The 288358-nt window shown below is 41.6% G+C and overlaps 1 protein-coding gene across 2 annotated transcripts; it reads left to right on the top strand.

Annotated features, from left to right (window-relative positions):
* The first annotated feature begins 46330 nt into the window (after positions 1–46330).
* On the top strand, positions 46331–271876 carry FBN1 (fibrillin 1). Of its 2 annotated transcripts, XM_024567296.3 has the most exons (66): positions 46331–46483; positions 47111–47454; positions 78190–78272; positions 80324–80422; positions 91812–91907; positions 95041–95136; positions 146742–146939; positions 150379–150504; positions 157757–157882; positions 163229–163387; positions 167275–167454; positions 168084–168224; positions 169964–170083; positions 173297–173422; positions 175587–175709; positions 179394–179516; positions 180565–180720; positions 184228–184281; positions 185870–185995; positions 187454–187579; positions 188146–188265; positions 188358–188495; positions 189375–189425; positions 191071–191196; positions 193245–193472; positions 195373–195498; positions 195612–195740; positions 196543–196668; positions 196780–196905; positions 198093–198215; positions 199303–199428; positions 201394–201519; positions 209308–209430; positions 209573–209695; positions 212054–212179; positions 213921–214043; positions 215753–215875; positions 216186–216350; positions 218413–218481; positions 218578–218703; positions 219896–220018; positions 220665–220823; positions 225609–225680; positions 229167–229292; positions 232229–232351; positions 236280–236405; positions 238365–238481; positions 239317–239445; positions 240091–240210; positions 242594–242719; positions 246506–246655; positions 247033–247098; positions 247376–247492; positions 249242–249361; positions 251079–251201; positions 251755–251886; positions 254057–254182; positions 254758–254964; positions 256569–256694; positions 256956–257078; positions 259865–259981; positions 260252–260380; positions 261599–261718; positions 266192–266423; positions 269185–269359; positions 270584–271876. In XM_024567296.3, exons 2-66 carry the CDS (start codon positions 47291–47293, stop codon positions 270971–270973), a joined length of 8619 nt encoding a protein of 2872 aa, XP_024423064.3. In that variant the 5' UTR covers positions 46331–46483; positions 47111–47290; the 3' UTR covers positions 270974–271876. The 2 variants fall into 2 exon arrangements, with proteins under 2 accessions (XP_024423064.3, XP_053784301.1); XM_053928326.1 differs by lacking the exons at positions 232229–232351; positions 236280–236405; positions 238365–238481; ... (9 more) ...; positions 254057–254182; positions 254758–254964.
* The last annotated feature ends 16482 nt before the right edge of the window (positions 271877–288358 follow it).

The raw sequence follows: 288358 nt of genomic DNA, 5'->3' as shown, positions 1-288358 counted from the left end.
TGCTCATTCTTGATGTTTTTTTTCTGCCTTGTCCTCCAGCTCTTTTATCCGATTCTCTGCTTCATCAAGTCTGCTTTTGATTCCTTCTACTGTGTTCTTCAGTTCAGAAATTGTATTTTTCATTTCCTTTTGGTCCTTGTTGAATGTTTCTATTTCCTTTTTCATGTTGATATAGTTTGTAGTGACTTCATTATAGTTTCCTTGTAGTTTTTGGTAATTCTCTGTGAGCTCATTGAGCTTCCTTATAACCAATGCTTTGAACTCAATATCTGATAGTTGACTTGTCTCTATTTCATTTAGCGTTCTTTCTGAGGCTTCCTCCTTTCCTTTCATTTGGGGATTGTTTCTTTGCCCTCCCATTGCTTGTGAGACTCTTCTTGTTAACCTCTGCTTCTTAAATTGATCTGTTCTGACTCTCTGGATTTATAGTATAAACTTCTACAGTAGAATACCTGTGGGATTTAGTGGTACAGTCTCCTTGATCTCCCAAGCTCACTGATCTTGGGCTGTGGTTTATGTTGGCTCTGTGTATGTCTTTGATTTTTGGTTGTTGTTGGGTCTTTCTTTGGTGGGTCCTTCCCACCAGCTGGTTAACTGAAGGTCACTCCATCCACCACCTCTTGAATTCTGTTGTGCAGGCGTGGGCAGGTTGTGTTGGAGATGATTATTCCATGTGGACAAGGTTTTGAGGCTTTTCTCTTGCTCTTGTTCAGTTGTTTGTTCTGAGTAATTTCTCCACTGTTTAGTTGTGTTTCCAGATAGGTCCTGGGTTGAGTTAGTGTGGCTTCCACTCTCTCCTTCACTTTCTTCTGTTGTTATCTGTTGGTGGTTCCTTTTTTGGTGGGTTTCCTCTTCCAGCAGGTATCCCGGTGTTCACAGCTTTTACCTACTCTTTTTTTGTGATCAGTAGGAGGGGGAAGGCAAAATGGTTTAAGACAGCAGGAGTGTATTATATGATATTTGAGGTACCAGCCCGTGGAGAAGAGATAGGATATCCTTTAGATATGTATAGTGTTAACCGTGATATTTCACCCAACTAGCCGCTTTTTAGAAAGTGGATAAGATAAGACTCTTTTTGGGAGGGGAAGGATTGTGGGTTGGATCTAGAAAGCAGTGAGCTTGTGGGAGGTCAGATATGAGATAAAGTGAGAGTAAATGATAGAAAATAGGTGTAGTGTGTGAGAGAATAGAGTTAACTACACTCGTAATAAAGTTCAGGAACCAGTGAAGTGGGCTGAGATCTGGGAGGGGTGCTGTGTAGTATTTACAAATGTATGGAACAGCTATTATTTACAGTAGTAATGGAGCAACAATCATATGACAGAATCTATGTGATCTGGATAACAAGAATAGGAAGTGTAGGTCCTAGAGTAATGTGCTAATGGAACACAAGTGAAGTCAAAGACAATAAATTAACAATACACTATGAAAGAGAAAACAAGGGAAACCAGTCAAACAATGCAATTTAACCAGCCAAGTGAAGAAGACTAAGCAGAAAGAGGAGAAATACAAAAATACTAATAAAATAAAAGATGTAATAATAATAAAAAAATAATAATACAAATATACAATAATGTGCAAGTTCTCTGGAATAGCAAAGTGAAATTTGTTGTACTGTCTCAGCTGTTGGGATGCCCCCTCTTTGGGTCCAACTCTGGTATTTTCACAGTTCCAGGTTTTATTATCTTACTTATGGGAATTAAAAAAAAAGAAAAAAGGAAAAAATAGAAAAGAAGAAGGGAAGAAGAGATAAAAAGGGAGAGAAAGAGAGAAGGAATAAAACAAGAAAGAAGGAAAGAGAGGAAGAAGGAGTTTAAAAATGATAAAAAAAAAAAAAAAAGAAAGAATTACTTAAAAAAAAATGCCTCTTGCTGGCTTCAAACTGTTCAAACTGGCCAAGTCAGTTTTGCTGGTCTTCCTGGCTGCAGCAGGCTGAAGGGAGATTGGTTTCATGCTTCTCCCTTCCGTGGCGGCACTTGGCAAGTCTCCAGCCCAGTTCCCCAGCAGCCTCCGGTCCTGCAGGTTTGGGCGTGCATTCTCCCTGGGGCTTCGTGGTGGGCTCAGGGCCTTCCGTGCCACCATGGGAGCGCAGTGTGGCTGGGTGGTGAGGAGGTTGGAGCGGCTGCTGCAGGAGAATTCCCCAAACAGCCCCTGAGTGTCTCTTTTTTCACTTTTTCTTTTTGAGAAATTCCTCCTGCTCAAGCCTGCTGCTCCATACAAGGAAGGGCCTGTCCTCTCACACAGCTCACCTCTCCAGCTAGACTGGGGACTGTCCGGGTCAAGGCCCATCACGACCCAACTCTCAACTCTCCCCTGCTGGTGGTGCCCATTGTCTCCGTGGGTGCTCACGGCCCCTGTGTGTTTGCAACTTCATCCTTATTCCCCTCCCTGTGACTTCAAGCAACCAGATCTCTCCTGGTGCTGCTCAAACCTTGTTTGGCAGGGGAGTGATCCATTGACCTGGCTGTCTCCCAAGAGCCCTGCAGCAGACCTGGTGGGTGCTGGGCCTGGGTCTGCAGCTGCCCTGGTCCCTGTCCTGGTTCTATGGACCTTATTGTCATGAAGCACCCTCCTTACTGTTTGATTTATCAATGTCCTCTAAAATTTTTGGTCTCCCATCTTCCTATTTGCTGGGGTGCTGTTGGCTATTTGCTCTGTTCCTCAGTAGATCAGCTAGGTGTTTCACCCATGTTCAGGGGAAGTGGAATCTGCTCCCACCTATCTCGCCGCCATCTTAGAATCTGGTATGAAATTCTTAAGTGGTCATTTTGATTTTTGAGCTGGAGGCTGACTTTGGACTATGAGAGTTAAACCTCTCTGAGGGTGTAGTCTTAAGAAGGGTATCTCTATGCTTCATGGAACTTCACCATAGTCTCATGGAGAAGGGCCAAGAAAGATTCCCTTGTAGCTCTGACAGGGAGAAGGGAAAAGCAGCTATTGCAAAATATGACCAAACTTTCTCCATCACAAAAGCCTACTCTCCAGGGCAGGGAGAAATATTACCAGAGTCTTAACATACCTGGAGGAAGAGCATTTCTCTGATGATATAACCGTTGCTGTCTGTCATCCCTGTGTCACCTAAGCAAGATGGCAGAGACAGGAAATGAATGTTGGAGAAGGTTCTAGCCCAGGGACATAGGCCTGCTGAAGGACAAACTTAATCACTTGGCCATCACACCAGTGGGACTTCAGTGGTTATGCCTGAAAGAGCTGTAAGATTTGGAGTCTATGTGAATGGAAGTTCTTAGGGAAACCCCGGACAGACATAAACAAAGACTCTAAAAGAATTTGAAGACCTTGGCATCTATAGCTACAGCAAACATTAAATGCAGTCCAACTCCTAGCCAGATAAACATAAAGCCTCACACTGAAGGCCTATGTACCTCAGTTCCCAGTACCCAAAACTGTATGCTTTCAACACAAAATTATAATTTATGGTTAAATGCAAGAAAAACACCCTCTGAAGAGACAAAGAAAGCATCAGAACCAGACTCAGATAGGAATGATCAGATAGGAAGCTCCAGAAAAAATACAACTAAGCGAGGAAGAGATAGCCAACCTATCGGATGCACAGTTCAAAACACTGGTTATCAAGATGCTCACAGAATTGGTTGAATCTGTTTGAAAACTAGATGAAAAAATGAAGCCTATGCTAAGAGAAACAAAGGAAAATGTACAGGGAACCAATAGTGATACGAAGGAAACTGGGACTCAAATCAATGGTGTGGACCAGAAGGAAGAAAGAAACATCCAACCAGAAAAGAATGAAGAAACAAGAATTCGGAAAAATGAGGAGAGGCTTAGGAACCTCCAGGACATCTTGAAACGTTCCAACATCCGAATTATAGGGGTGCCAGAAGGAGAAGAGGAAGAACAAAAACTTGAAAACTTATTTGACCAAATAATGAAGGAGAACTTCCCTAATCTGGCAAAGGAAATAGACTTCCAGGAAGTCCAGGAAGCTCAGAGAGTCCCAAAGAGGCTAGACCCAAGGAGGAACACACCAAGGCACATCATAATTACATTACCCAAGATGAAACGCAAGGACCTACATCCAAGATTACTGTATCCAGCAAAGCTATCACTTAGAACGGAAGGGAAGATAAAGTGCTTCTCAGATAAGGTCAAGTTAAAGAAGTTCATCATCACCAAGCCCTTATTATATGAAATGTTAAAGGGACTTACCTAAGAAAAAGAAGATCAAAAATAGGAACAGTAAAAATGACAGCAAACTCACAGTTATTAACGACCACACCTAAAACAAAAACAAGAGCAAACTAGGCAAACAACTAGAAGAGGAACAGAACCATAGAGATGGCGATCACATGGAGGGTTGTCAATAGGGAGTGGGAGGGGGAGGGGGGGAAGATACAGAGAATAAGTAGCATAGATGATAGGTGGAAAATAGACAGGGGGAGGGTAAAAATAGTGTAGGAAATGTAGAAGCCAAAGAACTTATAAGTATGACCCATGGACATGAACTATAGGGGGGGAATGTGGGAGGGAGTGGGTGGGCAGGATGGAGTGGAGTAGGGGGGGAAATGGGACAACTGTAATAGCATAATCAATAAATATATTTTTTTAAAAAAGAAATGATCAGATAGGGTATTTTACATGACTATGGTTAATATATTAAGCACTCCAGTGGTAAAAGTAAAAAATACGCAAGGACAGGTAGATAATGTAAGCAGAAAGAGGGAAGCTCTGAGAAAGAATAAGAAAGAAATGGAAGTAGAAAACACTGTAAAAGAAAAGGAGAATGCCTTCAATAGACTTATTAGTAGACTAGACAGAGATGAGGAAAGAATCAATGAGCTTGAAGAGATAGCAATGGAAATTTCTCAAACTGAAATACAAAGTGGGAACAAGAATGAAAAAAACCCAATGAAAACATAATATATCAAACTCGTGGGACAATTTCAAAAGGTGTGACATATGTGTAACTGGAATATCATAGAGCAGAAGAAATATTTGAGGTAGTAATGACCAACAATTTTCCAAAGTTAATTGCAGTCACCAAACCATAGAATCAGAAGTCCCGAGAACAACCAGCAGGATAAATGCTAAAAGACTAACTTACACGTACATTCACACTGCAGACAAAGAGAAAATATTTTTTTAAAATCCTTACCTGAAGACATTTTTGCATTGCTTTAGAGAGAGAGGAAGGAAGAGAGAGAGAAGGAGTGAGTGGGAGAGAGAGAGAGAGAGAGAGAGAGAGAGAAACATCAATGTGAGAGAGAAACATCGATCAGCTGCCTCTTGTGTGTTCCATGACTGAGGACTGAACCCACAACCTAGGTACATGCCCTGATCAGGGATTGAAGCCACAGCCTTTTGGTTTACAAAGTGTGACACTCCAACCAACTGAGCCACGCTGGCCAGAATGAGAAAATCGTGAAAGAACCCAAAGGAAGAACTCTTACCTACAGAGGAACAATGATAAAAATTACAGCAGACCTCTCATTAAGAGAAGTACTTAAAAGTAATGATAGAAACCCCCCCCCCCAACCAATCTAGACTCTATATCCAGTGAAATTATCCTTCCAAAGTGAAGGAGAAATAAGACTTTCTCAGGAAAACAGAACTGAGGGAATTCATTACCAGCAGAGCTGTCCTATAAGAAGTTTTAAAGGAAATTCTTTAGGGGGTAGGAAATTGATAGTGTCAGAAACTTGGCTCTATATAAAGAAAGGAAAAGCATCAGAGAAGGAATAAATTTCTTTTGAAGGAAATATAATTGATATGTAAAGAAAATAGATAGAATGGAATTATACAAAATGTTCAGTGAGTACCAGAGAAGACAGAGAAAAGAGGAAAAGTAAAACAGAACAAATATAGTAGATACAAAACAGTTATAAACATGATAAATAAATTTACATTATATACCTTTGGTTAAAATAAAATATTTAGAACTTGCCCTTGCCTTTTTAAATGGACTTTTTCATTACCTTCCAGATCTCAGTTTCAGACAGGTCAGGTGTGAGTGCACCTGCGCATTTGTGGGACACTTGAAGTGATGGTGCCCTCAATTTGGGTTCTTTCGCCTGTTCCTGGGCCTCTTTCTCCTTTGCTGCCTCCTTTGTGCAATTTTCCTCTGGTCCATGTCAGACCAGAGGAAAACCCCGGACCAGTTTTGGAGGAGTTCTTTCGGCCAGAATTACTGTTATACTCATTCCTTTGCCCCATAGAGTCCTCAGGAGATGTCTCACTCAGAATTATCTGATAAGCTAATATATGTAGCAATGACAATAGACCCTTAGGGAAATAATCATATGATTTTTATATCCTGGAATTCCATGACACCATCAACTCATGAGAATAACAAGCAAGTTCTGGCTCCCTGCCTCCCCCACTGGAATAGTTTAATTTCCAGGTGCATTTATCAAATCTCAGTTTTGCTGTAAAGCACATACCATAAAGCTTCAAGACCTGATATTGATCTAATAACTAGTCATTGCATAACCACAGTTAATTGACATCATGGTATTCATATAGAGGAAGTAAAAGTGTTCTCACCAGGATGTGAACTTCAGAAAGATCTTGATGCTATTTCTCATCAGGCATATCCTTCCAATAATGCCTTTCCACCTCCTCTTTCTCTATGAATATTCTATTTTAATCGATTTTTACTGTAAAATTAACATGCTTATTTTGACACAGCAAAAATATGTACATGATTCACTCTCATATTTATTTGTCACTTAATTGGGTCCAGTCTGCATGCCCTGTGTAAAATTAGCATTTAACTTCTTCACAAAAAGTGTGCTTTCTAGTACCAAAAGATGATTGCCTAGTGTTATAACATTCCTGAGAGACAGAAGTTCAAGTTTTTACCATTCAATTTTTCCTAGGGATTCCAAGAATGGCTGTTAGGCAAAAAAAAAAAAATAGAATCTGCCTTTATTACCCATTTAACAAATACTGGTTAGTTTATTTGCCTTCAGGGGCCCATCAAATGCTTATCATTGTAAATTATCATTGCAAATTATTCCAGCTTCAAGTTCCCTGGAGGACATTTTAAATATTTTCCAATATTTTAATATACTCAGATGCTTTCATACAATTAGATTAACATTTTCTAAATGAATGTTCTATGTTAATGTTAATAGTTTGCAACAAAAGCTTATTGCTAACGTATTTTTGAGATGTTGTATTAAAATAACTTTAAAAGATTTTAATATACTAATATTCATAATAAATTTATAGAAAGTGGTATATTGTTAAGTACTTGGGCAGTGTTCAATAGGATACTTGCTAGAAGTCCCTGCATGATTAATTTAGCAGTAAACAGGCAGTTTTATTTATAATTTTTAGTAGACAAACCATGACGATATATTAAAATTCAAGAAGTCTGAACGCACACAGAAAACTTCCTTAGTGACCTTGTTTGTGTTGTGTTTGCTTTTGTGCGTGAGCCAATTACTAATCTTGTAGGGATTGAGCTTAAAGATAACATGGTAAGGTTTATGATACAATCATAATCTGGCTTATTAGAAGAGACAAAAAGATTCTTAGGACAGAACAAGAACTCAGAGTAGGAAGCTAGGGGACTGGAGGAGATGGAGATTCTTGACAAAGAACTTGGAAGTTGGAAATATGTCAAGGGATTGTGAAAGGAAGAAAAGAAGGAACAAATGATGTCATTGAGGCTATGCAGAAGATCAGAGAAGCTGGATCTGTAGAGAGAACATCCAGAAATGAAGCAGTACCATCCATGCTTGCTCCAAAACGTTAAGGCGCCTTCCCAGGTGTTGGCAGTTTATGGAATCGTATTATCTCAGCCTTCAGAGGAAGAGACATCCATGGTGGCTGGTGCAGACTCCTTGCTGAGAAGAAGGGAAATGGCTAGAGAGAGCCCACATGTGGCAAACAGGCAAGAGTGCATTTTTCCTGGAGTATATTTCTAAAACAAGATGGCCAGTGCTAACCCAATTTGCTGTTGTGCACTTCAGCAGGTCCACGTGGAACAAATCATGTCGCCATAAGACAGACACATGGTTCATAGTGGCTGCACCCCCGAGAAGGAAGCTAAGGACATGTAGTAAAATATTATGAGCTCTGGAGTAAAAAATCTGGGTCACCATCCTATGACATGCTTACAAGTAGTATGATTTGGGACAAGCTACTTAGCCTTCCTAAATCTTAGTTTTGTTCTTTCTAAAACAGGGATGATGTCTGCTTCTTCAGAACATATGAGATGTCCATTGGAGAATTTTGCACATAGAAACCTCTTATATAAATACATTTTTAAAAGCTCCAAATAGCTTTAATTTAGCTTTGATTAAAATTAAAGTGAGGCCCATAAATTATTTCAAGTAAGAAACTTTAAGACCAAGAAGCAGCATGTTAAGAAGAAATAAAGCATGACATTCTGGAAAAGGAAAACCTGTGGGACAGGTGAAAGATGAGTGGTTGACAATGGGGACGGGTGATAAGTAAGCAGAGCACAGAGGATTCTTAGGGCAGTGAAGATGTTCTGCATGACACCATAGTGATGGCTACATGTCATTGTACATTTGCCCACGTCCATTGCACGTACAGCACCGAGAGTGAACTGTAGCGTAAATACAAGTGCACCATTCTGGGGGAGGGCACGTTAATAGTGGGGAAGGCTATGCATGTGTGGGCGGGGGTATTGGGAAATCTTTTTACCTTCCCCTCGATTTTGCTGTGAACCTAAAACTTCCCTAAAAATAAAGTCTCAACAAAAATATAATCAAAGCACTAGGTCAGTCATTCGATTCTTTTTTGAGAAAAGATAGCAAATATTTGTATACCAATTACTTCAAAATTTACTTTATATCTTGTTACCATAAAGTTGAGTTTCTCTCTATATCTGTTTGCAAAAATATTTCTGTTTTAATGCTTTAAGGACTATTGAATTGTCACTGTAAATGCTTGTATTGGGAAACTATATTTGTGAAAATGTATATGTGGAAAACTGTTCAGTTAAAACAGGAACCATGTCTTAAGAGGCTGAGATCACCCACCACACCAACCTAGTGAAAATTAACCCACTAACTCCATTTTGACTGGTTTGTTGCATAAAGTAAATGCACCGGTATATGACTGAAAGCCATTTAGGCATTTCCTGTTTGAAAAATTTACCTTACATGTAAAAAAGGCTAAAACATATTAACTCTAAAATGCAATGCAGAAACACAATTTTCCTCAACATATATAAATATATTTTTTTAATCAGTCAAGTCTGTAAACTCTTCCTTATTCCTTGAAACTCAGTTTCTACATGCTCTGGCAAACCTCAACAATTCTAAATTAAATATTTTAAATTCAAGATAGAGGAGGACAACCCTACTTTTTCTCACTATGTCCTTGCTTCCAAGGTGTTATAACCTACCTGTTTGGCTGTTTGCGGTGTTAGAGCCATTCTAACTTACTTGGGAGGGGAAGGACAAGGGGGAGCTTCTTCTATGCAGATTCTGGGCAGGTATAGTCATCCTACCGTTACATGAAGTTTTCATTATCTCCGGGTTTGCTGCTGATTCTTTTCTGATAGTACTCTTCTGTATTGGGGTATGTGTGTGTGTGTAGCAAGAGAGAGAAAAAAAGAATGATAAAGCAAACTGGTCAAAATGTTAATACTTGTTGCCTATGGGTGTGTTTTTGGTACTACTCTTATATTTTTTTAGTGTTTAAAATTATTTCAAAATAAAAAGTTAAAAATAAAAAAAAAACACGCCCCAAATTCCATGTAAGAATCTTCTCCAACCTCTCAGGCTGGCTGATAGGTTGGTTTGCGCACAGAAGACCTCTAAGAGATACCGCTGCCCAACTTTCTGTGTCAGCCCTGAGTCAGCTGTGGCACTAGGTACGTGCAGATGAGGAGTCAGTGACCTAGAAAGAAAGATGACTTACCTAAAAGACCTACTACATCTCTGGTCTTCAAAAAAGTTGAGGGATATATCTAGGCTTCCTAATCCGGACTTTATGAAGGTTATAACAACTAGAAAGGTCTGAGAAAGCCAAGTGGACCTCTGCCATCCAATTTCAAACCCTAATGAAGTTTTCTTACATGGAAGAGAGGAATAGCTGTGTTTGTGTGTGTGTGTGTGTGTGTTTGGGCAGGGGTGTGGCCTGAACCGTTTTTCCACAACAAGCCCAGCCTTGTTCTTTTGGTGCAGAGTCTCAGTGCTCACACTTTCCTCCTAGTCTCCCTCACCCCTGCCATACTTTCCTTTTAGGAATGGTTTCTGGCTCTGGAGGGTTCCACCCTATCATGGCCCACGTACTTAGGCTCTGAGCATCCATGAAATTTCATCTAGGACCATGAGTCAGTTGGGGCCTCGGAGGGGACACATGTTGCAACAGCCTGATGCTGGAGCCTGGGTGCAACACAGGTGACCTGTGAGATGGCAGCACAGCAGCAGGTGACCTGGTGGGCAATGTGATCTTCTCTGTGTCTTCACCTTTCTCGGCACCCTTCCTGGAGAGCTTTAGGCAGGACTATCTGCCTCCTTTCCTTAGCCAGTTCCATTAGATGGTAATCAAATTTGGGCTCAAATTTGACTAGTGCTTTAAAATATAGCATAGTAATAAAAAATTGGGAAATAGTAAGACAAATATATATGGAAGTGATTGCCATTGAAAAGATAGTTTATTACTCACAGTTCCTAAGAGGAGGGGGTATTCCATGTCATGGACAGAGTGGGGGGACACTTGGGGAAGCACCAGGGTTGTTTAAGAGGAAGAGGGAAAAGGAGGAGTTGTTGGCAGGAGCCTTTATTATGGTTTCCACAGGGATTTATAATTTGCATCGAAAGCATTGTCACGGCCTCCATCTAACCGGATAAGTTTTGCTGTATGCCCATCACATCACTGGTTTCCTGATGCACCACAATGTTAAAAATAATGTAAAAGGTTCTAATTATAATAGAGTTAGCAGCAAACCCGGAGGCACAGGAAACTTGTATGTAAAGGTAGGATTGCTTTGATTGTTCCGAATCTGTTTAATGCCTAATAAGGAGGAGAATTCTGAGCTTTCTATGAAGTTAAAAGCAGGTGGAGTTCAGAGACTTAAGATGGCAGATGACACATTTGTGGACCTCAGAGAGTAAGTTATATATGAATGAGAGTTTGAACTAAGTGAACTCTATACCCTGTCCTGCTATAGGGACCATAAGATAATAGATGGAACAGCTCAAGAGGAGGAAACCATAGGCTGGCAGACTCCTCAGTCCAAGTTTTGCCTTCCGTCTCATGAGTGCCAGGCCACAGAGAGCTAGGCACCACTCTGGTCACTGTAGGGCGAGAGCATTGGCTGTGTCTCCACAGAGATCAGTTGCCGCTGACAACAACCCCACCATGACTTAAACTGGGTGGCCAAAGAGCCCCGGCCAACGCTAGCTGGGAAAGTGCAGGTGGGATGATTCACACTAGAAAGTGATCAGAGGCGATGGGGCAATGTTGTAATAGGAGAGAGGATCCCCAGAAAAAAGGGAGGGTATTCGTGGTGGTGTCCCTAACATGGCACATTTACGTACCTGCTTTTACTTCTGCAGCTCTTCATAACGAAGAGAAGGCTGAATGGGCTGGAGAGCACATCTCAGTGCCTGCAGGGACGGCCTCTTCTCCTGACTCTGAGTCCTTGCCTTGGATCCTTCCCACTTCCTCATGTTTCCCTAGTAGTGCCTAATTCTGAGCTGGCCCTCTGGAGAGTCTGAAGAACATTTTATACTAAATGCCTGCACCGGGCACTTCCGTGAAATCAGTTGGGGGCTTTGAACTGTTGAGTCATTTGTTTTCGTGTTGGGCCACCTAGGAGGGCACTGGCTATACTGATATCTACGTGTTCCCTTTCCCCTGTGGGGTCTGGCCTCAACCTTCTTGGGATACCTCAGAGTAAATCCCCCCTAAATTTCTTTTGGCCACCCAACTGCCAGCTAGAAACAAGACTTAAACATCCTGAGTGGCAAAATTTAATAAGTAGATTTTATTAATGCCTAGATAATAAAATGTTAAAGTGTCTTCAGTTGCATTTAAAAATGTCATGTATTTTTTTTTACACATGTGAACTATGAAATAATGGCAATAATGATGTGTTTAAAACCATTAAGTCATGTAGCTGTCTGAAAGTGTTCCATAAAATAGAGTGGGAGTAACAACTGTAGGTCAAATTGAATTCTGAAAGATGACCACACAGGGACCAGGAAGGCTCAAGAACATGAATATAGTCTGAGGCAGAAATCATTTTAATGCAGTTTCCCGAGGTGCACAGAGAACATATGTAGACAAAAATAGTATGAAGGTTCAGATATTTAATAATTGATGTAGAGGTCAAATAGGATGGCCTGCTGTGTTGGTCCTGCCATAGTGAATCAGCGTTTGACAAGTTCTCTGTGTAAAGGAGTTGGGTAGGGACTGAGGAATTCAGAGTTAATTTGTTCTAAGGGTTTTTTTGCATCCCATTCAGTTCTTTCATGAGCCCTAGTGAGGTATGCAGAGCAAATAGTTGTCTCTCCATCTCACAGATGAAGAAATTGAGGTTTAAACCTTGGGGTGCCTCTCCAATTTTAATGCACATATGTATAAAACAACTGGAACTTCTACTAAACTGCAGATTCTGCTACAGTAGGTCCAGAGTGGAGCCTGCAATCTCACATTTATAGCAAGTTTCCGGATGACACTGATGCTGCTATGTGTGGTAAGATCTCGCAGGACATGAACGGTTCCTGATGGTGTTGGCAGGAGAAATCAGAATGTTTCAAGGCATAGTAGACAGTAAATGGACATCATATGTTTGCTAAGTTAGCATCCTGGTGCTCTAGGCTAATATTAAAAAAGATAGGTAGTGCAGACCTCCATAGTAGAGCTCACCATGATGAAGTGTATGTTACTGACTACTGTGCTGCTTCCTTCAGCAGCCTGGAGGTTCACGGAGGAGAAGTAATGGTGGTGGTGGTGAGGTGGTCATAGGTAGTGACACAGATGACGATCCTGACGACAAGAGCTAAAATTTATTGAGGACTTACCTTGTGTCAGACATTGCACTAAGTCCTTCACATCACTGTCCTTAATGTTCACCATAGTTTTGCTGTGGGATAAGTGCTATCATTCCCTAACCTACAAAAGAACTTATAGGCTAGAGATAAGTAGTTTGTAGCTGGTCTTCAAACTCAGATGTGTTTCATTCAAGACAGGGACCATATTTGCTGGTCTTCGTCTTTTGAGAGCTGACATCGAAATGGAGAGGGGTAGATTTTGTTCCGGTGAAATGGTATTTTGGGCCAAGAAGAGTTTGGGCTTCCTCATAACTGCTGCAAAAAGAGAACGGGCTTCCCTGATGGAGTGAGTGCCCTGATTCTAAGAATTCTTGATCTGGGTGGGCAACTGGACTAACTCAGTGGTTTTCAAATTGTTTTTACAGAGTTGCTTCAGAGGTGACCTGAATGGGGTTAAGGCTCTCCCAAACGGCAGGCTCCACGCCCTCCTTTGCATTTACTAGAGTAGCACTGTTTGGTGGTATCAGTATATTTGCTTTATATATTGGGGTTCTTTGTAAGGTTGTATTTGAAAAAAGGTTTCTGATGATTATAAAAATGTTTGAAGTCTTTGGATCAAGTGATCTGTAAGATCACATTTAAAATGAACTTTGTATAATTTGGTCATGCCAGTGAGTGGCAGAGCTTGGACTAGATTTGGGTAAAGTGGCTTTCTCTTCTAAGTCATGCTATCCTGATGCCCAGACCTAGACCCCGCTTCCTCAGATAAATCACTGTCAAAGTTACTGCTCAAGGCCCAGTAGTTCAGGGAAAAGAACTGAACGTTGGGTGACTTTGATACAAAACCTGACTCCTCCACTAATTAGCTGTGAAACCTGGAACAATCCTTTACTTACCCTTGGGATGTTTATTCTACCCTGCCATGGACCAGGCACAGTTTGGTGCACTGAGAATATGGTGGTGAACAAGGCAGAAAGAGTGCCTGCTCTCATCAAACTCACTTTAAAGAGCTAATACAGATAACAAAAGTAAACACATAAACAAGAAACTTTCTCCTTTTAGGGACCTCCATACACAGAAAATGAAAATAAAAGGAGTAAGAACAGACAGTGGAAGTGAGAACCTTAGAATGAGGATTTGCCTTGGGCTATAGCAGAGGCTCACAGATAGTTTTTTGCTTCTCCATCTTCCAACAGGGGAGGAAATTCTCTCAGACTGAACCAGAACAAGGAGATCCACCTCCCTCCCCAGTGGGATCCATCCTTTTGGTGCTGGCTGAACCACACTCAGTGGGAAGGAGCAGATGCACTCAGATCATGTGACTCCATCTTCAGAAGGCCTGCTCGGGATACCAGGGCACTCAAAGATGCTTCAGCAGGAACGAGAAAGCCCCACGTGTGGCTCTGAGGTGTTCTGGGTCTCCCTCCCTCTTGGTTTTCACAGCCTGCATGAGCTGTGAGCAAATTGCCTGAGAAGCCAACATCGGCTTCCAGGTGTTTTTGCTGTTTCCTCCTTCTTCCTTTTCCTGTCAGGAAGTTTGCTTTAATAAAAGGGACACTCCATCCAAAGACCTGAGTTCCAGGTAGAGATTTGCTACTAACTAATTGGGTGCCCTTCGGGAGTTCTAGAATGTTAGAGCACAACCAGATCATTGGGCAATTCTTCATTTTACAGATAAGGAAATGAAACTCCAAGTGCTCAACCTTCATTCAAGGTCACTTGGCGTGTGCAGTCAGGCCTAGAACCTCAGATCTCATGATTTCCAGTGCAGTGTTCTATCACAAAATGTTCTTGCTCTTTCTCTGGGCCTCAGGTCACCCATCTGTAAACTGAGGGATTGAGTTGGCCCAGGGGCCTCACCAGTGAACAGATGAACTTGGTCTGGCCAGCATGGGGTTGTAAAGTGCTTCACTGTGAGTCCTTAGGGTAGGTTATCACATCTGCAATTTGACACAGATCCTGTCATTCCTCCTCACCATTCTCTGTCACCTGTCTGGCCCTTGTTTGCATGAATTTAGGACCCTGGACCAGAGGATCTCAAAGATCCCTTCTAACCTTGAACATGCCTGATCCTGAGTCTTCTCCCCTCACACTTTTAGACAGCAGACAGGATTTCTGATGGGAAAAGAGAAGCCTTTGGACTGACTTTGTCCCTTTCTGGCAGAAATATCACCCATCAAATCAGAGAGGAGTGAGAAATTACAAAAGTTTAGTCATCTCAACCCAGAGAGGCCAAAGTCTGACTAAAGAAAGCCTCAGCTTATTAAGTTTAACTCATAGACAACCACCCAACAAGACTAAGAGGACAAACCCCATTAGACTTAGAAATGAAGGCCCCCTTGTAGCTATAACTCCACCCTTTCAGGGAGACCCCTGCATCACACATCCAGAAAGTATGTGAGGCTGGAACACCGTGTTTTCTGGGATGGCGGCGTCCCAGTGGATCCAATCTGAAGCTTAGTGCTGGGAGGAGCCATGTTGGCTGCAGATATTGGCCTTGAATGAAACAATGACTGTGCATGCTTTAGGGAATTTTACTCAGTATGAGGTCACTCTGGCTGTGCTGGGCTTTCTTCACACAGCCTGTTATCTATAACAAGGGAGTTAGGAAAAACAATGATTTGGAATATCCCAGGGAGCCTTTCTCCTGCCCCGCAGAGTGAAGCTCCTTCTCCAGCCCTGCCATACCCCTGCCCACAGAACACTGGCCTTGGGTCCAGGAAGGATTTACCTCGTGTCTCTCTCAGTAGAAATGTGATTTGCATGGTTTGCTCTGTCAAGAACCTGTGCGGCACAAGCAACAAAACATTGGTTCTACCATATCTCATCTACCTGATCTCTTCATTCATCCATTTACTCATTTTATTCAACAAATATTTATTGAGGGTCTACTATGTATTGACATCATTCTAGTGCTTAGAATGCATGAGTGAACAGATCAAGAAAAATGTTGTGCTCACAGTGCTTACAGTCTATTTATGCAACAGGTGGCTATTCTGTGTGGATCTTTAAAAAGAGCTAAAGTTTTATGAGTACCTTAGTTACTTGACAGTCTCTTTGATACCATGTTAAGGGATACAAACGGTCAAAACCACTTTTTTCCCCTCACTCACTTTTCTTCTCAAACCCACAATGACTGTGAGGAGCAAAACTATGATTTTCCAGATTCTATGGTTCTATTCTTCCTCTAATCCTATAACCATTGGAGAGCCTCAAGGCTTAACTATCATAGTCTCAACTCTCACCCTTGACTTCTGAATGCCAAAGATAGGCTTTTTAACCCACCTGATTTATATCTAAAGCTTAAAAATACTTCGTGGGTGCCCATGTGAACACTTAGGAGGTCCATCAATGAACTGGTCTCCTTACAACCAGCTACCCATCCTGGTTTTGATATCTCTGTTATCAACACTCGGCTTTCTTCTCTCATTTTGTATGTTTGAAACCTTGTCTTCAGTCACTTCTGATATCTCTGATACTCAGTCAGTTAATCTACTGACTTCTTTCATCCTGTTCCTTGTGTCTGTTTCTGTCTCCCTGTTGTCACTGCCCCCCGCCCCCAACCTCAGCTCCTCTCTAGCTCATTCTTGGATCAGTAAATCAACTCCCAGGGAACCTCCCCAACTTCAGCCTCCCCTGCTCTAATCTGTCCTGCACGTGGACACCAGATGAATGTTCCTTACACGTTGCTTTCATCTTACCACTCCCTACTATCAAACATAAATCCCTTGCCAGGTTTCTGAGGCCCCTCATGGTCTCACTTCCCTCTGCTGGTCCAACAGCTTTTTCCATTTTCCTTTACACGTAGTCTCTGCTCTCCATCAGGTGGGTCTCTGAATGCCCTTCAAACTTCCAAAGCTCACTCCACGCACATGCTTTTCCTCCTCAGCCTGGACGGCCTATTCTTCCTTTAGCCCACAGAGATCACACATCTGTCATTTGGAGTATAACTCAAATGTCCTCTCCTCCACAGAGCCATCGCTGACCAACTAAGAACTCTCTTCCTGTGCGCTTCCACAGGTCTACAGTTTGCCTGTAGTGTTTAGCGATCACTTACATTCATCTTTAATGGTTTGTCCATCGTTTCACATATTAATCACATCTCCTCAAATGAATCAGAGCCCCTTGACCAGGAACTACAGACTATACTGTAAGATATATACTCTATTTTACTGTACTGTACCACACTGCATAACAGTGTGGTGTCAGATACACTAATTTTGTATCTAAGCTTTTGAGCCTGAGGTTTTGGGTTGATTGTATTTAGGTAGATTCTACCCCACCCTACATTCCTCCAGGAAATAGGATGCTGTTGCATTTCAATGTCCTCTCATAACTTCACTGTGTCAAAGATAAGTAACTATTGCTTTTTATTATACATAATTAGCCATGTTCATCCTATCTTTGAGAATCCTTATTTATTAACAAGAAGCACAGATGCATTATAAATTTTCAGGCGAAGGTTTATTCTGGTGTTGTTAGCCATATCTTTTATATTCATTTGAAAACATTAAATTAGTTGATTAATTAAACCCCTCACTCTTTTCTTAAAATCCCCTCATCATCTGATGTCAGAGGAGAAGAATAATTTCCTGTCAAGGAGCTAAGATTTTATAATCATTTACACAGAAGAGCAGTCACTTTATGCCGGTCAACATGAAAAATAATTTGCCTGAGAGAAATGGGAATATGCTTGTTTATTTTTTGGCAATATATGCAACTTCAAACTCAATAAGCTAAAATCTGTTCCTTTCAGAATATAAATTGACTGTTAAGAATCTGTGTACCAAATGATTATGTTGCTGCATATTTCTCTCTTAATTCATGCACACCATGTATTGTATAACATTACCTCATATGCTGTAATCATCATGTGTCACATGCAAGATACATAAAATACATCATGGACGTCCCACTAGATATCAAAGCCGTCCAAGTCTAATTAACTTATTTTACAGACTGTTTCTAGTTCCTGTCTCAGAACATACAAACATCAGAAATCAGAAGTCAGTCTAAATGTATGAATACCCTATTGTAGTAAATCATAGTATCTTAGTTTGCTATTCTTTGGTTATCTGGATTTCTTCCAAACATACTTCTTGTTGTTTTTTCTAATATCACTTTGGAGCAATTTAAAAGATGATACAAACAGCAACTCCTTTTCATATGGAATAGGTTCATGAACTGTGAATTATTGCATGTGGATCAGTCACCATTTTAATCCACTATAGGTTTTTCCAGAGTCAAAAAGCTCTATCTTTCTTCTCCACCAAGCAAAAGTCATACTCCTTTTAATTCAGGAGAGTCCATAGGTGATTGATAGAAAAATCTGCAAAAGAGAACAGAGCTGATTTTCTTCACAAATCTCATGGATATATTGAAATTCTAGCTGTTTGGGATCTGAGCTGCTTCAGAGGAAGTTAATACCCTGAACTTGGAGAACACAGAAGAAAAGCGGGTGGTATGACTCAGCCTCCATTATCTTTTCAGTGTGGGGTGATTGTATCCCCAGAGCTCAGACCACAGAGAATATGAGCTCTGACCCATGGCTTTGTGCATGTCCCTCACTCACCCAAGGCACAGCCTTGTAAACACATTCCTCCACCCCACATGCAATCGCCTCTTCTGACATATGCCTTCCTTACCCTCTACTTTTCCCATGTGCATCAGGGTCTGAACAACATAGAGAGAGCACGGGCCTGGCGTGTTGGGGAGACTCTGTGTTGACAACAATTATGTGTCCCTTTCTGGCCTGGGAAAAATAAAAAAATTTCCTGTCATGGAAACTTGCTGCATTCAAACAAAAAGATGTAAGAATAAGAAGTAGTCCTTACTCCTTGGAGGCCCTTATCTGTTCTTACTTTAAGAAGCAGGACCTGTGCTTCTTGACACAAAACCTTCAGGCCAAGGGTGAAAGCTTGTGTGTTTAAGTGGTCTGAGGTCCAGGATGTCACGCAGACACCTGTTGCTGTCCAGGAGTCAGTGGCTGTGTATCAGGGTTCACCAACCATCTTGCCTGAGGTAGCTGGCTGTCTTCATACTCATCCTGGTCAGGCCTGCTAGAGAGATGCCCAGTCCCAGGGTGGAGGAAGCCCTGAGCCTTCCCAGAAGGCCACAAAGGCTAGGAAAACTCTAAGAAATCCTGCCAGCTTGGATTGTAATTTCAGCACTTTTATGACAAATTCCTGTAATGTTTATTCATTTTTTCCCAAATTTTCCCAGAAAAGGGTATATATCTGCCTCCCAGGGTTTTGCAAGTAATGCTGACACATTTTTGTAGCAGCTGTCATTGAACGATACTTTTCTCCCAGTTTTCATCATGAAGTTAGAATTCATTGAAGTGGGACATAGGAAGTTTTCTTTTTTCCTGTGGGTTTGAGACCATATTGAGGCAACAGCCATGAAGGAAATGGGTGGGGAATTATTATTAACTATTGAACTTGAGTTCTTGCAAACTGAACACATTGTCTTTCTAGAAAGTTGCTCTGAGTTCTCTGAACACCAGATTTTTTCCTTTTTACTTTCTGCAAATTTTCTCTTTTCTTTTTAACTAATCTGAAATATGAATTATTTTCATAATATTGTGTTTTTTAACTTCCCATTAAATTGTCACCACTTTCCCAAATCATTAATGGCATGATTTTTAATAGGCATATCATATAATATAGTCATATTTACATATTTAACTGTTCTCTTGTTAGTTAACAAGATTATTTCTAATATTTTAATATTATAAATATTGGAATAAGGATGCTGTGGCCATTCTTATATATAAATCTGTTTTTAGTTCTGAGTGTTTCTTTATGGGTTGATTTTTTTAATTGAAATCACTGGGTAAAGGCATATTTGCCTTATAAGGTGTGTTTTTATTTAAAAAATGGCAGAATAGTATAGTGAAACTCACATACCCATTGCTCAGCTTCAACAATGGTCAACTTATGAACACCTCGCTTCTTCTCCACCACCAATCTGACCCCCTCTTCCCATTATTTTGAAGCAGATCCCAAACACCTGGCCATTTCATCCTAGAACTCATCCTTGACTTCTTTCCTTGGTCCCACATAGCAATCCATCAGCATGTCCCATTGGTTTTATCTCCAAAATATTCCTTGACTGTGTCCACTCTCTCCATCTCCATGGGTGTCACTCTCGTCCATGCCACCATCATCCAGGCCACCATCATCCCTTGCCTAGACCACTCCAGTAATCTAATTGGTTTCTCTGTTCCTGCTCCTGCCTACTTATCTTAAGGTAAATATCTCAGACTTCTAATAACTATTTTAAGACTCTTTCCTATAAAACTCATCATAAATTGATCTTGTCTAATTCTTTAAATTTTCCTGTTGGGCATATTTTTAAAAAAGGGATTGTAAAATGTGTCCAACCTATTTCAAAGAGGTTAAATGCAACAAACAACAAGTCATCTCTTGATAGAGAAGTGGGGAGAATATTTATAATTATATACAATGTTTGTCCAGTAGATATACAGCCTTGTAATATGAAAAATAGAGACATTTATTGAAGAAGATACAAGATACAAGAAATATTGTACATAGGACAATGATACCACAGTCCCCTTCAAAGTAGGCACTTTGGGACCTCACACAAGTCCTTCCAATTGCCATCAGCTGCCCTGTCATATTTTCCTGAATCTCATTACTGGTCTGAAATTTCTTCCCTTACAAAGGTGATTTTAGTTTTGGGAAAAGCTAGAAGTCATGGGGCACCAAATTTGGGCTGTACTGGGGCTGAATCACCTGGGTGATTTGATAGTTTGCCGAAAAACACTGTATGAGACGTGATGCATAAGCGGGTGTACTGTTGTGATGAAGCTGCCAATCACCAGTTGCCCATAGCTGTGGCCTTCTGAATCATCTGAATAGTTTCCTTGTGGAATGTTTAAGCTTAATGCAAAATTTGATGCAGATTCATTGCTCTATTCACTCAGTCACTTTGAATGCGATGTCCACACAGTACACATGCTCACTCAATGGCATCTGCCACCCACACTGACTAGTACAGTGAAGTCGTCGTTGTTGATGCATGTGCCTTCCAGTCCACTTTCCTTGGCTGCCAGGTTACATCAGTGTCGTGCAAACTGTTCTTATTATATTAACAATGACTGGGCTTTTTCCAGACAGACCTTGTATATCTAGATTATGAAAACAGATATATTGCTAAAAATAGTCACTATGTGATATCTAAGATTAGTATATCTGGGAGTCTTCTAAAATGACATATAATATGTAATAATATATACATAATTATATAGAGATCTAGATTATGACAACAAATAGATGGAAACATATTGCTAAAATCAGTCACTAAAAGCTATCTAAATTTGGCATATCTGGAGGTCTTTACAAATTATATATCTATAATACATATGTGATTGGATAGTTTTGTCTGGAGAGAGGTGGTTAAATTAAATAATTCACTAAAGTTTCTTCTAGCTAGTAAATTCTTGGAGTCTATGACATTTCTTGATGTAATATAAATTTCCAGGTAAAAACTGTACATTCAGCAGGGGTGTCCAACCTGTAGCCCATGGGCCACATGCAGCTCAGGATGGCTAAGAATGCAGCCCAACACAAAGTCATAAATTCACTTAAAACATTATGAGATTTTGTTGTGATTACATGTCACAATGTATTTAATGTGCAGCCCAAGACAAGTCTTCTCTTTCCAATGTGGCCCAGAGGCACAAAAAGGTTGGACACCCCTGGTTTATTGCTTCTGAAGACACAATAAAGTTATAAGGCTAAGGCCAAAAAGAGTTTGATTAAGTGAATGATGGTGATGCTTACTTAGTTTTTAAATAAAACATGTAGATTTTCACCTTGTCTGTCCTGTGGTTATTGAAACCACTGCTGTCATGGAAAATGTAGGAGGACCAAGACGTGATAATTTGTTATGGTTAGTGGAAATTTGACTGTGTTGACTCCTCAAATTAGAAGACAGTTTCTATTACTTCCATAGAGTTCAGACTATGTCAGATAGTTCTTAAGCAACACTTGTAATATCTCTGTGCCCTTCGTCTGCATGGCAGCAACTCTATGCAGACTCCCTTCAGCTTCTGCCACTGCAGTGGTACAGCCTCTTCGTCAGGTGGGCCCCATGGCTGCTTCATGCCCCTCTCACCTCTTGCACACACCTATTTCCCAGGAAATCCCACTCTAAGCCCATTCTTAGAAGAATAAAAGAGTTAATTCCTTGTAGGACAAAACTTTATGGATTGTTAGGCAAAATAGTTTCTAGTACACAACGTGACCAATGCCGTCTTAGAGGCAAGTTGCTCTCAGTGACCTCCAGTTCATCCCAGGAGAGGTGGGCTCATATTATCTGGAAAGAATGTTTCTACACAGAAAAGTAGGCCCATGAAGTTGTTCATTGCTTTGGAATATACAGTGTTTAACAAGCATGTGCGACTGGGCTACAAGCCAGGAAGATATATATATATCTCAAGCCCTGTCCCTTTTTCCATGTAGAGATCCACCATCGCATAGTCTCCCTAAACTCTGCTTCTGTCCCTAGGTTCCCTTAATAAGCCCTCTGTTTGATTCTGGAGTTTTCAGCCTCTTTGTTCGGTCTCTCAGCCCAGTCCTTCTTTGGAGGTTGGTTTCATTACACCTGGGGAAATTTTTCCAACATGGGTAAATTCTCTCCCTTTTCTTGGACACAGTTCTGAGAAGCATTTTGTGGTGTTCTTGTCCACTTGCTAACACAGCTTGTACTGACTCTCTTTCCTCATGCTGTGCCCTCTCCTCACCTACATGGCCTCCATGTCCTGCCTCGTGGTGTCCATGCCCTTGGGTAATTCTCGCTCCTGGAGTGTGGGCTGGACCTTGTGACTCTTCTTTTTTATTCTTAATTGTATTTAATGAATACAATTTATACAATTTGTATTTATACAGTAAATACAATTTGTATTTAATAAATAGATTGTATTTATTTTTTAATTGTATTTTTTTCCTTTACCATTTTGTCCCCTTAAGCCCCTCTCCCACCACAGCCACCACACTGTTGTCCATGTGCATGAGTCCAAACCGCATGACAACAGTGGTGGAATGTCAATTCTGAGATTAGGTTATGAGGAAACGCTGACTTTGGTCTTGTTTGCCCTCTCTTGTTCTCTCTCTGCCTTGGAAGCCCTGGTTCTGGTGAAAGCCACCTGCCATATTGTGAGCAGCCTGTGGACAGGCTCACTGACAAAGAGCCAAGATCATCACCAATAGCCAGTGAGGGTGTAAAGGCTACCAACAACCTGGTGTGAGGTTGGGAGCAGATTCTCCCCCAGACCTGTGTTGAGCTGGGGGACTGCAGTGTTGTGAGAGACCCTGGGATAGGGGCATTCAGCTAAGCTGCTCCTGGTTTTCTGACCCAGTGACGCTGTGAGATAAGAAATGCGTTGTTATAAGTAGCTGAGTCTGGGGCTACAGTATGGCATTGTAATACAGCGATGAATAGCAAATGCATTCTATTCCCTGTATACCCCCCATCCCCCATTCTTGCTCTCTGGAATCACAGTCCCCAATAAAGTGCCACATACAGGATTTTGATTCATACTGTGTTTTCTGGGGAACTTAAGTAAGATAAGACATATTTTCATGTCCTCTGGTATTTGTTCATTAGCTCATTCTTTATGTTCCATGCCAGCCTCTTTTAATTGTTTTTATTATTTAGCCTAGGATAAGGTAAATCCTTTTGATTTGCTGACTCCCTCTTTTCTCAGCCCAGGATAATTTTTCTCAGTGGTGTTTTTGGCTGTTGTTTCTGTACCAGGTTCTCTCATTACTCCCTTAGGAACGCTCACAAGTTTTTGGCACGAATGTCCATTTCCTGCTCTCCCTGGCTGTTATCTTCTCTTTCATCTATCTGTTTTTCTCTCTCTCTTCTTAAAAAAAATTCCTTTGCTTTCTGAAGTAGGCCCTCATGTTGGTTTTTCACATTTCCGACTCAGTTTTCAACTAAGTTAGTTATTTTCATTACTAGCTCCAAACGATGGTGACTTCCAGAATTGATAATGACACCTTTTTTGAAAAACCTTTGGATATTTCTAACTAAAATTTATATTTCCTTGTGGTTTAGATAGAGAAGATATGGTAAAAGCCTAGAACCCTGGGGAGCTCAGCAGAAGGGCAAATCAACACGGAACCAGGTGTCAATGATTTAAGGACCATGTAGAGAGAGGGAAGGGGGTGCTGTTAGCTTTCTCTAATAGCAAGCACAGCTATATTATGTCCAGTCTGTGTTTCCCATGCGATTTCACCCTAAGTGCCACCTGCACAGCACTGTCCGTCGGTGTGGATGACACCATCCACTTGCAGCCCTTAAGGCTGCAGGTTGCCTTTCTGTGGTTTATTGTCTCCTTCAAAGCTACACTTGATATTCATTTGAATTAGGTTTTATTTACAGCAGAATATTTAGGGTGGGACCATGCTACCATGATTTATTCCAGGTTTCACCCTCTCCCAGGAATGGCTTTGAAAGTAAGTAAGCAGTGTTTTTATTACACAGCTGGGGGAAAAAAACAAAACAAAACTGGTTCATAGGGAAGTTAAGAATTTATCCTGGATCAAAAATTGGAGAGAATGGCAAAGAACTTTTAACATTCTCCTATATGCAGAAATTATTCGTTTTGACAATTACGGTTTTGAAATCAGGTATACTTGAAAGTTTTAAAATTTAAATTGGAGGTTACTTTTGGTAAAATCCTCAATATTTATCTTCAATATCTTCAATATGTCCATTTTAACATTTCTGTATTTTTCCTGCTCTTTTCCTCTTTTCCACTTCTGCCTACCTGTGTTGTTTCAACCAAGTATCTTTTATCAAAACATGGTTTAAGCAAAGAAGCTGCATCTATACCCTTACAGAAGAGAAGTACTTGTTAATGTGTAAGGTATTACTTCTGCTTTAAAATGATGAATAAATGAATTTCTAATTGTGGAACTCTGAGACTCTAAAAATCGGGATTGATGTGATTGGAGAACCAAGGTGAAGAGTGGGGAAAAAAGTTTGGAAAAGATATATTTTCTTGGTTCCCGGAACAGATGGAAGCTCTACTTACTTCTCTGTTGGTGGAATGAGCCTTGCAGTGACTAGCAGGGTGTGCCGGGAGAGTACATCAGAAATAGTTATACTATTTGCTCAGGCTTACCTATATTTCTTTTAAATAGACAATTTTTCGAGAAGTTTTAGGTTCACAGCAAAAATGAAGGGAAAGTTTGAGAGATTCCATGTTTTTGCCAACTGCCCCCATGTATAACCCTCCCCCCTGCCAAATGTCAACATCCTGCAGCAAAATGGGACATTTGTTAAAATTGAAGTTCATCGTTTACTTTAGCATTGCTCTTGGTGTTACACATTCTATGCATTTGGACAAATGTATAATGACATGTCTCCTTCATCATAATATCACACAGAATAGTTTTATTGCCTCTGAGCTCCACCTATTCATCCCTCTCTCCCCTGAACCCTTGGCAATCACTGATCTCAAAACTGTCTCCATAGATTTGCCTTTTCCAGAATGTCAATAGTTGGAATCATATAGTAGGTGGGCTTTTCAGATTGGTTACTCTCACTTGGTAATAACATTTAAGGTTCCTCCATGTCTTTTCATAGCTTGATAACTCAATTTATTTTTAGTGCTGAATAATATTCCATTATTCTAGATATACCACAGCTTATTTATCCATCCTACTGAGGAATAGTTGGTTGCTTCCAAGATTCGGTGTTAGGAACAAAGCTTCTATAAATATCTCTGTGCAAGTCTTTGCGTGGAATAAGTTTTTAAGTAGAATGTGTTTGTTGTATTATACAGGAAAAGCATGTTTGGTTTTGTAAGAAACTGCCAAACTATCTTCCGAAGTGGCTGCACCATTTTGGGTTCCCACCGGCAATGAATAAACGTTCCTGTTGTTACACATGCTTGTCAGCGTTTGATGTCAGTGTTTTAGATTTTGGCCATTCTAATAGGTATGTAGTGGTATCTCACTGATGTTTTACTTCGCAATTCTGTAATGACATGTGATGTGGAGCATCTTCTTATATGCTTATTAGCCATTGTCTGTTCTGGGCTATTGCCCATTTTAAAATTGTGTGTAGAGAGAACCAAGATGGCAGCGTAGGTAGACACACTGCGCCTCCTCGCACAACCAGAACTGACAGAGGATCGAATGGCAAGGAAGTCCGACACCAAGGAAATAAAAAATAAACATTCATCCAGACCGGTAGGAGGGGCGGAGATGGGCACCGGGGTGGAGAGGACTCGCGTGGCTGTGGTGGGACCAAGACTGGCAGAGTGTGGGACGAAGGGAGCAGGCAGTCTGACCACTAGCAGACCCTGCAACCCCACATTTGTGCACAGATAAACCGAGAGGGCCGGACTCAGAGTGGCAGAGAATGGGGCAGGCAGATTGTCTGGTAGCACTCCGTAGCCCCACATTTGCGCACAGATAAACTGGACAAACGGCGGGGAGCAAAGCAGACCGCACAACCCAGGGCTCCAGTGCGGGGGAAATAAAGCCTCAAACCTCTGATTGAAAACGCCCGTGGGGGTTGGGGCGGCAGCAGGAGAGACTCCCAGCCTCACGGGAGAGGTCGTTGGAGACCCACAGGGGCCTAGTGTGTGCACAAGCCCACCCACTCGGGAACCAGCACAAGAGGGGCCCAGTTTGATTGTGGGTAGCGGAGTGAAAGATTGAAATCCAGAGGAGAGTGAAGCAGGTGCCATTGCTCCCCCTTGACCCCTCCCCCACGTACAGCATCACAGCACAGCGACCAGCATTACCCTGCCCCCAGAAACACCTAAGGCTCCGCCCCTTTAAGTAACAGATGCGCCAAGACCAAAAAAAAAAAAAAAAAAGGCCCAAATGACAGAACACTTCAAAGCTCCAGAAAAAATACAACTAAGCGAGGAAGAGATAGCCAGCCTATCAGATGCACAGTTCAAAACACTGGTTATTAAGACGCTCACAGAATTGGTTGAATTTGTTCGAAAACTAGATGAAAAAATGAAGCCTATGCCAAGAGAAACAAAGGAAAATGTACAGGGAACCAATAGTGATGCGAAGGAAACTGGGACTCAAATCAATGGTGTGGACCAGAAGGAAGAAAGAAACATCCAACCAGAAAAGAATGAAGAAACAAGAATTCAAAAAAATGAGGAGAGGCTTAGGAACCTTCAGGACATCTTGAAACGTTCCAACATCTGAACTATAGGGGTGCCAGAAGGAGAAGACGAAAAACAAAAAATTGAAAACTTATTTGAACAAATAATGAAGGAGAACTTCCCCAGTCTGGCAAATGAAATAGCCTTCCAGGAAGTCCAGGAAGCTCAGAGAGTCCCAAAGAAGCTGGACCCAAGGAGGAACACACCAAGGCACATCATAATTACATTACCCAAGATTAAACGCAAGGACCTACATCCAAGATTACTATATCCAGCAAAGCTATCACTTAGAATGGAAGGGAAGATAAAGTGCTTCTCAGATAAGGTCAAGTTAAAGAAGCTCATCATCAGCAAGCCCTTATTATATGAAATGTTAAAGGGAGTTACCTAAGAAAAAGAAGATCAAAAATAGGAACAGTAAAAATGACAGCAAACTCACAGTTATTAACAACCACACCTAAAACAAAAACAAGAGCAAACTAGGCAAACAACTAGAACAGGAACAGAACCATAGAGATGGCGATCACATGGAGGGTTGTCAATAGGGGAGTGGGAGGGGGAGAGTGGGGGAAAGGTACAGAGAATAAGTAGCACATAGATAGTAGGTGGAAAATAGACAGGGGGAGGGTAAGAATAGTGTAGGAAATGTAGAAGCCAAAGAACTTATAAGTATGACCCATGGACATGAACTATAGAGGGGGGGGAATGTGGGAGGGAGGGGGTGGGCAGGATGGAGTGGAGTGAGGGGGGCGGAAATGGGACAACTGTAATAGCATAATCAAGAAATATATTAATAAAAAATAATAAAATTGGGTGTACCTTTTTTTACTGTATAAGTTTAAGAGATTTTTTGTATATTTTGAACAGCAATCCTCTATCAGATGCCTTTTGCAAATATAGTCTCCCAGTGTGTGGCTTGTCTTTTCATTCTCTTGAGGATCATGTTTTTTCCATATGGAAAGTTGTTTTGTTGTTGTTGTTGTTCATTTACTTCCTGGTTCCTGAGAAGCAGCTAACAAAGCTGAGGTGGCATGAAAAGAAGGTCATGGTCTTGTATCCATGGGGTATTCAAATCCTAAAACGCACGGTTTATTTCTTGTCTGTTTTGAGCTGCTGCATGCCATACATCTCATCACTAGCAGCTTATAGAAAGGGGCTGAGGGATGGAGTATGTGGTCTCTGAGATGGAAGTTGCCCCTGGGGATTTCTGTAAATATTCCTTGGAACTTCGGGACCTTGTCGCTCTGGGAAGTTTCAGATTCCAACTCTGTGTATAAGCATTGGCTCAGGACCAGCCCAGTTAATAAATATTAATAAAAAGAATTAATTCCTCCAGTATGTGGTGATCAGGTTGTGGTTTTAATTTGCATTTCCCTAATAACTAATGATGCTGCATATCATTTCATATGCTACTTATATACCTTCTTTTGTGAGATTTAAATATTTTGTACATTTTAGAAATGGGTTGTTTTCTTATATTGAAGTTCTTATAGGAGTTCATTATATATTCTAATATAAATCCTATGTCATATATATCTCTTAACCATTTCTCTTTTTGCCCTTAATTTTTTTACAGTGTCTTTGATAAACAAAAGTTGTAAATTATGATCAAGTTATAACTTTTTTCTTTTATGATTAGTGCTTTTGATTTCCCTGCCTAAAAAAATCTTTACCTACCCAAAGTTCACAAAGATATTCCCTTATATCTTTGTCTCAAAATTTTAAAAATTTATATTTTACATCGCTCTGTTTTGAGTTAAATTATTTATATGGTGTGAGATAAAGGTCAAGGCTCATTTTTATCCATGTAGCTATCAGTTTTCCAGCATAATTGTTGACAAGACTATCCTCTCTTTTTTGACTTACATTGGTACCTCTATCAAAAATTAATGGCCCACATACATGTTGACCTACTTCTGGACTCTTGTTTATTTCAGTGTTGTTTACTGTCTTGATTATTATTATTATTTTTTAAAATTTTTATTGTTATTCAATTACAGTTGTATGCCTTTTCTCCCCTTCCCTCCCCCCCCACCTGTCTTGATTATTTAATTACAGTATACATCCTTTAAGTTTGAGATTTCTGTTTTGAAATTATTTGGGTGAACATCTAGTTTGTCCAAGATTGTGTAGCCCCATTCCACCCAGGTCTTTCCCCTTATATCTAAAAATCCCTGGACATGCCACAGCCATGAGCACAGGGAGTCTCTGAAAGGTAGAAGGAGGAAGATGGGTTACCTAGAGACCTCAGGACTTAGGGAAGAACAAGGTGGTAAGTTTTGGAATTTCCCTATAGACTCTCATATATCTTGAACAGGGAGCTCAGAAACCTCTAACCAAGAACCATCAACAGGCACAGACAAGGAAACTCTCCAAAACCCCCTTTCCAAAAAAAGCAAATAACAAATAACTCTATTCCCCTTTGTCAAAGAATGGAAAAAAGGGTGGCCTAACACCAAAAAATATTTTTTGGCAATGCCCACCCTACTTCATCCAAACACCAACAGAAAACCCACAGCCCACCCTCTCACCCCATAAAAACAGACTGTGTGTTCCAATTCCCTAGTCTGTCAGCGGGGCCGAGCAGGATGCTGATCTTCATTTCTCATCCAGTGGAAGCCAACAGTGCTCTGATTTCCACAACAGGGTGGTGTCTGCAGAGTCCAGTGGTGAATTGAACCTTCATGCACATATAGAAGCAATGAGAATTAAGGAGACAATGGGAGGCAGTGCTGGGCAGCGCCAGGCAGTGCTTGTTACCACTGGGTTGAAAGGAGAGAGAGACAAATCCACATTTCTAGTTGGAGACTTCAATAACTCACTCTTAGCAATTCATAGAATTACTGAACAGAAAAATATTTTGACTATTCTAGGTTCTTGGTATTTTCCCTGTAAATTTTGAGTCATTCTTTCAGTTTCTGTATAATAGTCTACTGGGATTTTGTTTATCAGTTGCAGATTTATAGGTCAATTTAGGAAGAACTGATTTCTTAATATTGAGTATTTCAACCTAGCATAGATGTTGATATCTTTCCATTTACTTAGGTCTTTAATTTCTTTTTGGGATGTTTTATAATTTTTTAGTATAAAGGTCTTGCATATATTTTATTAAGTTTATTTTATATATTTTTAAAGATTTTATTTATTTAATTTTTAGAGAGAGGGGAAGGAAAAGGGAAAGAGAGGGAGAGAAACATCAGTGTGTGGTTGCCTCTTGCATGCCCCTCACTGGGGACCTGGCCTGCAACCCAGGCATGTACCCTGACTGGGAATTGAACTGGCGACCCTTTGGTTTACAGGCTGCCAGTCAATCTGCTGAGCCACACCAGCCAGGGCTATTTTATATTTTTGATAGTATTTTAAATATCTTTTAAAAATGAAAGTTTATTTGGTATTCCAGTTATTTTTGCTAGGTATAGAATTTTAGGCTGACTTTTTTTTTTGTTTCAACACTCTAGGGATATTGTTCCATATATTTCTTGCCTCTATTGTTTTTGATAAGTCAATATTCAGTAGTGTCATTGTTCCCTGATATATAATATGTCATTTCTTTGTCTTATTTTAGGATTTTCTCTTTATCTTTGGTTTTCAGCAGCATCAGCATAGTTTTCTTCATATTTATTCTTCTTAGAGTTTGCTGAGCACTTTCAATCTGTAAATATAACTGTCTCCAAAATTAGGACATTTTGGTCACTATTCAAAAGTTTTATGATCTCTCCTCTCTTTCTCCTACTCTAGAACTTTAAATACATGCATGTTAGACCTTTCGATGTGTTCCCCTGAGTCCTTGAGGCTCTGTAATTTTTTTTCAGTCTGTTTTCTTTGTGTTCTTCATATTGTATAATTTCTGTTGATTGATATTCAAGTTTCCTGACTCTTTTCTCTATCATCTCAATTCTACTAGTAAGCCCACCCAGTATATTTTTAATTTCAAATATTGTATTAATCAGTCCTAGTATTACTCATTGGTTCTTTTTCATAATTCCTATTTCTCTGCCTTTTCGTTCACTATGGGCATATTTTCATTTGCTTCACTGATCAGAATTATACTTGGTTTAAAAATGTTTGTATGTTAATTCTAACATGTCGATCATCTTGGGCTTTGTCTTTGTTGATTGCCTCTATTCCTAAAAATTGCTTGCATTTTTTCTGTTTCTCTGTATGTTGAGAATTTTGGAATGTAACCTGAACATGGTGCAAGTTAAGTTGTGAAGACTTTTGATTTTGTTATATTTCTCCAAAGAGAGTTGTGGTTTTGTTTTGTTTGGTTAATAGGCAGTTAACTTTGCTGGACCATTGTTTGTTGGACCAAACAATGAATTCTGTCTCCTGGGCAGTAGTTCAAATCACAGTTCAATTCTTATATCCTTAACTGGGTTGTTTGCAATCTGTCCAAGAATTAGGCAGATATTTGGGATGAGTATATACCCAAAATGCCTGACTCTCCCTCTCTTGTACTTCACTTTTGGAATTCCACCCTCGCTTTGCAGTGGTTGTGTTGGGCCAAACTTTGTGCTCTGTTTCTTCATTCCAGAAATACTGTGGGTTTTTTTTTCTCAAAGTTTTAGTTACACTGCTGTTTGCAGCCTGTCTTTTGACCTAAAGACCTAAGAAATGGGATACTCAGCCTGTGCATTTCCTTCCTTTAGGTGACAACTTCCCTCCAGAATCTGCCTGCTTTTTTTCACACTCCAGTCTTTTAGATAATTTTGTTGTTATTTTGCTTTGTTTTTATGTATTTTTTCAGAGTTTATTGTTATTAACAGTGGCAAGGTTAGTCAGGCAGGAGCCTACTCAGCCAAACTATAAGTAGACTACCATAGGATATTGTTTTTAAAATGTTTTTTAAAAAATCTATAATTTTTTCCCTGGTACATAGAATTCTAATGACTTTGTGTCCTGTGTTCTTGCTAAATTTACTTTATAGTTCTAGTCACTTTTTTTGGTAGATCCTTAGTGTATTTTATGTACGTGATCGTTTTGTCCGTGTTGCTTTTACTTCTCCCTCTCCAATCTGTATGTCCGTATGTTCTTTATTTCTTTTTCTCATCTGATAACACTGGGGTACAACTTCCAATGCAAAGTTGAATGCAAGTGGTGAGACCTGATATCCCTCCTTTGTCCAGATCTAAAGGTGACAACATTTGGTCTTTCAGTGTTTAAGGTTATGCTAGTGTATGTTTTTCATAGAAGCCCTTCATCAGGACATTCTCTTTTATTCCTAGTTAGCTGAAAGCTTTTTATTATAATTTGGTGTTAAATTTTGTCAAGTGCTTTTTCTATACTGTTGAGATAATCATATGAGGATTCTTTTTTAATCTGATAATATGATTAATGACACTGATTTAAAAAATTATTTACTGATTTTTAGAGAAAGAGAGGAAGGTAAGGAGAGAGAGAGGGAGAGAGGGAGAGAAAGAGAAAGAGAGAGAGATTTATTGTTCCACTTATTTATGCATTCATTGGTTGATTCTTGCATGTGCCCTGCCTGGAGACAAAACCCCCAACTTTGGAGCACTGGACAATGCTCTAGCCAACTGATCTACCCGGCCAGGGCTATTACACTGATTTTTGAATGTTAAACCAACCTTACCTTCTGAATAAACTCCATTTGTTTGTAATACATTTTTCTTTCTATATATTGTTTGATTTAATTTGCTAAATTTTATTTAAGATTATTGCCCCATATTTTTAAAGGAGATGGACCTATGTTCTGTTGTTTTAAAGTCTTTGTTTGTTTTTGGTATCAGGAGAATGATGATCTCATAAAATTAATTGAGAAGTGTTTGCTTCTCTTCTATTTTTTAAATGAGTTTTTACAGGGTTTTTCATATTTTTTTTCATAAAAATCTTATATAACATACTAGTAAAGCTATTTGTACTTGATATTTTCTTTGTGGAAATATTTTAATTATGAATTTAATTTCTCCAATAGCTATAAGTAACTTCAGCTTTTCTATTATTTTCATGTCTGTTTGGTAATTTATGACTTTCATTAATCTATGGGCACAAATTATTCATAATACTTTCTTAACCCTTTAACGTCTGTAGGATTTTTAGTAATACCCACTCTTTTATTCCTCATATTGGTAATTTGTGTTTTCTCTCCTTTTATCTTGAAGGATGTTAAACTTATATCATTCATAGCAGGCTTTTAGGAATATTAAAAATATTGGACCACGTTCCAGGAAAGGGTGTCACCTGGGGTTAGGCTGTTCCCTTAGGCCAAAGGCAGTGTTCACTTAGGGACATAGCTGTTAGCAGTTAACATTCCCAGCAACTGGGGGATGGGTACATGAGCCTAGAAAAGGAGAACTTAGCAGAGAATAGCATTATCCACTTTGGAAGAAAAACACAGTTTGAGTATGAGATAAGGTTTGAGCAAAAGCAAGGTGTTGAATAGCAAGAGACTTGCAGAGACAATATGGAATTTGACTCAGTGAGGACCAAGGGGCAGAGAAGCAAATGTGGAAAGGGCCCTGAACAGTGCCCACTATCTTGGGTTCCCTGAGTTCTAGAGGCCTAGGAAACTCATAATGTCAATCTTAGAAATAGGGGTAGCCCTACCCAACTAACTATATCAACTTTACATCCTAATGCTGTTTATTTCATGCTGATGAGCAGCAGACTAATGGAAATGGGTATTCACTTTGCCTAATACAGAATAAAATCATTTAAAGCACAAGTCTCTGGTGAAAAATTAATAAAGGAAGCCATTAGTGGTAAAAAGTTGGAGGTGACTGGCCTGGAGCCTTAGGTGAAAGCATTTTGGTTTAAAATCAGCACTAGGAATATCGCTCTAGGGTTCCTGACCAAGAGCGTAATTCTAATGTATTCTCAAATCTTAAGTCCAGAGCTGCAAATTTGACTCTGGTGATATAAATTTGTTATTGTGTATTATAGAAAGGTTGTAAACAAAGACTTCTATCTTAAAAGAATGAAAAAATATTTGCATAGCTTTCTTCAATTGATTATTCACATGCAATTATATTTGTCATTCACAAGTCATCCCAAAGTGAATGCAATACATGGATGTAATTTCTTAATCATCCACCAGAATTCCGACTACCATTCATATTGGAGATGTGCAGGTCTTTTTTCTGCTGGTGTTTGCCAGGAACAGAGTCCATTTCTGGTATTCAGAAGGTGTCCCTCCTTGCCTCTTTAATTACTCCAAATGTCTACCCTGCTTGCCTTTGAATCTCTTCCCAAGAATATATCTGAAACTCAAAGTACAAATGCTGGTTGACGACAGGGTTATCCATCTCCTCCAGGTTGATTTGAAAGTGTATTAGAAATTAAAACTCTAACCTATAGAAAATGCCATTTTAATTAGCTAGTGAAATATAATTTCTTACAGATGCTCCCAAATCTATTAAATCCCAAGTGCCTGAGAGCAGCCCTTGCTGCATCTTGTTTGCTTACTGGCTACTCCACCTTGGCTGAGCTGCCTTCAGAGCTGCTGCATATAACAAGCATCACACTAGACATCCTCTCCCTTCCACATTCCAATTTTCTCCCCCATTCCTCATTTCTGTTCACACACCATCCAACCAGTTTTATGTCTCCATGTCATCTTTGGCTTCCCCCAGCCGTGATCATTTTACCATGGACTCACACACTAATTTTTCTATTCTGCTTCAATCTGCTGCCACATCCCTGGAGCACACCCTCACCACCAATATCCCAAGCTGGTACACGTGTCCTGACCTTCTTTCTTAAAAGACTTATGTTTTTTAATCCTTGCAGCATGATGACAAAAGCTTAATTTTCTAAATCATACCACTCCCATGCTCTAAAATCTTTAATGAGGTATATATTTCCCTATAGTCCTCAATGTTCTGGTTCCAACTCACTTTCTGATCTTGTCTTACTCTTCTTTCCCTCTATACAGCCCACTGGTTTTGTCTACCTTCTAAACAGGTTGTGTAATTAATTGCCCATCTTTGGCCTTCCTTTTACAAAGGTTTTTCATCCCTTGGGAAAGGAGGGCTCTACTGTTCACTTGTAAGAGATTTTCAGGTGGGAACAAGTTTTCCTCCTTAGCTTATCTCCTCTCTTCTCCGTGATCTCTCTGGCACAGAGATCTCTTTCTTTCCTTGAAACATGGAGAAATCCAATTCTCCATCTACTTAGAATTTAAGTATGTATTACCTTAGATTGTTAGTTCTGTTTCCTTAGTGTAGAGGGTTAAAAGTATTATTATTAGCCGTAACTAGGACCCTTCAAATGAAATGGATCCCAGGCTTTTCTTTGGTAGAAAACACAGGAGAAGCTGAGAGAAGTGGGGGGGAAACTCTACCGAACAAAGGTCTTTTGGGCCAGTGGGATAGGCTGAAGAATCCCAGGAGGGAGGAGAGGGGAGGGGCGGGGAGTGAGGATGAGGGCTGGGGAAGTGGTTGATCTGAGAGATTTGGAGCGGGGGAAAAGAGTTTGTAGGAGAGTTTTTATAACAGTGAAAGTCTTGCTGTATGTGATGTGGCACAAGATTCCCTTTCCACCTCAGGAGGGCTTCAGGAAATTCTTACATTGTTTTACTGACTTTTGTGTCAGATGTTTTCTTATTTAGTCAGATTGTTTCTTTTTCATGTGTGTGGTGGACTGAATGTTTGTGTCCCCTCCAAGTTCGTATGGTGAAGCGCTAACCCCCAGTGGCTGGTATTTGGAGACAGAGTGGTTGGGAAGTTATTAGGGTTAGATGAGGTTATGAGGGTGGGGCACCATGACACGATTCGTGGTTTTATAAGGAAAGGATGAGCCAGAGATCACTGGCTCTCTGCCATGTGAGGAACCAGAGAGAAGACCGCTGTTTGTAACCCAGGAAAATGGCCCTTACCAGGACCTGAATCAAACAGCACTTTGATCTTAGACTTCCCAGTCTCTAGAACTGTGAAAAATAAATGTCTGTTGTCTGAGCCACCCAGTCTCTGGTATTTTGTTATGGCAACATGAACAGACGAATACAATGTGACATTGTGTTGTGACAGGCTTTCAGGTGGGAACAAGATAGCCTAGCTCTGTGCACACGTGCACGCGCACACACACACACATATTCTTGTGTTGTCTGTAAATTCTTTTGGAACAACAGCTTTTACTTGTCAGTATCCCATGTAATGCCAAGCAATACTGTGACTATAAGGAGTGCACCTAACCTGACTGTTTGTCTTTGGTATTGGTGGACCTTTCTGTCCCTCTTTACCCAATTCCAGTACTCCTGTCATGGCCTCCAGTGGCTCTCCCAGTGATGTGCATGTGTCCCAGTGACTATGCAAAGACATCCGTTAGGGTTTGGGGAGAGAATAAAATGAAAAAAAAAAACAAACCCATAAACAACTCCCACACATATATGCACATGTACAAGTTCATCCTTTAATATCTATCATTTGTTTGTTTTATAATGTACATGCAAAATAGAATTGGCATATAATAGAAACTGTTTAGAAATTACAGTATCAGAATTTAAATATCCTTTGAGAGGATCTAGTTCAGTATTTCCATACCTGGATAAACTTCAAGGAGCTGGCCACTTTAGAAACACAGATTTCTAAGTTCAATCTCAGACCTACTGAATCAGCATGGGGTAAGTTTGGGACAAGAACCTGAAGTTTAACAAACTCCCAGTTCATCCTGAAGCAATCCATCCCTGGTTCTGCTGTCCACTGAGATCTACCCCTCTCATTTTGTTGAAGAGGAGAGTGGCTCTTGAAGAAGTAAAATGACTTGCCGAGGACACAGCCAATTAGTAGCAAAGCCTAGACCAGGACCCATCTCTCTGCCTTCTAATCCCATGCTCATTCTATCCCACATAAAATGTGGTTGATTTTTTAAGCTATGGGTATAGTTTTCAAGTTTCCCAGACTCTTCTTTCCCCTATTCTATCATTCTGGACACTTCCCAGGGGTTTGTTATCTGCAGAAAGACATCCAGGATGATGTCATATTTTTTGCTAGCAGAATCATGCAGACATTGAGACAGTTCAAGCTGCAGCATGTGATGTTGCACAAATGGCTTGATTTCCAGATAGAACTCACAGGGGGCAAATTTTAAGCTTACTACGTTATATTGATTGTGATTGGAAAATACAAAAGCTTTTGAGCTTTTGTAGATGTAAGAAACACAAATGAAGGGTTTCTAACAAACCTATTGTCAGCATGGGTGAATGGATGCATGGTGGTCCTAGCAATTAAAATAGAGAATTTAGGGGAAGGAACAGGTTTAGGGAGTTTGCTGATACATTAGTAAACTATTTTTATGGAACAGATTACCTCAGAATTTAGCAGCTTATCACCTCATAGTGTCTGTGGATCACCCATCAGGCACTGCTCAGCTAGGTGTCTTGGGCTGAGCATCTCTCACAGATGTAGTCAAAGTGTTGGCTGGAGTTGCAGTCCTGGCTGAAGACTTCCAAGCTCACTCATGTGGTTGTCAGCAGAGTTTAGTTCACCCAGGGCTGTTGGACTGGGAGCCTTAGGTCCTTACGGGCTGTTGGCCTGGGGCCTCCCTCTGTTCCTTGCCATAGGGCAGCTCAGAACATGGCAGCTGGCTTCCAGCAGTGTGAGGACCCAGGAGAGTAAGAAAGGGCAGCAAGATGGAATCTAGTCTTTGTAAATTAATATTAGAAGCAACACCCTATCACCTCTGCCTTACTCTATCTGCTAGAATTGAGTCACTAGGTCCAGCCCACACTCAAGAGAAGGGTATTACCCAAGGGCGTGAGTACCAAGAAGTGGGGATCACTGATCACTGGGGGATAACTTGGCAGTTGGAGGACTAGGTGGAGACACCCAGCAGGAATTTGGACATCTGCGTGAAGCTCTAGGGATGTGTCTACTGGAGATACAGATCTGGGAGTTAGTAGCATTTCATGAATAGGAGATGAAATCATGGGAATAGATAAGTCAGCCAGAAAGAATATTTTTTAAAGGTATCCACTAATTACTAGTATTGAATAATTACTAAATCCTTAGAGAAAATTCAGATTGAAATTTAAAACAAAAACATACATAGAAAAAGATAAATGTCACTTACCACAGCCACTGGTTACTCCTAACTTGATGAACTGCAGAACATAATGAAATATGATAATATCCATATAATAGGGATACCAGGAGGAAAGGAAGAGGAGCAAGGGATAGAAAACGTGTTTGAAAAAGTAATGATGGAAAACTTCCCTAATTTGATGAGACAAAAAGTCACACAAATCCAAGAAGCACAGAGGATCCCAATCAAGAGGAATCCAAAGAGGCCCACTCCAAGACACAACATAATTAAAATGGCAAAATTGAAAGACAAAGAGAGAATCTTAAAGGCAGCAAGGGAGAAACAGACGGCAACATACAAGGGAGCCCTGATAAGGCAAGAAATTAAGGAAGACACAAACAAATGGAAGCATACACCGTGTTCATGGACTGGAAGAATTAACATAATCAAAATGGCCATACTACCCAAAGCAATTTATAGATTCAATGCAATCCTTATTAAAATACCAATGACATATTTCACAAATATAGAACAAACATTTCAAAAAATTTTATGGAACCATAAATGACCCCAAATAGCCACAGCAATTATGAGAAAAAAAAAAAAGCAGTAGGGATCACAATACCTGATATCAAACTATATTACAGGGCCATTGTAATCAAAGCAGTCAGTCACTGGCATAAGAACAGACATATAGATCAATGGAACAGAATAGAGAGTCCAGAAATAAATCCAAGTCACTATGGTCAATATTCGACAAAGGGGACAGAAGCATAAAATGGAGTAAAAACAGCCTCTTCAACAAATGGTGTTGGAAGATCTGGACAGCTATATGCAAAAAAATGAAACTCAACCACCAACTTACACCATACACAAAAATAAACTCAAGATGGATAAAAGACTTAAATATAAGTTGCAATACCATAAAAGTCCTACAGGAGAATATGGGCAGAAAAATCTCAGATATCCCATGCAGCGATATTTTCACTGATATGTCCCCTAGAGCAAGGGAAATAAGGGAAAGAATAAACAAATGGGACCTCATCAAAATAAAAAGCTTCTGTATGGCTAAAGAAAACATCAGCAAAATGAAAAGGGAACCAACCATGTGGGAAAATGATACCTTGGACAACAGTTTGATCTCCAAAATATATAAAGAATTAACACAACTGCACTCCAGGAAGACAAACAACCCAATTAAAAAAATGGGCAGAGAACCTAAACAGACACTTCTCCAAGGAGGACATACAGAGGCCCCAGAGACATATGATAGGATGCTCAGCATCACTAGCCATCAGAGAGATACAAATTAAAACCATAATGAGATACTACTTCACAGTCAGAATTGCCATCATAAACAAATCAACAAACAACAAGTGCTGGCGAGGTTCTGGAGAAAGGGGAACCCTAGTAGTTGGTGGGAATGTAGACTGGTGCATCCACTGTGAAAACAGTAGGGAATTTTCTCAGAAAACTAAAAATGGAATTGCCTTTTGACTTGGCTATTCCACTGCTGGGATTATACCCTTAGAATCCTGAAACAGCAATTCAAAAGAACCTATGCACCCCAATGTTCATAGCAGTGTTATTTATAATAGCCAAGTGCTGGAAGCCCCCTAAGTGCCCATCAGCAAATGAGTGGATCAAAAAACTGTGGTACATTTACACAAAAGAATACTATGCAGCAGAAAGAAAGAAGGAACTCCTAACCTTCCAGACAGCATGGATGGAACCAGAGAGCATTATGTTAAGTGAAATAATCCAGGCGGTGAAAGACAAATACTGTATGATCTCACCTATAAGTAGAACCTAATCAATAAAACAAACAAGTAAGCAAAATATAACCAAAGACATTGAAATAAAGAACAAACTGACAGTAATCAGAGAGGACTGGGGAGGGGATAATGGGAAGGGAATAAGGAAGGGCTGTCAAGGAACATGTACAAAGGACATATGGACAAAGCCAAAGGAGGGTAAGATCAAGTGTGGAAGGTGAGAATGGGTGGGGCGGGGGGCAGTTGTGGGAGGAAAATGGAGACAACTCTACTTGAACAACAATAAAAACATTATAAAAAAATAAAAATAAAAAACAATCAGAAAACAAAAAACCCTCAAAATAACATCAAAAAAAGACTTTCAGATTGGCCCTGAAAATTTGGATTAGTGCGTGTGGACTCTTCTGGTATGACTAGAATATTATTAAGTTTCTGAGAACAAGCTCATTCTCCACAACAATTCCTTAAAATAGGTGACTAATTGAAACCTGGAAAATCTCCTGATGAAGAAAAATAAAGTCTAGTTTGTCCTCCATCATTTTTAAATTACAGATCTGATAGATCTCAGTGTTTTCAACCAGTTTTGGGTGAGGCATATTATAAATATTCATATAACATGATTAATTATAGTCATTTAAAAGCCTATTCCCATGGGCCCACAACACTCCTCCCCTTCATAAATACCCAGCTCAGGGCATGTCATAGAAACCTTGGAGCGCTAGAAGTATGCCACAGTAAAGAATGGTGAAATACCTCATATGTTTCGTTGGACATGATCTTTCCTCCCTCTGTGTCTTTGCCTCATTCTCACCACTGTCACCTGGAATGTTCTCCCCCGACTGTTCTAGGCAGCAAGGTCCTACCCTCCCTTCAAGGCTCTGCTCAAATCTCATCTCTTCCATTAAGCCTCCCTTACTGGACCAGCCCACCCTACCTCTCCTCTCTGGACTCCTGTCTTGGTGCCACCCATTTTGGGGACAAATCCCCAGCCATTTTCCATCCTTTCCTTTGTCTTATTCATCAGTCCATGGGGCAATCTGATCCCACTACCAGTTGTTACATGGCCTGCAGGCTACGAATGGTTATTACATTTTTAAATTGTTGAAAAAATCAAAAGAAGAAGAATATTTGTTACAAGGGAAAATTATATGAAATTCAAATTCAATGTCGATAAATCAAATTTTATTTTGTCAATAAAACACTTGTGGAGATTTTCTTTCTTTTGCCTCTAGTCTCACAAAACCAAAAATATTTATTATTTGTCACTTTATAGAAAGTCTGCTGACCCCTGCCACATGCACTTGCTTTTCTCTTTCCAGGAGGACAAAGTACGGACACTTCCTGGTAGCTTCCGCACAGCCTCTCATAGTCTGGAGCAGAGCTGGTGCCTGGTGAGTACTGTTGAATGGAGCTGAGAGGGAATGTGTTTTTAATTTGTGATGGATACAGCGTTATGTCCTTTCTTGCTGTCCAGGCCTTTTTTTTTTAATTTCCCTCTGCTGTTGGGCTGGTATCTGTTATGTCTGGTCAAAAAAATGACAGGGAATACCAGGGTGGGTCCCAAAACTCATGGAAAACACAAATGAAATAAAGTCTGGGAACCAGAGCTTTTGTTTTGGGTGGAGAGGATCTGTTTGCTTTTGGGGATTGAGGTAATGAAAGTTATTTCAATAACATAATTTAACAGTTGTACATGCTTTCTGCCAGAAGAACCACCAGGCAAACCTCACCCAGAAATCGCGTCTGCAAAATGCAAAGGTCAAACACTGAAGCGCTGAGCAATTCTTCTCCCTGTACAGCAGAACGTGAAACTATGCACGCACCTCGGCTAGACTATGTAAGATGCGCTGTATGGACAAAAACTAGAGGGGGAAATGAAAGAATAAAAAAGTTTTGTTAGAATGGTAGGATTATGGGTAAAATACTTAAAAAACAACTTTAAGTAGCTAAAATATTTCTATAATAAAATGTCTGAAAATGGAAACATTTCTTCTCCTCCAGCATATAAAATTTTTGTTTTTTCTCCACCTGTCCCCCTCACAAAACCAGAATTTTACATCAAAGTAGGAATTTCCTAGGATCTAGAGTGTAAATACAGACAAAAACATGTACAAATTTTCCCTAAAAGAAGTATCAATTTATGTCATTTGAAGCTGCTCTTCAGATCCACAAATAGTGCCTGAGAGTCCCTTTTCTCCACATCTTTGCCAACACTTGTGATTTGTTGATTTTTTGATGATTGTCTTTCTGACAGGTATGAGGTGATATTTCATTGTGGTTTTAATTTGCATTTCTCTGATGATTAGTGATGTTGAGTATCTTTTCATTTATCTGTAAGCCAACTGTACATCTTTGAAGAAATGTCTATTCAGGTCCTCTGCCTATTTTTTAATCAAATTGTTTTTTTATGTTCAAATGTATAAATTCCTTATTTTAGATGTTATCCCCTTATTAGAAGTATTATTTGTGAATATCTTTTCCCATTCTTCCAAAAGCAGGTTGTCTAAACTGCTTTTCCTTAAACCTTAAACTCTCTAAAACTGTAAAATAAGAAGAACATTACTAATGTCTCACTTAACACAGTTCCTATACAACCAAGGTTTAACAATGGTCGTTGTCTCTATAAGGCACTCTTCCAACGCCCTAGACCTTGTGATTCTTATTGGGGGAAATGGCATCTCCTTGATGGTTCAAGCCTCAGCTTTTGACACAGTGTCTTATACACAGTGCCTGGGTTTCCATTAAAATTGGTTAAATGAGTAAATGAACTAAACAATAAACCTAGAATTGGATTTTAGAGTATACTTCTTATGCCCTTAGAAATGCTTTATCTCAGTAAACTAAACATCCTCAAAAGTTCTTGAGAGGCTGTAGTGGACACCTGGACATTTGTGTGTGTGTGTGAAAAGCATCTACTCCCCAATTTTTGGCAATAAGAGTTTTGGTCATCCTTTATGGAAAAACCCCTTTCCCATAGCATGCATTCTTGTTGGGACCATCCAACAAGATTCTCCATCATCCCCTGGCCAGAACTGTGGGCAGCTTCCTTAAGCTAGCAAGACCAAGTGGACTCTAGCCTTTGAATTTGAACCCTGAGAAGGGTGGCAGAAGGACCAAATGGTTGGAATTGATTCATTCAAAGGGTATCACACTGAAGAAATTCTCTACTTGTTGCTGCTGCCTCTACTCAGAACTGAGTTACTCTCCACTTTGTCACAAAGTCAGGTCCAATGAGCCGTCTTATGACCTGATAATACTTTAAGCAGTTTGTAACTTAAATTGTCCAGAGTTAGTTTTCTTCCTTGTTGACAGAATCCTTGCTGACACATATTCAGGAGATATCAAGTGATGAGAGTGGTCTTGAAGCTAAAATGCCAGAAAATTCCAGTTACTTCAACAACAACCAATTAACTAGTTATCTTTTGTAATAGTTTTTAGGAAACTCTAAGTTTCCTTGAATAAGGAATGTAGCCTTGTCCTTAAGGATCCCTAATCCAGCCAGGGGAGAGCAAATGCAATGACTATAGAAAAAATAGATATGGTTCACTATAACAATATAATAAATATCCCAATTGCCAGTACACAAAAGTGCTTGACACATAGTAGGCATACTATAGTTATATATTACAATTAAGAAATTATTAAATGAATAATTCAGTTAATGAGTGCAATAAGAGAGAGACCTCATGAGCTAAAACTCCTCATGAACAAGGAGGAATTTGAGCAGATGCTCTTAGAATAGATGGAGTTCTTTGAAATGAAGAGGAGGGATAAGGGCATTCTTGCCTATGAACTTATTTTGCACCCAGTGTTATAATCTGTGATACGAGAGGTGGCTTCTGAATCATCTGGCATCAAGAAAATCTTATTGCAAAGACATGGATTTTCATTGAACTTTGTTACTGGTAGCACTCTAATATATGTTGATTACCTAGATAATGGGAATATTTCTTATATATTTAAATGCACTTCTCTTTCAGTAATCAGGTTTTTGCCCCCTTCCCCTGCAGAGCCTTTACCGTTGTGATTAACGGTGGAAGTCATGAGACTTACTGCGCAAAGAAGGGAGGACCTGAGTTAGAGCTCCCACCCCAGAGGGAGAGGAAGCAGAAAGTCTTTCCTCTGATAGAGGGAGAGAAGATAAGAAAAAAGGGGCAAAGGGCAGAAGCAACATTTAATCCAAATCTCTCCCTTAGAGGTCAACTCCTGAAAGGTAGTTTAGAGTTGAGTTAGGAGTTAATAGAAATGTCCAGAAATGTTGAAACAGGGGACTTGCAGGGCACAGAGTTTGCTCTTTGCTTTGTGGGCAAAAATCTTAGAAAAGCTCTGTGTTCAGTTGCTGCTGTCCAACATGTCACTGAGTGGAGGATTCTAAGATAGTGCAGGGTGTCTCACACATTAGTGGAGTGTAGGGAAAGCAGGTCTCTAGAGTTTCCAGGTTTCCCCAGTGGGTGCAAAACAGTCTGGAAAACTGATGGACAGGACAAAACTTTCCTGGACCTCCAGCAGGCCTGCTTCTCCTGAGCCATGGTCCCTCTGCTCAGACCCCTTTCCCAATCTGAATAATCCCCGTACTTCTTCCTGCCCAGGGGGCTTTTAAAAAATGCCCTAGTGAAGGCTCCACTCCAGGCTATTTAAATCAGAACCCGCAGGGGTTGGGTCCTGCTGTCAGTTTTTTCTTGAAGTTCCTAGGTCATTCTACTGTATAGCCAAGGTTGACAATCACTACTCTAAGTAAAGTCAAGGCATGTGTTTAGAATTAAACATCACTTCCTCATGAAAGCCTTCCTTGATGGGCCCCAACCTAGGTCAAGTCCCCCTTCTATACATCCTCCAAGCAAGCACCCAGTCCATCTCCCTCTTGGCATTTAACAATTAGGTCATTATTTATTTCAAGCCTGGCTTTCCCTGTAGACTGTGTGGAGAGAAACATTTCTGCCTTGCTCACCAAGGAGCCTGTTTCAGCCATGCACCAACTGGTCCATAGTCAGTGCTCAGTAAATAACTTCTTGAATGAATGATCGCCTTGACTCAAACAAGGGTGTGCCATCAAGGCTCCCATTCATGACTCTGCTAAGAGAATTTTTAACCTTAAACTAGACCCCACATGCAAGCAGTTGTAGGACTATGATTTTAAATGGGCTCATAGTTTTGACAATGTCATTGTTTTCTTCTTCACGTTCCTGCGTGGTAACACTTCAGCAGGCTCATCATCACCAGTACGGTCCTCGCGGTAAACACTATCATTCCCATCTTGTGATTGGAAAGAAGCTCGAGAACTTGCCCAGGTGCCTGTATGCTATTATCTGGGCACAAACCATTGCAAGTAAGGAAACCCCCCTTCAACAGGATTCCTGTTTGTGTTGAGCTGTGATTTCTGGCTTGACAACTGGTGGCTGATAGATGGGGATTTTGGGGGGGTCTCCAGTTCTAGTGGCCAAGGCCAGGGAGTGATTTCCTGCCCTCCTAAACCATTACAGGGTACAGACAACACCGGGCCTTGTCCATGTAAAGATGCCATAAATACTATATTCTCCAAAGTCACTGTGCTCTGCTGTTCTGGAGAGGCAGCCAGTGTGTGTATGTGTGTGTAGGAGTGTGTTTGGGGGAGGTGAAATAGGGTCATCCAGGAAATCTCCAGTCTTAGCTTTGGGCTGGTCAAGAGAACCATCCCTTCACCGCCCCTACTCCAAAAGTCTCAGGTTCCCACATCCACAGGCCTCTGGGTCAGAATCGCACTCGGTCTGTAGGAGTATCCCGGGTCCAGCCCGGGTTCAACCGTGCCTCAGAAGAGCCGCGCCTGGAGCAGCCTCTCGACGCCCGGGCGGCAAGTGGCAGCAGCGAAGTCCCTTCCCCCTCCCGCACACCAGCCCTCGCCGCGATCCGCGACTCTCCCGGCCCCAGGCTCCGGGCCTCCAGCCTCCGCTTGGTGCCCAGCCAGGGAGGCGCAGTGAGGAGGAGCGGGCAGCGACAGGTCTCCTCCCGCGCCGGGGCCGCCGGGGCCTCCGGAGCCGCCGTCTCCAGCGCGCGTTCTTGATGCAGGTGGCACAGCTTTCCGAGCGGGCCAGGCTTACCGGATCACGGGAGAAGCTAATCTTGGGTCTTGATCTCCCAGCCGCACAGCGGGCTAAACCGCTACTCCACTTCTTCCCATTCCTTCAACTCCTCACCCTCAAACGAACAATCCCAGGCCAGGCAGGACCGGATCACCTCTGCCTCCTCCCACTGCTCTAATCCTGCGAGCGAGGGAGGCCCCTGCGCCGAGGCGGTGGCTGGCAAAGGGGAGTGGAAAGGGGGGAAGGATGGGGCCGAGGGGTGGGGTGGTGATGAGGGGGATGTAGGAGGGGGTGTCATTTTCTTTTTCTTTCTTTTTTTTAAAAAAGTATTTCTCTCGCGAGAAACCGCTGCGCAGACGATACTTGAAGAGGTGGGGAAAGGAGGGGGCGCGGGAGCCGCAGCAGAAACTGTGGGTGCCACGGGCGGACAGGCGGCCACAGCTGGGACAGCTGCGGGCGGAGTGGGGCTGCGGCTGCCGCGGCGACGACCGAGGGACAGCCGCCGCCGCCTCGGGAGCCGGAGCTGCCGCTTCTCCAGTGGGTTCAGCCGAGGTCCCGACAGGGGTCGGGCGGCCACAGGGCTAGAGTTCCAGCCACGGAGGCGTTTGCGTTTGCGTTTGCGCCGCGCTGAGGACAGGGACGGGGGTGAGGGGCTGTCCCGGAACGTCCACAGCTGGCGCTGGCCCTCCCCTGCCTGACAGTTTCCTGGCCCGGGTCTCCCGGTGCTGGGCTCCGCGTCAGATGTTTGGGGGGCGGTGGCAGTGCCCGTAGCCGGCCGGGGACGGCGCGGCGGGCTCCAGCCCAGCGGCTTGGGAAGGGGACAGGCTAGGGAGCTTTGGGCGTTCAGAGCGCGCGTCGCGCGCAATTTGTGCCATTAAAAAGAAACCCAGTGAACTCGCCCCGGCGCTTAGGACCCTCGGGACATGGGTGCTTTGCGGTGCCCTTTTCAGGCGGCGACCAGGGGCGCGTGGGGTTGGCTGGATCCACCGCCGCCGGGGGCCTGGGTTTTTCAGCCAGCTGTGGACCAAACGGTCTTCACTTACCCAAAATAAATGCGCCACGCGCAGGCGGCGCGCGCGGGCTGGGCTCGGGAATGGGGACCACGCAGCTTCAGCATCCCGATGCACTGAATGTCTCCCCGCCTGGGCGATTTGTCTGTTGCAGCTGGCACGGGCCGCCTGAAGTGGGAGCAGCGCCTGGAGAAGGCGGGAGGAGCCCGGCCCGGGGGACGGGCGGCGGGAGCGCGGGACCCCGGCGGCGCGGCGCGCTTAAGGGCGCAGCGGCGGCCGCGGAGCAGCCCGGGGCGCGGCGAGAGGCGGCGGGAACCGGCGGCCGCTCGACAACATGCGGCGAGAGGGGCTGCTGGAGGTCGCCCTAGGATTTACCGTACTCTTAGCGTCCTACACGAGCCATGGGGCGGATACCAATTTGGAGGCTGGGAACGCGAAGGAACCCAGAGCCAGCCGGTCCAAGAGGAGAGGCGGTGGAGGACACGACGCGCTTAAAGGGTAATGGAACGGGTCGGCTCCTTTGGCGTGGGTCTCCCCTCCCTCTTCTCCAGAGAAACTGAGCGGGTCGCCGCACGATAGGTGAAGGATCCCTGACAAGACCTCCAGGAGGCACCTTAGAAGGGTGACCCAATCCTCAACACGTCCGAGGACAAACGCTCTAAGGATTTCTGCCCCAGAGGCGAGGTCATGGTTAAAAGGAATCTTGGACCATTGTTGAGGCAGATTTTGGGAGGCCAGAAGGGTTCTTGGAGGAAGAAGGGGAGGAGCTGCTGCGACTGAGAGAAGAGGAAAAGTCCATTCCTTTCCCTCCACACCAGTTCCGGTTGGGTTTAGGGGAAAGCACTTTTCCTGTGGGCACCTTTGCAGAGGGTCCATTTGTAAGGCGGCAAGGAAAGGAAGGGATTCCAGGGGCAGACTGTCAAAGAAGACACACAGTTCACTGTTGGCTGTCCTCTAATTATGCTTATGAAACCAGGGACTGGGTTTTCTGAGTGGCTCAGGTCTTCAGATGTCTGCACTGGAAGCGCAGCAGGGCCAGTTTGGGGGTGTAAGGAGCTCTTCATTTCACTGGGGCAGTAACCCTGCTGTGACCCCCCGTTAAACGGGTGTTTTAAACCAGTGGTGGGTGTGTGTTATGTACATGCAACTGAGCATTTCACCAGCTGCTTACGCCCCTACTACAGAAAATGTTTCAGCAGGAAGTATTCAAATTAGGCGGATTGACTGTATAAGGGTTGTCAGTTCTCTGAATTGAAGAAATGTGGGAATACACGTCTTTTAAAATTGTTCAGATTGAAAAAAATCTTTCTGAGATTAAATTCAAGCCTCCATCAAAGCAGCAGGATGGACCATAAATGACCCATTTGATCTCCTAGGAGGAGCGTGTTCGATGAACCCAGACAGGAAATACTCAGAGGTTTTCTGTTAAGTTCTTATGATTCTCATTGTTGCCTCCACCCCACCCTTTTTTGAGTAGTTCTGTAACTTGATTGTAGGGCTTTGAGTGACCAAGTGATGTTTGCTGGGATATGTGGCTGAACATTACACTTTGTGTGTGTGTGTGTGTGTGTGCTACACGCTGTTTTAATATATATGTAGTGACATTTGTGTTTGTATAGCCGAGGTGGGGAATTAAAAGTGCAGTAAACTGACAGACCAGGTTTTGAGTCCTGGTCTAGCCTGGGGACGAGACGTTGTCAGAGCCAGCTCTTAGGCTGTGATGAGATATGTATGGTTTTCTGACCCTAGGAAATAGTTATGATTGATTTAGTTCCACCTTGGTCTTTGTGGAAAGTGAACCCAAGATTCCCACAGTGCTGGAAAGAAAATTTGCTTCTCACGGTGAGCTGGACCCTGGTCAGGCAGCGGACAGTTACTGCTCTGTGTGTGAGGCCCACTGCCCACTGAAGCTCTGATTTTTGTGTGTTCTCAGGAGGACCTCATTTAGCCCAGCATCTTTCCTTTGAAAACATTTCTGCTATATATAATATTATCTTAATATCTACGCCTGCTGCCGTGGTTTCTAGAGACAGAGAGGAAGTGGGGGTTTCATTCTGGGGATGGAAATCTGCAGGGAGACATTAGGCCTGGCCAGACATTTGTCTCATCTCTATGTGCTATCGCCAAGCAGTGCGTTTCCTGGGGAGGCACAGGCTCAGTGTGCAAATGGAAACTAAGCTCTGCTGCTTCACAGGATGTCCACACTTTCACTCACACCAGCACTTACTTCTGTTGGGTTTTGCATGTTTTATGACTGTGGAGAGATTACCCTCTGTTCCCCTCAGCAGCCGGTCACTAAAACAGATGCTACCCTACGGCAAACTATTTATAAAGCCTTCCTCAAAACATGATGTTAAATATAACGCCAACCATGACTATTCCTAATTCTCATATTCTTTTTAAGATTTTACATATATAAAGGTTTTTTAAAAGTAATTACAATTAACCGTTATAGTATATGTTAATATCATGAACCTTTATAATGTAAGGGTTTTTATTTTTATCATTTTCATATTATCTATAAGGTTTTATATAGATAGGTAAAAAGGATAATTTAAAAAGATAGACAGTTAAAAGGATTTCTCTACCTACCACTCAGAAACTATTTTCTTGTGCATTTAAAAATTAAAAATATGCATATACAAATACATGTACACATAAATATATACGCATATACACACACATATATATGTATGTCCTTTTTAATACATGGACTGTACTGTACGTCCTTTTTTGACCTTGTTTACTCTTAAATATCTTTCGTGCATCCACCTATTAAATCATTTGGATGCACCTCATGCCTTCTCTCGGCATATAGAATTCCTTAATGTGGCTGAAACAGTTCCCTAATATAATCTTTAGATTATATTAATTTTTTGCAATTACCAACATTCTTCTACATACCTCTGATGTGTATATGTACATGTGCAAATTGATATGTGGTATAAATTTCTAAAAATAGAATTACTGGTTCAAAAGTTTTCAGATTCATTTAAAATGATGATCAATTCTGATGTTAAATTTGAGTAGCATTTATTTAAAATGTATTCTCTCTGCTTATTGCTGTTACAGTCTCACATGAATAAGTCTTTGAACCATGCCCTGCTGTATAAATCATCAGGGAGAGCAGTTGTGTGCTACATTTTTTCCAGTTATTGCTTAAAATTTCTATTTTTGCTAGTTAAAATATTCCCAGCTTTAAAACTAACCTCTTTGACTACAGTAAAACCTGTTTACCATTTTAATGGAAATGCACCATTTATGAAGTGAAAGTGATTTGTAACCCCTAAGTCTGCCTGATGCCCAGTTGGTGGCAGCAACTTTCAGCACCTCACTAATATTTCCTCTAGTTAAAAGGTACTTTAAGCTCATCAGTGTCTGCTGTGCAGCGGTCTAGCCTTTCCTACAAATACTGCCTTCTTGTCTTTCTGTGATGTGACAGGTGACTACAGAATTTGCCTTGGTGTTCGTCTTGGTATATGTATTCCTGCCCTGTCAGCTGCCTCACTTCACACACTAGGGAGACCTGCCTAGTCTTCCCCTGTCTGGGTGTATAGTCCTAGCTTGTCTTCCCCTCCCATCCTGTTGCAGGTGGTTTTTTTTTTTTTTTTTTCCCTTCCCACTGGGCAGCAGAAGTTGTTCCACAGTGGAAATTTAAGCATCCTCAAATTTCTTCCCAGTTTTTGCTGTGTTTTCTTAGAGTAAATCGGCAATTTCTGTTTTCACAGGATTTTTTTTTAATGGAATGAGTGTGGTCCACTTTCACTCTGTAAAAATTACATTTTTCTCAATTTTGAAATGAAAATTTTGCAAGTTTCAAAAATGTTTGCAAGTAATAAATACATAGTAGTTTTCCTTTGCTTGCGTGTTGCTTTACGTGTGTGAAATGACTTTATGAGAAATAGTACAATTTTAGCTTTATTGTTTAAATTTTAGTCCATCAGAAGTTTTCTCAGTCAAATTCTTAACTTGTGTGATTAGGCACGGACTGTGGGAGACAATCCAATTAAAAAAAACACACAACTAGACTTGAATAGCAGTAGTTATGCACCATTTATTTATGATTGCCTTATTGCTTTAGCTCCCAAATACGGAAATATTACAGTTCCCTGTCAAAGGGAAAAAATATTTAGAGTGAAACCCCATTTCCCCAAATCTCTGATAAGATGGATTGAGAAGTTCTGTCCTTGTTGCTTGGTTTCTAAGTGTATGAGACTGGTGGTATTTCACACAATTTGTCCCCTTGTGCGTGATTCCTTTTGGTCTTTGTTTATTTGTTTATTTTTTCCAGAGGTCTTGTTCCCAGAAAAATACACATGGAACAGTTCACACACAGGGTAGATTATGTGATGGCAAACTCCTAGGGATTAATTACACAGAAGTCTGTTATTAAAATAAAGAACGTTAACAGGGAACACAGAACAAGTTCTGTAGACTTTATAAAGCCCATTTTACTTTACAAAGAGGACTTTAAGACTTCATCTGAAGTCAGATAGGCTAATAATTAAATGTGGGTAAAAGACTCCTGCCGTGGTATGGTTTGTCCTTCTATTTATTGAAAAAAATTATGTTAAAATATTGAGACACCATTGAAAAAGATGCTCTTAAGTAGAAGCCTTCAGCAATTCCACATTTTAAACAAGAAGATGGAGACAAAATATTTATTTATGTGACTCATTTCATAACATTTAAGACATAGAAGTCGTTTACAAAAATGCATAAGTTGTTGGTATTACAAATCAATTAAAATATGCATCAGCCTCCAGTGAGATAAGGTCAGGATGATGGAAATGGAAGTACAGATATCTCTCCAAGCTGATTTGGAATTTGAAAGAATAGTGAAATGTTTCTTTCTTGTCTTGTGGAGCAGACACTTAAACAGATTATAGTATTATGCCAATGACTCTGAGCAAGCAAAACACCGAACAAATTATTAGGCTATTCATACACTAGTTTGTTTGCTTTTTCCTACAATCAACCAAACAACCAACCTAACTAATTCGGGAATGTTAGCCTTAATTTCCAATGTGAAAATAAGATTTTAAATATGTTTTCTTGAAATAGAAATAAGCTCTCCTAACAATTTCTCTGTTTCTAGAAACTAACCCAATAAATGGGCCATTCAAGCAACTTAGAACTTTTTTCCATGGTTTTTTTTGAGAAGGCTGAAATCGACAATGTATCAGGCCTGAGCTATATGACAGGCGTATGAGAGTTTAATGTTTCAAGAGTGTCAAGGTTGGTTTTCCCATTAGGTTAGAAAACCATCAGAGGCAAGAAACCTATCGTAAGCATTTAACATTAACTTATTGTTTGATGGGATTTCAGAGAGTTCATTCATTCAGGAAGCCTTAGTTGAATGCCATCCTGAATTTAGCTGTGTGGAGTGCCAGAGATATACAGCCCACAGCCTAGAGGGGCTTAGTATTTGCTAGCAGAACCAGGTGCATTATAGGAACCGAGAGCCAACAGAAAGGTTGTAGAGGGCATGGGGTCTAGGATTAAGTGAAAACAAATAAGAATACAGTTGTTGCAGTCACAGGTGACATTTAGGTACCAGGCACTGCCTTCAGGGTTTCATTAATATATATGATACCTCATTTGATGCCCACAGCATCTCCATGAAATGGGTCCTTCCGTTAGCTTCCTTTTACAGCTACAAGAGCTGAGGCACACAGAGGTTAAGTTTTAAAGACAAATTCTCAACATTAAATTTTATTTTTCCATTAACTTTAGTTATGGTTGTGGTTTTTCATTCCATGAGACTAAAATGTGGGACTAAGACATTGTAAAATTCCACTTAAAATTCCTAATATTCCTTTGTTCATTCATCCCAGGCATAGTTACTAACATGATAATATTGTGTCAGACAAGAACATTTATTTAACCATTCTGCAACGACGTAATAAAACAGGAGGAATGAAACAATGCCGGAACTGGCGGGGTCTGTGGATGGCGCATACCCTGCATTTTAGTTTTACCCTTGACTGCCTTTGAGAGTGGCGGGTGACCGTCACAGGTGCTCCCCTGCATCCCCCCGGCTTCTGCACTGCAGGCGTCTCTCGTTGTGTCCTTCAGAATCTCTCGCTCTCATGTGCCATATGAGAAATTTTTCTCAGAATAAAGTTGCAAGAGATATTTCTCTTTCCAGGTGAGGCTGGTATGCGTCTTAAGTTCTTAAGACACAATATGATGAGTTCTTTTTTAACTTTCAGCATCATTTTTTAACTTGATTGCCTGTGATATATAGTTTTTATATTAAATTGCAGCAATGATGGTAAAGAATAACAAGCTCTGATCTACCACTCACTATTGTCCTTTAGATATATTAATTAATTTAACACATACCTCCTTGTTGAGAGAGATTATACCTTCTTGCCCATTTAACACATGGAGAAGTGGAGGAATGCAGACTTTTAGTATTTACTCCAGAGATGTATTCTAGTAGGAGATAGAACTGGGAAATCTGGTTTCAGAGTCTGTGCTCTTAACCAATGTTGTTGTAACAATCTGTCATAATAAGTCTTATACCTGGTAAGTTTATTCTTTTCTCCACACTCTTGATTCTTTCATTTCCCCAATAACTTCTCCTTCCATTGCTGTGGGGGAAGACTCAATATTTATTGAAGACAGATGCAGTCACATGGCAAAGGAAGCATCACTGTGGAAATGGGATTAATTAGAAAAGACTTCTGTGACCCAGCAATTCCGCTGCTGGGATTATGCCCTAAGAACCCTGAAACACCAATCCAAAAGAACCTGTGCACCCCAATATTCATAGCAGCACAATTTACAATAGCCAAGTGCTGGAAGCAACCTAAGTGCCCATCAGCAAATGAGTGGATCAAAAAACTGTGGTACATTTACACAGTGGAATTCTATGCATCAGAGGGAAAGAAGGAGCTTATACCCTTTAGGACAGCAGGGATGGAACTGGAGAGCATTATGCTAAGTGAAATAAGCCAGGTGGTGAGGGACAAATACCATATGATCTCACCTTTAACTGGAATATAATCAACAAAAGGAAAAAGCAAACAAAAAAAAAAAAGAAAAAAAGAAGAAAAGACTTCTCAGAGAAAGTGTACCAGGGGACAGCAAACTGTGGACCAAGCTTCCTGTTTTTAGGAAGAAAGTTTTATCCAGACAAAGCCGTGACCGTTTGCTTACTTATTATGTGCGTGTGCTTGCACACTGCAGGGATAGAGTGGGAGAGTTGAGACCGAGACTATATAGCCTGGCAACAGAAAAAGGGTGCCGGCCTCTGGTCAGTGTGACAAATTAGTGGCTATTTAATAGGGCTGAGAACTTGAAGGCAGGGCTCTTGTCTGTTTTATTTATTAGTAGGGATACCTAGGAGCTGGGCACATGGTAGGTGTTCAACAGACAATTTTTGAATAACCAATTCTGATGGACTGCTTGACTGGATAAGGTAAATTATATATGTTAGAACTTGGAGGAAATATATGAGAGAAAAATTTGAATGAACAAGGCATGAAGTGAAAAGAATATGAAGTGTTTGCGATTGAGGGACGTTGAGCGCAGTGGGGCAGGGTTTCCACTGTGTGGTGCTTGGGAGCCCTGCTCTTCCTGTGGCCTGTGAGCGAGGTGCCCCCAGAGTTGTACAGAATGCAACCCTGTGAGCCTGTCCACAGGTGGGGACATTGTCAGGGTGGGAGAGGGACTAACGGACACATAGCATTACTATCTGATGGTTGTGGAAGGTGGCGATGGTGAGTTATTAAAGGATTCTAAGATGGGAACATGATCAGGTCTTTGCTACTCTGGCAGGGCTGTGAAGGGTGTATGGTTTAGAGAGCAGAGAGACTGGAGGCAGGGAGATTTGGGAGGCTAACAGAGGAGTCAGGGTGGGTGTGGACGATGGCCTGAGCAATGGCAGTGGAGGGGGAAGGAGAGGCCCAAGTGGTCTTCCAGAAGTAACATGGGCAGAACTTGACCACTAGGTTGTGAGAGGCAAAGGGGGCAAGGCAGCGAGGATGCTTCCACCTCCTTATATTATTAAAACTTCCTACCCATAAAAATATTATAGCACCATTAATGAGAAACAAAATCATTCTTAGTCCCTCTACTATAAGGAAACAAGCTATTTTCATGTGTGGGTGTTTTGGTTATCTTATTGCTATGTAACAAATTACCCCCAAGCTGAGTGGCTTAAAAGAACAACAATTTTATTATTTGTTATGATTCTGCAGGCTAGGAATTTGGACAGGGCACAGTGGGGAACCTTGCCTCCGCTCCCTACAGTGTCATTGGGGCTGGAATGAGTCAGAGGCCTCCTTCACGTGTTTCTGGTTCTGTGATTGTGGACTGGCGCCTACAGCCCTGTTTACTTTGGTGTGGTTTAACTAAATGGACAGATAGAGGAGGGGGATAGAGGAAGCAAAGGGTCACTTGTCTGACTCTGTTGGGGGACTTCCAGGTTTTAAAGCTCTCTCCTATGTGATCTGCCTGGGCCTGCCCCTGGGGATGGAGCCACATAGTGTGTTTTTTCAAGTGGGGAAACTGAGCCACAGGTGCAGTGAACAGGCCTTGCCCAGGGTGCCTTTTGGGGCTGGATCTTGAACAAGAGCCACGTGCTTTAACCTCATATGTTGACGGCAGAACTGACTCGAATGGCTGCAAGCTGGCTGGAAGGGCTCAGTGAGCTCATGGGTTCATATTGTGGCCTGCGTCCCTCAGTTCTCCTTCACATGGGCTCAGATTGTCCCCCTCTCCACATGGTCTTGCAATGTGGAGACTCCAGCAGCATAGCCAGACTTTTTACACGGTTGCTCAGGATCCAAAGACATGAAAGTGGAAGCTACCTGACTTTCCTCAAACTTAACCTAGAATTGCATGCAAGTCATAGGCCTTGCCCAAGTTCAAGGGTGTGGACAAAAAGCCCTACTTCTATCTATCTATCTATCTATCTATCTATCTATCTATCTATCTATCTATTTATTTGTTATTAAAAAGAGGTTTGTTATTCAGTTACAGTTGTCTCTATCCCCCCCATTACTCTTCCCTTCCCTACCATACCCCCTACCTTCTACTTTCAGTCCTCCCCCCCACCCCACCCTATTGACTTTGTCCCTGGGTCCTTAACACATGTTCCTTGACTTGACCCTCCCCCTTCCTTCCCCCATTACCCTCTTCCTCCTTCCCTCTGGTCACTGTCAGTTTATTCTTTATTTCCATGTCTCTGGTTCTATTTTGTTCACTTGTTTGTTTTGTTGCTAAGTTCCACTTATAGATGAGATCATATGGTATTTGACTTTTACCACCTGGTTTATTTCACTTAGCATTATGCTCTCCAGTTCCATCCATGCTGTCCCAAAGGGTAGGAGTTCCTTGTTTCTTTGTGCTGTGTAATATTCTGTTGTGTAAATGTACCATAGTTTTTTGATCCACTCATTTACTGATGGGTATTTTGGCTGTTTCCATCACTTGGCTGCTGTAAATAACACTGCTATGAACTTTGGGGTGCATAGGTTCTTTTGAGTTAGTGTTTCAGGACTCTTATAGTCCCAGCAGTGGGATTGCCAGGTCAAAAGGCAGTTCCAGTTTTAGTTTTTTGAGGAAATTCCATACTGTTTTCCACAGAGGCTGCACCAGTCTGCATTCCCACCAACAGTATACTAGGGTTCCCTTTTCTCCACAACCCTGCCAGCACTTGTTTTTTGATTTGTTTATGATGTCCATTCTGACTGGTCTGAAGTGATGTCTCATTGTGGTTTTAATGTGCATCTCTCTGATGGCTAGTGATGCTGAGCATCCTTTCATATGTCTTTGGACCCTCTATATGTCCTCCTTGTGAAGAGCCCCATGTGTCCGCAGGAAGGGGAGGAAATTGGGCGGGCATCTTTGGAGACTGGCTATCAAAGTGAAGGAAAGGATTTTTGAGAAGGATTGATGTTTTCAGTTTTAATTCTAACTTGATTGACTTAGTTCCCCACTAAAAATGTTTCATGGTATTTTGCTGCTGTGACCTTATAATGAAAAATGAACAACGTATCTCCATGTTCTGTTAGGTCACAGGTGGCAAACACAAGGCCCGAGGGCCGAATTGGGCCCTCCGCCTTGTTTTATCCGGCCCGGCACCTTGTTTCTAGCTGGTGGCAGTGCCCAGCTCTCACTTCACTGTTAAGGAGTGGTTACATTTATACAGTCCTAAAATTACATTCGCCCTTTGAAGGCAACCCCGAGGCTGATGTGGCCCCCAGTGAAAATGAGTTTGACACTCCTGTGTTAGGTGAATGTTAAGGGCACTGTTCTTAGCTTGTCCACAGTTCCACATTTAAAGAATTCACAAACCTTAGCAATAATATTACAGTTCCAATAAACTGGCCAATTTTGTTTTGTTTAAATATAAGAATCATGAAACTCCTAACATCCCCCCTTGTCCTTTAGCTTCTAAGAAACTCAGGAAGAAATTTATTTTTTAAAGTATATTTTACTGATTATGCTCTTACAGTTGTCCCATTTTTTTCCTCTTCTATATTCTCCTCCCCCCTCCCCCCACTCCCACTAGCATTTCTCCCCCCCCCCCCCACTTAGTTCATGTCCATGGGGTTGTACATGTAACTTCTTTGGCTTCTCCATTTCCTATACTGTTCTTAACTTCCCCCTGTCTATTTTGTACCCACCAATTATGCTTCTTATTCCCTCTACCTTTTCCCTCATTCCCCCTCCCCACCGATAATCCTACATGTGACCTCCATTTCTGTGATTCTGTTCTCAGGAACAAATTTAATGCACAGTCACTTTAACTTATTATTTTAGGTATTTGGTTTGTTTTGCCTTCCTTTTATATGGGATTTTACTTTCAATTTCTATTAATAGCCTAATTTTTATATATGTTATAATTTATCTTAAAAGTTTTTTTTTAGAATCAGGGGTTGTAATTAATAAATAAACAATGTACAATAGCCAACAGAGTTAGTGTTGTAGGGAGCTGAAGTCTATTTTTTTGTCATAAATGGAGTAGCCACATTTTTAATAGAATAAAACTGGGTTAGGAATACAGCCAAGTTTTTATCGTAGATCCAATACCATCAAAGTCTAATTTTAAGTCCTCGTGACTTTACCTCTTTCTCAAGTGGCTTTTTTGTTGAAGTTATTACTGAATCCATTTATCAGCACCCTCAGTTTGGAAAGAAGAGGGGACTGTTCCCTGTCACCGCTGTTCCCAGGCGAAGATGTGTTCCACCCGTCAGGTGGGCTCAGAGTGGGAGAGCTGCTCCATTCGACAAGTTGCTTGGTTCAGAGTTCGGAAGGGTTGTGAATTCCTAGACCATCAGTCATACTTACATTCAAATATAAGTATCCAAACACATTAAGTCCAAATATAGTACCACCATTTCACGATGTGGGTGCCGGGAGACAGGATTTATGTCTGGCCTATGGACACGTTATGTCTGCTGTTGAGTTCTTAAGTGTGTGGTTTTGAACTCAGCTATTCTGACATCTCTATTAATAAAGAGGATGTATTCTGGAGACAGGCTTTTGTTTTGTTTTCTTTTTCTTCTCCTTTTCCTCTCTTCCTTCTTCTTTGTTATCAATATCTTCTCCTTCTTACCCCTCTCTGTCATCATTATCCCATGTCATGTTTTCTGGCAGGCTTGGTACTAGGTGACCGGTGGCCTTACCCTGACTGTTCAGGGCACCAAGGGCTTTTGGAGGAGAGTCAGGGCATGGAAGAAAGACAGACACTTGAATGCCAGAAAGGATTCCTGTAAAAAAAATTAGAGGAATTTACTGGAAAAATCAAATCAAGTCATCATTTATTATGCACCTGTGTATAAGGTACTACATAAAGTTTGGTGCAACTTGCTCTCCTTATGAATAATGGTTTATTGTCTGCCATTTCCCTGACTCATTTGATACTCATTTATTATTGTGTAACCAGACCTTAATAGGTGCCTTTGATGCATAACTTCTAAAGACTCTTCTTGTTTTTAACTTTTTTCGCATGTGAAACATGACTCAGATCCTTCTCTGTAGTCAGGCCCCATCTTTGTAAAAATATTACCAGTTAGCGGGCTAGTAGGACAGATGTTAACAAGTTATAAATGCTGAAACCAAGGCCCGGAGAGAGTTCATTGAAAAGTGCTCAAGTTACTTATTTTTGTTTCTCTATGAACTAGAAAGCTGTGGAAGCTGAGTGACACGGTGGCAAGAGCTGATTTAAGCGGACGTGTGTCACTGCATAGGATATTATGCCTCCTCTTCCTGTTCATACCTGGAGAGGGTGACGGGTATCTGCAAGTCCTCAGCTGGGCTGCCAATAAACACACCTGCGTCCTGGGAGCACGGCCATTTTCTCGTTCTCGCCGATTTGGCCTTAGGTAGTGCGATCAGTCTCTCAGTGGTCAGCCCTGGTGGGAGGCCGGGCACCAGAGATTTAGCTCCTCAGTGCCACCTTGCAATCAGTGGAAGTCTCCGGATTAGGTGGAGTTGAATGGGATGGGGCTTTTAAAGGAAGGTAGGTATCTGTGGGGGTAGCAGTGAGGGGGCGGGGGAAGGAGCAGTGGGAGTCTTCTCTGGGCTTGTGAAGGGTAACTGTTCCCCACCTCCAGCCCACAGTCTCACTTCTGATTAGCAATTAGAATAGCAAATGTTCTGGGATGGGCCGTGGCAACTCCAGGTCTGTAAACTTCGACTCTTGTCATAACTTGTTGACTCAGTTATCCAAACTACTAATTTACACATTTAGATTCTGTGTAATAAGCACGCCAATGAGGAAAAAGCTCAAATTCTTGTCTTTTCTTCTATATCATCTCTCCCAGAAATTTTGCAGAACATCTGCCTAATGTAATTGATAATTATTTATTGAGCATTAGCTGTGTTTGAATTGGACCTAATGCTTAATTCTCAGAGTGAACACCCTGTCTCAAGACTGTTGATATTATTACCTTCTTTCCAATGATTGTAGACAGAACTATATTGCTAATATCTTTCTATGCCTTTGCTGATGAGGTTAATGTCTGAGGTGATGTGAACAAGTGCTCTGCAAAGAAGGACTTAATATGCAACCTTCAAGTGTTCAAAAAGTCCTTAATCTTTCATGGACTGCTGCTGCTTCACGCCCCAGAGTTTAGGCCATTGACCTCAGGTTTGCAAATTTTGTATCCCATTACCACCCTGTGAGCTCTATACTCTCCAGGGCCACATAGCTGATGTTTTAGCAGGAATCTGAGAAAGTGACTGAACATTTCCTGAAGAGTTGGCGAGGAGCAATTTGGCAGGTCACTCATAAAAACCCAGAGCGAGTGGCTGGGGTATACATTCTAATTACCCTGCACTGTTTCCTATTTGAGCCTGGCTGTGGGTAGCTGGGTAGCATGGTATGGCTTGTGGGACCGACTGTATTTTAAAGAACCAAGGAATGATTTTCAATGAACACTAATAAGCATTGGCCATGTTTTCAGGGAGGCGTGGGAGTGCAGACATAGACATGCCTGGGGTCTGTTAGGAAGGAACCTCAGACAAGTGGCTTGACCTGTCTGAGCCTCAGTTTCCTCACTTGTAAAACAAGATTGTAATACCTTGCTGTGTTGTCCTGAGGTTTAATGAAACCGTACATTTCTAGTTCCTACTACAGTGCCTGGTGTGCTCAGCTATGGTGATGAAGACGGTAATAATTTTGATATAGATGAGGAAAATGAGGGATGGAGTCACATAAAGAGGCTGGATTTTTATGGCCAATGCAAAAAGTTAGATGATCATTAGTATCTGGATACCACAGTCTCTACTTTCTCTTCTTGGAACTGATTATTTTCAGAAATAAAAGGAAGCAAATTTGAACTTCAACATTTTCAAAAAATGTAATTTTAATGGAAACTTACTTTTTCTGTGGAGCTCTGGTTATACCTAAGGGCAGTGTGCACTTGAGGTTTTTATTTTTAAATGTCTCCTCCCCCAAGATTGTGTTGCCTTCATTGGGAAATAAACTTACTATGTAGTATTCCTTGTTAATATGCCTGTCTCAATTCCTCCAAAGAAGTTTACATTGTTTTATTGGCAGATGTAGCAAATAGGCCTTGTGTCTTTCCTGAGGGATACTTTTTTCCAAGAGCCTTTGTGAAAGGAATTTGTATTTTAGGAAATGGAAATACTGGCCCCAAACCATTTTCTTTGGCAGCACAGCAAAGAGCACCCTGAAAGATAATACTGTTTTGCGGTGAGGTGGTTGGTCATTTTTTGAAATGTGCTTCCATTGGTTATGATCAAGTAGATAAGAAGCCATACTACCTTTCAGCTCATGATCTCAGAGGCAAAGAGATGTACTCTTTCCCAGCTTCCACACATCGATCCCCAGGGGAAGTCTCCTATAGGCACTGCTCCTATTCCTATGCCCATCCCCATGGCCAAGGAGATGGGGCACTTGGACTGGCCAGGCCTGAGCCATGTGGAATGAGTTCCTCTTAGGAAAGAGGAGTTTGGCCAGCACAGAAGAGGAAGGGATGCTAGGTGGGTGAGCAACACATCTGCACCCAAACCAAGAAAGCTCTCTTTTTCATCCACCTAGGACTTCTTCAATTCACTCTGCTATTACTGTTCTCTCTGGGCATTTTGTGGGCAGGCCTCGCTTGTGTGATTTAAGGTCAGGCCGACACAGATTGGCCACCCCTGAGATGAGCCGTGGCCATCACTTTCCAACTGAGTGTCCCCTTCCTTTGGCTTTACCCTTTGCAGCAACGTAATGTTCACTCAGTACAGAGGGATTCTCATTTGTTGTTGATTTTCTTCTCTACCCTGTTCCTCTTGAGAAATTGGAAGTATTTTTATTTTCTTTTAATGATTCCCATTTTGGTTTTAATGAGAGTTGACTTTCAAGAGATCTTAAACTACTGAACATCCGGGAAAATGGAACAAAACATACATTATCTTAATTGAGGCAAAGCTTTGGCAGAGTTCCTAAACCCCACCCCCCTACATACCAGCCCCTGGCTAACTGATGGGCAATAAACTCTACGAAGTTGTGGTTGCTTCATATTCATTCACAGCCTGTAATAATAAGAGTGCTTTAAAGAAGGAATGGTTTCAACAGATAATATTCATTTTTCTAATTGTCATTAAAAATGTTCAAATTACCTGATATTTTTCATCCCCTTTGGGTAACCACGAATACAATCAGTTTATGAAGAAGTAAAAATATAAAAAACAGAGTAACAAATACCAGGTACTGTCTATACTCTACTAACTTCTCAAGAAAGAAATAAACCTCAAATAAGAAAACAAACTTTTCAAAGTTTTGAAACCTTTCAGGAATTTTACAAGAATTTGCAAGCCATTTTTTTCCTTCTTTTTTGACTTAATATTAAGACAATATTAAGAGATATTGTTGACCATTTGACAGAATTCTAGACAACAGGGGCTTTCCCTTGACCTTGGGTTGACTTATCTGCTCATTTGTCCAAGGGCCCTTCCTTGAAAATAGGTAACACACATTCTCTTAATTTGGAGAATTGGAAAACATACCAGGGTTTCTTGCTAAATGATTTCTCTCTTTTGCTTCGTATTTCCCATGACCATAAGAATTCTTTCATTCATGAATAGAAAAGCCAAAATTCAGCCCTTTTTTGGACCTGATACAAATCAACCCCTCAAATTTATTATTATTTTTTGTTAATTGATGTTAACATAACTTTTGTTATTTTTTTATTAAGAAAGTTAAAGTATTCTTATGAAAATGAATCATGTCACTAAGTAGTTGTAATGCCCAAAGGAGCCCATTTCCTGGGCTGACACGCTCAATTATTTGCACAACTATAGTTGAGTCATTTGCTTTTGCATTCCTTGTCAAATGAACCGTAACCTTATTTTAGCCACACACTTGAAATTTGTAGAAGCACTTTAGTTAGTTTTTGCATCTTGTTTAAGATGGGAAACGTGTTGGAATTGGACTGTTATCATCTCTAAATGGAGATTCCCATCCCTCTTAAGAATGTTGAATTAGATAACGGATAAAGTGGCTCTTTAAATGCATGGTGCTGTGGTGGCATGTAGGACAGTGCGGTGATCAGGACCATCGGGGCCAAATGCTGCTCCACAGTTGTTTTTAACTTTTTTTTTTAATGTGGAGAATCCAGTATAAAACTAAAGGAAATAATACAATAAGCCTCCAGCTTCTGCAGTTACCTATTAATGGTCAATCTTGTTTTATCCATTTCTCCCCTCCCCCCAAATATTTTGAAGTAAATCCCTAAAAAATAATTTAGTGAGCATTTCAATACGCATTTTCTAAAAGATAAGGAATCTTTAAGAAACAGAAACATAATACCACCATCACATTTAATATTAACATTAATTTTAAAATATCATCAAATATCCAGGATTTAAGTTTTACTGATTAGGTCATACATTTTATTTACTTACTTATTTATTTTTTACAATTTGTTCAAATCAGGATTCAAGTAAAGTTCATATTTTGTAACTGGTTGGTATGTTTCTTAAATGTTTTTAAACATGTAGATTGGCCCTTTGTCATTTTTACCTTGTAACTTATTTATTGAAGAAATGTGCTCATGCCGTAAGATGTCACTGATGTGTGGAATCTGAAAAACCTAACAAACTCAGAGTGGAGTGGTGGTCACCAGGGACCACTTGCGGGGGCGGGGCGGGGGTTGGGGAGATGGTACTCAAATGGTAGCAACTTCTGCTTATAAGATAAATTTGGGGATCTAATGTACAACATCATGATTTTAGCTAACAATACTTTGATATATACTTGAAAAGTGCTAAGAGAGTAGATCTGAAATGTTCACACCACAAAAAGGAAATAGTAACTATGTGACGGGGTGGACATGTTACCAAATGCTATGGTGGTGATCCTTTTGCAATGTATAAATGTATCAAACCAATACATTGTACTCCTTAAACTTATACAATGTTACATGTCATTTATAGCTCACTAAAGTTGGAAAATAAGAAATGTGTTCATGTCCTGTAGAGCAGTGCTACTTAATATGCCAGTCCATAAACTGTTTATTGCCAGTTTGTAACGAGACGAGAAGCATGTGCCAGGATGAAAATTCAGTATGTCACTAAGCACACTATTTAGCTCAGCTGATGTTTTTTTCATAACAAGACTTTCTCCATGAGAGAAGCAGTGGGGTGATTTATTCCATCGTAAGCTCCTTATCTCATTACGGACCAGAATATATCGAGTGAGGACCACCACCCGCCAGTCCTGGGACCGTACTTGGAGTGCACTGCCGACTTTCTCAGGCTACTGACCGCACTCCAGTGGCGGTGGTGCTCACCTGGTTCCTCCCGTCTCCTGTGTTTGCTGTGACTTGCTTGTTAGCTCTAGAGGCAGATCCAATTCAGAATCATCTTTTTGGCAAGAAGGCTTTGTAACTGGTGTGTGTTCTCCTGTTATGAGGCCCACCATGCCTGCAAGTATCTCTTTTTGTGATGTTAACAGCCATTTGATGATCACTGTCTGGCCCCATTAATTTTTTAGGGTAGCAGAATGGGCATGTTTGAATGTGGTCATTTCCTATTTATTATCAATAGTGTAAAGTTTTACACCTAGTTTTGAACTTACACGCCTGGCTTCACGGCCAGCAGTGTCTGTGATGCTGCCAGGTCTGATTTTTCTGCACTCGTCCAGACCGACCCGTGACTTTGAGAGTTGTGGGAAAATTATTTACTATCTAATACTAAGGATTAGCAATTATTAGGTATAAAATTGTGGAAAACTTACACAGTGGAGCCTGGCACTCAAGGGGGCAGAAAACGAGGATATAATAGTGCAAGCGTCTATTCCTCTCCCCTTACCCAGCGACTTTGTTTAAAAGTCAAGATGGAGAAACTCTGTGTGTTACTTTCATTTCACAGTAAGAGTTTCAGGCCAGGGTCTTATGAAAAGATGGCAAGATTTTTGGACTATGGGTGGAAAGAAGATGTTTGCAGATACCTTAACAGTCAGAAGTGAGTGCTTGTATTCTCATTTCATCATTGCTTTCTCAGGAGTGCTCTTTTTTATTTAAGGAATGGTAACTTTTAAATAAACTTACTGTGGCAATCATGTCACAGTAGTTGTAAGTCAAATCATTATGCTGTTTATCTTATACTGTGCTGCATGTCGGTTATATCAATAAAACTGGAAGACAAACAAAAAGAAATAGTAACACTTCTTTAATTTCTATTTTTTAACATTTTTAATTGTTATTCTACTATAGTTGTCCTAATGTTTTCCCCCTTGCCCTCCTCCTCCCAGCCCACTCCCCCGTTCCCATAGTCAACCCCACACTGTTGTCCATGTCCCTGGGTCATTCATACGTGTTCTTTGACTAGTTCCTCCTCTTTCTTCCCACCATTATCCCTCCCACCCCTCCCCCTGGTCACTGTCAGTCTGTTCCATGTGTCCATTCCTCCGGTTCTGTTTTGCTCATTAGTTTATTTTGTTCATTAGATTCTTCTTTTAGGTGAGATAGTATATTTGTCTGTCTAAAGAAAACATCATCAAAATGAGAAGGGAACTGAGTTTGATCTCCAAATTATATAAAGAACTCATCTGAGTCAATGCCAGGAAGACAACCAATCCAATTAAAAAATGGGCAAATGTCTCCAAGGAGGACATACAGAGGGCCCATAGACACATGAAAGGATGCTCAGCATCACTAGCTATTAGAGAGATGCAAATTAAAACCACAGTGAGATGCCTCACACCGGTCAGAATGGCCATTGTTAATAAATCAACAAAACAAGTGCTGGTGAGGATGTGGAGAAAAGGGAAACCTGGTGCTCTGTTGGTGGGAAGGTAGAGTGGTACAGCCACTGTGGGAAACAGTAGGGAATCTCCTCAAAAAACTAAAAAATGGAACTGCCTTTTGACCCACCAATTCTACTGTTGGGAATGTACCCTAAGGGTCCTGAATCACCAATTCAAAAGAACTTATACACCCCAATGTTCATAGCAGTGTTATTTACAACAGCCAACAGCTGGAAACAGCCGAAGTGCCCATCAGCAAATGAGTGGATCAAAAAACTGTGGTACATTTACACAATGGAATTCTATGCAGTAGAAAGAAAGAAGGAGCTTCTACCTTTTGCAACAGCATGGATGGAACTGGAGAGCATTATGCTAAGTGAAATAAACCAGTTGGTGAAATAGTAAAACTTTAGTGATGAAATGAGATTTTGAAAAACACTGGTATATCCAGATCCCCACGGGGAAAAAATGCAGCGACAAGAGCAGCCCCAGTAGCTTTATTCTGCACGTTTGTGGGGCAATGGTGTGTGTGTTTGTGTGTATGTGTAAGTCACATTTCCTGTGTGAGTTTCATGTCAGTGAGAAAGATGTGCACAGTGCCTGCAGACCGATGTATTTCTACTACCTAAAGTCAAACTTGTAGGTAAACCGACAGGGTTTCAGATCAGAGGCTTTGTCCTTGGGAGCTGCTGCACAGACTTACAAACCTTTTAGGTATGTTAGGAGGCAGAATTGGGTGGACATGTTTCTCTGCTTTCGTCTCTTTCTCAGAGGTTGTCCCTGTGCTGAAGTTTTGTGCTGACATCGTCACCCCCTGTGCATAATTATAGCCTGAAACACAAATACTGTCGCACCTTCCCCAGAGTGGGAATGTGTTGCGAGGACGGTGCTGGCATCACTCAGATCTCTCACCGAGAGATCTTCTGGGTTGGATTTCAGGGAAGCGCTGCGCTGGTGTTTAGAATGAGCTGCCACTCTCCCTGTACATTGGACAGAGTGATGGTAGCCTCTTCATTGTCACAGAGGCATGACACTGTTAGGAATTTTGAGCATCATCTTGGTCACCTCGGCCTTTAAGCACTGGGTCAGATATTTGCCTGAGTGACCTGATGGTTCTGCTTGAAGCAGCTTTTCAAATGACAAGACATGCCCCTGTTCAAGTGTATGTACAAAACACATTCCAATGGAGCTATGAGTAGGTTTTGAATTATCTACATTTTGAATCTGCACATTGCTCCCCACCCACCCACTCCCCCAAACACGGAACATGTTAAGAGCCAACTGCTATTTCTTTTGTCATCATTTTCCTTTTCCAATCTACTTTGTAAGCTTGGTCTTCACATTTTTGATTTTGCAGACCTAGGAAAAGAAAACCAGAGCCCAAAAAATGATGCACAAATTAGTTTATATGAAGGCACACATTCTTTTGGGGATATTTGTGGAAACATCTGTCTAATCACTAATCTAAAAAATCTTCAGTACTAACCTTGGGATGTCTTATGAGTAAATTCTTTTGGTTTTTAATTAGTGACTAGTGACATGCTTCCATTGTGTAGCCTTTGAACAATTACTTCTTTCAATTTTAGTTTCCTCATCTAAAAATGAGCACAAAAATACATTATCTTGACAGAATTTGGGGGAAGGGTCATGATTATTTTGTAAATTATAGAGCTCTCTAAAATTTGCTAATAATTTTTATTCTACAGTGTGACTTCACATGGACTGGATAAATTCCTGATTTAGTCAGATTCCCTCAAATTTAAATGAGACTATTTTTATTAAAAGTTTTCCAGATATCTAAATGTTTAGAAATAAACACTGACACCTTTGCTGAAAATGTAATTGGAAAGTTAGAGAAAAAAAAAAAAAACAACAACTTCTCAAGTGTTTGACCCTTAATGTTCTGAACTGTTAATTTCTATGAAATAGTCTCAACAACTGCATGCTTTCAGCTAACTTCCTCTGACTTCTTAAAAACTTAAACTCTGTCAATGTTTTTTTTTGTTGGTGTTGTTCCTTAGGAACAATGTTGTCTCTGTTCTCATGAAGGAGTTGGGTAGAGAAACGTTTTGAGACTCACTGCTTCTTGACTCCTATGAAGTAGAATTAGAAATATAAGACCTCCGAAACTTTGTAACTATAAAATAATACATCTGAAACATGGGGAAACTTAGCTCTCTACACCATGAATTCCACTTATGGGTATTTTTTGGTTTTGATTTTAATTTTTTGTAATTAAAAAGAGTGAATGAAGTTAATTTGTTTCTTAGTACTAATTATCCTTTTCATTTGTTTAGTTTATTATTGAGTTTCTTCTAAGCATGTTTACCTTTTCAATAAATTCAATACTCACTACTCTGACAGGATTCTGACTTATGTTTTCTTAGTTAGATGTACATTTGGCACCCTAAACCTTCATTTACCATCTGAGATTCAGGATTGTGCTGGGTGCTGGGTGGTAAAGCTAAATCTGAACTTTCTATCTTTAAGGAACTCACATTGCAAAAGAAAGGGTAATTTTTTTGGTTTCAGGGGATCTGAAATGCTCGAATAACTTGGGTACAAGATTAAAGCCACCAAATAGAGTTCAAATCTGACCTGCTTCCTTGTTTCATCTGGAAGCTGCTCCTCCTGGAAATGGCTCACCGAACCCTTGTCCTGTGAACCAGTCATTCCTGGGGACTGATTTTATTATACCGTAGTTGGGGCTGGGGTGGGATCCTCTGGTCTCTGAAAGAAGTCAGGTACACTGAGAGTTAGAATATCCAGTTATTCCCCAGTTGTTAAGTCCCTACTTTGTGGATGTACGGGCATCTCATACTGACCCTAATGGTCTTGTGCTGGGGGTAGGGGATGGCACTAGGCCCGGGGCTTTGAGAGCTCTGATTCTGGCCACCCTCTTAGGGCTGTGTGGAGTGGCCTGAGTTTAAGGTGTTTAGTTCTCGTCGTTCTCTGGGCAGCTTACGATGGCTGCAGGGACCATAGGTTTGAGTGGCCAAGTTTCCCTCTGGTTGCCTGCCGTGGAATGTGTTTTCCCATAGAAACAACATTTTAAGCTGTGGTCAGGTTCCCAGACCAGCCTATAATAGCCCATTTAGCTGATAATGTAGCACAGAGACTGCTATTTGACTAGCCTGGGGACCAAACCACCACCTATTAACATTGTTTCTATTGGAAAAGCCATTCCGAGTTCTAAATACCAATATAGAAATGACATTTTTGGAGCCCTTCCTGTTTGTCAGTCGGGAGCTGCCAGGACTCAGAACTGGAATATCGCATCACCCTGCACTCCCAGCTCCTGAAGAACCCCATTCATTCCCCTGAGCCTGACCCCACTGGCGGGTCTCCCTGTCTTTTCCTGGGGCTGCCAGGACATTCAGAGGATATCATCGCCCTGGACAGAGCTCTTGCTTTGGGAATTTCTGGGAAACGGTGAGAGTCATGGTTTCTGTCCCCACTTTCTTCTGTGGGTGATGAAGAGGAGGGATGAGCAGTGGGAGCCGAGGTGAGCAGTGAATTCCAGTGAAGACACAACCCTGGGCTGACCTCTCACTAGGCAGATCTGGACCACGTCCTTGGTTTTCCTGTTTGTGTTGCAGTAATTTCTATAATTTTGCCATCCCTTGGGAGAGGACAGTATGGCTTCAGCTTGAGTAAATGGAGCAAATATCCCAGCAAAAGAAAATGTCTTGCTAGTGCTGGAAGTCACAGGTCAAGGCAAGGGGCTGCAGGGTTGTGGGAAGCAGTATTTTAGAAGCCGTGCGTTTTCATTGCATCTTTGGGCAGACCCTCTCAGATGCTGGAGAGATGCAACTTTGAGACATGCTGGTCTTTAGGTTTCGAGGAAATCCTTCCTCATCCATAGAGGTTCAACTGGTAAAGCCCAAACTTCATAAACAGATACACTCCTCTCCATGTTTCGATGGGAGCACCTTTTGTGTAACCAACCAGGGGTGTGAGGCCGGTGGACCAGCACGGACTCCTTCCCTTGAGAGCAGTAGGTCCAGTGCAGACTGTGACAGCAGGTTAGCCAGGTTGTTGCCCTTAGAAGTCTGGGGGCCGCGCGGCTGGTTTAGTAGTCTGTGCAGACTTTGGTGTTCTCAGTTTTGCTTAACCCAGAGCACCAGAAGCAGAAAGAGCCCGGTGCTTCAGCGAGATCAGGACTTGCTGCCCACAGCCATGTGCTTCCGGTCTTCATGGTTCCTTCCTATGACGTTGCACCCGATGGCTTTAAATCCTTCCTTTCTTTTTTTCAAAGACAATCACATCACACACACATGTTTTGGTCACCCATAAAGGTTCCCACAGGATTAAGTTGGTGCCAGTCTAAAATGACCTCCCAGATTTGGGGAATTGACTTTGCTTCTTTCTGTTTCTTCAGCTTCTTAGGCGGTGTGTGTGTGTGTCTTTGATAGGGTGACCTAAATTCTTTGGTTCTTCAGTCCTTGGGCTCTTGCTTTTGATCAACACAAAGTTCCCTTCAAAACACCATTTAGGGAAGACAGCAAGTGAAACTGTTGGTACAACAGCCTCTCTGTGCTGCCTGTGCTGTGAGGTACCCGACTCAGCAGTGGGACGAGCCTCTGTCCAAACAGCACATCTAGACAGACCTCCCAAGGCCACCCTGTGTATTTGTGATGGGTGTCGTTAGGAGCTGGCCACATATGGCAGCCTCCATCTATGGCTTTGGTCAGTGGCACCAATCTGCCGGAATAAAATGTGCACTGATTTGTGAACTGAAAATTTGTTTCATTGCTTTTGGGATTTTTTGGTTTCTTTTGACAAATAGGTAGAACCAGATATTCATATATGATTTTGTATTTTTCTCAAAGGAAATGTATTGAATCCTGAGTTGTAAACACTGATAACTTCATTGAACAGAATAAATTAATGATCAACATGTCAGCAAAGTAACCCAGGCATGAAACCATTATATGTTCAATATAATTGTTTATATGTCTAAATGCCTGTACACATTCAGAGAGGCATGAAACCTTCTCCCTTTAAAGAGATTAATTTATAAGAAATAGTTCTCACCATTAGACAGATTTCTATGTTGGTGGCATTTACAGATGATCTCTATATGACACCCAAAGGGATAGTATTGATCTTTGTTAATTGTACTTTGTATTTAATAAATCATTTAGCTCTATGTGCTTTTAAAAAGATTCCAGGATATTCTAGACATAATAGACACTGTTTCTCTGCTTGAAGAACTATTAGTCTGGGACCAGAGTGGGTGGGGGCAGGTTTCGGGGATAAGTCTCTAGACAAATAATTACTTAAAATATATAATTACAATATAGCTTGTGTAGGTTTTTGAGAGGTATGTCTGGAACTGTGTTGGTTGGTTACAAGGTGGATGGGATTAATCAGAGAGTACGGATTAACACCATGGAGAGAGATGGAATGACACATTCTGAGGGAAAGATGGAAGACGAGTTTGGATTTAGCATGTGTGTGTGATGGGGCTGGGGCGTGTGTGTGAGTGACGGCTGAGATGGTGAAGAGGAGCCGAGCAGGAGGGTGGAGGTTGGTGAAGACGAGAGTGATAGGTAGGGTAGGCCTGCCTGGTGGAGATCTGAAGCTATAATGAGATGTTTCACATTTTGAGGAGGGTAAAGTCTGTCTCCGGATCGTAGAACAGAATTAATCATGGTGAACATGGAAACATACTTAGCTACACTGTCCTAATGGAACAGAGAGGAACTAGGAAGTCAGGGAAAAAAGAACACGGCATTGGTCAACAATGAAACACCAGAATTTGGACACAGGATTTGCTAATGGAGTTAGACAATTTAAGAGGAATTTTAGCAGTGGGATGAAATAAAATTAGTGACTCCTCTCAGCAGCTGGGAAACATTAACTCATAGCTCAGATGGTCTCCTCCGGAGCCTACTCTGGACGGGAAGCTGGTCCCCTGCTCTGCACTCTTTCATCTCCCAGGCTGACCTTGGTGTCCACGTTTTACCTTTTCTGTTGGCACTCTGTGCCGTACCGACGTACATGCCTGTCTTCCTCCAGGAGCAAACACTGTCTTAGTCACTTTGGGGGGCAAGGTAACAATTTTTTTATAATACCATGGTTATGAATTATTATTACTTTATTTCTTAATAAACTTTTCATTTTAGATTTCCAAAAATTCACCAGGGTTCTACAGAGCTTCTACTCTGGACACATTTCCCTCAATTGACATCGTATACTAGTATAATTAGCGAACCAATAGTCACACATTAGTAACGACAGTGCATTCTTTTTTTTTTTTTTTCTGATGCTATAATTTTTATTTCAGAAATCTTAAGCAAAAAGTTACAGGAACTTTGAACAAATATATTCAGTTTGTACTTCTTCTTTTTTTTTTTTATTGTTATTCAATTACAGTTGTATGCCTTTTCTCCCCATCCCTCCACCCCACCCCAGGTGAACCCACCTCCCTCCCCCCTCTCCACCCTCCCCCTTGGTTTTGTCCATGTGTCCTTTATAGTAGTTCCTGTAATCCCCTCTACCCACTGTCCCCGCCCCCACCCCCGCCCTGGCTATTGTTAGATTGTTCTTAACTTCAATGTCTCTGGTTATATTTTGTTTGCTTTTTTCTTCTATTGCTTATGTTCCAGTTAAGGGTGAGATCATATGGACAGTGCATTCTTTATTGAAATTTTCTTAGAATGCCCAGGATCCCGTCCAGGATCCCACATTACATTTAGTTGTCATGTCTTCTTAGGCTGTGACAATTTCTCAGACTTCCCTTGTGGTTGGTGACCTTGACAGTTTTGATGAATATTGGTCAGGAATTCTGTGGATTGTCCCCTAATTGCAGTTCCGTTGGAAGGAAGTCACTGTGCACAGCCCCCACACAAGGAACGGGGAGTTCGGCTCCACCGCCTCGGAAGCAGAGTATCTGTATGAATTATTTGGAATTTTCCAGTGCAAGAGATTTGTTTTTTCTCTCCCATGTGCTTCTTTATCCAGTCATTTATTTATCACTATAGCCTCATGGACATTTATTTTATATTTCATATTATAATCCAACACAACTTTTGTTATTTTATTGCTCAAATGGCTCTAGCTTTGGCTATTGGGAGCTTTCATTTGGCTCCTGCGTCCCTTGGCATGCCTCCATTGCTGTGTTTTTGTTTGTTTGTTTGGTACTTTCTTATTTTCTGTTACTGCAAGGTGCTCCAGGCTTATCTTGTATATTTCTTGTCCAGTTCTAGAATCAGCCACTTGTCCCAGGACAAATGTTCCTCCTACTGGAAAATGGTATCAGAAACCAAGATGTGGGAGTTAGTTTTGCTCATCTTTGTAATTTTTCTTTCTTATGTAATAACAGAGTGCCTAGCATGTAATAGGTTCTCACTAAATACTGCTCAGCAGCTTTGTACTCCTGGGCAAGGTGATTAAATTATGTGTGCTGTTGTGTGTCTGGCAGTGAACTTACTGGCTACATAGGAAGATGAGCTGTGTAATCTTGGTTACATTGAGTTTGAGGTAGAATGCTTGGTTTTAAATTCCCTGAGAATGGGAACTGAAAGAGAGAGGGAGAAAGGAAGGGAGAAAAAGAAACAGAGAGGGAGGGAGGGACAGAGGGAGGCAGGGAGAAACAGATGGATACTGGCTTTAGAAGAAAAGGTAATGGAGTCACTAAGCTACTGGGGATGGAAGAGAGCAAGAAGAGGTTAAAGGTTTGCAAACGCGAGTATGAAATTGTTCTTTTTTTCTGTTCTTTTTAACTGCATGAAGTAGGTCAGAGAGGTTGGCTGGCTTGTGTCTTCAAAGAAGGAAACCTGGATTGTCCACGTGCCAGCCAGTGTTGACCCAGACAATCCAGAAATGAATCCCTGCGTCTGGATTGCCCAGCTGAAGCTCGAGGAGGCCATGGAAGCTGTTTTCATTACCAGGGGTTGAAGTTTCATTACTCAAGTTGTTGTGACTGGCAGATGGGCTGGAACAGTCACATGTGGTATTCAAATCACTTCTGGGAGATCTGACCTCTCTCTTCAGTGAAGAGGGCCAGAATAAAGGCACTAAAATAAGGAGGAGCCTTTGCAAAGTTGTTGGAGCAGTGATGGGGTCCTTTCGTTCGATAGTATGCATGTTTTTTTTTCTTTTTCTTTTTCGTTTTTCTCTTGATAAAAATTTTGTCAGAGAACTAATGCAACCAATATGTGTGGCTCACAATATATGTAGCTTATTTGTATGTTACTGCAATATAATTTTTCATCATCTATCACATTTTGACACTGAAAATTAATTGCTTTTAAAACTCTAGAACAGTGGCATGTTAGGATATTGCCTTGAGGCATGTTACACGAGCGGTTGGGCCTTCTTCACTGTGTGGGAGCATATGCCTTTTGATAGCCTCCATAATTACACTCAAGGGGACTGGATTATAATTCTTTCCCCCAAAAGTCAAAAACCAGGCAACTCATGGAGGTGTCCACGTCATTCCCCATTATCTAATGTTTAGTGTTCTCCTTGCCCAAGGATTTAATCACTTCACAGGCTAAGAAACTCATGCCTGTGCAGTAAGAGCCCCCTGAACTTGGTCTTATTTTCCCAGTCTTGTCTGAAAGGAGTTTGCCCTTGGGAGAGGAAGCAGAAAGGCTATCTTACTGTCAGAGAGGCCAGACTCGCAGAAGTGGGCTCTGGCTAAGGAGCCTGGACACACTGCAGACATTTTGCACAGAGGCCAATTCCTGCAGTGATGTGGTCAGATGTGGTGGAGCCCAGCTGCTCGCTCCATTGAGAGGGGCTTTAGCGGGCCCACACAATCTCTGAGTGCTGCGTCTGAACTGGGTCCAAATATCCAGCCTCTGGAGGCTCACCCATCCCCCAGAGTGATTGGAAGTGGGTTGTTGCAAGCACAATATTCACAGCACTTTGTAAGAGAAGTTACAGATGAATACTTAGCAATTTACAAAATGTAATGTACAGTGGTGACGTGGAATATACATGTATTTTCCCCTTTCCCCCATGAACTATTAGAGTACAGCTAGAAATGATTTATGCTTAATCTTCCGTCTATTGATGGACATTTTGTGATTTTGCTATTCCTGCCACCATGAATGCTATTGGGTGAAATGTCGTCTTGTTTCCTAAGTACGTGTCTGCCTTGACGTAGGGGTAAAGAGGGCGTATTTCCAGGTATGGTTTCCTGAGTTCAAATCCCCATTCCCTACCTCCGAGCTATGGCACTTGGGCTAGGGTGTATAACCTTCCTAAACCATAGTTTCCTTAGTGTTAAGGACAACAATAACAGAACAATAACAACCCATGGGGTTGCTATGAGGATGAAATGAAGTAATGTGTCTTTAGCATTTAGCGTGAAGTTCTTTTCCCTTTAATTTACTGAATGCACTACTGCCACTTGCATGGAGCTTTAACTCTGAGGTTTTGGGGGGTTTTTTTTGGCAGTGGGCTAGTGGGTATGGCTGATGCAGTGAAAAGGAAGAGAAAGAGGTATAGGAATCCTCCACTTTCATTTACACAGAAAGGGAACTTCATTCAAGACTTACCTTCTTTGTTAATACTTTTTGTGCTGAAACTTTAAAGTCTTTTATGATGGAAATAGTCCAATATGTCTACTTTTGACTTTACATGTCTTGGTGTTTTCCAACTTAAATAAGACATTTATTTATTTCCAGAATTAGAGCTATTTTTTTTTCTATGTGTAAGTAGAACAGATGCCACCACCTAGCTTGTCTGAATGAGTTCTGTTAGTTTGCAGTTCTCCAGACCAAAGTCATCAGAGGGGAGATCTTACACCTTTATAAAATTTTCATTTAGCCATGGAACATAGCAATGTTTAGTGTTAGAAGGTGGATGGTGATGAGATTAGAACAGTCGTCATGTGAGGATGTTGGTTGAAACAGCTGAAGTTAAATTGTCTATGACTTACTATAAAGTTGTGAACCTCACAATAAGAAGCCAGAGCATGCAAACTAAATGAGTCACAATTCAACATTACCCATAGTTGTAAGAAATGCAGTGGAATGAGAATGTGATAGCCAATGAAAGGGACTGTGATAACTAACTAATAAAGCAGAAAACACCCTGTTTATGAGATAAAATGTTCATACTTTTAAAGTAAGTTGTGGCTTTAAATAAAAAATGATTATCAAAGTATAACAGTGTATATTTAAAAAATGAACAGTTCTGGATGGACTTTAAAGTGAGAATTCTCCCTAGAGAATTCTTCCGCAGATCCTCAACTCTCAAGGCAACCAGTTTCAACCATTTGTTTTTCGTTCTTCTCCTTTTTATCTGCGTGACACCATCTACTCTGCTTGTACCTCTGTGCCTAGAATTAAACAGTAACCACTGGCTTCTTGCCATGAAAGGTGGGGACATAGCTCACTAAGATGTAACTTCTACCATGTTTTGTCTGTGGGTTGATTTTAAACACTGCAAACACAATAAGGAATGACTATATTTATTTCTATGATTTTTAAATATACCTTGGAAAACTTTTGGAATAGTATGCTTTGTAGGACTGAAATGACTGATTCTGAACTCGTTGTTTCTCAACTTTTTCTCCCTGTTAGGGGTGTTGTTACTCCATAAATATAATTGTTCTTGTCAGACAATATGCCCTGATTTTTGTCTGAAAAACACAGTGCTCCCCAGCACAGGACTCCCTGCCCAGGCCCAGGGGGTCTCTGCAGCTATTCCAGGGTTTGGGGCAGGGCTGGGCTGGGTGCACCAGGGTTCTTGTAAGTGGGCTGTTGGTGGGGAAGGGTTTGAGGTGGCCGACTGCAGCCCAGTGTGTCATTTTAGATCAAGAGCACATTTATGACATTCGGAAGGGGGAGTGCCTCTCCCACCCCATCACAGCCCCTCACCCTCTCTTCTTTCACTCTCTTTCCAGGATTTTGAGTTGCCCTAGGAAATTCTTTGCCCCCTGATCTAAAGTTTTGGGCACTACTTTGTCACAGGAGGGGTGAGGGATTGACAGCCGTTGGCTAAGAATTCTTAATAAAGTCTTTTTTCCTTAACTTCTTATGGTTCCTTTGCCTGAGTAGGTGCTACAAGCCAGAAGATGCTACGTTGAATTTTCATTGTCCTTTTCATGTCAAAAGCTTTTTACATCCTTCTTTCATCTGATGCACCCACACAAGCATTATGTATACCAGGCAGATATTTCATTATCCCAGTGTGTAGGGAAATAAACTAAGGCACAGAGAGGCCTTAAAGCCATGTAATATACATATATTAAGTCTCTAGTCAATTATTTTCTGTTTACCCTCGGAGAAGCCCTGGGCGGTTGCGTGTGGATTTAGGGCCATTTGCCCAGCCTCTCCGTCGTTCTTCTCACTTCTCTTTCTGACCTCAGCATCAGTCAGTCTGATGTATGCTTTTTGCCCTGCAGAGTGTTCCAGGTTTTCTTGGGCTGTCAAAGGAGTACAGGACGGGGCAAAAACCTCACCTTTGTTCTCAATCCTGCATGTGGTCCACGAAGTGAGTCCAGAGGAAATGCAGTAGGGTTCTGTGCTATTACAGAATGGTCTGCATATATAGGGAGAATTTGTGAGTGCACCCCAACCAAAAATACGTTTTAGCTATGCATTTTTAAAAGGCTTATGCTTATGGGACTATTATGCCAGCAAGCCTTGAAATAGCTCCTAGTTTGTGAAATTGATCGCAAAACATTTGGCCTTCCTCAGTAGTCTCTGAACTCAAGGAACTAGCGTTAATGTTTAGGCCTGTAGATATGGCAAAGGAAAGTGAATGGTTTCTTTTGGGTCTCTGTGTGTTCTATCCTCTGCCTTAGTTTACACTGTAGAATTAGTTAGATCCGTACCCAGTGGGTCCCTTAAATTTTTAAAGATGGGTCATCCGGATTTTGAATGAATGCTTTGCAGTAAGATGGGTGATGAACTGTCTGTAAACAAGAAACCCTGAGGGGTGTTGATCTTATTTTCCCGTAACTGCTGGTATCAACGATGTTTCCAAACTTTGGCTAAAGAAATATTTATGTGTTTCGGCTTTTATTTATTCTGACTAATGTCAGGAGTTGCATTCCTGTAATTCTAGTGAAAGGAAGAATGTGGTCATTCTTTCTTTTAAGAGGTGAGCTGGGCCATAGGGAAAAATATACCAAACTTCAATGAATAGAAGTTTAGAGCCTTACATGCAATAGATTTTTATGATGACCTTTCTTAACTAGATTAGTAGGAAGTTTGTTGTTTAAATTACACTCATGTAGCTACACAAGTATTTGTGTGTGTGTATTGTGATAGAAGTCACTGCAGTTTGCATCCCTGGTTTTTATTTTCCTGATGTGCCATATGCACAGGTGATATGAAGGAATATCCTTATTGATACCATTATGTTAAAGTGTCTGAAACTAAGAAGCCAGCATCAAGTCCCATGAGTTTACTTTCCTCTGTCTGCAAAGATTCATCTTGTTCTTATAACTCAGGAATTTTTGCTTTTATTTGGTCATAAGTTATGTTTTTTAAAAAAGTTACAGATTTCTTGTAATTGAACTTTTGTTTTTGCTTTTGTTTCAGACCCAATGTCTGTGGATCACGTTTTAATGTTTACTGTTGCCCTGGGTGGAAAACCTTACCTGGTGGAAATCAGTGTATTGTTCGTAAGTAAATAGACAATCTGTCATTCTGCATGTTCTTCTTCTGTTGCTTTGCTTGCGCAGTGATTTTTAGTATTTGGTCCTTTGTAGCTACATACCAGTAATGGGTTTATTGAAGAGCCTTCCAGCTCTGAGATTTTCCGACTTTCTCTGAGTTCAGGTTGGGAAATACATGAACGTGGTCAAACCACTGTTATACTTTAGTCCAGTGACTTCTCTGGAATATTTCTGAGCTATAAGGAAGGGAGCCGTAGAGCACTGGATACTTTGGTCAGCGGTGCATGTCGTTACATGTGTTGTGCCTGGCTGCATAGATTATGTGATCACTTTGGAGGGATTTTGAAAAAATGTTACCATTGCTGCTTTCCGTACAGTAACTTCTAACTTTGCTGGTCACCCATGTGCCTACCCAAACCTTTTACATTGAATTAGGGCTGTCAAAGCCAAAGGCAGACATCACTGTTAGACAAAGGGGAGAGGAAGCAGAGAGGGCATCTGATGACCACCAGTGGAAAGACTAGGAGAGGAAACACAAACGCGATATCAGAGATTCCTCTCTGGATTCTGCCACTGTGACAAACTTCCTGATTCTCAAAATATCCCCCAAATGTTGAGTGACACCTCACATACCAGACAAGATGTTATTTAATGGAGAGACTAAGTTCACTTAGTTATGGCATCTGTCCTCCATGAACTTTTATAGTCATCATATCTACGAAATAATTTTCAGTTTCCAAAATACTCTATTAGTATAACAGGCAGAATTCAGAGCTGAAAGGACATTAAGGAGTCACTTAACCCACCTTCTTACTTGGCCAACAGTGATCTGTGGAAAAGGATAGACTATTTCAACCAATATTCTCTTAGTGATTTGAAAAAGTTTATCCTTTTCCCAATTCTTGGTTTTGACCAAAGGCAACTTACTCATTTGTCACATTGTGGTATTTCAGAAATCAAAGTTGAGTCAGTAAGAAAGGGGTATAATAGTATTTGGAATTTCCTAAATGAACGTAACAACAGAAACCTTTCCCTGCTGTTCTGTAGAATCTCTGAGAAATGCTATCTTCAGGTATTAAACATTAAATGAATAAACATTCATTTAAATAAATGTTTATAGGGTCCTTTGGCAGCTTCTTTCTTGATAGTTTTCAATCTCCCTCGATAGATGTGTGAATGTTTCAATGCATTTTCTGGCAAAGGCTATATATATTTAGCCTTTGCGCCCCTCATTTGCCTCTTGCAAGGTTGTGTAGGAGTTTGAGGAAAGGGTCATGCCTGCGAGTATAAAAAGTAGTGACCAAGTCTTAGTTTGATGATAAATATGAATCATTTGCCATTTAAGCTTACTCCTTTGGCCACTAGCAGAGCATTTGGTACCATTATGATATCAGTCTCAGGTGTCATGAAAATGTTAATATTTCTCTGAAAGTGAGCAGCTTCCTGACTGTGGAATCAGGACAACCGCAGTGGACTTCAAACGTCCCTCAGACTGCCGATGTAATTCACAGTTGGGCTGGATGTGGGATGAAAGCTGCTCCATAGATCGTATGTTCTCAACTAGCAAGATCTGAAACAGAGAAGTAGTCTTGCAGGCCACAGTATTTTTATAAACATTATTGAACATTAGGCATTCATGAGAAAACAGGCTTCCATGAATACTGTGGTAATTTTTATATCATTAAATCTTAAAGCTAATATAAAAACAGAATGCTTACGGGTATATAAATATGTTTAGGTGCAGGATTTTTGTTTGCTTTGTCTTCCCTCCATAGGATGTCTGGGGCTTCTGGAAGGATTGAGTGCTGTGGAATAAGCAAAGAGGCCGAGCAGTACTGAGGTAGTTAAGGGAGTTAGCAAATTTTACAACCAGGGTTTATTTAGCCCAACAGATTTGTTTTGTAAATGTATAAACCCGAGGCCTAAGGTCACATGAGTCGTGATGGCAGAGTTAACGAGGAGCCTGAGAGCCCAGGTTTCCTCACTTGAGGACTGGGTCCCTGTCAATCACCGCGCACCGAAGCCGTGTACTAACAGACCTCTGGTTTTATTCACAGCCATTTGCCGGCATTCCTGTGGGGATGGATTTTGTTCTAGGCCAAATATGTGCACTTGCCCATCTGGTCAGATATCTCCTTCCTGTGGCTCCAGATCCAGTGAGTATAACATGTCATTATATATAATATTATTTTATGTGGTTACACCCTATTTTCTCCTAAATTTGCTTTTGGTTTTTCTCTTGCCTGCAATACATTTTTCACTAGAACATCTGCCTTCTCTGTTTTGCCCAAAATAGTTGGAATGACTTTTCTCCATCTGGCCTCCCATTTCTCTCCTTCACTCTTTATAGGGAAATTGCTATATGGGACACAGTTACTGTGAGTAATATAAAGATTATGACCTCCTTCTGTGTAGGTATTGCCTTATTTATCTTTGTGTCTCCAATCTAAACACCATAAAAGATGCTCAATGAAATGATTGTTTAATGAACATATTGGCTCAAGAAAACTAGGCAGTCTTCCTTGTGGTACTGAAATGTGAATCTGATTAAACACTTTTTAAAATTTATTCTTATTTTATTTATTTATTTTTTATTATATTTTATTGATTATGCTATTACAATTGTCCCATTTTCCCTGCTTCGCTCCCCTCTGCCCTGAACATCCCCTCCCACCCACATTCCCCCCCGCTTTAGTTCATGTCCATGGGTCATACATATAAGTTCTTTGGCTTCTACATTTCCTACACTATTCTTACCCTCCCCCAGTCTATTTTCCACCTATCATTTATGCTACTTATTCTCTGTACCTTTCCCCGCTCTCTCCCCCTCCCACTCCCCTGTTGATGACCCTCCATGTGATCTCCATTTCTGTGGTTCTGTTCCTGTTCTAGTTGTTTGCTTAGTTTGCTTTTGTTTTTGTTTTAGGTGTGGTTGTTAATAATTGTGAGTTTGCTATCATTTTACTGTTCGTATTTTTTATCTTCTTTTTCTTAGATAATTCCCTTTAACATTTCATATAATAAGGGCTTGGTGATGATGAACTCCTTTAACTTGACCTTATCTGAGAAGCACTTTATCTTCCCTTCCATTCTAAATGATAGCTTTGCTGGATACAGTAATCTTGGATGTAGGTCCTTGCCTTTCATGACTTGGAATACTTCTTATCAGCCTCTTCTTGCCTGTAAGGTCTCTTTAGAGAAATCAGCTGATAGTCTTATGGGAACTCCTTTGTAGGTAACTGTGTCCTTTTCTTTTGCTGCTTCTAAGATTGTCTCCATATCTTTAATCTTGGGTAATGTAATTATGATGTGCCTTGGTGTATTCCTCCTTGAAGGGTCCAGCTTCTTTGGGACTCTCTGACCTTCCTGGACTTCCTGGAAGTCTATTTCCTTTGCCAGACTGGGGAAATTCTCCTTCATTATTTGTTCAAATAAGTTTTCATTTTTTTGTTCTTCCTCTTCTCCTTCTGGTACCCTTAATTCAGATGTTGGAATGTTTTAAGATGTCCTGGAGGTTCCTAAGCCTCTCCTCATTTTTTTTGAACTCTTGTTTCTTCATTCTTTTCTGGTTGGATGTTTCTTTCTCCCTTCTGGTCCACACCGTTGATTTGAGTCCCAGTTTCCTTCACATCACTATTGGTTCCCTGTACATTTTCCTTTGTTTTCTTAGCATAGCCTTCATTTTTTCATCTAATTTGTGACCAAATTCAACCAATTCTGTGAGCATCCTGATTACCAGTGTTTTGAACTGTGCATCTGACAGATTGGCTATCTCTTTGTCGCTTAATTGTATTTTTTCTGGAGCTTTGTTCTTTCATTTGGGCCTTTTTTTTTTTTTTTGTCTTGGCACGCCTGTTACACAAAGGGGCAGAGCCTCAGGTGTTCACCAGGGCGGGGTAACGCTGGTTGCTGTATTGTGACGCTGTATGTGGGGCAGGGGTCCGAGGGGGAACAATGGCACTTGCTCCACTCTCTGATGGCTTTCAGTCACTGCCTCCACTACCCACAAGCAAATTGGGCCCTTCTGGTGCTGATTCCTGGGTGGGTGGGCTTGTGCACGCTCTAGGCCCCTGTGGGTCTCTCCAAAGAACTCTCCTGTGAGGCTGGGAGTTTCTCCTGCTGCCTCAACCCCCACAGGTGTTTTCAATCAGTGGTTTGAGGCTTTATTTCCTTGTGCTGGAGCCCTGAGTTGCACGGTCTGTTGCCGGGTCCACCAGCTGCTGCCTTGCCTGCCCCACTCCATAGTCTGCCGCCTTGCTGGGCCCACCAGCCACCACCTTGCTGTAAGTCCTCTCCTCCCCGGGTACCCGTCTCTGCCCCTCGTACCGGTCTGGATGAATGTGTCTAACTCCTTAGTTGTCGGACTTCCATACAGTTCTATTTTCTGTCAGTTCTGGTTGTTTTTTGTTTTTAAATTGTGTTGTCCTTCTTTTGGTTGTGTGAGGAGGCATAGTGTGTCTACCTACACCTTCATCTTGGCTGGAAGTCCTGACCATCTGACAACACTTTTTAAAAACTCAAGACCCCTACCTTTGCAAGAAGAAAATGTAAGACGTCATTATGGCAGCTTCTGGGGATGATTTATCATGAAGCACAATGATTTTTCCCTTTCAGAATTTTACCCGTTTGTTTATTCTGTGTGAGCCAGACAAGTATTTACAGTTCATTCCTCAGAACCTTTGCTTGCTTATTCTCTAAATGTGGGGTCCTCAGCAGTGAATAGGGGAAATGTGGGTGTTGGGGAACGGTTGAGTCATTATTGGTTGTTAACAAAGTTGAAGTTCATGTTTCTCAACACCTTGAGCATCACCAAGGCAAAAAACTTAGGTTCCTTTCCAATTTCCCATTTTTTAGTGAGAGAATACACTCCTCTTCAGTGTGTTCTGTTTTTGACAAGGTTTTAAGGAAAAGTATTATGGAATCTGTTCATTCTCTTTTTTTGTCTATTGCAAGTAGAGGCTTCAGCATGGTCAATGTTCATTACTCAATAAGAGTCCTAACATGGCTCTTACAAGTCATTTAATAGGACAATACAACTAGTGCTTGGTAGCAGACCCTCTTGGTGCCCACTCACATGCCTTGGTATTCATAGGTGAACATGGATGACTCTGCCTGAGACCTTTGTAAAATTTTCCTGGCCAGGGAGCATGCCAGGTCTACATGCAGGGCAAGATGGAAAGGCTGGGAGTAAGGGGGTTGGTTAATGGCCCTAGAAGCAACTTTTAACCAATGACAGGTGGAGAATGCTGGAAAAGTGCCCTAGTTTCCTTGCCTCTCAGTTTGCATAACTCTGAGGTGTGTTCTGCACTGTCTTCTGAAGTTTCCCACTTGCCCACAGTAGGGATAGGCTTGATGTACTTTTTTAGCTTCTTTCTCTTTCCTGGCTCACTTTCCTACTCTCTTATCAGTGTTTCCTGAAATTACTTCAAAAATCAACTACTCACATTCAAATTATTGTCTCAGAATTTGTTTCTAGTGGAAGCCAGACAGAAACAGTTGACTACTAAACAGAGAAAATTGTAGATTGGGGTAGACACCCTCACCCCCTTTTGGGCTGAGACTCATTTGTTTACTGCACTGAGTGTGTGTCCTCCAAACAGAGTTCATTCTATGTATCAAGGGCACCTGAGCTAGAGGAATAGAAAGAGGCAGAGGAGTCAGCTGGTAGCATAGGAATAGGTTGGATGTCTCCATCTCCATCAGGATGACCCTTAGGCTGCTGCTGAGGAGCGAGAGCCTCAGGGTTGGGGGAGAATATCACATTGGAAATAGAGTCATCTCTCAAATTGGTCCTGTAGTCCTCTGGGGGAAGAAAACAGCCAGAAGGCAAAACTGAGTATCTAGCTGGGAAGATCTTCAATGATAGTGAGCAACTAGTGATTTCTTTGTCAAGTAATGACATCTCTCTAATGAGATGTGGCCATAAGCTCTTAACAAGACCAGAGGGAAAAGCTGTGGTCCTAGTAGACCTCAAGCTAACAGCAAGGTGCGAGGAGTGGTAAAGTCCAGTGGCCAGGTTTAGGCTAGATATTGAAGTTTAAGACTTGTGGATCATGTTCTCTGAAGAGGGTTGGGTCCACCTATGATGCTGGGACACTGGAAAAAGCCCCCAAGTAGCTTGTGGATGAGAGTAGTGTGAAGAGGAGGATTTGGAGCATCAGGATCTTTGAGGCATTTGGAGCCTTTACTATCGTCGGTTTGGACTTTACATGAACTAATATTATCTAAACAACTTGCAGAATTAAAGATGGCAGAACGTTTTAAATTAAGCATACTTGGGGATGATCAGAACCCACTTCTCATCTTTTGAAGTGATGTTCTAGGGAAGAGCTATACCTCCCTATAGAACTTTTGGCCATGGCGTTGGCAGACAACAAATGTGGATAGACCACTTTTGCTAACTCTCTTGCTAGAAGAAGGATAACCCAACTCAGTGAAATGTTCGCATTCCCTACCTCTAGTTCTATGAAAAGAGGGTAGATTTAGATCATCTCACCACTATTTCCTATTAGGGATTTTATGCTTCTTATGTGATAGGCCTCAAGGTGGTCTAGGCAAGTTGTAGGACCTCTGAGGCCTTGGTTTCCTCATTTGAAAATGAAAAGAATGAAAGAAGGATTGTTTTTTTACAGTTGTTTTTAACTTGAATACCCTGTGACTCTGAAAATAGGAAATGATCTCTTAGTGGTCTGAATGAGAGATTGCGTTTCCACAAGGTCCAAAGTGCAAGCCAGCAATTCCTTTAGGAATCAGGAGGTACGTGGCTTCCCTTAATCTATTGGGAGTCTTGCCACCGGTCATTGAGGCACTGGGGCAAAAAGAGAAGCTTGGCTAGACAAGGTTAGAACAATGCATTTTCTAGACTGTATTTTTAGCTCTGTTAGACCCTTCTCTATCAGTCTCTGAGGCCAGATGGATCCTAAGTGATCCTAATCCTCATAAAGACTTCTCACAGTTGACTGATCCATGAATTTACCCAAACTCTTCTTAAATATGTATAAATATAAACTAGATTATCTTCTTAAATAATATATTATTATAACAGATGTTCCCTAAATTTTATATTTTAGAATTTGGAGATCAATTTCATGCTCATCTTGTTTTATTCTTTATGCTTTTAAAAAAGATTTTAAAGTTAAACTTCTTATTTTGAGATAACTATGGATTCATATCAAGTTGTAAGAAATAATACATAGAGATCCAGGGTACCTTTTGCCCAGCTTCCCCCATGTTAACAACTTGTGAAACTAGTGCAATATCACAACCAAGATAATGACATTGATATAGTCAGGATATAGAATTTTTATCACCACCAGGATTCTTTATGTTACCCTCTTATAGTCATTTCCTCCTGCCTCTACATTCTCCTGAATCCCGATGATCACTAATTTATTTTCCAATTCTATAATTTTGTCATTTCAATAATGTTTTAAAAATGGAACCACATAGTATGTAACCTGTTGGGATTGGCTTTTCTTTCACTCAGCATAATTCTCTGGAGATTCATTCTGGTTGTATGTATCAATAGTTTGTTCCCTTTTATTGCTGAGTAACATTACATGCTCTGCACCACAGTTTGTTTAGTTGTTCAACCACTGAGGGACATCTGGGTTACTTACAGTTTGGGGGGGTTATTTAAACAAAGTTGCTATGAACATTCATGTAAGGTTTTTGTGTGTACACAAGTCTTCATTTCTCCAGGATAAATTCCCAGGAATGAAATTGCTGGGTTGTTAATTGCATATTTAGCTTTTTAAGAAACTGTCAGACTGCTTTTGGAGTGGCTGTACCATTTTACATTCTCACCAGCAATGTATAAATGACCTAATTTCTCTGCATCCTCACCAGCTTTTGGAGTTGTCACTATTTTTCATTTTAGCTATGCTGATGGGTATGCAGTGATATCTCAGTGTGGTTTTAATTTGCATGTCCCTACTGGGTTATATGTTGAATGTCATTTCATGTGCCTGTTTGTCACTTGCATATTTCTTAGGTGAAATGTCTCTTTGGGCTTTTACCTAGGTTCTAATTGGATTGCTTGCTATTTTACTACTTTGAGAGTTCTTTGTATATTTGAAGTACTAATGTTTGTCAAGTTTGTGATTTACAAATATTTTCCTCCACTCTGTAGCTTGTTTTTTAAATTTTCTAGTAGTTTTTCACAGAAGTATCAACCTTTTTAAATTTGATGAATACAGTTTATCAAATTTCCCTTTAATAGATTTTACTTTTGGTGTCAAGTCTAACAGCTTTGCCTAGCCTTAGATCCTGAAGGTTTTCTCTATTTTCCCCCCTAAAACTTACATAGTTTTACATTTTACACTTGTCTCTGTGATCCATGTTGAGACACTTTAAGTATGAGATGTGAGGTTGAGATATAGGCTTAATTGAGACCTCTGATGTCCACTTGCTCCAACAATATTAATTTCTGAAAAGACTATCCTTTGTCCATTAAATGACTTTTGCCAAAAATCAGTTGGCCATATTTATGTAGATCTATTTCTGGGTTCTCTATTTTGTTCATTGATCTGTAGGTCTGTCCCTTCTTCAGTACTATACAGTCTTGATTGCTACAGCCTTATGATGCCTTGAAAGTTGAGTAGACTCATTCCTTTCACTTTATTCTTTTCTTATTTTTAATTTTATTTATCAAAATTATTTTATTGTTGTTCAAGTACAGTTGTCTGCATTTAGCCCCCATGACAATCCCCCCACCCCAGCCATCCCCACCTCCCTCCCCTGCTTCCACCCCGCCCCTTGGTTTTGTCCATGTGTCTTTTATAGTTGTTCCTGCTTTCACTTTATTCTTCTTTTTAAAAATTGTTTTAGCTCTTCTAGTTCCTTTGCCTTTTCACATAAATTTTAGATCAATCTTGTCCATATCTACAAAAAATGCTTCTGGCATTTTGATAGGAATTGTGTTAAACCTGTGTGTCAATTTGGGAAGTATTGACATCTTTACTATGTGGAACTCCTTTCACTTTGTTAAATTTTGTCATTTTCAATTCACTTCAATTCAGTGAGAATTTTGGGTGTTTGTGCTTCCAATACGAATCCAACCACGAAGGTTATAGAAGGCCAGGGTAACAATTCTGGAGCAGTGTGTTGTTAGAGCATCTGAGTGAGTGCGGTGCAACTGCAGGCTGAAAGTATAATGACTCTCCAGGCATGGGAAGGTGCTGTAGCTAGTCTGCAAGAAGTGACTCTTTGAAATGGTTTTTAGGGACGTGTGGGATTTATATGGACAGGGAGAAAATGAGTGGGAAGAATCTGCTCAGACTGGTCCACAGAAATGATTGAGTTCTTTGCTTTCTAGTCTGCCTCTGTGGAAGTACCTTTATCACTGCTATCATATAACTTGCCTTTCTCTGAACCTTTTCTAGTTCTGCTAGTTTTTTTTTTTTTTGAGGTATTTTAAGTTGCTCTTCTGAGTGGTGTGTCTTTAGACAGCACGGGGTATTTATGGACTTGAGTAGAATGTTTTTGCTGTTGTCTCACTGCCCCGTCCTCCAAGCTGTGGCAGTAAATGCCTAGAAAAAAAGGCTCCACAACTTTTCATAAGGAGAGATCTCCTCTTCTGTGTAAGACCAAAACTCATCTGCTTATGTTTGCTCCCCTGCTCAGTCTTCCTAGAGCATAGAGGCCAAGTCTCCTCCCAGGAGCAGAGAGCAGACTCCTCCAGCAGCCACCTTCTTTGGCACCCATTGTTAGGATGCTCAGCACAGTACCAAAGAGTGGCTGCTGATGTCAGGAGAAAGGGACATTTCCACAAGGAGCTACCCAAACCTCAGCATGACGACAGGAATAGGAAGGTGCCAGAACTCAATACTGATTAGACCACCCAAGAGCACCAAAGAGTTAAGTCAAGTAGAAAGTGATGCACCATTGCAAGAACATGTCACACACATTCTGAAACACCATCAAGGGCTCGCTATTCCTCCTGTATGAAGAACGACCTCCATCTCTCAGCATTCAAAGCCCCCCTCGGGGGGGGGGCATGGGCCTTTGAGAGCTCCTTTGCAAACTCCTAATATGTCGTATGACTCAGTCCCCGATCTACTCCATCAGTCTTTCATTCACTCAACAAATATTTCTGCATGCCTACTATGTGCCATACAAAATGCCAGGCACTTTGTTTTTGCTGGTCTCTTTGTGGACTTTCCTCTTTAACCTGTCTCTTTGTCTCTTTTAACTCAACTCCCAACATAAAACAGACCCAGTTCTCACCAAATACTGAGATCCTACTTATCTCCAAGACCCATTGCAAATGTCTCTTTTTCCCTTCGATCTTTTCTGATTCCTGTTCTTGCCTCCCTCTAGAAATGAGCCCTCTTTCCTCTGACTCCAGAGTACTTTATACATCTCTTTGGAAATGTATATTATATATCCAAACCTATTTTTAAAGTTATTTCTCCTATCCTCAGCCCATTTGTCTAAGAGCTTCTTAAGAGTGGGAAGCATCAAGATTATTAACTACATCCTCACAAGTGCTCAGAGTAATCTAGTCCTTGCCTATTTGTAGATGCTCTTTAAAATGTTACTAAATTATAAAACTTTACTAAATCTATTTATGTAAACCATACAACCTGATAATGATATCAAGAGATATGCTCAAAAACTGAGACGGAATTTGTCCTTTGTGTCCTAAGCACTTCCACAGCCCCAAGTGGGTTGCTATTAAATATATTTTTATCTTCATTTCTCCATGTATAAAAGCAGAAATAAGTCCTTTGTTGGAGAATTGTTATAGAAGTCAAGAAACCCAGGAAACTGATGAAAACAAACTGTTATTTTTAGGTTCCTATGATTCTATTAAAACGTCTCAGCCAAAATGCTTTTTAACTAAAAAATTATCTTCAAGTACACAAAAGAAATTATTTGGTGAATATTTGGATAGTATTCTAAGTAGGTCAGGAAAAGGTGTATAGTTGCTTTAAAATTTGAAGTTAAACTTAGCTTCATCCTATCTTAGCAAAACAGAGAGGACTGGGAAAAGCACAGGAAATGATGTCATCTGTCAAGCAGCATTGGAACTCAACCCACAAACTGATTTCAATTAAAGTGGCTCATGCCAAAAGCTAATTTCCATTCCCACATGAGCAACAACACCATTTAGCTACTTTGAGATAAAAAAGCTAACAGTAGTTTAAATAGTGACTTTACATTATTTGTTCAAATTAAAAAATAGAATGAATTCTTCTTTCCAGGAAAAATGGCAAGTTTATATGTAAATATAATAAATACAATAAAAACCTAATTTGTTTTTATATGTTTTCTGCCCTGCCTTTCAAGTGAACCTTTTCCAGCATAAAATATTCTTTCTCCTTTAAAATATAACACCACTTGGTCATACTTATGAAAAATAAGGCATGTTAGTCCAATGGTCCAAAAGGGTCGATGAATCACGGGTCCCTGGGCCAGGGAGCAAGCTCATCAACAGATAATAGGATCTTAATCACACCTGCTTTGCTATAAAAGTGTTTACCAAAGACACTGAGTTCTCTGTGAATCAGATCTTTAGGGGAGAGCAAATACTCAAGACTTCACTACACAGCAGGAACAGTTCAGAGTTTAGAGAGTATATGTATGCAAATTGGTTTTCTTTTTGACTGAGTTCTGTCATTGATGCATATTCTAACTTTGATGTCAACAAGAATTCCAGATGTCTGACAATTTGGAGACTAAGTCCAATGTCTCTAAAAAGGCCAATTGAAAAATAAGAACTCTACTTAAACCCATAAAGATGGTCTAACTTTATTGGATGCTCTACATAAGTCAGATTGTGTTCCTAAACCCAATCTGGGGAGATTGTACCAGAAACGCAAATACTGGGGGAGCCCAAGTGTCAGTGTGCAGGCCCGTGCTCCCACAGGAGGCTCATGAGGCCCCCATGAGGACTTCCCCAAAGGGTCTCAAGTAAGGCTCAACATCCTAGAACTAACAGGAAAGGTTGCCATTAACCTGTATCCATGTAGGATCCCAAATGAATTTTGTTTGTTCCAGATGTCAGTCAGTCTTTCAGTCATTCAACAAATACTGACTGAACCGCCTTCTATTTGACAGGCTTCAGGAAGAGGAAACTTTCCCTTTTTTTCACCTTTGCAAACCATATTATTTATTTATTTATTTATCTATTTATTTATTTATTTTGCTTTTTAAATTTTTAATTAACCTTTATTGTATTTTTTCCATTACTATTTAGTTCCCTTATACCTTCCTACCCCCAGCATTCACCACACTATTGTCCATGTCCACGAGTCCTTTTTCCTTTATGCTCAATCCCTCCACCCCCTCACTGCCCCCCCTCCCCAGCTGTCATCCTGCTCTCCATCTATGAGTCTGTCCCCATTTTCCTTCTAAGTTCAGTTTGTTCATTTGATGCCACATATGAGCATTTGTATACCACACATGGTATTTATCTTTCTCTGACTGGCTTATTACCTTAGCATAATGTTCTCCAGGTAAAGTAGTTTCAAGTACTGTTGCAAAGGGTAAAATTTTCTTCTTTTTTATGGGTGAGGAGTATTCCATTGTGGAAACTTTCTTTACATTAAATCCTAGTACAGATTAATTCTTTGTTTTTAATTATATTTTATGGATTACGCTATTACAGTTATCCTGACTTTTCCCCCTTTGCCACCCTCCACCCAACAAGCCTCACTCCTTCAGGCAATCCCCCCCATCATAGTTCATGTCCATGGGTCATGTGTATAAGTTCTTTGGCTACTCCATTTCCTATACTGTACTTTACATCCCCATGGCTATTCTGTGGCTACCTATTTGTACTTCCTAATCCCCTCACCTCTTCACCCATCCCCCACAACCCCCTCCCATCTTGCAACCATCAAAATGCTCTCTGTATCCATGATTCTGTCTCTGTTCTTCTTGTTTGCTTACTTTGTTTTTTACATTCAATTGTTGATAGATACATATTTTTTGCCATTTTATTGTTCATAGTTTTGATCTTCTTTTTCTTAAATAAGTCCCTTTTACATTTCATATAAAAATGGTTTGGTGATGATGAACTCCTTTAGTTTTTTTCTTGTCTGGGAAACTCTTTATTGGCCCTTCAATGCTAAAGGATAGCTTTGCTAAGTAAAGCAATCTTGGCTATAGGTCCCTGCTTTTCATGACTTTGAATATTTCTTGCCAATCCCTTCTAGCCTGCAAAGTTTCTTTTGAGAAATCAGCTGATAGCCTTATAGGAACTCCCCTGTAGGTAACTAACTGCTTTTCCTCTTGCTGCTTTGAAGATTGTCTCTTTATCTTTAACCTTTGGCATATTAATTATAATGTATCTTAGAGCCTGTAGCATGATTAGAGTAAATATCAAAGAAACAATTACATGCACTGTAAATTATTTTACACACACAAAAGATAACATGTTTAGCATTTCAGTTAGGTCACCTCTGAATAAATATATGAATCTTGATAAATCATTTTATTTTTTCTTTAAATTGCTGCAAATCAACTCATGTGTACTGTTGCAACCTATGTACTTAAATTGCAAAATTAATTATTCTTTTTTTCTTTTTCCTTTTCAAGTCCAACACTGTAATATTCGCTGTATGAATGGAGGTAGCTGCAGTGACGATCACTGTGTATGCCCGAAAGGATACATAGGGACTCACTGTGGACAACGTAAGTAAATCAGAGTTGTAAGTATTCTAAGAGTTGTAAGTTGGTTACATAGACAGATATGTAGACAGATATGTAGACCAGAAGAATACAGAGATAAGCACTGATGAATTTTATTTGATTACCTGGGACCTGATATTTTTACAGAAGTCCAGAGACTCTTACAGGTGAGCAGGTCACTTACTCAACACACTTAGCACCAGATTTCTGATAGGAACACTGGGAATGGGGTGTTTGATTCATTTTCCTTTTGTTTATCTTCACCACCGCACTTAGCTCATCTCTTTGATTTACAGTCACCACCGAGGGTGCAGAATTGCTCATTCCATCTGTGTACCTTCCATCTGATCACTGAACATCTCCACCTGTATTTTCAAGAATCATCTCAAATAAAGTATTTCAAAAATCAGTCTCTTCTTTCTCCTCAAACATGTCCTTTCTCTTGACTAATGGTATCTGCATCTCTCTCTAGTTTTCCGGTCTTGATTCTGCTCTGTAATAGGTATGATATGGTGTTCAGTTAGTTGGTTCACTCTTGAATACTGTTCCCTGAGTGTTTGTTCTCTGTCAGTCCATGTGCTTTGCAGAAGCTCCAAATTTCTTTTTAAAAGCTTATTTTTTTATTACACCAAGGCAAATACATATACTCCTTAGAAAATTTGGAAAAGCTAAAAAATATAAAAAATAAAATTATCTATAACTCCATCATTTCAGATATTACCTTCTAGTCTTTTAATGCATATTTGGTACATGAGAACTTATCCTTTGCATACTATTCCATACTAGCTGTTCACTCAGCATTTTATTAGAAGTATGTTCCATGTTATTAAGCATTTTAAAATATATTTTAGTGGTCATATAATACTCCATTATATGTATGTTTTACTGTTATTTAATGAATTCTTAATGATGAGTGTTTATTCATGTTGTTTCCAGTTTTTGCCATTGTATGTGTGTATAGCTGGTATGATTAATAATGCTATTAACAATAAACCAAAAATAACGCCCTCATGACTGCCCATGCACTGCAGTGACTGAGCGCTGTGCAGCTCACTGGAGTGGTCTGGAGAAGAGAAAAGGCAGGACGGCCTACCCAGTGAGCGAGACCAGCTGTGCCTCGAGGGTCAGTTAGGGGTACTTGTCAGATGATGGAAGATGGGCCTTCTAGGCAGATGGCCAGCAGGGGCCAAAGTACTGGAAGATGACAAAGCACGGGATGTTGAGTGTGGAAGGTGGTTGGTGTTGCTAGAGCTTCAGGACAAAGGGAAGTGATGGGAAGAGAGGTCAGGTCAGAACGGGAGTCATGTGCCAGGTTTTGAGGGTCCTTATGCATACCATATTTTCATCCAAAGTGAGCCAGGGAAGGGGAGTGAGAGAACAACCACCAACGGCCAGAACAACAACATTCATCTGTTGAGTTATTTACTCTATGCTTCCTCTATACTAAGCACATTTTCAAACTCTTCACATGTATTAACTCATTTACAATAACAACAGCCCTTTGAGTTCCAGGCCTTTATTACCTTCTAACAGATGAGGAAACTAGGGCACTGGGACTTTAGTAACTTGTCTAAGGCTCCACAGGGAGTAATCGGCAGAGCTGGAATTTGAAACCAAGCAGTCTGACTTCAGAGCCCATGCATTCAATGCTATGAAACACTGCTTGTACACTTACAAAGGTTTCCAATGAGAAAGATCACTGGGGCTGGAGTGTGGAGGTTGGACTGGAGGAGAAGAAGCAGGAAGAAGGAAGGTTATTATCAAGACCATGGCTAGAAAGAAGGTCGGCTGTGAATGGTTTCAAAGGCATTTTTGGAAAAAGGATCAGAAGGAGCTGCTATGCATCTCCTCTGCTCCCTGTGATGTCCTCAAGAGAGTTTAGCCCAGAGCCTAACGCACAACAGGTATCACAGCTGGAGGCTGTTGGCCAACTAAGCTCCTTAGCGTGGGTTCTCTTGGAGGGAGATCTGAGTGGCTGAGCTGCGTGACTGCCACATGGGAATAAGCAAAATGCATGGGGACTGTACGAAGGAGGAATTAACTTAAATGGAGGTATTAGGGAAGCCTCATAGAGGAGTGAGATTTGAGCTGGGCTTTGAAGAGCAGGTGGGACTGGAACATTTGGTGGGGAAGAACCTACCACCTGTGGAGAACGATGCCTAGGGAGAGGCCATGCATGAAAGCGTTGCAGGAAATTGTAGAGAGAGAGAGAGCTGTTCAGGGCATGGGCTTTCAGTTCCTACTTTAATACATCTTTTGACATGTAAAATGTCTCTCTCTCAAGCATCTCTGGACTTATTTCACCAATAGTTTCCATAGATTCTGTTATAAGCCTCATTGAGTCTCTAGGATGGAGTGTAAATTTCTGAATGTCAGTATTATTGTTTTGTTGTTTGCAATTAATTGTGTGACTTTAACATGCCACCTTTCTGTAGGGTGACCGCAGAGGGGCCAAAGTTGCCCTTCTGGAAATTAAATGTAAATCATAAACAAAAGAGTCACCTTGCTAACATACAGTTTCCATTCAGTTATGTCTTTTTTAAAAGATTAAAGATTTTTTCCAATTACAGTTGACGTACAACATTATGTTAGTTTCAAGTACAACAACGACTACACATTTACATAACTTACGAAGTGATCCACCCTCATAAGTCTAGGCCCGGTGACACCACACCTAGTTATTGCAGTGTTATTGACTGCAGTCCCCGTGCTGTACTTCACACCCCTGTGACTGTTTCTACAGTCAGCAATTCCTATGTCTTCATCCCTTCCCCCCTCTCAGCCAGCCCCTCAGCTCCCCTCCCATCTGGCAGCCATCACAGTGTTCCCTGTATCTGTGAGTTCAGGGACGCCCTTTATAAACCACCACTTTAGAGGCAGAACTGAAAGCATTGCTCCTTGCTTCCTGGATTGAAGCTGTCAGCGTGAACACAGGTACAAACCTGTTTCAGGCAGTGTTACTTTAAGAGTTTCGGAGGGACATAGGAGGAGCTGGGACTAATAGAGTAACTGTTGGAAACACATACCAGGGTGATTATTTCGATTTTTTATCGTCCTTTTAGGGGACTGTATGTGTCATTTCATCAGCATCTACTCGCAGGGAAAGGCGCTCAGCTTCTCTCTCCTTGTTTTACAGCGGTCTGTGAGAGTGGCTGTCTCAACGGAGGCAGGTGTGTGGCTCCAAATCGATGTGCATGCACGTATGGCTTTACTGGACCCCAGTGTGAAAGAGGTAAGTCTTAAAAGTGAATTAGTACCGAGACGTTCTGGTGGCTGAAGCTGTCATTGGTTTAAACCCACACTGGGTTTGTGCGGCTACTTCAGGACTTCTGCTGAACTTTGAGGGGCTTTTTGAATTGTCACCGGGGACATTCCCAGGATGACAAGACAGTGGACTTAAATCTATGTATGTTATTAAGTAATTCTTTCCAGTGGACTCTGGGACTCAGTAGTGAGCATGTGCATAAGTACCAGTTGGCATCAAGATAAAAGAAGGAGAATTTTCCATAAGGGTAATGATTGAGCTCATTATTATCCTAGTAAATTAGAGAAATGGCTCCAAACAAAACATCTGTATGGGAAGGGAAAACTTTAGAGTGAAGAAAAACATACCTAAAGATCTGTTAGGACCTATCGGAGGCCGTAGTTTCTTTTCATTGCTCTTCCTCTTATAATTATTTTCTATAAATTTACACTTACGGTTTTCCTGATTGCTGCTTTCTTTCCCCGCTACCCGCAGACCATTTTTATCTTCTTTCTGCTTGGGCCTTGTGTAACCAGTGAATCTGTTCATTACCTAAACTCAGTGGTGCATTAGGTCAGCATTTGTTATTAGTACTTAAATGAGTTCAGTGCCTGTTTCGGTAACAACAACACAAGCTAGTTGTGTATCACCATAGTTACTGTCAACAAGACTATGGGGAATCACACTTTCTTTTGCCACCTTGCCTCAGAATGCAGACCATTTAAAATCTTGTAAATTCTCTTAAACACAGTGCATGATGAGTAGATGAGACGTCTCAAGGTAAGGAAAAAATGGAGAATGAGGGAGATAGATCTGAACTTGGAGATGGGGAGGATAATGATGAATAAGCTTGGGGAAGAAGAGAATAAAAGAAAGATATTGAGAAAACACAAAGAGAACCAAAGGAACCAGGAGAGCATTGAGCTAAAGAAATTAAAGGCAAGAAGGAGTTCAAGAAATAGCTTGGCAATTGTTCAACTCTTCTAAGGGGCAAGAAAGAATAAAAGTCACAAAGAGGCCCTTTGATGTAATAACGGGTGATGGTACTGGATACTTGGGATGTGCCAGGCAGTGTGCTGAACTCCACTTTGGTGATTTGCAACAACCTTATGAAGAAAGTCCTATTATGAGTCACACGTTACAGAGGTGTAAACAGGGGCAGAGGGAGGTCAAATAGCTTATTCAAGGTCAGACAGCTTGTAAGTGGTACAACCAAAAACTGGACCCTGCCAGTTTGGCTCATAAGCCTGTACGTGGAATCACTGTGCTATGCTTGCATTTCACTGGGAAGGGGTCATTAGTAACCACAGAGAGTTTACTGAAGAACAGTAGAAGAAACCTAGAGCTATGAGTTTTAAAGTAGAAGTAACAGATTTTTAAAAAGCCCTTCAAGAAATTTGGCTAGGTAGGTGATTTTTAATCTCTGGTAGAGTTGAGCTAAGTTCATTTTAAATTATTTTAAAAACCAAGGGAAAGGAATCTTGACTATTGCTTGGGTGTATCTAATGTAGGGTTTTGGGATATTTTTCTGTTTGATTGATTTCGATATTTTAAGGATTAACAACCCACTCATGGCAAGAGGGTGATTCCTGTCTGTTCGCAGTGCATATAAGTGGAGTCTAAAGGCCAGAACTGACATTCGTAAATGTAGACAGGACACAAATATTGTCATTTAGTGCAGCTGCCATGGAAGATTATATAGTTCGTCTGCGATATTACAACTGTTCAAACCCTATTTGGAACCACATTTGGGGATTACCTTTACAGAGTCAGCAATACATTCAAATGAGTATGTGACCTTTTTATTTCTCTTTCTGGGAGGCATTTGTGTTTTTAGAAACAACCTAAAATAGTGCCAGTTCTACTGACCGCAGTGGAGAGTCAAACACTTCACTTGTTTGGGGTCAAACACTGATTTAGATTAGAAAGCAGTGAAAAGAATCCTCTCGCATGACTCTTACAGCACATGGAATTGGATTAATGTTTTCATGTCAAACTTTATGTGAACCAGACGATGAAGCCTTTTGGAAGCATAAATGCTCATAACAAAAAGTTTTCTTTTGTGAGTCCATCTGGAGCTCCTCACCATGCGCCATCTGAACGTAAGCGTGGACACGGACTCTTCTGGATTCTAATTCATTTGTTCAGTGTTGAATTTCCACCCAGGTCTACACTGTGAAGACAATATTTGGATTTTTGCCAAATCAAGAACGTCTGTTGGCTATTTTGCTGGCTGTTAGTTGATAAAGTATAGGGGAAAGCATTGTGGAACTGACAGCTTTAAGAGAAAGAACAGTGGGGCGAACATGGAGTAGAATAAAAATGAAAGTGTTGTGATAATCCTCACTCTTCAGAGGAGCAGAACAATGGAAGGGGACCTAAGTTTTTCTTCTTCCTATTTGCCTCCTTTATGGAATTCTAGTGTTAATGGAGCTGGACAAGGTTTATTTAAAGTTTTGTTCTCATATGTAGAGTTGGTATTAAGAAACTTTTTAAAAATCATAACTTAGATTCTCTAATGATAAAAAATGATAATTTTGCAGAGATCTTTTTAAATGTTTTATTGAGCAATTTTCAAAAAGCAATTCTTTAACTATTGGTAGGCATTTATTTTGTAAGTCCAGGAAAGCTTCATTGTGTCTAATGAATGGAGAGGACTAACATGTAATGATCCAAATACGTAATAACCAGGTAATGCATTCAGACCCGTTGACCTCATAAAAGGAAAGTAGAAACGTGGCCTTCTCACAGAGCACCCACTGTACAGAATGCTTCATGGAATCAGGAGATGATTCTCTCAATGCTCCCCCCACGCCCCCAGAAGGCATTAATGAAATGTAGCTTTCTCTCTCTTTCTCTTTCTCTGCAAGTAAGTTTTACAGAGCTGCATTTCTGACACTAATTTTATATAATTTTACGTTTTAGGTGGCTATTATTAAAGTTCCTAGAGTAAATGCCACAGGCCAACTCCCATTCTCAATGTGCCTTTGGAGGGCAGAGCTCTGTGAACTGGGCAATTTTTTCTCTTGAAGGTAACAAGCTATAAACTGTTGTTGCTAAAGTATGTGGAAGCCCTCTGTGAGCCTCACTTTTCATATTCAGTTAAATGGAAACTTAATACCAGTGTGCAGATAGCAGAGACAAAATGCCCTAAATGTTACCACGCATCTAAATTGCAACATTTGGCAGTTGGTGGATCATTGAATAAACTTGATTTTCCTAGAATAGTTCCAGGAAATACATCTGTTGACCCAGACATTCAGTTTTTGTGGTTGAGTAACTGTATGCACATAGGGAACATATGCTACCAAGCCTCTCAAGGCTGCACATGCCTGGTGTGAATACGCAGGACCGGTGGGATGCTGTCGTGAAGCAGTTCAATTTTTGTCTCCCACTCTCTGTCCCCCTTAGCCCACTCAGTAGGCAGCTATTCCTCTGCTGGTAGGTGAGATTTTCTGGTTTCTTTCAGAATTTCTCCCTTGTGGGATAATGTGAGCAAAGATGCCTAAGTTCTTATCAGTTGTTTGCAGTTTCTTTCGTCCAGTGGTAAAGGATCTAAGCCCACTCCACATCAACTTTCCCTTGCAGTGCCACACAACTAGTGGGCAGAAAACACACGCATTTTTTGGCCACAATATATTGCTGGAATACAAACCAACTTGGACAGTAGCAGCCTCTCCCTTGCACCATGTCTGAGCATCTGGCCAGCCAGTTTCCACCACTAGACAGTCCCCGGGGGCGTCCAAACTGCAGTGGATACATATCGTGTAGTCTGAGCAGTCTCCTGAGACCCCCCACCCCCCATCCTTCGTGACTCATCGTCATAGTGCTGTCGGCCCCCAGTTTCTCAGAGAGAGCTAGTGACAGCTCAGCTCTTGCCCAAGTTACCCTGCTTCCATCTCTTCCTACCTCTGACGCTTTGAAACTCTCAGTATGCAGAGGTTTTAAGAGCTCTGTGATCACATTGTCATCACCTCCTTTGCAAATTCTGATCATAACATCACACTGGATTGAGAATGTGGTATCTGTTGTCTTGGTGCATCAGTGGAAGTATTTATTTTAACATCCTCTTCGATTATCAAAGCAAAGAGTTTAATATAGCTATTAAACTTGATAAAAGATTTAGTATCATGGTTTCAACTTCAAAGACAATTTTCCAACTTTATTGTTTTTTTAGCACTATGAACTTAAAAAAATGAAACTAGTTTTTATAAGTTAGTAGCCATATTTAACATTTGGACCACTTTTTAGTCTTGGGTGCTCGAAACACTAGAGCAGCCTTGACCAACAGAAATGTAATGTGAGCCACATAAGTAATTGTAACTTATCTGGTCACCACATGAAAACATAAAGAGAAACATAGAATTAATTTTAACAATGTATTTTATTTAACCCAACATATCCAAGTTTTATTTTGATCTCTCCTCAGTGTTGAGAATTATTAATGAGATATTTGTATTTCTTCCACGCTACATTTCTGAACTTCAGCGCATGTGTTACTCCACATGTCAGTTTGCGCCACCTGACAGCCGTGTGGGGCTGTTGGACAGCACAGCTCTAGAACTTGGCTTCTAGTAACATCACCGCGTCACCTAAGGTCTCAATGAAGTCTCCAATTTTCCTTTTTCCTGCTGCTTCTTAACTTTTAATACAGCAACATTTTAGAGAGTTAGAACCTGTGTTGATATTTAAAAGTAAACCAATAAAAAAAAATCTAGAGACTTCAGATTAGAATCTAATTTCTCAAGATATCTAAGTGGACCTTTGTTTAAATGTAAGTGATGAGCAAAATCTTTTGCAGTCATGTTATTTAGATATAATAATGATAGCATATATTCACAAAGGCTTGGTGTTGAGCTAGGCACTACGACGGAATCAAGAAGGATTACGTGGTTTTTGTCATCAGTGTCTTCCAATCATTTTTTGGAAAGATAGAAGTACATATAGGAAATAATAAAATCACTCAACATGGTGGAGATTTTACTGGACAGAGCAGAGGAGGGAAAGTGCAGGTAAAGGGAAAAGAGAGCACGAAGGCACCGAGGCTGGCACTGCCTGGGGAAGAGGGAGCCACAGCCACCCTCCGGAGGCCCTTGCTCTGCCAGCTTCCTCAGTGGCAGCCCCCCATGGGAAGGAGGGGAAGTGTGGTGTCACCCTGCTCTGTTTCGAAGAGCGAAGGGTGTATCTGAAACCTCTCTGGTGCCCTCTGTTCTACTGAACTGTGCTTCAGCACGGTACCTGTAAGATCAGAATGTGGGGATTTAAAAAATCCTCTTTTGTGTGTATAAATTAGTGGGTGGACTGGTCTATTTCTGAAACTGCTTTGGCTTAATCCTGGATAGCAGTCTGGAGACCCCTCTCAATTTTACACGCTCAACTGAGAGTCCTTGAGAACATGCAGCATTTACGTTCTCCAGTAGTTACGGCCTCCAGAGAGTCTGCTGTTTTGGTTTATGAATGTATACTGAGCAAATATGTGAGGCTTTGTGGTCCAGATGATGTACTTTTTGGAGAACATTAGACCTATGGGGATTCCATGAGATGAAGTTTCCGTGGTTGATAGCGTTTTGGAAACTCTACACCATGTCCGATTCTTGGAGAGGCACTAGCACGCTAGCTCTTGGGAGCCCTACCGGAAGGTAACTGTTTTTACTTAGGTTAACCCAGCACTTTCAAATCAATTAATTTTATCACTGCCCCCCCCCCCCCCCCACACACAGACCTTTCCTTCAACTCCTTTAACATCCTCATCCTAAAGATCTGGAGTCTGATTTTGACAGTTATTTTAAAAGTTATTTGTCATTGCCATAACAACATCTTTGTATTCTAGATAGGTCTTTTAAATCCATATATGATTCCCATCTATAGATGAATATTTGTCCAAATGTCTAGAGGATTTGAAGGAAGATCTTCATCATAGAGTAACTCACTTTTTGTGTTCCTAAGAGGATTCATTTGACCATAAATTAGGGCAATAGGAAACACCCATTCTCTGGGGTTTGGTTCTTTAATACTCTAAAGTATCACCAAGGCAAGCTGAATTATCTCATTAAATAGCGATACATTCCTAATTCTGAAAGGTTTAGTGTAGTTGGCATGTATGCTGTCTGATTCTTACCAGCCCTTGGGTGTATTACTTACGAGAACTGGGAGTATCAGATATTCCTGGAGCTAGAGCTCCCTTTTCTAGATTGGTTACTTTTCTTTCAAGGTCAGGCTGAAGGCTTATTCCTTCCTCAGGCCTTTCATTAAAGCCCATCAATTTCCACACAACTTCGCTGACATCACCACCTCTGGCCGCCTGGACCCCATCCACGTTTCTATTTGACGGTCAATGCCTCTGTTAAACATTTGGTCTTTGTCATTTACTTTATGGATTACATCAGCTATTTTAGTATTTTTATTCCTCTAATGAATTCTTGTTGTTCTTGCATTGTATTACACTTTAAAATAATTGGGTGACCCAGTCCTTGTCTTTGGGGATGATGGTTTTTAATGATATTTACTAAGAGGTAAGGAATAAGTATATTCACCTTTTTAAATGTACATTCATTGATTCTTATGTTCACATACTTACATCGTAATAAAATGGTCTAGAATCAATCTGCTTTCATGGCTTTTGGGAAACCTTATAAGCAAGTTATAATATTTTAAGTTTCCTTAAAAATATTTTCTTCACCAAATGAAATACTGATGACCTATTAATTTAAAAACACAAATATATATATATATATATATATTTATATAAACATGAACATGTACACAAATATGAATAGATGCAAATATATATGATATATATTTTTCAGTATTTCCTCTACAAAGTAAATTCAGCCTGTCAGACCCCATGATATGGGAATTATGAATGTGGTTAATCTAGGTCTAGTTTGGGGGCCAATAAAATGCTGGTTTCTATCTAAGTCTTCTGGCCAGGCTATGGTGCTTCCAATAGATCAGAAAAAACAAAACAAAACAAAACGATGTCTCATCCTTCTTCCTATGTCTTGAATACCAAGCCCAATGCTGTGAAGAGAGTAACTGTTTATTAAATCTCTGTTGGTTTACTTAATTTAACTGTGGGATATGGAGGTCGATGAGAGATAGTATTTAAATGTTAAATGTATTTGTTAGTACAACATTTTTTAAAAAAGATACTCTTGAATGGCAATACCTACACATATGCCTGTATTTCATAAGGAAACATGAGTCTAGATATTGATACTTGAAATGTGTGGGAAGTGAATTCTGTGGGACACGTGAAAAGAAATGCCTTCCGGCTTTCCTTCCGTATTCCCCCAGCAGCAGTCCCTTCTGTCTGACCTGTTTCAGAAGAGCTTTGTAAGTAGACAGTACATAGGGGTATTTATTTCCTCAGGAAATAAAGAATGTTCTAATGGTGCAATTCATGAAATAGGCCCATTTCTCTCTGTGTCCCTGGAGAAACTTTGTCTTCTTGCCTACCTTCCCCTTGAAGACATTGCCGAACCTCACTGATGCAGGACACTCAACCAGGCCAAAGGGGAAGGCTTTCATGTTTGGGGACAAATTTTACCCAAATTGAAAAAAAATTTTTTTAAATAGCTATGCATTAACTCTTAGGGATTATTTCTTCCCTAAAGTCCCAGTGAAAAAAGCTCATATTTTATTACGAATTTCAGTGACATAGTCTTTAAATTTTAAACTAGTGAACCTTAATAGACAAAGGCAAAGCTGTGACCCTCTAGATACAAATTTTGATTTATTCTTTGTATAATGATTTGAAAGCATCACTTGAAAAGTTAGGGGTACTTTGGAACTCTTCTTGTACTAGTGGAAAAATGAAAAGCAGAGGCATGGATACATCTTAATGACATATACTCGCTTTGCAAAGCAAGACGTCATAGAAAGTTGAATTGCCCTCTTTGAGGAAAACAACCCTTAAACACCATAGGAAAATCTCTAATTTAAAAAAAAATAGCATGATTTGGGATTAGATAAAGCTATTTCTTTTCAGACCTTATTTAGGCTTCATTTCTTTCTGCAGAGTTTCTCCGCACTGCCAAGCCGAACAGCTATCAGAAAACCAAACAAAAGGCAGTGATTCCCAGAGGTCACTGCCGCCTTCCCCTGAGCCGCCCTGAAGCGTGCGCAGGAACCCCTGTTCTCATGGCTCCTGGGTTGTTATTCTTTGTTTTCTATGAATGAGAGGAAATGGTAGGGAAATTATTTTCAAGACTAAATTTTACAGCAAAGGAGTCCTCCCAACATGTCAGTATTACATGACAACAATTTTAATGTTTTAATTAAAATGCCTAATTAAGAGACACATTTAAAAAAAAAAACGGCCTGACAATTCCCAGAAAACTGGTTAAGAAGTGGGACTCTGAAGAAAGCCCTGCTGTTCGCTGACAGTGGGGCAGTTGCTGCGTGGGGCTCAGCCAGCTCCCTTCTCTGTGCAGTGGGGACAGCTCTAGCTGTGTAGTGAGGCTGCTGGAGAGACTCAGTGGCACGACACGCAGAGTGCCCAGTACAGGGCCTGGCACACACATAGTGCACGTTTCATAAGCATCTGCTGTTAACCTTCTCCTTCTCATGAGAGGGAGAGTAATCTTGGTTGAAAGTGTTGTTTCATAAACAGTGTTTCAACTGTCGCCAACATGAGACCTGAACCGGAAGCCCCATCATGGCTTTGTTTTCCACTGGAAGCTCTTGCTATTTTACTAGAACAACATGGTTTTTGCTTCTCTTACTCAGGTTAAGCCCAGCATTTTTACTTGAATATCATGTCAACCACATGCTTTTCTTTAATACACACCTAAATCATTGCAATTGTTAGAAAGGCTGAAACTCCAAGGGTGCAAATTGTAATAAAGGAAGGAGAAAGTGAAGGAGTGAGTGACAGCCATTTCCATAAAATGCCGTGGTGACTGTAGCCCTGGGAACCATTTGTTGTCACAGCAACTACCTGGAGGAGATTACTAGAAGGCTTTTGTTTACCCAAGCAGCCCCACACGGGGACACAGGAGGGGAAGCGAACTTGTCCCTTCGGGAAAGGCCTGCAGTGAGGTGTAAAAAGTACTCGGCTGTTTTAGAAACATGGCATTCTAAAATCAACAAGAGATCATAGAAACTGAACCATCAGCAAAATAAAATGAACACCTCTATAAAGTATATATTTGGCTTTGTAGATTGGTATGAAAACTGCGTCTATTAATATGGCATTAAGCAGTTTAGGGATATGTGGGGTGGTGCTTTTACATATAAAATCCACGTCATTCTTTTTTATGTATCTGTCTGTGTATCTATGTATCGATCTGTATATAACTTTATCTTTTCTTTTTTTAGTTTTGTTTTTCAATTACAGTTTACACTCTATATTACTTTGTATTAGTTTCAGGTGTACTAGGTAGTGATTAGATAATAGTGTACTTTACAAAGCGTTTCCCCCAATATTTCCAGCACCCCGCTGGTGCCGTACCGAGCTGGTACAACATTAGTGACTCTCCTCCCTCTGCTGCACTTTATGTCCCTGTAGCTGTTCTGTAACTACAATTAGTACTTCTTACTCCCTTCACCTTTGCCACACAGTCCCACAACCCCCTTCCTCTCCGGCAACCACCAGTCTGTTTTCTGTGTCTAGGAGTTGGATTCAATTTTGTTTGTTCATTAATTTTGTTCTTTAAATTCTATATACAAGTGAAATCACATGGCCATTCTTGAGGCAACTTTTGTAAAAAAGGACCGAGAGTGCTAGTCTCAGAGGATTAAAGCTAGAAGAGCCTAAACATTGGGGTTATTTTAAATGCAGAAATTTCAAACCTCACTCATTAGAGTTCATTTTATTAAATGTGTCCATAAAAAAGATATGATATTAAGCTGAAAAAAATTGTTCTTTTTTAAAATATATTTTATTTTTTATTGTTGTTGTCCCCATTTTCCCCTCATTACTGTCCCCCATGAAAAGACACTGTTCTGAGAAAACGAGAAGAGACGCAAGTCTATCCACGTGCATCTGTTATGTCCCAGGCACTGTGCACGTGAAACACGCCCCCACCTCCTGGAGCTACATGCTGGTGGGGAAGCAGAGAGTAAGCAAGTCAACACAGAGACACCTGCATGCCAATGTGGTTCTGAAGGAAGTGAAGGAACGTGGACGGTGTGAGGGCAGAGAAGAATGACACATGTGGGCCTGTGTACAGGGAGGCTCTGGAGGATGAGAAGTCGCCAGCTGTGTGAATAGTGAGGGGAAGTTTTCTAAGTAGAAGGAAGACTATGTGGCGAGGTTCTAGGATGGTGCCAGTATTCAAGGAACTAAAAGAAAGCCTGCCTGTGTGGACAGAGTCCAGGCGGTGAGGGAGAGCAACGGGACGTGAGGTCTGAGAAGCAAGCGGTCAGGCTGCACAGCTGATGGCTCATGTTGTCTGCGAGAATCTGCCGTAAAGAGCCCCCCAATACTGGCTCAATTAAGGTGGAAGAGTTCTTCCTGTAGGTTTCCAGTGCTCTTCAAAACTGGAGGGATCTTGAGTTTTCTGTAACTTAACACGGCTTTCTCTCTAATCCTTGTGTTTCTATAAAGAATCTGACCCCTAGCTTTCCTCCAGGAAAGTGACTAAACTGAAACTTAGAAACCCTTAAAATACATAAAACAAGTACGCCATAAAAATGGTTTGCTCAGGCACCAAGCATTTTGAGATAATGCATGCTTTCGAGTGGACGCATGCAGACCTGTCCCCAGGGAATGCCGTTGGATGTCATAATAGCAATTCTGGTATCAGTAAATCTTTTACTGTTTGGATAAGTCATGGCTACCACGTCTGTCACTAGATGTGTTTGTAATGGTTTTTATGAACAATAACAACAACCACCTAGCAACATAGTATTTGGTCATGTCATTTTTATAATCACACATGTAGTTTTGTGAACTTTGGTAGGATGAATTCTTACCGTCTCTAATATATCTTGAAAATTAAACAGCCAATATCGTTGGAGGCCCACTGTGCACAGCACGTGGAATCAAGCTGCACGGTGTGTGGCTTTACGTGAGAGTGATGCTCGGTGTCTTGGGCTCGTTTTTTATTACTTTTCTGCCCCACGAGGGAAGGGACTGACCTGTCTTGCTCTCATTTTGTCTGCAATGTAGGGGACACAGAGTAGCTCAGGAAGTATGTGTTGACTAGATAAATGAATGACTAAATAGTTTTAAGGCTCAGTTTATTTCTTAAATTTCTTGAACTCAGATAAGAAATGAATGATCTTCCATCTCTACTTTCAATGGATAGCTTTCCCTTTGATCTTTTAAAACACGACTAGTTTCAAATACAGCCAAATGAATGCTGTGCAGCGCTGAGACCTCCGAGAAGCCCAAGTTTCGCAATCCCTCCCGCCTATGCAGGGCTCTGGAGACCATACACACTGTCTCCGCTGGTCCTTGGAGCAGTCTTGACAGAACCTATTTTACAGTTAAGGAAACTGAATGTGGAAGGACCCTCTATGCCTCTTCTAAGGCAGGTGTCTAGGACTCAGCCTAGACTAGGGTGCACCATGTCCTCCAACAAATACTTGCCTGCTTTTAGAGCCACAGTCAGCTCTAGCATTATTTTTAGCTGTTATTAATTATCCTTTTATTTTAGTTCTAATTTTGTTCTTTCTTCCTCTCCATCTCACACACCCCTTTGATTCTCTTTTGGCTGCTAATACTTGGCTATTGCCATTCTCTGTGTCTCAGTCTCTAGATCAAGTTTTGAAATTCTGAATTTTAAGTGACTGAGCCAATCTTTTTGATTGGATTTGTTGCAGGGGAGCTCGTCTTTAATTGTAAGTAGATATTGTATGACGAGTAACTCTTTTGCCCAGGCTGTGTTGAGTATGCTGATGGGTGTGGGAGCCTGGCTGGCACTGAGCTGTGAATAGAATAGGAAGACGGTGGGGTCCTGGCAGAGCCTGAGAACACGGAGGCACCGAGCATCTGGATGTACAAATGAATGTTTTGCTGCTGTGTTGCTCTGCCTAGGATGCCCTCCTGGTGTAGTTTCTATAAGTGTGAAGTCAGACCAGGGCATTGGAGTACCTGTTTAGGGAAGGGCTGAGAATTGGTTTCCTTTTGTGATCAGTTTGTTTTACTGATGCACATGTCAGGAGACTTGCAGTGTCTCTCAGAAAAGTGCCTGGGAGTTTATAGTAGGGGAGTCGTCTTCTCTAGAGCGTGGGCTCCTCGAGAATAGGAACTTTTGCCTGTTTGTCACAGTGCCTAGGATTATACCTGGCACACAGTAGATGCTCAATAAATATTTGTTGAGTAAAAGAATGGTTCTAGCAATGGTTCCAGCCTTTCACTTTTAGCAACAGGACCAGGTTCAGAGTGGACGACGTGATTTGCTGGTGCACTGGTCTACCGGAGTTCTGAGCTGAATCTCTCTTAGTTCAATTACTTAATGACAGCAAGCTCTAGCCGAGTTGGAGTTGGCATCCGAGTCTTTCCTGTGACACTGTGCGTGCAGTTCTGTTCACTGTTTCAGTGGGTGGTTTCCTACCCCTCTGATACACTATACCTCATTATGATATTGTAATTGGCTTTAGTTTAACTCTGCAAAATAGAATAGTGACTGCAGCTTATCTGTGGCTGAAAATAGGGGTATGAGAATGAAAAGAATTAAAGTGGATTGCTTTGGGTAGCCTGAAGTGACATTGATTAATATGCTATCAATTTTCTTCCCCTGAGAAACATTTGGTCACAAGGAGATCTGGCTTTCAGAAGAAACTTAAATTTGGGTGTGAGGCTTTTGGCATAGTCTCGTATCATTGGAATGGCCAGCACAGATTTTGTTTCTTTTTCCCATGCCTGACCATGGCTGCTCAGAAAGGCTCTGTGCAGTCTTCTGACTGTAGAGTTGTCCGTTTTCCATAGGCTGTGCATTATCTTGCCAAGTTCCACTGAAAAGCCAATCTGTGGAGTGCACTTGGGCAGAATATATCACTATGTGAAGCACTTCAGAAAGCCTGGAAAGCTCGTGTCAGAGGGGATATACTGTGGAATTTCCAAGGAGAGGCTACGAGAGAGAGACTGATTGATTGATCTCCAAAGGGCAGGGGGTGTATTTCGTGTTTCATAGTGCTAGGGGACTGCAGACTTTTAACGGATGCTTTTCAATTGCCTCAAGAAATACAAATGTCACGTTTGTTAGATGTTTAAGAACTAATGGTCCAAAAGACTTTTTTTTTTTTTTAATCCATCGTGTGTGCATAGTGGCTGTTTGTTCTTCTCTGATAGTGTCACAGTGGGTAGACGTGAGGGTCTGTCGGCTGACAAGCAAATGAAAAAACTGGAGAGGAAGAAAAAAATCAAAATAAAATGTTGGATTGAGAAACACCAAGAAAAGGTGGATGTTTCAGGTTTTCTTTCATAATGTCAGTAACTGTAAAAAAAAAAAGATAAGCAGAAATGTCATTAGCTATCTCTTCAATTTTAAACTTAACATTTTAGAGCTATCCACTCACTGACTCTCATTTCGTCTTTAAGTTCTCATTATACAATATTAAACACATTCCAGAAACTTCCTCTTCACTAAATAAGTAGAAAATTCTAACATGAGATTATGCTATCACTGCAAGTATTCTCATCCAAAATATTTCAAAGACCTTACAGGGCAGGCCAATTACTGCCTTGGGAAAAAAGGAAGAACTCGTTCCTTCACCCCTCACAAATTTGTCCCTAGGCTCTTATTATTTGGGCTCTTTTTACCCCGTTATCTTTAACAAATTCATTCCATCTTAGAATAACATTGGTTTTAATATAGAATGAACTGATTTTAGAATAAATAAGTTATTTATTTAATGGACTTCTTTTTTGACCTTGGGAAGTTACTACTGATAATAACTCTCTTAGTCCTAATGGTTACTGAAAAGAAGTGCAGCCTGTCACACTTAGGACACTTTACACGGATGGAGGCTAAATGTGTACAGGTTTGTTTAGGTGTGGAACAGGCCCTTATTGAATGGGAGTACTTTCTATGGCATAGAAGCCCGAAAGAGCCTGATATATCACTTAATTTTTTCCCCTTGGTGCTTGGTGAAGGGATGGAACACTGGGTGCTCTTTCCTTACGTGACTCTTCTCTGGGTTGGTGTGGACTGAAATAAGACTTAGACACTACTTCAAAGAAGACACATCTGAGGCAGAAGATTGCCAAAATATTTTCCTCCTTGTTCTTCAGAGTCCTGAGCTGTTCCAGATATCCAGAGGTTTTAGAAACCTAGCCTCTGGGAAATTGAGCTTATATAGAAAATTAAAAAATAAAAATACCAACTCTCTTCCTCCCCTGCTGTTTTGAGAGGGTGATAGAATGATAGGTTCAACTGTATTGTAGTTGAAACTACAATATAACAAGAAAAAAGAAGGGCCATTATTAAAATTAAGCAACTGGCCTAGCAGTAATCATATAACTAGTTTGCTTAATACATGGAATTATTCCTCAATCTAATTAATGTGGCATTTTTAAGAATGGATTTTTGCCAAGAAACTACCTGTTGCGAACATGTAAAGAGGAACTTCTTACCACTCTCTACTATAATTGCTCCATTCAGACATTTACCATGACCCCACAAGACTGGGTAGTGCTCCCGGTGACACCTCTAGTGCTCACACCGCGTTGGCCTTTGCCTGCCCTCCTCCCAAAGCCACGCTCACCACTCGGTACACGGTCACTGAAAGTATCTAAAGCTTTAGCAAGCTGGAGGTGCAATTTGCAGCTGACATATTTTACTTAAAAATAAATCACAGGATGCACTTTGGAGAGCACAGGTTTAGGAATGGAACATTAACAAAGGGTACGTCAAACCGCAAATACTTCTAAGTCCATCCAATTCAAAGTATTTCCACACAAGCTTGAAGAAATGACGTTACCAGCAAAAGCATTGTCTTGTCCGTAACTTCCTGTCATTGCCCCGTGAACTTTCTGAGCGTACACATGGAGGCAGGTACCCTGTTCTGTTCGCCTTGGGGAGTTGAATTTTCTTCCTTGTTTTCCCTTTTAATGAATGAGCTGAAAATGAATGTGACCCATGTGCCAAGCTTAGAAGGTATGATTTTAAAATATTTGTTCTCCTCAAATACTTGAACAAATAGAATCACTTTCGACTCCCTAATCCCATTCCTGGCCAAAAACACACATTCTAATCTTCAAATTCTTTTTGTAGACAGAGTTTTCCCAACATTGTTTGTTGGTATAAATAGCAATATTATTTTAGTAACAAGTCCGTGGTAACAGCTTAATTTCATTTTGAATTGAATTGTTAAGCTATACAAATCAATCACTGGGTGCCAACTGAAGATGGCTTTCTCAAGACATATGTCATACATAAACTAGTCTTAATCATACATGCCACCTCAGGCCTTATGGGAAGGGGTTGCAAATCGGATGACCGGGCTGCGTTAGCCAGCTCACTTCCCAACGTTCGTAATTTGATTCATGTGTTATGGAGAGTCACCAACACATGAAATAGAAAAGTAAAAATCACACTGTTGAGTAATCACAAGCTGTTGACTAATCTCCAGGGAAGGCGGGGCAATGAGCATTCTTTCGACCACTTAATTTAAGAAAGAACAGGCTCTGTTTATTTAAGAGGCTAGTTTGTCTGTTTTCTGATTGCATTCTTATTGTGAAAATGCCAGAAAGTATTACAACGGATAAAATGAGGAAAAAAATAAAGATTAATTTAAGAGGGCCAGGAAAGAGTGGTGGTAGATGTTGGAATGTTTCCTTGGAGTTAATCAGTGGTTCATAAAATACTTTTTTATCTTGAGAACTGAGTTTCTGATTCAAGTTACACAGGAGAAAATATTAGTTGGCCTGAGAAAGGAAAAACCTTGGTTCACATCAATTTGTGCACAGATGCCTTTATCATGGGAAAATTGTCATTGGAGGTTCCAGTCTTGTGCACATGGTTCTGACCCAGTTATTTCTGTATTGCAAGTGCTCAGAGGAGGTACTGGCTAGACCTGAGGATAATGAATTAAGAGATTCCAGCTGGGATATGATGAAAGCATTTTTGTGAATCTCTGTATCTTGGCTGGACCACATGGGTTATAACTTGGAGCGGCCTAAACTAGTAGTAGTATGTGACAGATTTATAGCACAATTGATGTTGGGCATCAGAAAAAAAGACTGAGGTTAAAAAAATGACTTGAGAATTATGAACTTTAAAAGGATTGCCATTGGAATGGATGCTGAAGGAGGAAAGCACGAATTCCTTATGAGAAGGGAAATAAAAATAATAAAGATTGATGATGAGGTATTAAATGGGAAGCTAGGTAGTTTGTTTTTCACAGCAACTGCCTCCTCCAAGACCCCTTGTCCACTTCCTCTGCTTCGTAGTTCTCCATGCCACTTCTTCCATCTAACCCATCGGATAGCTTGTACAGGGTCTAGCTCTTCTACTACATTGTGAGGAGTGGGATTACTTTTTTGGCTCCACCCACCTTCAGCTACTTTGTTACATCTTCAGCTACCAGACTTGTGTCTGATACATAGTAGGCTCTCAAGAAAAATTTGTTGAATGAATGGTGTAAATTTAGCCAAAACTTTGTTTTAGTCTATCTTTCCTTCACTCCTCTCTCCCTCCGTCCTTCCCTGGCTTCTTTCAGCAGTTACTTATTAGGATGTGCTAGGGTCCAAACACCAATCAAAACAAGATTCCTGAACTCCTAGAGTTTGTAGTCAACTGGGATGAATGCAATTGTGTGATTTAAAGAAGGGAGCAAAGGAGTGAATGAGGGGCCTGGTACAGGGTGATTAAATAACATAACATGAGGTGCCCTGAGAATAGAGGGGAAAAAACATGTAAATCAGACTGAGAAGTGAAGGAAAAAAAGCTTTTTAAGAGGAGTGGAAAGTTAGGGATTTATAAAACCTAGAAGGGTTAAGAGTAAATAAAGAAAAAGACTTGAATAAAAGCACAGGCCTAGAAGAACAAAACAGCATTTTCAGGGAAACTGTAGGAAGCTTGTTAGGAATGGAGAGATGGTAGCAGAGTGTATGGGGTTTGGAAGTAAGCAAAACAAAGGGTAATTAAAAAATCATTGGCTTTAGGAGGTATTTTGGTGTTTTCATTGGGTGAGTCAAATATTCTGAGACTTCACAATGTTTCAGACAAATGGATGAGATCACTCAGTCATCTTTAGTCAGCTTACCTACTTATTTCCCAGCTGCCCGTTTGCCCCTTCCCATCTTGATATCCTAGGCTAAGAATTAATGAGCTCTAACGCAGCATTGCCGTTTCTCTGCCAGCACATCCTTGGGAGTTTGGAGACTTTTGTTTTAGTCTATAATAACTGGTTGCAAGACTGTAAAGTCTATGTTAGGACAATGGCCCTTTCAGCCTAATTTTTTTATTTGTAATTGTGGTCAGGGGTTATACTCTCACTTTTTCTGAATGAAGGAAAGAATGAATGAATGAAGTTGAATGAATGAAAGGACGAATACACGTGCATTATTTCTGATCTCTAATCTGCGCATGTTCTCTTCTGGAACCTGTCTTCATGTTTAGTTTCTAGGAAGGCCTACCTGTTCATTAAGGTGGTGGTTCTCTGTTACTCTGATCTAATATAACCTTCATATTAGTAGTTTTAGTGTTAGTATCTTTATAAATGATGACTTTGTCATCCATATTTGTTTATTTAAATTGATATTTAAAATTAAATGAACAAAACAGTGATTTTCATCAAACTGGATGCTATTTTGTGTCTTACTTGATTTCCAAATGGGACACTCCTAATTGTCCTGATCTGAAGTTGTGTAGAAATCACTCTCAACCCTTCCCATGTTCTTAATCATTTTATTAACATTTCTTTGGGTATTTTCTAGCTCACTGCATTTATATTGGTCTTGTTTTATAATGGTAAGAAGAAAAAAGTTGAGGGTGTAGATGTATCTGAAAATGGTGCCTGCACAAAGTAGAAGCTTAGTAATTAGTTGCTGAATGGGTGAATAAGTGATATTTTTACAACGTACATTTGATCATTAGCAGTTTCTCACTGTCTTTAAGAAAAAGCCCAGGCTCCTTTGCCAGAGCCACCATACCATTTACAATCTGGAACTTGCAGCTATAGTCGGCTTTATCCCTTGTAGTCACAAACAGTAATTCATGTTCTGCAGTACGAGTTCACAGCTCCATGCCTTTGTTCATGCGGTCCCTTCTGTCCAACAAAGTCTTACTGATTCACCAGATGTGAAAGCTTCCCCTAGTCATACTGTAGAAGAGGAACTTCTTCAACATTTCCAAGACATCTTGGATGTACTTCCATGACCACACCTGTTGTACCATTTTACTTTATGTACTTAACTCCTTATCTAGCTTGTACACTCAAGATGGAGGTACTGTCTTACTTACCACTATGTCTCTATGGTTTAATTTGTGCCTCTGATCATAGAAAGGACTCAGTAATGTGTTTTGAATAAATAAGTGGGGTTAAGAGGCCAGTGCCAAGGCCTGAGGATGACCTAGTTCCTATAGGCCCTGCTCGACCCCATGAGGACAGGCCCTGCGGTCAGGACAGGGCAGAAGAAGCCCAACCCAGAGCCGCAGCATCTGTAGGGAGAGTGACCACTGCCAACTTCTAGAAAGCCATGTGGTCCTGGCCTGTCTGCTCAACTGGCCCTCTTTGGAGGGGTCCTTGAATGGTGCTGCCCTTGGTTCATTGCTGAAAAAACCTTTCTCGAGAGATCAGGATCAATCAGAAGCCTGAAGCCTAGTTCTCAGGGTTTCTTTAGTTGTTTGCCAGGCATCTGGTTAAAGGAAGTATGACAGACTTCAAGGGGCTGAAGAGAATCTGAGGTCATCTTGTGGGCCACACACCATAACTGAGAGCCATGCCTTAGGAGCATAATGGTGAATATTTTTCTTAGAACTATGATTTTATGTTCGCTGAAGCTTATTTAATACTTAACTGTCCATCCTCTTAGACTTGTAAAAGGTGTCTGTTTTATAACAACAGGCGCAGAGCTTTTATTTTTATTACACAGTAAGCCGCATTGTGAACTTCTGATTTATTAGACTCTGTTAGGATATAATGAGCAATGGTGGTGTTGAGTACAGAAGCATGATCAGATGTCACTCATGTGCCATATGAGATAAATGTTCTTCGCAGGAACTACAGGCATGCAGTTCCAACATGTAACTTGAATTGCATTGTATATTCTGGGCCATAACTGTCACATTACTCAGACTATGTAGATATAAATATATGTGCAAAAATGCAAACTTTAAAAGTAATTTGAGCTGACCCCAAGAGATCTCAAAGAAAGATTCTTTCCTTCGCTGAAGTGCTTCACCAGTGTGTTTTCCGACAGTGTGAACTGCCGAGCCAGCAGGTGCCCGCATTTGTCTGAGGAGCCCTGCCCACTTCCTGCCTGTGGCCCGCAGTCACACAAAAGGCTTTCCCAAACCTGGTTGCTTCCTCCCCTTTCAGCGCCCTTTGCCTATTGTTTTTTAAAATTTGTAGAACATAGAAAAATACAGAGCCTAATGCAACAACTGTGTGTAAACTCTCCACCTAGGATTAACTAATGTTAACATTTCATGAATTTTGCCTTGAACTGAAATAAACAAACCATAACATCTCAGATGAAGCCGACATCTATTTTTTCCTTCCTGGTTCCTTTGCCATTCTTTTTTCTAGAGGTAACTGCCATCATGAATTTGTCCTGTAGTTTTTCATCTCAACACATTACTGGGCAGACAAGCCCATGGCCATTTGTAACTGCGTAGATTTTGCTGTACATTTTCTCAACCAGATTTCTAAGAGAATGCTAATTTAGAGAATCCCAGTGCTGCCCATTGGGAGCTCTTTGTTTCCTGTGGTTTGAGGGTTCTTTGTTTTGTATTGTTTTGTTTTGTTTGTGTTTTAAACAAATTCAGTTGTTGCTTATTTTTTTTTAAAGTTTTCTAAAATTTCTGGTCTGGAGCTCTTTCAGAGGTTTTGTGGAAGTCTTGCAAATTTTAAATTTGATTCTCCACTTTATTGGAAGGTTGGTTGACTGTTCCCCTTCTAATCCCTCCCCCACAAATATAGATAGTAATTATATATAATTTCTTTTTTAGAGAGATCATATTACCTTCTCACTAAACTGGTAATTTTAGCAGTGAGAAACATTCATTTATAATATTCATAATTTTTCTTGAAGACTTAAAATTTAATTCTTTACTTAAAAAGTATCTTGTTATCAGAGTGATACAGGTTTATGTAGACAATGTGAAAAGTGTTTTTGAAAAGTCAGAAAAGTGAAAAGTGGTTGGAAGAATACTCAAAGGTCCCTGAGAAACTACTATTAATATTAACATGCTCATTTAAGAAAATTTGGACAATGAAGGGAAGTAAGGGAAAAAAACTACCTACCATTCTAATATAATCACAGTTTGTATTTGCTTGACTTTATTTCCTTCTAGTTTTATGTTTTTTCAAGTAGTCATTTACTTCATAATCAGGACATAAATGTACTTACAGTATATGTTTATCTACATGTAAGCATTTAAAAAGTATTGCATAACCCTGTGTTCAAATTTTGTTGAGCACTTGGCCTCTACCTTTAGTTTTTTAAAATTTTTTTCTGTTATATCACCATGTGTAATATCTTTGTACTTAGAGCTTTCTGCGCATTTAGAATAAGGTGAAATCATTGGGGCTGGCTGTGGGCACCTTAGAGCTCTTGATACGCATTTCCAATGTGGGCAAGTGTGCCTCTGTGTCTCTGCATCCTGGTTTCTCCTCATTCTTGCCAATGTATGTTTTTAAAAAAAATAATCAAAATAAATCTTTGCTAATTCTTATCCATAGGCATCACTTCTTTATAGAATTAAATTCTTAAGTCTCTGATTATCTTATTTGCTTTAAATATTTTCCCAGATATATTTATTATTTATTAGTGTACAGATATTATTTAATGTCACATATGGTTATTTTCCTTGTGATTTCACCTATGGCTTTTTATTTATTGATTTTAGAGAGGGAAAGAGAGAAACATCGATGTGTTGTTCCACTTATTTATGCATTCACTGGTTGATTCTCGTATGTGCCTTGACCAGGTATCAAACCCACAATGGTGTTTGGGGACAACACTCTAACCAACTGAGCTACTCGGCCAAGGCCCATCTAGGGGTTTTGAGAGTAAATAGCCCTCTTGCTTCCAAAGATTTGATAAATATTTTGATTTATGCTTTCCTAGTTTTTTTTTAATGGCTTGACTTGAAAAGATATTTCGTGCTTTAGTTCAATTTGAGGGTTTGTTGTAGGCTTAAAACAGAGGCCACTGAAGTGCCATTGTTCTCCTGTGCCTGCTTTAAACTGTGACGGATGCAGTGGTTGGGACGTAGAACCCAGGGTTCGTCTCACATTTTTTGTTTCCTGATTCTTATTAGAAGTGTTGTTTGAATCATACCAATGGGTGTTATTAAAATGTTGGGCTAACTTTGGACTTCCTGTACTCACGCTGCTCCTCTGTGGCTCAGTGGAAAGCTGGCATTTGTCCCTGAAGGCTGCATTGCCCATGTTTTCTGATTGTTCTCCAGCTAGTTCATGCTGAGTCTCTGGCCTTTCTCTTGGACTTATAAACTGTACCTGCCAGCTGATAATTCACACTCAGCATTAGTCAACTAACCCATGTTCCTTAGGCTCTGGGAGGTCTAAAGCACAGGGTCATCCGTCTGCAGGCAGACCTCTTCCAATCACCTTTGCTCCAGGATCTATCCACCAGTTTGCCTGACGGGGTCAGCACAGTCAGGCCGGCTCTCCCTCCTCAGCTGGCTGAAAGGCTTGCTTTTCTAGCTCCACCACTTCAGAATAAACATAAACTCTGTTTATAGCAACAACGTTGCTTGTTTTTTTAAGGAATGAGTATGGGGCAAGTGATTCAATAAATGATCAAGAATTGACTTTAAAATAAACAAGACTTTGTGGGTAGAACAGCTTTTGGAATTACCCAGTTTAAATATAATGAGCTCCTTATCACACAAAATATTCGAGATGGGAAAACATTTTAAGAAATGGTGTATCAGGGAGTCACATATTTCATGGGGATAACCTTCTCAATAACCTTCTCACTGTAAGGTTCTGAAGTTATACAAGCATCTCATTTCCCACCTTCTTTTTTTTGTCCCTCAAAGTCCTTCTAACAACATAGTAGCAGAGACTCAAAACAAATTTTCAAGTTCTAGACTCAGTTTGGAAAAAATAATTCCAAAATATATAGGATAAATATGATTGGAAAATGGGTTAGTTATCTGCCCCAAGTGGTTAGAAATACAAAGCTTACTCATCTAGTATGGTAAGTAAAGCAAACAAACAAATGAAAAAGAATAGTAAGTCCATACAGCTAAGATAGAACTAGGATATCTTAACTGCAGTCTTGCAGGTTTTAGTATATGGTTTTTATATTGACAATATGTGCATATTTTAGGTAAATAGAGACATGATGAGCCAATTGATTCTAAAACAGCTTTATGGAGGTATAATGTATATACCATAAAATTTACTCAAAGTATATATTGACTTTATTATATTCAATAACCTTGTTTATTAGTTATAGTAATTTTTTGTAGTTCTTTAGAATTTTCTACATGTAAGATTATGTTGTCTGCAAATAAAGATAGTTGTACTTCCTCCTTTCCAAACCGTATGCTTTTCTTTGCATTATTGTACTCGCGAGACCGTACAATCCCATGTTTAATAGAAGTGGCAGGAGAGCAGATGTCCTTGCCTTTTTCCTGATCTTAGAAAAAATATTTATTGTTTTATCATTATTTATGGTGTTAGCAGTAGGTTGAGGAAGTTCACTTCTATTTCTGGTTCTATTTTGTTGAGAATTCTACTATGAATGGTTGTGTTGGATTTGTCTGATACATTTCTTGCATCTATTAAAATGATTGTGTGTTTTTTTCCTTCATTTTATTGATACAATGTATTTTATTGATTATCAGATGTTAAGCCAACCTTGCATTCCTGGGATAAATCTCACTTGGTCATGGTGGATAATCTTTTTATATGTTTGCTAGTATTGTGTTGAAGGTTTTTGTGTTTCTGTTAGTAGGAGATATTGGTCTATAATTTTCTTGTGATGCCTTTGTCTGGCTGAGACTAAGTTGAGAAGTGAGCCGATTGATTTTTTTTTTACCTAGTCAGTCTTAGGAGTATAGTATAGTGTAGAACAGTGTTTTGTTTTTTTTTTATCTATGGTAAAATTCCATTTAAAAAAGTCATTTCTAATCTGTTGTGAACTGGGACTTTTATAAAATACAATAAAAGTAAATCACTAGGAAAATTATATAAAGTATACAAATATAAGTTTCATTTATAAAATACATTCAGTTTACATAAGATTCTCTATGAAAAAAATTTTTTTAAGGCTTTTAACTCTTAATTTCTGTGCTTGTCTCTTCACAGCCTGGGCACAAATAGTTCTTACAAATCTGTAAACCAGCTTTGAGTTAGCGCTGGTGTAGACTTACGCTTCTCAGACTTTAACATGCATAGAAATCCCCTGGGGGTTCTGTCGAAATGCAGATTCGGATTCAGTAGGTCTGGATAGAGCCTGAGTGTCGGCACTTCTGTCAAGCTGCCAGGTCACACTGATGCTGTTGCCCCACATACCACGCTCAGAGTACTAAGGCTGTGAAGTACAGTGCCGATAGTAAGATGATAAACATGATCTGTTTTATAACCCTGTCATAAATTGCTTTGGGACATACTTTGTTTTTTCAAAGGTTGTTGGATCGTTGCTCAATGGTCACAAAAGTAACTGATTCTCGAGAAATCAGTTACTTTTCTTGGCCTTTGACCTTTTTAGGCCTCCAACTGCTCATCTCCAAATCAACGGTTTGAACTAGAAGATCTGTGAAGTCCCTTCTCGATCTCAGTCTGTGGTTTTAAGTATCCGTGTCAAGGGACAATTACGACCACATTTGTATTTTCTTATTATATAAGCCTAATAAAACATGAACCCAAAGTCTTTACAAAAGTTCTTAACACGATGTTTGAAAATAACAGTAAACATGCTTCACTAAGTTTTGGATGATTCAGAAAGATTAATATCAACATTCAAGGATTTTTTCATGTTGAAGTCTTAATAAAAGTGGGTGGGAGTCTTGCTTAACCTTATGCTTAGAAATCCAATTAAAAAATAATTGACTCGCCTAAACTGTAGAAAGACAAGTAAAATAGGTGTTTATGTTATAAAATTCAAGTTGACACAAACTAGCTGAAAGGCTTCAATTTCAGCCAAGTTAAAATGATCTCATTTTTCTTTATATTTCATTTTATTTACTGAGACACTTAAAATATTATACTGCCCCACCCCCACTGCTTAAAAGCAAATAAAGAGGGTGGTAAATCAGTGGTAGAAATGTGTTGTCAAAACCTCCAGGGGCGGTATCCTCAGTCTTCAGCACATATTAGTGTGATTCTGCTATTCTTAATACAGATGATTACAGCAAACTCTGCAATGAAGGGTGGAGGCATTTGGTCAGCCTCCAAAGAGAGTGACTAATAATTGACCTAATGTACAGAGCACATGAATAACATACTCTTTGGGTAAAAAAATATATATGTATGGTTTATGGGGTATGCAAGAGTTCACATCCCTTTTTCAGTTCTTCCAAGAGATTTTGAAACTCAGCTGTTCTATCACATTTTTAATCCACTAGCCTCAAGTGCAGATCATGCCCTAGATGCCACTATGCAATACAGAAGCAGACCTCTGCCCCGAGGAGTCTCTTACAGTTGTTTAGAGCTTTGAAGATCAATAGTATTGATCCTGTTACATTTAAGTTTGGAGCGGCCTCATACTGTAAAACAGTTCTATTTGAGTATTTTACACCATTGAGCAATTGTTTCCATCGGTGAAGAGATTTGACTTCTCCAGAATAGTTATAAAGGAGTTTTTACTTACTGAGAGATTAGTCAAAAGTTATAATTTTCTTTTCCTTTTTTCCATTTCACACATTGGACATCACATCAATAATACATTTACTGTATTTCTGTTATTTTTGGCTTGTCTGCAAGATATTTTACTTGGTAGATTTCCTTTTATTCATTTAGTGATAATGGGGTCAGCTGGGCAGACCTTTTTATTTTTAATTGACTAACCCTTATTGTGTTACGTGTTACGTCCATTAATGTTAGGATGGGCATCTCTAATTCCTTGTATTTTTAAAAATGGTCTACAAAAATCCACATTTAAATATTTTTTAATTAGAAAGGACCACAAATGTAACAATGAACAATATCTAAGATTTCTAGCTTTATTTCTTTCTAAAGAAAGGGAAAGTTTCATGGGTCTGTGTAGCACATCTGTACACCTACTGTGTGTCAGGCACTTTGCTGGGTCTGGGGCCATGAGGCAGATGAGACTCGGCTGTCATCCTGGAGGAGCTCAGGCTCTGGTTCGTCATCGCCCTGAAGTATGGTCACTGGGGAACCAATAACTGGTACCTCCCAATGAATTGTTACCACCTGTAAAGTGGTAATGGAATTGCATGCCTCTTTCCTGGGATCGAAATGGTGTAAGTAAAGTGGGCACAGAGGAAGCTTTGGTCGTGATTACTGTGCTTGGCACATTCATGGGGATAGGGAACTCACCTCCAGAGGCAGCTCAGTCCATGCTTGGAGAAAGCGAGGCCTTCCACCCCGCTGAAATCTGTCTCTCAGGAGCCTCTCCACTCCTGTAGCTGTGATCCAATGGCATCCCACCACACACAGACCACTGGCAGTGTGAGCTACTACCTGCCTTCCTTTCAAGCCAAGTTACAGCTGGGATTTTCCTGAGACTGCATCTCTGCTTCATGAGGCATAGTGAGAAGCTAGGATTTACGTCATAGTTAGGCAACTCTAGATAGTTATTTCGTGGATATGTAAGGGCCACCTGGGGATTTTGCCTTTTAATTAACTAAATGTTTTCTATTATTATAGAAAATAAGCATTTGAGAAAAGAAAGATAAAACTAGAAAAAATAGGTGCTGGATTATCTGAAGCAGTTCAAAAGAAGACATGGAGTCCAGAAACTTCAAGTCAGTTCCCTCCAAAATGCCTTGTCTCTGACCTCACGACAGAGCACACACAGAACCCCACTGGCTTCGCATCATGGAGATGCTTCCCTGTCGGATCAGATTATTGTAATAAGTTTGCGTAATTGATGTGGTTGCAAGGGGCGCTGTCCAACCGATAATCCTATACAATAAAAAAACTTCTTGGGGGATCTTCCAACAGGGTGCTGTTGGTGTCTGTGTGATGACGAGGATAATGGACGAGCACAGTTCAGCTGATCATGGATTTATCATTCCGCAGTTAAGCAGCCACAGCGTCATTCTTGAGCTTTCCGAATGCCTGCCTCCCATACCAAACATTACAGCCTGCCCCTAAAATTTCCAGACCACCCACTGTAACAGTGTAGTGTGTAAAAGGATCCAGATGCTCAGAAAGAGAATGGGTGAGGTGAGCATGTGTGATACCTTCTCGGCTGCCTGTCTCGATTTTGAGCCCTGTGTTTTTAGAGCTGGCTCACTAAAGAGATCACATTTCATCTCCAAGTCTTCTTTTCAGAGCATTTTTTTTTTTTTGGAAATGTATCAGGATAAACTTTATCACGAAAATACGCACTTTTAAGAGTATATTTGATTCAGGGGTTTCTGCGCCTCTCCTTTGCACCTCTCCCCGGTGTTCCTTAGAGAAAGAACGTGGGGGCATCGTGTAACGGAGTGATAACTACCGGATAAGAGTACCAGATGCAGGTGGAGCTCCATTTGCAGAATGGGAGAAGAGAACTGGCTAAATACAGATAACCTATTGTAGTTTAAGGCCTAATTGCTTGGAGGTTTTAAAAATGCTTCATTTTATACATGTTTTGGAAGTGAATATATATTTGGAACTTAAACCTCTTGGCAGCTTTGCAGTGGTTCAGCTGGTGGTCTCTGGCTTTGCTCAAAACAGATGTAATAGATGTGGCTTCTCCTCTCCCTGCAAAACTCCACTCAGGACAGGTGATTTATGAGAAGATACCTTCTTCATATGAGACTTATTGATTCATCCATCGTAATCCCATTATTTTCTTTCACCATCCTGTCTAATTGTGTTGCTCTAGTTCCTCTTTATCACATTACTATATTAAAAAAATACTTAACCTAAAGTTATATCTCTTCCTGTAGAAAGTTAGCCTAAAAGAGCAGAAGCTGGTCACCTATTTTCTGCTGTATCATCAGGGCCAAAAACAGTGCCTGGGATACAGTAGGTTCTGAATAAGCATCGATGATATAACTTGGCCCATTAAGGAACTCCTGATGGGACTATGAGGAAAAGATCTTCTTGGTCCGTTAATTAATTAATTAATCCCACAAGGCATTTATTGAGGACCTGGCATGTGCCAAGTACTGTGGGCTGCTTACTGGGTAAACCTGCTCTAAAATAACTTACAAATAGATAAAAACACATTTAACTATAATGTAGTACAACGCCTGCATTAAAGAAAGAGCTAATGGACACTAGATTTAAAATGTTTCATTAAAAATTTTAGTCTTTCAAAATATTAATATCATGAATAGAATTCTCCCTTCGAACGTAAATGCTTCAGAGAGACTGTGAGCACAGGAGCTGTGTGGGCCGCTGTCTTGTCCTGACTCAGACGGGGGACCCCGTGTGCAAGGGAGACGCTTTCCCCAAACCGCGGGCAGAACGTTTTCTGCCTGCTTGCAAGTTGGCATGCCAGGGTTGACATGGTGATCCACCAGGGGACCATCACCGAGTGCCATCTCTAAAAATAGCAGAACTTTATCCTTGAAAATGAAAATGCTTTGGCTTTAAAAATATGTTTCTGTTTCTAATGAATCCGAAGCTTGGATTTATTTAAAGACACGCACATTTTCCTGCTGCTGATGTGAAAAAGCAAAATGTTCATGCCTGTGTATGAAGGGCTATTTCATTTAGAGTATCATAATGTTGACTCAGTTCTCCATCTGTAATACCCAACCGGACTGCCATTCGGCCAATAAATAAATAAATATAGAAAGAAAGAAAGAAAGAAAGAAAGAAAGAAAGAAAGAAAGAAAGAAAGAAAGGAAAACCGTAAGTTACTCTGTTGCATGCTCTTTTAGAATATATAGTTTCTCTGAACTAGTTACATCACAATAACCCAGTCTCTTTGTGGCCTACTCTTCATCAAAGTTGTCTAAGATGTCACAGCATCACAGTGTGGACCTCTAGAAGGGAAGCACCTTATGGCCTCCTGGCCCAGCGTCTGCCTTTTGTGAGGATGCTCTGAAGGTCCAGTGAACTGAAGTTCCTTATCAGGGGTCACACAGCTCCCTGATGGGAGCCCAGATGTGAAATCATTTTTCTAACTTCCAGTCCAATGTTTCCCAAAATGTGGTCTGCTGATTATTTGCATCATAATTGCTGGGGTTGCTCAGTTCAAAGTGATTCCTGGTCCTCAAAGAAATCAGAACTGCTGGGAGTTCAGTGCAGGAATTTGCATGTTAATAAACTCCTCATCTGGGCTTACATCGAGCAGTCTGCTTGTCCGGAACGACCTGCCTTCATATTTTGCCCCTCTGAGTAAGTTGGCTGTATACCGTGAAAAGATGAGCTTCAGTGACCCTAGAACACAGGTGGCAAACACAAGGCCCAGCCTTCCACCTCGTTTTACCCGGTCCGGCACCTCGTTTCTACATGGCGGCAGCGCCGAGCTCCTTGCCCCTAGTTAAGGAGCAGTTACATTTATACAGTCCTAAAATTACATTCGGCCCTTTGAAGGCAACCACGAGGCTGATGTGGCCCCTGGTGAAAATGAGTTTGATACCCCTGCCCTAGAACATTACTCTAGTTTAAGAGGTGAAGCCTCTAATTTAGAGAGAGATTATTTTCCCATAGTGTAACAGTAGAAAAATTTTCATATGAAGGTTGTTGAATTAGTAGACCAATTGGCAATTGTTGATAAAATCTAAAAAGATAAAAGGAATTTTTAAAAAATTTGAATTGAGTCTAATGGGGCTTGAGTTGGCATTTAATATGTTCACATCTGTTTTGTTATGAAACATAATGTGTATTGAGGGCATTAATAAAGTGGTTGCCTGTTTTGTGGAAGGAACTGGGCAGAGGGTAAATGAGGGGGAAATGAAACTTTGTAGTGAATGTTTTCTACCTTCTTGGGTTTTGAACAATCTGAATGCATTGCCTATTCTGAATTTAAAAATTATATAAAAGTTTAAAGAACTGATGCTCCCTGTCGTACCTCAGCAGCTGATTGCTGACTCTGCCCAGGCTTCATGGATACACACTCTGGAAGCTGATCTCCCTGTAGCAGAAGGTAATGAGTATTTCCGAAGGTCAAGTTCAGGAAGGGAAAGACTGCAGATTCAGCTAGTTTTAAGGAAATCACTAACTGACTTGAAAAGATAAGTCACACATATACCCACGTTCTTGAAGCGCCCCTCCACGTCACACTCATCACTGGGAAATACGGTGACCTTGGCAAATTACTCAATCCTCTTGAGACGAAGTTTTCCAGTCCATAATAATAATGATGAAAACTTAATGCTTTTCAATTTACCAGCTGTTTCTGAAAACTATCTAGCCTTCAAAACAACCCTCAGGGCAGATAGTAAGGTACCATCTCTGTTGTTCGGATAAAGGGAATCTTGGCCCAGAGAGGTTCGGTGGCTTAGGGTTACGCAGGGGTGGGGCGTCTAACTTCAACTATTGGATTCTTTTTAATGTGACATGAGGTGTCATGGATTAGACAGTTTTCCAGTGCCTTTCCAGAATTAAAGTCTGTGAGAATAAGGGGTATTCAGGACTCAGGCATCTTCTGTTGAAGTCTTCCTGAGAAATCCCAAAGAAATTGAAGCCATGAGTTCTCATTTTGAGGAGCTTGCAATATCTTTAGAGTTCCAGAACGTGCTCCTCTGAAGAAGACCAAGGAATACTCAGAAATCTGGTGCATACTAAGTGCAAATTACACATATACCACAAGTTGTTCTATCACAGCCCAGACTGCACCTGAATACCGAGAGGCTGGGAAAGTCCCATTCCCAGGAAACAACATTTAACTCTCTCCTCCTCCCCATTAGTAATAACTCTAGTGTCTGCTCTTTGAGCACCCACTGAGGAAAGCATTTGCTACATATTATCTCATTGAATCCTTACCACAACCCTCAGAAAAACGTTATTATTCGCTTCTATAGATAAGGAAACCCAGACTTAGAAATGAAGTGATTGAAATAACTGTCTTGTAGGTGGCAAAGCCAGGTCACTAGTCGGGATCCTATATTGGTTTCAGGCTTGTGAGCTTCAGCTCGTGCCTGTGCCATCTTCATGTTTGAGAATGCCGGTTTCGGATAAGGGTATGTCTAGAGGAAACTTCACCGACCCCTGCCAACACTCAGGGCAAGTTTGGTTTCAGAGAGTGGCAACTTAAACACCCTTTGGTGTGGCCATCAGTAAAGAAGGTCCCATCAATTCTGCATTCTTGCCACAAAACTCTATGCTACGCGCCTGGCTTCTCCTGTGTAGTATCTATTACTTCATTTTGCTTCCTACACATAGGAAGTAGAAATAGAGAAACTTACTCTTCCAGATTATAGCTCACTGAAAGCAAATGATGGGCATGCTAAACAATTTGATAGGCTTTATCTCCTTCACAAAAGAAAGGTTTGGTGGAGTATGTACTTTGAGTCGTTGTTTTCAATAAATTTTGTCCATTGTTTTTTTGCTGATAGACATGATAGCTTTCCTCTATCACCCTCGTCTTTCCGTATGCCGTTCTGTCTTTCAACTGCTTGCCCATTGCCAGAGCGGATGCATTCTGCAATGAATGCCGCAGGAACCTCTTGGCAGTTTGGGGTCTTAGTATTTACCCAGTCATTCTGGGAAGTGAGGGGAATTTCCATCATTTTCTTAGTGCACAGGGACACAGCAAGGTTCATAGCTTGCCTGGGTTGGCAGACGGTTTTTGAGGATTGTAAAAACTGTGCTTTGCTTGGGACCCTGGCTCCTCGCAGAGGTCTGCCGGCCTCTCCTTGGTCTGTGTCCTCAACAGGCCTTTTACTGGAGTCAGACTCCTATAATGAGAGTGTTCTTGGGTTTCAGTCTGGGGGGAACCCAGCCTCCACCCGCCAGACTTCCTGGAGAGCTCTCTGTCGATGCCGAAAGTGCCTGGAGCCTTGAGGATTGGATCGAGCTCCCTTTCGAAGGGGTCTCAAAATTCCTTACACATAATATATTTGTGGCTACAATTTGTTAAGAAAGGAACCAGGCTGTTCCAGCCAATAAATTGTCAAAGGAACACATACCTAAGATAGAGAAACTGGTTTTCAGTACACAATCCTCTCACTCCCTTTTCTAGTGCTCTGCCTTCAATATTTCCAGTAACTTTAAGGAGAGCCTATTTCTAAGCAGACCTTTGGTGTCTGCTCTTTGCATTTGCCAAAACTCTTGGGGCATATGTTGAGTGAGGGCAGGCCTGTTTATTCACCTGCCTCCTCATCTGAACTTCAGATACTCAACACTCTTTGTTCCCAGTAGGAACTCAAAGAGCTCTGAAACAGCGTTCTTTATGGAAAATCAGGTAAGCGGGGAGTTTCTCTGCAAGGATGGCCTATGAATGTATGCGCAGCGCTCTGTAGTTCACTGAGGAAGCTCTAGCCAGAAAATCACGGCTCTAGAGCACCTATAGCTACTCCCACATCACTTCAGAGACTGCAGTGGCTTTATGAACATTCGCTCTCAGGAAAACAGAGCCAGCCCTATCACCCCTCAGGCTTTGACCTCTGAAAACACATTTGATATCTATTCCTACATAAGCTTCTCTCTAAATCTGATCCCTCTGCTATTCATACATGTCTGTTTTTGAATTAAGATATACCGTAGCCAGATATTTTGCTAATTTACATGTTTTTTTGACTTTTCATAATTCTCCCCAACTTTTTAGGTATAGAATTTCCAAAGCTAGTTTGTCAGTGTGCCAAAATAGCCTTCAGTTTAGCAAAATAACTTTATGCTTTGCTTGACTGCGCTATAAGATGACTTAGATAATTTATGCTTCCCTTCCCCACACTTAAGGGAGTACTTGCTTAGAAAGGGTTTGCATCCTGGCTTGGAATAGGTCTAATAATTTAAACCCTCCTTCCTGGAATTAACAAAACATCAAAAAAAAAAACCCCTCCACCAAAACTAAATGTCATGTTAATAATGTTGAAATGATGTTTAAAATGATACTCAAGTATTTATAATATTTTATATCCTAAACTATAGTATTGAGATAAACCAGGGAAAAATATTCTGGGAAGTAGTTGAAGAAAACAAAGGTATATGCATTGAAATATATATAATGTGTGGTAGGATCAAAGACTGAGCAGTTTAGATGAAGCAAAGAGAATTCGAATAGGGAGGCTGGGAATGGGGTTAGATGGTAGGTTGGCCTAGCTGCAAGGACTTGGGCTGCTAATTATTATTTGTGCCCAGCTTGTTTAACAGTTCTTCTTTTCTAGAAAAACATATTTGAATGGGGGAAAAAACAGTCTAACTTTTGACTTAGCTACTAAAACAAAAGCCTAGTTATTCAGATCTCAACGTCTGAATCCTGATAAATTCACCTCTTGGTGGTGGCTTAGTTATATTTAAGGCATAGTGTTCAAGGTGAGTGTAAGTATTTTTTAAGTGAAAATCTTACAAATGCAAATATATCAAGTGATGGCCAATGTCATAGGGGCCCTCTACAAACAGCTAAGTTGGCTGAGAGAACCCGCAGGGGAGGAAAAATGCTGTAAAGGAAACCCAGTCACCTAGTACCTTTCCTTCAGCCTTCACCTAATCCTTTTCTCTTCCCTTCCACAACCTGGACCCATCTAGCTTAGCCTTCTCAATGAATACTTGGCTTGAACTTAGTTCACTCAACTTTGTCGCTGACACACCCGTTGTACTGACGGAATCCTGGCTTGAATGGAGCTTGCTCAGCTGGGCTTTAGACAAATCCTTCTGGCTGACCTGGTTTAAACCTGGCTTTCTTGACATCATCTCTGGCATGTTTCAAGGTGAAAAAGGACTCTGCTGCCCCTTTGATTGCTCCCCTAGAGGGGAAACTAATTGCCACTTGGCACCAGAGTTTATCAGGCCCGCTTCCAGAGTAGTAACGTGATTTAGTGAGAATAGTACTGGAGCAGGAGGCAGGAAACTTGAGGTCTCATGCTGGCTCTGCTTTTCAGCAGTCGTGTGACCTTGGGCAAATCACTTCCCTGCTCTAGCCTCAGTTTTTTTTGTTTTTTTTTTTTGCCTGTAAAGAAAAGTGAGGACTTTTCTGATCCTAAATATCAGGAATTCACGTTATGTTAGCAAAATTCTTGAGTGACTGGAGATCCGGGGTCCACGTGCTAATCTCTCTACCTGCCACACTGCGTCTTTCCACACGGAAACACGGGCCCTCTCTGCTGTAGCTTTGTAGTGCGCACTCAACCCGCCTCTTCAGCTTCGGCTCGGGAACCGCAGAGCCCTTCCTTCTGCTACAAAGAAGGGTATTCAAAAGGTTGGTTAGTTGGTGTAGGTGACTATGCTTATTAATTTGTTTCTCTTGGATATTTTACATTATTTTAAGAAGGTTTTTCTTAGGTTAAATTACTCTGCTATCAATTCCTTACTAGGTGACGATTGCAAAAATATCACTGATAAAAGCTATGTACTGCCCTGGCCGAGTGGCTCAGGTGGTTGAAGCGTCGTCCCGGTACACCAAAACTTTGCAGCTTGATTCCTGGTCAGGGCACATACCTAGGTTGTGGGTTCAGTCTCCGGCCTAGGCATACGTCAGGCAACTGATTGATGTTTCTCTCTCACATTGGTATTTCTCTCTTTCCCTCTGTCTCTAATCAGTAAACATATCTTGCTGAGTATTTTTTTAAAAAGCTACGTACTTAGGACACTTCTCAGTATTTTATATGCAGGGTGGGGCAAAAGTAAGTTTGTAGTTGTGAGTACACAAAACACACAGTTTATTCTTGTATTATTATTTAACTGTATTATTTTCCATATGAATCACTGTAAACCTACTTTTGCCCACCCCTGTATCATAGTTTACCCAAACCTTAGCAGCCCTGTAAGGACTTAACCATTTCCACTTGGCACAGGAGGGCATTGAGTCTCTCTGAGGATCCCACAGAGACACAGTGCTGATAATGGGTGGGGCTGGAATTCCCATCAGACTTACCTGTGTCTGCAGCCTGAGCTCAGCCATTCCCTTTGCTGTGAAAAGTGACTGCCATCAACACAAGAAGAACCTGGTGTTTTGTGCAAGAGATCTCAGGGAACGTCTCTTGTTAAGGTCTCAAAGAAAATGATCTCTAACTGCATTTCAGATGCTTGGAATTTATGCTTTGCCAAGCAGTTTTCCACTTAATTTTAAATCCACGGGTATTTCAAGGGGAATTTAACCCATATGTTTCCGATTCATTTGTGCTTAACTCATCGGAGGATTGTTTTGTGAAAGTTAGCCTCTTCTCACGAGCACTCCAGAGCTCCTATTTGGTTGGCATTGGCTGGATTTCCAATGTGCCATGCTTGATTTTAAATCCTTCTCTCCAACCACTATTTTATGGTGGTTTCATTCTGTGAGTGGATGGAGACCGAAGGTGAGTCATAAAGGCTCTTTCAGAACTGCCCTGATATTCCACCGATACAAAAAGAGAGCCACTAGCCTTGCAGGTTTGTTGTGCTCGCCTGCAACCTTACCCCACTAGGCTGCTGGACCATGTGCGGGTGTGTTCTGTGAGGGTAAACGTTCTATTCCTACATGCTGCATATTTTCCTGGAATGGTATAGAGCAAAATTGTCTTTCGGAGATAAGGTATTTGTGGAACTTAGGTATATCACTACCTTGGAAAAAACCTTTTAGATTAGAGTCTTCTAGCTGGAAGCAACTTGAGTTATATAGCTGGTGGAAAGTTTTTTTCAGAGACTGCCATTTGAAATGTGGAAGGCAAACACCTGTTTGTTATCTCAGCATGTAGATGAGTTGGATACATTCAGTTCTGGTAACCTGCTGAGTTGGAGAATTAATCAACTTCACATGAGTTCATCTAAGGAATGTGTATAATTGTTGGTAGGTGTGCATGGCCCAAAGGGAAGCAAGAACAATTTTTGTTCCCAGTTAACAGCTTGGTTCTGCAAATATAGATATATGTATGTAGTGTCTTCTGCCCCTGGCATTTGAAGATAGAAGGTGAGAGTTCTGAGTGAAACAAGAGAGTGGGAATTTACCATTCAGTAGGCTATGTGATCTGTAGGCTTTTATCTACGCCATAAAGCCCAATGGTATGGGTGCCAAGTAGGTGATGTATAGGCAATGCACCATGGGAGCTCAGAAGATGGAGTTGTTTATTTTGATTGATGAAGTTGGACAGGCTTTCCCCAAGTTGAGATACTTAAGTTGGGGATGAGAAGTGTTTTGAAGGGGGAAGGGCGTTTTGGGATGAGACGGTCTGACCTGTTCTTGAGCAATACAATTTCAAACAGTTATCCTAGATCTCTGCCCTGCATGTGGAAGCGGCTGGGGTGAGTCTGCAGAGGTGGACCGGAGTCCTAGAAGCTCCTGCTGGGCTAACAGGGACCGTGCTCACCTCTCAGTAATGAGCAGCCAGGATTAGCACGGCAGCCCTTAACTGGACACAGCTTTGTGGTGCTGGGAGAGTTTCTTAGTTTTGGATCAAGAGAGGACACTGGAAAGAGGCCAGGAAGGGAACAAGGTGTGAAGGAATAGTCCGTGAAATTTACATAAAAATTAACATAAACACCATAAACATATAGGGGAAGTTAACATATGTTATATATGGCCTTGTATTTGAATAGTGCATAAATGTGGGTCAGTTCTGTCTGATGTAGAAGAAGCCAATCAAATGATGCATCTTATGTGAAAAGATCTATTCACAGTATCGTTTCCATAGAATAAAGTTACTATTAGACACAAGGTTAAATATTTTACATACTTTACCTCATTTGTTCTTACAAATACCCTGTCTGTTTCATCCCTATTTATAATTAAGGAAACTGAGGATCAGACAGCACATAATTTGCCCGCGATCACGCAGGTGTATAAGGTACTTCCATCTCAGTTTGCAGATACAGTGTGTGTGCATGGATGTGGCTTAGCCTTTTCTACTTATAACCCTTTTTTCATTGCAGCATATGACATATTTAAATAATATATATCACATATATACTAATTATGAAGCCAATAAAAGCATACCCACTGCCCCACATAAACACCAGAACAATGCCAGTACCTGTTTGAGCTCCCCCACCCCACTTTCCGCTTCATTCCACAGAGGTAACTACCTCTGTTGTAAATTTTAATACACGTATTTTTAAACTGACATTAGAATTCCTTCTGTGTTGTTATGGGTTACGGCGAGTATATTTAGACAAACCAAAGTAAAATAATTTGCGTTTCATGCAAACATTTCAACCTTGCACTGGGAGTTTAAAGGTAGGTCCAGGTTTAGGAGTCTGAGAAGTAGGGCACTGACGCTGGTACAGACAGCACTCCGACCTTGAACGCCATGATTGAACCCCGGGGCACAGGACGATACAGGCAATGAGACCTATGGAAGACAGGAAGTAACAGACAGGGCCCAGTTCAAGATTTGAGAGATCCAATTCCACCTGCCATTAATTGGCTTTGTAACATCTAGAAAATTACTTTGCCTCTGTGAGTTTTAATTTACCCTTGTGTAAATTGGATGCTCTCTTTGAGAAAGGCAAAGTAGTATAGTGGGAAAAGCACAGATTTTTAGCATCAGGAACACCAAAATCAGAGTTTTCATTGTGTTACTTAGTATTTGTATAGCCTTAGGCAAGTATCTTAACTTCACTTGCAGCCTCAGTTTCCTGCTCTGTGAAATGGAGGGAAAAAATGTCCCTCAGAGGATTGTTATGAGAATTAGGTGAGACGGCATGTAAAAGTAACTGGTACAATGCTCCACAAATGTGTTTCCTTTTCCTTCTTCTATAAGTTTCTTTTCAATTCCAAAAAGAGAGATTCCAATGGTCTTCTTATACATAAACTTTCGAAGCACAACCAGCTCATAATTATGGAATTTCCTGTCTTAACAGGCTAAACATTTCTCTCAAATCAGACTTGTCATCAGAAGAGTATCCAAGGTCTGGATGAATCTTTTCAAATTAACAACAGCATCTGGGATTTAAACACACACACACACACACACACACACACTCCTTTTACACACAGAAGAGTGAGGGAAAGGAGTGAAAAGTCTGATAAAAGTTCTTTTCCCACCCTTCCCTCCCCTTTCTCTGAGTCAAAACAATAGATTATAAAGCTAAGGCTTTTTTATTGGTTGTATAGACCTGTGTTTGCATAAAGTATCACTGCTGTTACCATATTTAAAGATTGAATAATTCCCCTTGCTGATTTGAATGCAGTAGTTACCTTTCAGTGACCTTCCAGTCTCTCCCTACCCATAAACTTCCTTGGCATTTACATAGTTCTTTGCTTTCTCCTCAGTACATTCTTATTGACGTATAGTTTGAAATTGCCACTGTTTGGGAATAACTCCAGAATTCCATTAGTTCCAGATGTCCACTGTATTTGTTTATATTTTATGATTGTTATGGTAACAAATCAAATACATATAACCTTTGGGAATCTAGGGGAGGGGATAGGGGGCTTTTTATTTTCAAGTTAAGTGTAGTGTAGGGGACATATCACATTTAAAAATATCTCTGCTGGTTAGAAAATAGAATGGAGAAGAAACATGGGCTTCAGAGGTATTAGTGAACTGATTAAAAAAAAATGGAATGCATTTTACAAGTGAATGCTGGCAGTAACTCTTGTGATGGCGGTGGTGCATTTGGCCATGCCTGTACTGATTAATTTTTTTAAGTGTGTGTACATCAGAGAGCAGAGTATTCAGGCAGATTAGCAGAGTCTAGTCATGTCCCAGCCTTAGACACCTTTTCCAGTTGCCAAAAAAAGAAAAGTAAGTTGATTTTTAGAATATGAGTTCACAAAGGAGTAATACCTGGAATTCTCTTTTGAATTTAGGTGTTTGTTTATGCACTTGACCTGCTTTGCTCAATTTTTTGCTCCAATCTTTAAAAAATAAATGCTACATAACAAGTCCCCAAATAAAATATTTTACTCTTGGGTCATTCATTATTACATGTCAGATGACCACCAAATCCATGCACTTGGGGTCTCAGTGAGGAACGAATTTGGATGAAGTCATAGAAAACCCAACCACAGTGGCATAGACAAGTAGGGGGTCAATTTTTCTTACGTCACAAATGAGTTTGGAGATATAAGAAGTGTGATTAAAGATCAAGACTTTTTTCTCTCTGCTTCACCGCCCTGAGTATACCAACTTTGTCCTCAAGAGTGCAAGTTGACTGATGGACTTCCAGGCACCACATCTGCCCAGAAAAGGGAAAGGGATGGAGGACAAGAGGGTAATCCAGGTGGGCATGTCCCATCATATTAGAAAATGGAAAGGTTTCCTTGGTTATCCGCCCTGCGGATGTCCACTGGTATCCTGTTGATCAGACCTGGGCACCTGTCCACTCCTAGCTGGAAGGTAGCCAAGGACAAAGGGATTCTGGAGGTGGTGGATCAGCCTTTCAACTTGCTCAGAGCAGGGGCTTCATTAATCCAGGCTTGGACTTGATCTGCATGTCAACCTTTACCTATGCTCTGTTTTCCAAATCCCAGCTATCGCTCACAAGAGAAGGCAAGCAACAAAGTAGAGATGATGTAGAGCAAACCTGTCAGCCCTGTGAGCAGGCTAAAAAGTACGTGTCACTGTATAGACTGTCGGCCAATGATGTCATCTATTTTTAAGCATTGCAGAATACGCAAGTTATCTGTAGCTGTGCTATGTGTGGGAGGAAGGGAAAAAGGGAAGAACTAGTGACCCTTGTAGGCATCTCACATACATGGTTTTGTTTACTACTCATGCAACCCCAGGAAGTCCAGGGAACTGATTCAGAGGGTAACAACAGTTCACTGTCACACTGATATTCAGAGTGTTAGGGTTCAAGTTCAGTGTGATAGATTCAGGGAATCACAAGTAGTTAATTATGGCTTGGGGAAAGTGAATGAATAGTGCAGAAGATTATGGATTTAGATTAAGTTAAAGATATGTGATTTTTATCACATTCATTCATTCATAAATGCTTGTTTGTTTATTCTGGGCCCACAAGCTATATCTTTAAGACTCACAGTTTGATGAAAGACAGTTATATAAATCAGTGATTACCACGGAGCTTAATTACTGCTACGGAGGAAGAGGAAAGTGGTCAGGGAGGACTTCCAGAGGAGGAATTTGCTGGGCATATAGATTGGAGACAGCCCTGTGAGTTGAGGAGCTATACACAGCTCACTCATTGTTGCTACAGGATTGCACTCAGGGGAGTGGCTGGAGGTGAAACTGGGTTGCACAATTTCACAAAGTACCTTAGGGTCTAACTTAAGTTCACGCCTGCAGGGTTAGAGGAAATGGGGCTCTATGATAAAGCAGCGACAGTTGGGTGGCAGAGGAGGAGGGGCAGAATAAGAAGCTGTTGGGGTGGTAAATTTTACAGGGTTTGCAGTGATGGAGTGTGGGGCGTGAGGGCTTCTGTGATGCCCACAACCAAGTTTGTAGACTTGACGATCTGGGCTATGGCGAGGCCCTTTACCAAAGTAAGAAGTGTGGGGGAAGCAAGTCTGGTAGGAAAACAAGCTTCTATCAGACACATCTTTCTGTGCACATACTACCCTTCTTGGACGAAGAAAACAGCCTTTTCTCCCTAACCTGGCTGCTGCTGTTCTGGAAAGGCCACCAGGGCATCTTGAGTGGTTCATGGTTTAGCCACTTAGAGTCCATCAAACAGGTGGAGTGTCTGACTCCAAAAACACAGCAAATGAGTTGCTGAGCTGAGACTGGAAAGCAGCCCTCCTGACTTTTTAGGGCTTCTGCCTTTCAGTTCTACCCGTGTGTGTCTTCTACCCAAACAGGTGAGGCATACAGCAGTACATGCCTGTTGCTGCTGGGGGGAAAGTCAACTAAAACTTTGTGTGTTACTGAGATCTTTGGCTACTGACTTATATCTGTCTGTGACCATTTTCCTGCAAGTTTGTCTGTTGCCATGTGGTCTCCTCTTGAGTTTCAACTGAGGTAAAAGGATAGCAGGCCGAAGTGGTTTTTGTTTGGGCTTTTGTTATTAATTGGGAAGGGGTTTATTTATTTTATTTTAAATATTTTATTTATTTTTAGAGAGAGGGAAAGGGAGGGAGGAAGAGAGGGAGAGAAACATCAATGTGTCGTTGCCTCTCACACATGCCCCCTACTGGGGACCTGGCCCACATCCCAGGCATGTGCCCTACACTGGGACTCGAACCAGCAACCCTTTGGTTCTCAGGCTGGCACTCAATCCATTGAGCCACAACAGCCAGGGCTGGGAGGGGTTTTATATTTTCACTTTTCTCTGAGAATGAAACATTACATATTTCATAAAACTCTTTCTGATAAATCTGGACAAGTTATCGAAGTAGTGCCACACTCATTAATAACTCACTAAACATTACAGAAGCTTATTACTTTTTTTGAGCGATGGGTACTTTTAAGACTCTGATGAACGCAGTGGACTCTCTTCCTCCAAAAAGCTACAAATGCATACATATTTTGGATCAGATCCATTCAGTTGGTTGCAAACAAGGAAAGTGGCTTAGGCAGAAGGGAGATTTATTGTAAGGAACCTGGGGTGTGCCAGACACTCAAGGGCAGTTGTGCACTGTGGCTTTATTGAGGGCTGGAAGCAGAAGCCAAGGGTTTTCTCAGCCTCACCTTGGAACCGCATGCACTGTGTCCTTCCTGCAGACCTTGACCCTCCTGCATGTAAACGGCCTTCTCTCTGCTGCTTCTTGTACATACTGGCCCACAGCTCCTGAGGTAACATAATCTGAGGTTCCAGACACCTTGAAAAAGTAAGGCCAGTGTTTCTCAATCCCAGTTCCAAATTTCTGGAAGAGCGTGTGCTTGCCCCACTTGGATCTGTCACTCAGATCCCAGGTCCACTTTACTGTGGCCAGGTCTATCGTATTGGGCACCTGACTTATGCATGATTTCAGGGCATCTTTGGACCTCCTGAGTCCCAAATGTGAGCTTCAAGTTAAGTACCCTGGATTAGAGAAATTTAAACCTCAACAGCCCAGCAGCACTACCTTTTAGCCATAAAACTACTGCAGAGAACAGAACATGCATTTGAGTAGAAGGTATTGGCACAAGCAGAGAGCCTAAGAACACTTGCTGTGTGCAGGGACTCTGAATCTCGAGTCTCAGTAGTTGCGTCCCAGGATGGTGAGTATGATGCGGATTGAATTATAACTCTCTCCAAGGTTGTTGATATTATATTCCTAACTTTTACCCTTAAGTGTTTGGAAATTCAATTTTAATTATTGTTAACATGCTTCGTAAATATCCAAGGGAATACAATATAGACCTGTTCATACATCCAGAGAGCCAGATCTGGCTCAAGTTGTTTTTTCTTCCACATTTGGAGAAAATTGTGGTGTTGGACTTGCCTCTTGGGGCATGTTAAACCACTTTTAATGCTGTCTCTTATTTTCTAACCATATGCACTTTCCACACATATCTAACTAGCTGCCTCAGATGAAACCCCAGCGTCTGGCCAGGCTGGTATAAATCTTTAGTAAGTGGTAAGAGAGAACAGAGTAGCAGTGCCCCTTTAACATTTAGACAGTTCACGATTTAATAGTTGTCGACCTCGCAGTCTCAGGAATGACTTTAGATTTTTTTTCCAGTTCTATAGAATGGAAACTTCTGAGCTGTATGCCATTCTGCCACTGGCTGTACTCGGCAAAACTTCACTGAAACTAGATCGGCCTATTTGCCTGTGTTGTAGGGTATTTAATATTCAGCTCTTCAGGTCATTAACCTGGGGAAGCTGGGACATAATTATTACTTCCAAAAGGCATGGCGCATGTCTGTTAAATTGCTGTCCTGTGCTGTACAAAAGTAGTCACCCAGAAAACATATAAATGTCCCAGAACATCAAAACCTATATGGCCAGGGAAGCTGCTGAGAGGTCACCACGATTGTCGGGCTGTGGTGATGCCCTTCCCCCTAATAAGAAGTGTGGGGGGAGCAGGTCTGGTAGGAACACAAGGTGTTCCTTTGTATGTACACCTTTCTGTGCACACACTAGTGGCATGTTCTTTGTCCATGTGGTACACCCTAAGGATGGGTGATGATAAAATACCAGCGAAAATGCAGCTTTGAGGTTCTGATGCTTTTAGTTTTTGGTCTCAGGAAATCAGTCTTTTGCCATATTTTGATATCTGAGCATGCTCTGATGTTGATGAATTAAACCTCTACAATGGGGTTTTGGTGCTGTTGCCTCTCCCAGGTCCTCGGCTCCTGTGCTTATCTTCCGTACAGTTCACTCACGTGTTCTGAGTGACACTTGTACTTTCATCTTACTTGTCCTTCATTTGAGTTCAGCACCAGACCCTGAGCTGGAATGAGCCTCAGGAATTTTTTATTCATCAAGACATTTTCTTCTAAAGAAAAATTCTGAGAATGGGAGGGTCACCTTGAGAACTGCTTGATGGTATATTCTCATAGTTCAGTGGTGTGTCTGTGTGTGTACTTGCATGTGTGTGTCAGAGAGAGAGAGAGAGAGGGAAGGAGGGAGGGAGGGAGAGGTGAGTAACCTTTGTATCACATACCCATAATCAAATGAATATTTGTTAAAAAACCAATTGTAGAAATAACACTTCCAATACATCATTCCCAACCAACATGTCTAAATGATCTCACCATCGTTTTTCTGTCTTTTATGTTACAGAAAGATCATATTTATATGAGGCATTTCTCAGTTGTGGTTAAATGACTGAACTCTGGTCCTTGCTTTAATTTTCCCACCGGATCTCTGACAATTGATACTGTCCCTGGAATGTGGTGCATATCTCTTCCCTGTAGAGTGAACTTCGACCTGGCAGCTAGAGTGCAAGTGGTCTTGGATTCCCTTGCCCTGTCCTTTCATAGAAGCAGCAGTGAAGTTCCTTGGGAGGAACTCCCACCCACCACGCCAGGATTCCGTCACATACTGTTGGTCTGAGCCGTGTGTACTTAACACTCAGGTTTCTGTGAGAATTGGCCAAATGCGTTTGAAGTAAGAATTTTAACCCTGAAGCTTATATATAAATATCTGAAAGTGATACGACTAAATGCTCACTCACAAAGAGGAAGGGAAGGCAAGAAATTTAGTGAAAAAGCTAAAATACACAGACCTAGATATAATGCATTATACATAGGTTTTGTTTTATTTTGATAGCACCCGGGTTTACAGGTACTATTGTTTTGTGCAGGACCAGCCTCATCAATTCAAATCACTTGTCCTATACTAGGTGCTTGATTGTAAAAGTGTGAAGAACTTTTGTACTGATATTGGTAGTTAGAGCTTCATCTTCCCACGGATTCTCCATTTCAGTGAGCGGCTGGCCGAATATCCAGCTACTGCAGCCAGGCACCCTGGAGTCATTCTGGTGTTTTGTTTGCCTCACTTTCACATCCAATCCATCTTTAAGTGCTGTTGGTTCTCCCCCCAAATACATCCCCACCTGCCAGCTTCTCTCCATTCCTTTATGCCACCGTCTTTGTCTAGTCCACACCATCTTTCACCTCAAATATTTCAGTAGCCTTGTTGCAAGCCTTCCCATTTCCATTCTTGAACCCTTTACGCAGCACTCTTTAAAAATAACACAGAGGGTTTTCAGTGGCTTTCTGTTGAACTTGGAGCCAAATCCAAACTCCTTACTGTGGTCTGGAATGTGCTGTGTAATCTAGTCCCTGCCTGATGTTCCAGCCTCATGGAGTTCCCCTCAGCCTTTGCTCTCTAAGCTCCGGTCACAGTGGCCTTCTCTTGTTACTGGAGAAGCCAGGCTGTCTCCCAGCTCAGAGCCATTGTTCTTGCTGTCTCTTAAACCTGGAAAGCACTTACTATCACTATGCATATCTGGCTTGCTCTCATCCTTAAATGTCACCTCCTCCAAGAAGTCTTCTCTGATAGCTCTTATGAAGATAGGTATCCCCAGTTACTCTGTATCGGAGCAGCATGCTTATTTCATTTGCAGACTAACTCACATCTTCAAATCCAAAATTAATTTAAATGTATTTACCTAATGACTGTCTCCCCCCACCAGATCGTAAACCCATGTGGTTTAAGTTCATTCACGTTGTTGCACAACCATCAGCAACATCCACCTCCAGAGCTCTTTTCATGTAGCAAAACTGAAACTCTCTACCCATTAAAGAATGGGTCCCCATTTCGCCCTCCCCCAAGCTTCTGGACACCACCATTCTGCTTTCTGTCTCTATGAATTGACTCTTCTATGTACCTCATATTAGTAGAACGTGCAGTGGAATATTTTTAGTTAATTTATTTTTATTGCCCCTTTACTAATATAGGACTTTACTCTCTATATAGAAAAATCTCATTCAAAATAATAATTTTCCAAGTTTAATGACAAAACATTCTATTAGGATCCTTCAGAAATTTAATTCCTTGTTGGTAGAACTTATGTTTGGAAATTAAACGATATTACAAGGCACTTTTAAGATATAGAAGTTGATCTAATATCGTTGATCGTAGGGTCCATTAGTGTCATGTCATTAATCTTGATTTTGGATTGTAGAGAATGTTTCTTACTTGGTGGCTTTGAAGAAAATATACAAGAACAAATCCATCAGATGGTTATATACTACTGTTGTTTATGTCCTGCTGTTCAGTGGCTGACCCTCTGTGGCGAAACTGCAGTTTGGTTTAATGAGGCACTCACACAAGCCATTTTACAAGTGAATGAATAAGAGACAGCTGGTTCTTTGGAATGGAGTTTTCAAACCATTAAGAAGGAAGGCAATCTCTATCGTTTTATTATCCTGATGGTAAATATATCACAGATACCAGAATGTGACTTCTATTCACCTTCCATCGATATTTTTCCCTAGTAAAGGTAGTTTAGGGATAAATTTGGGAGGGAAGGAAAATTAGCAATGACGTGTAGGATATACACGAGGGAGCAGATAATATCCCGTAAATGATTATTCATAAATGAGATATTCTCTCCCCTGAACAAGGTTGCGTACTGTTTTCTTCACCAAGGAGTACAATAAAATGTGGTACCAATTTTCTGTAGTTGAACTGGGTCCCAGAGTACTAGGGCCTGGGTTTTGGTGAACTGAGTAGGATGCACTTTAGATTAAATGGTGCGCAGCAAGTCACGTTGCTTCTGCAGTTTTGGTGTTAACATTTATAGTGGTAATACTTTTAATTTATGAATTAAAGAAGTTGAAAGGGGAGACATTTACATAGAAATAGTTTTGCTTTATTTCAAAATGCCTTTTAAAAACCATTCATTATAATTAATCTATATCTCAGATGCAGTTGCTTAAAGATAAACCTTTTGTGTATTGTAGTTTAGTAAATTTTTTCAAAAGTTCATATTCTTTAAATAACATTGTGTTGATCACAGACCATGCTTAACAGGCAGTCTTGCATGTAGTATTTCATAGAGATGTATAGATTGGAAAGGGTATTTGAAATTTATCATCGTTAAAAAAAAACAACACATAGCTTGAATGAAATGGGAGAGGCAATATTTCCTACTGAAAGTAGTCCAGAAAGGAATTTCCTCTCTCCGAACATGTTAATTCTGAAAAATTTCAACCCTAAATTAAAGTTGAAATAATAATGTAAAGTATACCCATATATCTGCCACCTACATTAAATATTTGATAACATTTTCTACTTTTATACACATAATACTCTCTATATGAATATATGTGTGCATATATTTCTATAAATATATATTTATACATAATATTTGTATATACAGGGTCGGCACAGCAACACCCCTTTTTCATTACATAAAAATCTTTTATTACAAAATCATAAGCTTATAATTCTGTAACATAACAATATCACACTCAAGCACACCATGTGACATTTTAGGTGAAATGATCACTTTGCTGTCCATCTCGTGCGAGACATTCACGTCCCTTACCAACCACACTCAGTGGCGTTAAAACACCCTGTCGTGTTGTATGTATACATTATTACATGCTATATGTTACGTAGGACATAATACACATTATATATCTGTGTATATATAATTATATACTATGAATGCATGTATGTAAAATCATATTCTCTTTTGCTTTATCATTTGCAAATTATGTCGCACACTTCATGGCGCTTCATCTCCGACCAGTACGGCCATGCTCACACATAGCACAACGTCATTACTGCATTTAAGAGATCAGTGATTCCACAACACCATGTAGTATCAGCCCATATAAAGTTCCCCATTGTCTCTTCTTGAAACAGTATCCAATTAAGATGTGATGATTATGTTTTTTTTAAATGTAAAGTAATCCCTCTACCTTTTTTTTTTTTTTTTTGCTGGGGATAACTTACTTTTGGAAAAGTTCTTTGAAAGATCACAAATTCTGGGTTTTCTGAGTGTTTCCTCATGGTGTCATTTATCTCGTTCTTCTATCCCCGTGTGCCCTTTCAACCGGAAGTTAGGTCTGGAAGCTTGCTTTGATGAAAGTTTGACTATTATGGGCATAAACTTCATGGATAATGCTGAGCACTTTATATCTCATCAGATCAGTGGAAGGATTCCAGTGGTCTCTGACAGTGATAGGAAGTTAAAAGTTAAATTCCAGAGTTATTGATGCCAAGTTTGATCATTGTGTTGGGAAGCTGTTCGGAGAACCGCCCCCCATGGAATTTTATTCAGCTGGCAGCTCCAACACTGGACATGGAAGCTGGAAGTGGGAGTTCATGTTAGTGGAGTGGCGCCAGGTATACAAATGTGCTTTCTAACACTGTGAGTTCAGCTGACTATTGGCACAGTGGAGTAGTGGCTGATTAGTCTTCTTAAATTTTGATTTGCTATTTGGTTTAGTGAGTTTGTGCGTAGTATAATTGATAAAGAACAGGATACTGTGCCCCGTAATCAGTCAACACTATGGAAGTGAACACTTTTGCTGTGATTGGAAAGGTGGTCCTGGCTGAGAAATAATGGGTTATATGGAATGACAGCAACCCCAGTTTTGGGGCTGTCTCACATTTCTAAGGTTAAACTTTTAGGTAAGTGGTCATCTATCTTGCAAATACCTCTAATTAATGATGGAACATAAGCACTCCTCCAGAAAGTTTTAACAAGAAATAGAGACACATTCAACTTAGAGCACTAGAAGGCGAAACCACTCTGGAGGCTGACGCAAAAACACGGACGCCCTTAGCCCACGCAGCATCTGCCGCCTCGGATTCCGTGGGGGAGCCTGTGAGAGAACCGGGGCGAGGCCTGGGAGTCAGTGTTTCCTAGAGCCTCCCCTGGTGATGTGGTTATGTCCTAAGGTTAAGAATGAGTGGAGAAAGAAGAGATAGCAGCAGTTAGGAGACTGATTGTGATCATGGGACTTCTTGGCTTTAAGTTGCTTCAGACTGAAAGTTCTATGAACTCCTTCCTTGGAAAGTTGTATTAAAATTCCATATATTCGAAACCTCGGCAAACCAATTTGTCCCAGGGGCAGCCTACCTGGAAGGAGGAAGCATGCTGTGACCCTCTCTGTCATGATATTGATATTACATCCTTTTGTTTGTAATTTTTATGAAAAGGATTTAAAGTAATTGGAGCCTAGGGCCAAAAATTACATCCTTGTGCCTTCCCTGCAGTTTGTGGTTTAGTGACTGGGCAGGAGTGACAAGAATTCACGGTACCACAGAATATTCTTTGTGAAAGGTATATTTGCTGCAGGTTAAGTCCGATTACAAGTGGAAGTGAAGTAATGCCGCGTGTCACAGCATTCTGAGCTGCAGAGCTGGGAAGGAGCTGAGGATGGAGGCTGAAGACAGACATTGGTTAGATCTCGAGCCTTGAGGCCAAATCTTTTGGGACCCGGGAACAGTCCTTGAGCCTAACCACTCAGAATGGGAACATTTAGATGCAGAATTTCCCATGAACTAGCTATACTAGGGGAAGCCAGTTAAAAACAAGTAAAATTGCATTTTAATTTTGGAAAGGCTTGGCCTGTTGCCCCAGTTCATGGAGGTCTTATATGGAAGTGATTGCAGAGCAATTTGCAACCAGAAAGTATTTTTAATACTATATTTTAGTTGCATTAGGAATAATGATTTACATTGACGGAATGCATCAGGCATTATTCAAGCATTGAATTAGGCACATTCCCTGTCTAGTGCTGGGACTATTTGAAAAAATAAATAAAAAGAGCATGTAAATTTAGCCTATTATCAGTGCTGTGGGAGTAATTGTACATAACTGGATTGTTAGGAAGGAGCTGGGAGTGTGGGCAGACCTTTGCTCTGTGGTTGGAGTACTGCACTAAAAACAGCATGACTCTGGCCACTGCAGTGAAGTATGGGGCAGAGAGCACAGGCTGCCGAACGGGAATGGCACTGGAAAACCACGTCAGCACAGTCTTGACCTTCCAAGAGATGTTTAGATCCAATTCTGTTGCGTCCAGATTATGCCTCTCCCTCTGCAATCAGTAATTTTTATTGAAAATATGGCTCCACAAATACACTCATGTCCACTTACTAATCTTCACTGGCAAATGAGCTGGGTCTTTGTCCGTGGTGATAAGGATCTAGAGTGGAAATGTGTTAAGTCCATAAATTTTGTTATACACACTCAAACTATTTGCCAAATATCCAGAATATTTAATAAAGATTGGTCCCTATGGGCTCTAGGGATGACTAATAAATATTGTCAGAATTAACAAGTGCCATTTCTAGTCCATGTGTTTCATATTGAAATGAGAGCAAGATATTGTTGACCCTGGAAAAGTCTTAAGGGTTATTTTTCTTTTTATGAAGACCTTCCAATGAGGAATTCAAGTCTGAAGTCATGAGCCAGTGCTAGACAAGACTGAATCAGATTTTCCTACCCTTTTTGTATTGTGCCCTGATTTGGCTGGTGTCACTCACAACGCACAGTGCTTGCACCTCCCCTGAATCTCGGCAGTCCTCATATGGAAGATAATTCTGTAGCACATCTTGGCAAAATGAGAAGGAAAACCAAATCCAATGAGCATGGAAGAGAGAATTTTAAATTAAAATTCATGTTTCATTATGTTTCTTAAAGATTGAAAATGGCATGCCAACATGAATCTGTTTGATTAAAGCATTTGCACTTGTCCCAATAAATTAAGAGGAAAGAAAAGAAATAAACCTAAATTTTCTTTCTTGTCACCTAACATGGAGGGTTTTATTTATTTTTTAAGTAAAAGATTATGTTGCTGTGATCTTTCTAGTCTCAGACTCAAGATGTATAGAGCCATAAAAATCTTGATGGCTGTTGCATGAGACTAAACATTTTTCATGCCAAAGGAATTCATCAGTAATGTGCTCTGAATGCTGTGTATAATAATGAGGAATTGGGAGCAATTTAAATGACACACAGTTTGAAAATTATTGCGTAAGTTATTCTATAACTTGTTGGAAAATTATACAGCCATCAAAATCATATTTGGAATAGTATTTAATTACATAAGAAAATGCTTTTGGCAATGTCAAGTGAAGAAACAGCAGGAGTCAAAAATGTTTATTTAGTGTAACTCATATTTTATGATAAAAAACACACACATAAAAGTATGTAACATAATATAACCAATATGATATAAAGGGTTTCTTTATGTGTAATTACATGTAAGGGCTATGGGAAGAATTGTAAATAATTAGATTTTTATTTTCTAATTTATAGGTTAATGCCTATTCCTAATAATTATTTTTGAATCAAAAATATGTGATAAAATATTAAAATAGACAAAGAAACACTATATACCACAGAAGTAGTTATTAAATGCCTGTAGGCAATATTTGGAAGAATTGATCCAAGTAAAGAAAGATTACGTTAGCATTGCACCTTGTCCACATAGTTACTGCATTTAAGAGCAATTTCTTTGCAAACTGCCATGGCGCTGGGTGACTCTTTTTTTCCTGACAGAATGAAATGAAGGCAGAGATTTTATTCAACAGCGCAAGCATTTAATTCTTGTATTCTTGGTTGAAATTAGTTTAGCATCTGTGGAAGGAGATAGCATATTTTCAATAGATCTGGCATTGTGGAGAATATTAAAATATACTTAATATTTTACTATAGGAAAGTAAAAAATAACCAGTAGGGTAAAAACAAAACAAAACACCACACACACACACACACACACACACACAGAGTAAAAAGACAAACTGAGGAAGTGTCTGGAGATAGGGCTGGGAAAGTGGGCGGGGCCAGGGCACATAGAGTCTGAAGGGGAACAAAGGTCTAATGTTAGTCCTGCTGATGCTGTAATGAAGTCTTCCGTAATAAATTGCATGTATATGTCCCATGAGCTCCTTAGAGAAAGAAAGAAGAAAATAAAAATGAAAACATAACCCAGTGGTTTCATTGGCACATCCGTGGTTTTCATAAAACTGTAGAATTCAGTGGTGAAAGGAACTTATTGAGGTCATGTAGTCCACCCCAAGACTCACAGGAAACACTCTATCTGTGTCTGCACTTACAAAATTGACACGAGGAAGCATGCAATGTTGGGCAGTGGGTAGGAGCCCCTGAGTCTTGCCACGGCCCAGCCTCCCTCGTCAGTCGAGGCCACTGTAGAACAGAAAGGGTATGGTGGCCCTGATTTCCCTCACAGGACACTGAGGACAACCTGGCTTTGGTCTTCTGGGCTCACTGCACCTCATGCTTTCTTGTTTATTGGTTGCTGAATCCAGATGGACTTTCTCCCTTAGGGGAAAAAAAGGCAGATCTTGTGTTGTATTTGATGAGGCTACTGGGAAATTCTCCAGTGGCCTTAGCTTATTCCTGTTTGCTTTAAGATGGTCCTCTTGCCTAGGGATTGCAATGATTTCAGACCAGTGTCCTTACTCTTTAGATTAAACACCTAATATCTCTTATGTGGCTAAATTAAACAACTTTTTTTTGGTTGTTTGCTTATATTTAAAATAAGATGGACTCAATCCAGAAGAAACAGGTAACCAATGATTTTGTTTAAGGAACACCAAGGAAGAGGGTGCCATGACTTGCCTCTTTGAAAGCTTTGAAATTCTTTGCTTTCTCCAGCCTGAATGTTAATATACTGTAAGCTCTGAGAGGGCAAGGGTTTTGTTTGCTGATTACTGAAGCGTCTACATCAAACATGAGGCTGATTTGTGGCAGGCACTGATACATTTTCTTGAGTGAATGAATATGTAATAATATTACAATGTTGCATTTGTATAGCACATCACCATTGTATTATCTGTTAGCTCATCCGATCCTCACAACAGCCCTTTCAAAATGGGTAGGAGCTGGTGTTTGTATCACTATTTTGTAAGTGAGGAAAACGGGGTTCGGAAGTAGAGTGGTCTCTCCAGGGCTTCATATGAGGTCAGTGATATGTGGTTCTGTTCCTGAAGACCATTCCCCAATTTGGAATTAAGCAAGATGGGGCATAGTTTTTCTTCTACGTGATGGTCTTGGTTTTCTGGGCTCTCATGGAATTCTTTATTTTCAGATTACAGGACAGGCCCGTGTTTTACTGTGATCAGCAACCAGATGTGCCAGGGACAGCTCAGTGGGATCGTCTGCACAAAAACGCTCTGCTGTGCCACCGTGGGCCGAGCCTGGGGCCACCCCTGTGAGATGTGCCCTGCCCAGCCTCACCCCTGTCGCCGTGGCTTCATTCCCAATATCCGCACAGGAGCTTGTCAAGGTAAGCCCCAGGCTGGTGGAGTTATTAATGGCTTCATGTTATTTGCTCTGGAGAGCCATTCTCTCCGACTTTGTTGGAGAGAATGGAAAAGCAGCGTCAGAGACATAACTTCACGATTTCCCTGACGGCATGATATCCAACTTAAGCATTAGAAGGATGGCTCACCAGAGAGCAGCTGGTCTTCCTGGATTTTCCCTTGCCAGCGGTTTCTCCCGCAGACCCCAGAGTTGCCGTGAGGTGCTATGATTCTGGTTACAGCAATACTGCACCTTATAGCAATGCTGTGGATAAGCACAAAGCAAACTTTGTGAACAAGGTAGTTTATTTTTCTTGATTTCCCCCCCTTCATTTGAAATCATTGGAGTTCCTCTATGTCATAGGTTGTACTTAGTTGACCTGAAGAAAATGGTCTCTCTCCATTTTACACGCTACATTATGATTTTTTTACAAGTCAGAAATACATTAGGATTTGTTTCACAGTTTTAAATATCCCCAGATGTCTACTGCTTGCTCTTTCTCCTGCCTCCCATAGAAGCCCTTACTCCGTTTTTGGCTTTCACTCCTGTTCTTCCAGCTGTACAAATTCTTTTATTGTCTGGCTGTCTGGCAGGAAGCAGGAGGAAGTGAACAGAGGCAGCCCTGCACTAAACTGATGGGATTGAAAACTCCCAGGCTGAATCTGTTTCCTCTAGACATCTTCAGTGCTTTTTTAGCAAGTTGCAATATTTGCAGAAAATTCAGGGTATGTTTTCTGAGGCAAATAGAGACTAGTTTGTTTTTGTTCTATATGTTAATTCTAAGGATAATATGTAATAAAATGGAACTTGAGCTTAATCACACTGTTCTGTGGGTCTCCATTAAATTATACTTTCCTAAATTCCACTCCTGATAAACACCGCCAGTGTTGGCTGCTGGCTTCCTTGTACGACATATACAACTCCTTTGCATGTCTTTGAACGCAACCTTCTCAATGTCAGAAACAGCAAGAAGTCACTTGGAAACCCCAGAATTACAAAAGAGTCAATTGTATAATTTTATAAGATCAATTTAGTTCCTCTTTCTTTGGTGCCTTCTTACTTTTCTCATCCTAGAATGTCCCAGTGAATTTTGAGGAAATTCTTGGGCTTGGTGTTCTGCAGTCACCTAATGCCCATGAACTCACTCACTGACTGATGGGAGAGCCAGACTTTGAGTGCCCAACTGCCTGTCCATGAGTCAGCGACTGAGGTGCTAAGACAATTGGGGGAAAACAGAATGAGACGGAATGAGAGGAAAGAGCTATTGCTCCTTAGCTTTGCTTTTCAGTTCATGCAAGCTGGACTATTTCAGCATTTTCTTTCTGTCCCTTCCGGACTCTGCTGTTCAAATTCTAAGAAAAAATTTGTGAAAAGCCATGGAGTCCAAATGGTAGTCGTATGGCCACTTTGAGAATAAAATTCTTCATTTTTTTCCCCCGTGAGGGATTCTTCTGTCAGCGGAGGGCTTTGTCTGGTTGCTGGTGATTTCAGTCCGTGGGCCAGATGCGAGGGGCTCTGGGAAGCTCTGTTCCATCGCAGAGCTACTTTGTCTTCATTTTGGACTGCATGGGCAGTACAGAAGTGCCCTCATCTGTATTTCTTTTTGACCAAAAATCATAACAAGATTACCTCATTTTGCTTATATGTACAATCTTGATTTTAAATAGCATTTTTTAAATCCTCACCCCAGGACACGCCTATTGATTTTAGAGAGAGAGGAAGGGAGGGGGAGAGAAAGAGGAACATTGATCAGTTACCTCTTGTACACATCCTGACGGGGGCCCACCCTGCAACCTCAGTATGTGCCCTGACAGGGAATTGAACCCGCAACCTTTCGGTTCATGACACAGCACTCAAACCAACGGAGCCACACCAGCCAGGACTTAAATAACATTTTAATAAACATATTCAGCCTATCAATTGAATGGAAAATTCTGGCCTAAGACAGAATTGATATCAACTATAAAACACAATTTAATTATATTTTACATATAGTCATTAATTTGTGGGTCAGGACAGTCCATTCAAGACAGGAAGTGACACTTTTATACCAAAATAAATTGTTGTTCCTTTAATGCCCCTTTTCCTGTGTGCCAACTTTTTTCAAGGACACAGGATTTAAAGGTCTTGCAATTGGCAATTGCTCTCTTGCTTCACACAACGAAGAGTAAAACTAAAGAGTGTACTAGGCTTTTAGATTTCTAAGCAAATACCCAAAGCAGAGGACGAATCAGTAGACTGCCTTTCTGGGGTTCTTTGCATGTTACGGATAAAGAGATAGAAAGAATGTAAATTATATTCACCATCTTTCTAGCTGAACACAATGAGCCTGGAATGATTACCTTTATTTCTGGAAGGTTCATATTTGAGGTTCAATGTAGGACCCACAGGTTTATCCCTGGGGTGCTAGGGATACAGCAGTGAACAAAGTGGACAGAGAACCTGCACTATTGAAGGCAATCAGTTTATAATCAAAACAGAGCAGAGCTAGGTATTAGGCCACTTGGTGACTCATCCTACGGAGACAAATAAGCAGAGTAACTATGGAGGGTGGTGAGTGATGGAGTGGGTTGTGGCTACCAGACTAGTCAGGGAAGGGTCCACTTCTGAAAGGGTCCACTTTAGAGCAGAGACCTTATGGATGGGACAGTGGGACCCACACAGCCGTATGGAGGGAGACTAGTCCAGGCATAGGGGCCACCGCCGCAAAGCCCCGCCCGGGGCAGGTGCATCCTTGGTGTGTTTGAGGAAAGGCAAGGGAACCGGTGTGGATGGAGAAGAGTGAGAGAGGGAGGAGGGAGGAGAGGAGGTCAAAGAGTATAGGGATCAGGTAGAATTTTGTAGGGCTGGATGTGGATTTGACTTTTGAGCTGAGGAGGACATGATCTGACTTGAAAAGGTTCTCTCTTGCTACTGCTCTGCAAGCAAGGTACCTTCATCTGGAGGTTTCACTCACTTCTTGGCCTAATTTCCTGGGTTGTTTAATTTTTATTGCACAAAACAGCTCTACAGAATGTAAGGTAAACATTTCACATTTAATTTGTATAAAAGCATTAGTTGTCTTGTGTCATCTGAGAAATCTTATTTAATTTGTTTTTGACTGAATTATTCAGTACAACTCGAAGACAGTTTTGTTAGAAAAATGCGTTGCCTTTTGGTTCCCAGGGTTTCTTGAATAACCCTAGTTTCTGCTGTCAGCCTCTGTCGTCATTGTATCTTTGTGCTTTGCAGCACGCTCGACAAACCCACCACCATTCATGTAAATATTCTTCTCTGCATGAGGGAAGGTGGAAGGTGGAAACATAAAGAATGCTTGCTACTTCTTATAGAAAACATTATAAGAATATTTTATATGAATCAGTGAATCTTGTATAAATCTCTCTCTCTCTCCCCGCCTCCCTGCCCTGTCTAAATTCTGACAGATGTGGATGAATGCCAGGCCATCCCTGGGCTCTGTCAAGGAGGAAATTGCATTAATACTGTTGGGTCTTTCGAGTGCAAATGCCCTGCTGGACACAAATTTAATGAAGTGTCACAAAAATGTGAAGGTAAGAAATATCAGGCTTTGCAGTTAGGGGTGGAGGGGAAGTGAAACCCAAATCAGTGACAAGCTTTTTTGTAAATTGTTCCTGATTCCTCTTCTGTCTTTGTCATTCCTGTGCATGTGTACATATAATATTCTTACCAGGAATAATATGTCTTTGTGCTATTGAACCAGAAAACCCTGCAGCCTTTTCCACTTTTATGGACCCAAAATAAGAGATCCATCTGAATTGAATTAAATATTAAAACATGAAATAGTTTTGAACTGATATTTGGGTTAAAATGTTCAAGACACATGTTCTTGCATAGTTTTGGAGATTTAAATTTGATCATTCCATATCATTCAGAATAGCATATCTGCCAATGTTTTCCAGCTAAAATGTATGTTTGATTTTTTTAAAAGTGATCTATTAACTCATTTGTTCTCCAAGTACAAGTTTAGGATTGTCTTTTCTGCCTATAAGACTGGCACCTTTTGATGTTAATCAAACAAAAATAAATTGAGTTAGATTGGTTTATTTGCATTTAGTTTATAGACTGAGTTTCTAAAAATATCCGTACAGAGAATGTGTTCACATTCACCACTTCTGCTATATGCCAAAAGGAGGCCTGGCTTCCACGTGTCATAAACACGTCTTTTATGGAAAGGAAACATGCAGGAAATAAGTAGGCAGCACTGAACCCTCTCTTCGTTGGTGAGTGCATGCCCGTACCTCGTATGTAACATCCGACCATGACGTGACACCATTCCCGAGGCTGCGTCTCTGATCAAGCTCAGCAGACACAACCTTTTCATTCTCAACTGGCTCTACTTGGTGTGGTATGAGGCTTTACTTAGAAGGATGCACTCTTGCTGAAAGCATTTGCTGTTGTTTCTATATGCCCAAACCCTCGCAGGGAGAAATAGTTCATTCTAAGTCATTTGTCTGGGCTCTAATCATTAATCTTTCTTTGCTGATAGCTGTGGTGTATCACATAGATGAGAGACAGACTGAAATTTGAGGTGCAATTCATAAGTTATATATAAGAAGTTTGATCTCTGCTTGCCCTGAGAGAATTATCTTTATGTGTTTGAGTTGTTTTTATTAGTCATCACAGAATTTGTAGTGGTGTATTCTTGAACATTCTATAAACAGTTTCAGTAACTGTGAAAAATATCTGTCCTTTCTGACAAGTAGGATTTCTCAAAAACATTGTAAATTAAAAAAAAACCCAATAAGCTTGACTCTCTATAAGGCAAGTGTATTTCAGAAGTCTTACTGTAGATTGAGTGGGAAGAAGCGAATATTGTCACTGAAAGGAGCAAGGCCTACCTAGTTCCACCCTTTCACATCATAAATTAAGGAGCTGTGCCTTGGGGATGTTGAGTGCCTTCTCTGAGGTCATTTGGAAGTGCTAATATTTACTTTTTTTTTAAACCTGGAAAGAACTTTTATTTATTTATTTCTTAAAATTTAGTCTTTACTGTATTTTTTTCATTACCATTTAGCCCCCTTATACTCCCCTCACCCCCCAGCAATCACCACACTGTGGTCCATGCCCACGAGTCCTGTTTCCTCTTTGCTCCATTCCTCCGCACCCTCCACTCTCCCCTTTTTGATGCACTGTTCTAGCACTTATATTGTCTTTTTTCCTAGATGTAACCCATTGCCTCTACTTTAACAACTATATTTACTAATATTTAAACATATTTAAAATATTATGGCATAGATTTTTAGTTATTGTCATATATGTCCTTTATGACATTGATATGCTATTAAGATTTATCGCATGCCAAATCCACATTGACAATGGGTTGTATCTTACAGTTTTAGGCTTTCTCAGCTTAGTGTATTCAGCTTCAAGAGACAGAATCAGGTTTAAGATAGGGTAATATGGTCCATAGGACTTGTCCAGGCTGGTATGTTTTCTGGCATTATGGTAACGTCCAGCCTGGACTGGAATTGTTCTCCTGCATCCCTTACCTTTCAGTCCAACCCATCAGTTAACATCAGTCAGGACTGATCACCTTCTATGGTTGTGAACTAGAAAGGAGACACTCAGACTTAATATTCAGACTGAAAGAAAAATGATTCAAAATCTTTTTATTAATGCTAGCAAACCTGTTATGGTGGTGTATCTAATGTACCAAAAATTCAGACTGAGAATTACTTAATCCTTTTCCACAGATATTTTTCCCCCCGGCTACGTATTGAAGTCAGTAGCAAGATAAAAACAGAATACTTTTGGCTAGACCTTTTTTTTTTTCCTTTCTTTGCCACCTACTATTACATTAAATTCAGATGATGGGTTTTTCCCCTTCCTTTTTATTTTCCTACACAAAATTGCTATTGGAAGAGAATGTCCTGTTCATAGTACATGTACTCTGGCCTGGAGGCCGCTGTGGGCACTGGTACCCTGCCTCATTGTGGTAGGAAAGTAATCGGAAGTCCTCTGAGAGTGCGTGGTGAGCTGGGTCCCTGCCAGGTTCCCTGAAGTGCCTGATGGAGATGGCATAGCTCTGGGCATAGGATGATTTCCAGATGGTCAAGAGGAGGAATTCCAGAAAATCTGGCCACATTGCTGAAAGGATGAAGAGACTATCCGTGAGCCCAGGAAGATGGTCAGGCCACGGCAGGATTCGGTGCCCTTGTGAAAATTGGTCTGGCATCTTTATCATTACTTTGAGTGACTTTTTAAATGTATCTTCCTCTGGAGCTGGAGAGGAAGGAACTAGGTACCTGGAAGCCCACAGTAATAATAAAAACAAAACCCAATCCCATCAAAAATATGCTTTAGCAAATTTATAAGATGCTAACCCTCACTCCCTCTGTGGTGGTGAAAGCAGTTTTTCATGAGAACTTCCTTTGGGAGAATTCTCCCTTCTTCAAATATTCTTTCCTCAAAACTTAAAAAAAAAAAAGCTTAGGGACCAAGTCTTATATCAACACACAATTTAGGTACATTTGAAATGTAAATTAACTAGCTGAAGTGCTTAAGTAATAACTATTAATTTTGCATAAATTTAAGAAAAAGATTGGGAGTTAGAGCTGTGATTTGAGCAAAGGGAGACAGAGTTCACGGCCGCCTCCGTTGTTGACTTTGTCGATGACTCTACGGTCTGTGCCCTGGAAGGACACGAGCGTTTTCTCTGTGGAAACCAAGTCCGTATTTGCATAGGTTGCTGTGGGAGGAAATCAAGAAATAAAAAGTGTAATTAAAGGATTAAGTTTTAGTTCCGGAAGAAGTCCTTTGGATTCCTAATTAACTACTAATATTTTAGGATTTAGATTATCCCCAGTGCAGCCTTTAATAGTTATAATACCACCTCGTAATGCAAAGGGCTTTTTAAAAATGTAGCTGTTAAGTTTGTACACTCCCTAATATGTGAGCCAAACACCTAAGGCTTCCTCTTTCTGAAATAATGGCCATATTTACCTGATGACTACCTGCTATTAGGGGCTCTTATCTCTCAGGCATCAAGGAGAATTCCTGGGGCTGCTCAACCCATTGCCACAGATGGGGCTCTGCCATGGATGGGGCTCCATCTTCTGCAGCTGGTTGCAGGCCCTCGACTCTCACTGTTCAAGGCTGTTGGCTCCCCATACAGTTGCTGAACAAAATGTCTATTGTAGAGACCTAAGAGCCCTGGGAATAAGGTAGACCTGGCCCTAGTCCTGGTAATGCCGCTCGTCCTCTGTGTGACCTTGGAGAAGTCATTACCAGCTCTGAGTTACTTCAGCTTTCAAAGGAGGATTTTGAACAAGATGGCATCTGGGGTTCTTTCCAGTTCTACCATCCAGACTCCATCTTCACATTTCTCATTATTTTCCAGCTGCACTCAGACTGCTGGTGCTGCCTGAATGAGAGACCAGGCAAGCTGACCCACCCGGTGCCACTGTAAGAGAGCGTGGCTCCTGTTTTCTTCCACGTGACTTGGAGAATCCATTTGTTTACTTTTTCGTCACACATTTCCCACTGGATTTCATGTGTATAATAGAGCAAAGTTCATCTCACAGGCTTAGTGACATTTGTAACTTTAGTGTCACATACTGCTTTTAAACAGCTACCACAATTTTTAGGGTTTTTTTCCTCAGTTAATAATCTAGACAGTCCAGATCAGGTGAATTGGCTTCCCCTGTGTCTCACTCATGGCTGATGTCCATGACCTAGGATGGAGCCCCTGAATAGCTGAGTGTCCCAATAATACCTATCCCAGAACCTGGACCAACCTCCATCCCATCTGCCCCCACCTCCCTCCCCTCCTGCAAGAGAAGCCCCAGGATAGGGAAGTGACTGAGGGACAGAAAGAATACCCAGGGAGAGCAGATGAGACAGAGGGAAGAGAAGGAAGACCAAGAACAAAGGACAGGGCAGCAAGTAGGGAGGAAAGGACCTACCATTTGTGTCCCTTCTCAGGTTCACAGCAAGAAGCCAACAATGGCACAGACAGCTCCCAAGGGACAGCTACTTCCCAGGAGTTCTGCCTCTCCCTCATGCCCCCAGGAAACAGGGGAAGTGTCCAGAGCACAGAAGTAGCTCTTCCCAGCTAAGCCACACTGCTTACCAGGTCCTGAAACTGATCTACTTTTATGGCTGGTATTTGACACAGACTGACTTACAGAAACCAGAAGGCCACTGTTCTCAGGCTCTCTCCTACTTGGGATCCCTGAAATGCTATTGAAAGGAGATATATGCAGAGTGATAAGAGCCTGAAAAAGTACCAAATTAGTGTGAATGAGTTTCAGAGTACATGTGACTCCAGTTCAAATGCTTTATCCCAGCCTTTTACTGTCAGGGACTTCCACCACAGCCTGGCGGTGAAACCAGAACTCCTGCTTCCTTTGCCGCGAAGCAATGGGACTGAAGAAGCAAGGTGGTGTGGGGAGGTAGGAAGGCCCTCGACACATGACGGAGAAAGGCTGCTCGTTGAGGGAGGACCCTGAAGGGAAATCAGAGCCATTTACGCCTTTCAAACCGAACAATGTGGCCTGGTAGTTTCCCCTTGGTCTGTGTGAAGATTAGGGAGGTTGTACTACAGTGTGTTTTCTAACCTGTTGACCTTGGAGGACATGCACCTACTAGAAAGCCTGTCCCCTACCCCCTGCCCTGCTTCAGCAGTGGAGACTTGGGTTTAACGTCACTTTATAAATGAGCCTCTTTGCTCAAGTCGGGGTTTTACTCTGCCAGTTTTACCCACGAAGGCCTCCTGGGCACTGGAATTATAGAAATCGGGTCCTGTGATCATAACTCCACAGTGAGAATGAGATGGGTTGACAGTCACAGAGCACTTAGACAACAGCTGGCATTCAATACACATCACCCCATCGTTATTGTTGTGGTGGTGGTTCTTCTTCAGGAAAGGCCCGACTCTGACCTGGCCAGCACGTGTCCATCCTGCCAAATTAGCTCCGTTTGTTAAACAACTTTTTTTCTGACACATGCTGTCATTTAACCTCTTTGGATATTGACGTGTGCTAGGAATGGTGGCAGCCATTTATACTAACAGGTAGAAAAATATTTCTTCTAATAGACACTGTCTCCCTACAGGATCTTTAATAGATATTATATGACTTAGACATTAACTTTTAGGGACACTTTGGGAAAGGTACATTCTTCTTAATACCTATGTGTTAAGTTATATCCTCCTCTGCCCTTAAATGAAATTGTTAAATCCTCTACGCTCTTTGATATACTTGTTTGGCTTTTTGTTGCTTATGAGTATGAGTGTGGCTGGTAAGTACAGAAGGATCCAAGTTAAAGAAGTGGCTTCAAATATGCCTTGAGGTGTTATGCCAGTTCTGGAACCTTCGGCTCTGTCCTTGGCTGTTTCTCTGCTGGACTTCCACCAGCTCCAGTGAAATACATACCTGTGGGAATAGAGTATGCACCTTTACCATTGTACGGCTTCACAATGACAATGCCGTTTGTTCTCATTGGCTCCAATGTAGGCAGTGAGACATTGTTTGGTTTAGCCTGTAACCCAACATGGAAGAAGGGGGATTTTGCTTTTAAAAATATTAAACTGCATATAAAGTGTTACTGTTGCCTTTCTGACTAACAGGGTGAACTTGAGTCAGTAGATACTTGAACCTGGTCCACTTAGAAGTCTCTTTAGCTTTGTAAGTGCAGAGAGCGATACTTAAACTGGAGAATAAATGTTCTTATTTTTAAACTTGAAGGCTTTCTGAATGCCAGTGGTGTTAGTCTGGCCATTGCAGTACTCGCAGGAGATCTGGGTCAAACCGCACCTCTCCCTAGGTCAGTGCAGAGAGCCCCACTTATGTCAGAGATGAGGCCATGCCAATACCCTCTGCCCTGCGTTCACCTGCAGCCTAAGCAGGAAGTGTTCAGCTCCTTCTCATCCCTTGCTAATGCCACGTCAACTGACAACTCTCAGTGTCTGATTCTGGCTCTTGAAAATCTCTCCTTGAAGGAAATGATCAGATTTTTCCAAAGTGGCCGCGGGCTCTGAAGGCTAATCTCAGCTATGGCCTTGGCCGACCCCACAGGCAGTTGGGGAACTGGAGTGGTTTTCAGAGTTGTCCCCATGGGGCGAGATGCACAGACCATCCGCTCTCATCCACAACCAGTCGTTGGGTGTGGGCTCCTGGGGAAGGTGCAGCCTGGGGTGAGATGTCTCCCGTAGCTCAGGCAGTCCGGGGACGAGGGGAGAGCTGGAGGCTGCCTGCTCATGCTGCCCCTCTGGGTGCAGTGTCCCAGTGGCCCCCGCAGTTCTCCAGCCAAACCCACAGAAAAGCACTGTGTGGCAGCCGGAGGGCCCCTCAGGGCGCCAGCTCGGCCAAGTGTTGGTCAGCGCTCAGACCATGTGTCTTCTCCGTAGGATTTAGTATCTGCTTGGGGGGAGGTCAGATTGAAATGCAGTGCAGGAACTGGTGCAGAATGTAGATCACATAGGGGGAAGCTTAACTCAATGCAAACCATGGACAGGGAAGGGAAAAGAGAATTTTACAATAAATGACATTTGGAATGTTAGTATGCTATAGTTACTTGGTGAAACAACAGTACAGTTTTAGATTTTAAAGGGGAAGATCCTTTTATTTTGCTCTAATAACTTGAATTTGGTAAATTCCTTGGGTAAGTCTGTGTTTAGAGGAGAAGCATCCACTCTTTGAATTCACTATTTTATTTGTAGCTTTTATTCTGTAAAGATTGCTGTTTCTGGTGACATGATTTGACTATTGTTATATCTGAATCCTTGAAATGACAGTTTTATATTGTGTTCTTCAAGTATTGAAACTCTTCTTTGTGTTCTAGACATTGATGAATGCAGCACCATTCCTGGAATCTGTGATGGGGGTGAATGTACAAACACAGTCAGCAGTTACTTTTGCAAGTGTCCGCTCGGTTTCTACACCTCCCCTGATGGTACCAAATGCATAGGTAGGTTTAATTAGAAGCACCATGTGTGGTTTCTGGAAATCAGTTCCATAATGAACATCTTTCTAAACAAGTCTGTTGAGGGGGACATGTAATTTGTCACTTAATGTAAAATGTACATTTAAGGAAATCTATTAAACAGTCAGGTGCCCTCTGACAGTGCAGAGGTAGCCTGTGGACCTGTTTGGGGGTTTGTACTTCCCATAAAGAGGGGTGATCCAGGAGACCCTACGGATATCCTCAGTCCCTGAGTTAACTTCAGACCGTGAAGCCATCCTTGACTCCTCTCCCTTTTGACCCCTACCTTCAGTCCTTTCCTGGGACCTATGTTAATTCAGGTCTGAAGTTTTGCTATAATCTTTTAATCAGTCTCCCAGCTTCCTGGCTTCTCCATAATTTATCTTGTCAGATTTATCTTCCTAAAATAGTGCTTTGATTAAATAACTCTCTTGCTCAGAAACTTCTGGTAGTTTTCCATTAGGATTTGGAAACTAGTGGTTTTCAGTCCCGTGGACCTCCCAGAGCTGCTAGGGTTGGAGACACAGGGGTCAGGAAAGCGGGGAGGCTGCATAGAAGGGGCTCCTGCCCTCCAACCCCCACATCCACACCCTCCAGGCAACTCTGCTTTTATCTGGTTGATGTTAAACTTCCACGAAAAATGTAAATTAAATAAGGGGTTCTGTTGTTTAAAAAAACAGACTTGACAACTGCCAGATTTAACAATTGCTAAGACTTTCTTCAATTCTAGAATGAAGTTCAAGTTCCAGAGTGTGCAGCCTAAGAGCTAAGAAGCTTCACTCTCTCACCCCTCCCAGCCTTGCTGAGTTGTCAGCACAGTCTCTGCTTCTCACCCTCTAACAGGCCATTTGCTTTTTTTTTTTTTTTAAGTTTTTATTGAATTTATTGAGGTGACGTTGGCTTGCAAATTCATACAGGTTCAAGTGTACAACTCAATAAATATCATTCCTTCCTGCCTGTAATCATACATGTTGCACCCACCACTCAGGATACGCTTCTTCCCAACTCCAGCCCCATTTCACGCTTCTCAGGTTCTCTTATCTCTGAAGATGTCCCAGATCCGCTTACCTGGAAGCAATTTCTCCCTTACCTGAGGACGTGTTTTTCATCATTGGCCTTATAGGGAAGTTTTAGGTCTGCATGTTTTTATCTCCCTAGTTATGTTGTAAGCTCTCCTTAAAGACCAGGAACTGCTGGCCTTCACTCCCTGTGGTTCTCAGCACAATTCCTTGCGTGTTGTAGGTGCTCAGTAAGTACTTGCTGAGTATCAAAATGCACGAGTCTTTATTAGGAGGACAAAGCTAGGAAGCCTGTGGCATTCGGCTTTGGAGAAAAGTGAATGCAATCTTTTGATGTTTCTGGTCATATTTTTGAAGACACTCAGCTTCACATCCTCACCACAGGCCATGGATTTCAGACCAAAACAAAATTGCACTTGAAATTCTGAATTCCTTTTTACTTAGTCACATATAATAAAAGCTGAGGGCAGTCTCTTACAGTTGACATTTGGATAAATATAACTAGTGAGGGAGGATATCTGACCTTTCCTTAGAATCAACGGTGATGCCCAAACTGCTCTGTTTTCCAGGATCTCTCAGTAGATACCGGGACTGCAGTGGAGGATGGAGAGCACAATATATCGCTCCTTCCCCACCCAAACTGTCACAGCTAGTGAATGACCTCCAGCGGAAGTGCTTAGTTAGCAGAGAGGTGGATCAGAAGTTCTTTCCTGGTCAGATAATAGGTAGATTTTTTTCCCCCTTCAACAAGAGCCTCAAACTACTTTAAAATGATTAAAATCTACTTACATATCAGATTGTTTACATTAAAAAAATTCTTATCTTTTTACAATATACCCGTACTTTGTAATTTTTTACGGAAGAAAGGGAGCAGGGAGGGAACTAAGATTTACGGGTCCCTTCCTCAGTATGAAGTACTTTATGGGAATTACCTGATTTAGTGTTCACAACAGTGCCATAGATGGGAAGAAGCTGAGGTTCCGAGAGTCCAGGTAAATAATTTGGTCCATTTGTTTCAGTGACTAATAAGTGAGCGAGCTGGGTTTCCAGCCCGGGCCTCCCTCCGCAGTCTGGACTCCTCCCCTTGCTTCCTCCCAGATGAAGCCCAATACAGTAACTCTTTCTTGCCATACCCCTAGGCGAGCGCTGTTTCTCCATTTTTGGAACTTTATTGTACCCATAATTAGCAACTTATTACATAAAATTATCCAGATGACATTTCTGCCTTTGCTAATGCTAATACTTTATGCCATGGTAAACCAGAGAGACACCGCCCCCGCCCCCTGCAAAATTATCCCTATTGGCAGGAAAATGCATATAATTTCCAACTTATGTACAGATCCAAGGTTTGTTGGTAAATTGGTTGTTTGGAATTAGTAAATCTAACCAACAGAAAATCCCATATGGAGATGTGGTATGTAGCACTTCCTTATGTATGTCTTCTGTGCAGGAAATTGTTACCTCCTGTCACTGCATTCCGAGACTCCCAGACCTCCTTAGCCCCAGTGCCCCCTTCGTCCTGTAAGCTCTGGCAGTATTACTGTATTTTATTTTGGGTTCTGTGATCATTCTTTGTCACTTCATAATGCTTTGTATAGGGTTGTCTTTCCCTACTAGTGTGTCTATTACATCAGTTGCCGGGTCCTGTGCCTAGTTTACGCCTCACTGCTCCTAGCCCCTGGTTGGACACAACGATGTTAGTGACTGGATAGGAGAGGCCCATTGATAGGCTAGGATGACCTGCAAACACTATTTATAATAATATATTTGTTCTGATATAATGTGACTTCCGGGTCCTGGGAGGAAGAGCCAAGTTTTTCAGAAGGGGAGAAAGGAGGAAAGTTTCCTATTCGTTTTCTGCCAGTTGCCTTGGCCAGGGAAGATTTAAAATAGATGGTGTTGTCTATGGTTCCCCCTGCCTCCCTGTATCTCCTCCAAATCCTAACATCCTTCTTCCTTGGCTCCTGTAGGTCTTCATGTTATCCTTAAGCTGCCCCTTCCCCTCCATGCAAAGTGATCCAGCCCCAGAGTGGGTTCCTTCCCACTTACCACGGTGTGGCTGCCCGATGAATGGGGAACTTCAGACTGCTGTGTCAGAGGTCAACTCCTCCGAATACTTCCTGGTTTTCACAGATTTTTCTTTTCCTTTACCTATTGTATTAGCCCACAGGTTTACTTCAAAATTTTAAGTTGTATAAATGTGCATTTTAAACAAAGGCTCTCCTTCTTCAAAAAAATAGAGCAAAATGATCATGGTATATGCAGGTGCCATTTGTAAATTAAGGACTGTGGCAACCCAGACATGGCTGATAACTTTTTCAACATTCACCAATTTGATCAAGAGCCTCAGACCCACTGATTGAACATCGAAGTCAGCCAGCTGGGCAGTAAAATAGTGTCAGAGTTAACTTGCCAAACAATAGACATTAGCCCATTAAGAGTTTGCTGTTGGCGGTTGTATGTGCCAGCTTTGCTCTGTAAGATAGCCCATGCTGAAAATAACGCACACACATTTTGGTCAAGTGTTTATACTGGGTTTTGACCACCAAATTCATTGGAAGCTGGGACATAAGCCAGTTTTGAACATCTCTTTCTATTCTTAACAGCCTTTGGTTTCTGTGCCCCAAATATTTACTAATCACTGAATATACAAAGTATTAGTGGCTTTGCAAATTAGTATGGCAAAGCAAATTAGTATGTAGAAAATTCTGTTTCTCCCCCTTCTTCAGGAGGAAGTGCCACTCTTGGCTTCACAGAGCATACCCTGTCTGCATCCCCTCCCCTGGCTTTTACCCTGGGCCAGGCTGGAAGAAAAACTTGTTCTGCCTCTTTGCTGAGAATGTTAGTCTGACCAGAGGTGTAGGAACTGGGACCACAAAAAGTTTCTGGAAAGCAAATGTATCCTTGCTAGTGGTTTGAAGTACTTTTTGGAAATAATCTTATGTCCTTTAAAGCTGACTCATAATTTTGTAGTTTGTCTAGCTTTGTTGTAGCCTCCTTCACTTGATGTTAGTAATTTACCTGTTTCTAAGTTAGCCTTGTTTTTTAATTTTATTTCACTTTATTAATTTATTGCAACCATTAAGGTTTAAAGCCTTTGGGTTCCTAAGAAGGGTGTAGATGAAAACAATTATAGGTATAACTTTCTTTGGGCAAACTTAATATTTAATATTTAGACTCATAGGAAACATGCAGGTAGATTTTTGACTATTAAAAAAGTCTGCACTTTACAAAGGAATTTACTACTTACATTCCCTTAAAGGACAGGTGTATTTAAAATATTATTTACATTTCAAAACTTGAGTTTCTATCCACTGTGTAGCGATGTGCGTACCCGAAGAGAGACGCACCCTCTCATACCGTATCTAACGCGTGTGAGGCAGAGCGAGGTGCTCACGGGGCTGCTCACCGCCTCTGCTTGCTGGTGCTGCCTCCCAGGCCCGCGAAGCACTTAGGCTCCTCCTGTGTCACGGGCTCTTTTTTGGAGCCCAGAGTTGTACTTCAGTGTGTCATTGTTGTCATGACAGTCAGACATGATGTAACCCAATAAAAGTGATATATAGAAAGAAATATGTCTTCTCCTGTTGCTTTGAGATGATGCCTTCTGCCAAAGGAAAAAAAAAATTCTTCAAGAACCATTGTTTCCTATCGGGCTAAGAACTTGGAATCGCATGCATTTTGAACTTGTAAATAATTAGTGCCTTATAAAATCCGTTAGGGCCCCAGGACAAAAGGAAATCGTGATTAACAAGCATTGAATATGACTACAAAGTGGCTCGTTCTTTAAAAAAAAAAAAAATCTCACAAGTCTGACTCACAGTTTCAGTCTGAAAAATAAGAAAGATCTTTTAGAAATGTAGACTATAGTACAGACTTAATGTTATTTTAAAATAGATTTATATCAATATTTGCCTAAAGTGGCTCGAATTAAGTAGTTGGAAACCAAGGACAACACTGTCTCCCTTCAGGAGAGAGACATGTCTTTATAACTAATTAACTGTCACCACCAGTGATTTTCTTAGTCTCTCTTTTCCTATGGCACATATGGTTGTAATCATTCATGCCCACCTTGGGACTGGAATGTGGGACTTTGGCCAAGTGCACCAGCTCACAGGGGCAAAAGGCGCGAGCCGAAGAAGGGATTTCTGACAGAGCCTTGTTCCTGAGCGGCGCACGCACCTTCCCTTCCAGGGGCCAGGAGCGTCTCTTCCTTCTGCCAGCGCACAAGTGTGAAGCGTGGAGGTGATGGGGCCGCGGAGTGTTGTTACAGGTTTGAACTCAGTGACATGTGTGTGTTTCTTTGTTCTCTCAGACGTTCGCCCAGGATACTGTTACACGGCCCTGGCAAATGGGCGCTGTTCTAACCAGCTGCCACAGTCCATGACCAAAATGCAGTGCTGCTGTGACATGGGCCGATGCTGGTCTCCAGGGATCAGCATCGCTCCCGAGATGTGTCCCATCAGAGCAACGGGTAAGAGCCCTTCCCCTTTCCTGCAGGGTGTCCCAGCTAAGCCCCACATGCCTCATGGCTGTGTACATGGTGCAGATGTAATGGGGATCCAGGTAGGTAAGATTCCCCAGAATAAAAGAGACGACATTTAGGGAAATTTCCCTGCATAACGAATAGGGAAACTGCAGAGGTCCATACAAGTAACACTGTTTTCAGGTACTGCTTTCCACTAGCTTGCTTATGACTGCTGAATAGCAACATTTTCAGGAAGTACTTGTTCCCTCTTATTCTCATCTATTTTTTTTGGCCTTCATGTCTTCCTCAAATGCTCAGGAGGATAAAACGCAACTCTCCCAGAGCCTTTCGGGTGAGTTACTCTGGATACACATTTCCTCCTTCCCTAACATCTGACACTTTCCTTTTCCTAGTCGCCAATTTCTGTTGATTTTTTTACAATATCTCTTTTAATCTGTCATATTCATTTCCATGTAATGTCCATTTTTTCTTGCCTGGTCTGTCGTGGTAGCCTCCTAACTGGTCTCAATGAAATCCACAGCTGCCACATACATTTCCCAAAGCATAACTCATCTGAAATTAAAAAAATTATGTCTGGGGAAAGTGAAGGGAAAGATGTCCAGAAAATTTTTTCCCAGGATGCTCTCAGGCCATATATACTGGCCTAAGTCACTTTATTTCTTGAAAATAAAATTTTACTACCCAGCATAGCATTTAGAGTCCCCAAATGTGATCCCAGTTCATCTTTTAACTCGCATTCTTTTTAATAGCTTTACATTCTAGTTAAATTTTATGATCAAGCTTTCCTCGAACCTAGTCACAGGATTTCTGAACCCAAATGCTCTTTATTTTTTATCCTTCTTCCCAGTTCAGGCCCTTACTCCCTTTTCTCCACCCCAGCCACCCTCGCCCATCGTTCGCCCTCTTGGCCGGTAGCATGACCTAATCCACGAGTCCCTGAGGTAACGAGCTGGAAACACCGCCTTTTTCCTCAGTGCTGTGGTGCGAATCCCATGGGCTCTGCTTTGGGTCTGTGTGCTCAAGGATTGTGTTTTCACGAGTTGATAAGTCTTGTGAGGAGGGCTCATTCATTATTGTAGCCCCATTCTCCTCATGCATTTTTTAAAACACTTCCACAGTACTTAGCGAAACCTCACTCATAGGAGGTATTCAGGTGAACAATTTATCAAGTGACATCTTTCCCACCAGTTCTAAGTAAAAACTGAGATTATATTTCCTTCTCAGTCCCCTTCCTGAAAAGTGAGTTTAAATCAGGGAAATTTAGGAGAGAAAACAAAGGTGAGGGTGGATGATGCTGAGCTAATGAAATACTTCAGAGCCTGCTCTTCACAGAATGTGCATTTCCCATTATCAGGGGTTATGTAATTGCTCGCAGATGTTACTATAAAATTTCTATTTATTGCTGAGAATTATATGTGTGGGTTAAAGAAGCAATAAAATCTTTCAATATATTTTTACATATACCAAGTCATATATTTTGTTTGATTTGCTTACTGTCTGGCCTAAAAATAAAACCCACCTGCCTTCACTCCCCAGGGGGACCACTTAGTAGGTCATTGTTTAGACACACACGACTCCCTCTTGAGACATATGGCTTGGGTACCAGGAAAATTGCTTTTTAAATATACACGTTAACTTAGGAATCAGCAGCATTGATGTGGCTGTCTTCCTATGTTGAGGCCTTAAATAGAGGAGAGGGAACACTAGAGCAGTTTAGGTGCCTGAAGACCTATTTTGGCAGAAGCCCTGGTATCCTCGGGTAGCTCTGCAGGGAGCTGCTCTCCCAGTTGTACCACGGAAAGGTATACAACCTGATAATGGTCCAGGGCAAAGCAGGCTGATAGAGAAAACTAATCTGCAGGTAGGTAGGTTTGTTTGCTTGCTCAAATGTTCCAGTACCAGAGGTACAGAGCTTGGGCCTCTTATGGAGAGTGATGATACAGGCAGGAATATTTTAGACTGGCCAGCTTTTAACCCTTCAAAAAATAAAATCAGTATTACCTCTGGGTTAAATGGAGATAGGAAAGATGGACATCAGCAGAACAAAATTTGCCCCGGGTTGCTGATCCTGAACATAAAGGGACTCAGTGGAAAGTTATGCGGTGGGAGAGAGTAGGAAAGAGTACAGGACCCAGTTTGATATACTTTCCTGGAGAGGGCAAGATGAATTTAATGGCATGCTTAAAGCAGTATACCCACCTAACTAGCAGATACTATGATAAGCTATGCAACTTCTTTTAGATAAATGCTAAAAGACTTAAAAAAAAAAAAGGCTAATTGCTTAGAAGGAAAGTCCCTTAATATAATTGGCATTCAATTAAATCCAACATAGTCAATGAATTCCTCTTATGTGTGATATAAGACACAATTTAAGGGCTACACTGAGAGTGGAAGGTTGTACTGTGAATGCACCTCATTAAGACATTTCATGGTGTCCTAGAATAAGTAAGATTTCAGTTCATAAGGAAATGAAAGGTATTGGTCTAATTTCCATTAATGGATTAAACTAACATAGAAAGTATCTATGGGAGAATCTCTGTGTGACAGTGATAATAAAATTATCATTATTCTGGCGAGAGTAAAACTTCATTAAAAATCTCATTGTTATTTTACTTATAGAAGGTAACTATGACAAAATATTACTATTTGCAAGAAACGTGAAAGAGATTAGTTAAGTAAATACATCTCTGGAAACCTGGGTACCATTTAAAAACCCCTCTTGGGAAGCCCAGGAAAAGCTGTGTCACAAATCTAAAGATGATTTCTGCTAATAAAGACCTAGCGTTTTGAAAAATAGGAATCATCATAAGTCAGGGTGTCCTAGTTGAGAGGATCATTATGCAGCAGTAACAGCTGACCCCCAACCCCTCTTCGCCCCATGAGCCTCCTCTCCACCATCACTTTGTTGTGTTTTACAGGTAAGTGTTCCTTAGGGATCTGTCTCCATCCTCCCTTCTCATTGTCCACACCTTTCTGAGATGAGCTCATCTACCCCCATGGCTTGAAAGAACACCTCTCTACTGATAACTCCAAACCTCTCTCCAACCTGACTTATCCTCTAGGCTTCACACTCTCTCATCCAAATGCTATATAATGTCTGTTCAAATGGAACCTAGCTTCCACCCACCAAACCCACCCCCACTGTGCCTTTCCTCTCCTCAGTAATCTGTGCCAGCATCTACCCAATTGTTCAACCAGAAAATTAGAAGTCATTCTCAATTCCCTGGCCCCCTCCTCCCCACTCTGACATTTACTCCTGCACCAAGCAGTATCCATGTATCTTAAAAATATGCTTCACATTTGTCCACTTCTGTCCAATTCCATCACTGCCTCCCTGTTCAGCTACTGTTATCTTGTCCTTGGTTCTGCAACAGCCTTGGAGCCCCTCAATGTATTCTCCACATGTTAGCAAGAATGAGCTTCTGAAAACATTTGTCTGATCACGTCCCAAGGCAGCTGAAGACCTCCAGTGGCTTTCCATTGCATGTAAAATAAAATCCAGGCTTGTCAGGGTACTCTTAGGGTCCTGTGGGATTCACAGGTGGGACTAGATGGAGAAAATGGCATTTACGTATTCTTCCTTGAGATGAATTGTGATATAAGTACAGACTGCCTAGGCTTGGGAGGGGCATTGGTACACACCCTGGGGAGTTTGTTTTGGGTTTTGAATTATTGTTCCAGCATGGCTGCTGCTGTAGGTGTTAGGGATGGGAATGAAATCAGTTGGCTTTTTCCCTTTTCTTCATTTGACCTATGCAGTTTGAAGATCAGTGTTATTTGAAGATTTCTTTGAAAAGTAAGGATGACTTCCATGGATCAGTGACATATGCTACAGCTCAGCTTCTGTGTTCTGTTGTGTTGTGTTTTTCCAGAGGATTTCAACAAGCTGTGCTCTGTCCCTATGATAATTCCCGAGAGACCGGTATATCCTCCCCCACCCATTGGCCCCATTCCTCCAGTTCACCCTGTTGTTCCTGGCTTTCCTCCTGGACCTCCAATTCCAGTCCCTCGGCCACCAGTGGAATACCCATATCCATCTCGGGAACCACCAAGTAAGAACTGGACCGTCATCTAGCAATTTTTCTTGCATTAGTCAGGTTAACTTTTTTGTTGTTGTTGATGCTGCCTTAGTCATTAAGTTTACCAAATCTTAGATGAAATTTTAGTTTCCAGAGTGTGGTATAAAAACTTTCTCGATATTCCTGTTGCTTAGAGAAAAATGGGAGGTTTCATATTTTCCAGAGATTAATGTCCTTTGTTATTGATGTTTTCAGTCCACTGTGAGCAAGTTTTGGGAAAGATTTAAATCTGATTTACAGGATGAATTTGTAGAGGAGGTATAAAATTATTCTTTGGGCTATATATCATACAAAACAGTTTTGGAAGTAAATGCCAGTAACTCATTGCCCATGTGATTTCTCCAGCCTGGAATCCTGAGAGTGAGGTGTAGATAGGGGTAGGGAGGAGCAGGCAGAAGGGCTGTGTGGCCATGTACACCAGAGTGCACACGCGAGCGCTGCAGGCAGGAATGGACGTCTGCTTTATTGGACCAGATAACCTCTGCCCAAGGAGTGTCCCCCTTCCTTTATGACCCAGTCTTGCTCACTATTACCAGATTGAGTGCTGATGAAAGATGCTCTAGTTGTAAATAATTTTAATGGGTCTTAATGTTACTCTTTAGGGGTGCTGCCAGTCAACGTCACTGACTACTGTCAGTTGTTTCGTTACCTCTGTCAAAATGGACGCTGCATTCCGACTCCTGGGAGCTACCGGTGTGAGTGCAACAAAGGGTTCCAGCTGGACCTCCGCGGGGAGTGCATTGGTACGTCACAGATCACTAGGTCGGTCCCAAGAGGCTATTGCAGTCCCATTCCTTGACGATAGAAGTTTCCTGTCCTGCCATTAACACATCACCTCAAACTTAGTCGTATAAAACAATACAGATTTATTACCTTACAGTTCTGTAGGTTAGAAGCCCAACACAGGTTTTACTGGGCTCAAGTCAAGGTGTTATAGGGCTGTGATCCTCTTGGATGCTCTTGAGAAAATCCATTTTTTTGCCTTTTCCAGTTTCTAGAGTGTGTGCGTTCCTCCCCTGGGGGCTCTCCCTCCACCTTCAAAGCCAGCAGTGTAGCATCTTCAGATCTCTCCCTAACTCTCTGGTTCGCTTTTCCAATCCCCCTCCACTTTCAAGGACCTGTGTGATTACCATGGGTGTGGACTGTGTGATCCAGCTCTTCCCATCTCAGGTCTGCTGGTTAGCAGCACTGATTTCATCTGCAACCTTAACTCTCCTTTGCCATACAGCATATTTACAGGCTGTGGTGATTAGGACATGAACATATTTGGGGGGCCATTATTGAGCCTCCCATAGCAACTTTCCACTCTTATTGTAAAATACATTCAAATCTTTGCCGGGAACTCTAACTTAAGTCTCATCTTACCAAATGCCTGACCATTAAAACAAAGCATTAAAAGTATCTCAAAGTTATGAAAGCTTTGTACATTTTACTAATTTAAATGGCTAACTTACCAACTGTCTCTAGTTAGTCATTAAAACTTAAAGAGAGAAACTTTAAACATTTGACAAGGTATTTCAGCCAGTGGAGGGCGGAAATGTCTCATGAGTTCATTTTATTGGATAAGAACGCCCAATTGCCATCTAATATTTTTTTAAAATAAATTCCTCTCTTAGTTCTGTTTCAAATTCCAATTCTGTAATTATGAATCAGGCAGAAAGAAGTAGTTCTTGGCTTCTCATGCTCTGTATTTTCCTGATGGTATGAAAGCCCCTTCTATCAGCACATAGGAGAGTCATTCAATCCTCATCCAGAGCTGGGAGAAGGGGGAACAGCTAGCACAGGGTTGGAGAGAATGGGGTCTGACCTGCACCTGCCACTAAAGCATGTGACCTTGGCCAAGTAGGTTATCTTCTGTAAGCATTAGCTCACTCATCTTTGCAAGTAGAGGAAATAAACCAGTTCACCTCTAAGTGTATCGATAGTTCTATGTAACTGTAAAACTAGTGGGAGCCTATTCTGGGTACATGGTGGAGGTAGGTGGTGGAAGACTCTGGTGTGTGAGAATTGCCCTTTTCAGGGCAATGGCCTCATGTTTTCTTCTAATGTTCTCAGTGGAATTCAGCAGGTGATGCTGAGATGTGGTTAAACTTCTTTTTGTTTCAACTGAAAAATCAAGCTTCAAGAGATACTCAGAATCCTAACCAGAAGCTACTTTTCAAGTGTTAGTCTGTTTGATTCTTTTGGGCCAGACTCAAGGAAGATAAAATGTTTATTAGCCTGGAGTGTTGAGCTGCTATGTGTTTGGCATTTTTCTCTGAAAAATGACACAAGGAAATAATATACTTTAACTGCTCAACCAGTCCGTCTTCAAGTGGCTGGTGACGAGGAATGCTGTAGTGGGGTAAAAAGAGATCCTTTCATTTGGCTGTTTACTTCTTAAAGGGAAAGTGTTTTAACTGTACAGGAAACCAATAAAATGGTCTTAGAGTTACGAGTTATTGCTAGTGAATGTTTTACTAACACGTGCTGTGTTTTTCAGATGTTGATGAGTGTGAGAAAAACCCTTGTGCTGGTGGAGAGTGCATCAATAACCAGGGCTCGTACACCTGTCAGTGCCGAGTCGGCTACCAGAGCACGCTCACCCGGACCGAGTGCCGAGGTATGGTCCTAGCTTGGGAGGGGGGGCGTACAAGTGAAGTAAGTGACTTGCTTTGAAGGAGCTCAATGGAGTTGCGATAACCTTTGCCAGGAGAGGCTAATATGGTCACACTGACTTTTGCACTTAATTCCAGATATTGTTACTTCAAAGGGCGATGTCATAAATCTGGTGAGCATTCAGATTATTTTAAAGGATGCTTCTGTGCCTGCAGAAATGTCCTATTCCACTACCTTTTTGCCTCATCATTATCGCCTGTTAATTTTTAAATCTGAGAGTTAGGGAACTGGGTTTTCTTCTATTGACATAGAAACCGAGGCAAGTTTCAGGTGGAGCTGGGTGCAATGAAAGGATAAGGAGGCAGCCTCCAAGTCCTTGCTGCTTACTAGTGTGGTCAGCAGCTACATTGCCTGTTTGTCGGTTGGAAATGCAACAAGCAAATGTCAGGTCCCACTCCAGACCTGCTGAAGCAGAACCAGCATTTAACAAGATCCTTCAGGGACCATATGCACATTAAAGTGTTTGAAGGACTATTATAAATGGTTCCTCATACAAATTTCCCTTCATGTTTGTTTATGAATTAATTTACTAAGTCACCCAATATGCCTTTTATTGAATGACTGTGATGTACTGAGTTCCTGGAACAGAAATAAGTAAGAGGTACTTCCTACCCTCGGGGAGACCCAACATCTATATCTTTACAAGTTTGGCACAGAATGAGCTGTAGCATTGATCCTATAAAGCCAGATAAAAGAAAGAAAGCTCCTTGTTAAAATTAAATACAAGAGCCCTAGCTGATATGGCTCAGTTGGTTGGAGCATTGTCCTGTAAACTAAAAGGCTACTGGTTTGATTCCCTGGGTTGCAGGTTCAGTCCCTGAGACGCATATGAAAGGCATGTGATCAATGTTTCTCTCCCTCTCTTTCTCCTTCCCTTTCCTTGTCTATAAAATCAGTAAGTGTGTCCTCAGGTGAGGATGAAAAAAAATTAAAGACAAGGAAAGATCAGGAGTTTGTCTAACTTAAAAATTTGTAAGCCATTTATGAGTTAATTTTATTGCCTCTTTTAGCAAAAGCTCTTCTTATGAGTTGAAGGTATAAAGAAGTTTTATTTTTATCAGTGACTGCTTTCAAAATCTTTAAATTTGGTCCTGACTTAGAGACTTCTTTCCCATCGGTGTATTTTAGTACACCACTTGTAAATGGCAGTTTTGAGCAGAAAAAACTGGAGTATGTAACATTTCAATCTACTAATACTTCTACTAATGGCCTACCTACTACATTGTAAATTGGATAGTTTGAATATTTATATGATTTTAGAACTATTGTTTAAAATAATTAGCATATACAAACAGTGTGCTAGACATCTTTGCAATAGTAGAAGATAAACTGAAACCAGTGTTTTAGAAGACTGCAGTACTGAGCAAGCAATTTAAAGACATTATGGAGAGCACTCAGCTAGGGTATGGGCCGGGCAGTGCAGATGACTGTTGTCATTAATCTGAGGCGGAGGAATACCTGAAAGCCCCCAACACTGTCTTCTTAAGAAGCTAGTGCTAAACTTATCACAAGCATAAAACATTTCATAACATGCTCACATTTTGGGGTAGATGAAATTTGCCACAGATTGGTCAGAAAGGCTGTGTTTGAGAAGCACATGATGGGCTGAATAGAGGAGGTCAGAAGAGACAGCTGGAAACGCAGTGGAGAACTTTGAACGGCAAGCTTTTCATTCATCTTGTAAACCATCAGGGAGCCCGATGGGATTCTGAAATTAGTGAGGAGAAAAAACGCTGAACTCTTTATCCTATTTATTTCATTCTCAGGCCTCCGAAGATTATAGAATCCTAAAAAAAAAAAAAAAAAAAAAAAACCTTCTCAAGAATATGTGTTCTCCTATTTTTTTTGGAGTGTGGAGCAAGTTAGATTTTAGCAAGGATTAAGAAATAAATGAAAGAGAACAAGCTCTTAGGTTGTTGGCATGGAGATCAGACAGAAGAGAAGCCCAGACTGCCTCAGCTAGTCCAATGACTCGTGTGGAAACCACTGCTGGCCTGCCCAGAAGGAAAGTGCGCCCGAGGGTCAACCACAAGACACCATGCAGACGCAGGGTAGACAGTCAGCATAACCGCTCTCCCACGAGTGCGCATTCTTGTCCTCCAGAGGACGTTGAGAGCACTTATAATCAGGCACAGGTGGTCTCAGCTTTGCCTAGGTAGGTCTGCTCCCATCTGTTTACACACAGGTCCGTAGTCTCTGTCTTCTGGGGAGTGAAGTGCTGGCAGAGATTGTATGCTATGTAGACAAGGCAGTTTGTGTTCATCCCCTCTGATGTTCATCCAGGTATGTAGCCTAGAAGCTGAAGGGACAGATAAGCCGGGACACCATGTTGTCCAATGTAGGCTAATTATTCATCTTTAAATGAAAACTCAGATATAAGGTCATTCAAGTTATTAACACTTCTATATCAAGCTCAGTTGTTTACTTTGGCATAATATTTAATACAATAGAAAAAAAAGGAAATGCCCTACAGTACCAATATTTTGTTTGGTAGATAGACTACTCATGAAGTTATAAAGGCTACTAAGAATAAACAAACAATAAAACTGTACTTGGACCAGAACTGTCATCAGGAACGTATTTCAGAGTTATGTGATTGATGGTTTTCAGACGGAATTAAATATTTTAAATAGCATTTCTGTTTTCTTACTCTGATATAGCTATAAGATCTGCCTTTTTGATCATGTACAGGGTTTGGCAAAAGTAGATTTAAAGTTCTGGGTACATGAAACAGTTTATTAATTACTATATTATTTTTCATACGAACAACTGTAAGCCTAGTTTTCCCTACCCTGTATTGAAAGACACTAGCCAAAGTCCAATGTGACTGATGGTACATACTGGCTCATTAACTCAGCTAGGGAAATGGTAAAGAAGCATCTATTTTGTTTACAGAATTAAGGTTTAAAGAGTCTTACTAGAAATTAGAGTTTGATTGAATGCTATTATGTTAGCCCTTTTCTTCTGCCATATGTCTTGCAAACTCTAATAATCTGAATTCTCACATTATTTGATACCAATTTGTGTTTGAACAATACTATTTTGTAATTAAAACCCAAGATTAAGCTCATGAGTTGGGAGATGGAGGGGGGGAGAAACAAAATAATTTAAAATGCCCTAACTAGAGCTGTTTCTTCTGTTTTAACTCTGATTTTAGACATTGATGAATGTTTACAGAATGGCCGTATCTGCAACAACGGACGTTGCATCAACACAGATGGCAGTTTCCACTGTGTGTGCAATGCGGGCTTTCACGTTACACGAGACGGGAAGAACTGTGAAGGTAACACAGGCGGACAGTAATAACCCTATAACCCTGTGACTTCCCTTCTTTAGTGCAGTGCAGTGTCAGAAGTCTTTGACAAGACCCAGTCAAGCACTGAATGAAAGATCAGAGTATCACATATATTTCACAATTGTTATCTGCGAGGCGAGTGTAATTTTCAACAATATTCATGCCTCTAGTTCACATTTCTGTGGGCCAAATACATTTTAAATCTATGAGGAGAGCTTGTCATTTGAAGATCCCTGGTGATGATGAAATTTTGGTGGCATAAATCATTACTTTTTAATTTATACAATCAGAATTTGTACATTTTTTTAAAAAATGACACACTTCATCCCATTTATTCTTTAGTCATATATGATCCTTTTGTTTGAAGTGTCTGCCTAGTAATAAAATACTACTAATGGGTATCTGAAAATGTAAAATTTGATTGAGAGAATTTTGACTATAAAGAGTAGCCATACTTTTATATTGCCTTTTGAATTAATCACCTCATTTTGGATTGGGCTGTTTCAAATATTTTGTCTTTTTCCCCTTGTCATTTTTTCCTATATTGAAACTATGACAATTATTGATGAGTTTCCACTTCTTAGACCTTCAGCAAAAAATGAAGAATGGTCCTTATCTTTCCCAATGTCTTTGGGAAAGATCCCAAGAATCTATTCATACATTAAAAGAATTTCAAAATTGTTCTTAGAAACATTTTTGGCAGAATATTATCTCAGTGATTCAATTCAAAGACTCAAGGCCAAAATTCTCAGTTGGGATAGAATCCTGTTAAAAAAATCATAAATTACATTGGTCTGACTAAAAGCCTGTAAGTGAAAACACACCATGTCTAGAAGATCAAGTGCCTCCCGAGGCAGCTTTAACATTAAATAAATAACACATTGAGGAATTTGAAGAAATATTCCTGTGGTCAAAGGATCCTACAGGTTAGCTGACATGGCTGTAATCCATAGGTGAGTCTTAAATTTTAAAAATACCTTTTCCTACCCTATTTGAAATTGCTTCAGACTACAAGATGTCCTCTTGTTCTCTGGTCTCCACTTTTTAAAGAGTCAGGACGTAGTCTAAATACATTTCAAACTCTATCATTTTTAGTTTTGATTTTGGCTTTTTTTTCAGTATATTAGAAGTAATTTGGATCTGTGAAATAAATATAACCATTCGGGTGTTAATACACTGTTCAGTTTGTTAACTATTGTTTCTTAAGAGAGTCCTGGTGGCTTCTATTGGGTTGAATTTCATATATATGTGTATATAATTATAAAAATTACATATGAATTTCATATACGGAAGGGACACCCAAAAAACTGGCACTATCTTCTGGAGGGCAGGCCCCTTTTAGTACAGGCTTTCCCGCTCCCCAGGGGAGTGTTCTTGGAACTCATCTGTATCAGTGTACCAGCTGGCGTTGTTGTGAGAGGTTACATTCGGCTTCAGTGAATTTTTTTTTAAATGCTTTCAACGCATTTGCCCATTTCATGATGGATGATTTATAAGTGTACCTGCCCACACTGCGCTGAGTGTTCAGCAGTTTTTGACCAAAAAATGGCGTGACCCTCTTGCCCCACGCTCCCTATTCACCCAATCTTACCCCAAGCGATTTTTTTTGTTGTTTCCCTGGATGAAAAAAGTCCTCAGAGGGAACCGTTTTGCCGATGCGGAAGAGGTAAAACAAAAAGTGGAAGAAGCACTAAAAGGCATCAAAATAAATGAGTTCAAAAACTGTTTTGAGCAGTGGGAAAAAAGTCTCGATAGGTGTACGAGTGTTGCATCAAAGGGAGAGTACTTTGAATGTGACTTTAGTTTAAACATGTAAGAATAAATACACAATTTTTAATAATTAAATTCTGGGGTTTTTTGGATCCCTCTCGTATACATGCATACATGTTATATATGTGTATTATATATATGGCATGAAATAAAGGTAGCCTTATGGTTTGCATGCACCTATCAAAACTTGAGAACTTGAGATACGTGTTTCCTATGGCCCCTGTTTTCTTTGTGTGCTATAATATGGATGATAATTAGTCTTAGACTATAATAACACAAAAAGGAAGAAATGTAAAGAAACAAAATTGTATTCATCCAGGTTGGCTTCCCTGGTAAGCTGACTCTTCTGGTTGTAAGAAAATGCATGTTTTGCATTTTTCAGATATGGATGAATGCAGCATAAGGAACATGTGCCTTAATGGGATGTGTATCAATGAAGACGGCAGTTTTAAGTGTATTTGCAAGCCTGGATTTCAGCTGGCATCAGATGGGCGTTACTGCAAAGGTCTGTGCTACAGAACTATTATATTCTTCTCCTGCTCTTTCTTCTTCTCTGCTTACTTAGAGGTATCATTTTTCCTTACTGAGTCTCCTCGTTTAAGCCACACCTATTTCTGATTTAGGAAATCTGACTGGAACACCTTCTTAAGTCCAGCCATCCAGAGACCTACAGTTTATGCCCAAAAGGCTGTTCTTATTTCAGAAAGAATGTTTGGGGTCTTCTCGAAGGAGCCTGAAGGGCTACATAGCAAATGAATGAGGAGCCAAACTACCAACTGGTCCACCAACAGATGAGAGGGCGCCTTTTTAAATAAGCTGAGTTCGGCCTTTCTCGCAGTTGGGGGATAATGGCATTTAGGCTTCTTTTTTTTTTTAATGGAAACAATGACTTTTATTTCCATCGAGAAAGATTATCACACCATTATTTAAACTTATCTGAAAAAATCCTGAAATAATTTAAACTGAAGACACAGAACAAATTGAAATACTTAACTACTTACCTGGACAAAATAATGTAGACTCATTGTAGTGATCTCTTCTTCATAATTGCCTCCAGATATTTTAAGCAACAGAAAAATTTTAATGGGCAATTTATTTAGGCTTTGTCAAGTCGCAGAAGCAAAAGGGAAACGGTATTAAGCAGGAGAAATAATTGAACTGAGAGTCACTGTTTAACTTGGTAGCTTTGAAGTGATCTCACTGCTCCAGGTATTGAAGCAAAGGTAAAGATTTTTATTTGTGCTTTTGAAAATTGGGGTCCTAGGAAGCATCATTGCAGATAAATCTGCGCTCAGTGTCTCTTGCCTTTTGTAGTCAGGGATGAGTGGTTACTGAACTTTGGTCCAAGATATGAGTTGGAACCAGACTTCTTGAGGAACCTCATACTCAAAACAGGTCCAGGACGTCTGCTGAAATGCTGCACGCAAAGCCTTTTGCTCGTAGGCTCAGATGCAGAAGCATAGAGCATCAAGCTCTTCAAGATTGTGAAAGCTGGGTGAAGTCCCAGGGCGCCTCTTCTCCAGCTGTCCCTGGTGGACAGCTTCGGTGAAGGAGTTATGGAAGAAAGCCTTGTATGAAGTCTTTGGCAAGATGTATGTTTTCTATAGGCCTTAAAGAGCTTCTAGCTCTTGATTATTTTCCTACATTCTCCATGACCTTCATAGCACTGGTTTGTAATGTTGGGAAAATCTGTCTTCATAGAAAGAGAAAACACTACAGTTTTTCAAATTTGAAGTAGGAAATCGGTTTCTGTACTTGTGTGCCCTGTGCAGGGAGAGGCTTATAGTTGGGAAGACAAGATTAACACGTGGAACTGTTCTACAACGTAAGACAACATAACAGAGTGTCAAAATTTGCAGATGAAGTACTGCACAAGTGAAAAAGAAATGAAGAGAGTAGTTGCTGGAATGCTTGGAACTAGGCTTCCAAACAAAATAACAGAAGGAAACGCCAAGGCCCTTTGTGAGCAGCCCTTCTGCAAAAACCATACTCCTCTTAGCTATCCACAGAGCATGCTTAGGTTCGCTTTCGGGGTCTGGGCTGCAGTGACCCAGCCCACAGCCTCTCAGCGTTTGAGTATGGCCAATAGATAATGCCGATGGAACAGTTTCAGAAGACATTATGACCTCATAGATGATTTTGCAACTATGTGCAACCAGTGCAATAGTATCTTATCAATAAATAGGTTGTTCTGTTCATTTGAAAGTGCCTAACGATTTGGAAGGTTTGCTCCGACTTTATCATTCTGGCTTAAGAATCAGAGCTAGAGAGAGAGAAAGAGAGAAAGAGAGAGGGAGAATGCTTCAAGTTCTTACCTATATCTTTTTTCTGGTGTATAGAGAACATGGAACACACACACTGTTATAAGAATAAATGAAGAAAAAAATACGTTGTATGCAGAATTTCTTCTGTCCCATAGTTTTTCTCTTGACATTATGAGATAAGATTTTTTCTCTTGGTGTTGAGCACTTAGCTCTGAGCCCACAAAGAGGCGACTGTTCAAAGCTCAAATGAACAGCGGTAATTTAATTTCTGGAGAACTAATCTGATCACTCTTTGAAAGCTGAGGCTGCGCACTCTGAGCAGTGCTTCCTGCGTTACAGCCATGTCCCCAGCAAAGAAGCCTTCGTGTTATTTTTCAGGTTGCAGCTGCCGCTGCATTACTGTAGATCTCATCTTGAACAAAAAGGTGACTCAAATAACTGAACCAATCTGAGTTCATGTATTTAAATATAACTGCTGTTTTAAAATATAAATCTGTACACAGAATCTTGGACTGTCTGTGTATACAGTGTTTCAGTCTCAATGTGCCTTTTTAAGGTCAAAAGAATGGAAGTATCACATACACTAGTTGTACATTGTAAAAGGAGTTGTTATAATATGACTCAGAATTAATATGAATCAGTTATAATATGACCCAGTTATAAGATGACTTCTAAGTATTATATATTTTCCCAAACACAATTTTGGTGCCATTTCTATTTCCCTATATTAAGGGGGGCATCTCTACTATTATTTGTATGTCTCCACTAGAGAATTTTACTAGGCTCACCTAAGTATACACACGATGCTATGAAATGTTTGTAATGCCTATAAAAGATTTTTCTTTGCCGGGTTCCAATTGCTGATAGTACTGTTGCTGGCTGAGAATGGTCATCAAAGTCATCTGTATTCTTTTCTGTCCCTTTTCTATGGTGTGTTACCAGGCTTTAGTTCAGTGTCTCTTAATGCCATGCTAATTGTCCCAGAAAGCTAAGGCATGGGTGATACTAGAATGAACACCAGTCGGATATCGGATGCCAAAAGGAAATGCTTTCTGCCCAGGTCAAAGATGCCATTTATTATCAAGCTAGATTTCAGGCAGTCCTGAAAAAAACTTGCCACGTGAAAGGTTACAGAACCATGCACAATGACAAAAAATGAGTTGACACATTATGATGTCACTTATTTGGATAAAATTGTAGTTATTGTTAATCCAATTTTCTCTCCAGTATTAAAATATTTTATCTAAACCTCAGATACTACTGTAGAGGCAAAAAGCAAATAATGGTTATTGTCAAAGATTTCAGAAGGCCTCTAATGAATAATTTTTCTTCTTTAATAGAAAAATATACATAAACAAAAAAGAAAGGTTACACAAGACACTCTGTATTTTAGCCATCGCTTCCAATTCTGTTTTTGCCTCTGTGATTCTTAATTTTTATTTATTTGTTGATCTTTATTGTATTTTTTTCATCACTATTTAGTCTCCTTAAGCATCCCCCCCCGGCCCCCAGCAATCACCATACTGTTGTCCATATTCATGAGTCCTTTTTCCTTTTGGATTAAAAAAATATACCAAGAAAATATTATCAAAATAGCTTTCTTTTTTTAAAGTTTTTATTGTTATTCAATTACAGTTGTCTGCATTTTCTCCCCATCCCTCCACCCCACCCCAGCCAAACCCACCTCCCTCCCCCCAAAATAGCTTTCTATGGAAAAGAAATAAAGTCAGCCAGTTTATTTCTCCAGACTTTTGTTACTATTCTCTCTCAAAGAAAAGAAAATGCATCTCATTGTGCTTTTATTGTTGATGCTGCAGAGTATTTTCTGTCTTTTCCATTTCCAAATGTTGTAACAGAATTGTAAACATGTTATGGTTTTTGATAAAAGTTACTTCATTTTTAATAAGTGCTTTTCCACCCCACAGATATTAATGAGTGTGAAACACCGGGGATCTGCATGAATGGGCGCTGTGTCAACACGGACGGCTCCTACAAATGTGAATGCTTTCCTGGACTGGCCGTGGGGCTGGATGGACGCGTGTGTGTGGGTAAGATTAAGCCACAGCTAGATGTAGATAAAGATCCATGCTTTGCCAATCCATAAACCCCACCAGTAACAAATGTACTCTACTGTAGCAGATACGCCATCATTAATATTTATGGAGTCTCAAAGCAGCAGGGTCAGTTCTCTTGGATAAATTGCACATTAACCCAAGGGCTAGAAAGATGAGCTGAGATCAATGGAAAGCAAGGGAATCCTTACTTCTTCTTTCCCCTTTTCTTTCCTAATCACATAGCTGTCCTTAATTTCCTCCAACCTGCCTCTGTTGAGAATGGTTTTTGAAATTGGCCTGTACATGCTCATTATCTCTTGGCAGACACGTTCATAGAGTATTAATGTCCAAAAGCAAGTGAGAATGTGCAGGAGGATATGAATAATCAAGAAACTTACATGCTAATAGTTTTTTGTGGCTTTATAAGAAGTTTGAGCTTTGTTGAGAAATAGATATGAATTTTATCCAAATTATTTTTAAGAAAGCTGGTTAGTAAACACTTTGGATAGGGAGACGATTGGGCATAGCTGGAAACCCCTTCCCTGTGACACTGCTTATGGACCAACATCTACAGATTCATATAATGAACATTTTACTGATCAAACTTCCTTTTTTGAAAGTACATCTAATTCAGACATTCAATAATTACATGTCTGTTTTGAGGTAGGCCACAGTTCATAAAGATCTTATTTATTATGGGGTGAGATTCAACAACGATCCATCATTCAGTCAGCATTTATTAAGTGTCTGCTCTGGGCAGGCCTGCGGAAGACAAAAATGAATGAGATATAATTCCAGCACTTACATGCTTCGCCGTTGGGCAAACCACAAAAGTCCCTAGAAAAACGGGACTCTGGCCATTGGTTTCCAGTGCTTGGAAGCTGAATGTAGTTTGTTTTGTTTTTATTATATTTTATTGAGACCTAACACCAGAGGCATTCTTTGTTTGAACAGGGACAATGGCTAAATAAAGCTGTTGACCTGGGGGGGTTCTCATCTGTTTGAAGCGATGGTGCGATGACAGATGCTTCTTCCTGTTTAGACACGCACAGGCGGAGCACATGCTACGGTGGATACAAGAGAGGCCAGTGTGTCAAGCCCTTGTTCGGAGCTGTTACTAAATCTGAATGCTGTTGCGCCAACACTGAGTATGCATTTGGAGAAGATCCTTGTCAGCCGTGTCCTGCACAGAACTCAGGTGAGTGGGGCCATGGGGGTGCCGTGTACTGCTTGCCTTCTGCCACCATCTGCAGTCTTGCATTTATGGAATTTATAGAAGTCCTAGGGAAAGATTACATACGCTCTCCAGGTACATGCCATGTACCTTCCTAGGGTCTTGGCAGGGGCTAGTCAGGGTCTGATCCACATTACTCACCCAGGTCTAACAACCAGTTGGAAGAGGCAGTACACACATTTGTGCCTCCCATCAGAACGCCACCTCGGCGATATTCATGCTCTTTGGGATATGTGCCCCTTACTTCGTTTTCTAAAGTCGTTTCACGGTGTTTGCATTTTGCAGGAACTCCCTCAGAGCAGACTATTACACAGTGTAAAAGTAAATAATTTTCAGGTTACCTGAATATTTCCAACTTTTCTCCAAAAGGCCCAGTGAATTTTGGTGAAATCCCTCATGTTGATTTAAGTGTGCTATTCCGAAATGATGTTATTCAACCCCAGGGAAAAAGTAATTACTTCTGTTTGAAACAACATGGTATAGTGAAAAGAGAACTGGTCCCTCAGCTTCAGATCTGCTCCCAGCCACAGGCAAAGTACTTAATTTAGGGGGGTAGTTTTTCTGTGGACTTGTGTTTATTTAGGAATTTTTCTCACCTACTTGCAAAAAGAAAGTGATGGCTTATGTTAGTAAACATAATTACAAATTAGAATAATATGGAAAAGAGATTCTTTAGTTTTCTCATCTGAAAATGACTTGCCTTAGGCAATCCAGTTGTAAATCATTTCTATTTGTAAGGCAAAAAGAGTTTGTTGAAATTAACACAATAGACTGTCTACATTTGAATACAACTTTAGAGTAGCCTGGCTCTTGACTCCCAGTGCCCTAAAATAGCGGTAGGTCTAATGTGGAAAATGTAGCTCTGATTGGCTGGTTCATGTCTAAGACTCAGTTAGTCCATTTCTGACTAGACAAAATTATTTAATTAAAGACTAATGCACAATTTTAAAACATTTGTCATTTTCCAAATGATATTAGAAATTATGGAGTTAGAAATTAAAATATTTTATGAAAAATTAAAGTTAAATGGAAGACTTTAAAAGAAATGAGAAATACTAATTAAAGAAAGAAAGCTTTATTCTGGCTAATAATTACTTTACCTGGTGACTAATCCACAAATTATCATTTTATCTATGGTTACCAATCAGTTAAATATATATTAACAATGCTTCAATTACATGATATGCAGAGATACTTTCATGTAACTGCACAGTTATATATTATTACTATCAGCCTTTTGTGTGTTTCTTGAACTTTTCAAAGTACTTCTGGTGCATACTTTGTTTTAGAAGATGGATAAGAACCGTGAAAACGGGTGCACAAGACTGTAGCTGACTGCTCACATGTTAAGTGGGTGGAAGAGCCAAACTTTGAATCCAGGACCCTTGGTACATATGGTTCTTAGCTTTCACCTTTTCCCTCTGGACCAAGTACATCTCCAAAAATTTTTTTATGATACATAGGGAAATAAAATGGGCTTATAAAAAGATGACTGAAAGAGACCAGATTTCTTTAAGCAGTAAAGCTTAGAGTTAACGTTGAAGTCCAGTTTCACTAGCCTCTGTTTTATATTTCAGAGGCTTTACCGAAGAAGGCCACATGTGGAAGCGGTTTCATTCAGTTTGGCTTCTCCACCTCTTTGGGAGATGACAATGCCAAATCATGAAGGATCTGAATGTGGGAATTCCTCGCTGCAGGAGGGAAGGGGGACTTTGAAAAGTATTGCAGATATCCAGAATGCATCTTCAGTTAATTTGATGAGAAACCCCAATCACACAACATCTAAAGCTCATCTTTGTGCTTTAGAGATCAGGCAGGCTGTATATGAAGCTATTTCTCACTGGCTGAGCGTTTCCTCCTCACAGGAATTGGTCAGTTGAACACACAGGAAGTATAATTATTAGGACATTTCTATCTGTTCCCAAACCATGCTCTCCATGGCACATGCTGAGTTAGCTCAACAACGCCCGTCATTTAAGTGCTCGAGCTGTGCCAGGTGTCGTGCCGAGCGCTTCACGCGTTCTCTCATTAAATCATAGAACTACAGTGTGAGTTGGGTATCACTGTCTCCAATTCGTAGAAGAGGAAAACTAACACGGGGAACTGCCGTGCTCCCAAGGCCCCCGGCAGTAAGCACTGCCATCAGCATTCAAACCATGCTGACCTGAATTCACCGCAGAATACTCTAGTGCCAGCTCCTGCCCAGATGGAAGAGAATGAGGACAACAATGTGCCTGCATTTAGGCCAAGCATCAGCTAATTTAGCACTGACTGTAAAAGTACTTTTCACATAACTGGTATAATTTTGCTTTTCCTTTTTTATCACAGTATTTCTCTGTGTTTTGGCAGATGTTTCAATTAATTACTGATGTGAGAGAAAAAAAGAGGATATTTCTTTTTTGCTCCCAGTTCCTGTCTTTCAAACACACAATGGTAGACACCTTCCATTCATTCCCCTTTTCAGATGATTTAAAAATTAAGAGATTTTCCTCACTTTTCTCAAATTTACATTTGCTAGAAGGCACAGGATCTGAAGGATTCAACCTTAAATTTTTGTCTGTACAGTGTAACTCATTGGTATCACTGTCATTAGGAACATAATTGTCTAGCAAAATTTAAGGGCTGTTTGCATCAGCCGTGAGGTGCAGTTGATACCCATAAAAAGGCCCATCCCTCGTATCCAGTTTCCCTAGAATCCAGTTTCCTGCCTCTTAAGTACAAATGATTTGCATTTGACCATGAAACACTTATGTTCTTTTAAATATTGTTGGATTGTATGTAAAATATTGTGTCAGTTTTAACCAATAAGCTTAATTTTAAAAGAAGAAGTAGAAACCTGATCCATCACGGATTTGGGAACATATTCTATAAACTTCAATTTCTTCAATAAGATCTCACAGTTTCAATATCATGCCATACTTTTATAGACTTATCAGAAAGAATGAGTCTAGTGCTCTGGAAAACAGTCATTTTAAAAGTACACTTTAATGCAAGCACAGATACCCTGCTGTTCTTGTGGGCGGAGGCTGGAGAACTTACAGAGAGAGAAATAAGAAAATGTTAAGAACGGGGGTACTGGAAAAACAGCTTGCAGTGAGAAACAAAATTATTCCCAAGATGGTGGGAGAAAGTTTTATTAACAGCGAAGAAACCACACTTTAACAGGCACATTTCACTGTAAGTGTAAACTGTTCCCTGGTGAACATAATCAAGTTATAGGAAAAACACCTTTTCCGAAAGTGCTTTGCACAAGGAATTGCTGTAACTTGCTTATAGCCTTAAAAGTTGTTTTCCTCCTTGATGCAGAGCCATTAAAATGGGAGCTTGGTGTAATGGCGACTCCCCCCAGGAGATGCTTTTTTTCCTTTCAGTTCCACTCACTTAGGAGGAAATGATGTGTGCAAAGCCAAAAGCAGGATTGACCTGTTCTGCAAACAAGGGAATCATTTACTATCTGTTAATTTATTGCAGCGGAATATCAGGCGCTCTGCAGCAGTGGGCCAGGGATGACGTCAGCAGGCAGTGGTAAGGACCTGCTTCAGAATTTACTACCTCAAGCATGTGCAGAGGCAGAATCAGGCCTTCCTGTGGGTTTCTAGCTGGTCCCTTTACACCAGCCTGGCTGTTACTGCGTGATGTACCTGGGTCACCTAGAAGCGCCCCAGCAGCAGAGCAGCCATGGCACAGTGGGTCCTGGGATTGCTGGGTATGGGTGTGGGTCTTTGAACTGTGGGCTGGGTGTGTTCCCGGGGGGTGTCGGAGGACAGATTAGATACAATGACTGTGATTGCTGGTCTACGACAAGGGTTAGCCTGGCCTCCCTTTGGATCTCCCATTATCAAGTACAATTCAGGGTTATGGGCTCAAGTGAACTGTTATTTCTTAACTGTCCAGTGCTCAGTCATTATAAGATGGCAATTGGGAGCCATCTTATATTTTATATTTTTTATCTTACATTTTGTAGCATGCAATGACAGCAATTGACTGAGTTGGTTGAGAATGAAGCATTTAAGTGTAGGAGTAAGAACTAGAGAAATATTAGTGCTATAAAAGGAGTTAAAATTAAAAGGGAGAATTGGAATAAGTATAAAATGGGTGGTAAGAAAAAGAAAGGATTCTTTTATTAATATAAAACTAAGTAATTAGATTCAGGAGAGATCTTAATAAAGTACATAGGCTGAACTGATGGTCAGTTCGTTCAAGTTGATTGATTTCATCATTTTGCGTGGATGAAGATGGGGACAGGATATTTGGAGGATCAGAGAGGAAAAGTAAGGAAATTTATAATTAATAAAGAGTTGGTGGGGAGTAAGTAAGTTGTGCTAGGGACCTGCAGAAGTGAAAAAAAGGTTAGCCCTGATTTATAGAAGAGTCAGGGACTGAGATTTGAGACTGCCATTCACTGATTGTCATTCTGCATCACCTTCGACTATGAGAGCTCTCCTGAGTCTGAGAGAGCACAGAAGAGGGGGACCCCAGCCTCCTCTGGGTAGAGTGGCAGGGGCTTTTCCAGAGCAGGTGGTGTCTGAGTGGGCTTTGGACCGGTGCATGGGTCCGCTCCAGACACTCTTGACACAGAGTGAAGAGGGCGTTTTGTGTTCGCGAGAGAGTGAGAAGTTTAAAGTCAATAAACAGTGTTTATGTTTTAATTCAAGCTTGAGGATATTACTGAGCTTACAAAAGTTTGAACCATGAGAATGACACAGTCAGCTTGTTTTTAGGTTAAGTCTGGTGGCAATGTGGAAGGTAGGTGGAAGATGGACAGCTGGTGGCAGAGAGGCCGGTTGTAGGGCTCTGAGCTCTGCATTTGATCCACTTTTCCATACTGGTGTTTGGAACAGAAGTTTGGGGTGTCTCCTTCAGCTTGATTAAGGATTGGTAATCTTGTAGGTCCAGCTCAGATGCCAGTTCCTATCTGGGACTAAGGGAAGGAAGATTCGACTCAGAATATCTTGTACTGAGAAAAAGGGGTCAAGCTTTCTTATCAAAATGCAATCTTTTTTTCTTTCACAAGGTCCTAAGGTCATTGCATTTATTGTAATGTTATTTTTTGACAGTTCACTTGGTGTTTTCTTTAGAATGTTACTGATTTTGAATTTTTTTTGTGGTGCAGATATAAATGAATGTGCATTAGATCCTGATATTTGTCCAAATGGAATTTGCGAAAATCTCCGTGGGACCTACAAATGTATATGCAACTCAGGATATGAAGTGGATGCATCTGGGAAAAATTGTGTCGGTGAGAAGTTTCACCTGTTTTCTAAGATGTTTCATGCATATAGTTTTCCTTTTGATGCTTGGACGAAATTGCTCTCGAAGGGCTTCAAGGACTGGGCAGATGGATGTGCTACACTTTGGGTACTTCTAAATGAGACCCCACTGAAAACAAGTTTTATTATTTCATTTTTCTATGGGGGCCTCTCTTCATTGGCAGACACAAAAATGTCATTATTTATTTGGGCAGGCCAGAGAGACACAGGGATGTTTTAGCTTCATCCAGAAGTCACCCCATGGGAAGCAAAAGGGAGAGTTTGAGAAGCTGTAGGAATTTTTCCTTTCACACTTTGGTACATACTCTAAGTTGGAACCATTATCATCAGGTCAGAATTACGATCATATTTCAGATTATGTTCAGAGGTATGTATGAAGTTAGAACTCAAAGATCCTCTCCAGCCGTTTCCCACACAGGGTTCCAGGGACTGGCTATATATTTTTTTTTTAGCTTGCTCATCAATGGCTCAATTTAAGTTTCCAGATTTTTCTGACATCATCAGTTTAAGAATTGCAATGTGAGCCTTTTGGACAGTGTTAGCATCTCCTTATACCATTTTGACAGAATTCTCAGTATTCTACCTGCTCAGCCAATAAGACAGCTTCATACTCATAAAAAACTTTATAAATATGTTGCTGATTTAAGTGTATTTAGTGCTGTGAGCCATGCAGCTCTCCAGTGCTGAATCTGTATGTCCTTTATGTTGGGGCTGCTGGCTTGTCAAATGATGATCTAAGGAGCATCTCTCAATGTCTGAAACATTCCTCGTGAATGTACTCTGTGGGCTGGGTGATGTTGTAGCCCAAATGGATACTAAAAAAAAGGCTATGTAATTTCTATTTTTCCTAATCTAAGTCATACATACAAAAAGGTGGATTTTGCATTAGATAGGCCTACTGTTCAGCTGAAAGCAAGAGGTTTTCCTCAACTCTCTAAATCTCGAGTCTAAATTCTCATGACAACTAAAAACTCTTAGAGATTGCCTCATACGTGATAAACATAACCAAAGACCCTTTATATTATTCAAAAGGAGAAACACACGTCCTGAAACTAACACATATCAAAGATGGACCATGATTTCTAAATATTTATTTAGTTCATTAAATGAATAGGATTAGACCTTTGAGTTCTGGTATAATGAGGCAATTGAATAAAGATTAGTGATTTCTAGTAAATCCAGATTTTCTTTCTGCTAAAGAAAGAAGTGTATTGAATAATGTATGGTGATTCTAGACTCTGTACATATCAAATACAGATAATAAGGCCTTAAAATTAGGCAGTTTAACCAAAAGCCAATGGTACAGAAGTTTTGCCTCATTGTTTAAATTAATCATGTCATTATGACCTTGAAACCCTAACTAAAAGCAAAGATGTTGCATGCAAGTGATGAGCTCTTTAAAAAGTTCACTTCTGTTGGCTTTCCAGATATCAATGAATGTGCATTGAACAGTCTTCTCTGTGACAATGGGCAATGTCGGAACACTCCTGGCAGTTTTGTCTGTACCTGTCCCAAGGGGTTTATATACAAACCTGACTTAAAAACCTGTGAAGGTAAACTACATTTTTTGTTCCTATACTGTGTTCTTTGCTGTCTTTTGGAATGCTGCTAGAAAACCATGAGAATAAATTAGAGTTTCTTCTATTTTAGGTAATTATGCCCCTTTAGTTGAGATCCTTTGGTCCTATACAGCACTTGTAGGTACTTTGCAAACTGCTGGTGGTACTTACCTGCAATTAGCATATTATTTGCCATTTATTTTGAGTTCAAGTGCCATTTTAAAGCATTCATTTTGCATTTGCCTGAAATTCACATTCTATTAACTACCATTTAATAGAGAAAACATTACATATATGCTGTTTGAGTTAGTTATTGAGAAGTTACACTTACATTTGCTCCAGATTTTCTGAATAAAAAGATTCATCCATGTACCAGATTCTGAACTATAGAGATGTACTTAATTATTATCTTGGCATTCCATCTAGTCTAGAAAAATTCTATATAGGCCAGCTTTATTATCTAGTGAAGAATATGTGGTAGCAATTGAGGCCAAAGATTAAATATTCATTCATGCCCAAGACTAGTTTTCAGCAGTAATGTTGACCCATTCTTGTTTCAGACATTGACGAATGTGAGTCAAATCCTTGCATTAATGGAGTCTGCAAAAACACCCAAGGCTCTTTTATTTGTGAGTGTTCTTCTGAAAGTACTTTGGATCCAACAAAAACCATCTGCATAGGTATTTATCTTTCTGAGAATGATTTTCCTATGTTTATCAAGGCTGCTGTGTTTCAGTATCTATTAAAGATTTCCCCCCGGGGCCCCCCACAGAAACCATCAAGGGCACTTGCTGGCAGACTGTCATCAATGGGCGTTGTGAGATCAACATCAATGGAGCCACCTTGAAGTCCCAGTGCTGTTCCTCCCTTGGTGCTGCCTGGGGGAGCCCCTGTACCCTGTGCCAAGTCGGTAAGAGAAGAGGCTGCTGCGCCTCCTGTGCCATTCCCGCCTCTCGTTTTGCTTAGCAAGGGGGAAGCATAGTACTTTGTGCATTTGGCTCATGTGGAGGATTTTAGAAGATTTAATTCTGATGACCTCAATGAAGCATATTACTGAATAGGAAGCTAGGAGAGTATCAAAGACAATGATTTCAGGGAATTTGGCACAATTTATTATTTTCTATCACCACACTGTAATATGGCTAGCTGGTGTGGCTTTCCTGGATCAGCAATTCCTATTGGCTCTCTGCAGAACCTAAGGGTTAGGCGTCCTGAGCTTTTTATAGGTGCACATTTTCTTCCAAAAAACTGATTAACGTAAAGGAAACAGTATTCATGAGTAAACTTCTAAATCTGTTGTGAAGTTGAGGTTTGAGAGCCTTGCTGATGATTTTGTTGGTTCGATGTTTGGGTATATAAATGTGTGAATTTATACACTGTGAATGCTGCAGGGCATGGGATCTCGAAGTCCTAGAGTTTGTTTCCCATGCCCATGTCACAGTAACCCTATAGGGTGAGTCCTGTTTCAGGGCTACCAGCAAGAGAGAAATCTAGTCAATTCCCTTCTTGGTCATCAACTTAGCATGATCTTTAGGGGGCCTTTGGGTCATTTGGGACATCTCAGAGAAATTGAGCTTTCTTTAAAGGAGATATTTCATTATTATTCTTTTTCACTTATGCAATCTCAGAAACACTCTGTTATCTCAGACTTATTCATAGCAACAAAATCTGATTCATGTTCCAGGTCCTCCTTCATGTTTCTTATACTAGGTCATAATTACAAAGTCTGGATGTTGTTATCTTAAATTTGTTTTTTGTTTGTTTGTTTTGATTTGATTTGTTTTTACAGATCCCATATGTGGTAAAGGCTATTCAAGAATTAAAGGAACACAGTGTGAAGGTATTTATGATTATTTATAAACCACCGATTTCATGTGCTTGAAGAATGCTTGTGTTATTTTGATCTGGGTATAGATGTCCTGTAACTTCACAGTAAGAAATAGGCAGCAGAGAAAAAAAATAATGGGAAGTGCAGAACATAACAGATGTTGATTTCACCAGCGTATATATATACGCTGTTGCCAGTTTCAAGCTTCTGTGGCCAGGGTGCAGGGTGGCTGAAAATGTTTCAGGCTGACCATGGTTTGAATTGACTGCACTTTCCAAATGCCATATATACCGGAAGATAAAATAGGAGTTTTTAAATGAGGCTGTAAAATTTGCCTTTTTCCTGGTTTGTCCTGGTTCTTGTTTGTTTGTTTGTTTGTTTGATAGTCATGGATGGTTTAGAAGGACACACTCTGCTGTATTGTTTCTGAAAGTCTACACGGATTATGTTCAGTTTGCTGTGGTTCTTTCTCGTGGAGTCCCAGATAGACCTAGGTCAGGGTGACTAACACAACCTGACATGACACAGCAGCTGAAAAATTTTAAAAACAGCAATTAGTCCCATATGTGGGATGAAATGAAGTTTTTTCCCTTCGAAAATAAAGAGGAACACTGTAACCCCCACCCAGGGTCTTGCTTTCCAAATGATGACTGAATTCTTTGGCCTTTCTTTGGTCCAGACCCATTGTTAATAAGTTATCTGACCTCAGCTGCACATTTTGGTGTATAAGTGGCCAGAACAACAACAAAAAAACCCCAAGAAGGTAAATTTTCCCCTTTCCACTTATCTCTCTTACAAGGAAAAATCTAGAACTTTTTTTTGTTCTAACATCCCTGGTTTGGGAAGTTATTTCTTCCAAATACAGACCTAGTGTATGTGAATCTCTTAAATAATGCTCCACTTTTTTCTGACACTGACAAGCAAGTGCCTTTCTTTGGATTAATTTGATGGTGAATTTTTTTCCAAATTAAGTGTGGAGAACATAGCACGCTGCAGTGAGCAAACTGAGGGACCGGCACATTTGAGAGAGACTGAGTGCATGAGAAGCGGGTGAACATGAGCATCTTTCGACTCTCCGCAACTCAAATTGGGACCAGCAAGGTTTTGACAGAACAGTCTGAGACCATAGCTAAGTGAGAACTAGTAATTCACTTCTAGGGACTCGTGAGCACTTCTCGAAAGAGAATCTTTTTGCTGGCCCCACATATTCCTTAGTAGGATTTTTTTTTTGTATGCTCAGTTTCCAAGTTCTTTATTCTTTGGTAGTTTGAAAGACCAGGTTTCCCTTTCTCTACTGATTTCCAAACATCTGGACTCACAAAGCTAATTGTGTGGCTTCTGGGAGCCTTACCTGGATAGCCACACTACCCAGAACTGTCCCCAAGAACTTGCACCAGCTCCCTGTCTCTTCAACTCAAAAATTACTCCCTGAGTCCATGGAGAAGCTCTTACATCTTTGGTGGCAGGTGAGCTCTCTTTGTTGCTATTCGGACATCCCAGAAGTTCTACCTAAACTATTTGGAGACAAACTAATTTTGTGAACTTACCAGGTTCAAATGGCCTTTTCTGTTATGAGAATAATTATGACTCCAAGAATGGAATAAATAGAATGATGTTACAGAGATATATTAATTCATGCTTTTTTTCTCCTTCACAGATATAAATGAATGTGAAGTGTTCCCTGGAGTGTGCAAAAATGGCGTATGCGTTAACTCCAGGGGGTCATTTACATGTCAGTGTCCCAGTGGGATGACTTTGGATGTCACAGGGAGGATCTGCCTGGGTAAATACTGAGCTCATTACTTTCCTAATGTCATTTCTTAAAGATTATTAACTTCAGTTGACAAGATAGAGCTGAATGTTTGGTTCCCAGAACAGACACATACATCCCAAATTCAGTATTTCCATTAGAATCTATGGTGGTTTCCTGGAAGAAGAGCCTCCCTGATTAAAGCTCTTTGTTTATTCCTTGTATGAAGAGCAGAGAACATGTTATGGAAGAGAAACTGTAATTGATATGTAACTGTTTCTTAAATCACTGCCATTGTAGTTATTAACCCAGAGCTGTTAAATCCACCCCCCACCCTTGCCATATGTCATGGGCTACAGGATGCGAAGTGAATGGTAAGGAGAACAATTTCAGTTGGAAACTGCTAGGCATGTCCTACTGTTGGCCAGAATGACAAGTCTTTGCAGAAAACTCTTGTGGATATCAGGAATGAAGAGCGCCACAGTCTTGAACAGTGAACCCGAGGGAGCCCAGTCAGTCATGGTGGGCTTCTCCAAGCCAACGGCCAGAGCCCAAGTGGCAATAGTGCAGAAGAGACGGCACAGAACCCTGAGTTCTTAGAAAGCTGCCCTGTAGGTCCATAGAGGTTTTAGGTTTGAGATCCCATCACCATTCTTGGGGGGTCTGGCAGACTTATTCTGATGTTAACACAATGACCTCTGACTGCTGGGAGTATGTCTCTTGGATCACGGATTTCTGAGTCCATGACTATGGAAATAAGGCTCAGCCTCATTGTGTATCTGAAACCTTATTACTCTAAAGAGCATTCTTAGTGAAGGATCACTGTAAGTGGTTAAAAGAGTGGTATGCAGCTAAGGGATTTGGATCATTTACCAATTAGAATAAACAAACCTTTAAATATAGAACTTTTTGGTTTATAATGTAAGCAATATGAAAGAGAAAAGTTGGAATTCAAAGGCTAGAGTCTTTGTGTAACTATGGAGGCCTGTTAATGCCATTCTGAGTCTTAGCTTCTTTGTTTAAGAGTAGTCAACATATAATGAGAAACTTCTTTCAGGTTCTTTAGCTGAAAGATGCTTTAATATTTAATTTATAAATCATTTAAGAAGTATCCATCTTAATAAAGGCAACTCTTGTGTAAAGTTGCGCAGAAGGCCTCAGAAGCTTCCTAACATTAAAAGAAGCTCAGGCACCTAGGTGAATGGTTAATAACCACCTTGTGAAGGAGAAAGAGAGGGAATATCATGCCTCATGTTTTAATTACACTTTACCATTTTCAGATGCATAGTCTCCTTTGAGCTTCATAGTAACCCCTGAGAGATGGGTGGAACATCGTTTTACAGATGTGGAAATTCAGGTTCTGGGTCAATCATTGTCTAAGACAAGCAGACTTCTCAGTAACAGAATAGGATCAAATTCTAGGTCTTCTGACCTCTGGTCTGCCACTCTTTTTACTCTTCTTCATAACCCCCTCAATTTGGGGTTGGAGCTACATGTGCCCCACATGTATCCAGAAGAATGTATACATAAGCACATGTTGCAGTGAAACAAGTAATTGAGAAGAGGAGTGAATGGCTTTCCTTTGCTGCTTTTCCTCTTTAGTCTCAGGTGAGGTACTCCTCTCCACAATGGCATGGACCTGAGGGAAAGGGCTGGAGCTAGTTCAGATGTCCTCCAACGATAAAGACCGCAGTTTGCTTTTTAGCTACAGACGAGATGTCAGGACGCTATGGCGGGCACACATTGGGAGCAGACAAGTCTGTGAAAACAGCTCCCCAAAACTCTTTGCTGCACTTCTCAGAATACTGCTTCTTACGCAGAATTATCAGAAAACGCCTCATGTCAAAAGGAAACTTTGCATGGATAGTAGGTGCAAATACATATGAGTTACCCAGTAGAAGAGTCTGTGTTAGGCAGGAATACCCATCACAAAGCCTGGGTTTCTTTTGAGGACAAAATGATTCTAGTCAGTAAGTACACAGAAAATTATTGAGTGTATTGTACTTTGCCTAATACAACACTGGCTGTTTGGGTGGTGAAAACAGAGTTGCCCTCCTCAGCCTCCCCCTGCTCTCTGGCAGATAACCGTGTGGAAACCTGCTTCCTGAGGTACGACGACGAGGAGTGCACTCTGCCCATTTCTGGCCGCCACCGCATGGACGCCTGCTGCTGCTCTGTGGGGGCGGCCTGGGGCACCGAGGAATGCGAAGAGTGTCCGGTGAAAAACACACCTGAGTATGAGGAGCTCTGTCCCAGAGGCCCCGGATTTGCCACAAAGGAGATTACAAATGGGAAACCTTTCTTCAAAGGTACGATGGTTTCAGTGGTTGATTGCTCTTCTTTTCAGGCTGACAGATGCATCTCCATGAGCCTAGAGTCTGCTGATGGAATTACAGTGAATATCATCAATGCGGCCATCCTTCTGTCATCTCAGCATACATTCGCTGCCTTCCGAACTCCCTGTCACCAAACATTCACTCTCTAATCGATTTTCTTTTTCTACACCTCAAGATTTCCCGAGGTCACTCACTCGGCCCTCCCATGTAGCCATTATTAAGTGTTAAAGTAGGTTTCAGTGCCACCCTAAGCCAAACGTAAATGAAAGGAAATGGGAAATTTTTATGCCATTTGCTAAGGCCACTATTACATGACACTTTATCCACTGATTTGACACCCAATGGCTGCGGTGTAGAAAATGGGGGTGAGTGGCATGTGACACTTAGTGGCAGGTCCTTGTCGTCCAAATGCAGTGAAGTTCATTCCTGTGGCCAACACACTCCAGTGACATGATAGTTCAAATACTGTTTCAGCTTTTATGCTCTACTCTAAAGTCCATGCAAAAAATAAGAAGTCACAGATTTAAACTAATTCCAAAATTAATTTAAGTTTTTATGCACAATGAAACAGAATTTGTTTACTTCAGCATATGGAAAATCGTAATTGGTTCCTCAGAATTCTGATTACACAGAGAGGCTCAGCTTATGTTCCCAGTATGGAGTGTTCTGTTGGTTGCCCATTGTGTCTGGTCCTAATCCAAACTTCATAACTAAATCAAATGGGAAATGAGTATGTAAATATCACTTAACTATCCTTATAGAAAAATGTGTAGACTTTTTTCTCTACTGAGCATTTGGTCCAAGAAGCCTTGGGGTTTTAAATTGTTGTGTCTAGAGAGTTAGTTTCTAGATGGCCCTCTTAAATGTCTCTTAAGTTAATTTTAAGAAACTTGAGTGATTTGCTTCCAAAGGCTGTGGAAATCCATCGCCACAGAAGGACCTGATGTTCTCGAGATTTAATCTGCCAATTCTGTCTCTCATGACACTGTGTAGAAATGAACTTGTATTTATTGAGCTTTAGATCTTCTTCTGGAAAGGCCCCTAAAAGGGGAAACTCAGATTCCATGTTACATATACTCCTAGTAAACAAACACTCTTTTAATTACATTAATGAACCTTTAAGGCTATACAATATGTGAAACTCTTGTATTTTAAGTGTATCCAGAAAAAGCATGAAAAAGCATAAATGAATATCTCATTTCTCTGCACCAGTGATTTTCAGCTGGTGCCGCAAGAGGCACACTGGTGTGCTGCAAGCGTTTTTAAAGCACTGTGATCCCTGACTCTTTAGTCAGGGGCACTGACCTCTTCTCCCTTAGATTGTCAAGTGAAAAAAACCAACAACAGCCAACACAATGATATTTGTCCAGTGTGAATGAATCAAAATTATGCCTAGTTTTTATCAGATCGGCAAAAAATATATTTTTTGGTGTGCCACAGAATTTTAGTAATTTGATATGTCTTCCATGAGCTGAAAAAGGTTGAAAATCACTGCTCTACACATTCAATCAATTGCTGGGGGCAATATATTCTAATAATCTTCTATGTGCTTTAAGCATAGACACTAATGGTTTATTTAGACTATTCATTCAGCAAATAGTTGAATGTCCAGTATGTATCGGACAGTGTGCTGGATTCTGTAAGTCTAAATAAACACACGCTTTACTTCTCTGATACTGCTTTCTAAAACAGAAGTTTAAAAGACTAGACATGTTTCCACAGTCACATGCCCTATGGATTATCTCCTATTCTTTAAAATGAATATTGCCAACACCTTATATCAAGACCCTCCACCCTCCTGGGTTTAAAATGGTGGGCACTGAAACCTAATTGGTTTGTCACAAACTTTTCACACATTTTATTTTTCTTGAAGATATCAACGAATGCAAGATGATTCCCAGCCTCTGTACCCATGGCAAGTGCAGAAACACCATTGGCAGTTTTAAGTGCCGGTGCGACAGCGGCTTTGCGCTTGACTCTGAAGAGAGGAACTGCACAGGTCAGTGGAGGGGCTCGCCTTGGAGGGACGGCCTTTGGAGCTCTTCATCTTTATTCCACAAGAACGGAGGCTATCCCGGTACTCACTCGCTGCCACGGGCTGCTTTTGTGCAGACATCGATGAGTGCCGCATCTCTCCTGACCTCTGTGGCCGTGGCCAGTGCGTGAACACCCCGGGGGACTTTGAATGCAAGTGTGATGAAGGCTATGAAAGTGGATTCATGATGATGAAGAACTGCATGGGTAAGTGTGTGCCCATCTGATCGTCATGGGAGAAGAGGGATTCCAAGAAGCTTTAAGGACTCATAGCCTGTGTCCTAGCTTCTTCCTGATCCCCCAGTGTTTTGATCTCCTCAGCAGGGCGTCAGGAGTCAGTCTGTGGCAGAGGGAGACTGACGTGTGGAAGGAGTGAGGGAATTCTTGCTGTGGGGTGGGGGTGGGGGGCCCTGGACACTGGTTATGGGCTCCTGAGGAGTGAGTGTAAAACCTAGAATAGACACCCCAGGGAAGAGAGAACAAGGCAAACATAAGCTATACTTAGGGTTACAGTATCGGGTCTCTGTCCAGCATCTCTAGAGAAGGAGATTAATTAAGCTGGTTGCCTTTAGATTAGGTTCTCTGAGAGAGAGATTATTTTGAGGGAGTGCTCTCAGGAGGAACCTGTAACGAAGTGAGGGGGAGGCAGGTTAGGGAAGGAGAAGAAGAGAAGCAGAGTTCTGCTGCATTTCGGCGTTAACTGGATTCCACAGGTGACTCGGGAGTGCGAATGGTACCAGAGTATTGTCCCACCTTGAGACCAGGAGGCCAAGATTTCCATTTCCACATCAGTTCAATCAATTATCAGCCAAGGGCAGCGCCCCGCATGGGAGGGAAATATAATCTCTCCTCTCCCAGGTATTTCTGAATGAAACGGACAGCAGTTCTTCAAGAAGGGCACCTGGAAGCCATTAGCAGCCAGGACCCCCGATGAGTGCACTGGCCTGGTTGTGGGGACCTGGGCAGGACACCACCACCATCTTCAACACGGGCCATTTCCATTTTGCAGACATTGATGAGTGTCAGAGGAATCCCCTCCTGTGCCGAGGAGGCGTTTGCCTAAACACCGAGGGAAGTTACCGCTGTGAATGTCCTCCTGGCCATCAGCTGTCCCCCAACATCTCTGCATGTATAGGTAAGGAGGAAGACGTTGCAACCACTTACTTGTGGTCAGTCATTTGACCCACATCTCTGCCAGAGTCCGAAGCTTATGGCTGGTTGTTTGCCATTCTTATTTTCTGCACAGACATCAACGAGTGTGAACTGAGTGCAAACCTCTGTCCCAATGGTCGGTGTGTCAATCTCATAGGGAAATACCAGTGTGCCTGCAACCCTGGCTATCATTCAACCCCCGACAGGCTGTTTTGTGTTGGTAAGTTCTATATTGAATGTTGGTTTATATTTTATTAGTCTCTTTCTAAAGCATGCAAGCCATGTTCTCTGAGTTCTGTTGCCATCTCTAGTTACTTTTACTTAATCTTTCTTGTTTCCCTGTAAGCAAAATTCTTTTCATAGTGGCTCATGATCTTCGGATCTCACCTCCCTTGTGTGTTTAGAGAACAGTTAGATGAGAGACGTGGAATGTTTTAGCTTTAACAACTGCGATTTCACCCATGCTGCTTCAGTGGTGAATGGTAGCACATGCTTTGCTTATGCACGTGCATAGCCAGGCAGATCAGCCAGTGATTACTAACCACCTGAGATAAGTGAAGCATGCTGAGGTCCATGGAAAAGGCAAAAAGCATAGGGTGCAGTCTCTGCCCTTAGGTGGCTTAGATCAGTTTAAATGTTTCAGAGAATAATTATTGGAAGGAAGACCATGCTATCTTACATTGAAATAGAGGCTGGGTCTGGCATTCCCTGAAGATGGAGTTTTGTGGGATAAGCCTTGTGCTTTGTGGCTGGCCCTCTGTAGGTTTAGTCATGCTGGAAAGAGCTGCACAGAAAACCCTGTGGCTTTACTGTGCCCAAAGTCAAAGTGAAACTTTGTAGAAACCGCCAGTTTCTGCCTGGTTTGGGGTGCATGTCATGTGGAACTGCCAAGTCTCACATGGTTCCTACCCGGAGTCATAAATCAGCCCAGATTCTTCTGAAACTTGGCCCAGGACACCTCAGAACTCTAACTCAGGTTCTTGAAAAGGTTTAGAACTTCAGCCAATTAAGCCGAATGTCAAATTTATAACTGAATCTGTGACCCAGAGAATCTCACCATGTGGCCGTTGTCTGATGTGTTCTCACAGCACCTAGCGTTTCTCCCACGCGCGTGTGGTGCGCTGTGTGCTGTGCAACGAATTGTCCCTCTAACTCTCCCGCTGCCGTTGGCCATTATGCAGGCAGGTCTCGTGTCTGTCTCATTCGCCATTAGATTCACATCCCTAGCACATAGTTGGGGTGCAGTTCATATTTCTGAAGGAGTCGAACCATGTAGTGCTTTGCAGTTGCCCCAGGATGCTCTTTTTTTTTTTTTTTTTTTGCTTTACTTGATCCATGCCTAGAAACTATAATACATGCCATTATCATAAATACAGAGAAAGGTAATATTATTTTTATTTTTCTTAGACATTGATGAATGCAGCATAATGAACGGTGGTTGTGAGACCTTCTGTACGAACTCTGAAGGTAGCTACGAATGCAGCTGTCAGCCAGGATTTGCACTAATGCCCGACCAGAGGTCATGTACTGGTAAGTAGGTTTTAGTCTCCTGTGAAATCTCAGTAGTGGGTCCCTGTGTAGAGTGGTTCAGGGCCTGGGCTTTGGACTTAGGTAGTTCTGCATCCAAATCCTTGTTTTTTTACATATTTTAGTGGTGGGTTCTTGATAGAGTTCTGTTCTATAAAATGGCGTTTAGATCCCCTGTGTGGAAGAGTTCGTGTAGCACTCAGTCTAGTGCCTGGCACATGCTCAGTAAGTGGAGTGTAAAAATGGTTTCTCCATGGATCGGAGCTTTGAAGAAGCTGCTCTCTTGGCTTACTTCAGTGCTCTTCAGGGTGTGTTGCCCGGAGCTGCAGCACCAGCCTCACCTGAGAGTGTGTTAGAGATGAAAAATCGTGGGCCCCACCACAGACCTACTGAGTCAGAAACTCCTGGCGGTTGAACATAGTAATCTGTTCTCGTAAGCCCTCCAAGTGATTTGGATGTGTGCTAAAATTTGAGAAATGCTGGTCTAATTTACACTTCCTGTTGTATCATTCTGGGGTAGAGAGCCACGGAGGCAGCTAGGGATGAAAAATGAGTTAGGGAATATAGGTATTAATAGATTTTGGCCTCGGTTAAGAAGAGAACTTAACTTGGAAGAATCTCCCTTAAAAGCTCTAGGTGTAAATTGGACTATAAAAACTGAATGTTGAAAATAAATATTTTTACTAAAAATGCATCTAAGTAGATATGCTTATTAATGAGTTTTTACTTCAAATTATCAATAAAACAGAAGATGATAGATCTTAGGCATTTAAATTTGATGAGAAATATAAGATTCATGATCATCTTTGAATGATAAATTCATAGCAGAGATAAAATTGCTAATTAAATGATGGACTTTTAAGTGGATGTGCCTCTTGACCTTGAATAGTAGGTTGGGAATTTAAAAATGGCTCTCTCCCTTTTCATCTGAGATGAGCTGATGGCATATTTTATGTAAAGCTTTATTTGGATGTGAGAACTAATGATCTTATGCCAGTAGGCTGAGTTCATTTGACTTAGATCAGTTAACTTTTTCATGACTGAATTAACAGAACTAATATCAAGCCATTGTTGGTTTCATTCTCTGCAGACATTGACGAGTGTGAAGATAACCCCAATATCTGTGATGGTGGTCAGTGTACCAACATACCTGGAGAGTACAGGTGCTTGTGTTATGATGGATTCATGGCATCTGAAGACATGAAGACTTGTGTAGGTAAGCAAAGAAAACACAATTTTTCATTTTCTCTGGTTATTTACAAGTACTGCTAAATTATATAAAGATTACTTTGGATAGCTGATAGGCTCTATGTGAATAGTAAGGATGCTTAGGGATTCAGTGCTAATATTCCAAAACTAGCATTTCAAAGAGCCACTTTCTTGTGACTGTGGTACGATGCTCTTGTCAGATATGTCATGTGGACTGAGCTGCCATCGGTCAGCTCCAGAGAGAGTGTGTTTTGCCCTTGCATTACTTATGCCCACTTAGTCCTCCTTCTGCTGTAACTAGAGTTTAGGCTTTTAAAATGTTTGGCTAAAGGCAAACACAATTTATTTCTGACAAAGAGCAATAAATGCTAGAATTGATTGTATTTGTTTTAGAGTTTCTACTGCTATGTATTCAAATTTGCTAAACTTTTCTTCTGCAGTATCTGATCTGCCTTTAACCCTATTATCTCAGATGTTATAATTTTCATCTGTAAGAGTTCGATTTAGGTCTTTTTTTAATACTTTGGTGTCTCAAGTTAGTATGTCCAGTCATTCCTCTAGCTTTTTGAACATGTAGAACACAGTTATAATAGCCATTTTAATGTCTCGCTCTACTAATTCTGTCATCTGTGTCAGTTCTGAGTCATTTCAGTAAATTGACTTTCCTCTTCGTTATGGGTCATATTTTCCTGCTCCGTGGAATGCCTGGTAATTTTTGATTGGATGCCAGACAATATAAATTTTGAGTTACTAGGTGCTAGATATTTTTGGATTCCTAGAAATGTTCTTGAACTTTATTTTGTAACCCAGTTATTTGGAAACAGATTGATCCTCTCAAAGTCTTGCTTTTATGTTTTAAGCAGCAGTTAGTCTTGGGCTAATTTTGCTCCATTACTGAGACAAGACCCTTCTGAACACGTTACTCAAACACCTGTGAATTATGGGATTTTCCAAACTGACTGGTGGGAATAGGCACAATTCCAGGCCTTCTGTGAAGTCTGATGATTGTTCCCTTGAATTCTTGTGGATGGCACTTCCCCGGTTTCGAGTAGCTTCCTTAATGCATCCACTGATCATTACTCATCTGGACGCTTGTCTAGGACCTTTTGCAGATCTCTGCCTTTTCCCTATGCGGCTCCCATCTGTCCTTTGCTCTGCCCTGTGAGCTCCAGTGACCTGGGCCTTTCAGGACTTTCAGCTTTATCTGCTCAACCCAGGACACACAAAACCCTGCTTTCACCTGTCATCCCTTCCCCATGCCATGGCCTTCATGCTCTCCCTACATGGTCACCTGGGGCTTTGCACAACTCGTCCGGTTTGTCTTCTTTCTCTCAGGATCACTGTCTTTTGTTGCCTATATCGTCCTTTTGTTGTTGCTTCAGGTGGGAAGGTAGATTCTGTGCCTATTACTCTATCTTGGCCTGAAGCTAGAATTTAAACTGGAAAATATTTAAACTGTATCACATTTATATCTTAGGAAAACCCTTACTGAATATTTTTGAAGTCCCAGAAATTCAAGTGAATATCATAAATTTTTTTTTTAATTTGGGAAAGACGTGAAGTTTGTAACTACCTACACTTAAGGCTAGTAGTGTATCTGCCCTTTCTTTTAAAAATGGAAACTAAATTGTTGGCATCATGCAAATTGAATGAAAGTTTCATCTTGCAACATAATATGCTGTTTTGAAAAGTTTTCTAGACTTCACATAAACAGGCTCTATACTTAGCCTGGAGTCAGTCAGTGTATTTGATTACTTGACCTCCTGCGTAGGGCCCAGATGAGATGCCTGTGTGCGTGGGTAGCCTGCAGTGCAGAAAGCACATGTGAACTGAGCTCCACAAATGGTACTTCTTTTTAGTGGACGTATTTTACCTTTTCTGATTTGGTTAGCACAGTTGGGTTATCTCAGGGAAAAGTGCTCACTGCCAGAAACAAACGGTTGTACGCGTTGACGATTTCTCTGTTCTACAGATGTTAATGAATGTGACCTGAATCCAAATATCTGCCTGAGTGGGACCTGCGAAAACACTAAAGGCTCATTTATCTGCCACTGTGATATGGGATATTCAGGCAAAAAGGGGAAAACTGGCTGTACAGGTATGTTTGTAACAATTAGACAATAAAACTTTAAATGATTAAGAGACTGCTACCATAATTATAGACTAATACAAGTTTTTGGAGCTATTAACAGTTTAATGACATTATAGAGCATTTTGTATAACATTTTTCATTAACTTCGCCTGCACTTTTTAAAAATATGTCATGCTTTTTTGATGAGATGTACACTGAGTTTCTTTTCCTGTGCAACAAGGCCTATTGGATAAATTATCACCATAACTAACACTGTCACATTTGTAGGAGGTTAACATCCCATTTTATATCAAAGTGGTTAACATGCTAATTACCAAACATTCATATCCCTTTATAGTCACGTGCCACATGATGGTGTTTAGGTCGATAGACCTCACATCCAGCAGAGGTCCCATAAGATAATAATGGAGCTGAAAAATTCCTGTCACTTAGTAATGTTTTCACTGCGGTAACATCGTAGCTCAATGTGTTTGTGGCGATGCCGGTGTGAACAAATACCGCACTGCCTATCATGTGAAGGCACAGCACGTGCAATTCCAGTAGCAGGCTATACCATCCAGGGCCGCGGAGTGTACTCGGATGCTCACACAATGATGAGGTCGTCTAACTGTGCATTTCTCAGAAGGTGTCCCATCATTACGGGGCACAGGACTGTGTGAGAGCAAGCCCTTCCCAGAACCTCCATCGCCAACACTCTCCTTAAGGCCTTCTGCCTCTTTAAAGAAGCACATCCTGTTGTACGATGCATATGTTTCATTAGTTCTCATCAGTCTCCTATTTCCTTCAGTTAGTAGACTTTTGATGTGTTAAGTTGCATTAGCCCAAATAAGTCTTTACTCCTGGGGTTTAACAAATCTTATGTGGTGGTAACTATGCCCTTTGTAATTTTGCTTGTCTAATACCAACAGCACTAATAATACCAGTAAGAAAATCTCTTCACAATATTTCTAATTATCTGTTCAATGTCGAATAAAAGAAGTCATTCTGTGTGATATTGTTTTCAAATGTTTAGTTGGTATTTTCAAACTTGGGGCCATGCTGTTAAATTAAATATGTGGAATAATAAATAAAGTTTTACTGTAATTACATGTAGTAATATAATAGATTATGGCATATAACATAATTTAAAACATAATAGAGACCATGGTGAGCTTGAATTAGGTAACTGCATAACTTCTACACAAATAACAGACTTTAATTCCAAAAGCCAATTTGGCAAGACTCCGTGACTTAAAATGAACAATAAAATATTTGCAGATTGGCAATGTGCTAAGTGTACAGATCCTTTTCTAAATTACATCAACATTTTTCAAGAAAACCCCCAAGTATATAATTATTTTAAACTGTGTAATAATACCAAGTTTCAAAGTTACATATATACAGAATACCACCAATAATATAACTGTGGGTTCCAAAATGACAGATTCTAGTCAAATTATAAAAATAAGCATGAAGCTGGAATGCTCTCACCCTCACTATGCTACTTGTCATGCGAAGCACGGCGAAGGGTCCACCCACTCTGACGGCGCAGTGTTTAAAGTCTCAGCTCCTCATGAGGTCTCTGGGATACAGACGATGCTCGGCTCACTATATCTATGGTTCAAACCTTATTTTTAGCTTGCAGTCTAAATATAGAACTTGGAACAAAGGACAGTGGTCTGGCAGGAATGAAGGGAAAGGTAGGACAGTTCCATATTGCATTTTACTTAATAGAGGCTAATACCACCAGCATTTGGCTCAGTTAAACTCACTCCATTCACCCCAGAGAACGGTGATGTTTAAGAGGGGAGAAGTTAACTTAATGGGATGGTCTTCAGCTGTAAGAAAAGGAGATCTCTATCATTTTATGCTCCAAATTCCAGCTAACGGAGGCATGTGCAGAGGCCAATTATTTTAGGCCTTTTACCATGAAGAAAGCTTAAATTTTCACGAGACATTAATTTCATGTTAGGTAAATGAGATACAATGTATATGATGCCCTTGGCACAGTGCTTGGCATTCAGTAGCCTCGTCAATAAATAGTAGCTATTGTTGTTATTATAAAATGAGGCGCAGACACCGTGTCTAGAAGCCATTTAATTGAAGACATAACTTCTAGTCTAGCAAAATTTTATACTGCTACTTACTGACATACTCTTGAAATCAGTTTAAAGAAAGAAACTCTCCCTCTGGACACGAAAAGGTTGCTTTAGAGGCTGGTTTTAGTTGAGTTTGCACAGACGCTGAGACGGTGGTGAGGAGAGCCATGTCCTCCATGCTGGATGAGATGACACCACTTCTACTTTAAGAACAGCAATCTTTCAGTGAGTGATGTGGACAAAAACACACATCTCAAGTCCAAGAAATACCCTGTCTTTCCCCAAGGGCCGGCATCCCCCTACTTTTAAATTCTAGCCTAAAACGATTTTGAACTGTGTAAAACCCAGGTAGCACTTCAGGGAGAAGGCTGGTCTCACGGCCCCTTTGACATCACAGCAGCATGGCGTGTGGTGTCCCCACCCAGCACAGTGGGACTCTGGATTTTATTTCTGGGTTTTATCCGCTGCTTCACACGCTGGAAAAACTCACCAGGGTGCTCTGCAGTCACACGGTGTTCCCCTTGGGTAAGCACCCTGCAGTGAAGTGTGGAGGGAGAGGATGCATCAGGGAGCAAAGGAACAGAGGTCCTCTGTAAATACTGTTATTAACAACCAAGGGTATCACACTTGATTGAAAATGACTTCCACAAACAGGAATTGGCAGCCTGTCTGGTGTACTTAAAAACAAGTTTTTTAAAAATCGGAGCCAAAACATTTTTTAATCCCATGTAACTAGGGCTCTTTTTGCCTGCTTTTAGTTTAAAATTAGTGTCACTCACAACGTAGAATACCAGCGGGTTACCTTGGTGTTAGCCATGTTAAAGACAAGTTTTTATAATGGCAACTAATACAAACACAGATACTATCTTGCCTAATGGGATAAGCAAATCACACAACCAATAACAGTGAAGAACAGGTCTGGAACTATGTTTTGAGGATAGACAAAAGAAATATCCTACACCTATTTCTATACATGTATAATATGTGTGATATACACAATACCTACTTTTTAAAAATAAGTAGCCTGTAAAGGAATTATAAAAATATGCATGCTATTTCACAGGGAGGAAGTTTGCTTCATAAGAACTAAAAAAATGTCCTCTGCGTTCCATTACAGCTTTGTCTAAATATTTCAGCTCCCTTGTCATTGCCGATTGTTTCCATTTTAACAAATAAACATGTTTTTCCCCCAATCACTTTAGCAGTGTTCAGAATCCACCCACTGACTTACATTCCCAGCCTACACAGATGTTAAGGGATTTTTCTTTCCTCCTTCAGCCTTGTCCAAATCTTGGATTGAGGGGAATGTTCAATTTAATGGAGGGAGAAAGTACATTTGTTTGAAGTCTAGAACACAGCTCTCTGTCCTTGGCTTAAGGGAGCAAACTGGATCACAGTTTTTCTGTGGCCACATGCAAGGCTTCTGCTGCTCATTTACCTAACTGTAGTTAGACAACCAATCAGAAGAAGAAAAACTAGGTTGCTGCTAGGTGCCATTCTTGGTGGGCCCTGGCTTTCACAGGCTGATTCGTAAGACCCTCCCACCCACTATGTGCTAACTCAGTCAGTAAAGTATACCATTAAAATCAGAGTTGCTCTCAGTTAAAATAGGAGGGTTTCTTGGTAGTTCCATTTCTCAGACTACGTGCTTCTTTTCACCTGAAAAACCTTGCCGGTGGGTCGTAGTCCATGAGAAAGAATGAGAGACTTCAAAACCACCTGCACTCAGTGAGGATTTGCACCTATTTCCTTCCAGCTTCTTATCACTGCTAATTGTCCTCCCCTGGCTCTCAGCCTGTGAAAACTCGTTGGGTGTTCAGTTTACTGGTTTTGGCTCAAATTTGGACCTAAATTAAGAAATCCAAGCAGCCTTCACATTTGGCCTCTCCACTCACTCAAATGTCCTCTTTCCCGATGCCTAGTCAAGGAGCTGTGCTGGGTTTGGGTCCATGTGACGATGCAGGGGTGGCGGGAATAGAAGTGTCCGTGAGGGTGATATAGCCCTTCCCTGCCCGGCTGTCAGAGGAGGCCAGAGCAGCTCCAAGCACAGCTCCAAGCACAGCTCTCGTTCGCACAGCAGTGGAACAGGCCCAGAGCTGGGCCTGGGGTCTGCTCAGACCACACCCTTCCCCTGCCACAGAGCCTTGCAAATGGGACCTTTGAGTCTATGAGGGAGCTTTGGTGGGTTTACAGAGGTTGCAGTATCAGCCCTAAATTTGAGTTTCTTTGCTTTTCTTGGCTTGTGCTTGTTCTTAATCTTAAAAAGGAATTTTCTGTCTGGAGCAAACTTGTGGGGGAAAGGGAACATTTGTACAGAAAGAGATGTTCTTGGCAAGCATGTGCTATGTTTCCTTCACATTATTGAAGACTACAGTGTTTGAATACAGCATTTTGTTTGCTTGTTTTCCGTATGGCTCAGTTTCCCCTTCTGTTTGTCTTTATAATGAAGCGCAGTCATACACACACATGCAGACACTTTCTATTTAGAATGTCTTTACGCTTTATGACCACATCTTTCTAATTCACTTGTCACGTACTGGGCGTGTGAGGCATTGAGGTAATGGCTTATATGAGAGTTTCCAAGTGGGGAATTGAACACTGGCTCCTGAGCTGCTCCCTCCTGGTGTCCCAAAGCCCATGATACCAGGCCTCTGGCAAATACAATTTCTCCTCACCTTAAAAAAGTGTGGTGAGATTGCACATATTTTCTTGAATTAAAAATTTATATTAGCATATCATTAAGGATAGAAAAGGAGGGAAACTCTCCTTGTAAAAGAAATTATAATTTCCTTAATTGCAACACTAAATATGGAAGGTAGAGAAGACCTGTATAAAAATAAGGTAACTTTGGCCATTAGAAAACTGGAAAGAGAAAGATTGCAAAATTACTACGTTGAAAGGTTATGATAATCTCTGAAAATTATGCTCAGTAGAAAGATTAGTGAATACTTCTGTGAGTCTGTTAAGCTCACCAAGACTTTGAAAACTCCATAAAGCCGGACTTAAGATCCTGATGTATCTGAACAAATCAGCCCCATTAGGCAGCTGTGGCCTCAGGGAAAGAGCACTATGCAGGGGACAGGGAAAGTGAGTTCGTTACTGGTGGTCCTGGCTCTGCCCCTTGCTGACTTTGGGGCTCTCGGAAGTCCCCATGCCTTTGGGGACCTCTGTGTCCTCCTCTGAGAAACTGAGGATTGGGAAAGTAGAATTCTAAATTCTTTCCACTTAGAAAATTCCTTGACTCCATAACTTCAGGAGGCTTCAATACTTAGGCAGTTGAAGCTCATTATTTCTACCCGAGTCAGAGATCCTGACAAATAAAGGAGGGAAGTGAAAATGACTGCAAAAGTGCTGGTTTGCATCAGTGACTCCAAGGGGAGCGATTCTCTGAGGAAGAGACAAGTGTCGATGGCCCTGCTTGGGAGCCCGTTAGGTCAGGCTTACTTTCTTGAATTCCTGGGCCTACTTACCACTATTATACCTGGACCAGCCTGCCTCCTCATTTCCTTGGAATGTGCCATGCTCAATTATTCAGTTGGTTAAAGCTCCCAGTCACAAGTCTAAAGCAGCCTGGTATGTGCTTCCCTTGACCTGCCTTTAATAACTCAGTAGGTTCAGGTGGCTGCCAAGGTTGCATTGAAGTTTGCCCATACAACACGTTATAATTGTAAGAACACTCTTTCAGGCATGTTTTCACTTTGTGATTATTAGTGATATTGCAAAATGTTTTTGTAGGAAAATGTTATAATTTTATTTTGTGTTCTAAAAGTTTTGAAGAAGCCGAAGATCCTGGGACTATTTCTGAGCTTCAGATAAACTATTTGGCAAACAGCAGGGTTCTAAACACTTTCAAATTATTTAATTGGGCTTCTTAAGTAAACAAAAGGGTAAACATAAGTTACTTGCCCAGTTTCTTTTTCATGCCACTATTCAAGCAATCACTGAAAATTCTTGCAACATTTTTTATGCCAAAATTATCCTTCTTCACCTAAGTTTTGTCTGAGACATTGGTTTCCCTATAAAGTCATAATATCCATGCCTATCAGTTCTTGTTCTTAGTTTTAAAAAAGTTTATTAGGTTAAGTGCCTGGCTTTTATTAATAATGGGTTAATTTTAGGAAATGAGATTATGGTACCAATTCCAATTCTGATCACTAACTAGGTGTTTTGTAATTCAACTAAAATCTGACACTATCTTCTGGTAGTTAAGGGCTCAGTCCCACAAGACTATACCTGTTTCAAATGTGAATCCCAAGTCTAGGTTTGTTACCTGTGCTTTTGACATATTGGCCCTAATTCCTATAAATCAGAGGTTTCCACAACCGCTTCCTTGGGTTTGATTAGTGTTCAAGAGTAGCTCACCGAACTCAGGAAACCACTACACTCAATAGATTACCAGTTTATTATAAAAGGATATAATTCAGGAACAGCCAGATAGAAGAGATGCATAGGGCAAGAAATGGGGAAGGAATGTGGGACTCTGTCCCAGAGAGCACATTCTTGCCGAATCTTCATGTGTTCACAAACCTCTGGAAGCTCTCCAAATCCTGTTCTTTTGGAATTTTGTAGATGCTTCCTTACATAGGTATAAGTGATCAAATCACTGGCCTTCGATTGATTCAACCTTCAACCCCTCTTCCCATAACTTGCCCTAAGGTCAGGGGAGTGGGACTGAGAGTTCTAACCCTCTATCGCATGAGTGGATCTCCTTACAACCAGCCCTCTGCTTAGGTGAGGTCCAAAAGTCATCTCATTCACATAATGAAAGACACCTTCCTGGTTCTCATCACCGAGGAAATTCCAAGGGTTCAGAGCTCTGTGCCAGAAATGGAGGCAATGACCAAATATATATATCTTACCATAAGTAACAATTTTGCCGAAAACAAATATACTTTACTTTATACTTTATATTCTTTATTATAACACTTTTATATTATACAATCTATCTTGGCTAAATTTGGAAATGAAATTTCAGAGAATGGAGAGAATGTGGAATCTTTTAGTAGTGTGCCCCTAACCTGGTACTCCTTTTACAGATAAATATCCAGTGGATTGATTGAGTTTTACATGAACCGTGCAAGAAGGCTTGGGTCTCCAACATGCTAGGACTGTAAGAAGCTAGAGAAAAGAAGGTTCTCACACTGCCTTATGGACAATCTTCTGCAAATGCTTAAATTAGCAATACCTACAGTAAAACTTGCATAAGAAATAAAGCATAATTAAATAATACAGTGTTTTACATTTAGGAATAAAATATATTTAATATATAGAATATGACCAAAAATGTTTTCTACTATGCCGACAACATTGTATCCCGTCGTCTGTATGGTTGACTTAATAAAAATATTGGCTACAGAAACGCATGGCCAGGAGTGTGTTAATACCATAGAACACCAGGCAACTCACTTTCTAAGATCATCCACTGGAAAAGGCTTCCTTTTGTTTTGCAGTGACTAGATACTTACATAAAATAATGGAAAATAATTAGTTAATAATAGCAAGTAGCATCACACTGTTGTTTCTTTATAACTTAAAATTTGAAGCTGTTCAATGTATGTGGAGTATACATGTGCATGCTAACCCAATCTGAATTACACTACGGGAAGTGTGAAAGTGAGTCCACTTTTGACGTTGCTGAGTTGCTATTGTACGTTATTTAAAAGACCACAACGGCATCTGTGCTGAGCCTTTTTTAAACTGCTGCGTATCTTTTCAGACATCAATGAATGTGAAATTGGAGCACACAACTGCGACAGACATGCCGTGTGCACCAACACGGCCGGGAGCTTCAAGTGCAGCTGCAGCCCCGGGTGGATTGGAGACGGCATTAAGTGCACAGGTGCGTTGCAAGTAACAGACAGTGCTGCTGCAGAGATTATGAATATGAAAATATGAATTCTGTAAAGAAAGGTTTAATTTGTGTGTGATTGACGTGAAATGACACCCTTTCTGTTCACAACGATGTGATCTGTTTCCCGAAGATCTGGACGAGTGCTCCAATGGAACCCACATGTGCAGCCAACACGCCGACTGCAAGAACACCATGGGCTCCTACCGCTGCCTCTGCAAGGAAGGGTACACCGGCGACGGCTTCACTTGCACAGGTGGGTTTGGGTGGGAGCAGCCGTGTAAACAGTCAGAGAAGCAGGGTGTCTCCTATTTTTCAGACCCTCAATTCTTTCTGGAGACTGGGTCAGTTATGGACAAGGTTAACCTAAAAGATTAGTTAGTTGAAACTAGATCCTTGTGGAATGGAAATTGGGAACTAGGTCAGTTGAAGAAACCGCAGAAGCTGATTATGTATGTACATAGTTGATAGCGCTTTATATACCTCACTGTACGTCGTGATGCCATTAATTTAAACAAGTCACTCACTGCCTTTCATGACCCTTAGGCTTTATGTTTTGGTGCCTGTTTCTCACCGTTGACTTGCTTTCCGTCCCACACTTGAGAGTGAAGCTGCTGTAGGGAGCTGTCGGGGGGGGGGGGGGGAAGGGATGGGATATCCTGGGTCATGGCGCCAGTACGCCTTTTTCTCCCACTGGCCATCAGCATTTGTCACCCCACGTTGGCATAAGCAAGGACTTCATGTCTGCTTTGCTGGAATTCATTCCCTTCCAGGTTTAAATATGTCAATGACATTTTTTCAGTTATAATTAATAGTCACGGAATTAACATGAATGAACTGCTACCTATGTTTGACTATATATGATTGTGTAAATAGAGGTAGGCAAAGTTGGCTAATAATAATATTAAACAATTTAAAATAAACAATAATACAAGGATAAACTCCATGTCTTCACAACAGTAAACCTACTTTTGCCCACCCCTGTGTGGTACATGCACGTACGTGAACACGTACACACGGAGAACGCTTTTTATGTAAGGACTTCCCTATTGAGTAAGACACTGACGCCCATTCCTCATTGGCCGTTAGGTGGCATAGCTGCTCACATAACTAGGAGCATTCCTTTATCCTGACTGTTTGCTCACAAGAAGTCCTTTAAACATTAAAGAGGCTAAGGCCCAGTAAATGATTTACCTGGATATTTTCTTTAACTCCCTGAAAGTGTTATCATATTTGAAATTGTTTTTTGCCTAACCCGGTGAAGTTGTGTCATCATAAACCTCCCAGCACTTTCAGAAAATATTGAGCATCTCATGCATTAGGCACATATGGTTCTTGTGTTTGATATTTAATGCCCATGATTGTTAAGAAACTCAGCAAGATTAAGCAGACAGGAATTTTTGGTGTCCTCTGTAGTTGTTCTAGTTCTTTTGCTGCCCATTGGAGCAGAGACTGAACTTTGAGAAATAGGCACAAACCACGGTGTGTTATTTCCTGTCATGGGTGTATCTTCATGTGGATGAGTCTGCTTGAAAAAGCCTTAGTTTGATGGTTTAAGTTATTCATTTTACATCTTTAGTGATAATTTAGCATCTGAATAGCATGTTCATTGAATATTCAATATTAGCATTCCAGGAAGAAAAAAATATCTTGGAGGTACTTTATCTGTCCTTCGATTCTAAATGATAGCTGGGCTGGACAGAGTAATCTAGGTTGTAGGTCCCTGCTTTTCATCACTTTGAATATTTCTGGCCAATCCCTTCTAGCCTGCAAAGGTTTTTTTTAGAAATCAGCTGACAGTCTTATGGGAGCTCTCTTGTATTAACTAAAAGCTTTTTCTCTTACTGCTTTTAAGATTTTCTCTTTGTATTTAACCTTTGACATTTTAATTATGATGTGTCTTGGTGTGGGCCTCTTTGGGTTCATCTGATAAAGAGCTTCCCAGACAAGAAAAAGTTAAAAGAGTTCATCATTACCACCAAACCAGTATTATGTGAAATTTTAAAGAGTCTTCTTTAAGAAGAAGATAAAAAATATGAACAATAAAATGGCAATAAATACACATCTATCAACAATTGAATTTAAAAAATAGAATAAACGAACAAGCAGAACAGAGACAGAATCATAGATACAGAGAACATTTTGATGGTTGCCAGATGGGAGGGGGGTCAGGGGCCTGGGTGAAAATGGTGAAGGGATTTAGAAGTACAAATTGGTAGTTACAGAACAGTCATGGGGATGTAATAAAGTACAGCACAGGAAATACAGTAGCCAAAGAACATACATGCAGGACCCATGGACATCGACAATGGTGTGGAGATTGCCTGAGGGAGTGGGGGGAGGTGGGGTGGAGGAGGGCAAGGGGAGAAAATTGGGACAACTGTAATAGCATAAACAATAAAATGTAAATTAAATTAAAAAAATAAAATCAATAAAACATCTAACTCTTATTTTTAAACTGAAAAGAGAGACAGAGAAATGAGTTTGATTGTATCAAGTAGAAACTATGACCAAATACCACTAAGGAAGCTGACAATTATAAAATTTGTTGGACCTATGGAATGGGAAACCTCCTGACTGAGGAAGAGTAACTTGTATTTCTTTCCGGCTGTAGACCTCGACGAGTGCTCGGAGAACCTGAATTTGTGTGGCAATGGCCAGTGCCTCAACGCCCCCGGAGGCTACCGCTGTGAATGTGACATGGGCTTCGTGCCCAGTGTTGACGGGAAAGCCTGTGAAGGTAACTGATGGAGAAGCTGCTGGGGGTCCTGCAGGCCTGAGATGAGGTGGTTTAAACAGTCCTGATTTTATCTTTTGACTGAGGTGTGTTTTGGCTTCAACCTCGTCAGCTCAGTTTGTGGAGGGATTAGGTTTCCAGCGAGGTCATTCATTTCTCTTTGGGCAGAGACAATCTTCTCTGGCTATAAACTGCACATCCGGCCTTGGCGACACGGTGTGCAAGAATACACCTATTGGTCATGGGCAAGAGAAGGTCGCCAAGTGTGGTTAACTCTTTTCTCCGTTGCTGGGGGAAGGAACTCAAAGTGTTGGTCCCCTGATGATTTCCTGTTGAAGGACTCTCTTTAGATACGGAAACACAGTTTTGAGTCTCTGTTATGGTTTGGTTTCTAGAAACCAGGGCTTTAGAATAACAGAGCAGGTAGCCTTTTCCACATGTAGAATAATGTCCTGGATGCATATGTCTCATATGGTCTGTAAATATCTTTTGCAGATCCATCCGGTAGGAAGCCCTTTGGGATAATGCCAAATGTCAGGATATCTCTCAGCCCAAGACTCTGTCTTTCTCGTAAATGTTGGTCAGACAGGAAGAGTCCCAGAGCCTGTGAGCTAGGGATACACCCCACTAGGAGACGCAAGATTCTTCCTTTACCCACCCTTATAAAATTTACACACATTATCCCTCATTGAGAAGAATTAGTGGCTGCAATGAACTAAAAAGATTGCAGTAGAAATAAATGATAACAATTGACAGTAGAAATGTAACTAAGACCCTGATTAATGTCTTAACTAATAGTTGCTGCTTGTTAATAAGACATTAACTTAAAATCAGCCCTTAGCTATGACATGTATACTAATTCCCTCATATAGTTCTATAAATACTTTTCTTTGTTATGGAATCATTGGGTGTTCTTTATACAGTTTATATTAAATATGCAAAGTTTGATATAAAATTCCTCTGAGTCAAGAAACCAGATTATGCTCTTGATCATGTGCCTAATGCCTTGTTTACTTTTGTTACTCCGAACATCCAAGGAAAACAGGTACTGTGCCACCTCTGGTAACATAAATAGTTGCATTGAAAGTTTTACTTCTCTTAATGCTACAAGGGAAGGTTTTGTTTGTTTGTTAGTTCTTAATATAAATCATCGCTGGCAGAGTGGTCATGGCTATTTAAAGCCAGTCTGAAGGCCGAAAATGCGCCCACGTGTCAACTACACAAGCAGAATGCTAATGTGGGGTGGGGACAGAGGCCTAGAAGAAGTGTCTACAGTTTTTAGATTTCCATCCACAGTAGCAAACGCACACCACAGTACTAGGGATATAGGGGTTATAAAATTGATTGTAAGTGTTGCCAGAAAGCCTTGTGATTCTTCAAATACTAACCCACAACAAAAATAGTGAATGTATACATTTAAAAAAATAATTTTAAGCTAGTGTGGTCTTTTTGGCCCTTACTTTACGAAAGTGATTTGGACCTGTGTGAAACACCGTAAATGAGATACATATATGTGAAATGCTTAGCCCACTACGTGGTATGTAATAGGGGTTGAGAGAACGTATGCTCTCACCTAAGAGACTTCCCTATACGTAGCGAACCATCTAAAAGTCTAGGAGAAGTGTCTAGATTGATATCTGGTAGTTGTCATTTTCCTGATAATATTAATTGTCTAATTATATTAGTCAGTGTCTTTAGCAAAAAGAATAAATTTAACGTCTCCCCTTTTTTACCCTTTTCCAAGATATTGATGAGTGCTCCCTTCCGAACATCTGTGTTTTTGGAACTTGCCACAACCTTCCTGGCCTCTTCCGCTGTGAGTGTGAGATAGGTTACGAGCTGGACAGAAGTGGCGGGAACTGCACAGGTAAGGTGTCCGTTTGCATGAAAATGTGCTCCCAAGGGGCCCAGGGGACTTGTTTGTTGGGGGCCTGCTGGGATTCCACAAGGATATTCACAGAGTCACAAACAGAAGGCCGGAGCGAAACATTAGGTATCACAGAATAAAAGCTGAGACCTGGAACTGATCAGATGTGAGGATGCAGAGGAAAGAGTTGAAGGCAGTTGAAGGAGCAGAGTTTGTAACCTTAGAATCAAGCTGTGGCTCCAGAGGAATATTCCAGGGATGCTGCAGTTACAAGGCTTCCCAGCCATTCCTTTCCTCCTTGGGGACGTTTTCAGAGAGTTTCCTTTGGGGATCGTGGGTTTTCTCCCTGTAGTCCTCCATAACAGTACCCACTGCTTCCCACCCCTGCCCTGCCAGTGGTCACCAGAGACTGGTACCTAGAACTCAGCCGCACATTTCTAGTATGTCAGCCATCCTCTTGTAAAGCAAGGGACTCTCTGGGAACATGTGGAAACCATTAGAAAAGCTATAGGCTCACCCACAGACTGTTACTCTGTTCACTTTGGCCTGGGGGAGGACTTTGAAAGCATTTGCCGTTGTCCATCCTAGCCCACCCTTCCATTCAAGGATACTGAGGAAACAAGTTCCATTCTGTATGGGCTCAGGGTGTCAGGAAGAAAGTGATTGTGCCAGCACCCCAAACAAGCCATGACCGTAAGCTGCATATACAACCTTGGCATATTCCCCAAACTTCTCTGCACTAGGTACTCATTCTTCTCTTGATTTTTCTAAAGAATAGCATGACACAGGCTGGGACTCTAGCATCCCAAAAGAAGTTGCCTCTCCATGTACCATACTCTCTCCTCAGTGCCCCAAATCGCCATCAGCATAACTCTATCTAGTCTCATTTCTGTGATTCTGCCCTGTTCCTCCCCATTCACATGAAATCGGAGCAAAGTAATTTTCTGTAATTGAACCTGTGGGTTCCTGGTCCAAGGGGCCAGTCCCAAGGGAAAGGTATCATCCTCGTTCTTCAAACTCTCCCCTCTGAATCCGTTTACCTGTTCTTGAGTATTTTGTGAGTGTTCAACACAAACCAAAGGACTATACAGAGTCAGAATTTGCCAAAACGTATGGCCTAAATATCTGGAATTCTGTATATATATTTGGACTAGAAACTGAAAGGGAAATAAATACTCAGCCCAGCCCCAGTGACGGGAGAAAGGCTCGTAGCAGGTTTGGGGAAACACGCTGTCCTCACCCTTGGCTGCTCTCAGGCAAGCACACCCAGTGGGGAAGCAGCAGAAGTCACCTGCTCCCGAGGGTTCCCTGAGACATCTTGCTCTAATTTGAAGAAATAACAAGCCACACATATTAAATATATTTTCTTAAAACCTGTGTCTGAATTTTTGGTTGGCCGAGGTCACAGTAGTGTTTTGCTTTCAGTTACTTCGACTGGAATATTTCTCCTAGTTCCAAAGTCATATTTTCTCCTGATGACAAATCTGAATGCTAAATGTGTTCCAGGGGGAGCAAGACCAAAGACTATGACATACTTCCTTCCAGAGGGGTTTTATTTCAGAAGTGGAAGACTGTATTTCTAGGTGTTATAATGAGTGACTCTTAAAAATTCACATTGGGAGCCCTAGATTTTGGTGCTACCGTGTTACGGTGATACCTTCCTCACGTTGGCTCAGGCAACAGTTCTGCCCATTGCTCTTTGGTTTTAGATGTTAACGAATGTCTGGATCCGACCACGTGTATCAGTGGGAACTGTGTCAACACTCCAGGCAGCTATACCTGTGATTGTCCACCCGATTTTGAGCTGAATCCAACTCGAGTTGGCTGTGTCGGTAAGATCTTAAACACTTTTCAAGGAAACATACTGTTTGTTATTTTTAAAGCATTCCATATTCATTCTCAAATTTAAAAAAATTAATAATATGAAAATATAAACATTTCCTAAATCTGGTTTATTCTTCTGGGTTCCTTTTCTGTAGGTAAATTCCCAGTACATGTGTTTGGGCACTTTGTAGTTTCTCAGTAAAAGTCGATTTTGGTTTTTGAACAGTTTCTGAAAGAGTTTCTGAGATGGGTTTACATTTTCAACTGTCACGTAGAAAGAGTCTGCCTGATACTTTCTTGTTTGTACATGGCAAATAGATACCCGCTCTGGAAATTGCTATCTGGATGTTCGACCTCGAGGAGACAATGGAGATACAGCCTGTACCAATGAAATTGGAGTTGGTGTTTCCAAGGCTTCCTGCTGCTGTTCTCTGGGTAAAGCCTGGGGTACTCCTTGTGAGCTCTGCCCTGCTGTGAACACATGTAAGTGGCTATACTCTTATTTATTATTATTGTTCCAGCTCCGGCCAATGCTTCGTGCTAGATCACAGAACAGAAACCACAGAGGGTGGGAGTTGCCACTAGTCCCTCCCCTTCAATCAGGAAAGGGAGATCAATCCTCTCTGCTTTGTTGAGGGATCCTGCCCTCGACCCGGTAGTCAGAGAGTGTCACCACTCGGCTTATACTAAGAGCAGGTCACATCACTTCCATCTGGGTGAAAAGCAGGTTGCATTATATTGAAGAACACCTTCCAGGCCAAGTCACTTTCATTGCTTACCTTATAGGAACACACTGATTGATCTCTCCTTTCTCATCTATTGGCTAGTTTCAGAATCTCTGGGACAGATTTAAGTGTCCCTATAAACAAATATGAGATAGAAGATGACTCCATCCTTATGGTATGACTTTAAAGAAAACTCCAGATGTGATTTTAAGGACATAAACAACATCTTCTAAAAATTAAAAGGCTTCCCATTTTTCTCAGTGGGTCCCTGTTATGATTCAGAGTCAGATGTGGCTTCTTTGGCAAAGATCAGTGGTTGCTACTCATGTGTATTGGGATAGACATTGATTCTTTCCTTGCTGAAGGGTCATCTATTCACTTTTTCTGAAAGTATTGTTTGAGTGTCTAGAGTGTGTACTTTGGTGTGCAAAGATGAATTACACTAGATCCTTCCCTCTGAGAATGTACATCTAGCAAAGTATGATCCAAATAAACAATCAGTCAGTGCAGGCCTCAATAAGGGAGAAAAGAAGGGCAAACTCAGTGCCCCGAGTGGGAGGGGCAGCACCTGGTTCCAAATAGGGCTGCGCCATATGCCACTCACATAACGTTGGGCAAGTTACTTAGCAAGCCAGAGTTTCCTCATTCATAAAATGCCTCATAGGGTTAAATGAAATGACCTAAGTAAGGCACTCAACACAGCGACGAATGCTTAGCAGACTTCTTTCCTCTCTTCAGAAAGGAAAGTCAGTTCTGATCGGCAGAGGGTGGTGATGACTGTGCATGTTTTAATTGGGCCTTAGAGGAAGGTTGTGACATGAAAGTGGGGACTAAAAAGGAGGGGGAGAGAGAAAGTAAAAGAGGACGGTAGTTAATTTCATTGATGATGAGAGAAGTAAACCAGTATGTTTAAGGGGGGAGTCAGCTTTATTGATTAATAATGATTAGCAAATAGAGGTCCAGCCTACCCCAAACTGGATCTGAGCTAAAACCGGAATATATCCAAATATAAATTCATGCATATATATACATAGAATTCCAGAAATGCAAGAGGGGGATTATCAGATTTGGGAAGACCACGATGACGACAAAAGAACTGATTCTTGTAGATGCTCCCGGGATGACACAGCAGGGCTTGGCCATTCTTGTCCATGTGTCCCTGTGTGCATCGCTCTGCTGGTGCATGGCGCCGAAATAAAGGTTTCTGAATGAAATGCTTGGATGACAGAATTAATGGGGGAAATCAAGGGACACTGTAAAAACTTGGTTTTGGAAAACAAGGGCATCGCCATTACTGTCAGTTAAACAGCAGTGACTAGAGAGATCTCTGGTCATTAAGGAGAGAAGTGGGGTGGGAACCAAGAAAAGAAACTTTTCCTAAGGCTCTGTTTGGAAAGGGTTTTGGAAATGGGGTGATTAACATTACTAAGGGAAGCTGTAATTCCCAGGAAGTAACACTGAACAAAACATAAAAATGGAGAAGGACTCTGTTAGAAAATAAAAAGGGAAAGAAAATCTTTAAGAAGGAATAATGATGGAGATAAGGGAATAAAATAGTTCTTGAGAACATAAGGCCAGCAAAGCAAGTAGAGAGCTCCGAGACCGGGGACAGTGGCCTGACGTTTGGCCGGCTCAGTAGAGGCTTTTGAAAATGACAAGTATGCACAAAGGTGTTCACCTGCTTCAGATGGGGGGGGTGGGTAACTGCCGAAGATTCCTGAAAATGAGTATTTTCTGTTGGATATTTCTCTTGAGGATACTATTTCTAGAAATTTTATGTGCAAAAGAACTCAATTTGGTTGGTTGGTTTGTTTTTATAGCTGAGTACAAAATTCTTTGTCCTGGAGGAGAAGGCTTTCGACCCAACCCTATCACTGTTATCTTGGAAGGTAATTCTGTTTCCTTTATCATAAAGTGCACGCATTTTGAACCGCCTTGGGTTTACTTGTAGTGCTGAAGAAATACTGTTGTTTTCATTCTGCTAGATATCGACGAGTGCCAGGAGCTTCCTGGGCTGTGCCAGGGCGGGAAGTGCATCAACACCTTTGGTAGTTTCCAGTGCCGCTGTCCAACAGGCTACTACCTGAATGAAGACACCCGAGTGTGTGATGGTAAGTGGCCCTTATAGGATGATGAGTTCTTTCCAATGCTGAGAACTGATCTCAAAAGCCAGGAAAACTAAAATTTAGCAATAGAACACAATGGTCGAAATGTGAACATAGGTAAATAGGACATGTGGCAGCTTGCACTGAAATTACTGACTTAATGTCATTGTCATAATGCCAGTGCTCCCGAAGTCTGCCTCTTTGCCTGAGAAAAGTATAGTTGTATTATGTTGGGTCACAGTCCCATTTATGCCTGCAAAGAGTTCTCTGTGCTCTGCAGAAAGGCCGTTTCGAGTAGCCCAGGTTTCATTTCAGTGACTTCTCTATTCTGGCTAGTTCTGGGCTCTCCTTCTTCCTGTCCTTCACCACTTACCATTGGTGCTAATGCATTTAAATGAGCTTCTTTTAAAGACAGCCCCTTTGGTTTCCTGATGTGCTGACTCCTGTGCATTTGTGTTACTGGAGGATGGACAATATTGGCCACTTTAACTTTCCGAGGGCTTGGACTGTAGACCAGGCTGAGAGAGATGGTTTTCACTTACACAAAGGAGTCACATGACTAGTTAGGGAAGAGACTTCTTGCATCCTGCAGGAAAAATAGTCCTCTGGTTCTCCAAAAGGCTTATTACATGACTCAGTGGCAACCTTGTCAAGTATCAATTGAGCATCACAGTGTGTACAACGCAACTCTAAGACCCATGGAGTTCACAAAAATTAGAATCGACCCCCGTGTTTGAAAATAGGGAAGGGGTGTGAAAGACCTATTCCATGTCCCCTGGCCAGTGCAGATCTGTGAATACAGCTGTCAGTGGCTTCGGGACATCATGTTGGTCTACAGATCCTGTGAGCGTGCGCAGTACTATGTACACACTTGTCTTTCTGAAGGACTCTTGAAAGTTTTATTTTCTCCACATTTCCATCTCTGTAATCCTCTGGGGATGTTATGGACTCAGTTGTTAGGAACTCATACCAGAAAGCAAAGCTTCTGTGTTTAAAAACTCCTTTTCTAAAATTGCACGTACATATTAGCACAGATAAAGGACATGCATGAACTAAACATCTATTTCTCTTATCCGGATTTCAAATTGCCCTGTGGATTTTCTCCTTTGTTGTCATTATTCATAGTGACACTGAGTGCCAGGCCATTCCAAAGAGTGAAGTTTCCATATTCACTTACCACTTTCTCTTCGGATTATAGATGTGAATGAATGTGAAACTCCTGGAATCTGTGGTCCAGGGACATGTTACAACACCGTTGGCAACTACACCTGTATTTGCCCTCCAGACTACATGCAAGTGAATGGGGGAAATAACTGCATGGGTAAGTCCGAGCTTTTCTTCATAATGCATGGTTGGTCCTCATCTGCAGAGAGGAGAAGAGCAGCCAAGTCCAGCACTTAGTCCTCAGTGTAATGTGATCATCAGACTGAGTGCTGCCACCCTGCCGCTGTCTGTGGGAGAGCTCCCTCCCCTGCAACCGTGAGCTTGGCCTTTTCTCACCACCTCGTGTGGGTGGTTGGGAGTTTTCTTTAAAATGTAATGTTGGAAAACCCCAAACAATGGTTTCATAGTGCTTCTTTTGTTTGACTCTGGGTGTATCCTTATACAATTATACTCACAGCACTGACCTACAGTATGAGAACCTCATGAGTCGGAAATGAGAAAATGACTGCCAAACAGCAGTGGAGAATTGTTACTAGGAGACGGGGTGGAGAGTTGTGTAAAGTTTATTAATGCTGCAGCTACATAATGACTTAGTTCTGTGGCAAAAAAGTACCGGGGAAGACCTTTCTCAAAGGTTTTTCTTCTTACAGCAGCGTAGGTAGATGGAAAGCGGGTAAGAGTAGGCTTTGTCCTTATCAAAGTTACCGTACAGTGCGAAAGAGATTCACTCCTTCGGTGCCCCTTAGAAATCTGTTGTGATGTCCCCACGGATCACCAATCCCCTCCGCCTTCCTTCCTTCTAGATATGAGAAGAAGTTTGTGCTACAGAAACTATTATGCTGATAACCAGACCTGCGATGGAGAACTGTTGTTCAACATGACCAAGAAGATGTGCTGTTGTTCCTACAATATTGGCCGAGCCTGGAACAAGCCCTGTGAACAGTGTCCCATCCCAAGCACAGGTGAATTTTAGTTTCACCATTGCCAAAACTATAGGTCAATAAATGAGCCATAAATTGTTGGAGAAATGAGTCTCAGCCAGGGAAGAAACGGGTGCCTCGTTTATCTTTGTAAGAAAAAGTGAGCTCACATAGGCAAATATTTAATTTCACAGTTGGGCCTGGTCCTTCCAGCTGAAAATTAAGTTACAGAATATGCTTTCTAATTTTTATACTAGTTCATTCACCAGACTTAACAGACTTAGCATTTAACAAAAGTATAAATATTGTTAGCATTATTTTGGAGTTTGCCATGTAACTAGGAGACTGGAAACATTATGCAAAGCAATATGACAAATAAGCAAACCATATTCTTATTATTTTAACTTATTTATATTAGTCCTGTTCCAAAAAGAATTTAAGACAGCCCATAAAGATTCAAATGTAAAATAAGAAGGCCTAAGGCAAATGGCAAACAAGGGCAAGAAACTTGGAGCAAGGAGCGAGGCTAATACACAGAACCCAAGCCAGGAATTCCTATGCACTTTCCAGAGATGAGCAGTAACTTTGCTGCAAACTTTCCAGCAGCTCACATGAAAAAGGGAGACATAATCAGGTCTAAGAGCCCCGATGACCATGAAGCACACTCAGCGCTAAAGGGAAGTGCAACTCTTCCTGATATCGGGACCTGACAAATTTCTTTTTCTGTTCTCAGAGAGAAAAATCTATAGAATGTTATTTGTTTCTTTTACAAAAGTATAATTTATATCCTTGGAGTAAATGAAGTGAAACTTCGGTGCACTGTTCTTATATCATGTGCTAGATGATATAGATCATATGTGTCCCGATGACATCATCTCCTAATGTGAGGATTTAGACAGAATGAACTCTCATGCAGGTGTTGATCAGGGTATTCTGTAGGACCTACTCCCTTCCGCAGAGTGATCTGTAATATGGTAAGTCTACTGTCTGGTGCACCCTGACAACACGTGACCCAGATTTGTTTTTAGTGAAATATACCATTTCACCCACTGTTTACTCCAGAAATAATGTGATGACTATCACTTAGAATTATGAGTTACCTTATTCTGCAGGATATCACTAGATCAGGATTGATAAACTAAAGCCCATGGGTGAAATCGAGCCCACCACCTATCTGTGTATGGGCCACAAGCTAAGAATGAGTTTTACATTTTTAAATGGTTAGAAAAAATTTTTAAATAATGTCATGACCTGAAAATTATTTGAACTTCAGATTTTGGTGTCCATAAATAAAATTTTTATTAGCACCCAGCTCACTAATTTATTTACCTATTGTCTATGGCTGCTTTCAGGAGATGTTGAGTAATTCTAATAGAGACTGCACAGCCTGAAAAACCTAAAATATTTACTCTTAACCCTTTCAGAAAAAAAATTTGCAGACCCCTGATCTTGCCTGATTGTTTTGAAAACCTGTGGGCTACACACACTTAGTGTGTGTGCTTACATAGAAAAGTATATCTGTATATATCTGCATATATTTGTTTTTAATTATATTGAAAAATGATTTTTATGAACTTTTCTATTATAAAATATACATAAATTTTTTAAATTAGATTTTGCAAAGATAGAAGTTTGAGTATTTTTTTTTTCTTAATGGATCTTTGTGTGTTCTTTTGGAATCACTTTGGAGACCCCTGATAAACCTATCATTTATTTTCAGAAATATCTAAATTTTAAGGATCTGCATACTGTTAATATAAAATGTAAGACTTGGTCTTCGTGTTGGAGAGAGGCCAAATCCAACCATGCTTTTCATTAACTATGCAGTCTGCATACATTGCAGGAGTCCGTGAAAATTGTCTGGATGACCAGCATTGGTGGGCGTGACACTGGCTGGAAGTGGACACTGTAGATTAAGGAATAAAGCACTACTGGAAGAACATACCGTGTTTACTTCCAGAAACCGTAGACTAAATTTCAATGGGTTTGACCAATAAGGCAATGGCCACCTTGGACTTCAATTTATATCATGCCATAGCAGTTACAGTCACGATCCCGAATGACAGAACCTCAGAAGGGACTGCAAGTGACATTTAGTTCATTCTTTATTATCTGCTGTGATGTACTCGGGTGTGAGAGAGAAAGATAGAGGGTCAGGGGAGGGAGAGAGAGAGAGAACAAGAGAGTAGCACCCAAAGAAATCCATCTCCGTCAAACTGAAGTAATGACGTAAGTTAGTTATTTGACCTGAATTGGTCATTAATAGACTTGATGTCAAGAACTTGGCTAGGCCTCTTCTCAGAGAACCAAGATGGCGGCGTACGTAGACACACTGCGCCTCCTCGCACAACCAGAACTAACAGAAAATCGAACAGCAAGGAGGTCCGACACCAAGGAGATAAAAAAGAAACATACATCCAGACCGATAAACCGAGAGGGCCGGATTCAGAATGGCGGAGAATGGGGCAGGCAGAGCGGTGGATAGCACCCCGCAACCCCACATTTGTGCACAGATAAACCTAACAAACGGCGGGGAGCAAAGCAGACCACACAACCCAGGGCTCCAGCGTGGGGGAAATAAAGCCTCAAACCTCTGTGTGAAAACACCCGTGGGGATTGGGGCGGCAGCAGGAGAAACTCCCAGCCTCACAGGAGAGGTCATTGGAGAGACCCACAGGGGCCTAGAGCATGCACAAGCCCACCCACTCGGGAACCAGCACCAGAGGGGCCCAGGTTGATTGTAGGTAGCGGAGGGAGTGACTGAAATCCGGTGGAGAGCGGAGCGGGCGCCACTGCTCCCTCTTGGCCCCTCCCCCAGGTACAGCATCAGAGCTCAGCGACCAGCGTTACCCCGCCCCAGGGAACACCTAAGGCTCCGCCCCTTTAAGTAACAGACAGGCCAAGACAAAAAAAAAAAATGGGCTAAATGATAGAACACTTCAAAGCTCCAGAAAAAATACAACTAAGCGAGGAAGAGACAGCCAACCTATCGGATGCACAGTTCAAAACACTGGTTATTAAGGCACTCACAGAATTGGTTGAATTTGTTCGAAAACTAGATGAAAAAATGAAGCCTATGCCAAGAGAAACAAAGGAAAATGTACAGGGAACCAATAGTGATGCGAAGGAAACTGGGACTCAAATCAATGGTGTGGACTAGAAGGAAGAAAGAAACATCCAACCAGAAAAGAATGAAGAAACAAGAACTTGGAAAAATGAGGAGAGGCTTAGGAACCTCCAGGACAGCTTGAAACGTTCCAACATCCGAATTATAGGGGTGCCAGAAGGAGAAGAGGAAGAACAAAAAATTGAAAACTTATTTGAACAAATAATGAAGGAGAACTTCTCCAGTCTGGCAAAGGAAATAGACTTCCAGGAAGTCCAGGAAGCTCAGAGAGTCCCAAAGAAGCTGGACCCAAGGAGGAACACACCAAGGCACATCATAATTCCATTAGCCAAGATAAAACAGAAGGAGAGAATCTTAGAAGCAGCAAGAGAAAAGGACACAGTTACCTACAAAGGACTTCCCATAAGACTGTCAGCTGATTTCTCCAAAGAGACCTTACAGGCAAGAAGGGGCTGGCAAGAAGTATTCCAAGTCATGAAAGGCAAGGGCCTACATCCAAGATTACTGTATCCAGCAAAGCTATCATTTAGAATGCAAGGACAGATAAAGTGCTTCTCAGATAAGGTCAAGTTCAAGGAGTTCATCATCACTAAGCCCTTATTATATGAAATGTTAAAGGGAGTACCTAAGAAAAAGAAGATCAAAAATAGGAACAGTAAAAATGACAGCAAACTCACAGTTATTAACGACCACACCTAAAACAAAAACAAGAGCAAACTAGGCAAACAACTAGAACAGGAACAGAACCATAGAGATGGAGATCACATGGAGGGTTGTCAATAGGGGAGTGGGAGGGGGAGAGAGGGGGGAAAGGTACAGAGAATAAGTAGCATAGATGATAGGTGGAAAATAGACAGGGGGAGGGTAAGAATAGTGTAGGAAATGTAGAAGCCAAAGAACTTATAAGTATGACCCATGGACATGAACTATAGGGGGGGAATGTGGGAGGGAGGGGGTGGGCAGCATGGAGTTGAGTGAAGGGGAGGAAATGGGACAACTGTAATAGCATAATCAATAAATATATCAAAAAAAAAAAGGAACTTGGCTAGACTTACTATGATCTCCCCCAATCTGAGGAAGTGGCTTTTATAAGCATTCCCCTTCATGCAGAGTGGAAAGAGACACTCTTGCCAGTCCTTGGGTTCAGCAGTGAACATCCTTATAAAAACCCAAATTCCTGCACTGGCCAGGTTACTCAGCTGATTGAAGTGTTGTCCCATACACCAAAATGTTGTGGGTCATATTCCCGGTCAAGGCACATCCTAGATTTCGGGTTTGACCCCCAGTCGGGTGCGTCGGGGAGCAACTGATTGATGTTTCTCTCTCACATGGATAGTTCTCTCTCTCCTCCCCTCCCCCTTCTTCTCTAAAATCAACAAACAGATCCTTGGATAAGGATTAAAAAAGACACCACATTTCTACCGGCAAGCGCATACAAATGAGTGTCATATGATATAGAGACCTCCGCTTCTCCCTCATTATTACGTCAACATGACGTCACTGTTCCCTCAATATTTGTCATAAGAACAAAATGATAACATCTGTAGGAATTTTCAGATTTATTTTCCATTTTAAGTTCTTCAAAATACAGATAGATGCCTTTCCAGAATGTTGACAAAGTAAATTCTTTCAGCCCGATCACTGCTCTTTGTTGACCCCTGCTCCCACCCACTCACCCTACCTTTGTTCACTCATTGCAGATGAATTTGCTACACTCTGTGGAAGTCAAAGGCCTGGCTTCGTCATTGACATTTACACCGGTTTACCCGTTGGTGAGTTACTACGCCATTGGTGGAACTTTCTGTTTTTGCCTTTGTGTTAAGAAAAGGGTCTACACATTGTTATGTTCTCAATTTGATTTCTTTTTCTTAGAAGGAAAAATCATTAAACACTGTCATTTCACTTTATTGAAACACTGATTCTTAGTTTGAACGAACTGTGCAAACACCCTGGGCAGCTCCACCTCATTGGCAGCAGGATTTGTTGCTCATGATTAAGGGGACTGGAAAGCCTTTCACAAAATTACAGTCCAGCCTAGGCATCAACAAAAAGAGAGATTCTGGGAGTAGGGCCAGTTGACGTTTGATTTGACTGTGATTCCCAATCTCTCCTTCTGATTAAGACATGAGTCTAATGTGACTTTGCATACCGATCCTCACGTGTAGGTTATTCATATAAAGCCCTTCTTGTGGGTCAGTTTTATCTTTTGTGGAATCTCCTCTGGTCATCTGCTTTGGGCATTTCAGATATGAAATTTAAAAAATACATATATTTCCAATCTGAGGTCCCCGTCTCGTAACTGGAGCAGGGACCACCATAGTGCTACGGATGCTTGTGCAAGATTCAAAAGGATTGTGCAGTGGTCAGCCAACAGAGGCAATGCCTTTGTGGTTTAAAACCCAATGACATAAAAGTAGAAAGCTCTTGCATTCTCAGAGTTTTTCCCCCATGTGATTTATATGCATCCTTAGATGCCCCTCTTCGGTCTGAGCAATTGAGTGGAGCAGCAAACATCACCCTTGCTTTGTTCCACCTTGTTCCTAATAAGTAAACTGAAATCCACATCAGCCTTTCCAATGACCTTGTTTAAGAAAACAAGGGTCTGGTCCAGCAATCAGCCTGGCTCCCTTAGTGCCAAATCCATATGGCTCCACAGTCTAGTCTCTAGTCAACGTCCAAAGAAACTTCATGGTTTGGAAAGAAAAACTACTAAATGACATTGGCGTAAAACACCTGGCCCTCGCTGCTTTGTTTTTCCCCTTCCTGAAACAGATTTTCATCTCCCTAGAACCTCTGATCCGAAGATAAGTCGTCTTTAATAGTCGTGGGTTTCCCTGCTGGACCAGACGTGTACCCCAGCAAGGCCTGCCCTCCAAGGCTGGCAGTGGTCAGACTCGAAACAGCATTAGCATCGCCCACTAGTAGAGCTGGAAAGGTCCCAGACATCATCCAATCCAAACGCCTAGCTTTGCAGTTGAGGGGACAGAGGCCTAGAGAGGGGAAGGGACTCGGCCGAGGTCACCTAGCTAATTAATAACAGAGCTGGGACCAGAATCCAGTCCTGACTCACAGCTTGCTTTGCCTCTAGCTCTTGAAAACTGGAAATGTGATAGGGAGCAGTATACTTATTGTACCAAATTCCACCATGACAAAATATTTAGATGACTGGGAAACTTTGTTTTATTTAAGCTTTATACTCTCCTTCTGAAAGGCCTTAAGATTGTTGGCATATAGAGCCCATTCGCATGGGGTTAAAACTATAGCAAGTTTATTAATCTTGTCTTAAAATATAAACTTCTCCAAGTTGAAGTTCAAATGAAATCCAGACAGGAAAAGAAAATATAAATTTTTAATATATCTCTTTGCTATTTTATGCTGAACAATGGCTAGAAATTTGACCCAGCCTGTTATTGTTAAACATGATAATACATCACTTAAATTTAAAAGAAATAAATGTGAACATAGTATTTCATGTTTTAACCCATACTACAAGAATGTCACCCGGATTAGTTTTTGTTTGTCTGTTTGTTTGTTTACCAACCAGAAACAGTCGTACTCTTACTTTGCATAATTTTTAACAATATAAATGACAAAGGTGTGAAAAATCTAAGTACATTATTACCTATATTCAAAATAGCAATATACCTTTTGAGATTTTAAGCTTTTTTTTTCTATTAAAGACATCAATTTGCCTTCAAACAAGATCAAGCCTTTTAGAAAAGGGTCTAAAATAAATTTACAGCCTGTCAAGTTTCTCCTTTAAACCAGATGGTTGTAGACTGTGATGCTGCCGAAATTACAGACTCTTCTGTAGGTGCCACTTAAGTCTAGGGCCATCTTCGTACAACTTAGGCTAAGTGCCTCCCAGGGGCTCCTGACTATAGTATGTAAATAAACGTATCTCAGCAGCAGTGACGGGGACCTAGTGAACTGGAGAGGTTTGTCATGCAGATAGACCAAAGCTTTATATCTCCTTCTACCTGATGTTTTATGAACGACAGCCAACGGGCAGGTGGCAGGGCCCTGCAGGATAACAAGCACTTTGATAAAGGTTTTGTGAGGATCCTACGGCTGTGAGGTGAAAAAACACTAGAGAGGCAGAATAGCTGGCTAGAGGATTCCTGGTATCAAATCCTGACTCTGCTTCTTGTTGGCTGTGTAGTCGTTGGCAAGTTCCATCCTCTGACCAGGCCTCAGTTCTATCATCTGCGTAGTGGAGGTGGTCGTAATACCTAGAGACCACCTGGTAGGTTAATGGATGATTCAGCGAGTAAGTCCAGGCTGACTGCTTGAGACACATACCAGGCACGTAGCAAGTGAGACTCTGCTGTTAATGCTATTAATGTTATCATTCTAGAGGACGCGGAATGAAGGGAAGTTGGGAGCAGGTTACACAGAGACTAGATCGGCCAGGCTGGTGGGAATGAGATCTGCCCAGCTGGCCATCCCTGCTGAGACCTGGGTCTGGCTCTGCTCTCCTCCTACTTTGGTCCTGTTTAAATGCTCACCAACTCCACTTCCAAGTGCTGGTTCCTAATTTAACAAATTTTAATGGACACTTAACATTTGTCAGAGAGCATGCTAGGGGCCTGTACCAGTGGTATAGCAGCCGGGCCCAGCCCCTGGCCTTAGGAAGCCACAGCCTACTACGAGAACCCTTCCTCAGTGCCAGCTCTGTCTTCTCAGTCAGCTGGGGCCCAGATTACATTCTCCAGACCTAACCCAATACCTTGCAAAAGAGGAAGGAGGCATTGAAGTTGAATTTGAAAGATCAGAGTTGGCTATGACCGTGGGCTCCTCCTCTGTTCTTTACCAGCTCCCCTCTCCCGTCCTAATCAAACAGTACCACACACTTTGGGTAGAGAGGCTGCTTACTCTCAGCAGTCGCCGCTTTCTGGTCTCTGCAGTGTCCAGTGGGTACAAAGACGGCTCCTACCTAGAGGAAGAGGATGTTTTGAAACCACGTAAAAAAGGCAGACACTGAATCCAGATAGACATGTGAGTGTCTGGCAAGTGGTTCAGTTACTTCAGTCTGACAGGCACTGACATCCCCCACTTCCAGCAACACCACCCCAACATACATCTTAACACGTGTACGCACACTCATGCACATGCACCTGTGTGCATATTTTCTCTCCTTTGGTTTACACCTTTGTTGAACATTGAGTTCGTAGTAGCTGCCTTTCAATCCTAATTGACCCTCCGCAGGGGCCATGGGCCCATACGCTGCCACTCACACATGGCTGCTCTGTTCCCAGATATTGATGAGTGCCGGGAGATCCCAGGCGTCTGTGAAAATGGAGTGTGTATCAACATGGTTGGCAGCTTCCGATGTGAATGTCCAGTGGGCTTCTTCTATAATGACAAGCTGTTAGTTTGTGAAGGTAAGTGGTGTGGTGTTTCACGGTATCGTGTCCAGAGGTGAGCTAACTGGTGAGCTCCTTGCCCACACACTTGGCCAATTTCACAACACTGGAATTTCAGAAATCCATCAAGCTCTAACATAGTGAAGGGCACTGTTGGGAACAGCATGATATCGCATGCAAAATAATTCAGTACCTCCCAGTGGGAGAAGCAGGGTGTACCTTCCCCCCCCACACACAATGTTATTAGATTTCCCAGCTGATGTGGAAAAGCCTTGCGTTCCTGGGTGTGTCAGGTAGATTGCTTTTGTTTCTCATTGCTTGAGAGTGAGCATGAATGGTGGGCAGTCATCTTGAGTTGAATCTCAAAATCAGTGTTCTCTTCCAAATGGAGCCTTTGCTGCTCCCAAGTGAAAACAAGGTTGATGCAAATATTTCAAATGCATGAGAGAATTCCAAATGACAAGAACAACAAATTCAATTTCATATAAAGAATGTGGGCATGCATGCAAATGGTACTTTCTTCATTTTCAAATGACCTCCCCTTGCCATGTGTCTGTACTGTGATTCTGCACATTCCTTACCGCACTTCATCTTTTCCCTACGTCTGGGGAAGATAGTGTCCTCTCACATTTTAGTGAAAGGAATGACATGACTGATTATTAGATATACCACGTGCCCTAGGAGGGCTGGAGTAATTTGCTATTTAATATTTAAACTTGGAGCCTCTAGCAGAGGTTTTGTTCATGTTTGAGAGTGTTATTATCCCTTAGAGCATGGATTAGAGCGCATTTGTCAACATTTCAATGTTAATAAAATATTTTTGTGCTAGACTGGGGACAATTATAGACCATGAGTGAAGTTACAGTTCTGAGCACACGCTTGTTAGATTCTCCTCCCCAGGCTTCTGTGACGATAGCCAAGTGGGCACGTGTCCTTCACTCGGCTTGCTGGATAGGAGAGTGGGAGCGGGGTGACAGCCATTCAGAGCCTTCCTGAGGAGACAGTTGTTTCAGATCTTGGCCCGGCCCTGTACTGGGAGGCTGTCAAGGATCAGGTGTCTGAGGAGGAGGCATGAAGCCAAGAGAGAGAAAGCCCACAGCAGATGATTGTAAGGTGCTAGGGTTGGCTGCCTCTCTCAGAGCCAGTCTCCTACCTTCCATGCAGGCCTCAGGGTGTCGGCCACCTCCCTGTGGCATCTCCCCTTTGCTTTCATTCAGAGATCCCTTTGATGGTTCCTTTATCCAGGTGCCTCTATAGCACTTACATCTGCCGAAGCAGCAGCCCTTGGCCAGAACCCATACACAAGGCCACCCACGACCACCAAGTCAACCTAGACCTTGATTCACACTTGGGGTTGGAAGCCTACGGCTGGGCCAGTGTAAGCCGCTTTGCTGTCAGGGCAGCATTCAGTGGCTACCGAGGTTACAAAGAGCTCCAGCTTTGGGTTTCCGTTTCACAGGATATCCATCTGCAGGGTGAGCGTTTAATCCAGGGTCAGCTGCCTCCCTGCACACTCTCAGCTCTCAGAATCAGAAAATGAAGGTTGATTTAGTGCATGCCTCAGCAACAGTGAAGTTGGAATGAATTCCAGAAGTGATTTAGAGGGAGCTACTATGTGTCTGCTCTTCCCAAGTATGCGTATAATCAGATGTTAGGCGTCTGATGCCTCACAGAAATGCTCGTCTGTGACACCATTGGGCTTCTCCGAGGACACAAGCTACCCTCAATGTTTATGTACACCCTTAATTAAGAGCAGGGCGGACTTGGTGGGTGAGGGGGTGCTGGGTGCTGGAACCCGAGGCAAGCATACTTCTGCTCTTGTAACTGCTGCACAGAGAAGCACCCCTCCTTACCACACACACACACACACACACACACACACACACACACGACAGAAATTCCCACTGGCAGTAGTTCTAACATTTTCCCGCCATAAAGCACAGGCCTAAGAGGTAGATGTATCTGCCGCCCCCTTGTGGGAACTTCTTCACCTGAGCCAGCTTTTGTGAAACCCCAGGACTGGCGCTGAGAACCGCCTCCCGCCCGTGTGGCAGGCTGTTCCTTTCCCGGACTTAGACCGAACCAAATTATTTCACTGGAGCAGGACAAGGAACATATATTTTACCCCATGGTAACACTGGACCACGCAGTAACTTTTGTGACACCGTGAATTTGAACTCCATTTTAATTACATTTACTATATAGTTAGAACTACATAATGCCATTTACATGAATTTAAATTAAGGGTTTAAAAATGTATAGAGGCAAACAACCCCCTGAGCGTAGTCAAAGCTTTGAAGTACACAATGTCCATGTCATTCTTTTCTTTGATAATGTGAATGGGGTTGTTTTCAGTAGTTTCTTGTGCAGTGTGTTACATTTCCTTGACCTGACTGCCATGTGGCACCGATTTAAGCAGCAGCCTCTACAGCCCTGCACTCGAAGTGCTGTCTGTGGACCGGGGGCTGGGAGCTTATGGGAAAATGTCAGGCCTCAGGCCTTTCCCCTGACTCGCCGAGTCAGAACCTGCTTTCCAACAAGATTCCAGTCATTCATGGGCACACTGAGGTTTGAGATGCTCTGTGCCCTCCAGACCCTTCAGCCTCCCGGACAAAAGCAACCTGATTGACTCCTAAGGCCCCGGAGCTCTGAGCAAACACAAGATTTCCCAGCACCATTTCTGTACCCCGGCCAAGCCCTGACCATGGCAGTTGAGTTTCAGGACCGTTTTCCGACGTGAGTGTCATTAGAGTCCACATGTAGTCGTGCATCAGGTACTCACATTTATGAAAAATATTCGTGAAGTGGAAAAATCAGAAAATGACTTTTCAGTCTTACATTGTTCAATAGAATGGATCGAACGAAGAAAATATTCATTTATTTCATGTGAGAGGTTCCACTGACTTGATACCAGGCTCTGTTCTCCGTCTGACGAAACTCTCTCCTGCTGGTAGATATCGATGAGTGCCAGAACGGCCCGGTGTGCCAGCGCAACGCCGAGTGCATCAACACTGCTGGCAGCTACCGCTGTGACTGCAAGCCCGGCTACCGCTTCACCTCCACCGGGCAGTGCAACGGTGAGTCAGTCCCTGCTGGCCCGACACGCCCTCCCAGTGGGTTATCTCCTTTAAACTGCTGAGTTCTAGTAACCAAACCAGACAAAAAGGAACATTGTTGAAGTGTCTAAACACTTACCTTTTTACCTCTTTATAGAGGAGATGTTTTTGAAACAATAAATAAATCACGTGTGTACGTAGATTTCATGGTTACTGATCTGCTACTCTGTCGCAGACAGCCACAAATACAGACACACACACACACACACACACACACACACACACTTCCCTAGCCAGTATTCAAGACCAAATACTTTTTTTAATTTCACATAATCCCCCTTAGGCAGGTGAGGCTGCTGCCATCTCAGCCACACCCCTCAAATCTAGACAGGGCCACTCTCCGAAACTGTACAATATCGACCTGCCAAAATGGACCCAAGAAGCATCAGCATCACTCTTCCTCCTGAACAATTTACAGATGAGAGATCACTCACTGAGGGAGGCAGCATCCATTCACGGCCTTTTATTACCTGGGAGTCACCTACAGGGGGATGAGAAAGTGTCTCCCAGAGGCTCCATTTCTTTTGTGGCTCACTTTTGTCAGGGCTGTGGCAGGAGTAAGGAGAAAGAGCGTGTCTTCAACTTAAAATGATGGTAAGGTTATTGAGTATCGGATGGTACCTTGTAGCCAGTTGTATCAAATTGAAACCTTGTATTTCAGTCCAGAAGCAAAATAATCCTTCAGAATGATTTTCTTGTATGTTTTAGAGTAATTATAAATCATTATATATTTAGCAAAAAGGTCAGGAAGAGTGTGTTGTTTTGCTTATGGTTCATTTCACAGGGAGTTTCCTGGATATTTTACGCATTTGTGAATGAAACAACACAAGGGAGCATGGTCAGACTTTCCTTGGGTTTCCTTGCCTACCAGTGATTAAGTGGTAGGAAGCACACTACTCTCTGGAGGGAATTTTGCATTGTTTTATGAGACCTTGGTGGGAAGAGGGTGTAGTAGCAGGACAGAAACTCACTTAGAGAATCAAGATTTGTTTTGTTGAGCTTAGAGGAACATGTGCAAGTGTTTAGCATTTTGTCAACAGAGCTGTTTTTATCCATGTATTTAAAAAATGACAGGAAAAGTGGGGACGTCTCTGATAGGAGCCACAATACCCCAGTGAAACTTGGCATTGAGGCCACTTCCTTGCATTTTGCTCTTAATTTATATTTCTTTGAAACTGGGTGAAATAATTCCAATCAAAATAAAGAATTGCTGATAATATAGAACATGTCATTTCACACCATTTCACATTCAGGCAAGAAGTTATTTATACAGCAAGACAGCATGTCTAGGCAGGGCCTGCTGGGGCTTAAGCCCTGTCATATTTTCTTGTAGAACATTAACAAATGAAACTCATCAGGAATTAACCAGCTGTTAAGTTCTAGGAGTGAGCTGTTTGTAGCCAAAGCTCAATTGCCGTCATTCATTGAAATCAAAGAAAGGGAATATACTTCAATTTTGCAATTCTTCAGTCTCTAAGGTTGAAGACTTCATTCCAGAAATGTCTTCATTTACATCTTACTTGAAAAATCTTTTGTCTTTAAATGCTGTCCTATACATGATATTCTTTTAGAATAATGCAAAATACTGCTCTTTTCCTGTGTTTAAAATGAGAACTAAAATTTTCTTTCCGTCATAAGATTTTTTTCTCTAATTTTATTGTTATTCAAGTACAGTTCTCTGCCTTCCCCCCCACCCTAGCATCATAAGATTTTTATTTGAATTCCTAAGTACATCATTTCAGACTGCAAATCATAGCTGGCCATAATACCCACGTTGTTGCTGAGAGGTCTGAGACGACAATTAGTTAGATATGTAAGCCTGGGATACTGGTCGGACGTCCGGAGCTGTATAGTTACAGCAACTGCAGCCCCTACTGAAATCTTTCAACCAGCAAAACACAAGAGACAGGTTCCAGCCACTTTCTCAGGGTCTCTTCTCTCTCTACTGACTGGGTTTCCCCTCCGCAGAAACCATGTTTAAATCTCCTATCTCAACCTCAGACATAGTCTCCTGGGAGTTCAAATTTTGATGCTTGAGAAACCTAGTTTTCTGGTCCCAAGACAAAGTGAACTTCACAATTAAGTTCTATAGAATTGTAGTGTTCTGTTTCACCAATAGAATCTCAAAATACATTGTCCATGTTTTATTTTTTTAAAAAATCATCATGAAGAAGGCAATGTAGGAAAGAAAATTTAATGTTCTCTGTTTTCTGCAGGCCCCGAAGATGAGACAGACCTGACCCCTTGCACACTCCTGGATCTAGTACTACCTGAGGGCACTCAGACTTTGGGTCAACTAGGATAGGCCCAAAGACACACTCCCTCAGAGTCAGCTTTCTTCACCAAGCTTGGCAGTGAAAATTGGTTTCCTCTGCCTATCCCAGGGAGCAGTTTGCTCACTTTAAATCCATTTTCTCCAATGGGAACAATCCTATTTTTTTTTTAATTTTTTATTTATTTTTAGAGAGAGGGGAAGGGAGAAAGAGAGGGAGAGAAACATGAATGTGTGATTGCCTCTTGTGCACGCCCTACTGGGGACCTGGCCCACAACCCAGGCATGTGCCCCATCTGGGAACCTAAATGGTGACCCTTTGGTTTGCAGGCCGGCACTCAATCCACTGAGTCACACCAGCCAGGGCAGGAACAATACTAATTTGTTAAGTTAACTAGCATTTCTGTATAGGCTAGCCGTAGCTCCTAAACCAGTCTGTACCAATTCCCCCTCTTAATGAAATATTTGACCTCATCACTATGGTAATTCATCACAACTCTGAATGTTCTGTATACTGGAAGAAAGTCCGTGTGAAGACGGAAGCCCGAGGGGTTGAAATGGAGGGGACTCGCCTCTGCTGAGCACAACTGCTCTGTGTAGCAGAAAGCGCCCATTCCCAGTTGCTGTCCTCTCAGTAGACAGGCAGGCAGCAAGTTGGTGTCACTCAGCAGAGAGCAGGGTGCTGCCCTGCTTTACAGCGGCCACACTCAAGGGGGCAGTCTGCTGTTTGCCTTCTTTTGTGACAATAGGAAAATCAGGATGAATCAGTGCTCTTAAAATTATGTTTGCACTAAACATATCCTGAGAGCTTTAAAAATTAAATTAGAGACATAAATAGGCATGAAATTATGTCATGTGTGGATTCACGCAATTAATTCTGCCCTGCAGATTGCCGGATTTCAGGAGAGCAACAGAGATTCAGTTGATGATCAAAATAGTTTAGAGCTTAAAGGTTGGCAGAAGCAAGATGACAGGGTTTTCCTTTGAATGAGTATGAATAAAAAGAAAGAAATATCATTAGGATTGTCAAGTGCTAAAAGCAGCCCCATGTAGACAGGAAGCCTTGGTGAAGATGGGACAAAAGGTCATAGGAATGAGACAAAACCATAAGGTGAAACTCGAACGAGGGACAGTGTGGGTTGTCCATCAGGAAAACCTATCTTACTGATGGGATTTGACTTTGATGTAAATTTTCAACGGAAACCATGAGGGCTCAGTGATTTGAGGCACCAAATCTTGACCAGACAAAATACTTCAATTAATTCCACAGTCTGCAATGATGCTTTTAGGCAAGTAATCAAATGGATTGTCTCCCAGCTTGGATTTTTCTGCCCCCTGCTACCTCTAAGTTTCTCATCTTTCAGAACCATTGTTGGACACTGCCCCTGTTTTTCTTTTTTTTCATGTAGTGTTAATACACTCTGGATAGGCCCAGTAAATGAGAATACGTTTGAACCAACTTTTGGGCAAAAAGAAATACAATGCCGGTGCTTGTTTTACAGGCTTAGTTTACAAAGAGCTCAGATTAGTCCCGACAGCAATGCCTAGGAGTAAGTTCAATTTGATTTTGTCTACTAAGGTTCCACTTAAGATGCTAAAAATGCTTTTTACCCACAGATCGCAATGAATGTCAGGAAATCCCCAACATATGCAGCCATGGACAGTGTATTGACACCGTGGGAAGCTTTTATTGCCTTTGTCACACTGGCTTTAAGACAAATGCTGATCAAACCATGTGTTTAGGTGAGTATGTGATTATCATTTCATTGTTTTCTTCATATCCTGTTGAAAAATTCATTTGCATCTGAATACATACAATAGTTAATACTGAACCTCTCAGTAGTTGTTTTGCTATTTATGAAATAAAAACACAATCAGGCATGTAGCGTTAACAAACTTTGGTGTTTCATCGTTGGCGATCTGAATATCATAAACTTCTTCCTTGATATTCATTTGGCTGTCAGGTCAGAAGAACTTTTGATTAAGGGATAAATTTAGAAATCTATTTAGATAAAAAAGTACTTTTTATTAATGTTAATGGCCTATTATATTTTACGATATTTTTGTAGGTTTGCCTGGTTGGAACAGAGTGCAGCTTCTGAGTGTTTGAGTATTGAACACTTTTTGAGACGAGTCTATAGTTTGTATCAGACACTCAAGGGCAAATTTGCAGATCCTACCCAGGCATAAAAAGTAAAGAAGCATTTTCCTAGAGGAAAAGAGCTCAAGATTTTAAATCTCTTCCTTGGTGTCAGTACTGAATCAGGATGTTAATTTAGAATAAACTTCAAATATGTAGTCCATTATTTTCTCTCTTTACCTCCTTTCTTTTTCTACTTTAAAGCACTATCCAGTAAGTCTTTTGGGGACTTCATGAACATGAATGAGTTTCACAGCTGGAAAAAGAACAATCAATAGAGTAATGTTTAAAATGCTTGCCTTTGGCTATATAATTGGACTCATCCATTAGGGAACATTCTCATAAAGTTTCCTCTTCTTCAGAGCAGATACTTTTTAAATTAAAGGAGTATAATCAGCCCTATTCATCACCGGGGAGCTAACGTTTGCATAATAATGTGACTCTGCCCAAATTTCAGTCTCTTTCATCTGAATTATCTGCAACCCCTACCTAAGAACTTGCCCTACCAAAGCGTGGCTAACAATGAGCTAAGGCAGAAGCTCTCGATTGCTGGCAGAGCGACTTCTCTGGGTGCACCTGCAACCACGGGCACACAGTTGGAGTCACTTGGGAGACAGCAATAGCTTCCTGGTCTAGGATCACAGATAATGTATCTTCATGTTCAAAATTTGAAAGGAAAGGACATCCTAACTCTGAACACTGCACTTGGCTAACCTGAGGTGTTACCTTCCACTCCTCCCTCCCTTCCTTATTCTGCCCCACTCTTTCAAACCAGCAGTATCAACTTTGTTTCATTTAAATTCCTTATTTCCACCTTAGTATATAACGTACATCTACTCTTTGTAAGAAAGGTGTTGGCTGCTGTGGTGAGATGTAAAGACAGCATAGCTTTACAAAATAGTCAAAGAGAAGTCATAGGCCAATGAAAAGACAAACAATAATTCATGGGTGTTTGGGGGGAGCCAAATCCAGTGCCACCACATTGGGATCATTCAGGAGAACGCGGTAAGTCACTTTTGGTGGGAGCACTGGTGGGTTTTAGGGGTGGACTGGGAAAAAGGAGAAGATATCTACAATGCCAGGTGAGTTAGGAAGCTAATTTATTTGGTTGCTGATTGCAGGGCAGTATCAGGTGACCCTCAGCTTTTTGGGAAACTGTAGTGAGAATCTTAAAAAGGCTGAAGTTTGCCAAAGGTGGCAGCAAATCAAGACCCAGATGCGCACAGAATTTTCCATTTGCAAGTGAAAATATTTGAGAAAAGAGGCAAGGGTGGAGAATTCTAGAAGTAAATAGAGTAAAATGATTCTTGTCCAGTTCTCACGTCCTTAGTTTGCCTCCTCTCACAAGCCAACCAGGCAGTGGTTTACTCCCAGGTTTAGAACCTCGCCTTGCGCTGGATTCTCGCAGGGAGGGCTGCTGCCGGGTCTATCTAAGGCCGACACCAAGAGGTCCTCAGCCTGTGGAAGGCACTTCGTGAGCTCTAAAATGCCCATTAGCCCAGGTGACAGTGCGCCCTCTTCTGTTAGTAATCATGTTTTCCTATGTCTCTTGCTCCTACTAGACATAAATGAATGTGAAAGAGACGCTTGTGGGAACGGAACTTGCCGAAACACGATTGGTTCCTTCAACTGCCGCTGCAATCATGGTTTCATCCTTTCTCACAACAATGACTGTATAGGTGCGTGTGCAAAGTCGTCGGTCCCCGGGGGAAGTCAGTTATACTGTGTTCTTTGTCGTTAGCATCATCCCCATTGTGCCAACTGTCTTTTCAAAACATAGGCCGTCTTATGCCTGCCACAGCTGGTTAGAAGATTTGTCAACTATATAGCATGTACTAATTAAATTTCAAATATAGTAACTCCATCCATTACTTTTATTAGTATGCTTATTAGCAGCTATAATGTTTATGTCTACTATGCTATAAATTAAATTTAAAAATAATTGAATTTATTATATTTTAAAACATACAAAAGTGATTCTTTATACACAAATTACATAATTTATGAATCATGTGGGCCTGCTTGTCCAAATGTTTCACTACAGCCTCTCTTAAAAGAAGTAAATTATTGAATCTATTAAAACCTCTTTATATAACATGCTACATTACTCATAAGTGAGGGTAATGAACCAAATTTGTATTGTTCTTGAGGCTAATTTCATATAATTCCAATTATAGGAATACATAATAATACCCTTAGCTGTATTGTGTGTTAGTAATTCAGTTTCAGCCATTAAAATTAAACCTAAAGGGAGATTAAGGTAAACTCATATAAAATTCTAGTATAAATTGTCGACCTCTGATTAATAGAATTGTGTGATGTTGTTAGGTTTTGATAGGTGTTTAAAGCCAGGTCTTTTATTACAAACTAGATTTTCATTGAAATGTCTTATATTTGGCTGAGCCAGTAAAGGCCACTGAAATTCAGAACAAGTGTTTTTCCCTTTAAAGGTTTTGCTCGTTGCTGGGATTATGACATTTCTTTGGAATATATCAAAGGCTATTTTTTTGGCAGATGTTGATGAATGTGCAACTGGAAACGGGAACCTTTGCAGAAATGGCCAGTGCATCAATACAGTGGGGTCCTTCCAGTGTCAGTGCAACGACGGCTACGAGGTGGCTCCGGACGGGAGGACCTGTGTGGGTGAGTGCTGCTGCCTCGGAGAGGCTCTCCGGAGAACTTCCCCGGGACCGCTCAGAGAATCACGCAGGCTCAGTCACGCCCTTCCTTCTGGGAGCCTTGCGAGAAAGGGCAGAGTAGAAGGGTAGTAATTCTGCCCTTCTACACACACACATACACAGAGACACATACACAGGACACACACATAGACACACATACTCGGAGACACACAGACAGATGCACAGAGAAACACAGACACACACACAGACACTTGTACAAGCACATATACCACTTTCCCCGCTCAGATTTTAAAATTAAGTTGTTATACTCAAGAGAACAGTTAAACTGTGAAAGAGACAAGTTGTTCTTTTAGCAATTGTAATTCCCTTTCTTACTTTTTGTCTTCAAAACAACTTTGTAGTAAGCTCTGATATGCTTTCTTGGCTGCTCTTGAAAATCTTTGTATCCATTGACTTCCTATGTGCTACACATTTCTGATTCCTGTTAAAGCTTTTTCTTATTGAGTCGTTAATTTTTCTCTGTGATAGTGTTTTGTGGACTTTAATTGGTTTTATTTATTTCTGTGATTTGACTCCAGTTCCTTTGAATTTTAAGTGTTTGATGGAAATCATGCAAGTGGAAACCTCTACCTTCTTTTTTTCTTTGCAGATATCAATGAATGTGCTTTAGAACCTGGAAAATGTGCACCAGGCACCTGTCAGAACTTGGACGGGTCCTACAGATGCATTTGTCCACCTGGATACAGTCTACAAAATGACAAGTGCGAAGGTAAGAGGGATATCAGTATTTGGAAATAAGCGGTATTGGTTACTGCACTGGCTTGTCAAAGTCAAAACTTTAGTGATGGTGTCTTCGTTTTGGAATACTTTATCCAAAACAAATCCAAGAGCAGAGGGTGTGACTAACGGCCTCATACTTAGATGGTGAGACAAGGGCAGCTAATTCTCATGTTAATCCCTGGTGAAGTTATTCGCTCCATGCATGGGGGTGGTCAGATGGCCCTGGCTCCTTTCCAATGTGCTTTCATGCAGCTTGTGAAAGGTCCTGGATCACATGTTTTTAAGTGCCAATAGTTTGCAACTAAAAATAGCTTCCTGATTCCAGTTAAAATATATAAATGACCACATTCGAGGTTGATTCATGTGGCTATATTGTTTGTCTGTGTTGTTTTGACCTATAGAGATGGAGGAATGTGTTACTACAAGTAAATTCTCAGCAAATTTTAAAATACCTTCTTCAATACATATGTCATTGCATTAAATGAAGGACATTAGTTGTGAGGACTTTATAAATAACTGGGGTCGAAAGGATTCTTGAGAAATCACCTAGGCCACGCTCCTACCTTTGAACAGGACTGCATCTAATCCATAATGAGTGAGAAATTTCTCCACTTTTAATATCATCTGTGAGGAATTTTATTATATATCCAATTTAAATTGCAGTTAAATGATAACATTATAAATGGGGAAACATATAATCAAAATTAGGCCTAAATGCAAATTATTAAACATGTTATTTTACTTTTAAAGATTGACTTTATTCACTCCATGATTAATGCAAACTTCCCCCAGGAGGAACAGAATGGAAATGTGTAGACAGAAAAACAACTTCGCGAATGGTCACTAAATGTGACTAAGGGTGGCCTGCAATCTTTGCCCCCCTCTTAGGAAGTCAGCGTCTACAGGTTAACTTCTACTGTGAGAGAAAGAATCATAACAGCATAACAGTAACCAAAAAGAAACGAACAGGCACTTTTACAAAAGTTGACCTTTAAGGAAGGTGGGATGTCGCGGAGGCGAGAGTGTGGGGGAGAGTAATGCAGGTGGCGGCGGCAGCACAGGTTTGTTAATAAAACCGCGGGAAGCGTGATGCCGTTGTAAATGCCATGTAGTAACATGGAGTGATGAGGAGCTGGCTTCACATTGTACGGGATACAATGCACTTTGCGTTGTACACGTGTGAAGTGTCCTTTGTGTGGTATTTACAATGTTAAAGAAGTAAAGAAGTTCATGTACTAACTTCCCTTTAGTTGGACCTTGTGGGAGTAGTGGTGTAATGCAAATACACTTTGGTGTGGGTAGAACTCTTTGCACGAGCATGAGAATAAAGAGCCCCAAGATACAAAAGATATGTGTTTTCCTGGGGGAAAAAGAGTATTTCCATAAAAATAGTATGGGTCAGATTCAAGAGTCACCTTTTTTCATGACAACTTTCTGCTGAAAGGGGAAATGGTAAGTAAATCTGTTGCCAAGAGTGGCTAACATTTTCCATAAATAGGGCGATCATGTAATCTATTGACCAAACCAGCACGGTTTTGAGGTGCGCATCATTAATAACTAGGCCAGGTCAACAGGCGCGAGCTAGTGCGCTCCCAGGCAAACTAAGGCATGTGGCTGCTCGAGCTACTCAGACTTTACCTTGGACCACCTTTAATCAACCCTTGATAATGGCCAAGATGCCGAAGGACCCATGACACAGTTCTTCGTGTATCAGATTCCTGTTGTCTGCATGATGAAAGAAAAGCGTCAGGAAGATATTTTTGTGTTTTCAGAAAAATAAACCTGCAGGTGAGAGCTCAGAGCTGCATCTTCTGTGATCTATTTAGCTCACACCTTATAGGATTATTTTCCTAAGTATTAGTGTCTTTGTAAAATTCACAGTTTGAGGGCTGTAGCGTGAGATACTGAGCAAAGCACTGTGGATGAGTGGAGGAAAATAAATTTGGTTCGAAGGCCTGGATCTCGCACTGAGTAACTCATCGTCAACCCACTTAAAATTCCAGAGCTTCTGCTCAGTGCGCAGGGGTGAAGTCAGACTGGAGTTTGCTGCTGCTTTCCTAGCTGAGGGTAGGATGAAACTACAAACTTTTCTAATTCGCCAAGCAGCTCAGTCTGGGTAAGAAAGGTTTCTCATTGCATCCCTTAGAAGGTACTTCCAAATTCCATTTTTATAACAAGAACTGTCACAGCTAATTTTTTAAGAGTCGTCACAGCCTAGAAGTCTACCCATAGCATTACGGTATGGGAAAATATCCTCCTGATTGGGAGAATTTTGAAAGTCAGTTGCACTTTGTATCCCCACATTGTACATTTAGTACCTGACCGTGTCTCCTTTGTGTTTCGCCTTTGTTTGACACACGTACTTCTTTCAGATATTGATGAATGCGTGGAAGAGCCAGAGATCTGTGCCTTGGGCACATGCAGTAACACTGAAGGCAGCTTCAAATGTCTGTGTCCGGACGGGTTCTCTTTGTCTTCCACTGGAAGAAGGTGCCAAGGTAAGTGCCTTTGAAGGCTTTAGACTTTCATTACCCTGTGTTTATTTGTTGTGGTTTTATTTTTAAAATATGGCAAAGCTGTGATCCTTTGTGAAAGAGAAGATGGAGAGTTTTTATTCACCCAGAGGTCTAATGATTACCATATGTGAGAAAGTCCATTTTTACTTTTAAGGTTAAACACTCATCCATCAAGCTGTGGTTGCTTGTGCAACAACTGTGCTGGCACTCGGACCTCTGTGCCCCCTAAGAGCACAGGCACGGGCAGGTCAGTGCGTGGGGACGCACCCCGAGCCACTGAGTGTGGCAAGGCCTGGGGGGTCTGCCATCAGCCACATAGTCTCTGCCTCTGAAGAGGTAACCTCGATAAATATGGGCCAAAACCTAGACTTTCAGACAGAAAAATGCTGATTAACCCACATATTCTTAGGATATAGTGCCCATCCCTTACACCACAAGCTTTCTAAGAAAACGGAAAAACAAATTTGAACTGACCAGGATTCTTGCTAGGCCATGTGCACTTAAACAAAATCAAAGGGCAGCCTGACCTTAAGCATAACACAGTGCACTGTGTCCCAGAAAATGGTTTAGACTTAACAATGCAATTGTGTGTGTCTGTCTACTACTTTCACAAACTAGTTTAGTGAATTCAGGACAATACACTCACACACACACAAGCGCACATTTCTTTCCCCTCTCCCTGCTCCAGCGCCTTTTTGTTGTTTGTTATTGTTCTGTCGGGGTTTTTTTCTTTGTGTGTGTGTGTGTGTGTGTGTTTGAGTGTTTTGCTTCCATATTACCAAATGAGAGGCAATGGATATCATTTAAAATTCTAAAAATTGTGTTGGAAGTCTCAGCCCTGCGATTTTTAGTCTAGGGCAAGACGTTTTATCTTTAGTAAGCTCAATATTCTCATTTGAAACAACAGTAATAATACCTGCCCAGCCAATCTTAGTGAGCATGTGACAAAGCTTTGTTAGTTCCTGAGTACTTCATAGACTCCTGTTATTCTAATGGATTGACTTTTTACTTTATAACTGGTAATTTAGTTACCTACTATCTAAAAGCAAGAAAGGGGAGAGCTGAGAATTCTCCAGTCGGTCTGACCTTATAGCTGTCAGAGGCCCAAGTGGGTTTGGAGGTTGCGGGTGGGGTGGTGCTTGATTCAAGCAGATGCTTGGTCTGTGTGGTTCAGACCAGCCAGATAAATTCTAACTTCTACTCCCTGGTTTTCGTGTGCCTTTGGCTTGGCCCGAGTTTGGAAAGAAAGCAGCGAGAAACCAGGTGTGACTCTGCCGATGTGGCAGGCCAGAGGAAACTCGTAGGCTATTAATTCAATTTGCATTGGCCTGTCACGGAGCAAACGAACGCTGCAGGAAGAACCGGCCCAGCTGTGAGCAGCCCTGCCACATGCTCAGCTCCAAGAGGCAGAGCCAGAATCGAGGAATGCAAGCAGAGAAAGTGACTGTTGTAGTTGTGATGAAATTGCGAAGGTCATTAGGGGCTCTTTGCAGAGGGACTGGTCAACAGACACCCTGGCGAGCCCTAGTTTAAGTACGTGGGCAAGCACAGTTCTCTTTCCCAATGCAAGGCACCTTTGATTAAGAAACCAGTTCCAGAAAATCACCACAAGCAAATGGAAATCTCTCACAGAGCACAGGTTTTGCTGGAGCCAGGGAATTCACACCAGGGTTTTTCTTGTAAGATGACAAATTAGGAGTCAGGCTTCTATTGCCCATGCAATGAGAAAACTCCGCAGAACTACAGGTAATGTTTTGAAGGAACCAAGGCGGTGGGTCCTGGCACTTGAAGGTCCCAGATTCAGTGAACCACTACTACTCCCAAAGTACAGTGCAGGGGGACTTGTCGCTTAGGCTCACCCAAACTTCACGTGTTGGGGCCTCTGTGCAATGACTGCGTTTGGTTTGCAGAGGTTGGGGTGCTGGAGAGGTGCTGGGGAGGCTGGGCTGGGGAGCTGGGTCAGTGATGAGAGGAAGAGGGGATGAGAATTTTAACTAGTATTAGAACATGCATGTGTCTGGGCTTTGGAGAAACATCACAAGTTGCAAAGCAAAGGAAAGAACTAAATTTTAATATACTTGTTGAGACATTTTGGTGAGTGATCACTAAATTATATCTTAAGACAGAGGTAGGCATAAATAATAAAAACAGGACCAATGAACACAAAACTTCATGTGTAACAGTGAACTTGAAGAATGAAGCAAATCGAAAGGCATTCTTTAGGAAACTGTAGTTTGTCAAATCCTGAAGCTTCTCAGCAAAGCAAACATTTGGTTGGCAGGACAAGGGCTGGTCTTTAATTTCTCTTGACCTTCCAAAGAGTAGTTGACTGAAGGGTGCCTGTGAGGTCCTACCCATAATAGATGCAGAAGGGAAGTAGAAACTGAGGAGATAATTTATCTGGAAAAGTTGGTTGAAGAAGTCGAACAAGTTCACTGAAGGGGCCAATTGAATTTGACTTACCAGAGCCTGGTAAAACAGATAGATTAGAGAGAGAGAGAGAGAGGGAGGGAGAGAGAGAGAGAGATTTTTACTTTAATTCAAGAAAATTGTTCTTCTATGATCTTTGGCAACTCAATTATTCTTACATTGTCTCATGTTTCATGAAGGAAAAGCTGGCAAAATTGTCTTAGTAGAAATGCAAAGGTGACTGTCACAGCGTGCCACCTGAGATTGGGAAACAGCGATGGGAGAGAGCAGAGGGGATCAGAACTAAAACAGGGGGACTGTGCAAAATGGAGGCGAAGCTTTTCCCTAAAATCTGCAGATACCGCCTGTGTGTAACCCGAGAGCAGTTTGCAAGGCTTTGGAAGTCAAGTTTGAGGGAAAACACACTCCAGGCTCTTGGATGAGCTCACTTTTTAGAGTCACCCAATTCGCTCTATAAGAAATGGAAAAGTCCATTGCCAAAATTATGTCAAGCAATGTTGGAGGATTTTGTAGGAACTAGATCCCATATTCCATGTTGGAGTCACCAAGAAATAATCAATATTTAAAAAATACATTCTTTGAAAGAAAGATTGTTCTCCTTCTCAGTCCCTCATCTCCCTGCTCCCCTCTTTACCTCGCTTCTCTCTGCGAAGCTAACCAGGCTTCTGTGTGTGTGTGTGTGTGTGTGTGTGTAAAGTCTGCAGAAAGCTGCACAGACACTTGGTACACAGCACCTGCATGAGCAGCTGCTTCAGTAAGTGACCATTGTGTGGGTGGGATTCTTGCCAGTCCACAAAATTGTCACATTTTCATTTGCATTGTGCCTGGAATCTGGAGTTTTATTTTGGTTCCAGGGCTTAGGAAACACAAAATAGACAGCACAGTGTGATACCACAGTAAGTGCCAGAACCAGAAGGTCTATCTTTGCCTTGTGTGCTTGCTGAATATGGTCCAAAACACGTGTAAGCAGAATTCCCAGGGAAGGGATCTTGTGCATGAGTCCATTTCTGGATGTCCCCATCCTGAAGTCACTGATGATGTCACTTTTGAACTGTTACCTGGTGTTTGTTTTTATGATTCACATCGGGTTATTTTGGAAAACTGGCTAAAAGGAGGAGTAATATGGTAAAAGTCACATAGATTTGCCCATTAGACTTCACTACAAAAGTTAACTATAACTTTACAGATCTCAGCTCAGTTAGTATTATAACCACCTGAGGACTGTTACTATAATAAAGAGAACACATTTAACAAGACAGCTTGTCTCTTACTCACTATTACACATTAACGATTTAGTAAGAAACTAACCGAAGGTTTTCACTTGACTTTATGCTTCAGATTTGCGAATGAGCTACTGTTATGCAAAGTTTGAAGGAGGAAAGTGTTCATCACCCAAGTCCAGAAATCACTCCAAGCAGGAATGCTGCTGTGCCTTGAAGGGAGAAGGCTGGGGAGACCCCTGTGAGCTGTGCCCCACTGAACCTGATGGTATGTTCACGTCCACATTTCTCTCTGGGCGATTCAAAGTGAGCACTGGCCATGAAGTAAGTAAGGCCAGAGGCCTTCGGGAAAATAAGAGAATTTAACTTAATTTTAAGTGTAAACAAAATGTTCATTAAAATTATTTTATCTCAGGAGCTAAGGTGGTTATTTTCTTCTGAACTATGGTAAGAGTCGGAGCTGCCTGAGCAGTAGGCACACCAGCTCTTGGAGCCTCATTAACTGTCTGGTGTCTGGGCCTCTCTCCTTCATTGTCTCCCGTTATGTGCAGCACGTGGCCGTCTGGCCACCACATAGTGCTTGGGAAGGGGCCTGTAGCTGTTGCTGCTGGTCTGTCTGTTAATGAGTGTGTCTCCCCACCACAGAGGCCTTCCGCCAGATCTGCCCCTATGGAAGTGGGATCATCGTGGGACCTGATGATTCAGCAGTTGGTGAGTGGCCTATGCTAGATTCTCAGCCTCTTTGCATACCAACTAGCCTGGTCCTTGTTCATTTCCGGTTGTTCTTATTTCTTCACGCCCATCTTCAAAAATTAAGCTCTATTTCTTTGTCTTTTCATTTAGATAACCAATTATATTATTGTGTTGTATATACAACATTGCATTATAATAGATACTTCATTGATTAACACTGAAATGATTATAATTTACTTCTGTGTTTTTTAAGAAAGTACCATGTTATTCACTCTTTTTTCCTCCTTTGCTTAAGATATGGATGAGTGCAAAGAACCCGACGTCTGCAAGCACGGGCAGTGCATCAACACGGATGGCTCCTACCGCTGCGAGTGTCCCTTTGGGTACATTCTGGAAGGCAACGAATGTGTGGGTGAGTAATAAATCGGCTCCTTCCACTGGGGTGGTACGACTTAAAAATTAAGCTATACAGCATTCACACAAGGCAGGGTAAGTACCAAGTGGAACAGAAACAAGTCTTGTTCATTCCTTTATAGCTCATGCATCTAGCAACCCTAAATAGCTGAGGCCCCACCACGTGCCAGCTGCTTTGCTAGGCTCTGTGGCTACAGCAGTCAACCAAGCCAACATGGTCCTTCCTCACATGGACCTTGAGGCTAATGGGGGAGACAGACACGGGACACATTTGACGAGACGGTGGAAAAGGACAAAGTTATAACACAAATCTTTCTGAAATTTAAAAAATGTGTAATGGTCATAATCTTATTCTCTCAACATGTAAAATACAAAATGTGCTCAGACTTTACTACACTTAGTAATATGCTATATACCACTGTAATCCCTTTTGTTTTAAGCTTCTTATCAACCTCCTATGGCTGACCTTTGACCTCTTAATCCACACTAACTCCCAATGGAATCCAAGTGTTATGATTATTTATCTAAGAAATCCAGACCTGAATTAATAACGGCATGAACATTAACAGTTTGTCTGTGTCCATTAGGAAGTGTTCCTTCCACACAAGAATTCAGGGCACGAGGGTCTCAGCCGCAGTGACGGCTGTGGGAGCAAAGCAAGTTCTTTAGGTCTTAGCATGTAATATTATGCAGATGGACTAATTATTTCTAATTACCTTATAGTTCTAAAAATCAATGATACTGTGATTTTTATTAACTTGAAGGAGATATAATGTTCCTTAAAGTGAAGTGCAGTTTCATAGCAGAGCAAAAGCCAAGTTGTCAGTGTTTTCTCTCTGGCTCTTCCGTTGGTGCTGCTCCGGGAGTGGGACAGGAGCCTCCTCACCCAGGGTCTCGCCACCACCTTCTCTTGTCTTCACTTGCCGAATTCAGGACCCAACACAAACAGAACCATGGATGATGGGCCATTACTTTTCTGTGCCCGACATAGGTGAAATACAAGGCTACTTCTCAAGTTTTTCCAAGGAAGATATTCTCCCCCAGAGATGCTTCAGAGTGAGGATTCTAGGTGGATGGGTTAGGAGGCATGTATATTTTTTGCACCTCCTTGGTAAGACTTGTTCGCTCTCCAGTTATTTAGAGAGAGTATACCCTAAACATATTTCTTGCTAGACTTTCTTCTGCCTAATGTAAACCATCTGGTTTCAACAGAATCAACAAAATCTACTTGAATCTTGATTTTATCCAGTATATTAATTTTGCTTAACCTCTGGTCTCTTATTTTGTGTAAGTTTAGTCTTCTATTTTATATCTGGCAGAGATCCATCATGTTTAAGGCTTCTTGGAGAGTGATGTAATGTAAGGCCAAACTGGAGATGAATTTCTAGCTTTAAATAAGGGAAAACTTTTGACTTGTGAGAGAAGCATTGTTTTAACCCTTTGAGCATCTGTTCCCACTAGAAGATATACTTCTTTGTAATGTGGGAGGTTGGAGAAACGCATGGAGAGGGGCACTGTGGAGGCTGGAAGCCCAGGTACTGCCACTGCCACTGCCACTTAGCAAGTCAAATTGCACAGCTACAAGCCTGTAGTAACAAGACATGTGCCTTCCTCCTTTACAAGGACAGGATGGGAGTGAAAGAAGACGTAACAGATGGAAGTACTCTGGTAGAATGAAAGTTATCTGAGCGTAAGCCCATTTTCTCTCAGTTCATCGTGTTTTGAATATACTCCTGGTCACTTGCAGACACCGATGAATGTTCTGTGGGCAATCCTTGCGGAAATGGAACCTGCAAGAACGTGATTGGAGGGTTCGAGTGCACCTGTGAGGAGGGATTTGAGCCTGGTCCAATGATGACTTGTGAAGGTAAGCCTTTTAGACTCAGAACAGTTGGTTCCATGTTCTGGTCTTGGGGACAACAGTTGGTTGATTACAATTCTCAATATGAAATACCGACTCAGGACGTATGGAATAAAGAACCCCTGGGCCTGATGGGCCGTTCCATCATTTCTTCTCTGTGTGGCCTCCTGTCTGGGGGGAGTATCTGAAAAAGATATGGGTGGCTTGTGGCCCAAGTTACGCTGCAGATCACACAGAGTCCTTGGTGGCATCTCTCTACTACTAGTGTTTGGTTACAACTTGTGTCTCATTTACTGTCTTCTCTCTTATATTCCATTTTCCTCTTTGCTTTTATTTTCATCTTGAGTGCTCCCTTTCTTCTCCTTTTTCTTTTCTATTCATAGAAACATCTGCACACTGAGATAACCACTAACACCCCTTAGCCATCGCAGCAAAGAAGATGGCCTGTATGCTATAAGTATCTGCCAGTGTGCCTGGAAGAATGTATGGAAAGAAAGAAAAGCCAGGAAGTGTCCAGCAGAGTGGTTCTCAAAGGGCGGTCCCTGGGCCAGCTACAGCAGCATCACCTGGGAACTTGCTCGGAATTCAAATTTGTAGGCGTCACCCTAGACCTCCTGAGTCAGCAGCTCTGAGATGGGCTCAGAAGCCCTCCAGGAGGTTCTGGTGTGCTCTCAAGTTGAGAACCACTGGTCTGAGAAAAGGATGAAGGGGAGATGAAGGGCGAGGGCAAAGTTGGTATTATCAAGAACTCTTCCTTAGAGAAATGACCCACTGATACCTATCGTTGAAGTGGTGGGAGAATCTTTCAAGGTGGTCACTAATTCATGATCTGGGATCTCACTGATGATCTCAGTAGGCATCAGTGGGCTCAGGGAGAATCGTGATAATCAAGATGGTCTGTTTTAACCCTGATTTTCCAAAAACATGCTGATGTTTTCAAACTATGATATCTACAGAGATCACTTTGGTCCATTAACAGTAAAGCCATTCTCATCTATTTAAAGCTCCACCTGGGCATCACTGTGAACTGAGGACCTCTGAAAGTGGTACAGTAGTTTAGAACACTATCTTCTTGGGCATAAGAATTATGTTATCTCACAGAAGCCCCTCTTCTATGGGGAAAAGGTAGCTAACAATGTTGGAGGGTCTGCCTCTGTTCTGACAACAACTGGCTTGGCATTTGCTTTGGCTGGATGGGGTAAAACTGATTGCCACTCCATGTCACTTTGGGAGTGGCACGTAGTCAACTGGAGGCTTCAAAGCCAGGATTTTCGCTTCCTTGCAGGGGTGTCCAACCTTTCGGTATCTCTGGGCCACACTGGAAGAAGAGTCGTCTTGGGCTACACATTAAATACACTGGGACATGTAATCACAAAAAAAGTCTCATAATATTTTAAGTAAATTCACGATTTTGTGTTGGTCCACATTCACAGCCGTCCTGGGCCACATGCGGCCCATGGGCCACAGGTTTGACACCCCTGCATAGGGTGACCTTTAATTTCTCATATCCACCTAAATAATGATTCATAATTGCAGAAGAACAACAAGCTGGGAGAATCAGGAATATGTGCTTACCCTACTCATTTTATAATTCCCTGAAGACCAGAGACGGCTTGGTCCATCCATGTTTATAACAGTGGAGCATTTCAACTGCTGGTAAAAGCAGATTCCTTCTTTTGGTTGATAGCCTTGATCCATTGTTTTCTTATTGTTTCTGCTGCAGATATAAACGAGTGTGCCCAGAATCCTCTGCTCTGTGCTTTCCGATGTGTAAACACTTATGGGTCATATGAATGCAAATGTCCTGCTGGATATGTGCTGAGAGAAGATAGGAGGATGTGCAAAGGTGAGACATCTATGTTCAAGGTCATCCCAACTAGGGAGCTCTCACACTATCTATGATGAGAGATGTCGCTCCAAAGCTTCCAACAGCAGAGGCGGCTGGGAATCGGGAAACACTGCTATAGTCGATGGGCATTGTGACGGTCACCACTGCTGCCTTTCCGAGTAAACTGTGGCTTGAGGCATCCAGCTGAGTGAAGGGCTGCATGACAGATCCCTCTTAGTTCACTTAGCTCAGATTGCATCCCAGCCGTGCTGCAAACCTGAATATATAAAGAAGACTTTTCCCACGTTCAAGAACTTCAAAATGAAGAGGTTGAGCCAGAGATATTCTATTCATCTAAAAGGATTTAAAAGCATGCTTCCTGCTTCTTACCGGTTAGTTAGGGAACAATTTCTTCAAGTTCATAGGTGGTTAGAAGATATCTTCTCAATCTTAGGAGGCCACAGAGCCCAACAATGCAAAGGGAAATAGGTTACTTAATACGGTTTTGTGGGTGAATGGTTAGAAATTAATGCAGCTTCTTCTATGCATTGTGGTGGCACCTTCTTTCCAGACGAGGATGAGTGCGAAGAGGGGAAACACGACTGTGCGGAAAAGCAAATGGAATGCAAGAACCTCATTGGCATGTACATGTGCATCTGTGGGCCCGGGTATCAGCGGAGACCTGACGGAGAGGGCTGCGTTGGTAAGAGAATCCCTGCAGGAGGCTTTGCGTGAGTCTGAAGTGACAAAGGAGAAAGGGACTTGGGATTCGTCCTGATGGGCACTGTGTTCTTCTTGGCCAGAGCCATTTTACCTCTCTTGACCTTATGGCATTACTTCCTGTGGAGGTCCCCTTGCCTTGTATTTATCTAGGAATTCCACCAGTGCTGTCATTCTCTCTCTCTGAGCTGGCCTTTGCCTCTCTTCTCAGCCCGTTTTGCTGCCAGGATTGGAATATCAGATATTGTCTCTATGGCACAGGTGGCAAACACAAGGCCTGCGGGCCGAATCTGGCCCTCCACCTTGTTTTATCCTGCCCGGCACCTTGTTTCCACCTGGCAGCAGCGGCAAGCTCCTTGCCCCTAGTTAAGGAGTAGTTACATTATACAGTCCTAAAATTACATTCCGCCCTTTGAAGGCAACTGTGAAGCTGATGTAGCCCCCGGTGAAAATGAGTTTAACAGCCCTGCTCTATATCCTTCCTTCACTTTTTTATACTCCTTTGCATTTGGGTCAGTTCTGTTTACCACATTGGAATTATATTCTTACCTATCGACCCAACTTTGCTACTAGTACCCTGACATTGAGTTTTGATGCCAGGTCCCTTGGAACCAGGAATATCACTAAACCAGTGAGATCTACCTCTGGAGAATCTCGCATTGTCTAGAGTGGGTCCCAGGCAATGGTGTCTTAAAGCTTTCCCAGGTTTTATAATGTGGATCCAGCATTAAAAACCATAGCGTCAGACTAGGGGTTGACAAATCACAGCATGAAGTTCAAACCCAGCCTGCCAGCCCACCGCCTGTTTCTGTAAACAGAGTTGTATGGGAACATAGCTCTAACCATTCATTCTCTATTTGTCCATGGCTGCTTCCGTGCCACATGGCAGAGCGGGGTAGAGCAGTTGCAACAGACACCATGTGGCCTGCAAAGCCTGACACATTTGCTATATGTTGTATAAGAATATTACAATATTACTATTACCCACAGAAAGTTTCCTGACCACTGCTTTAGACAAAAAAAATACAGGAGAAAATTACTAGAGAACTCCCACATGCATCCTTTTCCTTTTTAATAATCCCTGACATTAGCTCACATATTTTATGTTGTCCATCAAGCCTCTTAAAAACCTCACTGTCCCCTTACTCTGTAAGATGCAGAATGAAAGAGTGATTAAAGAGCAGACTTTAGAAGCACAGAAAAAGTGCTGTGTGGACTAAAGGTCACATGCCGGGCCTTCTGGGATCTGTGGCTCTGACCCTCAGCTGCACATTGGGGTCACCCGGAGAGCCCAGGGTCTGCCCCAGATATTCTGATTTAACTGGTCTGGGCATTGGGATTTCAAACCTGTCTTAACGCTCTCTGGATGTTACCTTCCAACTCTCTGCCTCTCTTCTTGAGATCTCTGCCTCGGGGGTTGGGGACAATTCTCAGAGGGATACACCTATGCACATTATTTGTGATCTTTCTAAGTGATCATCAGACAACTCTAAGAATGTCCAACTACCTTAATGCTTTTCTCTAACCCTGGGAGACTAAACTGTTTCTTAATAACATTGTCAAAGAGTTACGGTAAACGTAATCTATATTGAATCGAAGGTTAGTCTAGACAAACTCCATTAGGTAGGTCATAACTATCACAGATATTATTCTAATGAAGTATTGCAATATTTCTTTAACTTGCTGATTTAAAAATGAAGAATTTTCTTCCTTCATTTGAAATAATCCTTTGAGAATCTTCTTTATGTACAGATACAGAAAGCTCCAGACTTTATTAAGTGAAAGACTCAGTGCACGTAAGTGCTACCATCTGTGTGTTAAGTGCACAGAAGTGCCATCGAGTGTGTTGTTTAAAGGGCAGAGGCGCACGCGCAGACGTGTGTGTGTTCGTCTGTGTGCAGCTCACTGCTGGGAAGACTCTTTAGAAACTGGCAGTAACGTGGCTGTCTCCCTGGAAGGGAATTGGTGGTTGGGGCATGGGGAGAAAGGGAGAATTTTTCTGAGGACACTCTTGTACCTTTTGTGTTTGGAACCATGTGAATAGCTTACCTAGTATTCACAAACTAAATTTTTTTAAAGAAGAAAGAATCCATTCTTGTACACAGCGGTCAGATGACTGCTCTTGTTTTCGGTCCTTCGCTGAACCCACACAGATGAGAATGAATGTCAGACCAAGCGGGGGATCTGCGAGAATGGGCGCTGCCTCAACACCCGGGGCAGCTACACCTGCGAGTGCAACGACGGCTTCACGGCCAGCCCCACCCAGGACGAGTGCCTCGGTGCGTACGGGCAGCGGCATGCCTTTGGAGCCCCGGCCTCCACACGGGGAGGCTGGAAACCCAGATCTCTTGTTTGAAATAATAGAGATTGTCAAAATTTGAGGGGAGGTTAAAAATGTTCATATTTTAGAGATGACTTAAGGACTGAATGCCCATTGGGCTGAGCACCACCCTGCAGCTCATTTCTTCCTTTGCTGCTTGTATCACCAAATCACTTGTTTGGAATGTCTTTCTCGGCTGCCTTTGTAAACCCCTGGTGCTCAGGATGTTTCCTGTGTTTCTCTGTGTCTCTCTCTCTCTGCAGCATGACTATTGCCCCCTGCTTCTGGGAGCAGATAGAGTTGTAACCTTGGCTAGACCAATGCCTTTCTGCCTGCTTACTGCATTTCGTATTTGTTTCCTCAGATGCCATCCTTTCTGTCTTACTGCAGTTTCCAGCTTCCCCTTCTCGCTCCTTCTCACGCAGGGTAAAGTGTTACATCCCTTTGGGGCTTCATATCTGACCAAATTTTTGATACCTTGCTGTGCTCATAAAAAGTCCTAAAATCCTCTTTTCGATCGACTGTCCCTTCCAGACAACCGGGAAGGGTACTGCTTCACAGAGGTGCTCCAGAACATGTGTCAGATCGGCTCGAGCAACAGGAACCCTGTCACCAAGTCTGAGTGCTGCTGTGATGGCGGGAGAGGCTGGGGCCCCCACTGTGAGATCTGCCCTTTCCAGGGGACTGTGGCTTTCAAGAAGCTCTGCCCCCATGGCCGAGGGTTTATGACCAATGGAGCAGGTACTTCCCTTTGTTCTGATTTATGGCTAATGGAGCGGGGACTTCATTCAGTTCAGAAATATTTGCGGGGAATGTGTTTGTTTGCTGTATGAAAAACAGGTGAAAGCATGGAATCTACAGTATGAACCTAGGCTGAGTTGTACAGTTGAGGCTGACAAAAACTCTTCATTATGGGATTTTAGACATCCAAGGCCGTGTCACCAAAGTGCCCCTGGTCCACCTGATTCAGTTGGGTGTGCTTGGGTCCCTGCCTCTGCATTAGAAGGACTCTTCAACATTTTAAACAAAAGTTTGTTATGTGTTGTTGGTTACTCAGAATATAATTTTTACATAAACGTTGTAATAAATATTCATTAAATTCCTTAACTAGTATACCACTGTGTACTTTAACTCTTAAGATGGACTGGAATGTACATAATACTGATGTTCAGAACACACAGTAGCCTCTAGAAAAGCACAGCTGCTTTAACACGAGAGGCAGGAGGAGGCTGCTGAAGCGCCCGAGGCAGCTCTGAGGAAGACTTCCAGGTCCAGCAACAGTAATTGCAATTGTTTTTAGTTTCGTAAGAGAGAGGGGAGAGAGGTCCTCGGAAGGGGAGGGGATCGGAAGAGACAGGATTTGTGTTAGAAAGACGTGGTTAAAGGTAAAGTAACAGAACAGGACGTGATAAATGGATAGGTTAGATGGGATGACCAAAGCAAACTCATGGTTCTTCGGAGGATAAAATGAAGTGGTGGGATCGACTCATTTCTTGAGACCAATGAGGGTATGCTAATTGTATCTCAGAGTGAACTTGAAAAATTCAGGAAAAATATCAGCTGTTGGTATAAAATGGTTACTCGGCAATTCAAAAGCTAAGAACTTCCTTGGTATTGCCCCCCGCCCCCACCAAGCAGTAAGGAGATAGAGGGGTCAAGGTGGGGAGGGCAGTGGCTTTAATGCTGGACAGTGCGTATCGATCAACTCTCTCTCCCTTGGTGCAGCAGAGTGAGGGTCTCTCTTCCTGAGCAGGTCGCAAAACCTCGGCCCAGGAATCCACCCCGAGCCCTGGGCCTTCCTCACCGAAGGAGTGAGGTTTAGTCAATTTCCCCAGTGGTATGCAATTTGATGTTTTTCAGGATTAACTTTAAACGCAACAAAAAGCATAGAAAAGAACTTTTCTTCTTATTTTGTTTATGCCATGTCATAAAAAAGCGGAATTCCCTTGTCGAAAGGATCCAGTGCTGTGATTCGCCTGTGGAACGCCAGCGGGACATAAGCCTGACGGCATGAGACACGCACGGAGCTAATGAATGTGTCTCGATGAGGCAGTTGTCCCATGGACCCTGCGGGGGGAAAGAGTATCAGTTTAGAAGGAAAATTATTTTTAAAGTTTTATCCTAGCCTGATTCGTTTATTACTGCAGTCTGATAAAGTAGGTCTTTGCCCTTCAATGTAGTCACCATTACGTGTAAGGCGTAGGCTGTCATCCTTTTGGTTTAATTTCTTAGGTTCATAATACAGTAACACAGGTTGTTGGTACTCACCCTGACGTGACCCCTGCACGTGAAGGTTGTCCATTTTACTGCCTTTCTTATTCTAGTTTCTACTTGTTCAATTGCAGATATCGACGAGTGCAAGGTGATCCACGACGTTTGCCGGAATGGGGAGTGCATCAACGACAGAGGGTCCTATCACTGCATCTGTAAGACTGGCTACACTCCGGACATCACTGGGACGGCCTGTGTAGGTGAGCGCTCCATTGCTGGTGGTTTAGTAACCCAAGCAGAAACTGTAGACTGTGGCACAAAAATAAAATCCTCAAACTAAAAAAAACACAAAAACTAAAAAGCCTATATAATTTCAAAGGAAAACGTAAGACAAGGATCAAAGACTACACAGAGTTTACTTTTTCTTTTCTCAAAACAAAATTTCTTTGTTAGCCTTGTGGGTATTGAGTATTTATGTATCTTTTTAGACAGGCATTCACACTGCTTCTCTTTGATCATAGATCTGAACGAGTGCAACCAGGCTCCCAAACCCTGCAATTTTATCTGCAAAAACACAGAAGGGAGTTACCAGTGTTCATGCCCGAAAGGCTACATCCTGCAGGATGATGGGAGGAGCTGCAAAGGTAAAGTAGAATGTGCCTTCCCCCACTCCCCTGCCTCCTGAGCACAAGGTTGCGGAAAGACTCTACAGCAAGAGGTGCTTCCCTGGGGTCAGTGCCTCCATGGAGGCTCCCCAAGCTGAAGGCAGAGAGGCTGAGGCCAGGGAGATGGCAGAGGACCAGTGGCAGCAGCCATCCTTACTGCCTGCCCAGCAGGCATCGGTGAGCACCATCCCTGAGGGGCTCAGAGACAGCAGGACTGGTTCTACAAGGTTTGGCGCATGGTGGATCCCTACTTGGTTACCTCCTTTCTGCTTTCTGTTTGTTGCATTTGTGTAGTCGGACTGTTCAACAGCTAAATAGCCTAGGTCTCCCGCAGAATCCAGCCTCCTACTAATCGGTGCCGTGAACCCAGAGGACATGGTGCCTAAGTGAGCACTTTGTCTAGGCTCTTGTTCTGCAAAGTAGAGCCATTTCTGCCCTCCAGGAGCTTATCTGAGACAAATTTCACAAAGAATTAAGAAACAGCCAAAGCCTATGCAGAAATCCCTCACCAACCCAGAATTCTTGCAAAATTCTGTTGATGTAAACGAACTCCTGTTACCAGATTTCCCCAAAATGAGAATTAGTACACTTTGTGACTAGTACATGGGAGTGACACTTAAGGACAATTTGGGAAATGAGGGATTTGGAGGAGGTAGACCAGATGGCAGAACAACAGTTAGAGCATTCTGACACGGAATGGTGAAGGAGGAAAAGGGAAATAAAGGGAGTTAAGGAAGTGGAGAGAAGTGGGGCCTTCATGCCCTTCCCCGTGTCTGCTGGAAGGGAGAGGGTTAAGAAGCCGGTGACACAGGATGATGTAATGGACAATGGCCCGAGGTTCTCCTGTGCAGCACAGATTTTTATGTACTCCTGTTACTTGCAGGTGAGACATCTACTCAAAAGTTCTGACTACCTTAAATGAAGAGCTGCCCATAGCTTTGTTCTTCTCAAGCATGAACTGACTTGGCATCTGGGCTGCACAGTGGGCTGTGGGCAGCGTGAGGCTATCACTCAGAGCCATGAATGTTTTCACATAAATGAAGAACCAAATCCAGGGGGAAATTTTCTCTCTGTAACAAGCAAAACAAATTTGTAGTACTTTTCTAAGCCATGAGGGCAGAAAATCCTCAAAAGTTTATAGCAATTAAGAGATGAGACATGAAAATTAAATGTATGGTAGTAATTAAGTTCTTTCACAAATGATTAAAAGCATCAGTAATTCTCTTTTTGTGGTTTTAGAAATGTAAAAATAGCTATATGATTTTTTACAGATTCACTTACAACACAAGTCCCTTTCCCCTATTTTAGTTCGAAGGTCTAAACTCTTCTACATACTTGGCATATATGACTGGATTTCAAAATGAGTGATGCAGATACATGTACTACTGAAGTGAGAGGAAAGTGGCTAGAAGGGTGGGCCCAGGGGAATGTGGGACCAGCACGTCCCCCTGAGAGATGGGTAGGATCCAGATAAGCAGGAGAGAAGATGTTCTTGGAGGTAAGAACAGCCAGTGTTACTGTTCTGAATGTGTCATAGCTATAAAATAGTGTAAGAAATCACTGAGTCATCTCCTTCACCTGTTTGCAGGTGAGCTTCAGCAAGCATGGATGGTGCTCTAGCAAGGCCCTTCGGGTCATGCTGGCAGGAGGCACACAGCTGTCAATAATACAGAAACCAGGAAAGCAGAAACAGCACCCCCCAGCGGTGAAGGGAGCACAGGGTTGGCTCCATTTTAAGAGAAGTCAGCACTAGGAGAAATATGGAGGGGTTCTGTCACTTGAGATCCACTCCAGGTGTTCTTCTAGCCAGCAACTGGCACTGGTCTGCAGCTCTCAGCACAGCTCTGTGTGCGGTGATAAAAAATCATAGGAAAGGGGAAGAGAGGGAGGAAGGTAGGGAGGGAGGGAAGGAAGGAAGGAAGGAAGGAAGGAAGGTAGGAAGGTAGGAAGGAAGGAAGGAAGGAAGGATTGATTCTGAATTTACAGCTATTTTTTTAAGTTAATATTCAACTAAAAGCTGAAACATACTTTGTTCTCCTGATATTAGTAATAGCAGTGGAGCTGAGAACGAGCCTTGAAGTTCTGGCAGTGAGGACAGAGTCCTGGTCAGAGCAGAGGATTTTATGGATTTTATGGAGGATTTGGGGGGAATAATGTTGGGAAAATACTGTAGGCAGTTTTTTAGACTGCTATTAGCTTAACGGAATGAGTACTTTTCTTTCCTTTTGTTCCTTCCCTATTGCTCAATTTTGTTTTATCCCAAGGAGGATCTCTAAACAAAGAAGTCAGCTTTGTTTGGTTTGGTTGACCACCTCATTTGAGCAGAATAAAAACAGCAAACAGAAAAGAACTAAGTGAACAAACTTCCAGCTTCAACATTTCTTTTCACATTTCAACTTGAATAGATCTTGTCAATGCTCTGGAAATTTTTGAGAATCCCTAGTCTTTTATAACTTTTCTGAAATTCTTAAAACTTATCTGAAATTTCTTTCCTGAGGAATTCCCACATTCCTTAGGAAAGAAATAACTAAAGGGAACTGGCTTTTCCTTGGGTCCCCCAGAGAGCTACATTTTTCAATCTAGATCGAGACCACGTATTTTTCCAACTCTTCGTTCCGGGGCTCTTCCCAGCCGTTTGCTGTGGCCCTGTTGTGGCCCGGGTCACTGAAGACCTAGAAGTGAAAACTCAGAGCTTCTTCCTAGGGTGGCCTCTACGGCCTGGGCTGTGTGCTCGACCCCAATGCCCGTCTTGCATTTTCTTGTAGATCTCGATGAGTGTGCAACTAAGCAGCACAATTGCCAGTTCCTGTGTGTTAACACCATTGGCAGCTTTGCGTGTAAATGTCCTCCTGGCTTTACCCAACACCATACGGCCTGCATCGGTAAGTGGGGGAGGAAAAGACCCTCTGTGGGAGGTAGCTGTGCCTTTAAGTTCTGCTGTTGGAATAAGACAAAACTCAAGGGGGAAAAAAAAACCATGGGAGTACATGTATGTGTGTATGTGCATGTGAACATGCACATGTGAAAAAGTTACAGACTTTTCTTGGTCTTCTCTATGTGAATCATCCCCCTCTCTGCCTTTGAAATAACACAAAGAGAGCTTACGGGAATTTTAACACCCCCCTCCCCGTTACCCACTCTGTTTCTTATAGATAACAATGAATGCTCCTCTGACATCAACCTGTGTGGCTCTAAGGGCATTTGCCAGAATACTCCCGGAAGCTTCACCTGTGAATGCCAGCGGGGATTCTCTCTGGATCAGAGTGGTGCCAGCTGTGAAGGTGAGTAGGGTCCTCAGCTTGATGCAGCTGGTGGGTCCTCGTGAGGTGGCCTGTGTGACATCAACAGCTTCATCATGGTCCTCTAGGTGCTATCACAACTGAGCACAAGGGGGACACCCAAGTGAGGATGGGAAATGTTTTGCCTGGTTTGCTTGTTTTGCCTTAGAGATCCCATCTTTTGTTCTCATGCTCGATTGTGTCTACAACACATGCTTTTCCTAGGTATTTATGCCCAGTTAGTAATTTAGTCTAATAAGGAATGACCTAGTCAGGAAAACTATCTAAATTCCTGAATTTTATTCATTAATTTTCTGGTCACTGGATTCAGAGTCATAAAAGGATTCTCCCAATGTGGATTAAACATATGAAGAAAACTCCTCTGATAATATATAATTAAAAGTTTAAATTCTTTTTTAGCATCTTACCTCTGTATTGACATTTTTTGGATTCTAATTCTGGCACAAGTTAGCAAATATAAATAATTTACACTGCTTACCCATAAAATGCCTTTATACTTTGCACTAATTTCTTCATCATTTTTATTTGTAGACTTTACTATAAATAAAACATTCAGGGATATCTGAATGTATTTTCTCCTTGGGCTTACCAAAATATCCAGAGTAGATATTTTTAAAGTTTTGGGTGATAGAATAATTCTTGTTATTAAATATTTTATTTATTTATTTTTAGGAAGGGAAGGAGAAAGAGGGAGAGAGACATCAATGTGTGGTTGCCTCTTGAGAGCTCCCTCTTGGGTTGGGGGGGGTGCCTGGCCTACAACCCAGGCATGTGCCCTGACTAGGAATCGAACCAGCAACACTTTGGTTTGCATGCCGGCACTCAATCCATTGAGCCACACCAGCCAGGGCAGAAGAAGAATTTTTTAAAATAAAAACACTTATGGGGATGTAAATTACAGCACAGAGACTATAATCAGTAATATTGTAATAACTACCTATGGTGTCAATGGGTTTTAGACTTACTGGGGTGATCACTTGAGTCATATAAGTAATAACCATTATGTTGTACACCTGAAACTAATATAATATCGTATATCAATGATAACTGAAAAACAAAAAACCACAGAATAATTTTTTAGGGATCAGATTTCTTATTAAAATTGCCTTTCGCTTTAGCATGAATAAAAATGTTGCTTCAGAGAGTGCCTCTGAGACAAGTGGGGATGTGGCTTAAAGGCGGCTCCACCTCCTTTTTCAGACGTGGATGAGTGTGAGGGAAACCACCGCTGCCAGCACGGCTGCCAGAACATCATCGGGGGCTACAGGTGCAGCTGCCCGCAGGGCTACCTGCAGCACTACCAGTGGAACCAGTGTGTCGGTAAGTGCTCTTACCTCGTTAGCCACGTGAGCGGCTGTAAGTGCCTGTGCGCCAAAATGCTGCTTTCTTTCTGAAAACTTACTCTTGTCATGGAAGCAACAGATACCCGTTTAAAACTGCCCTGACCTGGTTGAAGCCAGAGGGAAGTTACAGCCTTTGTAAAATAGCAAAATAAGAAAAAGAATAATGATAGAGTGCACATCAGGGCATTTGAAAGAAATCTTCCAAAGCAGGGTGTCAAACTCATTTTCACCGGGGGCCGCACCAGCCTCATGGATGCCTTCGAAAGGCTGAATATAACTTCAATTCCTTAACGGCTAAGGAGTAGTTACATTTACACAGTCCTAAAATTTTTTTGGCCCTTTGGAAGGCAACTGCAAGGCTGATGTGGCCCCCGGTGAAAATAGGTTTGACACCACTGTTCTAAAGTTTGTTTTATTGATTGATTTTTAGAGATAGAGAAAGGGAGTGAGAGAAACATCAATTTGTTGTCCCACTTATTTATGTATTCATTCCTTGATTCATGCATGTGTCCTGACCAGGGATCAAGCCCACGAACATGGCATATTGGGACAATGCTCTAACCAACTGAGCTACTTGACCAGGGCTCAAAATGAAATGTTTTAAGTTAATTTATTGACTCCCAATATCCCTTCCCCCTGCCCCGCCCTTCTGTTGCATCACTAGTCCTCACCCTTGACTTCTGTTCACATCAGGGGCTAACCAGAGCCTACTTCTGACTGGAAAATCTCAGCCAGCCCGAGGCTATTATGAGCGACTCTTGGCCTGAAGGTGCAGAACTGGTTCCATTCAGCTCTACACATCTTTGGGGCAAAGGGCAAGCAGCAGACACAGCAAGTTTCTTTCAGGATTGCTAAATTCTTTTGAAAATTAAGGGAGACACACAGGCTCTCTCATTAAATTGAAATTGTGTCATTTTTGATTGCACAATGTCATGGGAAAATAACTCTTAAAGCACATCAGAGAATCCAAACATTGTGAGTTTAGAGGGACCCCGGATCCGTGTAGCAGCCCAGGCTCTCTGTTGTCCCGTTGAGGACCCAGAAGACCAGGGAGGAAAGTACTCTGTCCCGACACCAGTTCTCTTGTGACATGTCTGGAACCAGAGCCCCAGGGCTCTCACCGCCTGATGTAGGGCTGTCTTTCCGGCGTCACGGCCACTTGTTTTTTCACTTCAGAATTATCCGCAGAGCCACTGCAAGCGCGGTGCTCAGGTGACCTGTTCTAGCTGCCACACTCTTGGGTACAGAGTCCTCCTTGGCAAAGACAAGAGAATTCCTGTTTCTGGGCTGGGGGAGTGGAGGTGGCTGCTCTGCACTGCGATGCTTCGCTTCACTCCAAATAAAGATACGTCATTTGGGGTGTTTCCATTTATCAGAACTGCGTCTCTCTTATCTGGTTTGATTCCTAACAAGACACAATTTTGCAGGAGTGAGTAGCGTTGGCAAAAATGACCACAGTGCTGGAGGAGTTTAGACCGCACGTCTTGCTGACCAGCTGTCTGGCTTTAATAAAAAATACTTTCGTCATCAGCTCAGGGAGGTCTTGGATTTTAATCACCAGATTTTGACACTTTGTGCAGAACTTTCAGAGTGAGCTTTGTTGAGTGTCTGCCCTTATTATGTGGGTTCCTTGAATGCAATTAGAGCTGCGGAGAAAGGATAAGATAGGTGAGGTCTACCCCGCCTGGGCCTTCCCTCCACTCCCTACCCTCAGTCCAGGCCATGCCCCAGTTGCTCAGGGGCTCTCCTGTGGCCCCAAGAAGAGCACCCCCTGGCTGGGAGTTACAGACAAATGATTAAGAAGCAAGAAGAGGTTTGAGAATTTTCGATGCCCAAAAGATACCAATCCAAACCCAGATAAGCAAGTATAATTTAAACTTTATTCCATTCTCTGGGAGGAAAAAAAAAAGTAAAATAAATAGTAAAGGATATGAAAGGGGCGGGGAAAGTTCTTGACTGGAATAGATATTTATAGAAACACAGATAGATGCTCAGAGTTAAAAAGAACCGTAGAGATAATCTAGTCTGACCTTATTCCGAACATGCAAACCCTTCTCTTACCTACTTAGTCATCCAAGTTTGACTTAAATACCAACTTGAAGGGCCCTCACTTTCTCCCAAGGTAGGCCAATCTATGTATAGAAAACTTTAATTCTTAGAAATGTCTTTTTCATGGAGAATGAACTTTTCCTCCCTCTAACTTTAAACCATTGATTCTATTTCTGCCTCTTAGTGGGGGAAAAACAGAACAAATCTAAGCTCTTTATTGACAGGTCTTTCCTCACATAAACCCATGCCTTAGAGATTTGATCAGTCCTAGTCCCAACAGGAAACAAGGGGCCGAGCCCAACCAAAAGCACAGGACAAGGGAGAGGAGCCTGCTGGCACTCTGTACACAGCCCCCTGGGACACAGAGCAGCTGGGAAGTCTGGAGATGGGCAAGGAGAAGACGACCAGGCCAGGGCCACCCTCTCCACCAAAGCACACACCTTGGTTCTTCATTCGCTCTTTGGTGTCCCCAGTCTCCACTGGTCTCTATTGCACACCTCATCTCTAATTTAAAATACGGGTAAGAGAACACAGACAATGGCATATTTCATAACCGTGGAGCCTAAGTGACCTCGAGTGGGCACTTGAGAGCCCTTGGATATAAAGGGTCCTCAAGCAGATTCAGAGCTAGGCACTGAGCCATAGCAGGCTGCTCGATGAATGACTTTCTTATTGTGTATCTACTCCTCCCTGTAACCGCCCACAGGAAAGATGGAGGGATGGAGACAGGGAGGGGAGGAGGAAGGGAGCGGGGGAGGGAGGCAGGGAATATGAATGTTATATATACAGGGGTGGGCAAAAGTAAGTTTACTGCTGTTTGTATGGAAACGAGTACAACAATAAAGAATAACACAAGAACAAACTCTGCGTCACACACCGACACCTGCACGCTCACTTCCGCCCACCGACGTACGTGCAAGCACACTGCGCCCGGCACTTTTACTCATCTGTTTTCCTAATTTAATTAACAGGTGTTTTCTTAGAAGCAATCTTATTCTTTATAAATGATTGAAAAGACATTTCTAAGATGTAAAGTTTTCTGTGTGTAGCAAATAAGGTAAAGCCAGCTAAAGGAGAAAGGAAGTACCAGTTTAAATGGACACGAGTCCCTCGAGAAACATCGTGGCTTAAAGACAGACCCACGGCCGTTGAGGTCACACAGACCTGGGTGCGCTGTACGCTGCCGCCACCGCTGCCGCTTTCTGAGCCTCACTGTCTTCATCTGTAACACAGGATTATGACCCCATGTCTGGGATTGCTAGGGAGGGGAGGAAACGAGTGTGAAGTACCTAGTATCCCATCTGTCAGGCAGCAGGCATCCAATAAGTAGGAATTACCTTTTCCCTCCTCCCTTTCATTGGAAGTATTGATATTTGCTGAGTGAGGAGAAGGCTCATCTACCTGCATTGAAATGAACATATGCCTGAGAATGGGCTGCAGCAATTCACAACTGTCTTACCAGCAAGCTTCCCACCTGCCCCACCAAGGCAGGTCTATAAAAATATACTGGATATTTCCCAAAAGTATAAATTAGAAATAATGAGAAACTCAAGGCTCTTTCCCTTCCACTTTATTTTTTCAAAGTCAGATTTTTTTTTCCTGTTTATTACTATCAGACTTGGCAGGTCCCTGTGGGTAGCCAATCTGCACCATCTGTCTCTCTCGTGGGTTTTCCAGAATTATTGCTCATGAAGCTTGCACGAATCTCTTCCAGCAGTCCTTAGCTTTAACATGGCCCAGACTCTCTGGATGGAAGGCTGGTTTGCATAGGGGGGCCCATTCAGAGATGGGAGCAGACATACCAAAAGATATTATTCATCCCCAGGACAAGCACCAGGGGGCTTTTGCAGATTTTTGAAAAGGAAGTCCAAGTGGGGCAGACACTTTCTGCAGGATGTCAGCCCTTGCCAGCCCTTCACATCCTGAGAAAGGAGGACTGGGAAAGCAGCCTCCAGGCATGTGGTTGGTCTTTGCTCTGAAGAAAGTCATTCCATTGCACAGAGAACTGCGGGATTCCTTCCCTTCCACCCTGAACCCTGAACCTTAGCTATGAACCAGGCCCATGGCTTTCCTGGGATGCTCATGTGGAGCAGAACATACTGCTGCTGGCTTCATATGAAAATTGAGGCCTGTCGGTCCTCAGAATGCCAGCCTCTCTTGTGCTCCACCTGATGCATTTGACCTTGTCGGCCACACTTGTTTGCCACTTGACAAAAGCCCGCATCCATTTCCATATCTTTCTCTCTTTTTCCTCTCCCCATCCCAGCCACCTCTACCTGCCTTACCTTCCTGAGAGCATAGCGAGGGCCAGCTGGCTGGCAGCAAGGGGCCTGGCCCAGACTCCTCACTGGAAACCTCTGGCCAAGATGCCATACGCCTTGTCTTCTGGTTCTTCCTGCAGATGAGAACGAATGCCTCAGTGCTCACATTTGCGGAGGGGCCTCCTGCCACAACACCCTGGGGAGCTACAAGTGCATGTGTCCTGCAGGCTTCCAGTACGAGCAGTTCAGCGGAGGGTGCCAAGACATCAACGAGTGTGGCTCTTCACAGGCCCCCTGCAGTTATGGCTGCTCCAACACGGAGGGCGGCTACCTGTGTGGCTGTCCGCCAGGTTACTTCCGAATTGGCCAAGGGTAAGCACTGCTGTTTGTGGTCCTGAGTGGAGGCTCTCTCATTTATGATAAAGTCAAGTACATTTAACTCAAAATGACCTGTTCTCATAGAAGAGGATGATACATTTTATAATCCTTGAGCTAATTCCAGTTAGCTGTGCAGAAGGTTTAGGATGTCTTATTTGAAAGGGGACTCCATCTAGATGTCTGGAAATGTATAGAACATCAAACAAAATAATGAAGCTGCACTATAAATGCCTCAGTATATGACTTCTCTATTTCATTCTCCTCATCTTCACATCTGGTTGGGAAGTGATCCATTTCTCAGGAAACACGGCTGACCCATGACAGAGCCGGGCTCACGTAGCATGTTGCTGATTCACTTTCTTCCTGGGAAAGCAGGGTTCTGTCTTAACCTAAAATGCCTTCTTGTCCAACTCCTGTTAGGATAGATCAAAAAGATATGTTTCATGAGGTCCTTTATGGTTTTAAAATGTTTTACATTTTGGACTTGAATTTACATTAAAATTACCAAAAGAGTATTAAACTGAGAGTTAAAATAGTTATTATATTTTCCAGGTAAAGTACTTCACTGCATTGTATGTGTGTGAGTTGGGACAGGAAAGACCTATTGTTTTACTCAGTGTTCAAAAAATTTGGTGGTAACTTGTCAAAGTTTAGGTCTTTTTCCATGCTGAGTTAATCTAGACTTGGATGTCTGTTGAGTTTTGGCTATTCTGCGAAGGATTCAAATTCTAACTTTTTAATTAGGAACACACAGACATCAAATATACATACAGACATATACTCCCTCATACACACGTACGTCCCACACACAGAGCTACATATTTCACAGCAGTCACACACACGTGTTTGTCAGATTGTTAATTTTGTGGTCTTTGATTTCTTGACACAAATGGCAAGCGATTCATTTTGGGTCTGTGTGGACTTGAAGGTAGAAAGAATGCTTCATGGGAAGCGCGCAGAATGCCAGCCATAGGACACAGATTCCCAGATGTCTGTGTCGGCTCCCAGGAGACTCATTCTTTATAAGTTTAATGCCAGAACCATTTTCCCAGCAAAAAATTGTGACACTCCACACTGGCTTCTGGCCAGTGGGGCTTTGTAGTCACACTTCTTATAAGTGGTGTTCCAGGGATATGAAAACACTGGAAAGGAGTTCTGAGAAAGGAACCAAAGCCTGTAAATTTGGGGTTTGCCCTTCTATAATTGAATCATGGTGTGTGAATGTAGACACACACGGGATGAACAGTTACCATTTCATCCATTTTTAAAAATTCTCACCCGAGGATGTCGTTGTTGATTCTAGAGAGAGAGGAGGGAGGGAGGGAGGAAGTGGGGGAACGTTGATGTGAGAGATACATCTTGATTGCTTCTTGTACGTGCCCTGACTGGTGATCCAACCCACAACCTTGGTATGTGCCGTGACCAGGGATCGAACCACAACTTTTTCTTGCATGGGATGATGCTCCGACCAACTGAGCCACCTGGCCAGGGCTCATTTTGCCCATTTTTATTGTTTCTACACATTTCATATTGCAAGGTAAAGGAAGAGGAAAAGAAATGTATTGGGCTCTGGCAGAATTGCAGAAAATAGTAGGAATCAGTAAACTGTAGGAAAATATTTTTGAAACTATTCTGCTCATTGGCATTGTGTATTGAATCTTAAAGGCATAAAGGAAGATGGGTTATAAAGAGTAGGCCAACTAATACAGAAAAAGAGATAAATAATATTTGGTCTGCACTTTGACCCATCAGTTGAAATCTACACATTTATACCAGTTTTGGCTTCTCTATGAATCACTAGTGTACCAGGCCCCAAAATAAAGATTCTTTTAGAGTCATTCAAATATTTCAACACATTTTGAAAGGGGAGCCTAGTAAATACATTCCAAGTGGACTATGAAATAGTAAGCAGAATAAGAAAACAAGGTACTTGTGAAATATGCAAGCCTCCCTCCACAACTTGGCTTTGATAACTGAAAGGCAAAGAAAAACAGCTGAATTAGTTCTCTCTTGGGCAATGGGTTTGTTTGTCCAGCCTAACATGAGTCAGAGCCAAAGGCCCTAGTTGTTTTAAATGACCTGAAACAATTTCCCACAGTTGGGCAAGGTCTGATACATGTATTTTATACATTTCATATCTTCATAATGTATTTCTAAGTCAGCCTCGGTGTCACCTAGAGCTGTCTTCAGCAGCTTCAGCCAAAGCGAGAGGTCAGATAATAGGAGAGATTGCTCAGAAGAGAGAGTTTTGAAGGGAGGTGATGGTGGTAGTGGTGGAACTGAAGGCGGCAGTGATGGCATTCACTTACTGGGAAGAGGACAGGGAGTGAACAGTGATGTCTTCTACCTTCCTCACTCCCAGGGAGACTATTTCATAAAAAGAAGACATTTTTATTTAACCTTCCAAATCACAATGGCTTTCCTCACTCCCTGTTCTTCTCTTGCTTCCACTCTATGTCCCTTCCCCAGTATAAGTACTGCAAACAGCCTGCCTCACTAGGTCTGGGGAAGGAAGGGGTAAATCAATATGCAGAATAGGGCCTTAAGAGATTAGAGAAAAAAATCAAAGAACTCAGGGAACTGGGAGGTACAGGTGAACCACAGAAGACTTCAGTATGGTTCCCAGAACCAGCCAGTCCTACATACAGTCAAGGGCTGACTGTCACCAGGCAGGATCCAGGCTTCACCAGAACTCTCACCCCCCTCCCTTATGGCCACTTCTAATGACGAATGTCTGTGCTACTTTCTACCACAGACACTGTGTTTCTGGAATGGGCATGGGCCGAGGAGGCCCAGAGCCACCCGTCAGCGGAGAAATGGATGACAATTCACTCTCCCCAGAGTCTTGCTATGAGTGTAAGATCAACGGCTACCCCAAACGGGGCAGGAAACGGAGAAGCGCAAACGGAACAGACGCCGTCGACATGGAGGTGGGTCAGAAGTGGCTTCTCCTGATGTCACCTACTGCAGAAAGCTCTTCCACATTCCTGTGGTTTCCTCCAAGGATGCTCTAAAGGGAGAAAAGTCACCCGGGGGGAGAAAATCCAGACATTCCCTGAGCTCTAGGCTGCATTTTACCAGAGTCTGTGGGGCTTTCTGGAGTTTCTTGCTGTCTTTAGGGAGTGGCCATTCGAAGGTTTTCACATACTTGCTCATTTCCTCTGTCTCGCCAAAAAGAAAGTCAAACACCCACCCAGAATCTGCCGAAAGGACAAGGTCTAAACCAGGACAGCAGGTGGGAAGAACAGTGAAGTGACATGGTGCCCCTGCCCGGGGACGCCAAGTTCTGAAACGAGCAGCTCCTCTCCCGAAAAGAGCCATGTGGAGTGTGAGGGAACTTGGCTTCTAGACAAAAACAACATGGAGCTCAGGCAGCCTGGTTTTCTTTGCCTACGGCTGCTGCAGCCTCTCAGTCAACTCAGAAACGCACAGATATTCACCCAGACCTCTGGCGCCTGGCCTGGAGAGTCCAGCACATCTGGTCCCAGAGAGGCAAGCGAGAAGCCAGGTGTAAAGCGTTGAATATTAGCAGATCATCAGAGTCAGGAAGTAGGTTCATGGGTGTGTCCTTTGGAGGAAATGGTTTTGCATCCGTGAACAAAACTGAAATAGACTGGTTCTCTCTTAGCATTGGTGCTGCCACACATCCGCTGCGGTTTGGGAAATGAGATAAGTCTTTGGAAAGAGAACAATCTTTTAAAACAGTGGTTCTCAAATTTGAGTGTGCAGCTAAGTTATCTGAGAGGCTTGTTGAAATGGATTTCTGAGAGCCACCCCCAGGCTTTGTGGTGCAGTGGTCTCGGTCCTGGGAGGCCCCAAGCATTTGCTTTTCTAATTGATTCCCAGGCAATGTGGATGCTGCCGCCCAGAGACCGCACTCTGAGACCCCTGAATTAAAGGGCCTCCAGATACAAGTGACTTCAACTTGCCTCTCTCATGGCATAAGTCTAATATTTTTTAATATTATAAATGTGTACCAATTTCACAAATTGGTGGTTTAAACAAAGTGTTTTATGAACATGCCCTTTCAACATAGTTTATACAACCTGAGAAGAGAGTTGTATTAGTGTGAGAGTCGAGTGACTGTTTTTTAATTATGGGAAAGAAGTGGCGCATATATACCTTAGTTAACACACCACTGTGTGTCTTTTCAGGACCATCCAGAGATAGAAGCCAATGTGAGTCTTGCCAGTTGGGATGCTGAGAAGACAGCCGTGTTCTCTTTCAACGTTTCCCACGTCAGTAACAAGGTCCGAATCCTAGAACTCCTTCCAGCTCTTACAACTCTGACGAATCACAACAGATACTTGATTGAATCTGGAAATGAAAACGGCTTCTTTAAAATCAACCAAAAGGAAGGGATCAGCTACCTCCACTTCACAAAGAAGAAGCCAGTGGCTGGAACCTATTCATTACAAATCAGCAGTACTCCACTTTATAAAAAGAAAGAACTTAATCAGCTAGAAGATAAATATGACAAAGACTACCTCAGTGGTGAACTGGGTGATAATCTGAAGATGAAAATTCAGATTTTGCTTCATTAATTCACCATCCAGAGACCAAATAATTAAAAAACAAAGATAGATAGGTAGAACTGAATTTTTCCCCCATCAGAATTTTAATATCATAGGTACAATCTTTCACCACATCAATTTCTATAAATAAGCACTGTTCTTGTATTTTGAAAGCAAGGTACAGGTGATCGCCCTACTTCAAAACAACCACTCTCTCAGGCTTCCCATGTGTGTAGCTAAGCTACCTTGTCGTATGTGTTAATTCTTGAAAACCGGGATGTGTATTTCCAAGGGGGGCGGGCCATTCATGCTCACGTGCCATCCTTCTAGCAGACGCACAGGAATGTGCTTCCAATTGATGGACTGTTCTATTTTTTCAGATTTTTAAACTTTGCTTCTCCAAATAAAAGTACTAGGTTGGCCATTTCTGATATCTATTTGGTGCTAGTAAATTCTCAAACTAGATTCATAAATGCACTGTAATATTTACACAACTTAGAAACCAAATTTCAAGTATTCAGCTCAAATACTTCATTAATTTCAATCAACCAAAGTTAGTTCAGTAGCTTATCTCAGTTATGAGTATAATACATTACATGTAAATTAAGAGTGTGTATACTGTAATCGTGCTATTTTTATCATTGAAACATTTATAAACTAGAATAATAATGCCCTTAATATGAGGGTTTGTAATGGTGCTTATTAAGACCAAAGACTTGTTAAACGTGTACACCGAGTGGTATTGAAATTGCTGTGACTGGCCCGCACATGCATGGAGGCCTGGGAGGACCAGGAAACAGCCTCAGCAGCCAGAGGACCAGTGCATCCTTCTTCACACCTGTGCAACCTGCCAAGATTACCCTCCGCCATTCTTGTCAACAAGGGGTCCATGTCATAAATGTCACAATAAAACAGTCTCTTCTTTTTAGTGTCCCCCTTGGCTTTGTGTTCTTGCATGGATGTGGGATTGGAGGGGCCATTTGGAGGCTAAAGAATGTCTCCTGAATTTGAATTATCTTGGGCCTGTTACTTGCAGCTTCTAAAGGTGCCAAATGTATAACCTCTCTAAGCAAATTTAACAAATTTAGGTCACTCTCTTGTTTTATAGCTCACTAAAGACGGCATTATTTCTCACCAATAAATAATTTAGATTGTAGTATTATTTCTAAAACATAGCCTAATTACTCTAGTGACTTTTAAATTAGACTTAAGTGCTTTAAAATATCAAGTTTAGTCGTCTTAGAGCACATGCATTTCATTACACAAGATTTATCATACCCCTTCCTCTCAAACATACACACAGTGCTGGCGAGCTCTAGGTGTTCCATCCCTCTTTCCCCACTAAACATCTGTTGTTAGTCAGTGCTGGTCTAATTGCAAAGGGATGATTCCAAATTGCATCCAATGGAAGGTTATACCTCTTGTTTTCTGATTGTTGTGTCTTGAAAATGCAGTTTTATTTTAAGTGCAATATTGAATATTTAACAATTAAGCTCATTCAAATGATATGAAATGATTTTTAAAATCCTGAAGGCCAGTAAAGTAAAGGGTGATGAAAATAAAGGTGATCGAGATTGCTGCATGCAGAACACAGACAAGCCGTCTCAAAATCTGCAAAGAGCTAAACTACAGAAGACGGAGCGGGGTTGTTCCAGGAGACAAAACCAGAGTCAGTCGGTGTGGAGCCCCGGGAGCACATACCCGCCTAGTTAAGGAGCTACCTCTGAGAAATCGGGTTTCCTCGCAATGTGGCAACTTCCCTGTCACTAGTGGGAGGGTTTCAATCCAGGCATGACGTCAGCCAATGGGCAAGGATGCTTTCTTCTATCTGAACATCTTCAAATATTTTTTATATCTCTTATTTTGCCATCCAGAAAATCTTGCTCATAATGGGTGCTCAACAGAGATGAGTCAAATGACTATTTTGGAAAGGATTTGTACCTTGGTCAGGAAGTTAAAATCATGACTCAAAATTTCCTTCTAACGCTGTGCCGATGGTTCTGTGATGGAAGCGCACTGAGACTGTTAGAGAAGCATATACAGCATATGGTAAACGGCAGTTCGCATAGACGGAAAATGTCCTTGATAATTTAACCCAAACTGCATTATGTTCAATAACAGATTTTCTTTATAACAAACAACAGGAGAAAATAGAGTTGGCACATAGTAGATCACTTTGATATTTTTAATAGTCTCAGTCTGGATTTTATTTATTTCAGAGCCAACAATTTTCAACGGCATATTTTCCATGTTTCTGACTGTAACAAAACATTTTCCTCATTGTTCCGTTGTAAATATTCTTCGTATTAGAACTCTTTTAATCTCGAGACTTAAACCTGTACCTTTTAATTGTTTGTCACCTCTCGATTTTACTTTCTATGGTTGAAGAACTTGGTTTTGTAAATCACTCAGAAGCTTGAAAACGTCTTGTCTCTGCCCCCAACCCATTTCATTTGCCAATAGCTATTTGGTAAGTAGGGTTGAAATGAACTCAGCTGGCCCTGTGAAATGTTAAACTTGCACAAACAACTACATTTTTGTTCAACAAATAGCACTTTACTCAGCCAAAACTGCTTTGGACGCCGCCATTACAAATACTGTTAAATTTCAGAAATCATGTTTGTAAATTAGATGAGCCAAAATAAAGGACAATTAAGTTGAGACAATATTATACACTGAAAGTAATATACCTATAAACTCAGAAGTTTTAAAATCACAGTCAGCTTTGTCCACAGAATGTACTTTACTCTGAGTTAAATATATAGTTCTTAGAGGGCACTTCAGAAATGTAATTATTAAATGGTGTAAGGACATTGATTTTAAATGCTAGCAGATTATTACTGGGAGAAGGATTAGTTTTCACATACATAGCTGAAGACACTTTATTTCTCCCTTGCCAATTTTAAATAACACTTCCGTTTCAAAAAAAGAAAAAAAAGCAAACTAATTTGCTTCATTTTACTTTTTGAAACCCAAGGTGAGCCTCCCATTATATGTTAGGAGACGGTTCTCAGTATTACTCTGAGTTAGAACTAGAAACAGGAAGGCCGTGAATTTTGTTTTGCAAATTTCCATATGTATCCACGACTGGGTTCACTTCCAGGGCGGGGTCTCAATGAAAGGTTCTGACTTTCTCACAAATGTCTGTGTAAACACGATGGTCTTGTACAGTTGACATCCTGCATACATTTGGCGGGACCTGGCAATGTCACAAAATCTGTTATTTCTACTAACTGCTAATGAATCCAAAATGGGTTTTTTGGCAAACAACATCATAAACCTTTTTTTAGGACATGGGCTGTTTTGCATCCTTGGTTCAAGCCTGAATTGTGACCTCTACAAATGGATGTCAGTTTCATTTTTACCCGTGGACAGTGGAAGCTGCATCCTCTTTAACGGAATGAAGTCATAGCTCAACTCTTCGCTTTCCATTGTCATTTTTATCCCACATAAAAGAATATGCATTGTTATTTTTGATCCCTGTGACTATTCCCATTTTGTAAATAAATGCAGCTTTAACTTCTCTCTGCTCCCTTTTGCCTCTTAAGGGTTGGTTGTAGTGTCAGCTAGAAGGCATCGCGCTCAGTATTTCTAAAATCCTACCTCAGGTTCGAAGTTAAGCAGCACCCAGGTAGAAATGCTTAGCAGAGAGCAGCTGCTCCATTCAGCAGTCCTGGGTGAGTTCCATACCCCACGTGATGTGGGCTTTGCAGCTGTGCTGGGAGCTGCAGAAATCAGAAGAGATCTGCTTCCTTTTTAACATAAAATTCTCTCTGGGGGAGAATTAAATCAAACCCGAATGATCTGCTCTTGCTTCTCCTGGAAATGGAGACATTTGAAAACACCCCGATGATAGTCATACATGCCATTGAGCCCACCAGCTATTGGCAGAAAGAGGTCACAGGCCTGTGTTGTTGTGTCTGCATGGTGAGCGCTGCTCTGGGTGTCCCCAACAGCTCTGCTAGGTCGAGGGCCAGACCTATCAGGAAAGATTAGTGGGACCTTGACACGTCAAAATTTCAAAGGCCTGGCAGGCTGGGCTGGTTTTGTGTCTGTGTTTTTTTCTTGCTACGTGACCATGTAAAATCGCCATCATGTGTTGTTCAGCCTCTCTGCCTTCAGCTGCACCAAGATTATACCCCATCAGCATATTCACTGCTCTTCTCTAGGGCAGTCCTGGGATCCAGCTCCAGCGATCCCAGGCAGGGTTACAAGCTCCTCCACGACCCACAATGCTTCCTACATGATTGTAGATCGACCATAGCAGGGTCTCTTGTGGGGCATTCATAAAAAGCAGCAAGCCCGAGAGAGTGTCTGCGGCAGAACCAGCTTCCCGGGAGCAAACGGCTCCTGGTCATGCCCACCCACACTGGCTTCACATCCCCTGGGAAAGGATGTGGAAGCTGGGGTACCATTCCTAAAAGCTGATGCTCTCAGTCTCAAGTATTTTTCCCTCAGGGTCTGTGATTCCTGGTTCACAGAATTTTGACCTCTTCTTGTCTTGTTAAGAAAGTTTGCTGAGAGTTAAGTCTGGTCCTGAGGTCCTTGGGAGCACCGGGTCCCGAGTCCTGACGCTGCAGGGAATCTGAGGTCAGAATGCCGTGTTCCAGCCTTAGTTCCCTTTCTAAGTTATTTGCTGAGGGCAACTCCTCGATTGTCTGAGCCTTGTTCTCCTCACCAGTATTTTGGGATTAATAATAACACCTTCCCTACACGCTCCCAGGGATCAGTATGGCCTACAATAGATAGATGATGATAGATAAATAGATAGATAAGATGTAGATATTTTTAAGTCTAACACCTCTAGTTTGAAAAGCACCTGTGAGCAGGGTCCCTCTGAATCTCATCTCAGTCCTGAGTAATTATAATGTTCATTGTTCACGAGTTCAGTTGTCTTGCCAAAGGTCTCTTACCTTAAAGAGGGAGAACTGAGGCTAAAAACCCCAGGCATTCTGATGACACAGCAGGTACTTATTTCACCAAAGAACAAGTAGGATACAATACATGAGAGCAAAATAGGAACCTGTAAAGCTACAAATTACATTTCTGATTCAAGATCTAGGCTGCTCTCTGGTCTCCGACAACCTGGTGATGACCAGGCAGAGAATGAGCCAGACCTTGCTCAGCCCTTTTGCTTCCCATTTCCCCCACCTCCCTAGACCCCCGGCAAATGCTCATCACGAGCCTGTCACCCACTGCTGCCTCCCTTATGTCATAGGAGCCTCCGGTGGCAAGAGTCTGCTTTGTCCTCATAGTTCCATTGTGCAGCCTGGTGCCTGGCACACAGCAGACACTTAATATGTGTTGAATGGATCAGTGAATGAGATTGAGGAGGTAAAGACACAAGTGAAAATAGGAAAAACCCATTTCTTCTCTCTCTATGTGACCTCTTCGTCTCCTTCCTTTTCTTTGTTTTTCTCAACAAATATTTTTTGAGCACTTTCCTTGTGTCACCTGCATGTAGCACTAGGGACAAATGTGAATGAAGCCAGTGTCTAGCCTACAGGAACTTTAGAATAAGGGGTGAAGCAGCTCTCTGCCCCAGTTGTGTCTTTGGTGGGGACATAGTTAGATTTCGCAGGCTTCTGAAGCAAGGGGCAGAGGTAGGAGTCCTAAACTTCCCACAGTCCTAGGAGACAGGAATAAGATATGGTTCTGTAGTGAATTCACCTTTGACATCAAAAGACCCAAACCTACATCTTTATGAATCACCAAAATTAGAAACACCATTCTAGCATATCTCCCGCGCACAGTGATGAAACGATGATTTTCATGGGTGACTGTGCTTTTAGAGTTAAGATGCCTGTGTTTAAATGAAACTCATCCTGAAATCTAGCAGAGCTGCTAGGGTTACAGCAGAGTTAGACAGCCTGGGGTCTCTCTACTCAGTCCCCCCAAAACAATTTTTATTGAAATTACGGCTGAAAGGTTTGTTAGAGTTTCATTAATTCTACAAGTGTAAGACAAATATAATTTATAAAGTTAACTTTAAGTGTTGACACAAACTCTAAGCCCATGGCTTGTAAACAAGGGCATCATAAACATATGCCAAATAATTAAGTTATAAACATTTTCATAGTATTGATATATGGCAGAAACTGACTAGATGCTCTCCAACCCCATTTTTCACTTTTGGGTCCATAAAAAGATGTCTGACTTCCTCTGGTTGGGTGATGGATTCTGACCACGAAGATAGAAGAAGTGCTATACCATTTCCAGGTCTAGCTATATATATATATATATATATATATATATACCCAGAAAGTATCCAGTCATGTAATATTAAAAATAGAGACATTTATTGAAGAAGATACAAGATACAAGAACCATTGTACATAGGACAATGATGCCTCAGTCCCCTTCAAAGTAGGCACCTTGGGACCTCACATAGTTCTCCCAGCATCTCTTCCACGGTTGAAAACACTCTGCAAAATACTTTGTTGGAATGGCCATCAGCTGCTCTGTCGTATTTTTCTGAATCTCATCAGTGGTCTGAAATCTCTTGCCTTTAAAAGGTGATTTTGTTTTGGAAAAGCCAGAAGTCGCAGGATGCCAAATCTGGGCTGTAGGGGCACCGAGGTACCTGGGTGATTTGATGCTTTGCCAAAATACTCTGCATGAGACGTGATGCATGGTGGGTGTGTTGTTGTGATGAAGCTGCCAATCACCAGTTGCCTATAGCCACGGCCATTTTTGCATATTGCATGTCTCAACTGACAAAGAACATTGAGGCAGTACTCCTTATTAATTGTTTTAGCCTAGAGGGGTGTACTTGTGATGGACAACACCTTCCCAATCAAAAAGCACAGTTAACATAGTCTTGATCTTTCTGCAACTTTGCAGCACCTTTTTTGGGCTTAGAGAACCAGGTGACTTCCATTGGGACGACTGGTCCTTCGTTTCCGAATCACAGTGATAGACCCACCATTCATCTCTGGTTAGGACCTTCTTGAGGAAATCTGGTTCATTGGTAGCGGTTTGAAACAGGTCATTAGCAACTGCAGCACGATGTTCCTTCTGCTCTGGTAGCAGAAGCTGTGGAATGAAATTTGCGACAACACATTTCATGCCAAGATCCTGCATCAAAATCTCAGACACGGTGGTTTTTGGAATCCCCAGGTCAGCTTCTAGTTCTCACACTGTCAGTTACTGATCTTTGTTGATTGCAGCTCATCCATGTTCAACATTCTCAGGTGTTCTGCTTGTTGCAGGCCTTCCAGAACGTGGATCACTTTCAACAGATTATTGACCGTCTTTGAAGCAGAACATTTGTGTGACACTTTTATTTGTGCTGCACTCATTGCATCATGCTTGAAAGCCTTCTGAATCATCCGAATAGTTTCCACGGAGGAATGTTCAAGCTTAATGCAAAATTTGATGCAGATTTGTTGCTCTACTCACTCAGTTATTTTGAATGTGATGACCACACAGTATACATGCTCTCTCAACAGCATCTATGGCCCCTGCTGACTAGTACAGTGAAGTCATCATTGTTCATGCATGTGCATTCCAGTCCACTCTCCTTGGCTGCCAGGTTACGTCGATGTTGTGCAAACTGTTCTTGTTATATTAACAATGGGTGGAATTTTTCGGGACATACCTCATATATATACATATATGTACACATACATACACACATATGCAATCACAATCACAAGAAGTAAACTATTACATTAGCCACTGATATTTTGGGATTATTTGTTATATATTTGTTATATTTATAAATATGTATGTATATTTAAACATGTGTATTTGTGTAGGCTGTCTAGAGTCATATATATATTTATATTTTTTATTACCCTAATATAATACCCTTATATATATATATATGTATTAGTCTGGTTAATTCATATATATCCACTTTTTCACTACAAAGAATCCACATCAGGGAGATTTTTAAAGTCCCAGTGTCCAGGCTGCACCTCAGACCCATCGATTCAGAATCTCTGGAGCTGAGGTCCAGCCATTACTGGTTGTAAGAGCTCTCCAGGTGATTCCAATTTGCAGCCAAGGCTGAAACTGCTGCTCTAAATCTTCAGGCCTGTTGTGAAAGTCAACTGGGAAAGATTCACCCAAGAAATTCTGACATGCATTCCATCCACTGTTAACACTGCTAGTCTATATGTCACTGGGTATCACATAATAACATCAACCCTGACATTTCTGACTGCGCAGACGGTATCTTTAACTGGAGTCTGGGATGTGGCCTCAGGAGGGAGCAATCAAGCAGCAGCGAGGTGTGGATGTCGCCAGGGGCTTGTCTAGACTCATTAACTGACCACATCACTGTCACTTGCATGAGCGTTTTGGCAAGATTGCAGTTTTTGCCTCCAGACTGGATAGTGCTCAGTCTGAAGGAATCAACATCTCTAGTGTGAAGTCTCTTCATAGCAAAATGTTGGGGAAGTCCCTGAAATATCTCAATCAGAACTTAACTCAAAGTTAACTCCAGTTAACTCAAGTTTCCTCATACCACTTTTACAAAACTGGCAAAGATAAATTTGATCTTTTGAAGCAGAAAGTTCTCTGGAGTGAAAATGGAAATTGTCTTTTCGAGAAACATTCAGTGTCTGCTAAGAGTGTGCAAGGTAACATGGTGGGAGCCAGGGTCAGGCTACCACCCAGCCCCCTGGCCTGACGTCAGGTTCACGCCACTTGGCCTTGAAATGCTGAAATGACAGCATGATGCCATATACTGGGAATGAGCAGTGCATTCTGCTCCCTGAAACCTCTCACATGCCTTCTAAGAGGTTTTTTGCCTCAGAAAAACCTCAAAAGAAAAACTGAAGACAAAACGAGAACTACAGAAATGTAGAATGTTGTTGCCAATATGAAAGTCAGAAAAAAGAAACTTTAAAATATGTTTTGGATAAGAACGCTCAATTATATTTCTGTGTACTTCATGTGTGAAGGACTTTCTGATTATAGATCACAAAAAAGATGTGACTGGTCAGGATGGAGGCATAGGTAAACACACCTCACCTCCTTGGACAACTACCACAAAAACTACAACTAGACCACAAAACAGGTATCTTCCAGAATTGTCAGAAAATTGAGCTGTATTGAAGTCCAAGAACCAAGGATTTAAAGAAGGTACATTCATCCATACAGGTAGGGGGCAGCGAGGCATAGAGAGGTGGACAGAGGGGGAGAGGTGGAGGAAACATGGCCCAAATGAAAGAACAAAATAAAACTCCAGAAAAAGAGCTAAACGAAATGGAGATAACCAACCTGTCAGATGCAGAGTTCAAAACACTGGTTAACAGGGTACTCCGGGAATTCACTGGGTACTTCAACAGCATAAAAAATACCCAGGCAGAAATTAAGGTTACATTAAGTAATATAAAGAAAAATCCACATGGAACCAACAGTGGAGAGGATGAAGCTGAGAGTCGAATCAACAGTTTGGAATACGAGGAAGAAAAAAGCATTCAATCAGAACAGAAAGAAGAACAAAGAATTAAAAAAAAATTAAAAAATGAGTATAGGCTAAGGACCCTCTGGGACATCTCTAAATACACCAACCAACATCTGAATCATAGTGGTGCCAGAAGGAGAAGAGGAAGAGCAAGAAATTGAAAACTTATTTTTAAAAAATAATGAAAGGAAACTTCCCTAATTTGGTGAAAGAAATAGACATACAAACCCAGGAAGCATGGAGTCCCAAACAAGATAGTCCTAAATAAGACTACACCAAGACACATCGTAATTAAAATGCCAAGGGTTAGAGATAAATAGAATCTTAAAGGCAGTGAGAGAAAAGCAGAGAGTTACTTACAAAGGAGTTTCCATAAGACCATCAGCTGATTTCTGAAAAGAAATTTTGCAGGCAAGAAGGGGCTCACAAGAAGTATTCAAAGTGATGAAAAGCAAGGACCTACAACCTAGATTACTCTCTCCAGCAAAGCTCTTATTTAAAATTGAAGGGCAGAAGAAGTGCTTCCTAGACAAGGTAAAACTAAAGGAGTTCATCATCACAAAGCCATTATTATATAAAATGCTAAAGGGAATTATATAAGAAATAATTGAATCTAAATAACAAACTAAGCAGACAGGCAGAACAGAAACAGAATCACAGATATGGAAATCATTTGGAAGGTTATCAGTTGGGAGGGGAGTGGGGAGAATGGAGGAAAAAGTACAGGGATTAAGAAGCACAAATTAGTAGGTACAGGATAGTTAGGGGGGATGTTAAGAACAGTCTAGGAAATGGAGTAGGCAAAGAACTTATATGCATGACCCATGGTGATAAACAAAGTGGGAGATTGCTGGAGGGAGTGGGGGTACCAGGTGGAGGGGGGGCAAAGCAGAAAATTTGGGACAACTGTAATAGCATAATCAATAAAATACATTTTTTAAAAAGATGCGAAGTATTAGGTGTTATGTTACACCCGATGCATGTAATAAATTTTCTATGTGGAATATAAAGACATCTATTTCAATTAAGAAAACAAATCAATCGCTAAGTAAATGTTGAGCAATACTGAAACAATATCTAGGTGAAGGCACCAACTCATGAGCCGCCCCGAGCAGCCACATGTCAGTTCCGCCGGCCTTGCGGTCTCCGGGAGCTGTCCTCAGATTTTATTGGGCACACACAGCTGCCAGTCTTGCGGAAATGCAGATTATGAGTTTGAAGGTCTGGGGTGGGCCCGTGATGCTTCATTTCTAACAAACATCTACGTGATGCCCATACTCCAATAAAACTCTACGTACAAACATGGCAGGCAGCCCATAGTTTGCAGTTTGAATTTTCAAATGTGACTTCTCTTGGTTACGGAGTGTTTTGGGTGCACTTAAGAAGAGCGCCTCATGTGCCTTGCCCAGTCCTGGCCCTCGGCAGAGCCTGCAGGCCACCCCGGCAGCGGCGATGTGCTGCTGTCCATCGTTCCTGGTCCGCGGCCGATTCACCGCACTTCACTTTCTAACCCGTGAGCTATGCCTCCCAGCCGGCCTCCCTCCACACCCCCAGGTCTCACCTCACGTAAAACGTGTTCAAAAGACCAAGATTTCAAGAAGATACTGGAATGTGTACTAATCATATATGTTGTTTCTGAAAGTTCTAGCTCTCCCTAAACAAAACTCCTATGTCAGATAAATAATTTTTTAAAATGCTTTACTATAATTGTAGATGTTACATTTCCTGATGGTGTGTGTGTGCATGCAAGTGTATATATATCAATATATACCATATATATGTATATATATGGATATACACACATATATACATATATGATATATATATAAAGTCCAAACATTTAAAAATTTTTCTCAAATGGGGCCTCATGAAAAAAAAGTTTGCCTCCTAATGGGTGGGCATTTATTCTCTACCTATTATCATCAGAGTATTTGTCAGAAGAGGTTAGGAAATGTATATATGTGTAAAAAAGCATGTCAAACACTATCAGACAGACTTCGGAGCTTCCACTGCCTGTTCATCATCGGAGGACAGACTCTGATTTTTTTATAACAAGCTAAACCAACTTCAGATATTCCATCCTCCCTTCATGGCTCCTATTTTTTAAATATGTGCCCCCTTTTCAAAAACACATTGACACAATTCCCAGACTCGACATACCAATCCGTTGAGATGGTTGATCCTCATCAACCTAACATTTTATCCCCGGCCGAAGCGCTTAGCAACGTGTTCCGACTTAGAAACTTCATCACGCACCTCGACTCTTCAGCTTGTTTATGAGAACATGAGACGACGTCACCTCCGGCGTGGTTCCCTCACAGTCTGTTTCCCAAGACCTCAAAAGTCGGACCTCTCCCTTCCCTGCCTGGCTGCTGCTCCATGGGTTACAAACCACAAAAGGATTTTTATCCAAACAGATACACCCATTTACTCACTTACTGAGTAACAAGTTTACACAAAAATGCACTTTATTGGGTGGGGTGGCAGGAAGCTGAGGAGCTGGACCAGCCAGGAAAGGGTCTTGGAGGAAGAGAGTGAAGTGAGGTGTGTGATGGGGTGGGTGGCGGGTGGCCGAAGAGGGGAAATCATCAAAGAGGGGGCACACAACATGAGCCTTGCTTGTTTTAAACTAATATAGCTTTGTCTTTTGGTAAGTATTTATTGGTATCTATATGTTTTGCCGTGTGCTGGACTTTCTAGCAAACAGAGAAGGGGTCTACCACATCAAACCACCGCTAAAGGGATTTCAAATCTAAGGACAAGATTAATGCACTGGAAGCCACTCCCTGGGAGAGTGCACACGCACAAGTAACAGGGAATATTTGGTTTCTAGAATGTCCAAGAACTTCAGAAATATCTTTTTCATGTCTCATAACCATTCTGCAGAGTTAGGCATGGTCAAACCCTTCTTACCGAAGGAGGATCTGAGACCCCCGAAGGGTAAGGAATCTTCCCAACATCAGCTGATTTCTGATGGCAGAGATGGATTCAGTCCTACATTTATCTGACCCTGTTTTGGTCAGAGAAGATCTCAGGGCTTTAACCTAATCAAAGTGTCTTTCTTGACTGGGGTCTACAGCTGTTCCTGGCTGGCTCTCACGGAAGTTACTGTCCGGGTGAAGACTCGGGAGTCCAGGCCCCTTCCCTCCTGAAGCCCTGCTGTTTCCATCATCTGGCACCTGAGATTGTCAGTGGAGAGGAAGGGTGAGTGACAAGGGCACACGAGATACTGTCACAACCCCTGTCCTAAGGAGCTACAGATCGCTTCTCTCTCATTGACCATAACTAGTTTCATAGGCCCAGTAAGATGCAAAGCGGGTGGGGAGGGGAGTGTGGGGTACCTGTGTCCCAGAAACAGCCCGACCCATGGAAGGAGAGGAAATCTCTTTGCCTGTCCACTACCTCTGTACACAAACTCCAAAGCGACCTAACACCGTGCGTCTTACCACGAGAAGAGCTAAATTAGGTGGTGCTAAGTTACAGGCCCTGAAAGAAGTCCAAAGGAGTGGGAGAGCAGACTTTCGGAGCACAAGGAAGGGGACCTGAGTAAGGTGCTGACAAGCGGGTGTGAGGAAGACGGTTCCAGCCGAGAAGAAGCGGAGTAAACGCGTGAAGTCGGGAGGTGACTGTGCGCTCGCAGCCCCGCTAGGACACCGGTCGGTGAGGTGGAGCAAGCGCAGTGATGTCTGTCATGGCCAAGCCCCCAGGCGAGGGCAGCTCTCTGAGAAACGTGGGGCTCATCAGTGCTTTTCAGCCGATGCAGACGGTAGGCTTCCCGGGGACTTCTTTCTCAAAGTGTAAACTCACGAAGGCCAGGGCCTGTGCTTTCCATGCTGCATTTTGATACTCAGCACCTGGAACAGAGCAATTGCTCCGAAACGATGAATTGTGAATGTTCTGTGGACCGGGATGGGCTTTTGGAAAACAAGCCAAGAGGTGGATAACTCAAGTTCTTCCAGTTTCTTTGTCAGCTGTGGGGCTTTGCATTACCTAAAGGAGTTGTAAGTTCCTTGACTCTTGTAACATACTTCTTTTCCACAAAAGAAGCCCTAAAATTCGGTAAGGGAGTGTATGGCAGAGGTGGTGAAAGACCATTTCCATCATGGGTGTTGGTGAAAGCTTCTTGGGGACGTGGCAGCCACGCTGGGCTTTATGGAGAGAAGAGACTGAGGGCACTCAGCGGGCAGGCGGGCCAGCTGGCAGGCAGAGTCTGAACGTGAGGAGCAGGGACATGGGGTGTGGTCCCGGAGGGGCTAGAATGACTGCCTGGACCAGTGTGGAATGCAGTGGGCTGTCTGGGGAATATTAGGAGTGTTAGCCCAGCAGGCGTGTACAGGACTGTCTCAGGCAGTGGAGCAAATCAGGAAGCCTCTGACTTCCCATTTTCCATTGCTCGTTTACAATCGCTCGGCCCATGCCCCCTTATCTCGATGGGCATTTAGGCATGAGGGCAGGGGCTGTTTCTGCCTCCATCACTTGTCAAAAGAATGCACTCCTGCAGGAGTCCACACAGGAGGCCTCAGCCAGATAGAAGAGGGGGAAGAGATTCAAGAGCCCCACGCCATGAGCGGTCCTTTTCCCCTCACTGCTGTTCTGTTGAGTGATCCAAGGAAGCTCACTTCTCTCCTCGTCTCCATTTTTCCACCTTTACCTGGTCCCCTATATATAAACACTGAGAAGACAGGATTATAGAAGAGGTTATGAAAGACGAAAAGGCCTGTGTAAGACCTTGGTCAAAGAAAAGAAAGGTGAAACAAGTGTGACGGGGGGCTCAAAGTCTCGGGGACGGGCGACCTCTTACGGCCTTAGTGGCATGGAGTGCAGAACTCTGTGGGAAGATGGGAGAAGGGCTAACAGACAGCTGAGTTCAGGGAGTGTGTGTGAAATTAGTGACTATAGGCTGCAGTTTTGCCCTGATGGCTTCAAAGGAATAGTGCCATCGGAGAAGGAAAACTCTTTGAAGCTTGTAAACAGCTACCAGGACAAAGGCGGCAGCAGGGTGGGTAGCGGATCTGGGAGAGCAGGTGAGCCTCTCTTCGCTTCAGCTGGCACACCTGTGAAAGGAAGATGGTGCGGTTCCTCCTGAAAGCTGCCCTGGGTGGCCTCCTGTGTCCGCCTGCTCCCCTCGCTCCCTCCGCGGAGCCCACCCCCTGCACTCCCCGCACTCAGATTCCATGGGAATCAACGACTGGGATGGCCCAGCCCATGTCACTCCCATTCTGCTGGTTTCTTTAGGGACACAGAAGGGCTCCAGGCAAGAAAACAGAGCCCAGGTTTGCCACTGGAGTTGCTAATGGTGCACTTCCACCCCAGCATGACTTGAGAGATGCGAACCCCCTTCTGAGAGAATTCACACAGGACCCTGTGCTCCCAGGTTCAAAAGGTCCTACAGCCAAATCTTAGACCAAGTGAGGTCTTGTGCATTTGGAAAATACTTTCCAACTTGCAAAGCAGTGTCATGTGGGCATGTTTTCCCCAAGACTGAGGCTGATAAACAACCTGATGAGCCCAGGGTCTGGCTGCTGTGTGTTCCAAGGGAAGGGAGGTCGTCCTGACCATAGGAGGTGCCCCACACCCTCTATCCTCCCCTTCTCACAACCTCCAGAGCCCCAGGGAGTGCTAGAGGAGATGAGCTAGTGCTCGAGGCTCCCAAGTCTGGGCAAGCCCCAGGCGCCCCACTGCCTCCCAACCACAGCCAGCTAAGACGAAAGATGCTCCCAGCCAGAGTTTCGGGAGAAGGGACGAGCAAAGTGGGTCAGACTTCTGTGCTGGGATGGGAGATTCCTTGGAGTGACTGGGTATGTGTCAGCTGCTAAATGATTCCACTCTCCCTTCCCAGCTCCTAAGCCGCCACCCTCCCCATGGGGAGCGTCAGTTGCCAAGGAGCACTGCCCTGCCCTCTGGCTGCTGCGGCACGTGTGCTTAATAAAAAGGAACATCATTTATGGAGCCCTTAAAATGTGTCAGGCAGCCTGCTAACCACTTTACAAATGTAACCAATGCACCAGCTCAGGGTATGAAATGAGCTTACATTCTCTCAAATGAGCGTTAAATGCCTCTGTGTCATGTTCTAACAGCCCTGAGGCCCCAGGAAGGCTTCTTCTGTCCAAAGGGTTGTTGGTAGGTGAGTACTACCTTAAGGCATAAACCCCAAAACCTTACCTAGTCTGCCAAGGAGCCTCATTATTTTTGGCTGTGGTCACTGTTGCCAGCATTTACTGTTGAGATTCCACAAAATCTCCCTAGAGACATTCCCTCAATGACATCGATGACCTGATGTCTGAGGTGACCTCTGCCTACTCCAGGAGCCAGGCCCTTTCAAATAGGCATTTGCAGAAATGCACCTGCTGTGCTCCACTGTCCTCTGTCCATGTCACCTAAATGCAAGAACCCCAAGACACCAACACCAAGTGTTAGGGTACAGCTCTTTATACACAGTGCTCTGAGTCCACACACAGTTATTTTTCCCAACTCAGCTACTCACCATCCTTTCTGTGCCTGCCAGAGATGAAGAAGGGACCTCCTCTCCACACATAATATCAATCCGATTTCCTGTCTCAGGATGAACAAGCATATTGTTCAGGGAATCACCCACCTTAATTAAATTCTCACACCCCCTTGTATTATTAGCTTTGTTTCACAATTGAGAGAACAGGTAAATGATGTTAAAGGAATTGCTCAGGGTCACTCAGCAAATACCTGGTAGAACTGGGGTTTAACCCACACCCTGGTTTACAGCACAGCACCGTTCCATCTCACTAAGTGCTTGTGGTTGGGATATCTACCAAGATAAAGTCAAGGGGAGAAGTTCCTCAAGTAGTAAGTGTGTTTCTCTGTGGAGCCTCTAGACCTGGGGATAATGAGGGCAATCACGGAAAGGCAGCAAGGCTGAAAGCCCTTGTCCGAACTGCCCCGGAGGAGTGAACGGCGCGTGGTTTGTGAGCAGCCAGGACATGTCATGCCCCATGCAGGGTGTGGCAGTTTAGCACAGGTGTTGGCATTGGACTGTGGCCTGGCCTGACTCTCTTACTAGGCCAACAGCCTCAGTTAAGAAGACCTAGAAGGGTAAATGTGAGAGAATCTGAAGGCATGTGCGTCAGCTCTGAGCCAGTGTCCATCCCTAAGCTGGTTGTGGCCTTAAACTCAGTACTAGCCTCCTTGGCCATAAGTGGGTCTGAGGCTTTTTGGACAGAAACACATGGGAATAAAGGTTTTATCTGGTCTCACTTAAAAGTCATTTGGATATATGAACTTGACTTTTCCAGCACCATCCTGGACTACCTTCTTCTATCCCAGCATAGGCCCACCATGATGAAACACTCTCTGATCCAAACAAGAAGTTCAGATGGAAACTATTTGAACAAAGTTAGATCCGAGTCCCAGGCAAAAGCCAAGTAGCTGATGGAGAAATCTGAGAGCGGAGGTTATGGGTACAGGGAAGAGAAGGAGCAGGTGGCTCTGAGAGACCCATATTCTGGGGTGAGGGTGGAGGAATGTTAGCAGGAAGTAAGCGGCAAACCACCAAGCCAAAGCAAATACAGGATCCAAAGCTGCCATATGGTCTATCCATAAGGAACGTTGCCAAGAAGGAGCACGGCAGGGAGGAGAGGAGTGGAAGATTCACAGCACCTTGCTTCGCAGCCAACAGCTGGGGAAGTTGGTGCCTGCAATGCATTCTGGCCTTTACCTCTTGAGTAACTCAGATGGTGTGTTTCTGCCCCTTAGATCTGGGTAGAAGAGGCTCAAATCCTATCTCCATCCTCACCCTCCAGATTGAAATGGAATGCTTTCCGCTGGATTTCTTTGAAATCCTGAGGGTTAATATTATTGCCGTCCCTTAGCCACTTAAGCTTCTACTCTCCAGCACGCCGTGTCTGTGTGTACCATGTTGTTCCAGGTGCCAAACACAATGACCGCCTTCAAACTTCTGCACACCTCTTCCCGACTGCCTTCACAGTAAACTTTAATGGATTTTAGTTTGAGGGGAGCAGGAGGAG

This window comes from Desmodus rotundus, chromosome 7 (genome assembly GCF_022682495.2).
Source record: "Desmodus rotundus isolate HL8 chromosome 7, HLdesRot8A.1, whole genome shotgun sequence".
Lineage (NCBI taxonomy): Eukaryota > Metazoa > Chordata > Mammalia > Chiroptera > Phyllostomidae > Desmodus > Desmodus rotundus.
The sequence above is the reverse complement of the archived record's forward strand: the minus strand, read 5'-3'. Positions and strand labels throughout refer to the sequence as shown.

Bases quoted from the DNA above. Each gene is read 5' to 3' on its own strand.
- FBN1 (XM_024567296.3), top strand. From the start codon at position 47,291: ATGCGGCGAGAGGGGCTGCTGGAGGTCGCCCTAGGATTTACCGTACTC. The intron at 167,455-168,083 runs GTAAGAACTGGA...GTTACTCTTTAG, and splicing joins TCCATCTCGGGAACCACCAA to GGGTGCTGCCAGTCAACGTC. The intron at 239,446-240,090 runs GTGAGTGCTGCT...TTTTCTTTGCAG, and splicing joins GGACGGGAGGACCTGTGTGG to ATATCAATGAATGTGCTTTA.